Consider the following 243,793-nt stretch of genomic DNA (forward strand, 5'->3'; position numbering starts at 1 on the left):
GGTAGTTATGGTGCGTGGACTTAGTTGCCCCTCGGCATGTGGGATCTTCCTAGACCAGGGATCAAGCCCATGTCCCCTGCATTGACAGGAGGATTCTTAACCCTTGGACCACCAGGGAACTATGAAAGGTGGGCTTTAAAATGTAAGGATGAAGGAGAGATGCCTTAGTGAGGGGCTGAGCATCTGTTTGGATGTTTGCAGGAGTGAAGATGGGGAGGAAAATCACAGAGGAGAAGAAAAGTCTGAAGCTTTAAACCTGAGCGATTGGGAGGAGGTTGCTGACATTTAGTGCTTCAGGGAAGAAAAGGAGACAAGAAGCGTTGGCTAAACACTCCTGGCTGTCTGCCCAACAGCCATGTCACTGCTCTTCACAGAGCCCGATTTTGTCAAATGTCAACCATTTTCAGCCCCTTAGGAGTGTCCTAATTGGTGTAAGCCAGTCAGCTCAAGGCATTGACCCTGCAGACTGTCAATGGTTTAGGGGTGGACATGGCACTTAATTGGCCCTACCCTATTGAGTGCATATTCCAGGTCTGGGAACGCACACTTCATGTAGCAAGTGCACAGCAGAGTCAGGTAGCTAGACACTGAGATGGAAAAGGAAGCCCCAGGGAACTGAAAAGAAGGTGATCTTAAAGAGAAAAGAGCTGAGGAAATCAACCCCATCAAGTTGTTTATGAGCCCCCTCACCCTTGACCTGTACATGTATAGACCGGGCCCTAAATGAGAACTGAACTATGTGACAGGCCACCATGCTGGTCTCACGCTGGTCCCTGGATGGCACATACAGTAGCCCTGCAAACTCAGAGAATTCAACTGTCATTACAATTGCAACCCACAGAGGACTGGTCAGAACCTGTGACCTGAACCCAACCAGATCAATTGCCTGCTAAGACAGAAATATAAAAATGCTCCATAGGATTTAAACAAGATCCTGAGCCTCATTACCTAACAATCAAAACATCAAATCTACAATCCAAAATTACCATCACACAAAGAAACAGGGAAATGTCAACTCACAGGAGACAAGGTGACAGAAGCCAACAGATTATGGAATTATAACTTTAAAAAATTATTTATTTATTTATGGCTTTGCAGGCCTTCTCTAGTTTCAGAGAGCTGAGGCTACTCGAGTGGGCTTCTCATTTTGGTGGCTTCTCTTGTTGCAAAAGATGGGCTCAGTAGTTGTGGTGCAGCAGCTTAGTTGCCATTGGGGAAGGAAATGGCAACCCACTCCAGTGTTCTTGCCTGGACAATTCCAGGGACAGTAGAGCCTGGTGGGCTGCCGTCTATGGGGTCGCACAGAGTCAGACACGACTGAAGCGACTTAGCAGCAGCAGTAGCTTAGTTGCCATGGGGCATGTGGAATCTTCCTAGACCAGGGACTGAACTTGAGGCCCCTGTATTGGCAGAAGAATTCTCTTTTTTAAAAAATTATTTTATTTTTAATTAGAATATAATTGGTGTTGGAGAAGACTCCTGAGAGTCCCTTGGACTGCAAGGAGATCCAGCCAGTCAATCCTAGAGAAAATCACTCCTGAATATTCATCGGAAGGACTGATGCTGAGGCTGAAACTCCAATACTTTGGCCACCTGATGCAAAGAATTGACTCATTGGAAAAGACCCTGATGCTGGGAAAGACTGAAGGCAGGAGGAGTAGGGGACGACAGAGGATGAGATGGTTGGATGGCATCACCGACTCAATGGACATGAGTTTGAGCAAGCTCCAGGAGCTGGTGATGGACAGGGAAGCCTGGCGTGCTGCTGTCCATGGGGTCTCAGAGAGTCGGACACGACTGAGCGAGTGGACTGGACTGAGAAGATAATTACTTCACAATATTGGGATGGCTTCTGCCATGTAGCTCAGTCGCGTCCAACTCTTTGCGACCCCATGGGCTGTAGCCTACCAAGCTCCTCTGTCCATGGGATTTTCCAGGCAATAGTACTGGAGTGGATTGCCATTTCCTTCCCCAGAGGATCTTCCTGACCCAGGGATCGAATCCAGGTTTCCTGCATTGTAGACAGACGCTTTACCATCTGAGCCACCAGGGAAGTCTGTCATACATCAACATGAATCAGCCATAGGTATAATATGTCCCCTCCCTCTTAAACCTCGCTCCCACCTCCGTCTCATCTCACCCCTATAGGTTATCACAGAGCACTGACTTGAGTTCCCTGCATCATATAGCAAATTCCCACTGGCTGTCTATAAACACTGGACTACCACGGAAGTCCTGGAATTATAATTTTTATATGGCTCTTATATAAATGCTCTAAGAAGTAAAGGTAATCATTCTTGAAATGAATGGAAAGATAGAAAGTCTCAGCAAAGAAATAGAGGATATAAAAAGACCAGATGGGCATTTCTGAACTAAAAAAAATAAACAGCCAAAATAAAAAGCTCCCCAGATGGACTGACTAGCAGAATGGATATAACAGAAGAGTCAGTACATTAAAAGAAAAGTCAATAAAAATTATCCATTACGAATAACAGAAAAAAAAAAAAAAGATTTGGCAAGGGTAGGGAGAGCATAACCCCTCTTTCTCCTGTGGGAGTATATCAAAAGGTCTAACATTCATGTTATCACAGTCCCAGAAAGAGAGTAGAAGAAAGAAACTTAAGAAAAAATATTTGAAAGAATAATGACTGAAAATTTCCTTAATTTTGAAAATGAGCAACAGAAATACAGGATAAAGAACAAGGCAAACAAAATGTCATAGAAGACAACCAGGAACTGAAAAGATTCTGGTCATATGAATGCCCACTACTGCTCCTTACTTACTGTGAGACCTTGGGGAATTTCGCTTATCTTTCTGAGTCTCAGTTTTTTCATCTGTAAAATAGGTAGAGTAAGACCTACCTAAAATAAGGCTATTGTGAAGATTGAATCCAGTGTTCTAAATAAAAGATTTAGCACAATTCCTGACTCATAGGAGGTGCTGAATAAATAATAGTTTTTAAAAAAGAAAAACAGAGTGGGCAGCAAAGAAGCCAAGGATGATGAGGACTGAAAAGAGACAGCAGGGTTATGCACAAGGGAGATGATCACCTGAGATGATTTTGGTAGCATGACCAGAGCAGGAAGCAGACTACTGGGGGAGTCTGAAGGTGAGAGCTAGAAAGATTGCTTGCGAATCCAAAGTTGGTGGACTATTCCTTCCTTTTTCAAGACGGAGAATTTGATCCTGTTTCTTTAAACTGAAGAGAAGGTGCCCAAGAGAGAAAGTGATTAATGACAGGAGAAAAATAGGACACCTGATAGCACACGGCCTTGGAGAAGACAGAAAGTAATTGGATCAAACTCACAGTTGTTTTTTTTGTGTGTGTGTGGTGTGTGTGTGTGTGTATGTGTAAGTTTTTGTTGTTGCAATGGCTTAAAGCAGAAATAACAAGCTTATTATAAAAGGAGGTGCATGGTTATCATGGTTTGCTTATTGTTCTAAAACAGAAGCTCCAGTACTCTGGCCACCTGATGAGAAGAGCTGACTCACTAGAAAAGACCCTGATGCTGGGAAAGACTGAGGGCAGGAGGAGAATGGGTAGCAGATGAGATGGTTGGATGGCATCATCGACTCAATGGACGTAAGTTTGAGCAAACTCTGGGAGATAGTGAAGGACAGGGAAGCCTGGTGTGCTTCAGTCCATGGGGTCACAAAGAGCTGGACATGACTGAGTGACTGAAGAACTAAAACAGAGATTCTCAGTCCTTTTTCACAGTATGGTTCTTGGAGAAAATGATAATATCTATAAGCTATATTGGAATAAACCATAGAAGGCTGGAGATAATCTTCTATAGCTTGGTGAAAAAATTTTAGTGTGTTTTTATATTATACAATTATGATAATAAAATTAAAATGTAATGTATTAGGGAAGATATTCAATACTGAATTTATATAAAACTTCCATGTAAAATAGTCTTGAATTATTTACCTAGAAACGTAGGCTTCCTTCTCTGAACATAACTTTAAGATTATATGCCTGGACTTCGCTGGTGGTACAGTGGATAAGAATCCGCCTGCCAGTACAAGGGACATAGGTTCAATCCCTGGTCTGTGAAGATTCCACATGCCTCGGATCAACTAAACCCAAATGTGCAACTACTGAAGCCCGTGTGCCTAGAGCTTGTGTTCCTCAGCAAAAGAAGCCACTGTAATGAGAAGTCTGTACACTGCAATGAAGAGTAGCCCCTGATCACTGCACCTAGGGAAAACCCTCACACAGCAATGAAGACCCAGCACAACATAAATAAATAATATTTTTAAAAAGATTGTATGCCTGAGTTATCAATATCTCTTTGTGTTGACTTTTTAATGATCACCTCTTATCAGTTAACATGAATGAGAAACTTTGTTCATATAATTTGCTAATTTTAAATATTTAGTTTTTAACCTTTAAAATGTATAACAGCTGCCAAGAGAATCTAACAGCTCTTTCATTCTTTCATAGACAAATGTGATACTTAAATTTGCTGTAATGATGCAAATAGATTTTTCAAATCAGTGTAGCTTTTTTGTATCATGTGCTTCAAGAAGTGATGAAGCTCTTTAATGTGAAGAGAAGACTGGTGTTATCTGAGCAGTCACCTTGCAAGTAGTTTGAATGTTGTTAAAATAATCCATCGGCACAAATACGTGGCTGCATCTCCTGTGTGTCAGGGCCAAGATTTCAAGCTGCTGGCTGGTGAAGTGCCTGCCCTGAGCCCCTTTGGTCTGTGATCTGGGCCCATGGGCACTTGGTACCCAAACCCTTCCAGCAGCTCCATGATCCCAGGGCTACAAGGCAGAGATGTGCTCTTCCCTGGATAGAAAGCACCCCTTGGGTTGGTTTAACAGATTGGCACAAAGCAAGGTGTGTGGGATGTGGCCGGTTGTGCTCATTGCTAATAGTGATCTCATAATCAGAATTGTTCTGCTTGGGATTCTCTCTTGAGTCTCCAAGGAGCCTCTTGATTGTAGGTGACTAGCTACAAGTGGCCGCACCAGACCTTCCCTGACTGCCGCAGTCAGTATTTTACAGAGCACCTGAGTCCCACTCTCAGCGCAACAGTGGATGGCACGAGGCACACCATGGAAAGCTCCAGTCTAGAAAGCCCAAGGAAGAAAGTATTGACATTAATAAAAGAGTGAAAAGAATGACTTAATATATGAAAGATACACATATATAGGGGGCTTCTCAGCTAGCTCAGTGGTAAAGAACCCACCTGGCAATGCAGGAGACGCAAGAGACACACGTTTAGTTCCTAGGTTGGGGAGAGCCCTTGGAGTGGGAAATGGCAACCCACTCCAGTATTCTTGCCTGGAGAATTCCATGGACAGAGTTGCCTGGTGGGCTATAGTCCACGGGGTCGCAAAGAGTCAGACATGACTGAGCGACCGAGGACACCTGTATACACGCACACATGCACATATATGTTAAGATAAATATATGAAAATTACTGGATTTTCTATTTGCTAACAATAACTAGTGATGAAACATAATGAGAAAAATATTGCATTCCCAATAGCAGCAAAAGAGATGAAATACCTAGGAATAACTTAACAAGAACTATGAAAGATTTATATGAAAAAATGACAAGATTTTACTACAAGATATAAAAGAAGACTTCAATAAATAGAACCATACTGTGTTCTTGGATGGGAGAACTGAATATTATTAAAAAAATGTCAATTTCCTGCCAAATTAATTTATAGTTATAATATAACTCCAATCAAAATCCCAATAGGGTTATTTTTGGAATATGACAAAATCATTTTAAAATGCAGCTGGAGGACAACAGGCAATAGTAACTAATATATTTTGAGAAAACAAAACAAAACAGGTGGATGGCAGAGAGGGATTAGTTTTCCCAGAAAGTGAAAGACAACAGAAGAACAATAATACTTTCAATTTGTTTCTATTACTAGTATAGTTTAGTGAAACAGAATAGATAGGCCAGGAACAGACCAAGGCTCGATCACCGGGTAGGGAAGATGCCCTGGAGGAGGGCATGGCAACCCACTCTAGTATTCTTGCCTGGAGAATCCCATGGACAGAGGAGCCTGGAGGGCTACGTCCATAGGGTCTCTAAGAGTCCAACATGACTGAAGCGACTTAGCACAGCAGGGCCTAAGTTCACATGGTGATATGATGATGATAAAGATGGTGTCACAGAAAGGACTCAAGCGGAAGATTCTCCGATGAAGGGTGCTAGATATTTATTGGTGTGGGTGGGAGGGGTTGGAGAAAGGAAGGGAGAGAAATTGTTCCTAAATGTGTGTTTCTGTGCACAGAGTCTTCACCTCGAGTCCCATGCCCCACTTCTCTCTCGAGTCCTCACTTTCTCCTCCCTAGGATGAGAGGAGGGAAATACTTCACGGATGAATTCGGAAGAAGAAATAGAGTGTTAAGTGGCTCGGGCTCCTCCCCTCTTGGATCTGCTGGGCTGCAGACAGCTGTTCTGCCCTTTCTCTGTGGCCCCTTATTGAGGAAGTTCTTGCTCCTGTCCGAAGGGAATTCACTGGGGTCTAGCACAATGTGCTTCCTAGGTGGCGCTAGTGGTAAAGAACTTGCCTGCCAAAGCAGGACACATGAGAGCCTAGGGTTCGATCCCTGGGTCTGGAAGATCTCCTGGAGAAAGGCATGGCAACCCATTCTGGTATTCTTACCTGGAGAATCCCATGGACAGAGGAGGCTGGTGGGCTACAGTACATAGGGTCTCAAAGAATTGGACATGGCTGAATTGACTCAGAAGGGCCTGAGTTCATGCAACTCCAACAGTTTAGTCCAGGAGTGAGGTGTGCTAAGTCACTTCAGTCTTGTCCGACTCTGTGCGACCCCATAGATGGCAGCCCACCAGGCTCCCCTGTCCCTGGGATTCTCCAGGCAAGAACACTGGAGTGGGTTGCCATTTCCTTCTCCAATGCATGAAAGAGAAAGGTGAAAGTGAGGTCGCTCAGTCATGTCTGACTTAGCGACCCCATGGACTACAGCCTACTAGGCTCCTCCATCCATGGGATTTTCCAGGCAAGAGTACTGGAGTGGGGTGCCATTGCCTTCTCCGAGGAGTGAGGTATATTAACAGGTTATTCTGGCCGTTTATCTAAAATTACATGTTCTAGTCAGCTTTACCCAGAAATAAAGAAGACAACATCTGGCTGCATTGTGCTTTGTGTCTTTATCTCTTAATAGGTTTCCAACTAATGATAGGGAAAGGATATTATTTGTTGGTCCAACTAAAACTCCAAAATTGGACCAAATGGTTGACTGGTTGGGGGGAAAATTCATATCATAGCACATGCAAATATATGAAGAATAGCTTTTATAAATGACAAACTATTAGAAACAAAAACTGGAAAATAATATAAAATTTCTGGATCAGAGAAGACTCTCCATGGTTACAAACAAATGCAAAGATCCCAAAGGCAAAGATACAAAGCTCTAACAAGATTTAAAAATGGTGTGTACATATTAAGAAGAAAAAAATGAATGAAAAGGCTATTTTCAAGCCAGAAAATTATTTCTAGCAAACATTACACACAATTACTGCAATAGATTTCTCAATAACAGAGACAAAATGACCAAGAACATGAATAGCTCAACGGATGAATGGGGAGAGATATTTAATAGGCAATCTACAAAAGGAAAAGTGCATATAGCTAATGAATATGTGAAAAATATCATATTCACAAATGATCAAAGAGATGCAATTAACATGAAACACCATTCTTTGTGTTTTTTCAGTTGAAAAAAAAAAAAGATAAAACAAAAATACTAGTACTGGCCAGGGTATAATGAAGTGATCACTGTGACTAATAGAAGCATAAATCAGTACCATTTTTCTGAAAAGAAATTTGGCTGCATTTATCATGAGTCTTAAAATGCTTAGAACTTTTGACTCCAATAAATCTAGGAATCTACTGTTAAGAAATTGCAGAAATGTCAAATAAAGATTTATGTGCCTAGGCTTTTATGATAAAATAAATGGAAAAACATATGTAAGTCCCACATTAGTGAAAGTAAGTATATTATCATAGAATATTATATAACCATCAAAATTAATCTACAAGGTACAAAGTGCTTTAAAATTACCTAAGAAACTAAAAGACATCAACAACAAACTTAAAACCCTATTGAAACAAAATCATTTAAGTCTGCTTGTGAGTAGATTTAAAATTCAGCAAGATTGCCTAAGTTAGAAGTAGGTGAGGGAAAGAGGCCAAAAGACTAGGGACAAAATAGAGCTGGAAAGAACCTATTACAAAAATGAAAACAATTGCTCAAGTCTGAACATTGGCTGTGGTTGGGCAACAAGTCTGACTCTACACAGATACAAAAGGGAAAGATGTTTTGGAACATCACAGTGTGGAATTTGCTAGGGAGGCAACTTGAGATAAATACAAAGATTGTTGTTTAGTTGCTAAGTCCTATCAAACTCTTTTATGACCCCATGGACTGTAGCCTGCCAGGCTCCTCTGTCCATGGGATTCTTCAGGCAAGAATACTGGAGTGGTTTGCCATTCCCTTCTCCAGAGGATCTTCTTGACCCAGGGATTGAACCCATGTCTCCTGCTTGGCAGGTGAATTTTTTACCCCTGAGCTACCTGGGAAGCCCACAGAGATTGTTAGTCATGATTAAAGTCACATATGAGTTCAGCAATATGATTTTGTGGAGGATCTCCTTGGCAGACCTCTGTGATTTTTCTCCAGTGACTCTCAGCAGGTTGAAAATATCAGAAGCCAGAGCATCAGAGGCTGAGAAAATGACTGTTGGGTAGATTCAAGTTTGAAAATGGACACAATGAAGGTGGGAGAAAACCAGGATGATAAAAGCATCTGGGGTGCTGGGTTGAGAAATCATTTATTCACTCAAAAAAAGGTGCACTTTTTGACACATACTGTGTGCCAGGCACTGTCCTAGTGATTCTTGGATACATCAGTGAACATAATTTTAAGGTCTCTCTATATGAGAGTGGGTGGGGAGGGGACACAGCATAAATACAGCATAATCACAATAGCACTGCTATGCTCAGTTGGGTCCGACTCCTTGTGACCCCCTGGGCTGTAGCCCGCCAAGCTTCTCAGTCCTGGAGTTCTCCAGGCAAGAATATTGGAGTGGGTTGCCAGTCCATTCTCTAGGGGATATTTCTGACCCAGGGATAGAACCCTGGTCTCCTGCATTGCAAGCAGATTCTTTACCATCTGAGCCACCAGGGAATCCCCAATAATCACAAGACATGTGCATAATTAAGAACAACAGAAGTGATTGGGCAGAGTGTAGGGCATTGGGAGTGTGGGCTAGGACTGGGGAAGGGTGTGTGATCCGGCAGTGAGACTTAGTGGAGGTGAGGGCTGAGTCAGGAAGATGTCTGGACCACCAGAGTCTGGAACAGGCAGTGAGGAAAGAGAGATGAGACAGGGACCTAGGTCTTAGATGGAGAGAGTGAGAAGGTCTGGGCACAGTTCATGTGGGAAAGAGAGAGAAATCACGAAGCTGTCCCAAGAGTGTGGAATTCCTGAGCTTGGAATCTTAGCTATTCACAACTCTTAAGCTCATTTTCCTTACGGAATTATCAATATGTTAAGATTTTCCAGTTACTCTTTTCTTCCTTTGTTTCTTCTTGTTTGACTTTTATAATGGCTGAAGAATCTTTACTTAAATATAGGCTAGGTTTCCCCGCCTCAATTTTGGTTTAACAAGATCAGAACAAGTCAGAAATTTCCAAGGGAAAATTCTTCAGGAATACGATTTGATAAATACCTGATGTCTCCAAACATCTTGAGAAGAATTTAGAAGACTGATGGAAAATGTGTGGTCAAATTGTTAGAAAGCATGTTGGGAAATAATCAAATAAAAATAGATAATTATTCACTTTAGAGGATACACAAAGCTGTACAGGAAAGGGCATATAAATCATAGTTCAACTTCTGATTCAGTGTGAATAATGTCATCAGAATGAGTGAGCAAGAGGAACTCAGTAAGGAGGAGGCAGCGGTCAGACCCCACTCAGACCCAGTGCCTGGGAGCTGTCTGAACCATGCACAAAGGGGAACATGGGCCAAGCTTGGCACCAAAGCAAGAAAGAGTCTAATTCTCCCAATATGACCACCACTGGCCTGCCACCCTTTACAGAGATTTCATTTGCTTGCTAAAGAATTGGTCCAAAATGGCTTGCAAAAAATATCCCAGCGGGTTCTTGACAAACCCCCAAATGGGATGGGAAAGAGTTAAACAGGATTGGATTGTCAATAAATGATATGTAAGAACATCAACATAAAAAGCTTTCATGTCTGTCTCAATTATTTAATCTCTGACAGTTCAGATGTTTATCTTCCCCGACTCAGTGTTAATAAACACTGACATCTGAAGTGAAGTGAGCTATTTCCACATCCTTCAGAAATGGAAATGGAGGTGTTGAGGGAGTGTAGATGAATTCAGCTCCTTTTTAGCTGTTTTCAGCAGGAAGTTGGTCCAAATAACCTGTGACATTACCAGAAATAGGAGAGGTTACAAGTGTTTTTTTTTTACATGGAGTGAGGATTCCAGGGGGAATAATCAGAAGTTTTCTTAGAAGAAAAAATTATAGTGGATGATAATGGAGGGAGATGGTGAAAGATATTCTAAGGAATATAGAATTAAGAATATGTGAGATACCAGAAACCAAGAGAGGCTTGCCTTATGGACTATGGTTTAGGGGTATAAGGAATTATAGTATTAACTGGTCTCTAGCTTCCAGAGAGGAAAGGCAAAGACCCTCAGTGATATCAGTCTAATAACTGGTCACACTTAGAGACTGGGGCTACAGGCACCATCTTTACTGGTAATTCAGCAAAGCTCTGTAAATCCATGATTCTCTGTGATCCTGGGGGCTCCTCTTCCTGCAAGATTAGGAAGGGAACTCTTTGGTTCCAAGCATGCTCATGTCTTGCAAAAATTAGCAGTGGTGCTTACTGGCTTGGAAGTCTCTGTGTAGTCATTGTAATTCGGGATACTGTCTATGATAGGAATAATGAACATCACCCATTTAAAAAGACTGTACTCATTTTATCATTTCAAGTAGTCGTAGAAGTTTATAGTTATAACTTGGTTTTATTTCACATCATTGTGGCCCCTGTGATGTACGAAATGCTGAAATTCGGAGAGAAGACAACCTCAATTATGAATTTCCCTAGGGGAAAATAGGTTGTGCTTTTTAATGTAATTACAGCTATATTCACATATATGTATGCTCAGTCATTTCTGACTCTTTGCGACCCTGTGGACTGTGGCCCATCAAGCTCCTCTGTCCATAGGATTTCCCAGGCAAGAATACTGGAGTGGGTTGCTATGCCCTTCTCCAGGGGATCTTCCTGACCCAAGGATCAAAACCATGTCTCTTGGGTCTCCTGAATTGGCACACCGATTCATTGCCACTAATGCCACATATACAGAAAGAAAATCCCTAAGAAAACATCAACTATTGACAGTGAATTCTTCATTGTTCCTTCAGATGTTTCTTTGCTTTCTAAAATGTATACAATAAGCATAAATTATTTTGTAATATAAAACAACAAAGGTAGTCTTGGAACAGAAACACAGAACTTTCTTCTCTACAGCTGAATCAGAACAATCCCCAAATTCTCTGTCATGCGGGATAAGAATGCAATTACACCATAATTTTAAAATAGAAAATACTGAAGAGTAAGTTCTTGGAATATGGGAGGAAGTGTCTTCAGTTCCCAGGTGTTGGAAATAAGGTCGAAATCTAGCAGTTCACAGGAAATGTGGCTGCTGTCTTGTCTACAAGAATTTGGTTTGCCTGGAAGTAGTCACCCATCAACTGTAAGCTACCCCAGATTTATGAAATGCAGAAAAAGCTTTGATTGCTTCACTCACTTTGTTTGGAAGGTTCTTCTGGATAGGAGCCCTGACCTTGTCTCGGTACTGAAAACCAAGAGAGAGAGTGCAAGCCTAACTTTCTTCTTGCCTCAGTCTTGCTTTATAGATGCACTTGATGGAAACATGTTCTTCAGGTAAAGTGTAAATATTTTAAATACTCATGGGTCAGACATTACCAGTGCTTTAATTTTCAAAAATTCATTTATTTTCGGCTGTGCTGGGTCTTCATTGTGGCGTGCAGGCTTAGTTGCCCTGCAGCACAGACAATCTTAGTTCCCTGACCAGGGATTGAACTTGTGTCCCCTGCACTGGAAGGCAGATTCTTACCAACTAGACCACCAGGAAAGTCCGCCATCACTGCTTTCAGATCAGCTTTTGGAAATGAAAATTTCAGAGCCCTATTTGGTAAGATAGAGGGTTCTACTTTGGTTCCCTCCAGCAATTCAATGAACAGCAGTTATATTAGGACCTTTACAGTTGACTTGGCTCTGTATCGTCCTAGTGACTTTAGGAGAATCACCTTGGTCTCTGCTTCTGACATCTGGTTGCTTGCCTTCCAGATGACCCCCAATATTTTCTGCCTTCTCCTATCCATACCCTTGGATAGTCCCCTCCCACTCTGTACCAGGTAAATAAATGGGTATTTTAATGTATATTCTATATGCAAGAAACTGAGCCTCAAAGGAGTTAAGTACCTTGAGTATAATGGGCTAAAGCTGATATCAAACCCAAGACTTAGTTCACCTTCTCATGATGCTATTCCTTGAAAGGAGAGGAAATGAAATGAATGAAATCAGGTGTTTTCCATTGATTCAAATGGTTGCTCACAGGGTTAAGCAGTGCTCTCCCGCTCAGTGGCAATACACAAACACATATTTACCCTTCAAAATTCTTTTCAATTAAATACATTAATGAATGATGTGTAACATCAAGAGGCATGTGTACCTTACCTCCCATCCTCCTCTGTCTTTTTAATTAATCAACCCACCCCCTCTTATGTTGGTACAGAGATAGATTTACATAATATCCTTGTTGCCATGGCTGATATTGCCCTTTGTTAGTTAACTCTTAAAGGGGGAGTCGTGTAAAAGCCTGTAAATGACTGCATGAATTATGCATAAGGGCTCAACTCAAGTCATGCATATAAAATGGGCATTAAGATCACAACCTTTACTATCTTATCCTTGTGTAAAGATCTCCACACAGGGCTTGCTAGCCTAGGCTGCAGCTCTCTCGTGGCACGAAATGGAGTTTGATTTATTGGTTTGAACTAATTTACAAAATGGAGACCAGTAACCAAGAAAATCAAGTTGTACAGACACAGTTGGCATCAGGCAAATGATAATTATACACTTTTTAAAGTTTCCTTGTACCTTGTAGAAGATTATATAAAACTCTGTGGGCACAGTGAGTGATGAAATCCAATTCCCTTTCCTCCTGCCCAGCCAAGAAGAACCAGTTTGAGACTGGTGAATGGATATGCTGGAAAGTTCAGAAGGTACTAGAGGAGATTCATATTCAAACATCATCTCCTGTTCTCCAAACTTAATCTCCGTGAAGCCTTTGAAGATCAAACTGAGGGACAGTCCATTGCTAACTTTAGAAAGATGGTGATACAGTTAGTTCAAACCCATCCTCTTACCAAATGCTTAGGCTCTTAAAGATTCAAGGATACCTCACCAACGGTGTCTTGTCTGTTCTTTTGTCCGAGACTCTTAACTAAACTCTGGGCTTCCCAGGTGGCGCTAGGGGTAAAGAACTCGCTTGCCAATGCAGGAGACACAAGAGATGCAGCTTTGATCTCTGGGTTGTGAGGATCCCATGGAGGAGGAAATGGCAACACACTCCCATATTCTTGCCTGGAGAATCCCATGGACAGAGGAACCTGGCGGGCCATGGTTTGTAGGGTCACAAAGAGTCAGACACGACTGATTGACTTAGCATGCACACTAAACAAACTGTAGCGTGGCCTGTTGGAAAAGGGCATCCCGACATGGTTTGACTGGATCTTGTTTGGGAGAATTTGGTTTTGTTTTTCAACCTAAGTATATCTTGTTGATGCTTTCTGATGACAGTAATGGAAAAATCAAGATTTGGGTCAGCTGGCAAGCATGCCTAGTATAAGCCATGGCCATCCTCACCAGGCTTCCTGTCCCTGATGTGGTCTCCCTGCCTCCCTGCTCACTCCTGCCCATTTCCACACAGCAGCTGAAACCACCGATGGCTTCCTGTCACACTTAGCAAAAAGTCCAAGCCGCTCACCCTGGTCTGTGATGCCTCTATGATATGGCCCCGCCTGGCTTTCCTAACTAATGTTGTACTACCCTCCCCTTGCCCATCACTTTCCAGCCCCTGTTTCTTTTCAGTTTTTTGAACATATTAAGCTTGCTTCTACCTTTGGCCTTGTTCCTTTTGCCTGGCATGACCCTAATGCCATGTCATTGCCTTTCCAGCTCCTTCCTGTCATTTCCATTTCTTATTAAAAGTCACTTCTCTGGAGCACCCTTCCCTGACCACTCAATCTGAATTAGTAATTTGAGCACAGAACTTGGTTTCATTTTCGTCTTATTATGTCCTGAAATTTCCTTGTTTATCCAATCTATTTTCGTGTCTGGCTTTCCCCTACCAAACTATAAGCTCCAAAAGCAGAAACCTGCTATGCAGAGCTCTGGCTGGCACTAGCAGACGCTCAGTGTTTGTTGAGTGAGCAAATGAATGAATAAATGCCTTTGCTTTCGTTTGCATCAGTCATTTTGGAAAAATATGTTGGTCTCTTTTGATTTGAATTGAGTTCAATCGTTTTGTAAAAGCTAATCTTTCCTGGTTAAAATCAATTCATAGTTTAATAAAAACAACTACAGGAGCCAGCTCAAGCTTCCATAAGTTAGTGTGCAGTGGGTAGAGAATCCACCTGCAGTGCAGGAGACGCAAGAGATGCCAGTTCGATCCCTGGGTCGAGAAGATCCCCTGGAGGAGGGCATGGTAATCCACTCCAGGATTCTTGCTTGGAGAACCCCATGGACAGAGGAGCCTGGTGGGCTACAGTTCATAGAGTCACAAAGAGTTGGATATGACTGAGCACACACCTCTCACATGTACAATTCAAATCTCTGACTCAGATACTTGCAAACACCATTTGAGTTACAAAGACAGGTTCTGAGATTGCCTTCCTTTGCCTTCATGAAGGCTCCGATGACCCAGCATAAGTCCTGTGTTTTCTGTAAGTTTATTGACCCACAGAATTGCTGTCCTCCTGAACTCCCTCCTCCTTTGTACTGAGTATTCCACTCATCATCCCTTAGAGATGATAATTAGCTATTAGATAATCTCTGCTCTGTTGGGGGGTGGGATTTGCAGGTAGGTTGGTAACTCTTTGAAGATGGCATGAGGGTCTTTGTCCCTTTCTTTCTCCTGAGCTTCTGTCTTAGACCCTTTCACACTATGCTTGTCCTATGGATAGCCTGTTGACCTGCAGAACCCAACTCCAGTGGCTTTTCCTCCAGCTTCGTTTATTGTTAAGTGACTGTCAACTCTTGGCAGTGGTGGGGTCCCAGGACAGTGTGCCCCTAGTTTTGGCCATGATCTATGGCAGTAGGCAGGGCAGAGTTCAAAGTGGGGATTGAATAGTAGAGTGCTTCCCCTTTTCCTTGTGGTTGAGAACACCCAGTGAGTGAAGTCATTCTTAGCTAGAAATGGGTTGTAAAAAGGCAACAACTAGATTCCTTTATCTCCCAGAATAGCTTTTCCCGAAAGAGGGAGATCTTTGCAGCCGAGATAAAGCCTAATTTTAGCTGATGCTGCTGGGCATCAGTTGGGCACCCTGACCATGACATTCTCCCTCCATGGCCAGGGACCCATGAGCATCCCTTGCCAGATAAATGATGAAGCATTAACAACTGACTCCAGACATCTTCTTCCCTTGGAAAGGGGTTTGAATCTTGAAATAAATCATGTCCTTAGTATAAAGATACGTGTTGCAGTCCATGGGGTTGCAAATAGTTGGACACGACTGAGCAACTGAACAACAATAAAATGGTGAAAATCTCACTTTTCTTCACAGAAGACAAAATTTCCTCTCTCTGTAGGAAAACTGTTACTCTTAAGTGATTCTTTTTTAAAGACATTTGGCAGGAGGGTGGGCATCTGAGTTATAATCTTAGGTCCTGGCACTGTCTTCTAAGGAAGGTACATTCCAACAATTAAAAAAGCACAAGGACAATTCCTTCGCCCAGTTCTTTCTCACTGGCAAGGTGTTTCTTCTCTCCTACAGATTAATCCTTTCATCTTAAAAGCCTTTCTGCCTTTCTGTACTGTACTTTTATTAAAACATAACTCTCCCTGACAGGGATGGACCCAAAGACGTCCATCAAGGGATCCTTTGTGTACGCTGCTTGGAGTCCTGTAATAATATATAACAATCCTATAGTATAGAATTGACCACATTACTTTTTTCACGATTGTCGTCCCACCAAGTAGACAGGGACCCTAGAGAGCAGACACCTTATCTTAGCCATCTTTTCACCCCCAGGGCCTAGTCCAGTGCCTGGCACACAAAGGGTCCTTAAGAAACATTTCTGAATGAATGACCAACAGTGGTAGATGCTTCCGCGTCTAGAAGCCAGCTGGACCGAAGAGTATCACACAGATGCCGGCACAGAGTAGCGGGGAGGGGTCTCCAAAAACAAAGGGAAGAGGGCCCCAAGGCCCCAGAGTCGTCTGCCCGTGGTGACACACAACACAGACGGTAACGAGGAGAGCGGCCTCAGTAGGGAGAGAGTGAAGCTTCTTGAGAGACGCCTCTGTCCTGCTGACAAGCCCAGGCCCCTCCTTCTGTGACTGTGACGACTGAGTGAAGCTGTTTCATCTCCTCACTCATCAGTAAAATTCTTCCTTGGCTACAGCATTTGGCGTGTGAATTCTAAAGATAACCCTGGGAACGACACCCTCACTAAACTGAGGGAATTAATCTGGGCTTCAGGATGGGCTGTGCCTGAGATAATGGCAACTTGATTTTCTCAGGTCAAATCTCCCCCTGAAAGGTGAAAACCGTACTTCCTTGCTGACCCCATGCTGAGGGCTGAGGCTGGTAGTGGCTGCTGCCCGGCCACAGGACGGTCCCCATGGTGCATAGGATGATAGAACAGTGGGCCCCTGTATAGCCACCCCCACCCCATGGCTTCCCACATGGAGTGAGGCAGGATCCTGGGGGCTTGGCTGGGATGGATTGTCCCCTAAAGCACAGGACAGTCAGCGTCACAGTAGGCATTTCAAAACAAGTTTCCAGCATGCTGTCAAGATGCGTACTTGTCACCGAGCGGTGTGTGGGTTCCTCTGGCAATTTTCTTGCTAGCAGCCATTGCTGCTTCTATGATGACAACAGCAACAACTAATCTTAGGAAGCACTCGGTTTGTGCGAGGCATAGTGCTAAACGACTGTGCACGCACATGTGTGCATGTGTGCTCAGCCCCTTCGTTGCGTCTGCCTCTTTGAGACCCCATGGACGGTAGCCCCCCCAGGCCCCTCTGTCCATGGGATTCTCCAGGCAAGAGTACTGGAGTGGGTTGCTGTTTTCTTACTCCAGGGGAATCTTCCCAACTCAGGGATTGAACGCTCTTCTCTTGTGTCTCCTGCTTTGGCACGAGGATTCTTTACCACTAGTGCCACCTGGGAAGCCGTAAGTGATCGTTCATGTATGAATTCACCTAATCCTCATAGCACCCCTGTGAGGCAAGGACTATAAGCTTCCCGATTCACAGATGGGGACAGATACAGATGGGCACAGTTTCAGGGCTGTATCTTAGGGGTCCTTTTCCCATTTGAGAGCAATGTTTGTACAACAAGGCTGGGCTTTTGGGTTTCCCATCTCAGGGAATCTGTCTGCCTGGTTCCACCTCCTGCCTGGCTACCCTCTTTGTGGCCCCCTTACCTTGACCTTTCATTTCCACTGAATGTCTGACAGTCAATTCTGAGTTCTGAGTGCTCTGGGCTCATATCACAAACCAGCCCTGCCTCACCCCAGCACACAGAAAGCTGGGCTCTGGGATTCCTGCCTGGGCTCATATGGGTGGTTCCACAGGCTGCTGGGCTCCAGAGGTAAAGCGCACAGCGGGGCAGAAACACCAGGTCCTCTTGGGAAAGCAGATGTGCAGCCACGGGCAGGGCTTCCTGTGGAGGCAGAGGACGCACACGCCCGTTCCATTTCTATTATGGGGAGTGCTCTCCAGCTGCTGAGGCTTTGGAGGACAACCTCAAGTCCATTGCATGGGCATCAAGTGTTCTGATATTGGATGGAGGACTTCCTTAAAATTGGCCTCCTCCGTTACTGCCTGCCTCTCTTCTATACAACCTAAATCTGGACTGACCTCCTACTTGTTCTTTTAGACTTTATTTTCAGGCTGTCACAGACTTAAACATACATGCTCACTGATTTGGCTGCCTCAGGTCTTAGTTGCATCACGTGGGATCTCCGTTGCTGTGTTCGGACTCTAGTTGCGCTAGGCAGGCGCACTGGCTGTGCGATGTGGACTTAGTTGCTCTGAGGCATATGGGATCTTACTCCCCTGGACAGGGATCGAACCCATGTCCCCTGCATTGGAAGGCAGATTCTAAACCATGGGACCACCAGGGAAGTCCCTTCATAGACTTTTTTAAAGAGCAGTCTTAAATTCAGTGCAAAACTGAGTAGAAAGTACAGAGCTTCCCGGTCTATCCTCTTTCCCTGTGTATGCCCTTCTTTCCTCCACTATGAGCATCCTGCACCAGACAGGTACATGTGTTAAAATCAGCGAACCTAGATTAACACACCGTGATCACCCAGAAGCCATAGCTTGCATTAGGGTTCACTCTCAGTGTTGTAGTCTATGGGTTTAGATGACTACTTAATGACATTGTCCATCACTAACAGTGTTGCCCTAAATAACCTCTGTGCTCTGCCTGTTCATCCCTCCTTTGCCCTTAACTGTTGGCAACCACCAATCTTTTTATCATCCCCAGAGTTTTGCCTTTTCCAGAATGTTATAGAGTTGGAATGATTCAGGATGAAGCCTTTTCAGAGTCAACCTTCTACTTTTCATCTTTCTATTACTTCCTTTCTCAGACCCTTTTCAAATTCAAAGTTTGGGTCCTTGGTCGTCTTGGGTAATCACATAGTGAGCACAGCCGGTAGGGCATCTACGTAAAGAAAAAGACCGGGGAACACAAGGGATCTTCAATGGCCAGAAATTCCCCTCCCACTCTACCTTCTGTTGAGACTGCCCTTTCAGTTAAGATATTGAAGTTCCCTGTTAAAATACAAATGTGGTATCTGAAGGGGTGATTATTATTAAATTATTAAACAATAACATACTGACTCAATAGCTAAAGGATAACAAGAACCTGGGTGAATGTGCCCAAAAGGTAGGGCTTCTGGAAGCCAAGGAACTGACTAAGGAGTTTCTTGGGTTTGTGTAGTTGCACAGTCTGGACACCTGGAAAAGTGGAGAAAGATAGAAAAATGTGTTGGTGTCATGGAAAGAACACACACTTGGGAGTCAAAGAACAGAATAAAGTATTCCCTAGTATCTTAGTTATCTATTTCTGTGTTGCAAATTACCCCCCAAACTTAGCGGCTTGAAAAAATAAGTATTTATCTCACAGTTTCTATGCATCAGAAATTTGGGAGCCACTTAGCTGGTAGGTTCTGGCTTACAGTCTCTTGTGAACATGTAGTCAAGATGTTAGCTGAGGTTGCAGTCATCTGAACACCTGACTGGGTTTAGATCCTTTTCCAAGGTGGCTTACTCACAAAGCTTTTGCTAGGAGCCTCTTTGCTTTGCTGCCTGTTGGAGGGGGGGCCTTAGTTCTCTCCACAGGGCTGCTTGAGTGGCCTTACAACATGGTCACTGACTTCCCCAAGGGTGATGAGGTCAAACAGGGAGAAGGCCACAATGCTTTTTATGACCTGGTTACTATATAGTCATTTCTGCCATATTCTTTTTTATTAAACATCAGTTACTAAGTCCATTTCATGCTGAAAGAAAGAGGAATTAGTAGATTCTACTTATTTTAAGAAGTAGTTTTGGAGAATCTGTGGACATTTTAAAACTTCTCAATTTTTTTTTTTTTGCTGTATGTATTTACACAGCCTGAACTCCTGGAAAAGTGGAGAGAGAGAGAAACATGGTATAGTGGAAAGGATAATCTATTTGGCATCGAAGCCCTGGTTTGAGTTCTGGCTTTTCCATTCACCAGCTGGTGACTCCTAGGAAATCACAAGTACTCTGAACCTTCCTTTCCATTATCAGAATTAGGTGGACAATATGCCTTCCTTACAATCTGCAAGCCTTCTAGAGGCTGAGTGTGATGTGTGTGAAAATCTATTTGTGCATCATAAAATGTTGCGCAGACTTATGCTGCTTTGATTTTTTATTATTACTATTTTTAATTTTGGCCACTCTAGTCTGTTTCAGTGTGCAGGCTTTCTGTTGCGGTATATGGGCTTTTCTTGTTACAGAATACGGGCTCTAGAGCATGCGCTCAGAGGTTTCCATGCGAGGGCTTAATTGCCCTATGGCATGTGGGATCTTAGTTCCCCAACCAGGAGTCAGAACTATAGCCACTGCCCTGGAAGGTGGATTTTCAGCCACTGGACCACCAGGGAAGTCCCAGCTTACTCTATTTTTATATTTGGGCTAGTTTTACATGTGGTAAAGCAAAATTTACCCTCTTCTCTTATGGGCAGAACCCAAACATCTGCCCCTTTCTCATCATAAAGTGATGGTCACAGAGTTCTTACCCAGTTTTCTTTCAGGAGCAGGGTTTTAGGTTTCAGGGAATTCATGGGGTTAGGGCTTCTTGTTACTTCAGTTCAGTCAGTTCAGTCACTCAGTCGTGTCTGACTCTTTGTGACCCCATGAATGGCAGCACGCCAGGCCTCCCTGTCCATCACCAACTCCCGGAGTTCACTCAGACTCATGTCCATCGAGTTGGTGATGCCATCCAGCCATCTCATCCTCTGCCATCCCCTTTTCCTCTTGGCCCCCAATCCCTCCCAGAGTCAGAGTCCTTTCCAATGAGTCAACTCTTTGCATGAGGTGGCTAAAGTACTGGAGTTTCAGCTTTAGCATCATTCCTTCCAAAGAACACCCAGGACTGATCTCCTTTAGAATGGACTGGTTGGATCTCCTTGCAGTCCAAGGGACTCTCAAGAGTCTTCTCCAACACAACAGTTCAAAAGCATCAATTCTTCAGCACTCAGCTTTCTTCACAGTCCAACTTTCACATCTATACATGACTACTGGAAAAACCATGGCCTTGACTAGATGGACCTTTGTTGGCAAAGTAATGTCTCTGCTTTTGAATATGCTATCTAGGTTGGCCATAACTTTCCTTCCAAGGAGTAAGCGTCTTTTAATTTCATGGCTGCAATCACCATCTGCAGTGATTTTGGAGCCTAAAAAAATAAAGTCTGACATTGTTTCCATTGTTTCCCCATCTATTTCCCATGAAGTGATGGGACCGGATGCCATGATCTTCATTTTCTGAATGTTGAGCTTTAAGCCAACTTTTTCACTCTCCTCTTTCACTTTTATCAAGAGGCTTTTTAGTTCCTCTTAACTTTCTGCCAAAAGGGTAGTGTCATCTGCATATCTGAGGTTATTTATATTTCTCCCGGCAATCTTGATTCTAGCTTGTGCTTCTTCCAGCCCAGTGTTTCTCATGATGTACTCTGCATAGAAGTTAAATAAGCAGGGTGACAATATACAGCCTTAATGTACTCCTTTCCCTATTTGGAACCAGTCTGTTGCTCCATGTCCAGTTCTAACTGTTGCTTCTTGACCTGCATATAGGTTTCTTACCCTTTCCCAAATTCCTCTGGAGGCCTGGGTGAAACATTCTATGAAGACTTCAGTCCCATTTCTTGTAAGAGCAAGTTGAAGACATCTCTAATTAGGATCAGATAGACTCCAATTCAGAAAACAGATGCATTTTTGTACCAACAGAACATTTTATATAGAACCCTTTCTCCCTATTGCTAAGCCATGCTTTATTTTCTGTTTAGTTATGTGATAGCAAATTTTCATTGAAATGATATAAAAACAGATTTGTGTGTTGAGGATGGTATAATTTTCTTTCCTTTAAACTCATTTCCATTGGTTATTGCACCCTTTTTAAAAGAATTCTTTGTGTTTGAGTCACTAAGCACTGAAAACTGTAGACCTTACACAACAGACTGGTTCCAAATAGGAAAAGGAGTACATCAAGGCTGTATATTGTCACCCTGCTTATTTAACTTATATGCAGAGTACATCATGAGAAACGATGGGCTGGAAGAAGCACAAGCTGGAATCAAGGTTGCCGGGAGAAATATAAATAACCTCAGATATGTAGATGACACCACCCTTATGGCAGAAAGTTAAGAGGAACTAAGAAGCCTCTTGATAAAAGTGAAAGAGGAGAGTGAAAAATTTGGCTTAAAGCTCAACATTCAGAAAACGAAGATCATGGCATCTGGTCCCATCACTTCATGGAAAATAGATGGGGAAACAGTGGAAACAGTGTCAGACTTTATTTTTTGGGCTCCAAAATCACTGCAGATGGCGACTGCAGCCATAAAATTAAAAGACGCTTACTCCTTGGAAGGAAAGTTATGACCAACCTAGATAGTATATTCGAAAGCAGAGACATTACTTTGCCAACAAAAGTCAGTCTAGTCAAGGCTATGGTTTTTCCAGTAGTCATGTATGGATGTGAAAGTTGGACTGTGAAGAAAGCTGAGTGCTGAAGAATTGATGCTTTTGAACTGTGGTGTTGGAGAAGACTCTTGAGAGTCCCTTGGACTGCAAGGAGATCCAACCAGTCCATTCTAAAGGAGATCAGTCCTGGGTGTTCTTTGGAAGGACTGATGCTGAAGCTGAAATTCCAATATTTTGGTCACCTCATGCTAAGAGTTGACTCATTGGAAAAGACCCTGATGCTGGGAGGGATTGGGGGCAGGAGGAGAAGAGAACAACAGAAGATGAGATGGCTGGGTAGCATCAACGACTCGATGGACATGAGTCTGAGTGAACTCCGGGAGTTGGTGATGGACAGGGAGGCCTGGTGTGCTGTGATTCATGAGGTTGCAAAGAGTCGGACATGACTGAGCGACTGAACTGAACTAAAGGCTTGTAATGATGTCAAATGATGTGCTTGTTCCAAGGGACCCTGTGATTTCCACTTTTACCTCCTAAAAACTCTCCGTGTTGGGAACAATCTTGGAATTGTAAAAGATTGTAGACAGTTAGATTTTATGGAGTAATCTGTGAAATCAGTTTTAGGAGTGTTGCCATTCAAACAAGTATCATCCAAAATATTTTCTAGGTGGATGGTTAAGAGGGAAGGAAATACATCTTGAAAACTGGAAATGGGCTCCTGCAAAATTCACTGTAACCTTTATATTTCAACCAGGCTAGAACTACCAACCAATCAGGACTTCCCTGGTGGTCCAGTGGTTAAGAATCTGCCTTCCAAAGCAGGGGAGGCAGGTTTGATCCCTGGTTGGGGAACTAAGGTTCCACATGCTGCAGGGCAACTAAGCCTGTGTATCATAACCAGAGAGAAGCCTACGTGCCTCAGCTGAGACTCGACACAGCTCCCCCTCTCCCCACCAAAATCTACCAGCCAATCATGTGTGGCTTTCTCTGTGTGATGACTGAATGTGAGTCTGTTTTTTAGGGTCTTGGTCCACGTAACATTTCCACTCTTTTGGAAGATGATGGACCCAAGCAGACTGAGCCCAGATTATCTTTAGGGCAAGTCTCCCCTTCAAACCAGTCACAGGGGATTCCTGTTATCTCAAGGTACTTAACACTCTTACAGTAAAGTCAGTTTAAATTCTCTAGAAAGTATTTAATAATGGATGATAGATATATTTTTTAACCAAAAGATTGGGGAAAGTAGAGGAAGATAGGGATGAGTATGGCTCCAAATTGGAAATGATTCATTTCCTATACAAGCCACTTTCTTCACTATGGCAGAGATTGCCAATTGTCAAAGTGTCAGATCTTTCCCTTTACTCTCCAGAATCTACAGAAACATGCCTCTAGTTTTTAATTGAATAATTTAACTTCAAATATTTATTTATTTGTTTGGCATGCCAGTTCTTAGCTATGGCCCACTGGATCTTTGATCTTTGTTGCAGCACATGGGATCTTTAAGCTATGGCATGTGAACACTTAGTTGCACCACGTAGGATCTGTTTCCCTGACTAGGGATCAGGCCAGGGTCCCCTGCATTGGAAGCATGGAGTCTTAGCCACTGAACCCTCAAGGAAGTCCCATGCCTCTAGTTTTTAGCTGGACACAAGGTCATCCAACATCACTTGCAGCTAGGTACACTGTGTACTGAAGTTCTGCGTGGTGGTACTTTAAATAGAAATAGGGTCTGCACTTCCCAGGAAGTTTTCTTGAAAAGTGGGGCTCTTGCTCCTCCCTTTTTCCTCTTCTAGTGACTGGAATGCAGATACGATGGCTAGAACTGGAGCTGTCATCTTGGATTGGGAGGTGATGTTAGAAATGGGAACCACATACAGCAGAGTCATAGAATAAAAAGAGCCAGGCCACCCTTTAACCTCCACACATCCACTGAAAGTTTGTCCAGCTGGCATCTTTGCCTTAACATGTTGCCTCATGATGCTGTGACCGTAGGAACAGTGTTACCTGGTGGTTAAGAATGCCAGCTTTCCAAGTCAGGTGATTTGGGTTGAAATCCTGGCTTCATTACTTATTAGCTGTGTGACCTTGGGCCAAAATGGCAACCCACTCCAGGATTCTTGCCTGGACAATCCCATGGACAGAGGAGTCTGGTGGGCTATAGTCCATAGGGTTGCAAAGAGTCAAACACGACTGAAGCAGTTTAGCACAGCACATGATCATGTCATGCCAGGTGACAAATTCCTCCCATTTTGCATACTGGTACATTTAAGTCAGAAATTTAGATAGGGCATATCAGGACAGTTGGTCTCTGCTATCTGGAGTCTGGGGCCTTAGCTGGAAACTCATAGGCTGAGGGGGGTAGCTCTGCAGCTGGGGGCTGACATCATCTGAAAGCTCCTTCACTCCCACTTCTAGCTGTTGAGGCTGGCTGGCAGCTGGGACCTCATCTGAGACTATCAGCCAGAGAACTGCACACAGCTTCTTCAAATGGCTTGGGCTTCTTCTCCATGGTGGTTATACTCCGACAGCAAATGTCCTGAGAAAGACAAGTGAAAACCGGATCACTTTGCTGAAAAAGTGAAAGTCGCTCAGTCATGTCTGACTCTTTGCGAGCACATGCCATGTAATTCTCCAGGCCAGAATGCTGGATTGGGTAGCCTTTCTCTTCTCCAGGCAGTCTTCCCAACCCGGGGATCAAACCCAGGTTTCCCGCAGTGCAGGCGGATTCTTTACCAGCTGAGCCACAAGGGAAGCCCACTTTGCTGACCTAGCCCCAGAAGTCACACAGCATCACTTCTGTCACATTCTGCTCATTGAGACAGTCACACAGCCCTTCAGCCTCACCCCCCAGGTTCTAGGGGAGGGGGGCTGGATGCCAACTCCGATGGGGCAGTGACAAGGTTCTGGAAGAGCATGTGTGCTTGGAACTATTATTGGAGCTAATTTTGGAAAAGAGAGTCTGCCATACTGTCTTAAGCTTCCTGTTCTTCATCTGCAAATGAGGATAACCATATCTACCACATAAGGTAGCAGAGACACTGAAAATATGTAATCAGGAGTATAGCCTGGACACTTACCAATCACAACAGTCACCAGCATGATACCTTTAGTCTAGAGGACAGTCCTGGATGTCCCCAGAGAAAAGGAAGGCTGGAGAGAATGTTGTGAACATGGGAGGAGGGCTGTCACTCAGTGGTCGCAGGGCATTGCACACTTTACCAACCAGTAAAGAAGTATTTCAGGACTTCCCTGGTGGCTCAGATGGTAAAGCATCTGTCTACAATGTGAGAGACCTGGGTTTGATCCCTGGGTTGGGAAGCTTCCCTGGAGAAAGAAACGGCAACCCACTCCAGTACTCTTGCCTTGAAAATCTCATGGACAGAGGAGCTTGGTGCAGGCTACTGTCCATGGGGTCGCAAAGAGTCGGGCATGACTGAGCAACTTCACTTTCTTAAAGAAGTATTTCAGTAGCTTAAAAATCTACTGAAGGCTGAATGTCAGCTCTGCTCTTAAGGTTGTTTCAAGCATTAAGTAAGACACTGCATATTAAGTGCTTCAGTTCAGTTCAGTTCAGTTCAGTCGCTCAGTTGTGTATGACTCTTTGCGACTCCATGAATCGCAGCAAGCCAGGCCTCCCTGTCCATCACCAACTCCCGGAGTTCGCTCAGACTCACGTCCATCGAGTCAGTGATGCCATCCAGCCATCTCATCCTCTGTCGTCCCCTTCTTCTCCTGCCCCCAATCCCTCCCAGCATCAAAGTCTTTTCCAATGAGTCAACTCTTTGCATGAGGTGGCCAAAGTACTGGAGTTTCAGCTTTAGCATCATTCCGTCCAAAGAAATCCCAGGGTTGATCTCTTTCAGAATGGACTGGTTGGATCTCCTTGCAGTCCAAGGGACTCTCAAGAGTTTTCTCCAACACAACAGTTCAAAAGCATCAATTCTTTGGCGCTCAGCCTTCTTCACAGTCCAACTCTCACATCCATACATGACCACAGGAAAAACCATAGCCTTGACTAGACGGACCTTAGTCGACAAAGTAATGTCTCTGCTTTTGAATATGCTATCTAGGTTGGTCGTAACTTTTCTTCCAAGGAGTAAGCGTCTTTTAATTTCATGGCTGCAATCACCATCTGCAGTGATTCTGGAGCCCCCAAAAATAAAGTCTGACACTGTTTCCACTGTTTCCCCATCTATTTCCCATGAAGTGATGGGACCGGATGCCATGATCTTAGTTTTCTGAATGTTGAGCTTTAAGCCAACTTTTTCACTCTCCTGGCACATGGTAAATAAACAGAATAGACAGCAGCCATTATTGTTATATCTGGTTTTGTTACTTTTCCATTATAACATGCAATGTGAAGATTAAAAGCTTAAAAACATGGGACCCCTCTGTATTGTTTCTCTTTCCTTTAACATGAGGACTCACTGTCATTACCTCCCCATGAGCTTACAGGCCCTGTTAGCATCCAAGGTCTTTAACAAAACAAATGGATGACCTTTTAATGGATAGATTTTTCTTAAGAAATAAGGAGCCTGTTTTTTTTTTTTTTCCTTCTTACTGGAAACCATGAGTCAATGACAGCATTGCTCTGTATAAGTCTCTTCAACAGTTGTACAAAGCTTGAGATTTTCCTCCATGTTTTGGTTATGCCTTGTCTGTGAATTGACCTGGTGATGGAATAGAAACAAAAGAGTATTGCCCGGCTGTAATTTCAGAAGGGATTTCTGTGGCTTCATAGAGAAGTGTGCTTTGCACCATGGAACCTCATATCCTAAATTTAGAATAGGCTGAGAGAGACAGAGTTCAGAGCTGTAGTTCCTCATAGCATAGGAACCTTGTTTAATAATGAAATTAGGCTCCCAGAACCTGACTCACTAGCACATTTCCTGGACATGAAAGAGCTCTCCGGAGCTGGGCTGGCAGATATCTGAATTCTCTGGAAAAAGGCTGATTGATGGTGAAGGATTTTCCACAATGCTGGGGAGCCACATTTTCTTCCACATCAGCTGAGAAGGTTCAAATGAAAGCTGATAAATGCTGACAGGAAGGAAAGCTAACTTTAGCTTTGCACAGCTACACAGCAGTCTAGGCCAGAACACCCAGATATCTCCTTTGTTCTGTCTCTGAGCCACTCCATAGTTCTCTGGGCTGCTATTTAGTGTGTTTCTGCTACGGGAGTAGGCTCCACACTGTTCCTGCCGGAGTCTGATTAGACCTGCAGCCATGGTCTTCTCCACCCTGAGGCAGTCTCTGGGATGCCATGAATGTTGGGATTTCACCCTGCATGGACTGAGGTGTGTGAGCGTGTGTCCTCAGTTGCTCAGTTGTATCCGACACTTTGTGAGCCCTGTAGCCTGCCAGGCTCCACTGTCTATGGGATTCTCTGTCCATGGGATTCTCCGGGCAAGTATACTGGAGTGGGTTGCCATTTCCTACTCCAGGGGATCTTCCCAATTCGGGATTGAACCCGTGTTTCTTGAATCTCCTGCACTGGCAGGTGGATTCTTCACCATCTGAGCCAGCTGGGAAGCCTGTGTGGACTGAGATGGGAGACAGTAACTCCCCCATAGCTCCTGAATTAGTACAGGAAGGGTGCTGTATGACACTAAACTCCCCTGGGCAAAATTGAGGGACTGCTGAAAGGCAGTGTGTACGTGGCCCCTGGAAATTTCCTTCCTCACCTGTCTTCACTGGTTTGCGGTATGGCACTCCACCATCTTCTCAGGCCTCTAGGTGAGCTCCTGGGCCATCAGGGTTCTCCTGGAGTGGCTGGGTCTGCCTCTGCCCATTCCTTCTCTGTTTTTCTGTTTGTAGCCCAAACACAGACCCCTTCTTCCTCTCCCAGGTGTTATTTATTTGCTTTCCCAGGCAAATAACTGGCCTCTTGGCAACGCGCACTGGGGCCACCATATATGAGATGGGAACACGTATCTCCTAGATGTTTTACTGTGACCTGGAGACCTTCACTTAACCCTGTTAATCAGAGGAAGTCGAATTTTAATTGGGTTCTAATCCAGTCATCCACTATGAAAGCAAATTTCATTAACCTCTTGGTTAATGAAAGGCCTTAACAAAGCTACACGTACTTCACCTAGCTGATCTTTACTGATAGCAGATTCATTCTCTTTTATTTATTTATTTTTTATTCACCAATCACTTACAGAGTGCCTATTGCATACAGGGCACTGAGTTGTGGGGAGGCAAGGACAATAAGTAGTTCCAAGCACGAGGCATCCCACTTTGGTGAGAGACAAATGAAGAGATGAGGTGGGGGCAGAGTGGGGTCACTCACTCAGCCTGGGCTCACTGGACTCTGCTTCCCAAACTCAGCGCCCACCTGGCAACATGATCAGAAACTTAAGACCGTTGGAAAGCTTTTTTGGTGGGTAGGATAAAGCGTTCAGGAAATAGTTGCTCATGTGTTTTCTCAGCTCCTGAGAACCACGGAGAGAGAGGGGATCTTGAAGACACACAGAACAAACCTGAAAAGCTCTCAGATGTCTCCACTGAGCTCAGCCAGGTGGGCAGCAAGGAAAACTTTGGAAGGGTTTCTGTTTAGTCTGGTCATTGTGGAAACTCAATAGTCTACATTTTGAAGAAACTTTTTATTTCGAAGATCAAAGCCAGTGTTTCTCAAGTGTTTTTAGAGTAGGATTTCTACATCATGTTCCAGTAACCCTATATATTTAAAAAATGATTTCCACCTGAAACTTGTTTCACAAAATAATACTTAAACTGTGTGGAATGCACTCTATTTTCTCTCTTTTTCTTTTCTCTTTTCCTCCCTTCCTCCTCTCCTTTCCTTCCTTCCTCCCTTCCTTCTTTCTCTCTTTCTCTCCTTCTCTCCCCATCTCCCTCTTCTGGCGGTAACTACCCACTTAAATAATTTAACAGATAACTAACGAGTTTTTAATGCTCAGCTCTAGAACCCTGAGGGCTTCCTTGATAGCTCAGTTGGTAAAGACCATATCTTGGGCTCTGCCCATCATGTCTGCAAGAAAGGCACTTAGAGGTCAAGGTGGGAGCCCTGGCTGGGACAGGAAGGCTCACCAGAGCAACATTTTGCTGTGCACAATTGAGTGAGTTTATTTTTCTTCCTGTGACTTGTGAAGCTTTCAAGATTGGCTACAGCAGGTCTTGCTGCACCATAGAACAACTTTTTTTCTATAATCCTCAGAGCTTTCTGAACCTAGTAAATCTAAACACTTGGAAATGACTTCAAATTGTTAATTGGAGTCATTTTAGAAACATCATCAGAATTAGTTCATGCTCATAAAGAATACTCAGCTCACATTTAATATTTTTATTTCTTGGATCTGAGTAGTTGTTAGAAAAACCCTATTCAGTGTGGTTCAGTGGCTGGGGTTCCTGCTGGAAGTCAGACATGTCACTAAATAGATGGTTCCTCCATTAAATAGTTTGTTCATCCATTAAATGGAGGTAATAGGGGAGCTCCCTGATGGTCAAGTGGTTACGACTTCACCTTCCAGTACAGGGGGTTCAGGTTAGGGAGCTAAGATTACATATACCTTTCAGCCAAAACCCAAAACATAAAACAGAGGCAATATTATAACAAATTCAATAAAGACTTAAAAAATGGTCCACATAAAAAAAATCTTTAAAAATAAATGGGGTCAATAAGTCCTGCTTTCATAGGAGTGTTGTGAGAATTAAAGGGTAGCAGGCTGTCATGCTCTTCACAGAATTCCCGGCTTAGGGCAGGTGCACAGTGGTAGCTGAGGTTCGGTAGTGCTGCCCTCCAGCACGCCGACTCCAAACTCATCGCCGTATCCACCTTGCTCAGGTCAGCAGTCCCTGCCCATAGCTCTAGGAGATGGTTTTGCTGAGATATATACTAGGCATATTGAGATTTCTTTGCTTAGACCCTGCTTGATTCCCCCTAGATGACCTGCCTCACTTGTTGGAAGATAGGAGAGCACTTGACTACAACGAGGAAGTGAAACTCTCCACCGCTTTCAGAAGGATGCATAAGTGAGGCTATCCCTATGCATGCATACTCAGTTGCTCAGTCAGTCTGACTCTTTGCGACCCTTTATTGACCATAGCCCACCAGGCTCCTCTGTCCGTGGGATTTTCTAGGGAAGAATACAGGAGTGGGTTGCAATGACCTTCTCCAGGGGATCTTCCCAACCTAGGGATTGAACATGGGTCTGTTAAACATCTCTTGCATTGGCAGGTGGGTTCTTTACCACTAGTGCCACCTGGCACGTCCCCAGACTTCCCATAACTATCTATTTTTGTGGGGATGTCCTCCATGTAGAAGACTCACCCTTAAGGGAGAGACACAGACAAGACTCCTAAATGTGACTGAGTTTGGATTAAAGACTGACAACCATGATCTGTGATTTGGGAAAGGGGAGAATGGGGACGGAGGGGGAATCCCATGGACAACTGAAACCTGGAAAGCATTTACTATAAAACATGTATTTTGCACCTACTGTTCACACTACCCTGTACCAAAACACACAGACCACCAAGAGCTTGCTAACTAATTGAGAGTTAAAATATATTTGTAGAGTAACTTTCAAAACTGACAAGAACTCATGGGCCACTGAAGAATGAGGCTCCATGCCTATTATTTTTATCACAATGTGTATGTAATGCATTCTGGACATTTTCCAGATAGGCCCCATGGAGGAGGCTGGACTGAAGCTGAGTCCTCCTAGGGATAAACTCCAGATGAGTGAATAGGATGAGGGGAAGACCATAAAGTCGAAGAGAGTGATTTGGGGAGAAACTGAGTGTCCCAGTGGGAGTAGAATGGAGCACAGGGGTGTGCACATGTAAGAAAAAAGATTGAACAGTTAGACAGGAGCCAGATTGTACTTGCTACCCAAGGTGCCTTTTATCCAGCTGTTTCATGTTCAGCCTTTCACCAGATTGCTAACAAGTAATGGAAGGACCAGGGCTAGATTAAGGTCAATCTATGCAGCCATGAAATTAAAAGACGCTTACTCCTTGGAAGAAAAGTTATGACCAACCTAGATAGCATATTCAAAAGCAGAGACATTATTTTGCTGACTAAGGTCCGTCTAGTCAAGGCTATGGTTTTTCCAGTGGTCATGTATGGATGTGAGAGTTGGACTGTGAAGAAGGCTGAGCGCCAAAGAATTGATGCTTTTGAACTGTTGTGTTGGAGAAGACTCTTGAGAGTCCCTTGGACTGCAAGGAGATCCAATCAGTCCATTCTGAAGGAGATCAGTCCTGGGTGTTCTTTGGAAGGACTGATGCTGAAGCTGAAACTCCAGTACTTTGGCCACCTCATGAGAAGAGTTGACTCATTGGAAAAGACTCTGATGCTGGGAGGGATTGGTGGCAGGAGGAGAAGGGGATGACCGAGGATGAGATGGCTGGATGGCATCACTGACTCGATGGACTTGAGTCTGAGTGAACTCCGGGAGTTGGTGATGGACAGGGAGGCCTGGCTTGCTGCGATTCATGGGGTCGCAAAGAGTCGGACACGACTGAGCGACTGAACTGAGCTGATGACCTAAACACAGACACACAATGATGCCTCCTTGGGTGATCCATCACTTCAAATAAAGGATCTGTTACATAAATCAGCTGAGGAGTTAAATGCTAGTCAGACCTAGCTCTTCTGTTTATGCTGGATGGAATGAAGCTCTCGCACTGTGAGATGGAAACAAATGACCTATCTGATGACACCTTCAAATCAGACTTAAAATTTAGTCACTTGGTGAGTCGAAGAAAATTATTTTTAATGATTTTGATTGAAATTGAGCATAAGTGGATAATGACAATTACAAAAAATTCAACTCGAATCTAGAGGGGCAGTGAAGAGTTAAAGGCATGAGCTAGAGGTGCCCTTTCCTTTGGGCAATGAAGGACATGCTAATTTTTGCTTCATATTTAATGCAGGACTAGAGAGAACAAGAAAAAGAAGAAAGGGCATGGGTACTTCCCCAGGCTTATGTAAGGTTAACTGGGAGGGGATGGCTGTGAGCATATTGAGGGATTTTTGTCCCCAGGTCTGACCCAGGATCTGTCACATAGAATTCAAATGAACAAACATTTATTGACTGTCTACTATGTGCCGGTGTTTAAAACTAGCAGTAAAAAAATGACCAAGACTGGGTCCTTCCTTGAAGGTATTCATAGCCTGGTGAGGGAGGCATGCAGTGAGTAGGTGAAATATACTGTGATCACAAATAAGATAGCCCCGTCACTGACTCAATGGACATGAACTTAAGTAAACTCTGGGAGATAGTGAAGGACAGGGAAGTCAGTCCAAGGGGTCACAAAGAGCCAGACACAACTTAGCAACTGAATAACAACAAGGAAATGGTGTGTAGGCTGCCTTTGGAGGAGAGGAGAAAGCAAAGGGTTTTTGCTAAGAGGAAAATAAAAGGCATTTTAGGCAAATCTGACTCATTGAAGGAGATCAATGCATACTTGTTGGATGAATGAAGGAGTGATTAAAGAGCATGTGGCCAGGCATAGCACAATGCACTAGCATAGGGTAATACACATACAATCCAGAGGGAGACAGTGCGTCATTTGTGGTAAGTTTCATACACAAGGAAACACTAAGAAAGCCAGTCCTGACCTAAGATGTATACTGCTGCAGAAGTTGTTGCAAATGGTTTCCACGTACAGCATCCTGGTAGAGAACTAGTTAGTTAGATATTTCGGTTGGCCCATCAATAGAAAGACATCAAAGGAGCTATGAAAGCACAGGTGTTCATAATTCTAGTGAAAGGATTGGCTGGATACCAATACAAACTCCAGATTTTATATGTTTATATCTATATGTTATACACATATTATGTATTTATTTTATATGTATATGTATGGATATGTTTTATATGTGTATGTATATGTATTTGTATATGTATAAATATGTATGTATATGTAATGAGGCTCCCCAGATGGTGCAGTGGTAAAGAATCCGCCTGCCAATGCAGGAGACTTGATTCCTGGGTCAGAAAGATCCCCTGGAATAAGAAATGGCAACCCACTCCAGTATTCTTGCCTGGAAAACTCCATGGACAGAGGAGCCTGGAGGGCTACAGCCCATGGGGTTGCAGAGAGTCAGACATGACTGACCAACTGAGCATGCACAGAACGCAAGCATATATAATATGTATATATCTTATGTACAAATACATTTTTAGGAGCAATATATGGAGCAATGTAGAGTCACATTATTTTGCCCCATCCTTCCCAAGGTGGATTGTTTCAGAGTCGAGAGGTCAGCCAGATGTACAGGGATGGAGCGTTGCTAGTTTTCCTGGGAAAGGACTGGCATGAACGTGGCCAGGCTCATAAGAATGTGTGCACATTGTTGTTTTCTGCTGCCTTCTATTTTACTTTCCTTTCTCTCCTCCGAGTGTGATCAGCAGGGAGCAGAGTTCTAGGAGCACAGAAAGCAGAAAAGGACGGGTAGAGTCTCTCTCTCATCCTGCCAGGGTCAGGGTGGGGACCTCTCTGCAGCTCTGAGGACTAGCTAGGTAAGCAAGGCCTTCAGGGGCTTTTCTAAGAGTCTTTCCCCTGATCTCATGACCATGTTTACCATGTGCTTAGTTGGAACCTTCTCCCCACTGCTAATAATACGCCTTGTGTTATGTAATGATGTAATAATATAGCCCCTCTCAGAGCACTAGTATTCATATCATCGCATCTGAAACTGACAGAAGCCCTTGTTCTGTGCTTTCTTTTCACAGATGCAGCCCAGATCTTTGCACTTTAAAAGGCCTCTGCATTGAACAAGCCTGTGTGACTTGGCCAGGAAGCCACAGGGAGATGCAGATGCCAATACACATGGAAATGGGGCTTCTTTTTTTCATAAAGAAAACAGGCTTCATTTTTCCTTAGTGCCACTGAAACTAAATGCTTGAGCCTGTTTTTATATGCAGAAATATCCCCAGTTCAAAAAGAAATAAAGTTAATTCAAGAAGCAAATGTCTACCTACAGGTATCTGAAACAAACATGGCCAGGTAACCCAGATTTCAAAGGAAAAATCCCAATTGCTAATGCTTAGTAATTGTATAGCTGATTTTATATAAATATAAATTGCTAAATTTCTTTGAATTTTGCCTCAATAAAGATGTGTTGTATGCCACTAAATGTGAGACACAAATCATATAATGATTTATTATCAGATTTTATGTCCTAATTTTTGTTTTTGAAAAATAGAGTCACCATTCTTAAAGGAAAACAGTATCAGCCTTCAAATTAGTGTCCTAAAGTAGACTGACCCCAAACTGACTTCATCAGGAACCAGACTGGTATAAGGCAGGGCTATATCTCCAGACCACGGCAAAACTCAGCGATGGACACTGGGGTACAACCATCAAAGCAGTGTGAGGCTGAACCACATAGGGACTGGTCCAGAGCTCCTTACCCTGCCTGTGCCTTCCAAGAAGGATTACTTCCAGATACGAGACATAAGCCAGACTTACAGGTATAAAGAGATAGAACCCAAGGCTATCAGAACAAAAGGAATGAGGGGTTAAACAGATCACTGTGGTAAGGCCATTTGTCCATTATGCTAAAGAATATCAGACATTTAAAGAAAATTTTAGAATTTTAAATTTGTTCCTAAATTTTTAAACAAGTTCTTAAACTTGTTACAGTTATGTGTGAGATAAAAATAAGTTGGCTCTCATAAGAAAGAATGCCATTTGACTATTTGTAGCAACATGGATGAACTTGGAGTGGAATAAGTCAAAGACAAATGCTGTATGGTATCACTTATATGTGGAATCTAAACAATAAAGCAAAGTAGTGAATATAACAACAATAACAAAAAAAAACAAAGCAGACTCACAGATACAGAGAACAAACTAGCGGTTACCAGTGGGGAAGGGCAATACGGGGTGGAGGAGTGGGAGGTACAAACTGTTGGGTAGTCTCAAGAATGGATTATACATGTGGAATATTGCCAATATTTTATAATAACTGTAAATGGAAAATAACCTGTAAAAACTGTATTAAAATGTTTATTTTTTTTTTAATTTTTATTTTTACTTTATTTTACTTTACAATACTGTATTGGTTTTGCCATACATTGACATGAATCCACCACGGGTGTACATGCATTCCCAAACATGAATCCCCCTCCCACCTCCCTCCCCATAACATCTCTCTGGGTCATCCCCATGCACCAGCCCCAAGCATCCTGTATCCTGCATTGGACGTAGACTGGCGATTCGTTTCTTACATGATAGTATACATGTTTCAATGCCATTCTCCCAAATCATCCCACCCTCTCCCTCTCCTTAAAAATTTAGAAGTTTTCCAAGTGATTACAAAAACAAAGTTGGCTCTGAGTGAAAATATGAGAATCACTACAGTGAGGAAGGTATGTAAACTTCAGGGCAAAGCCATGAAATAGATGTTTCTTTTGGCTACTCTAACACCTTTCCAACTTCATATTTTCTGTCTGCTGCTGATCAGTAATTTCATGGTAGATATACTGTTGTTATAATTAACTGCAAATACATATAAAGCATAGATGCATGAAAAGTTGTAGCTTCTTTACATTTATTGGCTAGGCATTTATATATACATATATATATATATAAATTTTCAGGCATACAGCATTATGCTTTGACATCTGTATACACTAAAAAGTGATCAACACAATAGGCCATGAGTCTTGTTACTATGGCTGAAGGAGGTCAGCTGACCTCCTTCAGCCATTTCACCCACTCCCAATCCCCTTCCCTTCCAGTAACCATTAATCTGATCTCTGAGTTTGTTTTTGTCTTGTTTGTTCATTTGTTTTATTTTTAGGTTTCACATATGATTGAAATCATATGGTATTTGTCTTTTTCTGTCTGACTTATTTCACTTAGAATAACTTCAAGGTCCATCCATGTTGTTGTTAATGGCAGGATTTCATACCTACTTTCTGGCTGAGTAGTATTCTACTGAGTGTGTGTACCACATCTTCTTTATTCCTTCATCCATTGATGGACACTTAGGTAGTTTCCCTAGCTCGACTATTGTAAATAACGCTGCAATGAACATAGGAATGTATATATCTTTTCAAATGAATGTTTTCGTGTTCTTTGGATAAATACCCAGAAGTGGAATAGCTAGGCCATATGATAGTTCTATTTTTAATTTTTTGAGAAATCGCCATACTGTCTTCTATAGTGGCTGCACCAATTTTCAGTCCTGCCAACCACAGATGAGGGTTCTGTTTTCTCCAAACCCTCTATAACATATGTTATTTCTTGCTTTTTCAGTAATAGCTGTCCTAACAGGTGTGAAGTGATATCTTATTGTGGTATTGGTTGGTGTTTCCCTGATAATTGGTGACATTGAACATCTTTTCATGTGCCTGTTGGCCATCTGTATGTCTTCTTGGAAGAAAAAATATCTATTCATATCTGCTGCCTATTTTTTAATTAGATTTTTGTTGTTGTTGAGTTTATGAGTGACTTGGGCATTGTCTCAGCATCCACAGAAGGCAGGAGGAAAGAGATGTCTCATGAAGCAGGAAAAATTGAGGCACAGCTATGTTGAATGCTACCTGGCACTCCAACTTGTAGGAAAAATAACCTTCAATTTAAAGCTATTGCATGAAAATCATACTGACGTTAAAACTTTAGGTACTCAATTTTAGTTGAATCAGGTATTTTTGGCCAGAAACTAGCAAAAGCAAATCACCAAAGAGATTATTTCTTGGGATTCAGCCAATCACTTAAGATCTTTAATGCATATGGCTCCTCTCAAGGGCCATCATTCTCTCCTGTGGTGCTCCTTTGGGAGACTACATAAAAAACTGATTCCACAGCTAGGAAACTCTCTTTTGTGGTTTGGAGGAAAATATGCAATATGAAAAATAGTCATTTATTTTTTAAGTAGCTTTGGCTTCAAAGATATGACTGGTAAAAACAGTAGATAAATCACATTGGAGGGGAAAAAGAAAATAGGTTATCATTTCCCAAACTGGGCTCCTCTGTATAATAGTGTCTCCGAAATGTTGATTGGTGTTTAGTGGAAAATAAGAGAGGGATCCCTTGTGGCAGTTCTGAGCAAATTGTCACCCTCTTGGAGATTTGTAATGCACATCAGCACTTTAATGGTTTTGAGAAGACCTGTAGATACTATTTAATTCACATATTCAATCAACAATACTTATTGTATATTTCTTGTGCGTCAGGTACTTTCTGGGCTTCCCTGGTGGCTCAGCGGTAAAAGAATTCGCCTGCCAGTGCAGAGGACTGGGTTAGGAAGATTTCCGCGGAGAAAGAAATGACAATTCATGCCTGAAGAATCCATGGACAGAGGAGCCTGGCAGGCTATAGCCCATGTGGTCCCAAAGAGTAGAACATGACTGAGCAACTAAATACCAACAACAAGTACTTTCTAGGTACTGAGACAGGGTGATCAACTTAGCCCCAGCAGTCCCCCTGCTTACATCTGACTATGCAATCCTGACGTTAGTGTAATCCACTAACAGGGCTTGTTGCTAAAAATGCCATTTATGAGACGTTGGCTGGGTCTCCCTAAGCTTATGTGAGCCTCCAGCCAACAGCACTTGAGGCTTCCTCCCTCTTGAGAATACAAACTTCTTCAGGGAGATGAACTGTGGAGCTGACAAATAACATTGGGTGGGATTTGCCCATAGACTGTCAACTGTGAAACCGAAGATGAGATGGTAAATGAACTTGGGCTGAAACAAAAAACAAAACCAAAATTTCAGGACAGCTGAATCATCCATCCAGAGGCCCTGTGGAGACTCCAGGTTTGAGGCAACAGAATGGTATCTTAGGAAACCAGACTCAAGTGGGAGGGCTTGAATCCAAATGTGAGAAAAGCCAACAGTTCTTGAAACCTTTGAGGCCTGTTTATCATCATTTTTATAAGGCACCTATGACCTTGGCCAAGGGGAAGGAGGGGACTTTTAAGGACAGAAGTGATAGCTGAGAGAATGTGGCTACTCGTATGAAATCTTGTATTTTACTAATGATCTCATATTCTGTTCAACAGGGATCAATAGTTGTTTGGCAGCTCTTTTGAAAAATGATAGCTAGAAAGATAAAGTCATAGAATCAGTGAAAAGTATGTGTGGCCTTGAAACACAAACTCCCAGATTCTCTGCATAGCTTTGGGAGCAGAGGATAACAGTTGGGGAAGGGTTACAGGACTGAGTGTCTAGTTATGTGTATTTTCTCATTTTTCCCCTGTGGATCTGAAAAGACCTTACTCACATCTTCCACATAACTTTTAATATATCTGATGACTGTTATCAAATGCCCTGCTCCGCAAAGCCCCATCAGCTTCCCTAGGCTTTTCTTCTTCAGTCTATTTATTCAGACTAAAAAATGACCTCAATTTCTGTAGCCTTCCCACACAATGATCACTTTTCCAGCCCATTTATCATTTTCATTGATCACCGAAGAATCTCTTGGTTTCCAAACTTATTTAGAATCCGGACTTCCCCAGAACTGGTCTATGCAAGTCCATCTGCATCAGGAGGCACTCTCCTGTCAAATCCCAGGGCCTGGGTGGACTCCAAACCCCACTTGAGATGTGGTGTTAGAGGCGAGAAGATGTGCTTCCAGGGGATGATATTTATTTTACACACATCTCTAAAAATAACTGCTAGTTTCTTGCTTGAAAAAGGATGTTCAATCAACACATGGTTATATTTACATGTCAAATTTTCATCAGCCTTTTCACAATGGCCTTTCAAGGGAAAAGACTGATGGGAACTTTTGAACACTAGGACCTCATTTCTTTCTGAGGGTCTTCTGAGGATGGAGCCCAGGCAGACCCAGAACACTATGCTCCCGAATCATTACTTTATGGGACGACTCTGTGGGTTCAGTGATTGAGAATCCACCTTGCAATGAAGGAGACATGGGTTCCATCCCTGGTCAGGAACTAAGATTCCCACATGCTATGGGTGACTAGAAAGCCCATGAGCCACAGCAAAGACTCAGCACAGCCCCATCCCAACCCCCAAAAGATTTCCTTGGTGGTGCAGTAGATAGGAGTCCCAATTTATCTACTGCCAATGTAGGAGGCGAAGGTTCGGTCCCTGATCTGGGAAGATTCCATGTGCTGCCGAGTGGCTGGGTCATTGCGCCACAGCTGTTAAGCTCAAATTTTGGAGCCTGCAACCTGCAACTACTGAGCCCAAAGCACTGGAGCTATCAAAGCCTTAGTGGCTGGAGCCTGTGCTCCATAGCAGGGAAAGCCACAAGGATGAGAGCCTCCCGCACTGCAACAAAGAGTGGTCCCCCTCTCGCCGCAACTAGAGAAAACCCGAGCACAGCAGTGAAGACACGGTGTAGTCAGAAATAAAATTGAAAAAAAAAAAAAGGAATTATCTCTTTCTGTCTTGGAGACCTGCCTCATGAAACCCTCCTTCCTGCATAGCAAGAGGAAATTCCGCTCACCCTGACTCCTCTCACATTTGTGGGATTTTTCATTTTCCTCTTTCCGAGGTAACTGTCTTTCTTCCAACCAACCCACTCCGTGTTGGCACCTCTTCTTTATTTTGGTTTCTGAAATCAGTGCGGGTCCTGCTCTCACAGGGGGCCCCACCCCACCCCCACCCCATGAGCTCACAGGGCTCCACCTCCCTCACTTCTCTCACCGTTACTGCTAAGCCCTGTGGGGTTTTTAAACCCTCAGTGTTGAGTAACGAGACTCTGTCAGGGTGGTTTGTTGTGAGAGTAATGCTGTTTCTGGAGAAAAGGCTCAGTATTTTGGTCTTGCTATTCATACCTGCTTGAGGCCAAGAGAAAATGAAAGTTTGTGTTTACCCTTTTATGAGAAACGCCCACAAACGCCTCAAACCTCTTCCTCAAAGGCCCCGCTCTGGTTCCCTCTGGTGTTCACTTTCGAGAGGGAGTCCCTGACCTTTATGGAACTGGCTTCAGTGAAGAGCTTCTACCCTTTGAACATGAGTTAGGAGTCTCATTTTCCAAGAGCTCCAGCTGACTGAGATCTCTGAATCCCCCTTTAGAATTCAGCCGAGTCAGGTTCCAGGGCTTCTCAGTCTTAGTCAAAACGTCCAACCTTTACTCAAGCCAGAGCTTTGACCCTCCTCCCTGTGGAAGCTGGGTCTTCAAACAAAGCCTTTCTGAGGAAGTGACATATGAGCTGAAGGGCCAGATCGCTTGAATCACAGCCAGAGGAATGACGAAAGGTTAGCCAGACATACTCTTGCTTACATAAAATCAAATCAAGGCTTCGATTGTCTTCATAAATCCAGCTTTGACCTTGGTCTACAGCTCTCTGTAATTTCTCCAGCCTTTCTTCACATTCCATGACCATCCTTTCCACATATTCTTCACAACATGATTTGTCAAAAGCCAAGGGCTTCCTCTTGTGAAGGCCTCTGCATATATTCTTCTCTCTACCTCGAATACTTTAAAAAAGAGATTTATTTATTTTCTGGCTGTGGTGAGTCTTCATTGCTGCATGTGGGCTTTTTCGAGTTGTGGTGAGTGGGGGCTACTCTTCTTTGTGGTGCAAAGGCTTCTCATTGTAGTGACTTCTCTTGTTGAGGAGCACAGGCCCTACAGCACGAGGGTTCAGTAGTTATGACTCCTGAACTCTAGAGCAAAGGATCAGTACTTGTATGGGGCACGGGCTTTGTTGCTCTGTGGCATGTGAGATCTTCCAGGAGCAGAGAATGAACCTGTTTCCCCTGCATTAGCAGGCAGATTCTTAACCATTAAATCACTAGAGAAGCCCCTCAAATACATTTCCACCCATTTCTCCTTCCTTTTACTTCTGCTTAGTTCAGTTCAGTTCAGTTCAATCGCTCAGTCGTGTCTGACTCTGCAGCCCCATGGACTGCAGCACGTCAGGCCTCCCTGTCCATCACCAACTCCTGGAACTTATTCAAACTCATGTCCATTGAGTTAGTGATGCCATCCAACCATTTCATCCTCTGTCATCCCCTTCTCCTCCAGCCTTCAATCTTTCCCAGCATCAGGATCTTTTCCAGTGAGTCAGTTCTTCGTATCAGGTGGCCAAAGTATTGGAGTTTTAGCTTCAGCATCATTCCTTCCAAAGAAATCCCAGGGCTGATCTCCTTCAGAATGGACTGGTTGGATCTCCTTGCAGTCCAAGGGACTCTCAAGAGTCTTCTCCAACACCACTGTTCAAAAGCATCAATTCTTGTGTGCTCAGCTTTCTTTATAGGCCAACTCTCACATCCATACACGACTACTGGAAAAACCATAGCTTTGACTAGACAGACCTTTGTTGGCAAAGTAATGTCTCTGCTTTTTAATATGCTGTCTAGATTGGTCATAACTTTCCTTCCAAGGAGAAAGTGCCTTTTAATTTCATGGCTGTAATCATCATCTGTAGTGATTTTGGAGCCCCCAAAAATAAAGTCAGCCACTGTTTCCACTGTTTCCCCATCTATTTGCCATGAAATGGTGGGACTAGATGCCATGATCTTTATTTTCTCAATGTTGAGTTTTAAGCCAACTGTTTCACTCTCTTCTTTCGCTTTCATCAAGATGCTCTAGCTCTTCTTTGCTTTCTGCCATAAGGGTGGTGTCATCTGTATGTCTGAGGTTATTGATCTTTCTCCCGGCAATCTTGATTCCAGCTTGTGCTTCCTCCAGCCCAGCGTTTCTCATGATGTACTCTGCATATAAGTTAAGTAAGCAGAGTGACCATATACAGCCTGATGTACTCCTTTCCCGATTTGGAACTAGTCTGTTATTCCATGTCCAGTTGTAACCATTGCTTCTTGACCTGCATACAGATTTCTCAGGAGGCAAGTCAAGTGGTCTGGTATTCCCATCTCTTTCAGAATTTTCCACTGTTTATTGTGATCCACACAGTCAAAGGCTTTGGCATAGCCAATAAAGCAAAAGTAGATATTTTTCTGGAACTCTCTTGCTTTTTCAATGATCCAGCAGATGTTGGCAATTTGGTCTCTGGTTCCTCTGCCTTTTCTAAATCCAGCTTGAACATCTGGAAATTCATGGTTCACGTACTGTTGAAGCCTGGCTTGGAGAATTTTGAGCATTACTTTGCTAGCGTGTGCTGCTGCTGCTGCTGCTAAGTCACTTTAGTCGTGTCTGACTCTGTGACACCCCATGGACAGGGGCCCACTGTCTCTGGGATTCTCCAGGCAAGAACACTAGCGTGTGAGATAAGTGCAATCGTGAGATAGTTTGAGCATTCTTTGGCATTGCCTTTCTTTGGGATTGGAATGAACACTGACCTTTTCCAGTCCTGTGGCCACTGCTGAGTTTTCCAAATATGTTGGCATATTGAGTGCAGAACTTTCACAGCATCATCTTTTAGGATTTGAAATAGCTCAACTGGAATTTCATCACCTCCTTTTGCTTTGTTCGTAGTGATGCTTCCTAAGGCCCACTTGACTTTGCATTCCAGGATGTCTGGCTCTAGGTGAGTGATCATACCATCATGATTATCTGCGTTGTGAAGATCTTTCTTGTATAGTTCTGTGTATTCTTGCCACCTCTTCTTAATATCTTTTGCTTCTATTAGGTCCATACCATTTCTGTCCTTTATTGTGCCCATCTTTGCATGATATATTCCCTTGGTAGCTCTAATTTTCTTGAAGAGATCTATAGTCTTTCCCATTCGATTTTTCTCCTCTATTTCTTTGCACTGATTATTGAGGAAGGCTTTCTTTATCTCCTTGCTATTCTTTGGAACTTTGCATTCAAATGGGTATATGTTTTCTTTTCTCCTTTGCTTTTCACTTCTGTTCTTTTCACAGCTATTTGTAAGACTTCCTCAGACAGCCATTTTGCCTTTTCGCATTTCTTTATCTTGAGGATGGTCTTGATCCCTGCCTTCTGTACAATATCACGAACCTCTGTCCACAGTTCTTCAGGTACTCTGTCTATCAGATCTAATCCCTTGAATCTATTTGTCACTCTGTATAATCATAAGGGATTTGATTTAGGTCATACCTGAATGGTCTAGCGGTTTTCCCTACTTTCTTCAATTTAAGTCTGAATTTGGCAATAAGGAGTTCATGATCTGAGCCAGTCAGCTCCCAGTCTTGTTTTTGCTGGCTGTATAGAGCTTCTCCACTGGATCATCGAAAAAGCAAGAGAGTTCCAGAAAAAAAAAAAATCTATTTCTCCTTTATTGACTATGCCAAAGCCTTTCCAATAAACTGTGGAAAATTCTGAAAGAGATGGGAATACCAGACCACCTGACCTGCCTCTTGGGAAACCTGTATGCAGGTCAGGAAGCAACAGTTAGAACTGGACATGGAACAACAGACTGGTTCCAAATAGGAAAAGGAGTACATCAAGGCTATATATTGTTACCCTGCTTATTTAACTTATATGCAGAGTACATCATGAGAAATGCTGGACTGGAAGAAACACAAGCTAGAATCAAGACTGCCAGGAGAAATATCAATAACCTCAGATATGCAAATGACACCACCCTTATGGCAGAAAGTGAAGAAGAACTAAAGAGCCTCTTGATGAAAGTGAAAAAGGAGAGCGAAAAAGTTGGCTTAAAACTCAACATTCAGAAAACTAAGATCACAGCATCTGGTCCCATCATTTCATGGCAAATAGATGGGGAAACAGTGGAAACAGTGTCAGACTTTATTTTGGGGGGCTCCAAAATCACTCCAGATGGTGATTGCAGCCATGAAATTAAAAGATGCTTGCTCCTTGGAAGGAAAGTTATGGCCAACCTAGTCAGCGTATTAAAAAGCAGAGACATTACTTTGCCAACAAAGCTCCATCTAGTCAAGGCTATGGTTTTTCCAGTGGTCATGTATGGATGTGAGATTTGGACTGTGAAGAAAGCTGAGCGCCGAAGAATTGATGCTTTTGAACTGTGGTGTTGGAGAAGACTCTTGAGAGTCCCTTGAACTGCAAAGAGATCCTACCAGTCCATCCTAAAGGAGATCAGTCCTGGGTGTTCATTGGAGGGACTGATGTTGAAGCTGAAACTCCAATACTTTGGCCACCTGATGCGAAGAGCTGTCTCATTTGAAAAGATCCTGATGCTGGGAAAGATTGAGGGCAGGAGGAGAAAGGGATGACAGAGGATGAGATGGTTGGATGGTATCACCGACACAATGGACATGAGTCTGAGTGAACTCCGGGAGTTGGTGATGGACAGAGAGGCCTGTAGTGCTGCAGTTCATGGGGTCACAAAGAGTCGGACATGACTGAGCAACTGAACTGAACTAATAGAACTTCTCCAACTTTGGCTGCAAAGAATGTAATCAACCTGATTTCGGTATTGACCATCTGATGATGTCCATGTGTAGAGGCTTCTCTTCTGTTGTTGGAAGAGGGTGTTTGCCATGACCAGTGCATTCTCTTAGCAAAACTCTGTTGGCCTTTGACCTACTTCATTCTGTACTCCAAAGCCAAATTTGCCTGTTACTCCAGGTATTTCTTGATTTCCTACTTTTGCATTCCAGTCCCCTATAATGAAAAGGACATGTTGAGCTTCCTTGGTGGCTCAAATGTTAAAGAATCTGCTTAGTTAACCTTTGCTAATTCTTCAGATCTTAGATTAGATATTTCTTCTTTCAGGAAGACTTCCCTGACCACCCAGTTGAAGCTATGTTCTGTATCCCTGTACTTGTTAGACCTTGTGATTGCTAACCCATTGGACTGTGAATTCCTAAAGGCAGGGGTCATATTTGCCTTATTCACTGCTTGATCTCTGACATTGAGCACAATGCCTGGCACATAGTAAAGGCTCTGTAAGTATGGGAACAACGATGGCTTGAAAGCAATTGTGAGATCCTGAAAGCAGCTGCAGAGTTTGGAGCCTTTTCAGACCAGTTTCCCTATGCTGCAGGAGTATGAGTGGTGCTGATACTGATGCATCTGGGACGTGGAAACCTCAGCACCGAGGAAACCAAAGTCTGTTCCTCTCTGGCAGCAGGAAGGAGCTGCGAAAATGTACTGATGTGGGGGAAGAGAGTGTCTCTGCAAGCACGAATTGAGGCTGGCAGGCTTGAGGCCTCTATCTGGATGCCACAGGTCTGCTCTTCCCAGGGCCAGCTGGAGTGCTTTGCCTGGCAGCCCACTGCAGGGGGCTTTGATGCCACATTTCACAAGCTGCCTGGATCCAATCAGCAGATCTGTCTCAACACATCTGTTGATGTTCTTCCTGTGAAATATCAGCCCTCACTGAATACTGATGATTTGTCCTTTCAAAGTCAGGTCAAGGGCAAAGGAGGCCAAAGGATTTGAGAGAGAAGGGTGGAGAGGGCTTAGCTGGGAGGGAGGCCAGAGGAACTGTTCGCTTGGTTTCCATTGCCTTGGGGCTTTTCTTTGTGACCAGAGATGCTGGGAAACCAACCACTTCAGCCTGACTGAGGGCTGGGAAAGCAGAGGACAAACTCCTCTCTGGGGTGTCCTCAGAGTCGCCACTAAGAGCATCTCTGCTGTCTTACTCAAGACAGGGCTGGGTCTGGCCTGCCAGGTGACTGGGGGACCATCCTCACCGATGTGGGGAGAAGGCTTGCAGCCTGGCAGAGGGGCCAGCATCCTACTCTCTGCTCAGTGAGGCAGGTTCAGAGTGTGGATGCTGAAGCCAGACCATCTGGGTGTGAAGACAAGCTCTGCTGTTTCTTCCTGGCTATGTGATCTTAGGGCTTCCCTTGTGGCTTGGTGGTAAAGAATCTGTCACCCAATATAGAAGACGCAAGAGACGCGGGTTTAATCCCTGGCTCAGGAAGATTCCCTGGAGTAGGAAATGGGAACCCACTCTAGTATTCCTGCCTGGGAAATCCCATGGTCAGAGGAGCCTGGTGGGCTACAGTCCACGGCGTTGCAAAGAGTCAGACGCGACTGAGCACAAACATGTGATCTTAGGTACATTGCTTAAAAGTTCATTTTTGTTTTGTACCTATTCCACATTTTATCTCCCATCTTCCTAACATACATTTTATTTTGTATTACGTATAAAAATATGGAATGCTTCAAGAATTTTCATGTCATCCTTGCACAGGTGCCATGATAATCTACTCTATATCTGAACAGAGCAGGACCTGATTGTCCTTGCAGCCCCTCTATGTCCTCTGCCTGCCTTTTGTGGTGGAAAACTTTAGTCAAAGAGTTAGTTTAATCAGAGAAATGAGGACATGTAGAAAAGTGGAAGTGTTAGTCACTCAGTCATGTCTGATTCTTTGCAACCCTGTGGACTGTAGCCCACCAGGCTCCTCTGTCCATGGGATTTCCCAGGCAAGAATACTGGAGTGGGTTGCCATTTCCTTCTCCAGGGGATCTTCTCAATGCAGAGGACATGTAAAAACAAAGGAAAACTGTCAAAGGAGACCAAAAAATAATAATGTACTCATTAAGCATAGTCAAGGACCTTTAGTTCCTTCTCAAAGACTGTTGATAATATTCTGGTCCATATCCTGAGAGCTGTCTTGTAGATACTGAAACCCCAGGTGGAAGAAGTTAACTACCTGATAACCAGACTGTACCCATGACATAAACTGCCACAATTCCAAGAACTGGCCTCAAAGAAATGGGAACAAATGGACCTTGGAACTGAAGATTAACTGTACCTAAAACAATCAAGATGACGCTGTTCAGACCACTGATGACCAGTTTGAAGATGACTGTCAGAGTCTACTGTGCCGCCTCTGCAGGTAGTCCCCCTATCTCACCCCACTTTCCAGCATCTGAAATAAAGCAAACTTTCCTTTCCACCAACCTGACCTGTTTATTGGCTTTTGAGCAGCGAGCAGCCGGACACCACACACCTTGCGGTAACATATCGTTCCAATTTTAGTATATGTGTTGTCGAAGTGAGCACCTATTTCACGGTTTTAAAGTCTTTAGAATACTGCCTGACACCTAATAAATATGGAAGCAGCATTTTCAGCTGTAAAATTGGAGAACTGGACCCAATGAACTCAGAATCCTTTCAATATAAAATTCATAACCACTAACATTGTAAATCAACTATACTCAGTATAAAATAAAAAAACCCAACAACTCATAACCTGCTTGAGTTCAAGTCCTAACTCCACCATATGGGATTTCTCAAGGTCAGGAACTGGCCATACCTGGCTCAACTTTGTCCACTCCAAAAGGCCTGGGCCAGTACCTGACACATAGTAGGTACTCAGGACATTTTGAATGTGTGCATGAACTGTTTGGTGGGCATCCTATAAAGAGGAGTAAGGACTTGTTATAGGGACTTCTCTGGTGGTTCAGTGGTTAGGACTCTGTGCTGCCAGTGCAGGGGAGTGGGTTTGACTCCTGGTTGGGGAACTAAGATCCCACATACCACTCTGTGTGGCCAAAAGATAAAAAATAAAATAAAGATTAAAAGAAGACTTGTTATGAAGCATAAGTGCTGCTCTAACAGCTGGACTAACTGCCCAGGAAGGGCCCTTCATGAAGGGGATGAGGCCTTCTGTCCTAACAGCTGGATTTGTGGTCTCGAAAAGCTCTGAAGCCATGAAGAAAAGAGAACCAGAATTCGGGGGACCCAGAGAAAAAGAAATTTGTGAGGAAACTCACAGTTCTCTATGGTGTGGGCCTTGGAACAGGGAAACTGGCTCCAGCTGACCTGGAACCCAGCTGTCCAGCAAAATGGTAAAACTAGTGCCCCTGCTCTACTCTGTTGTGTGCCTTGGGGCAGAGCACATGCTATGTCCGACAACCGATGTTAACAAGCTGATCAATGAATGTTAAAGCATTTCTCACAATATGGAGAGAAGAGATGGCTGCGGGCGTGCTCAGTCGCTTCAGTCCACGTCTGACTCTTTGCAACCCTATGAACTGCAGCCCACCAGGCTCCTCTGTCCATGGGATTCTCCAGGCAAGAATGCTAGAGTGGGTTGCTGTGCCCTCCTGCAGGGGATCTTCCTGACCCAGGGATTGAACCCACATCTCTTGCATCTTCTGCATCGCAGGTGGATTCTTTACCCTCTGAGTCACCTGGGAAGCCCAGAGATGGCTAGTTGTTGTTCAGTTGCTCAGTCGTGTCTGACCCTTAGTAACTCCATGGACTGTAGCATGCTGAGCTTCCCTGTCCTTTTCCAGGGATGGCTAGATGGATCTCTCAATATATTCTCTCTTCCTTCCTAAGGAAGTCAAATTATGTAATTTCTTCACAGAAACGTTTAGTTATGGAAGTGCTTTGAACATACCTTTCCATTTGCAGAACACCCCTGCAGGGCAGAACCCTTCATTCTGCCAATTTTGGCGATTTGATTCAGAGTGGTTGCTAAGACCACCTTACTAGTTGATCTCAGATTTGCAGATTGTGAATCTTGTTGTTTTTCTGTCTCCTTTGCCTCCCAGCGTGCGCAAATCTCCAGATTAACATGAGACCTTTCGGATGATTGAATAAGGAAGAAATCTGGAGAACGTATATGTGGGGTGCTTGTGATTATGGCTCCAACGTTCAAACTGGCACCATTGCTACTGTTTACTGGAGACAGAGCGCGAGGACCCAGCGCTGGCTGGCACAGCTGCAAACCCTGGAAGGTGTTCAGGTCACCCATGAGTGCTGGCTACTGAGACAAGGTAGATGTTGAGGTCACAGTAGGCAAATTCTTCTGTAGGAGGGAAAGCACTAGTTCTTCAGCTTGTTGCAAGATCTTGATATTTAATGCCTTCATAAAGAAAAACATAACTATATCACAAATTTGTTTCACGAATGTATTTCCCAAATGTTTCTCAATATAGTTTCTTTTGTAATGCTGTGAATTTTATTTTATGCATTTAAAAACCTTAAAGCGATCTATACTTTTACTAGGCTATCAAATGACGCAAAATAGGTTAAGAATTCTTGAGCTGGAGGGAGGTTATATGTGAAACTAACCAAGTTTAAGCTTCAAGGTCTCTCACTTTACCATGCTTTTCTGGACTCTGTTCCTAAACTTCTATTTGTCACTTTTTATTATTTTTTTAAACGACTCTAACATTTGTACATGTTTCACACTCCACAGTACAAAACTTTTATCCACGAAGCATTTAGCTTGGTAGTGGGCACATAGTAGGCATTCAATAGCAATTTTTGGTAAATAGGTTTTGGGAAATTTATTATTCTTTTGGTATTAAATCCACTGTTGTTTATTATACTTACTGATGTTCAGATTTTGATCCTTTTTTTTTTTTTTTTTTTTGCCAGTAAGAACCTCTTCAATTTGGCTTGTTGTTTAGTTGCTAAGTCATGTCCAACTCTTATGTGATGCCATGTACTATAGACCACTAGACTCTGCTGTCCATGGGATTCTCCAGGCAAGATTACTGGAGTGGGTTGCCATTTCCTTCTCCAGGGGATCTTCCTGACCCAGGGATTAAGCCTGCATCTCCTGCATTGCAGGCAGATTTCTGACCACTCAGCCATCAGGAGGCCCCTCAATTTGGTAACTGGGTCCTTTTATAAAATTGTATCTTATAGAAATATAAAATGCACATAGAAAATGTACCTATCATTTAGAGTATAACTCACTGAATTTTCACAAATTTGGTTCTGGGAAATTTAAATCGTCCTTGAAATGTATCTTGAAATCTTGCTTGATCTCTTCCACTCTCTGTGAGGGCTAGGGTGTGGGTGGTTGGAGTATGGACTGACTACAAAAGTTAGCTTGGAGGGCTGAGGGATGAGAAAAAAAATTCGAGATGGAGAGAAAGCCCTGGAGGAGAATGTGTGCAATTGTTTCTCATTTGGGGCCTCTAGCAGCACAGACATAGGTGTCTCTAGAGAGTATCCTCTGAAGTTTTGAAGGAAGATTTGAGAACTTGGTTTGAGGATATGAAGCCCAGCATGAGTGGAGAGATCTTTTACATTTCTTCACAAAATCTTCACCAGACAACTCCATACCCCATGCTGAGCATTGTCCCAGGTGCTTAGGGACTATAAAGTTGATGCAGGTATAGTCCCTGACCTTGAGGAACTCCCAGTAACTGGGTGCTATAGTCAGGATTTGAACCCAGGCCTTCTGACTCCCTGTTCTGTGTTCTAAATTAACACTATGTTGTCCAGTTAGAAAATGCACAAGTCAGCCTGGAGCAATCAAGAAAGTCTTCTAAGAAGAGGTGTCATTTTTTAGCTGAGTCGAATTCAGTAAGTGAACGAAGAAGGGAGCCTGTTCTAGGGAAACTAAACAATATGTTCAAAGGCTCAAAGGTGTAAGGTGAGAAAGGCATACTCAAGCAACTGCAAATTATGGGGAATGGCAAAAAGTAACAATAGTAATGATGAAATGAGGGTAAAATATGCATAGGAAGTAGGAGGAGATGAAGCTGGGAAATAAAGTGGGGCCCAAACCATAAAGACTCCAAGCTACTTTGCAATGTGTCTCAGTGGCATTGATCAGTGGCTGATGTTTCAGGCAGGATGATGGCTTTATCAGCACTGTGATGCGGGGTACTGGGGGATCTTCCAGGACAATGTTTCCCAAGCCTAGTCGTTTACCTACTAATGTAACCATTTTTTCTTCTTTGAACCCACTTTTTCTCTAGCCTTCCTCACCATGGTAAATGGTACCCACAGATTTCTGTGCCTTGGGTCAAATATCTGTTAGTCATCCTTGATTCCTCCTTTCCTGCACCATCTCCATCCAACCCATCAACAGTTCTTTCTGTTCTGCCTCTAAGATGCTTCCCAAGTCTATTCATTGTTCCCCACAGCCATCATCTCTGGCCTGGATGACTGTATTTGCTTTGTCATGAGCTTCCTGCCCTCTTGCGGTCTAGACTCTGTGTGGCAGCTAGAGGGATCTTCGGGAAAAAAATCAGATGTCAAAGCCCTCCTTCAGTTCAGTTCAGTTGATCAGTTTAGTTCAGTTCAGTTCAGTCGCTCAGTCGTGTCTGACTCTTTGCAACCCCATAAACTGCAGTACGCCAGGCCTCCCTGTCCATCACCAACTCCCAGAGTTCACCCAAACCCACATCCATTGAGTCAGTGATGCCATCCAGCCATCTCATCCTCTGTTGTCCCCTTTTTCTCCTGCCCCCAATCCCTCCCAGCATCAGAGTCTTTTCCAATGAGTCAACTCTTCACATGAGGTGGCCAAAGTATTGGAGTTTCAGCTTCAACATCATTCCTTTCAAAGAACACCCAAGACTGATCTCCTTCAGAATGGACTGGTTGGATCTCCTTGCAGTCCAAGGGACTCTCAAGAGTCTTCTCCAACACCACAGTTCAAAAGCATCAATTCTTTGGCGCTCAGCTTTCTTCACAGTCCAACTCTCACATCCGTACATGACTGCTGGAAAAACCATAGCCTTGACTAGACGGACTTTTGTTGGCAAAGTAATGTCTCTGCTTTTGAATATGCTATTTAGATTGCTCATAACTTTCCTTCCAAGGAGTAAGCGTCTTTTAATTTCATGGTTGCAATCACCATTTGCAGTGATTTTGGAGCCCCAAAAAATAAAGTCACCCACTGTTTCCACTGTTTCCCCACCTATTTCCCATTAAGTGAAGGGACCAGATGCCATGATCTTCATTTCTGAATGTTGAGCTTTAAGCCAACTTTTTCACTCTCCTCTTTCACTTTCATCAAGAGGCTTTTTAGTTCCTCTTAACTTTCTGCCATAAGGGTGGTGACATCTGCATATCTGAGGTTATTGATATTTCTTCCAGCAATCTTGATTCCAGCTTGTGCTTCTTCCAGCCTCAGCATTTCTCAGTTGCTCAGTCATGTCCAACTCTTCGCGACCCCATGGACTACAGCATGCCAACCTTCCCTGTCCATCACCAACTCCTGGAGCTTACTCATACTCATGTCCATCAAGTCGGTGATGCCATCCAACCATGTCATCTTCTGTCATCCCCTTCTCCTCTCGCCTGTCTTTCCCAGCATCAGGGTCTTTTCCAATGAGTCAGTTCTTCGCATCAGTGGCCAAAGTATTGGAGTTTCAGCTTCAGCATCAGTCCTTCCAAAGAATATTCAGGACTGATTTCCTTTAAGATGGACTGGTTGGATCTCCTTGCAGTCTAAGGGACTCTCAAGAGTCTTCTCCAACACTACAGTTCAAAAGCATTTATTCTTCAGAGCTCAGCTTTCTTTATAGTCCAACTCTCACACCCATACATGAGTACTGGAAACACCTAAGCTTTGACTAGACAGACCTTTGTTGGCAAAGTAATGTCTCTGCTTTTTAATATGCTGTCTAGGTTGATCATAGCTTTTCTTCCAAGGAGCAAGCGTCTTTTAATTTCATGGCTGCAGTCACCATTTGCAGTGATTTTGAAGTGCAAGAAAATAAAGTCTTTCACTGTTTCCATTGTTACCCCATCTATTTTCCATGAAATGATGGGACCGGATGCCATGATCTTCGTTTTCTGAGTGTTGAGCTTTAAGCCAACTTTTCGCCTCTCCTCTTTCACTTTCATCAAGAAGCTCTTTAGTTCTTCTTTGCTTTCTGCCATAAGGGTGGTGTCATCTGCATATCTGAGGTTCCTGATAATCCTCCCAATAATCTTGATTCCAGCTTGTGCTTCTTCCAGCCTGGCATTTCACATGATGTACTCTGAATATAAGTTAAATAAGCAGGGTAGCAGTATACAGCCTTGATGTACTCCTTTCCCTATTTGGAACCAGTCTGTTTTTCCATGTCCAATTCTAACTGTTGGTTCTCGACCTGCATACAGATTTCTCAGAAAGGAGATCAGGTGGTCTGGTATTCCCATCTCTTGAATAATTTTCCACAGTTTGTGATCCACATAGTCAAAGGCTTTGGCGTAGTCAATAAAGCAAAAGTAGATGTTTTTCTGGAACTCTCTTACATTTTCGATGATCCAATGGATGTTGGCAATTTGGTCTCTGGTTCCTTTGCCTTTTCTAAAACCAACTTGAACATCTAGAAGTTCACAGTTCATGTACTGTTGAAGCCTGGCTTGGAGAATTTTGAGCATTACTTTTCTAGTCTGTGAGATGAGTGCAATTGTGTGGTAGTTTAAGCGTTTTTGGGCATTGCCTTTCTTTGGGATTGAATGAACACTGACCTTTTCCAGTCCTGTGGCCACTGCTGAGTTTTCCAAATATGCTGGCATATTGAGTGCAGCACTTTCACAGCATCATCTTTTAGGATTTGAAATAGCTCAACTGGAATTTTATCACATCCTCTAGCTTTGTTCACAGTGATGCTTCATAAGGCCCACTTGACTTTGCATTCCAAGATGCCTGGCTCTAGGTGAGTGATCACAGCATTGTGGTTATCTGGGTTGTGAAGATCTTTTTTGTATGGTTCTTCTGTGTATTCTTGCCACCTCTCCTTAATATCTTCTGCTTCTGTTAGGTCCATACCATTTCTGTCCTTTATTGTGTCCATCTTTGCATGAAATGTTCCCTTTGTGTCTCTAATTTTCTTGAAGAGATCTCTAGTCTTTCCCATTCTATTTCTTTCCCCTATTTCTTTGCATTGATTGCTGAGGAATGCTTTCTTATCTCTCCTTGCTGTTCCTTGGAACCCTGCATTCAAATAGGCATATCTTTCCTTTTCTCCTTTGCCTTTAGCTTCTCTTCTTTTCTCAACTATTTGTAAGGCCTCCTCAGACAACCATTTTGCCTTTTTGCATTTCTTTATCTTGGGGATGGTCTTGATCACTGCCTCCTGTACAATGTCACGAACTTCCTTCCATAGTTCTTCAGGCACCCTGTCTGTCAAATCTGATCCCTTGAATCTATTTGTCACTTCCACTGTATAATCGTAAGGGTCATACCTGAATGGTCTAGTGGTTTTCCCCACTTTCTTCAATTTAAGTCTGAATTTGGCAATAGAGAGTTCATGATCTGAGCCAAAGTCAGCTCCTGGTCTTGTTTTTGCTGGCTGTACAGAGCTTCTCCTTGGCTGCAAAGAATATAATCATTCTGATTTTGGTATTGACCATCTGCAGATGTCCATGTGCAGAGTCTTCTCTTGTGTTGTTAGAAGAGGATGTTTGCTACAACCATTGTGTTCTCTTGGCAAAACTGTTAGCCTTTGACCTGCTTCATTCTGTACTCCAAGGCCAAATTTGCCTGTTATTCCAGGTAGCTGTTGACTTCCTACTTTTGCATTCCAGTCCCCTATAATGAAGAGGACATCTTTCTTTGGGTGTTAATTCTGGAAGGTCTTGTAGGTCTTCATAGAACTGTTTAACTTCAGCTTCTTCAGCATTATTGGTAGGGGCATAGACTTGAATTACTGTGATATTGAATGGTTTGCCTTGGAAACGAACAGAAATCATTTTGTCATTTTTGAGATTGCATCCAAGTACTACATTTCAGACTCTTGTTGACTATGAGGGCTACTCCATTTCCTCTAAGGGATTCTTGCCTACAGTAGTAGATATAATGGTCATCAGAGTTAAATTCACCCATTCCTGTCCATTTTAGTTCACTGATTCCTAAAATGCTGATGTTCACTCTTGCCATGTCCTGTTTCACTACTTCCAATTTGCTTTGATTCATGGACCTAATATTCCAGGTTCTTATGCAATATTGCTCTTTACAGCATCAGACTTTACTTCAATCACCAATCATATCCACAGCTGGATGTTGTTTTTGCTTTGGCTCCATCTCTTCATTCTTTCTGGAGTTATTTCTCCATTCTTCTCAGGTAGCATATTGGGCACCTACTGACCTGGGGAATTCATCTTTCAGTGTCCCATTTTTTGCCTTTTCATACTGTTCATGGCAAGAATACTCTCAAGGCAAGAATACTGCAGTGGTTTGCCATTCCCTTCTCCAGTGGACCACGTTTTATCAGAATTTTCAACCATGACATGACTGTCTTGGGTGGCCCTACACAGCATGGCTCATAATTTCATTGAGCTAGACAAAGCTGTGGTCCATCTGTTGAGTTTGGTTAGTTTACTGTGATTGTGGTTTTCATTCTGTCTGCCCTCTGATGGATAAGGACAGACCCTCTTTACATCCCTTAAAAAACAGCTTCTTGTTGTCCTTGGAACAAGATCCAAGCTCCTCATGGTGGCCATCAGAGTCCCAGCCCATCTCCAGGAATCTCAGACTTAGTTTACTCACCCTCCTGTTTGCAGGTGCTGGCCAGCTGGCCCTCTGACGGTTTCTAGGACTTGCCAAATTCTTCCTGACTAATTATTTTGACTTCTATTTCCTCTTCCTAGAACATCCTTCCTTGAGTGATTCTGGTCACCTACTTCTCGTCCACTTTCCAGCCTAAATATAATTTTTAGAGGGGCCTCCACATACCTCTTAAAGTTATTCATTATCACAGCACATGGTGCCTTTCTGTCATAGTTCATTAGAAATAAAAATAAAAGACACCTCCCTGGTGGTCCAGTGGTTAAGAATCTGCCTTTCAATGCAAGGGACACAGGTTCCATCCCAGGTCAGGGAACTAAGTATGATCCTACATGTCATGGGGCAACTAAGCCGAGGTGCCCCAACTACTGAACCTCCAACTACTGAACTCATGCTCTGCAACCAGAGAGTCACATACTGCAGGAAAGATCCTGTGTGATGCAATGGAGATCTCATGTGCTGCAACTAAGACCCAACATAGTCAAATAAATTAATTAATGAAAAAATTAGTTCAAAACATATAATCTTTCCCACCTAAATGTGGTTTATTATGCTTACTTATTTGAGATCTGTCCTGTCCTGAGAGAATGCCTGTCCTTCACCATGGTGCCCCTTGGCCTCCCACAGGGGCTGGAGACTGGAGAACTCAATAAGCATTCATCGACAAAGTGACCGAATGAATAAACCAGTGTAATTTATTCTTTCAGAGCAAGACTTCTTTCTTGTCTCTCTCTCTCCTTCTAATAAGGGAAGTGATGCTAAGTGGAAAAACAAAAAAAAACAGCTTATTCCCCCTAGTCTCTTCCTTTTCCTTGACCACACTTCACTTACTGGTTATGAAGATAAATTTCTGATGCTATTTTTTCCCCTAAGGCACTCTTCAATGTGCTGACTGCTGAGGCCTAAGGTGACAGCTTATCATCAAGTCTAGGAGGTGTTGCTTGCCCCTGCCAGTCAGAAAACACCAAGTCAGAGCATGAGAGTAGAAATGAAGTCAGCCCATTGTTCCATGCAAATCCCAGAGTAGAAGGGATAGGAGAGCCCGTCTTGGGCTCAGCTCCTTTGTTGTATAAATGAGCAAACTGAAGCTTCAAGAAATCAAGGAAACAAAATCTTGTCCTGTTTCTCTTGACTGTCCCCCCATCACCACCTCTGCCTGCCCCTAGTAAGAGCCTGCATCTGCGTGAGGTCACCATCCTGTGGTCTGTTCCTCGCAGGGTCTGTTCTGATAGAGATGCAGAGGGCTGTGTTGTCAACAGCCTGCTTGTCCTTCTTGAGCAGTTAAGGATGTCTGACATCTTGGAGAGTCCTCCACAAATTTGGTTCCATTTCCATGAATTTAATGAGACTTTGTTTTCATTCTCAACCCAAGTCATGCCCTAGAGGTTAATGATGTTTCTAACTCTGTGACTTACAGTGTAGATGTACAACTTTTCATCATGAATCTTTAACTTACTTCTTGCAAGATCTGAGGCAGGGACACTCCAGGCAACTTGAGAGTCTCACATGACTCGAGTGTCTCATGGACCTGCAGGTATTCTCTGTTGAACTCCCACAACTAATTTGAATTAGTTGTCAAGATTAAATATTGGGTAATTTTATATAATAATCTGAGATTACAGCCTCTCCTGGAAAATTACAAATACCCAGAAGTTCTGGGCCACAGTTCTTCATGGTAATAGTTGACTGGAACTGGGGAGAGGTCGCCCCATGTAGACCTGGGGACACTCCCTCTTTTAACGCAGAGTCACCCCCACTCTCAGTTGCCTTACATACAGCTGGCTTCATTCTCTTACCTGCTCAACTGTTAATTGTGTGTGTGTGTGTGCTGTTTTTTTTTTTTTCTTTTGAGTGTGCAACCCCTAGAATAGCTTTCCCACAGAATTCTGGATCCTGAGGTCTACTGTCACGGTCATGATGATATAGACCTTCACACAGCATGTCCCAGCCTCGGTCATCCCAGGGTGAAAACAGCTCCCAGGACGACGGCTGGTGCTCTGCACTGGAGTGTGGTTATTAGGTGCTTTTCCCAGAACAACTGTGAAATCTACAGCAAAATTTAGTCCAGAGGGATTTGGGGGAAGATGCAGGAGAAACTCAAGTTAAGGTGTTAACTATATTAAATTAGGAAAAGGATAGGTTCAGAGAGACTTCCCCCCCACCCCTGCCATGCTCATTTACTGAATATTTTTAAAGGTCTTACTATATTCCCAGTACAAAGAGCTAAAAATATAAGTCATTCCCATCTCCTTTCTTCCATTGCTATCTGCTTATGGTCCTCCCACTCTTCTGACATAGCTCTCTCAAAGGGCATTCACAGTCTCTGCCATGGACTGAATTTTTCCCCCAGCCACTCACCCAAATTCACATTTTTAAGACTTAACCTCCAGTGTGATGATATTGGAGATGGAGCCTTTGGGAGGTAATTATGTTTAGGTGGGATCATGACTGTGGGCCACCAGATTGGTGAGTTTATAAGAAGAGATGCTGGAGAGCCCCCCTGCCCACAACCCACACACTACTATGCTGTGTGAGAAGACAGGGAGAGGAGAGCTGTCTGCAAACCAAGAAAGAGCTCTCACTAGAACCTCACCATGCTAGCACCGTGACCTTGGATTTCCAGCCTTCAGAATTGAGAGAAAATAAATTTGTGTTGTTAAACCACTCATCTATGTTGTTTTGTTAATTTGGGTATTCTGCAGCCCGAGCTGACTGAGGAAGGGGGAAGTTCCATCCTTGATCTTATCCCTTTTGCTCTGATGCTTTTTTCCTGGGAAATTTCATCTTTTTCTAATGGTTTCAAACTCTTTCCTGAGCTCTAAACCCATATCTCCATTCCTCTGTGTGTGTGTGTGTGTGTGTGTTTGTGTGTGTGTGTGTGTGAAGTTGAGTCATGTCTGACTCTTTGAGACCCTATGAACTATAGCCTGCAAGGCTCCTCTATCCATGGGATTCCTCAGGCAAGAATACTGGAGTGGGTTGCCACGCCCTCCTCCAGGGGATATTCTCGATCCAGGGAATGAATCCGTGTCTCTTACGTCTCCTGCACTGGCAAGCAGGTTCTTTGCCACTAGCGCCACCTGAGAAGCCCAGCACCAACATCTCCACTCACAGACGTGTAAGCCACAATGACTCAAATAAACCACTGCACTTCTGCCCATGAATTGATCTCCCTCTTATGATTTTGCTTATTCTATTCACCCTTGAATCTATCTTTCAACCTAGAAACTTGAAGTCATACATGATATATTCATTAGATGGTTGTTTTCTGAGCACTTACTATGTGCCAGGAATTGGTTTAAATGCCAAGGGTACAGTAATGTGCAAACTTCCCCGTCCTCATGGTGCTGCCATTCTGGGGGGCTGCTCCTGCCCCCACGTCACGCTGGCTTCCATGTCCTTGGTGCTTAAAACCTCTTCAGCCGGATCCCCCCCATTCCGCTGTCCCTCACCCCTGCTGCTTTCCTCATCCTCTCATCACCTCTTACCTGGATGCTTCATGGCTTCCTAACTGGCCCCTGATACCAACCCGCTGCCACCAGCCACCAGGTTGACCTAGAAAAGATCAGAACTACTCCACAGCCAAAGACTCTATCTCCCTTTCCGCCAAGGAAAGGAACCCTTTTGTTTGGCTTAAGGCACATTTTCTTTTCTGATCTGGCTTTTTCTGACTTCTCTAGCATTTTTCCTATGAAGTATGCAATATGTATGGACTAGTACTTATGGTGTAAATAATCAAGGTGAACTTTTTACCCTTCTCCGAACACATCAGGTTCTTTCCTGATGTTTCATTATCTTTGCATTCACTGTTCCCTCAACCAGCAGGGTCCTTCCCCTACCTCTTCTTGGCCTGAAGTTTGAAGAGCTGGTTCTTTTTTTCAAAAAGTATTTTGGCTGTGCTGGATGCAGCCAGCAGACTTCATTGCTGCACGCAGCCAGCAGACTTTGTTGCAGCACGCAGACTTCTCTAGCTGAGGGTATGGGCTTAGTTGTGGCATGGAGGATCTTAGTTCCCCAGCCAGGGATCGAACCTGTCCTGCCTGCACTGGAGGCACCAGGGAAGTCCCTTGAAGAGCCACTTCTGATGCTATGTTCTTTCTGAAACTTGCTTAATTTTTCAAGGTTGTTTTCAAGGCTAGTTGCTCCTATGCCTTTCCTCTTCCCTTCCAAACTCCCACAGAACTCTGTTGGTGTACCATTGAAATGCTTATTGAATTCTACTCTTATTATCTGTCTACCTGCTTTGAGGACAGGATCCATGTCTCTTTCTAAATCTCAACACCTGCATCTGCCACATCATTACTACAGATGCAATCTCCCATCTCAAAGAAACTTTCTCCTGAGAAGCCAGGCCTGGGTTCACACATCTGGGAGTCCATGTCAATGCTGTCTACTGTGAGATTTGTTCCTAAGTATCTCAAAGTGTTTGCTGATTTGAGAAGAGGAACTTTTTCTCATTACACCTTCTAATTAGTTCCTTCTGGTGGGTTCCATAGGACTGTGCATTAGTTTCCCATGGCTGCTGTAACAAATTTCTAAAAGCTTGACAGCTGAAGACAACAGGAATCTATTCTCATGGTTCCGGAGGCCAGAAGCACACAATTGGTACCACTGGGTGGAGATGAAGCTGTGCGTGGGGCTGTTCTCCCTCCAGAGGCCCTGTGAAAGGATCAGTTCCTCAAGTCTTCCAGTCTCTGGTGGTTCCTGGTGTTCCTTGATTTGTGGTTGCATCATGCTAATCTTCAGGGTCAGTCTTCACATCCTCCTCTGCTTTGTCTTCATATTGCCTTCTCCTGGGTGTATGTGTAACCTCCCTTCTGTGATATAAGTGATTGTATTCAAGATCTACCTGAATAGTTCAGGATCAAATCCCCACCCCAAGATCCTTAATTTAATCATATATGCAAAAATCCTTCTCCAAGTAAGACATTTATTAAATTCCAGGGATTAGGACCTGATATCACTGGGGGCCATTACTAGGCCTAGGAAAGAATGTCCCAATGTTGGTGTGTTCAGGAACTTTTAGTGTTGTCTGAAGAGTTGCCTTTTCTTATACAGGCAATTAACAGTTTTGTGTTTTCTTACTGATTCAAAGAATTTTTTTCCCCCTGGCTGTGCCATGTGGCATGTGTATCAGAGCTCCCTGATCAGGGGATTGAACCTGCACCCTCCTCCATTGGAAGGTGAAGTCTTAACCTCTGGACAACAAGGAAAATTCCTCAAAGAATTTTATTCTTCCTTTTCGTTTTCTCTCCCACTTTCTGTGTACCACCTTCTTTGCATTCTTCTTCTTTTCCTTCTTTTCTACTTTACTTTGGTCTTATTTTCTTATTTTTAAATAATTCAAATAATTTTCAAATAATTCTTTTCCTTTTGTGTTTGTAACAGCTTTATTGAGACATAATTCACATACAGTTTACCATTTCAGTTGTAAAAGTCAACTGAAACTATCACCCTTGATGGCTCAGCAGTAAAAATATCTGCCTGCCAATGCAAGAGACACAGGAGACAGAGATCAATCCCTGGGTTGAGAAGATCCTCTGGAGAAGGAAATGTCAACCCACTCCAGTATTCTTGCCTGGAGAATCTCATGGACAGAGGAGCCTGGTGGCCACAGTCCATGGGGCCACAAAAAGTCAGACGTGACTGAGCATGCATGCATGCAGCTACCATCACAATCCATTTCAGAACATCCTCATCACTCCAGAAAAAAGGCTACTTATCCTTGAGCCATCCGTCCTCAGTCCATACCTCCCCACAAGCCAAGTCAATGGTGCAACCTTACTTCAGCTTTTCTTCTTTGCTTCAACCTTCTCTCTCTCTCATTGCTGCTTCCTGAGATCTTGTTCCAAATAAACTACTTACATGCAAGCCTGTGTCTCAGGCTCTGTCTCAGGGAAACCCAGAAGACAGTTTTGTCTGACAAAATAAGTTGGTAGCCTTTTAAAAAAAAAATTCTGCAGTAGTTATTTTTTCTTTTTTATTTAAATTTTTAATTTTTGGCTGTAGCATGTGGGATATTAGTTTCCCAACCAGAGATAGAATCGGGGTCCCCTGCATTGGAAGTGCAGAGTCTTAACCACTAGACTGCCCCAGAAGTCCCTCTTACTTTTCTTGGTCACTGTAGTCAGGACTTTATTTATTGTCTCTTTGAAGGATTGGCTTTTAGTTTTACTGATCATCATTAATTTCTACTGTTGTATTTATTATTTTTTCCTGCTTTCTTTGAGTTTGCTGTGCTGTGCTGTACTTAGTCACTCAGCCATGTCCGACTCTTTGGCGCCTTATGGACTGTAGCCCACCAGTCTCCTCTGTCCATGAGATTCTCCAGGCAAGAATCCTGGAGTGGGTTGACATTTCCTTCTCTAGGGGATTTCCCCGGCCAAGGAACCAGGGTCTCCTGCATTGTAGGTGGATTCTTTATCAGTTGAGCTACCAGGAAAGCCTCTTTCTTGAGTCAAAGGCTTCCTGAGTTAACTCATTTATTTTCTTAAAATGTTTTAATATATGAGATATTCCAAACACCCAGAAAGCCAAAAAACACTCCCCATTAATATATATGTAATAAACATCAATGTAACTAAAATCTGGGAACAATTCTGCACTTAATTCCAGTATGTGGGGATCTGGGAGGAGGGTTTCCCACACCAGAACAAAACTCTCCAACACCAACTGAGTGTTCAGCAATTCAACACAATTCTTATACTCTCTACTTGGAAAGAGCATCAGATTCCACAGGTTAAGGAATTCAGTCTCATAAGAATGCCCTCACCACCCCCATTGCTTCAGATGCTGCTTGTGACTATAGATGGGAGTTTCAACACCTTCCTTAGGTTTGATTAATTTCCTAGAGCAACACAGAACTCAGACATTTCACTTACTAGATCGCCAACTTATTATCAAAGGCTATAACTCAGGAAAACCCAGATGGAGGAGATGCATGGGATAAGGTATGGGAAAGGGCTCAAAGCATCCTTGCCTTCTCCTGGCACACCACCGCCCCCCAATGTCCACATGCTCACTGATGTGGAAGCTCTCTGAACTCTGTCCTTTGAGTTTTTGGTTGGTGGTTTTGTCGCTTAGTCGTGTCCGACTCTTGCGACCCCCAGGCTCCTCTGTCCATGGGATTCTCCAGGCAAGAATACTGGAGTGGGTTGCCATTTCTTTCTACAGAGGATCTTCCTGACCCAGGAATTGAATCAGGGTCTCCTGCATTGCAGGCAGATGATTTACCAACTAAGCTATGAGGGAAGCCCAAAGGCTGGCTTGTCAGGAGTGGGATTCGAACCCATGCCTCCAGAGGAGACTGCAATTGGAATACAGTGCCTTAGATAGCTTGGCCAACCATCCTTGAGTCTTTACAGGGGTTTCATTAAGTAGTTATGATTGATTAAATCATGGGCCATTGATAATTGATTCAAGTTTTAGGCACCACCCCTTCCAGGAGGTCAAGGGGTGGGACTAAAAGTTCCAACCATTGAATCCTTTTGTTGTTATTCTCTGGTGAGAAATCTCCCATCCTCAGGTGACCCAGGGACTTTCCAAAAGTCACCTTATCAACATAATAAAAGACATCTTGATAGCTCTCAGCACTTGTGAAACTCCAAGGGTTTTAGGAGCTCTGTGCCAGAAACTAGAAGGAAGATCAAATATATATTTCTTTCTATAAATCACAGTATCATACCTAGATTTTAAAAATCAGGTTTTTTCAATCTTATTGACTAAAGACTTCTTATTTATTAATAAAAGCATTTACGACCACACATTTCCATACAAATATGACATTCATTGCACCTTGATTTTTGTTGTTTGGATTATCTTTTGTTTACCAATATTTTGAATTTTTCTTGCAATTTCTTCTCGTATTCATACATTATTAGAATGATGTCTTTAAAATCCCAAGTGTATTTTCTCCCTGTCTTTTCATATTGATCTCTAATTTTATTGCTCTGTGGACAGAGGATATTAAATCTATTTTTTTAGATTAGTTGATATTTCTTTTATCGATTTGGAAAAGATGCTCATGACATATTGGTGAGAGAAAGCATCATGTTAAAACTGATTGTACTGGGCAGAAACAGTGTGTACATGCTTGCAGGAAGAAAGGGAATTTAAGCCCAAATATTTATCTGCCAAATAGTTATAGTCAAAGTGAAAGGAGACTATGAAAGGTGTTTTTTTTTTTAATGATTCATTTCACTTCTTGAACCTTCAATAATTTCTGCAGTGAACATATATTCTCTTTAAAAATTAAAAAACAGTTTAGAGTTTTTAAAAAGTATCTTTCCTTGTGAAAATAATCTCTGCCATTCAAAAAACTTAAAAACAGAGAAATGTGTACTATAGAAAGTTCTTTCTCAATTTCTAGGCATATAGAGCATGTGTTTATTAATGTTGAAAATGGTATTATATATAAATATATGTATTACTTATGTATATACAGATATTCCTACAACTTGCTTTCATCCCTTAAAATTACATTATGGAAACTTTGCTTCGATATAGCAGGCTGACCACATGGTTTACACACTTATCCTCCTTAAATCTCATTGAAATGACAGCACAAAGGTATCCCTAAAGAGACCAAATCATGAAAATAATTTTTGAAAAGAGTAATGAAAAATAAAACATAAAGAGTCTCAGGAAATGGTGATACCCAGGAAGGTAGGGAGAGGTGGCAGGGGGAACAAATATATTATATTTGGGGGAGCAGATAACCTCCACTTCCTTCTTGGCTGCAGTCAAGAGTTTATTCTTTAAAAAAATGGATCAGGGATGCTCTTGGGGATACCAGACATGAAAATGTCTCCAGGATTTAAAAAGTGAAACAAAGAAACATTGTAGAACAATACACATGTACTAATCCCTTGTATGAATTTCCTTAGTGGTTCAGTGGTAAAGAATCCACCTGTCAAAGCAAGAGATGGGGTTTTGACCCTCGGGTCAGAAAGATCCCCTGGAGAAAGAAATGCAACCCACTTCAGTATTCTTGCCTGAGGAATCCCATGGACATAGGAGCCTGGTGGGCCTCAGTCCATGGGTTTGCAAAAGAGTCAGACATGACTTTGGGACTAAAAAACAACATTAGGCCCAGTAAAGCTTATGGAACATTGATGGGAGTTTTTCCAGCTGGCTTTGAACCTTAGAGAAAGAAAGGTCTTGAAGCATTCTTGCCATAGGCTGCACCAGTTCATACTGCCACCAAACGGCTACTGAAAGTGGAAGTGTCAGTCACTCACTTGTGTTCGATTCTTTGCGCCCCCCTGAACTATATAGCCTGCCAGGCTCCTCTGTCCATGGAATCCTCCAGGCAAGATTACTGGAGTGGGTTGCCATTCCCTTCTCCAGGGGATCTTCCTGACTCAGGGACTGAACTCTGGTCTCCTGCATTGCAGGCAGATTCTTTACTGTCTAAGTTACCAGGGAAGCGCTAGTATTAGGTGTTATCAATTATTCATTTTTCTCTTTGCCAGTGTGGTAGGAATAAATGTGTCTAGCTCATGCAATGTCTATTATTAGTGAGGTTGAGGGTCTTTCCATATTATACAGTCATTTGTGTTTCTTTTATAAATTGCTTATTCTCTTCTGTCATTTATAAATTGAATTGTTAGTCTGTTTCTAATGATAAGTAAAATGTTTTAAGATGTGATTATGTCTTTTTATGTGTCATAAATATATTTGGATACAGTTTGAAACAGCTCTTCTTTGTGTGTGTGTTCACAGCTACGATTTATTATAATAAAAGGATGCAAAGCCAAATTGGCAAAGAGAAGAGGTACATGGGACAGAGACCAGAGGAAACCAGGTGTTGGCTTTCAAGACTTAATTCCACTGGAGTCACTGAACCCATTAAAATTTCTCCAGCCACAAATTGAGACAACAGGTATGAAATGTCTACCAGGGGAGCTCATTAAGACAGTGATCAGGGTTTTCACTGGGAGTTGGTCATGTAGGCACATGCTGCCAGAATTCCAGACTCTTAGAAGGAGGACAAGTATTCAGGGTAAGCCTCACTGTTGGCACGATGAAGCACTCTTGTTGAAAGAATTATTTTCTAGTTATTTTAGTGCTGTTAGTGATGCTGAGTGTGTTCTGGGACAGTCACTAATCTACCAAGTCTACAAATTTACCCCAGAAAGAAAGAGTGTAGCAAGCTCTTTCTGAGTACTTATTCTCCTAGCAATGTGTCCCCACACTGGCTTAGTATGGATTGGTAAAATATGAAAATTCTCCTACTCAGGCTCTTACATCTTTGATAGCAGAGACTATATTCTTCTTAACATTTTTAGTAAAAAGAGCAAAGCATTTGAATCATAATTTTTCCTTTTTGTTATTTTGTCATCAAAAATACAAGTTGCATCGAACACACTGACATATATAATTTTCCTTATTGATTTAGAGTCCTGTGAGCTTTTGGTCTTAAGAATTCACTGCATTCAGTGGTAGGTTTTTGTGGCCTCTTTGAGTTCTCTGGCACCAGCAGTTAGGAAATGCTGAATTATCTGGTCAGTGAATAATAGGATAAGAATTAGAATAGATAATGAACAGCTAACCTCTATAGTGAAAGGGAAAGTCGCTCAGTCATCTCCAACTCTTTGCAACCCCATGGACTATACAGCCCATAGGATTCTTCAGGCCAGAATACTGGAGTGGGTAGCTGTTCCCTTCTCCAGGGGATCTTCCCAATCCAGGGATTGAACCCAGGTCTCCCGCATTGTGGGCGAATTCTTCACCAGCTGAGTCACCAGGAAACCCACCAGGGAAGCCCCCAGAGAAGCCCTGAGCCTCTATAAGCAGCAACAATGTGGCACTGTCCAACGTGTGCCACATGCATTATGTCCTTTATTTCTGAAAACAACCCCCTGGGACGGGTACTACGACGACCCCTATTTTCCAGATGAAGGAGTAGGTGCTGGGAGGTCAGTCAGACTGTCCAGGCTCATGCGGTTACCGGGGCAAGAGCGAGTCTTTGAAAGCAGGCAGGCTGTGCTCATCGGCCACACTTGAATCCATTACACACACACACTGCCTTCTGAGCGCTTTGTTTTATTTTATTTTGATTTGATTGTCTTCACCTTTGTTTCTTCATTTAAACCCATGTGGTGTAGATCTTAGTTTACATGGCATGAAAGTGGGAAATCAATGTAAAGACTCTTAGCGTGTTTAATACTAACTCTCCAAATAGCATTGGCCCTATGTTTCTAAGAGATTAAGAATCACTGAAAATATTCTGTGGTATTTCATGTAGCCCTAAGCAAGAACTGAAGTCAGATTTTGGAATAATTATAATATTGACCCATACCCAGAATATGGCATATATATATATACACATATTAATATATATGTATACATATACATAGGGCTTCCCTGCATAGAAAAAATATGTCAGTCCCCAAATCAAAGAAGAACTAAAGAGCCTCTTGATGAAAGTGAAAGAAGAGAGTGAAAAAGTTGGCTTAAAACTCAACATTCAGAAAACAAAGATCACGGCATCTCGTCCCATCAGTTCAGTTCAGTCGCTCACCCGTGTCCAACTCTTTGCAACCCCATGAATCACAGCACGGCAGGCCTCCCTGTCCATCACCAACTCCCGGAGTTCACTCAGACTCACGTCCATCGAGTCCGTGATGCCATCCAGCCATTTCATCCTCGGTCGTCCCCTTCTCCTCCTGTCCCCAATCCCTCCCAGCATCAGAGTATTTTCCAGTGAGTCAACACTTTGCATGAGGTGGCCAAAGTATTGGAGTTTCAGCTTTAGCATCATTCCTTCCAAAGAAATCCCAGGGCTGATCTCCTTCAGAATGGACTGGTTGGATCTCCTTGCAGTCCAAGGGACTCTCAAGAGTCTTCTCCAACACCACACTTCAAAAGCATCAATTCTTCGGCACTCAGCCTTCTTCACAGTCCAACTCTCACATCCATACATGACTACTGGAAAAACCATAGCCTTGACTAGACGGACCTTAGTCAGCAAAATAATGTCTCTGCTTTTGAATATGCTATCTAGGTTGGTCATAACTTTTCTTCCAAGGAGTGTCTTTTAATTTCATGGCTGCATTCACCATCTGCAGTGATTTTGGAGTCCAAAAAAATAAAGTCTGGCACTGTTTCCACTGTTTCCTCATCTATTCGCCATCTGGTCCCATCACTTCATGGCAATAGGTGGAAGAACAATGGAAACAGTGAGAGACTTTATTTTCTTGGGCTTCAAAATCACTGCAGATGGTGACTGCAGCCATGAAATTAAAAGACACTTACTCCTTGAAAGAAAAGCTATGACCAACCTAGATAGCATATTAAAAAGCAGAGACATTACTTTGCCAGCAAAAGTCTATCTAGTCAAAGCTTTGGTTTTTCCAGTAGTCATGTATGGATGTGAGAGTTGAACTATGAAGAAAGCTGAACGCCAAAGAATTGATGCCTTTGAACTGTGGTGTTGGAAAAGACTCTTGAGAGTCCCTTGGACAGCAAGGAGATCCAACCAGTCCATCCTAAAGGAAATCAGTCCTGAATATTCATTGGAAGAACTGTTGCTGAAGCTGAAACTTCAATCCTTTGGCCACCTGATGATAAGAACTGGCTCATTGGAAAAGACCCTGATGCTGGGAAAGATTGAGGGTGGGAGGAGAAGAGGATGACAGAGGACGAGATGGTTGGATGGCATCACTGACTCAATGGACATGAGTTTGAGTAAGTTCCAGGAGTTGGTGATGAACAGGGAAGCCTGGCATGCAGCAGTCCATGGGGTTGCAAAGAGTCGGACATGACTGAGTGACTGAACTGAACTGAAACAGTAACTTCTTTCAGTCCTACAGTCTTCTCTCAGAATTCTAGCTGTGCACAGTCCTGTATGGGGTTGTCTTTTGTCCTAAGGTCTTCATCTTTGGACTTTCCAGATTGGGGAAGGGTTCAGTTCTCAGCTTTCAAGTGACAAAAGGAGGTTTTACTACTCTATCTGTAGTTAAGACTTTTTTTTTTTTTTTACTTCTGTTTTCTTTTCCTAACTGGCTCATTTAGCACATCAAGTTGCTTCTGAAGAATCAAGACTATCTCTATGCTGAGGGATGTTCAGTCACCTCCTGAGTGGCAGGTCTGGCTGGCACAGTGATATTGAGTCCAGGCTCCCTTCCAAAGGCATTGTTATTTATAGGAGAATGTCCACTGAAGCCAAGGATCAATGCTGCTGGAACACTAAGAAGCCAAATAGCAGTAAACTGCTCATCTTAAAACCCAAGTTCCAGACTTCCAATAGGGAAAAGTAAGCAAGTCAGCAATCATCTCCCTAGAAAATAATGATAAAATGAGAACAGCAGCCATTTCAGGGCTCTGGAAATTGACTAAAGGCAAACAACAAGCTGGAAAGTGTTTTGTTTTGTTTTTTTCTTCATAAAGAACTTCTATATCTTATTAAGAATAATGGAGTTCTTTGGCATTCTTGCCTGGGACTGCTCCCAGCCAGTGCTGTGCCAGCTCAGTAAGAAAGTTCTAGCAGGACTGGACATACTGAAAAAGCCTGCAGCTTCAGTACTGGTGCTCATTAGCTCAGTCATGTTCAACTCTGTGAGAACCCATGGACTCTAGCCCACCCGGTCCCTCTGTCCATGGGATTTTGCTGGCAAGAATACCGGAGTAGGTTGCCATGCCTTCCTCCGGGGGATCTTCCTGATCCAGGGATGGAATCTGCATCTCCTGCACTGGGAGGTGGATTCTTTACCACTGAGCCACCTGGGAAGCCGTTAATGCTGGAGGGAGTGCAACTGAGTTCTGGTAGAAAACCCAGCCCTGGTTGTGTTAAAGGAATGATCCTGGTGGCAAGTGAACAAGGAAAGCCAGCAATTTGTTGACCTGAAGCTGCTGTCCAGGAAAAAGCAATATTATGGGCGACAATCCAGGCATTGAATAGGGAGATCCTAGAAATGAGACACTACAGAGCAGCTTGAACAATTACCCCACATCCCCCAGCTGTCTTCTGAGCATGTGCAGGGCAGGGTGGTGGGGGATCAGAGGTGATACAAGCTATTCACCCGTCCCCAGCTAACTGATGTCATGAACTTGCAGAGATGTGGATGGGCATGGGAAAATCTTACTGGGTTGATAGAAATGTTCTAAAACTGGATTGTGGTGATGTTTGCTCAACTCTACAAATTTATCCCAAATCACTCATTTTATACTCAAAACAGATTTTAAGGTATATGAATTATATACACATCAATAAATCTGTTAAAAACATTCAAATTCTAATAAATACCTCTAAGAAATGTTTTATTTTCTTTTGGTATATTATAACACTTCAAAATTAACTTCTGTCAGACAATAATTAACTATTTTTGGCAATAGATATTGGTCATCTACAATGAATTCGTCAGCACTCTGTTCTGCTAAAGAGCTGAGACGACTTTAAATACCTAAGATCATCAATACACAAGGCTCACTTGAAAACCATATATTAAAAAAGATGTAAGCTCATAATGTGTCAACATTTATTAAGCTTGAAGTTTGCTACAGAGGCTAATAGTCATGCTATTTAAATTGGACTACCCTCAAGGAACATACACTGTTACAGTTGTAACTTAACATATAATACTATGTTAAAGGTAAATGTTATATTAGTATTACTGGGGTGGGGCTGGGGAAAAAAGATGCAACCAATAATACTTGATGAATTATAAAAGACCTATTGCACTCACTACTGAATTTAATCCTTATAACAACCTTGTGGGTTTTGACAAAGGGCCAGAAAACTTGTTCAAGATTATATACCTCATGCCAAAGCTGAGATTTGAATCCATGTGGTTGATTCTCAAACAAATGTTGGCAGGAATCTGGGTAACTGGTACTCATACACCATTAAGAAGGGTATGAACTGGTAAATTTTCCAAGGAAGATAACTTGGTCATACCTATCAAATGGCAACTGCATATGGTTTTTGTCTGGAATTTCATTTCTAGGATGTTTGTATTATAGGAGAAAAGGGCATCCATAAGAAATTAGTTAAATTAGGCCCAATTTATAAAATGGAATCCTATTTAGTCATTAAGAAAGAGATGTATCTGCATATAGAACATGAGTAGCATTATCTGCAAGATACATTATTAAGCTAAAAAAAAAAAGCTGTTCCCCACACTTTTTGTATGCGTGTATTGTTTAAAAGGGACTGCCTGCCTAAAGAGATGGGGGAATTTTGAATACTGTCATGAAGCCAATTACATAATTTTAAACTGAGGTCTGTGGTTAATTTTTAACTGGTGCCTGTGGTTTCCATATTTGCAAGTAGCAAAGCAGTGAGTTGTTGACTAGGATATGGGACTGCCTTGTAATAGTGACGGGTTTTATGGTATTAGTGTTGTTGAATTCAAGTTAGTGTGCCCAACACACAGTGAAATGTCAGCGTTTGGAGCAGAGAAAAAAGTCTGTTGAAGAACTGAGCAAGGAAGAATAGGTGGTTCGTGCTCAAAAGATCCAAACTCCGGCCTGGGTTTTAGGGAAGAAGCTTTTATGGGCAAAATGTGGGGGGAGGGCTGCAGAATGTATAACCCTCCTCTGATTGGTTAGTGGTGAGGTATACTAACAAGGTGGTGTTCCAGGAATCTCAGTCATCAGCCTGCTGGTTCCTACTTGTCTAGGAGTCCATGTGCCTGTGTTCAGCCTGAAGTCACCATCCTTCACCAGGGTGGGGCCTTAGTTCCTGAAGAAGACCTCAGAAATATGTATCAGATTGCTCTCCCCTCATCCTCCACCCTAGGCCACGAGCAGCTAGGACCTTGGCCCATTACTGCACTGGTGTTGCTTTCTGCATCCCCTCGCTTCCCTAATGAGTAACTGAATCTGCCCTTTGGAAATCAGGGAAGGTCTAAGAGGCCGAAGCCTTTCTCCCAAAAACAGGAAAAGGGACATGGAAAGGTCTTTGTGCTCAGAGTTTTATTAGTTAGAAGGAATTCTTCCTAACTTTTCTTCTTACATTCTGGAAGCACTTTTTTCTGATTTGGCTCACCTACATCTTCACAGTTAGAAAGAAACTTAGAAATATAGTAGCTCAGTATTTAATAACAGCAGGATTTCAGTCTCCTAATGAGTCTTATCATCAATTTTGTGGGCCACAATTAATATTATTTCAATCATTAAAAATTTAAAAATTAAGTGATATGTAAAAAACAAAGTATCAGACTACATCGTATATAAAAGGCTGCATTTCATACTTGGAAACTTTGCATTTTACAATATGTTTTGCGTGTACATATGTGTATTTGTGTGTAGCATGTGAGTTCATGTGTGTATGTGTGTGGCCTGCATATGCATGTTTTTTGTGTGTACATTTTTGTGTGTGCTATGTGCTTATGCATACATGTGTCTATGTGATGGTTTAAGTGTATTATTTACTGTTGTTGCTGCTGCTAAGTCGCTTCAGCTGTTGCTGCTAAGTCACTTCAGTCGTGTCCGACTCTGTGCAACCCCATAGACAGCAGCCCATCAGGCTCCCCCGTCCCTTGGATTCTCCAGGCAAGAACACTGGAGTGGGTTGCCATTTCCTTCTCCAATGCATGAAGGTGAAAATTGAAAGTGAAGTCGCTCAGTCGTGTCCAACTCTTAGCGACCCCATGAACTGCAGCCTACCAGGCTCCTCCATCCGTGAGATTTACCAGGCAAGAGTACTGGAGTGTTGTTCCTGGGCTAGAAGCTTTAAATCTATTGTCCTAGTGCAAAATACCTTATTTTGTGGGTAAAGAAATGGAGGCTCGTACAGGCTGTGTGACTTGCCCAAGATGAGTAACAGGGCTAGGATTCCTGCTCATGTGTCTAGACTTACAGGTTTCCTCCTTGCTACATCTTATTTCATAGATGCCTCTGTGGCCAGAGCCACTGAAGGACTTTGCAGAGTGGAAAGGTAATTGGATTTGCTTTTCTGAAAGAGCATAAGGAATGATGTGCTGGATGGATTGGAGGGACCATTGTGGAGGCTAGAACTCTCGGGAAGGTTTTATATCAGCCCTGGCGAGAACTTGGGACTCATTCCACTAAGGCATTTGCTCTAGGCCTGCAGAGGAGGAAAAAGGTGTGAAATGGATTTAGAGGGCAGCCATGACAGGGCTGGGCTTCCCTGGTGGCTCAGGTGGTGAAGAAGAAACTGCCTGCAATGTGGGAGACCTAGGCTCCATCCCTAGGTCAGGAAGACCCTCTGGAGAAGGGACTGACTGGCTACCCACTCCAGTATTATTGCCTGGAGAATTCTATGGACAGAGGAGCCTGGCAGGCTACAGTCTATGGGGTCAGCAAAGAGTCAGACACAACTGTGAGACAGATCACTCACATGACAGAATCTGGTGATGAATTTGAATTTGAAGTGGTTTAAGAGAAAGAGCCAAGAAGTTCCAAGTTTAAGGCTGGGGTACCTGGATAAATGGCAGGGCTGTCTGCTAAACAAGAGAAAATAGGAGCGGGAGCAGTTTCAGGGGCAAAGATAATGAGGATGGGCTTGAGATATCTTGGGAAGCTTTGAATACAGACTTCCAGAGGGGTGAGAAATCCAACTTGGGACGTGGGAGCGAGCTCAAGAACGGAGTGCCTTACCTGGGTGTCATGTGAAATGATCTCTTTTTTGGGATTTGCCGGTCCCGACCCCTGAGTGTGGTTTCCAGGGTTTCTTATTGGAAAGCCATGAGCAGAAACTTCTCACGGCACATTGCCTCAATCAAACGCCACAGAAAGGCAAAATGAAACCACTGGGGACACACCCAGAAACCAAACCATCAAACTCCTCTCAGAAGCTCTTCCTTTATTTACTTCTTTGGTTTCCATTTGTACCAGACTAATAAAACAACTCTTTTTTTTTCTTTTACTTGGAACCTCTTTATTCAGCCACCGGGGACTTCCCTTTTGTGGGGGCAGCACCCATCCCAAGGACTTACCCCAGAGACCTCAAAACAGAAGCAATTGCATTTCCACTCGAACTGCTCTTTCTCTGTCTAAGGAATCTTCCTCACCAACAATCCTGCTAGCCATTTATGGGAAATTTGGCCTTGGGGCTCCATTTACAGATATTAAATTCACAGTGAAACTGTAGAAGACTCTCATTCATTAGAAATTCCATTCATGCTCTCCAAGTTAAAAAACAGAAACCACATTTTGGGTTGTAGAAGTAGCCACTTTAAATGACCCAATTAACCAATTGTTTCTGTTATGAGATATATATATTTTTTTGTGAATTCCAAGGGAATTCATGAAATAGCAGGAGAAATATTTTCTTATTTCACTTTTTATATAGATGCTAAGGCTTAGTTGGGAACTTACAGGGGTACAGGGCAGGGACATTTCTCAGTGGCAACTATCAAACTGGGGCAATTTTAAAGAAAAGTAGATGCAGGTTTTACCTGAATTGAAGGTATCCAGAGATTTTCCACTGGCCACAAATATAACATCTGTCACTGACTGGATTCATGAACTTGACAAACCGCTTCACCTTCCCAGGCTTAAATTTTCTTCTTTAAGAAAAGGCAAAACGTTATTTCCACACTAGCCAGAGAGGGGTCCATATGGCGGCATGTTCTGGGCTCCTGCTTGTAACTTAAAGGGAGAATTTCACAATATCTGGAATTCTTGATGTCCTGCAAATGAAGGAGGGGGATGTCCTCAAATCCTTCACAGAGGAACCCACTAAGGAGCACTAACCCTGACTTCCAAATGGAACAGCACGTCTACAAAAGGAAAAGTAATGGCCCATTACCTGGCGTGCTGCAGTCCATGGGGTTGCAAAGAGTCGACATGACTGAGTGATTGAACTGAACTGAACTAAACTGAACTACCTAATTAATCTGAAGTGGACCTGGGACAAACTCGTGCCATTGTTGACGCTGAAAACCCAGCTGATGCCAGTGTCTTCTGCTCCAGGAATGCTGGCCATTCAGCCAAGCTGTGCTAACATTTGCTGCTGCCACGGGCGCGACTCCCATTGTGGGGCACTTCATCCACTCCTGTAAGCATCACTGACTTACAGAGTAGAAAGCTTCTGCCCTATCTTCTGTGGCTACAGACCCTAGGGGTGACCACCAGTCTCACAGAGGTGTCTTATGGTAACCCACTTACTGTTGCTCCAGGTCACCCAGACTCTCCTGTGCTGTGTGGGCACTGCCACCCCTGCAGCAAGAGGGGAGCTCCCGGGGTCTGATGTGGCCATGCTGGCCCAGGGATTCTGTGCCTGCGAGGCTCCATCTCAGGTGTGCCTTAATGGGAGGTCAAGTGCTGTCTCTGCTTCTACAGGGATCATGAAGAGACTGAAAAGGAAGAGTAGGCAGCTGTGAAAAGGCTGAGACTCAGGAGGAATTTCAGGGTGAATGAATCGCTCCAGGTCCTGAGTTTATTTCTACTCAACCCCAAGTTGCAGACGGGTCTGCAGGGACAGGGTCTGCAGGCAGAGGTGGCCTCGGTGCCTTCCCGCAGCTCCTCCTGGAGGACCACGGCACTCTGCCCGCCTCTGAAGGCTGGTCTACAGCTGCCGCGGCTCAGGCCACTGACCTGGGAGGAACAGCCACAGTGGTCTTACACGGCTCCTTCACATACTCTTAAACAGAAAATGAAAATAAGGCTGATGGATACACTCGTGGTGGATTCATGTCAATGTATGGCAAAACCAATACAGTATTGTAAAGTAAAATAAAGTAAAAAAAAAATAAATAAAAATTAAAAAATAAAAAAAGAAGAGAAGGAATCAGCTGGTTACTGAATTTTCTTCTAGATCTAAAAAGGCTTTGGTTTTATGAATGGTTCTACAGTAATTCCCCTTTAAAGGACAATTGTGTCAGACATTTTGGAAACAGAAGTACAATTTCTTTGACTTGCAATTACACTCAGCTAATTAGTCAAATTTGCATGGAGAGCCTGTTATGTGCCTGGTACTCTGCCTGGTGCAGGGGAAACTTAGGATGAAGGTCCCAGTACCCTCTGCCCTTGCAGGTTACAGGGGAGGCAAGACAGCAGTATTTGAGGATCAGCGATAGCTGATGTCCATGCCATGTCATGCTCAGTGTGAAACAGATTCAAATTCTGATAATTTATTGTCTGTCTCCTCCACTAGTGTGGAAGGCAGGAATTTTGTCTTTTTTGGATGTTGTTGGCCCAAGAATTGGAAGAATGTCCACATATTGTTGATGATTGACATACAAGGTATAAGGATGGGGCACAAATTTGAAGGATATATTTAAAAGTGGTAGAAGAATGAGCTAATACAGTGGTCTTCAAGGACTTCCCCGGTGGTTCAGCAGTAAAGAATCTCCCTGCAATGCAGGAGCCGAAGGAGACGTGGGTTCTGTCCCTGGATAAGGAAGATCCCCTGGAGGAAGAGGTGGCAACCCACTCCAGCATTCTTGTCTGGAGAGTCCCATGGACAGAGGAGCCTGGTGAGCCACAGTCCATAAGGCCGCACAGTTGGATACAACTGAAGTGACTTAGCATGCACAGTGGTCTTCAAACTGCGGTATGCTTATGCCGAAAGGCTTTACAAAGACTTACCAAGAGATGGCTGGGCACGGATAGCTTTAGGGAACCAATTTCTAGATCCTCAACTTCCCTATGAGTCATTTCTCAAATTTGATCTGCCTGAGGGGCACCGAGAAAGTTGTCCTGCTGGTTTCTTTCCCATCTTCCTTTTTCCAATCTTTCTCCTCTTACTTAACAAATGAATGGCTTTTCTCACCAGTCTCACTGAGACGCATTCCCCCATGTGGTAAAAAATCACCTGTGAAGAAACCTGGGTGGTATAGGAACAAGTATGAAACAGTATATAGGTCTAATCACTGGCTAGCAAATTGTTGCAAGCCAAGGGGTTTCCAGTACTTTGCTGTCAACGATATTCAAGAACTAATGGAGTTGTCATCTGAAAGATCACTAAAAGTAATTTTTGATGATAGACCACGGCAAGTTTTTGGCATATAATTCAAAGGGAACTCAAAGAATTGATTGACAGTGACATACAAGACTCCTTCCACTCCTACTCACTTAATTATGAATAGGCTTTTTTCAAGGTTTACATCCTTAAATACAAATAATGGGAATAGAAATGATGGAGAACTCTGTCTCATTCTATCAATAAGTAATGTTTATTGGTAGATACATGAATTAATTGGAAAAGACCCTCTCAATAAAATGGCCATTTCCAGTACAATTTCTCTTTTTAGTCTATAATTGTTTATCAAAGTTTATAATAGAATTTTGTTGCTTTAATTAACTGATTAATTATAATAATTGTAATAGTAACAAATATAGAAGAATTTCGTTACTTAAAACTTTATGGTCACAGGAAACTTAAAAATTTAAATTGATATTTATGTGTGAAGAAGTATGATAGGGTGATAAATAAAACATTTAAAAATGTTTAAATGTCAATAAAACATTAAAAAAAACTAAAAATATGTTAGTACTAAATTTTAAGAGGAATTAAAATGGAATATAAGTTTGAGAATGAATAAGAGGCTTCTCTGGTGGTCCAGTGGTTAAGAATCCACCTTGAAATGCAAGGGACACCAGTTCGATCCCTGGTCTGGGAAGACTTCACATTCAGCAGAGCAACTAAGCTTGTGCACCACAACTACTGAGCCAGCACGCTAGAGCCCGAAGAGTCACAGCTACTGAGCCCACACGCTGCACCTCCTGAAGCCCGAACACCTAGTGCTTGTGCTCTGAAACAAGGGAAGTCACCACACTGAGAAACTCACACACTGCAGTGAAGAGCAGGCCCTCTCACCACAGCTAGAGAGAGCCCAAGTGCAGCAACGAACACCCAGCACAGCCAATGAGCAAAGAATTGTAAAAAAGAATAAAGCATAGCTTACTCACCTATCTTTTTAAAAATGGATATGATAGTCAAATGGACTTAGTATTTAAATTCTATTGGATACATTTAAAAGATGCATTCTACTGGGTATAGCAGATATATATTTTTCATTTATTTATTTTTAATTGAGGGCTGATTGCTTTACAATATTGTGTTGGTTTCTGCTATACACCAACATGAATCAGTTATAGGTATACACATGTCCCCTCCCTCTTGAATCTCCCTCCCACCTCTCATCCCATCCCACCACTCTAGGCTGTCATGGAGCCCCCGTTTGAATTCCCTAAAAGATACATTTTTAAATGTTTATATTTATAAAGTTCTGGAAATGATTTTTTGGCAATTCCTTAAATATACGATGGACAAATTTTGAAGTAACTTTAAAAATGTATGAGGAGGGCAGGGTTTTAACCATTTTTCTGGGGGCTCTGTGAGTGACCAAGTTTGAAGACCACTGGGCTAATACTGTAAGTGTGACATTCTAATCCTGGCTGCACAGTTATTATCAACTCTTGGGAAATCCCTTCTTAATTACTCTATGTCCATTTCTCTTTCTGCAAAATAAAAAGCATACCTGCTTGCTTTCCCTTATTCTCAGGAATGTTCTGAGATCATATGAGATAATGAACTAATGCAAAAAGGTCCAGATTATTTCCTGAGGGCAAGTTGGACAACTCTGGGAAGTTTCAATAACCTTTTCAGGTTAACAGGATACTGTTAGTTCCCCAGAAAACATAAATGAAAGGTATTCTTATTACTACATTGACTTTACTGTGGCCTCCCATTTCCCCTGATTTAGATTCAGCAGTTGGAACTTTACGAAAGAGATCTAACATCATTACGGGGTAGTTTCTGCATCACTGAATTACAGGGTTAGCAAGAAGGGACCCTAACTCTATTTCAGGGCTCAGCCCAAGGCTTGACTCTAATGGTCAGTAAGAGAAATCACAAACTACACAACAGGAAAGCCAACAAGGCTAAACTCTCTTCCCACATGAATTTTTAGCTCAGAGAACATTGACTCAGGTTCTGAGTGTTGTCACTGTTAACACCTATTCAGGTGACTGAATAAAAAGCCTTGAACATCATGCAGACAGTTTCTATTTTATATATGGGTGACAGATTTTAAGACACTGAGCAAATGTTAAAATCAGATGTTTCTTAGAAACATTACGAGATCACTCGGCCATGTGGAGGATGGGTTGAGGTGATAGGAACAGGGCCGCAAGATCAGAGACGAAAGTACAGTTAGGGACTCCTTCTATCTTGATAGAAATCCGACTCAACTAGTATAAGTAAAATGGGATACTATTGACTGCTATAACAAAATGACCAGGGGTGGATCTGGCTTCAGGCTAAACCCAAACTCATAGGATGTCATCAAGGATTTTTCATTCTCCGCCACCACTGCTTGACTCTGCTGCTCTCCTTAGCTTCTTCTTTCTTTTAAAAAATTTTAATTCATTTATTTGGCTGTGCAAGGTCTATCTGCAGCATGCGGGATCTTTAGTTGCAGCCTGTGGGATCTAGTTCCCTGACCAGGGATCAAACCCAGGCCCCCTGCATTAGGAGCATGAAACCACTGGACCACCAGGGAAGTCCTCTATCCTTAGGTTCTGATGCAAGCTCTCTCTCCACATAGTATACAAGAGGGATGCCAGGCTCTTATTTTCTCAGTTGAGAAAGTTCAGTATCTGTATATCAATTCCAGGGAAGCTTCTGACTGGTGCTGCTGGGGTTACATGGACATTAATGAGACCATGGAGGGTGGCGGAATGGGTATTCCTTTGGGTTTGACTGCCTAGGTCATTTTGGTGATAGAGGAAGCTGGCAGCAAGTCTTACAGCCTCGGCAGAACCACATAGAGTTGTCAGAGAGATCCCCAAAGAAGCCAGAAGAATGGTAACATGCACTGAGAATACAAAGGCCATAGTTATTAATACCACTGACTGAAAGAGCAGCATCTGATTACAATAGGATACTGGAAATATGAATGAGAAGAGGCACCAAAGAGATTTGGGATGTAGGTAAAGTTGACATCAAGACTGGTTTTTATTGACTTGATCTTCTAAAACAAAATAGATTTCCTTATTTGGCAACTACCTGGAGATTCTGCCACTGGGAGGAGGAGTTTCTAGGTTTTGGTAGCCAGAGAAAGTTAAATAAATATGGAGAGATAAATATATGTGTTTGTTGCTCAGTCACGTCCAACTCTTTGCGACCCCATGGACTCTAGCCCACCAGGTTCCTCTCTCCATAGAATTCTCTAGGCAAGAATGCTGGAGTGGGTAGCCGTTCTCTTCTTCAGGAGATCTTCCCAACCCAGGGATCAAACCTAGGTCTCCTGTATTGCAGGCAGATTCTTTACTATATGAGCCACCAGAAAATATATAGATTAGAATATATAGACAGGGATATAATTAAATATAAAGATATTTATTTGGTTATGATACTTTTTTGGTTCCTCAAAAGAATCTGAAGCAACTTACAGGGATTGGATCCCCTGGAGAAGGGAGCAGCTACCCACACCAGTATTCTGGCCTGGAGAATTCTATGGATTGTATAGTCCATGGGGTTGCAGAGAGTTGGACACGACTGAGTGACTTTCACTTCACAGGGATAATAAAGTAACTTAAGAGTTAAACCATCCCAAGTTCTTAACTAATTCGTCATATGTGGGCTTCGGAACTTGGAAAGTAAAGTTTCGTTGTTCAGTCGCTAAGTCAAGTTCAACTCTTTGCAGCTCCATGGACTAGCACACAGGCTTTTCTGTCCTCCACTATCTCTCAGATTTTGCTCAGATTCATGCCCATTGAGCTGATGATGCTATCTAACCATCTCATCCTCTGCTACCCCCTTCTCCTTTTGCCTTCAATCTTCCCCAGCATCAGGGTTTTTCCAATGAGTTGGCTCTTTGTATCAGGTAGCCAAATATTGGAGCTTTAGCAATAATCCTTCCAGTGAATATTCAGGGTTGATTTCCTTTTAGAGTGACTGGTTTGATTTCCTTGCTGTCCAAGGGACTCTTAAGAGTCTTCTCTAGCACCACAGTTTGAAAGCATCAATTCTTGAACAGTCAGCCTTTTTTTGGACCAACTCTCATATCTGTACATGACGAATGGAAGAAACCATAGCTTTGACTATATGGACCATTTGACTAAATGGTAAAGCTATCGTTTTCCTAAAGACCTGGCACCTCCACTTGCAGTGTCGTGAGACTGGTCCATGTTTTGGATGGTTTGTATGACCGGCCTGGAAAGTGAAGCCAAAGGAATTCCCAGTGAAAAGGCTTTCATCTTGAGCCAAGAAGCCTGAGTAACTTTGAGCTGGGAATGACCATAAGTACTTGTCTCAGAAATCTGAAATGGCCCTAAGATTTGGCTTTCATTTTCTTGTGTGATGTAAGAGCAATGCTGCTTGCCCAATTAATTGGTGGTAGAGGAAAATCCATGCAAGCACCTGAAATGAAAGTAATTTGTATGAGAACTTCCTGCTTTCTTTGAAATTCAAAATTCTGAGGATGCATGAGTATATTTGGCCGCAACTTGTATGTATAGAGGCTCTTAAGATATGAAATCAAAACAACTTCGATGCTTTAAAGGAGCAGTTAACTGCCTCAGATAAAAGTAACTTTTGAATGATTTTATAGTCCAGAATTCTTGACAATGAGTATAATTTGGGAAGTGATACACATATGTGTACTTTTGCAAAGAGGAAGTGGGCACTGAGACTTTTTAGTTCCGTGAGTTGAGGAGGGCATTGTTGGTATTATATTGGCACACCAGTTATGCAGATCAGGGGACTGGGCTGATTATAATGGAAACAAGAAATAGAGAAAATAACACTTGAAAGGGGCGCTCAGGGCTGGTGCACTGGGATGACCCAGAGGAATGGGATGGGGAGGGAGTGTGGGAGGGGGGTTCATGATGGGGAACACATGTACACCCGTGGCAGATTCATGTCAATGTATGGCAAAACCACTACAATATTGTAAAGTAATTAGCCTCCAATTAAAATAAATAAATTTATTAAAAAACAAAGAACAAAAGGGGCAAATGAACATCAAATTTCAAGTGTGGTCAAAAGGGGAATAATTTCAAACTATTATGTTTTATTTTTTACTGTTGGATTGACCCCTTCCTTTTAAAGCCTATTAATTTGTATTTCATGAGTGACTCTTACAAATACAATCTTGCTTAATGTTTGTGAGGGAAGAAGCCCTCAGATCAGCTTGCAAAGTAGAGGAAATGCAGATGAGGTTTTTAACTGTTTATGTATTGCCTACAGAACTCAGAAAACCTTAGCAGTTCAGTTTATGTATTGCCTACAGAACTCAGAAAACCTTTTGCTAAAGGCAGCAAGGCTGCCTTTGCTAAATTGCCAACCCCCTTCTAGGCCTCAGAACTCCTTCAGGTGGGCCTGGCGCTGAGCTTCACCGAGTCCCACTGGAGCCTGAAGAATGTCCTCAAGAGACACTGTGGGTCCCCTGCAAGGCACGCCAGGCAGTTCTCTAACTCTGACTCTCACAGAGGAAACACCCACAGGAGACGGCCTGGCAAATGTGTTCCAGCACCGCAGAGTCGTCGTGGGAAGGCCTGCGGCAGAGGCGCCGGGGTCTGCAGACACTGCCTCGTCCCCTGGCTGCCCGCTGAGGCGTTTCCACCGTCTGTCCTCACGTTCGCCTTTCCTGCTCTGGGCCTCGGCCCTGGAAGTGAAAGCTGCTGTCTTTCTGAAGACCCAGCACCACCCCCCGCTCCGCTTGTGTGTGGTGAGACTGTTTGGGAACTCCGAAAAGACTCATGTTCTGTTTTCCTCCCACTCTTAGTTTAGCCAGAACTGCAGGGAGTCGGATTTATTTCTCCCGTATGAAATATCCCCGCACGGAATTATTCTTCCTGAGGCGTTTATTACTTCCCTTAGAAAATTAGCCTGACAGAGCTGCCTGGCGCCCCGCTCTCAATCTGATTTGCATCTGAGGCAATGACACATCTTAGAATCAGCCTTCTTAAGCAGCAGGGACAAGAGTCCACATTACTGGAAAGAGGAAACGGATGCTTTGTGATAAATAGTAAAGTCCTCTCTCTCTGTTGCCTGTGAGAGTCCACACCTTGAACTCTCACATCTGAATTGCTACTGAAGTGAACCCATAGTTGTCTTTCAAATGTCATTTCTAGTACGTGGGGGATGCTCTGTGACCTAAAAAGCCCCCTCACAAGGTGACTGTAATTTCTACTGAGAACTAACAGACATCTGGAAGGAAGTAACTTTATGAGGCAGAAAATTAAAGAACTCACTTGCAGCCTTGTCTATACTTTACCAGAATCAGGATACATGCTACTATTGTCTGCAAAGCCAGAAAGCAAATAAGGTATTGATTGAATATAAAAGAAAAAAGTCCCCAGTAGTAAATAATCACTGAGAAAGTTTGAATGCCTAGTCTGGTGGGTGAAAATAAAATCTGTTTTACCGTTAGTACTGCTCTTCTACCTTGTGCTTTTAATACAGTGTGCAGAGCAGTGGATTCGGTAGTTTTAAAAACAAGGGCCACGTTATGAACATAGGCAGAGCATTGTTCTCAAACAGGGATGTTCAGAGAGAAGGATGCTATGGCAAAGCGTTACTTAAACTAATTAATTAGTCCTGGTAAGTCATTTCCTACCAAAGCTACGAAATGAAAGGACTATTTCTGAGGAGTGAGACTTTTCATTCTGTGCAGCTAGGGAGTTGCAAAGAGTCGGACATGACTGAGCGACTAAGCAGAGAGAGAGACCATTAGTTCATAAACTATTAAATATAATACTAATTTACACCAACAACTGACTATAAGCCTCAATTAAAATATCCTGGAAAACTCATTACCCATCAACCTGTCTCATAATGAATATGTCATATCCTATTTAGAAACAAATGAACGTCAGTGCAAAAGGTAATTGCATTTCTAAGCATCAGAATTCAGCTGGGGTGGTAATGGTTGAAGCGTGGTGCTGAGGATTGCAGACACCCATGGCTTTTCCAGAGGATGCCAAGGTAGTCTCCTGTAGTCACTTGATAAACATTTGTGTTTCTGACATCATAATAAAATCCAGGTTCTTTTTTCTGGCATTAACTGATTGTTTGCTCATGATGAATCTTATTTTGACCTGATCTGGTTTCTGTCCTGGTGGCTAAAGGAAAATATAGACTGGAAGACAGGATTTAAGCTGAACTGAAGAGGTCCATGAATTGGGTGAGTCACTGACCTAGAAGAGATTTTCTAGAGGGAAGAAGCAGAGCCTCTAGCAATGTGGCGTGGCGACTAAGAAAATGGAATTTGTCTTCAGAGACCTGGTTTGTGTTCCAGATCTCTTGTAAAGGACTATGGCTGTCCTCGTTAAGGACTTGCATCAGCTATGGTAATGCTAGTTGTGGTGACAAAGAGATTTAATGCAGTATAATGGCTCAAACATAGTCAGAGTTTGTTTCTTACTTCTGCAACCACCTGAGGCAAACCCTACTCTACAGCAGGCAGCTCTTGTTCAGTGGACTCAGGAACCCCCAACACCTTCCATACGGTGGCTCTGCCTTCCTCTAGGTCTTTGGGATTGTGGCTGGTGCAAGGAGAGAGAAAGCATGGAGATGGCAAGTCCCTTCTTCAAAGCCTTGCTTGGAATTAAGACACATCATACTTATTTCACTCCATTGGTGAAAATCAGGCATCGGTTATAGCTACATGCAAAGGGATGGTGGGTCTGAAACCAGTCTCTGTCTGTTTAGCTGCCTCCTAGGAACAACTCTGTTACAACTCTGTAATTCTCTGTAAGAACATGGTGGAGAGGGATGAATTTCAGCAGATGAATTACCTGCCAGAGGGCTGTCTGTCAGAGACAGCAGAGATGACATTCTGCGGAAGGAAAGTCTTTGGGATCATAGATTCAAAACTTGAAAAGGGAGGGACTTAAGGAAGAGTCAACTGAACAGGGGGTTTCAAGCTTGAAAGCAGTGAGATTAAACCTGAGTGAAAGTCAGGCCAAGGATCTCCTCCCGAAGCTAAGAGGAGGGGTGTTAAGCATCAGGAAGAGTAGGGTCACACCCGTTAGCAAAAGCACTGAAAGGGCGGGGCCCAATGGTCAGCATTTCACTTCAAGAGAGATTCTGCCCGCTTCTGTGCTGAGGGCTACCGTTACAAAGATGGCTGAGGTTTGCCTCTACCCTCAAAGAGGAAACAGAGAAAAGTCTGTATTCAGGAAGCAGCTGATAATCCTTGGAGCCTAAGTGTGGGTATATGTGTGTGTGTGTAATAGACAGAAACAGTTGCGTCAAGGAAGTGACAGCTACGTTCTACAAATGAATTGGTGTTAGTCAGATTGAGGGTGGGGGGGTGGCCCAATTTTTTTTAAGAAATTGAACTTCTCTACAATAGACTCACCTGGTCTTCCCCACTTTAATTAGCTCTCTGTACTCTAAAGTGGGCTTCCCAGGTGGCTCAGTGGTGAAGAACCTGCCCCCCAAAGCAAGAGATGTAAAGAGACCCAGGTTTGATCCCTGGGTCAGGAAGATCCCCTGGAGGAGGGCATGGTGACCCACTCCAGTATTCTGGCCTGGAAAACTCTATGGATAGGGGAGCCTGGCAGACTACAGTCCATGGGGTCGCAAGAGCCAGAAATGAATGAGCACACAGCACACACTATGAAGTATCTAAACAAAACACCAAGTAATAGTTAAAGAAAAAAGGAGGTAATCACAGAATTAAAGCACAGGAGATATAACTCCATTCATGTTTATTGCATCACTGTTTTTAGCGGTGGAGATCTGGAAAGATCCTTAATGTCCATCATTAAAGGGAATGACTGGTAAAGTATATTCCATCATACTGGGCATTACCATACAGCTTTTAAAAATAGTTTAGGTCTGTATGTACTGATTTGGAAGGGTGTCCAAGGATAAAGCTGGTTGCAAAGCACTGAGCTGTATGTGACCCCACCTTTGTATAACAAAACCAAACCAAAATGTGTGGATCCACCTGTACAGGTGCTGAGAAAGGTGTGTGAATACATTTGGAGTTGTCCATCAATATTTAGAGGAGGGAGGGGGTGCTGGAAGATTGAAGTGAATTTCTTCTTTAAGCATCTGCTTTATAAATGAATGATTAATAAGAAAAAAAAAAGCCTACAAGGATGTGTTAAATCTCAAAACTGGTAAAATACAGAATGCCTCCTAAACCTATTGGGTATCTACTGGGTGCCAGGGGCTTCCCAGGTGGCTCAGTGATAAAGAATCCTCCTGCCAATGCAGGAGGCCCAGGAGGTGCAGATTCAATCCCTGGGTTGGGAAGATACCCTGGAGGAGGAAATGGCAACCCACTCCCGTATTCTTGCCTGGAGAATCCTTCGGACAGAGGAGCCTCGCAGGCTGCAGTCCAAGGTGTTGCAACGAGTCAGACATGACTGAGTGCACATGCACACACATGCTGGGTACCAGTTATTTGATGGAGACTATTTTATTCAATCTTTAGAGTAACCCAAGAGATACTATGTGCAGGAAGTAAACTAAGGTAACATAGTGACTTGCTTAACGTCTAATTACTGGGAAGACAGTGGAATCAGCCTTGTGCCCAGTCCCTTTGTCCCCAGAATCCATGCATTCTCGCTTACACCTCTTTCTCTTAAAATTGGGAGGAGAGGCAGCCCAATTTTTAGGTCAGGAATTCTAGCATCTACCTAAGCCAGGTAAACTAGTAAGAGTCCTAGCTAATGCATGGAGGGGTGACCTAGAGCAGATAAGAATCCTTTCGGGAATAATCCCAGTCCTTGCTGAAAAAGCAAAGGGACTGGAAATTTTCAAAGAATCCTCTTGGAGGTGAGTCACTCGGTGACACCTCTACCAGGGGTAGGGAAGTGTGACATGGGACACTGGTACAATTTCCTTTGAGGGTCTTCGGGTAGTGGGTGAAACTGCTCTACTTTCAGCTGGCTTTGCCCCCAGAAGTGTTTTGAAGGGCTCCTGTGGGTGTAATCTTCTTTTTTTTAAAATTTACTTGTTTATTTAGCTGTGCCAGGTGCTAGTTGCGGCATTTAAGATCTAGTTCTCTGACCAGGGATTGAACCTGGGCCCCCTGCATTGGGAGCTCAGAGTTTAAGCCACTGGACCACCAGGCAAGTCCCTCTTCCTTCTCAAGTAAGGGGATCTTCAGTTATAATTATGGGCTTCTAACAACTGAAGGGTTTCAAGGCCATGAATTTCTTCAGAATGTATTTCAAGCCAGAGAGACTGCATTGCTTAAGACAAAGAAAGCTCACTTCTAAATTTTTATTGGAAAGGGCAGTTCTGACAAGGATTTAGAAAAAATGAAGATCGTCTTTCTTGGTGGGCCGAGTTTTAGTGTCAGGATTTCAGGTTGCAGGTGTCACTGTAGGAAGTGTTGGTCATTGCACCTCTCTCACTTGGGCTCAGGCATTTTTGTGGCACTCATCCTTGGTTGGCTTTCCCCCAGAGTTCCAAATTAATAGGAATATACTAATAGATACTAAAAATGATTTAAGAAAAGCTAAAAAGAAGGAAGTTCAAGGCCATGGTTCTTAACATTAGTGTCACAAAGGGAACTTGAATAAATCCTGATGCCCATGCCACATCCTGGACCAATTAAATCAGTGTCTGTGGAGGTGGGATGCAGGTGCCCATGGTTTCTGAAGTTCCCCAAGTGACTCCACTGTGCTGCTGAACATGAGAACCACTGGCTTAGTGACTAATATCCTCACCCAGCTGGAGCAGCAAAGCTCCAGCAGCTATGCCTGGATTTTCAGGGCTGGGGTCACCTCAGGGGAGTGCTGAGCCAGTGCAGGGCTTTGGGGCTCATTAGAGGCCTCGACGAAGGGAAGACTTGGGGCTCCACCTGCCAGCCCAGTGGTGAGCACCCTGCTCCACTCAACAGTCAACTCTCAAAAACCAAATATAATTATGGGCTGCATTATTTTTTTATTCCAAATGAAAATAATCTGATTGAGGCCCATAAAGAAATGATGATGTTTCAATGTAAGATGGCCTATTTTAATAAATAAGAAGGCTCTGAAACCTGGCAACTCTGAATTACCTAATACTTATCGGAATATTTTTAAAAAAGGAAAACGGAAACAGTGGATTAACCTTCTATCTTTGGATTAGATCATGGACCTTATAGTGAAAACAGGTGGTCTGTGGGTGGTTCTGGAATGCTGACTGCTCATCTCTGCTTTAGTTTATGATTCTCTAACACCTACACGGACATTCGCTGATGACATTGATTTTCTGAAGTGTGTTAGTCGCTTAGCTGTGTCTGACTCTCTGTGACCTTATGGACTGTAGTCCGCCAGGCTCCTCTGTCCATAAGATTCTCCAAGCAAGAATATTGGAGTGAGTAGCCATCTCCTCCTCCAGGGGATCTTGCCAACTCAGGGATGGAACCTGGGTCTCCTGCATTGCAGGCAAATTCTTTACTGTCAGAGCCACTGAAACTACCTACTGAGGAACACTCTGTAATTGCGTTAGACTTGGCATTTTTCTTCAAGTGACCAAAAGAAGTGATCGAAATGTGAAAAATGGCACCAATTAGCTTGGGAAAAGTGTAAATGCAGGTGTCATTTGTTCATGCGGCAAATGCGGTTTGGATGCAGTCACTGGCTCTGACAAGTCCAGCAGCTATTAACTCATGTGTATGTGTCAGGTGCTTCAGTAGTGTCTGCTTCTTTGTGACCCCATGAACTACAGCCCGAGAGGTTCCTCTGTTCATGGGATTCTCCAGGCAAGAACTGGAGTGGGTTGCCATTTCCTTCTCCAGGGGATCTTCCTGACCCAAGGATCACACCCACCTCTCTTACGTCTCCTGCATGGGCAGGCAGGTTCTTTACCATTGAGCCACAAGTGTTGAAATTACAACGGATAACTTTAAGCAGGAACAAACGTGCTGGCTCTGATGTTGATATTGCCTTCTTCGGACCACACACACGCACACACACACACACACACACACACACACTCACACACAGGCTCCCAACACTCCACAGTCTTCCTGGCAATTCCCTGCATTGCCTGTTCTCTGGAGCCCTTTGTTTTTCACTGATAAAGGCTTCCCAGTGGGGGATTTCAGTTGAGGAAGAGTGAAGACAGACATATATAGACAGCATAGGGCTTGCTAGTGAGCAAAAAGACATATCCTATGAAACAAAGTTTTAATCTTTATTTTACATATTTATACATAAAACTTTTAAGGAACCCTCTGAATCCAACAGAATGTTAATAGCACATCTAAAAATGAACTTCAGGTAGTCAACATTCACAAAATGTTGAAAACTGATTAAAATATACATATTACGGAGAGCTACAACTTCACTACGAGGCAGGCATGTATTTTTTGACTTGGATAGCACCGTCATTTACAGTTCTTCTTTAAAACTACAGTGAAGAATGACAGCAGTCAACGGTAAAATACTGCTCCAACTCATAATCTCTAAACAAATAAAAATAAAGTTAAAACTACCCTCTTTGATTAACCATGACTTATGGTGGTGTAAGTACTATACATTTTTTTGTAACAATATTTTATTAAAATGCCTGATATTGAGTGGCACAGTAAAAAAATTAAAATAAATTAAGAAGCAAAGGCCAATCACTGGACGTTAAGCTTCAGACATTATCAATGACTAACACTGATATTTGTTTGTTTCTGTGCCACCTTTAGCAACAGCATTTTTACAACCACAGAAGCAAAAGAAAGTCTAGCTTGTCCTCTGGTTGGATGGCTTCTTTTCACTTTGCAGGCATTTTCTCGGCCAGGTGCTTCTGTTGACTCTCGGCATGTCTGTGGAATGAATAACACAATTATTTAACGCTGAGGAGGAAGATCCAAACTACTTTTCCACTGGCAGCTAAAACATCCTCCATGGTAAAATCATGGGAATCAAGAAACAGTACTTAATCCAAAAAAAGAGAAAAATAGAAAAAGAAACAGTACTTAATGGAAATGAATGTGCCTTCTTTTGATTTTTTTCATGGCAAAGCTGCCTGGCATGCAGGATCTGACCAGGAATTGAACCCGGGGCCCCCTGCATTGGGAGCATGGTTTTAACCACTGGATCCCCAGGGAAGTCCCTAACTATGGATGGTGATGGATCTTAGTTGTCCAACCAGGGACTGAAGCTGTGCCCTCAGCAGTGAAAGGGTGGAGTCCTGACCACTAGACTGCCAGGGAATTCCCTTCAATTTTTATATTCTATGTATGATTCCTTTTATCTAGTAAGTCACTGGATTAGCCTGAGATGTGTAGATGCCATTTATCTTGAGAAGAAAAGTGTTGTGTTTAAAAACAAAAAGGGAAAATTAACTAGGATAATTTATTCAGCAAATGTTTAATATGGCCTTCTCTGTGCCAGGCACACTGCTTCTGGTGATGGGGATTTGGTGGTGAGCAGACAATGAACTCTTTGTTCTCATGGGGCATATATTTCAATGGAAAGAGACAAGAAAGGAACAGACAGCAAACAAGGAGACAGCAGACAGAAAATAAGTGCTAAGCAAAAAAGTCAGAACAAGCTATTGTGACAGAAAGTTAACTGCATGACTACTTTATCTAAATATGCACAAAGAAGCAAATTTAAGTATTAACAAGGCTCCTGTTAATAATACAATAATCCAATATCATTCTTACAAAGGGTAGTAATGTCTTTAGAACAAATGATAGGCTTTGGTGGATGCAAAGAGTATGTGATACTCTTCCTCCCCTCAATTAGTCCTAAGGGCATGACTGGGTCAGTGAGGGTGGGGACAGGGCTGGGTAAACTTTCTTACTCATCAAGTCCTATCATGGCCTGTGAGCCCAAAGGTGGCCAACCCAGCAGCTGGCCAGTGGAGATGGAGACAGGGGAATGGCCAAGCTGCTGATATTACTCAAATAGGCACTCATCAAACGTCTTCCGGGAGAGTGGTAGGGTCTGAAGGCTGCAAGAAATAAACATTTTGAAGGATGATCTCAGGAAATTATAAATTGGGCAAGAGAAAAGTTATCTAATGCTGTGCTTTCCAGCTGTAATCAAAGGTTCAGGGGCAATTTCTGTGTACTGCCTTGACTTGGGCAGTCAATGACATCAAGTGTAACTCACTGGTATTAATGATGCAGAATGTTTCACATCTATGGCACAGGGAAGACAAACCACAAATATTTTCAGAAAAGGGAAGTGACAGTAGTGTCCTTGCCACATGCAGCAGCCCACAAATAATATTCCCATATTCACTGAACACTAAAGGGACTCAGGAAAAAAGGTAACAATAGCACTGTATCCCCAAGAAAAATCATGCCTTTTAGCAGATCATCTTTTTAAGGTGTGTAAAAGAATCTTGATTATTTTCATAAAGTAGCTCAAAGGCCTCACTTGAACAAACTCAGCTCAAGAAATATTTTGATACCCAGTGGCTAAGATTCCATGTAGCTAATTAAATTATGGTTCTTATAGCAGCTTTAAATATGTACCTCTTTGCGTGAGTGTGTTGTGCAAACCTACAACATGAGGTTTTCTGAGAGACAAGGAGAGAACAGATAGGTAATAGCTTCAGAAAATATTGAAAGTTGGGTGTTATTTTTGAGACATCCATACAAGGATGAATTTCACTAAAATTTTAAACAAAGGAGGGAAAGAGTTTCAGTTTATAAAACTAAAAGGTTCTCATCAACTATTTATATGAAAGTCTTTAGTAGAATTAATTTCACTCAAGCCCTACAAGAACTCCTTTACATCAACAATCACTTTTGAGGACTTACTATGTGCTTGGCAGCCCCTGTCTGAGGCTCTGAGGACTCTGAAATGAACAAAAATAAGCATTGTGTCTAAAGCTGAAGATCTAATACTTTGGCCACCTGATGTGAAGAACTGACTCATTGGAAAAGACCCTGATGCTGGGAAAGATTGAAGGCAGGAGGACAAGGGGGCGACAGAGGATGAGATGGCTGGATGGCATCATAGAGTCAAAGGACATGAGTTTGAGCAAGCTCCGGGAGATAGTAGAGGTCAGGGAAGTCTGGTGTGCTGCAGTCAATGGAGTCGCAAAGAGTTGGACATGATATAGCGACTGAACAACAACACAGCCAGGCTGGGAGAGATAGCAAACAAATATAACACAATATGATCAGGCCCCACTTGGGAGGAACGCAATGCTGCCAGAAGCACAAAGAGGGTCCTAAGTCAGTCTTGGGGGTTCAGGGAGCACTACTCCAAAGAAGTATCTAAACCTGTGGTTTTCGGATTAGGCCGTGTATTGGAGTCATCAGGAAAGCTTTAAAAAACTTCGAATGCACAGAAGTCCTTGTCTCACAGAATAGTTAAATCAGAACCTTTGGGAGTGAGACCCAGGCATCAATATTTTAAAAGCTCCCCAGGTGATTCCAATGTGCAACTGAAATTGAGAACCATGGACCTGGACTGACACCCAAATGGTAGGAGCTGGACAGGTAAGCAGGGCTTCCTGGTGGCCATGCTCTGTCTCTGGGATCTGGCCGCAACATTCTGGCATGGCCACCTTTGGGGAAGTTGAAGTATATTTAGATTCCACCCCCCATGAGCAAAATTATATTTTTGCAGCCAGAAACGGACATAGAAACTACTCCCCGCCTGCTCTTGTTTCAAGGGTTCCTCCAACACCTTTAAATAAGTGACTCCTCTCCTCTCAACCCCATGGTGCTGCCCTCCTTGTCTCCCACCATCATACCATCTGCAGTATAAACATTGTACAGTGCAGACCTAAGTAACAGCTGAACATTCTGAGGAAAGGGAGGGGCCTCTGAATGTCTTCTTTGCACCAAGGAGTGCCAGCACTGCTCTGAGGGACAGAGAAACTGTCCTCTGTTACCATTGGCAAGTCACAGAATTGATGAAAGGGTTTACATATTTTTCAGAAGATGCATGTCCTTGTACAGTTCACTACTGATTTCCCAGAATCTTTTTTTAAAAAATGACTTTATTTATTTATTAGCTGTGCTGGATCCTTTGTTACTGCTTGAGCTCCTGTCTAGTTGTGGGGAGCAGGGGTCACTCTTTAGTTGCCTCGTGCGGGCTTCTCATCGTGGAGCACAGGCTCTAGGGCGCTGCTGCTGCTGCTGCTGCTGCTAAGTCGCTTCAGTTGTGTCCGACTCTGTGCGACCCCATAGACGACAGCCTACCAGGCTCCGCCATAGGGCACTGGTCTGCAGTAATTGCGGCTCACGGGCTCTAGGGCAGAGGCTCAACACATGTGGCTCAGGGGCTTAGTTGCTCCGAGGCTCCTGGACCAGGGGTTGAACCCCTGGCTCCTGAATTGGCAGGTGGATTTCTTTACCTCTGGGCCACAAAGGAAGCCCCTGATTTCCCATAATCTTAACCCCTATATGCAAAGTTCTTAGCCAAAAAGGGAGGTGTCTTACAATTGCTGGTGCAGTGCCTGAATATATCTGTAGGGGGCAGTAACAATATTTGAGTGGTACCAGCTAAGAAGGTATGAGAAGACCTGGTTTTTTGTGTGTTTTTGTTACGAGCAATGGCAATAACATCCAAAGCATACAAAACAGAGTGCTGCCCATAGGTCTTTAAAAACAAACTTTAAACATAGTTCTGCAGTCTTCATTTTGTTACCTGAGCTATTTTTATAACATTGCATTTGGGAAAATATTTGACGCAGTGTCTCACACAGAGAAGAGGTCCCTGTGGTGAGTGCTGAGAGCACTGTCACTACATATGTTGTCAAGCTTCCCTTGGATGGTTCTGGATCACATGGTTAATTCCTTATGTTATTGTGACAAGCAGTTTTCTTTCTTTCTTTGGGAGCCTCTACTCTCTGAATACCATTTCTGGGATTAATAGTAATTGTTGCCTTGTGGCTTAAAGACTTCCTGTAAACTGACTCAGAAAAGGTGTCATAAGACCATAGGAATGCTCACAGTTTTTTCATGCACTTCACATACTTATTGTGAGAGGCTTTTCCATGAAGGAAATGACAAAGAAATGCAAGATCTTGATCAGCATTAGTCTAGTTTCCCTATTCCCCAGGGAAGGAGGCATTCTTTACCTCTTTACAGAGAGGGGGCCTGGAGCCAGGCCCAGCTATAAACTCAAGTCTTGGAGTCTCCCCATGCTGAGAGCAATCTGGTGGAAAGATGCTGTGGAAAGATGCCAGGGTCCTTGCCTTCTGGGCATGGCAGATGTCATCAGGAGTTGGGTCAGATAACAGCAAGTGCCACTTGGGGGCACCCACCATGTGCTGGAAGCATGCCAGCATGGAAGGGCTTAGGGACAACTCCCCAGAGGATGGTCCTTCAGGATAAAGTTCTTAGGCCAGAACTGCTGACCAGATTGAGGTGGGGGTGTTCCAATGCACTGACAATCCATCACGAGGGGAGAATGGTTGAGAAGAAGCAAAGCATTTGGGTGGGAGCAGTTCTGGCTACTTGCACGCATGCTCAGTCCCTCAACCATGGCCGACTCTTTGAGATCCGTGGACTGCTTCCCTCCATCTAAATAGCTGACACCAGCAGAGATTAGGTGAGTTACTTGTGAAAGTAAAGGAAGAAATTCTCGACAGCTCCATGTGTGTGTCAGTCTCTCAGTTGTGTCTGACTCTTTGCAACCCCATAGACTATAGCCCTCCAGGCTCCTCTGTCCATGGGATTCTCCAGGCAATAATACTGGAGTGGGTTGCCATTTCCTTCTCCAGGGGATCTTCCTGACCCAGGGATCAAACCCTCATCTCCTGTGTTGGCAGGCAGGTTCTTTACCACTAGCACCACCTCACTCCTGCCTTAATTCTTAATTCATCCCGGGCTTCTTTCCTTCTTTGGGAAGGGTGAGGCCCCACTGACCTGGTCAAGTCCTCGATGTCCACCAGCATGGCGTCCTGCTCCGTGTGCAGCTCATCTCGGATAAGGAGCAGCTGGACCAGCTCTTCATTCAAGCCTGGGGTAAAGGAAAAAGAGCAATAGAAATAGATAAAGCTGCATCAAAGTCAGGATATGAAACTACGTATGGACCATTGTATGTGTACCACACACACACACACACACATATATACAAACAGCTAAACACAGTAGGAAAGTATTTTTGCTGAAATGTTAGGGTTCTCATTAGCTTCTCAGAAGCTCAGAAGTCACCCATTTGAGAGCACTAGTTTGCCTACTGATAGACGTGTTGGAAGAATAGGAGTATGAAGTAAATACAGCTACATTCACATTAAAGTGGGAAAAGAAGTGGTTAGCTGTTAGGAAAGTAGCTTGTTAGAAGACGTGGGAGTTTATTTTGAAGATATGTAAAAAGTCTGGGGCACGTTGAGTTTTCCACTGTTCATCTTCAGGGGGCTCCAGCCACACTGAGAGCTGGAGGGGCCGCCGCACCTGACGGGCACCACATTCTAATGCCCAACCAGAGAGGGAGGGGCCCAAGGATGCTCAAAGGTTACCTGGGGCCATGAGGAGGAGCAGCCCAACGTGCAGGCTGTTCAAAGAAAGAGTAACATCTAAAGATGTGGGAGAACGAAATATGAAAGACCTGAAGAAATAACGCCTGGTGTCCAGGCAACAGGTGCTGAGGAAAAGACTCCTTAGGATTTATACTGGGAATACAATAGATGGAAACATGGCTCGTCTTCCTGAAATCTGTGGACTGGGTTAATCTGGCTTCTGCCATTGGAAAATATAAACAATCCCGGGGCTGCTTCTTGCTTTTTCCCCTCATACTGACTTAGAACAAAAGCTTCTAGGTCTGAACACGTGGACACGTGGGGAGAGCATTCACTTGGCAAGAGCTCTACGCCCAGCAACAAAAGAAAGGAAGAGGGTACTCAGCAAGGTCCTCCTTGAAAACGCTGGATTCAGACCTGAAATGATGCATTTACCTGCCTTTAGTTTAGATTTGTTTCCAATTTTAAAAAGGAGAAAAAAAAAATCATACAAAGAAATCTAAAACTTCCTCTACTCCTGAAAAGGACTAGCTGGCAATGTTATTTAAGTCTAAGGAAGATATTTCGATGGTAAGAGATCAGAAAGCCTTTTAAATCCTTCAAAGGAAAATACTCCTAGTAATTTATTCTCAACGAAAATTAAAATGTAGTAGAACTTCAAAAAAAATCCTATGAATCTATAGTTTCCTAATTAAAATGTAAATCTTTTCTTTTGATTTTAAAATACTGAAGGTATTGGGTTAAGAGGTTAAGACTCCTTGCTTGCACTGCTGTGGCTGTGAGTTTGACCCCTCGTTGGGGAACTAAGATCCCTCATGCTGCCTGGTATGGTTGCCCCACCTCCCCAAAATACTGAAGGTATTAAGTTGCCACTGCGCCTTTTCTTTTTTTCTAGTGAGTTCTTAGGGCAGCCTTCTATATTGGCATAGCACATGGGAAGGTCTTTTCTATATGAAGTTTAAAATTTTTTATTACGGACATTTTCAAAGTGATACAAAAACAAAGAGACTTGTTTAATGAATCCCCTTGCCCTATGCATCCAATCAGCTTCAAAAATAATCAACTCCTGGCCAGTCGTAACTGACCTTTCTCCCCTTCTCCAGTGAAGTCATTTTAAAGTGATTTCAGACATCCTATTGTTTCATACATAAATGCTTCAGGATGCATCTCTAAAGACAGGGCTTTTTTTTTTTTTTAATTAACATAACCATAATGCCTTTATTGTACCTGAATAAGTCAATACATCTTTAATAAAACATTTAGTCAGTGTTTGAATTTCCCCACTTGGTTCCCAAATGCTTTTTTATAGTTGGTTTGCATTGGGCTGGCATGTCTCTTAGGTGATTTTAATCTATCAGCCATGGACTTTATGGACTCATATGTTTCAAGGCTGGGGCGCTCGAGAGTTCATCTGGACTCAGCAAGATGCCCCAGTGACTGAGCTCTCTCTGTTACTGGCCCAGCACGCGCCCTTCTCTGCAAAACCAGCTGAGTGAATGCCACTCACGCACCACAACTCCCTGCACACTTCTGGTAGAGGTCCTTCTTTATTCTAGGGGTAAAAGGCCCACTCCTTCTCACCCTAAAATTTTCACCTATCAGTCCTATACACTTTCGCCATCTGAAGTCCTACAACAGAAGCTGTATTGGATCTGATGAGCTAAAATAAATGTATATACAAATAAAGCTGAGCATATAATTGTATATGTATAATGCATATACAAATATATATAAATATAATAAAAGACCTGGAACTACTAAACTGTATTCTACAAACAGGTGTTGTGACCCAAGTATACGCCAGGCACTGTGCTAGAAGCTGGGGATTTCAGATGAATAAAAAGGACCTTTAATCTCTGTGAAAGTTTCTCAACATTTTATAGGGAAAAAACAAAGGAAAAAAGAGAGCGTCGATTCTCTTCCTTTCCTTGCAAGGACATAGGAGGACCCCAAGGAAACGTGATATCCCATGATATTTAACACTTCGAATCCCATTTTCCAGAGTATCTTACACTTACTTTCTATCTGGGAATGGAGATCATTGACTATCACTTGTAGCTGCCCAATAGTCATGTCTCTCAGGTCAGTGGGCTTTAAACTTCTTTTCATCAAGCATTCACTTATATGAGGCAAGTGTGGCAGCTGAAGACACAAAGGCAAGAAACAGAGATGAGGGCAGAGCAGTAAGCATACTGAATACAGGACCAAGTTTTCTCCTAAAAAACGCACCTTCATTCACTCACTTCAGGGTCCTCACTGAAAAGCTTTCCCTGTCTGACTTCTCCAATGCAAGGTCCTCCATTCACACATCACACATTCTCAAATGTTATCAGCATCATAATGGGACACTACTCAAATCAAAAGCTTTTGGACTGGTCTACAACTTAAGAGTCAATAATTAGATCCACAAATGAATTACCAGGGAGCTCAAGCAGTATTAGTTACATAGATTAAATGACTAAGATCCATTATTTATTAATTTATAGCATGCTACAAGCACTGTGCCACTGTGCCAAGCACTACACACTTTTTCCACTGAATTCTCACAATCATGCTTTGACACAGGTGTTATTATTATCCCCATTCTGTAGATGAGAAAACTGAGACTTGCCCAGAGCCCCACAGTAGATCAATGGCAGGGCTCGTCTTAAGCTCCAAAGGCCAGGACCTTTACCCACCCTATCATACTGTCTTCACTCAACAGTAGGAACAAAGAGTTGAAGCATTAGTGAGTTTGCCACAGCAACGGGTTCTTAAACTGAGACCGCTTTAAAGGAATTAAAATATTCTCACAACAGCTAATATTGCCCCGAAGACACAGAGTAGATATGAATGGGGAGCAAAGTTTATGTTTGTGAAATCTGTAGCTTATGCATCCTTCTGTGATACAGTAGGAAGGAAAAAGAAACAGACTTAAATATTTCTCAATGCCGTTTTACACAGTGCCTTCTAGAAACCCAAGTTTGCATAACTCTGGGAAAGGACTGTCAGCCTCAACCATTTGCAGCCACCACTAGCCAGCCAGCCACCACACGCAAGCCCCCAGTCAGTTGCGTTTCGGCGCTTGCTGCTTACGAGATCAGCGACGGGAGACTTCTTCCTGTTCTGTTTTTCCACTTCTACTTGCATTTTGGCCATTGGTTTGGCCATGGCAAGGGCCATTTTGGCTTCGGCTTGCAACTTCTTCTGCCTTGTGAGGAAATCCATGTCATCCAGGGATTCGGATTCTTCTTCAGTAGTGTCTCTATCTGAATAGGAAGAGCTCTGTTTGCTCTGTGAAGGGAAAAAAAAACAGCACCTGAGCTTTGTGTGCTGGGTACCACCTGTGAGGATGGACTATAGCCTTCCCTGAGCCCTCTCTCACCGCGGCCAAGAGTCCCCTCCATCAACACAACTCAACTCTTGATTTGATCTGTACCAATCACAAATAACTTTTATTGAATGATTATTTATTTACCATTAGCATTTAGTGGGTCAGGAAATTCCCCTGGAGGAGGGCATGGCAACCCACTCCAGTATTCTTGCCTGGAGAATCCCATGGACAGAGGAGCCCGGGAGGCTACAGTCCAGGAGGTCAAAAAGAGTCGGACAGGACAGAAGCAGCTTAGCACACAGCATTTAAGGGAAATAATGTGCTAGCATTGTTCTAAGTTCTTTGCATATTATTTTTTGCATTTATTTATTTTCTACTTTACATTTAATAATTGTATTTCAATATGATTATTTTTTACCTTTTTAATTAATTTTCATTGGCATATAGTTCCTTTACAATGTGGTGTTGATTTTTGCTGTACAGCCAAGTGAATCAGTTATATATGTGTGTTTGTGTGTGAAAATATATATATATATATACTCCTCTTTTTTAGCAAGTAACATTTTCAAAGGTAGTTTATCTCCACAGTATCAATAAAAGGCTGATTTTAGCATAAAAAGTAACAGAATAATAGGGAGAATATATATTTATAACAAACTTGAGACTTTTCTTTGATTCTCACTCTCAAAACTTTCTTGAAGTGAACAGACTACAGCAAACCATTTCACCCAGAGCTAAGATGGTGTGATACTCCCCGAGTGGACAGGATCTCAGCTATCCAAAGAAGTTCTCATGTGGCACTGTACTCAACAACTAACTCAGTTTCCTGTTAGTTGGTCTTCGATAAGAAAGGTGCGGGACAGACCTCCCAGAGAGGAAAGAAATTCAGGAACAAGCACTCAGGATCATCGAGTCATCTTTTATAGATGTGTGCAAGGAAAAGTGTTGTTTAGTTGGTAAGTCGAGTCCCACTCGTTGCGACACCATGGGCTGTAGCCCGCCAGTCTTCTCCATCCACGGGCAAGAATCCTGGAGTGGGTTGTCATTTCCTTCTCCAGGGGATCTTCCTGACTCAGACATCTGACCTTTGTCTCCAGCTTGGCAAGCGGACTCTTTACCACTGAGCCACCAGGGAAACTCCGCAAGGAAAAGTAAGCAGTGCTTAACGCACATTATCTTGCTGGTTTTTCTGAGTGGTATCTTTTAAGTGCTAGCCCTCCCACCCCCTGTCAGGACTCTATCCCCTGTCTTTTAAAATGTGTCCACTGCTAGTCTATGCTCATATTTCTAAGACCAATGGGGAAGGAATGGTATATAGCACATTTTCTATTTTTTTATTTACCGCATGCAATTCTTTTTTTTAAATTAATTTTTATTGGCATATAGTTGCTTTACAACATTGTGTTAGTTTCTGCCCTATAGCAAAGTGAATCAGCGATATGTTTACATATATCCTCTCCTTTTCGGATTCCTTTTCCATTTAGGTCACCATGGAGCAGTGAGTAGAGTTCCTCGTGCTATACAGTAGGTTCTCATTAGTTATCTATTTCACACCTAGTAGTGTATATATATCAACCCCAATCTCCCAATTCATCACCCCCTCTTTCTCCTTTCCCCTCCAGCATCCAGATGTTCTCTACATCTGTGTCTCTATTTCTGTGTTGCAATAAGATAATCGATACCATTTTTCTAGATTCCACATATATGTGTTAATAATATATGATATTTGTTTTTCTCTTTCTGACTGCTTCAGTCTTATGACAGTCTCTAGGTCCATCCATGTCTCTGCAAACGGCACCATTTCATTCCCTTTTATAACATATTTTCTTTTATAATTTTTAGGGTCTATGTGATTTTCCTGATGATTTAATATGAAAGTAGTTGCTAACTTTAACAAAATTTATGTGTCCTCAGATCACAGTTTTAAGTTTTCAATCACTCAAATTTTAGGAGCATCTCACGTTCAGAAGGGCTTCCGCAATGGCTCAGACAATAAAGAATCTCCTGCAGTGCAGGAGACAGGAAGACCCCCTGGAGAAGGGAATGGCCACCCACTCCTGTATTCTTGCCTGGAGAATCCCATGGACAGAGGAGCCTGGTGGGCTACATACAGTCCATGGGGTTGCAAAGAATCAGACACGACTGAGTGACTTTCACACTTCACATGTTAAGAAATGTCATGAGACATCTCGTTTTAAATCTCTGCAATGTTAGTTCCTGATCAACAACAGAAAAGAAGCTAAGTGACCAGGAAACCACACTCTGAACCTCAGTGGCAGCTCGGAGACTCACCATGGGAGACAAGGGGGTGTCCAGGCTGGTTTCGGTCTTGCTGTCATCAGCATCGCTGTCCTTATCACTGCCGCTGTCGTTGACAAAGCAAATCTGCAGGTTCATCCCACTTTGCAGGCTGGGCAGAAGCAAATAGAACGCTAATTCCACTCGGCTATTTGTTACCCGGCAGCATCCTAAAACAGTCTGGTTTTGCTAGAGAAAGTAGTTTAATGTGTTCTTCACGGGGAGCAGTGAGTGATCAATATTATGCCTAATTCATAAATGGTTAACTTTTACTAGAGGATAAGAAAGATACACTGATAAACAGTAAGGTGATAACTTTTAACTCCTATTGTAGTAGCTTTTTTCTACACAGAAATTCATGTTGTTTGAAAACTAATTTCAAGCCACATTATAGCACCTGGCACAATACCAAACACATAGTTGGTACACGATAAAAATGTGTTGAGACACTGAGTTTACATTTTTGTCGATGAAGATGAATGGATCCTCAGCCAAACAGGGCTGCCTGGTGTCATCTAATGTCCTGCCCCACGGGAACAATCCAAAGATGCTCATTAAAGCCAGCATCCCAGGGCGAGAGCTCTCAGAAAAAAAGACTCCTTTTTTTTTGCCTCAAATAGAAAAAGGTCAGCTATCAGACGAGTTGATCTTTGCATCTCTCACTGTGACAATAATGCCAAAGCTGATTCGGTGTTAGGAAAATATTTGAGGCAGTTGCCAAAAGTCTACTGAAGGAGCTCATTTATGTCATTAAGGAAAAAAAAAACACACCAGAGGTTCACCCTAGAGAAACTTAAGGAAACTTCCAACCTAGTTATAAAGGCACAACGCTGGAACACAGCAAGCCTCTGCAGACCACCTGGCGCACCGAGCCTCAGAGGCAGAGATGTCTTGGGAGTTCATTATGTTTGTGGCGAATCCGGGAGGCTCCAGGAGGGATGTTTCTGGAAATGTGGTCACAAAGGGCCACCAGGCTGTGTATCTGCCACACACACAGCCAGGCAAGGATCCAACTCTGTGTCCTAATGCTCATCTGAAGGCGAACATGTTTCATGACTGTTGACAACAAAGAGTTTTTCAAGAAGCACTTTCTGTTTTCTATTTGAGGCAAAAAGAAGCATCCCTAGGGTCTCCAGCCTGTGTGTAAGCTTTGAGAAAGAAAAAGCAGAAGGAAACTCCTTAAGCAGCAGGGGTCCTAAGGAGGGTACTGTAAGCCAGGTTTAGAACAGTGGATGCCGAATCTGCTCTGGCATTACTGTCACACTGAGAGACGCAAAGATCAACTCGTCTGATAGCTGACATTTGCATTTTTAAAAAATTCCAGTGGGTAGGGATGCTCTGTACAAAATGCTCAGATGACTCACTGAAAGCACTTGTTTGATTGAAAACAATACAGAAGTCAGAAAAAGTACTGATTTAACACAGGCACCGCTGTTACGTGTATGTACTGCCACCTGTTGTTAACTTCGGTGATTACTGAGAGTTCCAACTTATTTCCCCAGGAAGGAAATGCAGCCTTTCTCTCAGTAGGTCCAATTCTGTTGCTCCCCACCTTCCTGTGCAGGCCAGCAGAGTCAGGCCCAGGGCTGGCTGCAGAAGGTGACAGGTTCTTCTGTGATCAGCTGAGGGTGCTTGGAATCAGCAGGACTTAGGTTTGAATTCTCACTTCATTCCCTAAGCACAATACTCAATCTGTATCCTCATCTGTAAAACAGGGTGTATAATTCAGTACTTTGTAAGAAGGAAGCTCCAATACTTTGGCCACCTGATGCAAAGGGCTGACTCACTGGAAAAGACTGGGATGCTGGGAAAGATTGAAGGCAAGAGGAGAAGGGGACGACAGAGGACGAGATGGTTGGATGGCATCACCGACTCAAATGGACATGCGTTGGTGGACTCAATGGATTCAAACAAACTCCAAGAGATAGTGAAGCACAGGGAATCCTGGCGTGGTGCAGTCCATGGGGTCACAGAGGGTTGGACGTGACTGAGCGATAGAAAGATTGAAGGCAGGAGGAGAAGGGGACGACAGAGGATGAGATGGTTGGATGGCATCACCGACTCAATGGACATGAGTGAGTAAACTCTGGGAGTTGGTGATGGACAGGGAGGCCCGGCATGCTGCAGTCCATGGGGTCGCAAAGAGTTGGACACGACTGAGTGACTGAACTGAACTGAGTGACAGAACAACAAAGAAAGATGAGAGGATTTAGCTCAGAGCTGGCATAGGACAGGTGCTTTGTACGCAGTCATCATCCTCCTCTCTACTTTCTGAAAGCCTACACAAAGGAACACAGGATTTTAAAGGTGATGCGACTTTGTAAAGAGGCCCTTGAAGTCACATACTTGAACACCTGGCCTGTCACGGCAATTCCTGATACACAACTGACTCTCTGAGAGCGTCCTGAGCTGACTTGAACTGTTAGGCAGCTTGAACATTTATTGAGATGGAACTTGTCTCCTTTCAATTTTCTTCCATTAGAATTTTTTTTTCTGGAGTAATCTAATATGTTCAGGTTACCCTTTGATCCCATATAAATTAAGCTTTAAAATTCATTGTTTGTAGTTGGTAAAAAATTTTTAAAAAGTCAACCATTTTTAACAATAAAACTCAAGATCCATGGATTGGACAATAGTGGGAAATAAAAGTGCAAATTAAAAACAGACATATTTTAAAATAAACACATTTCAAATTAAACCTAATTTGAATGTAGAATTATATCAGTTCAGTTCAGTTCAGTCGCTCAGTCCTGTCCGACTCTTTGCAACCCCATGAATTGCAGCACGCCAGGCCTCCCTATCCATCACCAACTCCCGGAATTTCCTCAAACTCATGTCCATCGAGTCGGTTATGCCATCTAGCCATCTCATCTTCTGTTGTCCCCTTCTCCTCCTGCCCCCAATCCCTCCCAGCATCAGAGTCTTTTCCAATGAGTCAACTCTTCGCATGAGGTGGTCAAAGTATTGGAGTTTCAGCTTTAGCATCAGTCCTTCCAATGAATACCCAGGACTGTCTACTTTAGAATTATATATATTTCCTATTTATAGAATAAAGTCTTGAAGAGAAGATGATACTACATAAACAGATTATAAACACACAAAATTACCGATAGTAACATTGCAAAATAAAGTTTAAAACATCCAAAGAAATATATTTCATTCTGAAGAAAGCTTGATCATAAATTCTAATGTTTTGCCCCCAAACTGACCTTTGTGCTAAGGACCTTAGACCTAAATCAACCATCCCACACAGCGTTTCTAACTCAGGAAAGGCAAAGGAAAAAAAACAGGGAAGGATTTAGTAGTTGGAGCAAAGTGAAAAAAACACCGCAGGTAGAAATTCAGAAAATCGCCTTAGTAACACATTATCACCGTGGGAAACTGCGCAGACCTTCTTACAGGGCAAGCCTTATAATTCCTTGTAGCGGTAATCATCAAGAATGTTACTCTCAGGAAAAGGAAATTATATGACACAGCAGCTAATAGTTCAGCGGGGATTTTAGTAAAGACATCTTAAAACAGACTCAGGTTTCAAGGAGGATTTGTTTGCCTTCAGCCTTTAAGCAGGTTTAAGATGAAGGCAGCTTTTAGGAAGACTCGACCGCAGCTCCCAAGCAGCGGCCAGGCTGTAGGGTGAATGGGCTCCCCTGGTGCTGCTGAGGGTCTCTGGGCTGCAGGGTCGGGGACCATGACCCCTGTTTGGGGCCCCTTCCCACCTTGGGGAGGCATGGCTGCCCTGAGGCTCTTCCTCTGGCCGCCTGGAGCCCAGGCCTCTGTCCTTCCCACTACTGTGGAGCCTCACTCACAACAAGGCTACACAGTCTTGGGAGATTCCAGCAGTTGGGGGGCTAATTTGCCTGGATTTCTCCAGCACAGTCTGAGGTGAAAACAAAACTCCGTCCTCTTCTTGTTAATTAGTGTATAATTGAAAGCATCCAATTCGAGGTTACTTGATGTTTGGAGTGGTGCTTGGCAGACTGGTACGTGCAAAAAGCTGCTTGACATCTGTCTTGTCTTGGATTTGATTTCTGGAAGGTCTGTGTCCTGGTCACCCCAGGAACTGCTTCTCCTTATGCCACAAACAACCATACTGTTGCCCAGGGTTACTGACAGGGAGCCAAGCGCCTGAGAAGGGGCTGTCCTAGATGAAGAAGGCCCAGAAATGCAAAGAGATAAAAAGACCAAGTGTGTCTTCTGGACGTCTCTGTGAGTTCATGTGGCTTTTTGAGTGCCAGTTCCTATCACCCAGAATTAGGAAGGCATCTAGTTGAGAGGCTGTTCAGCCTCAGTGTCCTCTTGGCATTCATAGTGAGGGAAACTGTTACTTGGGGCTTCCTGGGTGGCTCAATGGTAAAGAATCTGCCTGTAATTCAGGAGACTCAGGTTCGATCCCTGAGGGTTGGGAAGATCCCCTGGAGGAGGGCATGGCAACCCACTCCAGAATTCTGCCCTGGAGAATCCCTGTGGTCAGAGGAGCCTGGCGGTCTATAGTCCATGGGGCTGCAAACAGTCGAACACGACTGAGTGACCAAGCATCGCATAGCATTTACATATATAGGGCTTCCCATGTGGCTAAGTGGAAAGAATTCCCCTGCAGTGCAGCAGACCTGGGTTCAATCCCTGGGTCAGGAAGATCCCCTGGAGGAGGGCATGGCAACCCACTCCAGTATTCTTGCCTGGAGAATCCCATGGACAGAGGAGCCTGGTGGGCTACAATCCATGAGGTCGCAAAGACTTGGACATGACTTAAGTGACTAAGCAGCGGCAAACTGTTACTTAGAAAATGTTTGCACTGATTTCTCACTACCATCACCAGACATATTATGAAAAAACACACAGAACTGAGAGAATGATGGAGTAGCAAAGATCTTACCTCCTAAGAAACCTAGCTATCTGGTGATAACATTTGGTAGAAAGATAATACTTTTTTTTCTTTTCACAATACAAGGAAAAGGCCAGTTTACTCCCTGGAAGAAGTGATGGCTGGTCCTAAAGTGTGCTGTGATTCTACTGGGGGCAGCAGCATTGGAAACCCAGCCTTTGTTCTGGCCTTGGGTTTCGATGACTGAGAGTGGGCTGATGTGATGGCCAGCTCCAAAACCCAGAACTAATTTGGTGTTTCTCGATTTTAGAAACAGGAATCTCCCAGCACCAGCTGAAACTGCCTGCATTCACACAGAAATGTTTAAGATTCTTTGGTGCTATACCCTACACCTCCTTGGTTAACTTCACTTGGACAGCTGCATTAAATGTGAGTTTAAAAGTATGTTCACTACTTTCTTGCCCTGGGTTGAACAACTGTCTGTGGATTACGGGCAAGCTGTGCTCAGTCGCTCAGTCATGTCCAACTCTTTGCGACCCTATGGACTGCAGCCCGCCAGGCTCCTCTGTCCATGAGATCTTCCAGGCAAGAATACTGCAGTGGGTTGCCATTTCCCTCTCCAGGGATGGGCAAGACAGGGGTTACTTAAAGAACTCAGATAACTTGCCCCTGATCTGTGACAGCCTGATTATTAAAATGTCCCAATTCTTCTCTTCCCTCTGTCTGGTCCGTCTGTCATAAGATTGTGGCTTCTCCATCCAGAGGTAGTGTCTATTTCCTGATCCCTGGGCTGCCCTCCTGATCGGCTATGGCCAACAGAGTGCAGAGGAAGTGATGGCGTTAGAGTTCTGAGTTTCCCCCTGCAGAGAAAGCTGCCACTGCACAGGTCCAGCTCGGCCTGCTGGCAGAAGACAGACTTTGCAGCACAGAGCTCAACTGGCAATCATCCCAACTGAGGCCCCAGGCACCTGAGAGAGCTCAGTGAAGAGCAGTAGAGGCACCTTGCCAACCCATAGCTGACCACAGACCAGGAGGAAGCCCCATGTGAACCCAGGTCTGACCAGCAGTAGAAATCAATGCTTATCATCTAATGCCACTGATGTGGGTGGGTTTTTATTATATAGCATCACTGTGGCAGCAGGTAACTGGTGAAAGGTTACAAAGCAAGAGACTACAGGCTGTACCTCCAATGGCCTTTCCCCCATACTGCACTTAACCTTAGGTGTGGATTTATCAAGTCTTGCCTGTGATGGCAATATAATTTTAAGCGCATATGCCTCCCACTGTTGTTTTTTGTTTAGTTGCTAAATCGTGTCCGACTCTTTTGTGATCCCATGGTCTGCAGCCCACCATGCTCCTCTGTCCATGAGATTTCCCAAGCAAGAATACTGGAGCAGGTGGTCATTCTCTTCTCCAGGGAATCTTCCTGACCCCTGGAGCAAACCCGAGTCTCCTGCATTGGCAGGAGCCACCAGGGAAGCCCATGTATTAATCCTGTAGTTGCCCATAATTTCAAGGCAACTGTATGGTTTCCTTAAGAAACAGAGTAAAAGGGAACTTCAAAACGCCTAGGCATTTCAAACATGCATTGCTCACCTTCTGTCCAAAACCACTGTGGTTATGAGAGCCTCTGGCTTTGCTGTTACTCATTGCTCAGTATTCCCAACTAGTCTGTGGCTGGGCTGTTAAAATATATTACCTTTATTTATTTTAATGGATCTTTGATGCATTATTCAAAGGCTTTCTACATAAAGCCTTTCTATATTTGCTGTTTTATGAGAATTTCAAAGGAGATAGACTATAAAATGTATGCTGTAATTAACCAAGGATAGCTGTAAACATGTTTTACTTTTCTAACAATTTGTCATGAAGAAGGAGTTGGGGAACACCTGAGGTCTGGGTAAGTACTAGATATACAGGGTGTATGATGGTGTCTATACAGGATGCACTGAGGTGGGTTAAAATGAAGCACTGCTAGGGACTTCCCTGGAGGTCCAGTGGTTAAGACTCGGAACTCCCACTGCAGGTGGCATGGGTTTGATCTCCGGTCTGGGAACTTGATGCTTTTGAACTTGGTGTTGGGGAAGACTCTTGAGAGTCCCTTGGACAGCAAGGAGATCCAACCAGTCCATCCTAAAGGAGATCAGCCCTGAATATTCATTGGAAGGACTGATGCTGAAGCTGAAACTCCAATACTTTGGCCACCTGATTCGAAGAACTGATTCATTTGAAAAGACCCTGATGCTGGGAAAGATTGAGGGCAGGAGGAGAAGGGGACGACAGAGGATGAGGTGATTGGATGGCATCAGTGACTCGATGGACATGAGTTTGAGCAAGCTCCGGGAATTGGTGATGGACAGGGAAGCCTGGGGTGCTGCAGTCCATGGTTTTGCAAAGAGTCGGACAGGACTGAGCGACTGAACTGAACTGAACTGGGAACTAGCATTCTGCATGCCATGCAGCATGACCAAAAAAACCAGGAAAAAATTGTGAAACACCTTTCCCATTTCCCAAACCTTGCTCTTCTCTCTTCTTTTCCCTACTGACTCTTTCATATTGACATTTACCATGTGATTTACAGAATTACTATTCAGAAAAGGAAAGGCAAAGTTTCTGTTTCCCAATGTTTGTTACTGTGAAAGTATACTATTTCTTATCTTACTTTAGTGGGACTGTGTTAACTTCCTTTTGCTAAAGACTGTGTAATGCATGGGGTGATCATTTGACTTTTAAAAAATTTAAAATTGAAGTATAGTTGCTGTACAATATTATATGTTACAGGTGTGCAATATAGTGATTCACAATTTTTAAAGGTTATACTCTTCTTACAGTTACTATAAAAATACTGGCTCTATTTCCCGCTGTACACTACATCCCTGTAGCTTATTTTACACCGAATAGTTGGTACTTCTTACTCCCCTCCCCCTCTGATGCCTCTCCCTCTTCCCGCTCCCCACCGCCATCTCTCAGAGGTGCCCAATGTGGTAACCACTAGTTTGTCCTCTATGACTGTGAGTCTGTTTCTTTTCTGTTATATTCACTAGTTTGCTGTATTTGGTAAGATTCCACATATAAGTGATATCATACAGTATTTATCTTCCTCTGTCTGACAATTTCATTGAGCCTAATGCGCGCCAAGTCCATCCATGTTGCTGCAAGTGATAACATTTCATTCCTCCTTAAGGGCTGAGTTAAGCTGACTTTTTAAAAAGAGTGATATTCATACAACAGGTTCAAATACTGCTGGTCTAACATATAACATCATACACACAGTGATGCTTGTAAGTATATTAGAGAAAAAGGGGGTGTTTAACTATTCATTCATTCATTTGGTGATCAGGCAAGAACATCTCTGAAAACCCCATAGCACTGGTCAGCCAGTGCTGAGCCTAAGACCCCCACTATTCCTCTCTTCCCCACACCTCCACAGGCCAGGACACAGGCCTTCTAGTTCCCTACAGTCCCACCGATTGCCTTTTATCTGGGCAACCTCATTCCTTCAAGCTTCTTCCTGGCCCCTGCAGGCATTTTATAGTTCATGACCCCTGTACTGAGTGGATGCATGGAAGTAGTTGATCTAGGAAGAGAAACCAGATCTTTGAACAGGTACCAAATGCTTGGATCATTAAATCGCAATATACAAACAGAAATGTGGAATATATAAAGCACTGGGACAAAACTGAAAAACACTTACTAGACGCTCCTTATCCTACATATGAGAAAAGAAGCACTTGCACTTAACCTGAACGTTAATTAGCAAGTAAGGTGTTAACCAAGAAGAGCGAATGAGCTGGGAGCTAACTGCAGAAGAAAGGCCATTGGCCACTGGAGGCGGGGTGAGCAAACGCAGAGGGATGGAAAGCCAACCCTCCAGCAGTTATGTGTCAGAGACGGTAAGGGTTGTTTCAAACTGTGTGCTAGAGACAGGACTGGGGGACAGGGCCATCATGTCTCCTCATGTCCTGTCCTGACCCCGCATCTTACAGGGCTCAGGCTTCCGGCTTCTTCAGCAAAAGCAGAGGAAAGCAGCTCCGAGGGTGGGAGAGTGTGGACGGCCCTCTCTGGGTTTTCTTCTCCCAGTTCCGGGCAGACCTCTTGTCTTCTCTCTTTTCTAAGGCTCGTTAGTTCTGGACCTTCCATCTGTATGTGTTCACATGAGGGCTGGTGGGCATCCAACTCCACAGAGCCTTCTCACTACTTAAGAGGCTAGGGGTGGACTAGCACTCTCCAGCTTTTCTCTGGTGAAGTGCCAGCCTCTGGAGCCTAGCCTGATTCTTCAGGGAGCCATAAACACCTGCATTCCTAAGACAGCTGCTGGTTCTAATTCCACATCAGTATCCAGTCCCTTCCCTAATGACCACTTACACGTAATTAAATTTGGAATTATAGGGTCTTAATGTTAAAAAATGCATTTTCACCAGACATATTTTCTGCATGAATTGAAGACTAGAATGAGACCTCTTCTGATACTGCAATAATGATGGAATAAAACAGTCATCTCTCCTAAGTGCCAAATGTGGTACACTTTCATCTTAATTAAAGCCAAATGATTTCTAAGTCATCTACATCCTCAAATACAAAGTTACCACTTTTGAGCATCTACTATGTTGTAGGCACTTAATAAGTATTATCTCTAATTCTCAGATACACATAAAACAAGTATGATGAACGCCACTTTACATATAAGGAAATCAAGGCTCACAGATTAAATTATACAAGGTCACAAAGCTGGCATTTTATTATAAGAGAGTGTGGTGAGAAGCCAGGCACTTTAACAAGGCTAGAATAAATTCATGAATGGAAGAATAAAAGACAAGATGAAAAAATAAAAGCAAAACAAAAAACAAAAAATTGGAACAACTTCAATGTCTAACGATAAGCGATTTAAGTGTATTATGGTGAAATACATGATTGGCCATTATGCGGCTGGCAAAAAATATGAACAGTTATGAAATGGGCAAATGGTCTTGATGTATTGTTAAGTCAAAAAGAAAAACCAAACTCTAAAACAATAGGTATAGTATGATTCCAACTCTGTCAACAAAAATGTGGAGATACATGTACAGAAAAAGTGGCAGGAAATACACCTAGATATTTTTTGATGGAAGAAATTCAGCTGACTTTTAACTTCTCTCTTTTGAGTGCCTCTAAATTGCCAACATCTGCTGGATCATCGAAAAGGCAAGAGGGTTCCAGAAAAATGTTTATTTCTGCTTACAAAGCCTTTGACTGTGTGGATCACAAAAAACTGTGGAAAATTCTGAAAGAGATGGGAATACCAGACCACCTGACCTGCCTCTTGGGAAACCTGTACGCAGGTCAGGAAGCAACAGTTAGAACTGGACATGGGACAACAGACTGGTTCCAAATAGGAAAAGGAATCCGTCAAGGCTGTATATTGTCACCCTGCTTATTTAACTTCTATGCAGAGTATATCATCAGAAATGCTGGGCTGGAGGAAGCACAAGCTGGAATCAAGATTGCCAGGAGAAATATCAATAACCTCAGATATGCAGATGACACCACCCTTATGGCAAAAAGTGAAGAAGAACTAAAGAGCCTCTTGATGAAAGTGAAAGAGGAGAGTGAAAAAGTTGTCTTAAAACTCAACATTCAGAAAAGTAAGATCATGGCATCTGGTTCCATCATTTCTTGGCAAATAGATGGGGAAACAGTGGAAACAGTGGCTGACTTTATTTTTCTAGGCTCCAAAATCACTGAGAAGACTCTTCAGAGTCCCTTGGACTGCAAGGAGATCCAACCAGTCCATCCTAAAGGAGATCAGTCCTGGGTGTTCATTGGTAGGACTGATGTTGAAGCTGAAACTCCAGTACTTTGGCCAAGTGATGTGAAGAGCTGACTCATTTGAAAAGACCCTGATGCTGGGAAAGATTGAGGGCAGGAGGAGAAGGGGATGGCAGAGGATGAGATGGTTGGATGGCATCAGTGACTCGATGGACGTGGGTTTGTGAACTCTGGGAGTGGGTGATGGACAGGGAGGCCTGGCATGCTGTGGCTGGGGTCGGACACGACTGAGCAACTGAACTGAAGTTGCTATGTGTGGGCATTTAGCAGGATTAAAAAAGGAAAAGGAGAGAAAATGGGCGAATTGATTAGCATTTGTTTGTTGGAGAAAGGTGAGTAGGATTAGATATTTGACAGCTGGAAGAGGACCACTGTGTGTGTGACTCAGATGGTATCTATGCAGAGACCATGACTCACGCATGAGTCAGGCTGGCTTTTGTTTCTGGCAGGGAGCTGAGGTGGGGGTGGTGCAACATCCTCTTTGAGGGCAGTGAGAAACGTATCTTCTTGCAAGTGGACATTTCTGTGGATGGACTCTTTGATTCAACTGTTGTCATCCCTCCCCAGCCTAGCCCTAACCTCCTTCTCCTTTTTGCATCTGCACAAATAACAGACTCTTCAAGCAATGGATATACATGTAACCGTTTGTATTTTTTTTCTTTTTGAACTTTGCCTTAAAAAAATTTTTTTTTGGACTGTGCCACACAGCATGTGGGATCTTAGTTCGCTGACCAGGGATCAAACCCACATCTTCTGAAGTGGAATATCCCCTGGAGTTGAAGCATGGAGTCTTAACCACACGACTGCCAGGGATGTCCCCTCACTGTATTTTTAAAGCCAGCCTGCCTATTGATTCTGCTCAGCCCCGGTGGAGTTTAAACTTGTATCTGCCTGACCTATTGATGATTTTCAGCTGCTGGAGCTCAAGTTCAGCTCATACCCCTTCCAGACCTGTGACAAGGTCTGTGCTGCTGCTGCTGTTTAGCTGCTTAGTCATGTCCAACAATCTGCGACCCCATGGACTGTAGCCCACAAGGCTCCTCCATCCATTAACACTGCAGTGGGTTAGCCATTTCTTCTCCAGGGGACATTCCCAACCCAGGGATTGAACCCTCATCTCCTGCTTGGCAGGTGAATTCTTTACCACTGAGCCACCTGGGAAGCCCTAAGGTCTGTGAGGTTAGGTTAAAGATAGGGCAGTTGAAGACTCAGTGCCTGTGGATGTTTTTGAGTGGTATGCTTGGATTTGGTGCAAATTTTAACTGCAAAGTTTTTTATTCTCTTGAACATTGAATTACTGCTTTCACCACTTTTCATGTTTATGTTTTAAAAAACACTGGGGCTACCATTTAGGCTTGGTCCCATAGTAAGCTTTATCTCAGAGACTTTCTGTCTCACGATTTAATTTGTGGTCATCTGATTCCTTTCAGTCATTAGGAGAATGCAGTAGATTTACTGAATTGTGCTAATTCTGTGACACTTGGTTATTCATCTTTGGCCATCTTTTAAAGCCTGGATATGTCTCACGATCTCAGTCACCCACATAGCTGGCGGCATAACTGTTCTACTAGGCAGTAGTCCCATTAGCCAACAAACCGTATGAGGACCGATAAGAAGGAGGTAGGCTCTGGAAGCTGGCTATCCATACCTTCTGAAGGAAACATGCAGAATGGGGGTGTGGCTTGGAAGGTGATATACAGCATCTCCTGATGGCACAAGGGGTGACACTGTGGGGAAAGGGGGACACCTCCAAGGGAAACTGGTTAAAGGAGAATTGAATTGTGAATGTGAAAAGGGTGTAGGACTACCTTAACCAATTTCCCTTTTTCTTATTTTTTTGTAGGCACAAAAGACACATGTAGCAAAAATGTATATCCAAATAAACCTGAAAGAGGTTTTCAATAAAACAAAAATTCTGGAATTCCCTGAAAATCCAGTGGTCAGGATTCTGAGCTTCCACTGCAAGGGACACAGGTTTGATCCTTGGAAACTAAGATTCCACATGTACATGGCACAGCTCCCCCTGCCCCTCTGCTGCCCTGATTAACACAAAAAAATAAAACTCTATGCGTTAAGGAGGCATGTGTCACCATTTAATTGACAGTGATTTTCTGAAATATCTTGCATGGGTTTTAAATGCATGTGATAATCTGACTGAGCTATGGTTTTTCCAGTAGTCCAGGATATGAGAGTTGGATCATAAAGAAGGCTGAGTGCTGAAGAACTGATGCTTTCAAATTGTGGTGCTACAGAAGACTCTTGAGAGTCACTTGGACAGCAGAGAGATCAAACCAGTCAATCCTAAAGGAAATCAACCCCAAATATTCACTGGGAGGACTGTTGCTGAAGCTGAAGCTCCAATATCTTGGCTACCTGATGCGAAGGGCCAACTCATTGAAAAAGACTGATGCTGGGAAAGATTGAAGACAAAAGCAGAAGGGGTAGCAGAGGATAAAATGGTTGGATGGCATCACCGACTCAATGGACATGAACCTGAACAAACTCCAGGAGATAGTGAAAGACAGAGGAGCCTGGTTTTCTATAGACCAAGAGGTTGCAAAGGCTCAGACATGACTTAGCAACTGAACAACAATCTGAATGAGAATAAAGGGGCACAAAAATTTTGATAACAAAATCAAACAAAAGGATTGTGTTAAACCTCCAGATGACAGAGCTCACTTGCAGTCAGTGAGGCTTTTTTCTCGTAGCAGCGAGTGCTTATATAAAGAAAGTTTCAAAGAATCTGGTCCTCATATAAGCTGTGTGTGTCCAGGTACATGGGAGGGACCACTGTCTGTAGGGAGTGCAAATGGCAATAATAAAGTCATGATAACTTGTCAAAGATGATGCGCCAATGAAAAATCATTTCTAGAAGTTCTTTTAATTAAACATTTGGCTGTCCACTGGAACCATTTTTAAATATAAAATGCCAGCCCTGTGGCCTTTTTCTCCCCATCTCCCACCCTTCTGCAGTAGCTCTGACAATTGAATTCTCACTGGTGATAATAATAAAATTCATAAGACAGAGTAGAGCAAGATGCCTCTAGCAAGATGTCAAATTTCACTTGCACAAAATTAATTGCACCTAATTAAACTGGGGTCATTGGCATTACCGTAAAGTGAGGCTATTTATTAGACAAAGAAAATTTCACAAATATCAATTTGCTGTCCTTTCAGGTTTGTAAAAGAGAAGAATTGCTTACATAATTAAATTTGTTTTGCCATTTTAATAGTATTAGTCCTCAAAAGATTCTTTTCAAATTTTCCTTTACTTTTAAAATTGTGTAATATTTTAGAATACTGGAGGTAATTCTTGGAGGAGGGCATAAAAAATAATAAGAGTTTTCTGCAGAGTACCCAATGACTTCAAATAGTATATTAAAAAAAAGAATTTGTAAAGTATCATTTGCAATGGCATGTACCTTGGAATTACTCATATGAAGGAAATTCTATGCAAATTAATAGTGCGCTTGTGTGAGATTAATATGAAGTTTAAAAGATATGTCACACGTTATAAATAGGTTGCTGGAGTATGTACCTATTACTTAAGGAAAGCAAATTTCACTGCATTAGAACAGGACAACCTCTTCTCACCCATGCTGGGTATATATGACCACTGTGCTTACTTCTAGGAATTTATGCAAACATTATTACTGTCAGAGACCAAAGGATGATTTACTTTCCTGGCAAAATGATGCTGCTTTGACCTGTGATTCCATGGCAGATTATATATTCAGATTCTCAATTCCTCACATTCAAAGCTCCTATGAATCCAGTTTCTTTAAAGGTGCTCTGCTGCTGCTGCTGCTAAGTCACTTCAGGCGTGTCCGACTCTGTGCGACCCCATAGATGGCAGCCCACCAGGCTCCCCCATCCCTAGGATTCTCCAGGCAAGAACACTGGAGTGGGTTGCCATTTCCTTCTCCAATGTATGAAAGTGAAAAGTGAAAATGAAGTCGCTCAGTTGTGTCCGACCCTCAGCAACCCCAGGGACTGCAGTCCACCAGGCTCCTCCATCCATGGGATTTTCCAGGCAAGAGTAATGGAGTGGGGTGCCATTGTCTTCTCCAAAAGGTGCTCTAGATCACTGTTATCTGTCCCACTAATACAACTCTCTGGGCTATACAGTGCCTCCCTTCTCTCCCTCCCCTCCACCTGGCCCAAACACAAAAGGAGGTGGTGAGTTAATTTTATTGGTCTTGTCTCAGTCATTCACCAATAAACCTGTAAGAACAAGAAAGAAAGGCGTTTTGATTTGGGGATGTTAGAATGGCTGAGACAAGTAAACAGTAATCATTATTCAAACCAGCATCTCAAAAACTCTCTGGGGAACTTCTGTTTTTCATAATCTTCACACTGCATGGAGAGAGGGGTATATAACCTTTTCTAGGTTACAACATCTCACTGCATATTTTATGAAATAGACTGCATTAAATTGTAATTATATTTATATGCATGTAAATAAAATCTGAGCTTCCCTGTTGGCTCAGTGGTAAAGAATCCACCTGCCAATACAGGAGCCTTGGGTTGGATACCCACAGAAGATCGGGAAGATCCCTGGAGAAGGAAATGGCAATCCACTCCAATATTTTTGCCTGAGAAATTCCATGGACAGAGGAGTCTGGTGGACTATAGCCCATGAGCTGGAGATGGCTTAGCTACTAAACAAAAAAAAACAACAACAAATAAAATCTATCTAGGGTAAGGGAAGAAGAAGAGTAGGGGTCAGGTTTATTTTGTGTTTACTCTGAGAAAAGGAGAATGGAAAAGGCAGAAATAGCTTTCTCTACAATGTCCAAACAGGTTGTCCTGTTTGAAAGATGAAAGATTTCCTAGATGTCTATTACTAATGACCACTTTGTCTTGTATTTTCATAGCAGCCAAGCCAGTTTCCATTCCTTTGATATTAATAACATTAAGCTATGTAAACTTAGAATCCAAAATATAATGCTGATTCAAAATTAATTTGGTCAATGAGAAAAATTTTATAGCAAATTATTATACTAGTCATAAGAGAAAATGAATATTTTTTGAGAACATGAGTAATTTCTTAGAGAGCTTATTTCAAAAATAGGTAATTCATTTTCCTCATTTCCTTTTAAGCTTTTAGCTGAAGCATTTTCAAATAGAAAAAACCGACAAAGGTCATACGATCTCCATTTGAAAAGGCTGATTATGTGTGGATTAGCAAATTTGGAAGAAAAATATGGCACTTCCTGTACTTGCCACATTTCAGTATAAGTCAAATTTAATTACTTGAGTTATGAAGCAATATCAAAAATTCTTTTGCTGCAGTATTGGGCATGAAATGTCTTTATGGGATTATAGTAAGCCTAGCTTACATTTAATAACTTGTCATTCTTTAAAAAAGTGCTTTAGGAGATAGCACCAATTAGAAAAATTCAGTGGGGCTGAAACCCAAAGGCCTACTGAGAAGGACTTACATTTGCAGTAGCAGCTTAATAAGCACGTCTTCCCAAGGGACCTTCATGCCACTTCACAATTTCTCACATAATAAGTACGAAGTTAATTTTTACAGGTAATCACACACCCTTTAAAATGCATAAATAGAACTCTATTATTTTGCCAAAGGATCCTACTTAACCAGGTAAGCCCTGCCTTAAAAGAAAGCTTAGCACTTCAAAAACCCGTTGCTTGGTCAATTAATTTTAAGTCCTCAGCATCATTTAAAATTGAGTATGAGCTCCGTAAAGTAGTAAATTCATCTAATATTTACCTGGTTTTGATTATTTAACTAATTCAGCACATGTGCTTAGGCACATTTTGGAGTGCCACATCCTGACCTCAGAGTTCTAACATCCCTTAAGTACTTCTGTAAGGAAGAGGTAAGGTATTTCCAGCTTAATGAAGAATTTCAGCAACTGTAATACATTAGAACATTAATTCTAATAGGGATGAAGAATATGGGTTACACAATCGCAACTGAACATCTCCTCAGGCTTTTCTCCTACAGTATTACTGAGCAAAGGGAATGGCAGTCAGTCTTTGCAGACTTAAAATTTACAGGGATAAAGTGATATTTCTTAGAAACATTAAGTATCACTATTAACCATCATCCAAAAAGTCATCATGTTCTCAGAGAGGATGATCTCATCCCAGGATGAAAACATCTGAAAGAACAGGATATAAATAATCTTCCTTATGGCGAGTCAACGAGGGTAGCTTGTTCCGAGCTCCTGTGAGGTACATACGTGTTTAGAGAGCTGTGCCTCCAAAGGGCGTGGATGACTCACTGATTCTCAAATGATGCTCTGCTAGAAGAGTGTCAGGTGGGCTCTGAGGCTTTACAGGGGAGGGGTGGTGAGGGGCAGTGAGGGTGGAACAGAGGGGCACTGAACGGAAGTGGTGGGGGAGGCATATTCTGGGCAGGGTTATCCCAACCCCTCTCCTTCAGTCCTCCTGAACCAGAGGTCAGCTTTGTTTTACATACATGGTTTCAGCACACAATTTGATCTGCAAAGATATTTCTTCTATTAAAAATAATGAAAACCTTTTGGGACTTCCCTGGCAGTCCTGTAGGTTAAGACTTCGCCTTCCAGTGGGTAAGGGGCAAGTTAGATTCCTGGTCAGGGAGATCTCACATGCCTCATGGCCAAAAAACCAAAACACAAAACAGAAACAATATTGTAACAAATTAAATAAAACCTTTAAAAATGGTCCAGATCAAAAAAAATCTTCAAAAAATAATGAAAATCTTTATGAGATATCTAGTTACAAATGGCATATGGAACACAGGTATTTATCTACTCTCGCTTCTGAAATCCTGCTGTTAGGGAAAGCACACTGATTGAAACCGCCCACCCTAGCCAGGCACCATAGTAACCATTTGCATGAGTTGTTTTATGACAGGAGATCCTGGTAAGGAATACGGAACTAATAAGCCACCACCAACCGGAAGAGTTCAGGAAAGGTCTAAAGGAGACACCGCGTGTCCGTCCACTTCCCAGAATCCCTCTCGCTAGCATCCATCTTGGCTGAGCACCAGGAAAGACTCTGAATTAGAGTGATTGGCCAAAGACCGCCCAGAAACTAATCCCATCACCATAAAACCCGAGACTGCGAGCCATGCGGCAGAGCAGTTCTCCTGGGTTCCCTTACCCTACTGCTCTCCACCCGGGTGCCCTTTCCCAATAAAGTCTCTTGCTTTGTCAGCACATGTGTCTCCTCGGACAATTCATTTCCGGGTGTTAGACAAGAGCGCAGTTTCAGGCCCTGGAAGGGGTCTGCCTTCCTGCAACACTACTAAAATAATATAAAAGGAAGAAAGAAAGGTATAAACCTACAGGGATGAAGAAAATGGAAAAGGAGACAATGGCACACAAGAGAGTTAGGGAAAAAACAAAACACAGATGGAAGAGCGGCGTCTGACTTTATTTCAATTTGCTACATGCCTGCAGGGGTGGCTGGTGGAGGAAGCAAGTGCATTTTCACTGCAGGATCCTGGAAATGCTCAGGTACATCTGAAGCTGGGAGAGTGGGGTAGACTGTATGTGGAGGAAGATTGATTAAGCAACTGAAAGAAAAATCTGGACCTTCTAACTTGCCCTGTCTACCTGTGGTCTGGCAGAATGAGAAAGTATACTACCTAGAGAGGCTGAATCAGAGGAGTTCCAGGCTGGGGCTCCCTCAGGCACAGCTGAGGTGGCAATGGAAGGCCTTATTGAAATCACGGGCATTAAGTAAATGACGAATCGTCAACCATTAGCCTGCTCGAGTCTTACACTAGCAGCCAGGCTTAAAATTCCTTAGGATGAAATTGGAGAGGTTGTCTCTGGGTAACTTACAGCCCAAGAGAAAACAGATTTAGATACTTTAAATTGGATTCATCCTAACAAAATAGTTGTGTTTTCACCTGACCATTCTAAACTGAAGTTTGTGCGTGCGTGCTAGGTCACTTCAGTTGTGTCCATCTCTTTGCAACCCTGTGGACTATAGCCCACCAGGCTCCTATGGGATTCTCCAGGGTGAGAATACTGATGTGGGTTGCTATTTCCTTCTCCAGGGGATCTTCCTGACTCAGAGATGGAACCGGTGTCTCTTACATCTCCTGCATTGGCAGGCAGGTTCTTTACCACCAGCACTACCTGGGAAGCCCAAAGTGAAGTTCACCATTCATTAATTCAGTAACTATTCAGTGACTGACTATTAGACACTATCTAATAGTTATGACGGTGAACAAAACAAAGATCTGCTCTCTTGAGGTTAATATTTTAGTACTAGAGAAAGACAAAGAACAAGTTAAAAGCATATTTAATACAATGTCAGGTAATGATAAGGGTTACAAAGAAAAACGAATCAGGGTAAGAGGCTGGGTGTTCACTTTTCAACTGGGTGATCAAGGCATGTCTCTCTGAGAAATCAGGATATGGCTAACAGGCCCTAACCAGAGAGTTTAGTGTTAGGGCTTGGAGCTAACAGCTCTTAAAGAGTTTTATACCTAATTATCAACAAAAATGAAAACAAACAAAAAATAAACTCAGAAGAAAAATCGTGGGCCTACAGAAATCAGAAGAAAACATTTTGAACAATTTAACTAAAATTAATACCTTTAGTGAAATGAGAAAGTATGATGTGAAAAATGTTGAAAACATAAACAAAATGGATAACATCTTAAAAAATACAACTTACCAGAACTGACTTAAGAAATAAAAAGTATGTACAATCTTAAAATCACTTAAAAAACGGAAGCAGTTAAATCAAACATACAAAGTAGGCACCAGGCCCAGAGGGTTATACAGGTGAGAAACAGCTCATTCCAATATTATGTACAATGAAAACAGCATAAAGAATCCAACAGAAATTTGAACATAAGGCCCAAATAGACATACCACAGAAAGGAAAACAAAGAGAGTTAATAAGCATGATGAAATACCATTTAATACATATGCAGTTAAAAAATATAAAAGAAATTGGCAATATTGAGTGTTAGAAAGGCTATGGATTTATAGGATCTTTGAACTACTGCTGGTAGGAGTGTAACTTGTGCAATTGTTTTGGAGAACAGTTTTGGCATTATTTTCTAAGTAGGAACATTCATGTATTTTCCTAGGAATTCCACTCGTAGGAATGTACCAAGAGAACTTGCACACGGATGGCAGAAGACATGCACAACGATGTTTAGAAGCAGCACTATTTACAAGAGCAAAACCTTTGGAACAACCTTTGAAGCAAGCCAATGCCTTTCATCAGAAGAGTGGCTCCATGAATTGGGATACATTCACACAGTGGAATGTAACAGGGCACTCCAACTATGGACTGGCAAAGGGAAAAGTGGGGCAATTAAAATTTCAGAATAAAAAATAAAATTTCTCAAGTAATCATAGCTTACTACATGGCTCAAAGTGAATAATATACGATCTTAATAATGTAAAATCAAACAGTTATTTTACCCCAAATTCTGAAAAAATTATAGGGGGAGGATGGGAGGATACATAGATATGTCTGTGGGAGGGCTGTAAAAGAGAGTTAAACCCCAGCTTTCTGTTATTTGGTAGTCAAAAGATGGCTTAAAAGTAAAAGCTAAGAAGATCAGCATTTTATTCAGAGACATAAACACCAGCAATAGCTAAGGAGTTAAACACTATTATTTCTGGAGAGTGAGCTAGGATAGAGAGGGATAGGAGCAAGGACTGTTACTTTTATTTTGTGTGGTTATTACATACTCTGTAGTTAATTCTACTTTACTTTTAAAGCCATGTAACACACACACACACTTTGATTCTGAAACCCAGACCTCCTCCCATTTGGACCAGATGGATATGACATGGCTGAGCAGAGAGATGGGATTTCTAAAAGAAAACTTTTGGGGGCTTTGGGGAAAGAATAGTAACAGAGATCTAGAAGACTATCTATGGGGTCTACTCTCCTCATTTTACAAAAACGAGGAAACTGAGGTATGGTAAAACTAAGTACATTTATTCAAGTCTCAGAGTTAGGAGCTGACTAGGATGAGCCCTCACATGTCCAGGTTCCTAGGCCAGAGTCCTCCTGCCACTTCCCACTGGGAGGGGAAAGAGGTGCTTCTACAGCAAAGGCGAAGGCTTCCAGCTCTGAAATGACATATGAAGAGATCGAGGGAATCCTCTGAGCCTGTGCTGGCCCCACACCTACCGAGGAGGACATGCCTGAACACTGCGTGGCCAGGTCTCAGCTCCTTACTCCAGGTACAAACCCACTGGCAGTGACTCCTTATATGCACACATACAGAAGTATGAGGCTTACTGAAAGCCAGATAAAATAGATACCAAACTGTCTAATTCTGGACCTCATAGGAAGGAAAGAGTGGAAATTAGCTGGCTGAACAAATGCATGAATGCTATTATTTGTCTCCCATACTTGGTTTATCATGGTAAGTATACCTAGTATTTATACAGGGGATATCTGCTCTTAAGAGAGTCCAAAGGAAGAGAGATATTTTGACAAGAAACAGATATCTGGGGAGGGATCAAGAGAATGCTGATGCATCTTCAGTTACTACCATCTTTTAAAAACAGTGTTCTATCTGCTTTCACCACTTGGAATACCTGTACTCGTAACAGTTAATTTTGCAAACTGTCTATACCCTCTCAAACAAAGTGTGACCTGTGGACTGGCAGAGGAACATCAGCTGGGAGCTTGTAAGAAATACAGTCTTAAGCCCCACCCAGACCTACTGAATCAGAATCAGCATTTTAACAAAAGCCCCAAGTGACACACTTGCACATGAAAGTTTGAGAAGCTCTGGTCTACAGTCCTATTTTCTAGGTAGAATTATAATTTTAACATATTTTCATTGGAATTAGAAGCTATGCAAATAATCAATGATACCCTGAAATCAAGATTAAAACAAAACAAAACAAAACACCTTGCAAGACAGGTTAAGCTTGCAGTTAATATTCAATGATCAAAGTGGGAATTGTATTTCTCAGTTACCAGTATTCACTGTTATCAAATGCATCAGAGGGGTGAGTCTGGATGTTTTGGGATTGCTTAATGGCAAATCTGGTGGTCTGCCACACGTTCCAAACATCAGTCGGCTTGCTTAAGAGTGTAGCTTGATTTCCCCACCACAAAGTAAAATCAGTATTGTGTCTAAAAATGAAATATAGAAATCTGACCTCAAATGGGCCCCAAATCCCCAAAATTAAAACCCAAAAAGCCAACCCAACAAACAGGTGGGGAGAGATCTGTCTAGCACACAAATAAAGGTGTAGTGTTATGGGGGAAAAATACTCAAGGATTTAAAGGATATCTCATTAAACATACAGTCAGATGACAAAATCCATTAGGTACATATATAAAAAAAAAATCAACTCAAAACAGCACTCACCGGGAGGAAAGGCTTGGCTTCCCGCTTTTGCTACAGCTGGTATAAATTCCTGGGCCATCATCAAAGAAGCTTCCCAGTGCCAACTTCTGTCGGATAGATTCCCTCTCATTTTTCTGTGCCTAAAATTTCAGGAAAATAAAACATGCCGATAAGCAGGCACATACATCAAAACCAGAGGCAATCTAACTGCTAGGTCTCTTAGAACTGTAATATTAGACAAAAATAAAATAAAACAGGCCACAGCACAAGAGCATTTGAATTAATAAGAGCTGAAATGCAGCCCGTCATTCCTGACTCTGAGTCTGTGAGTTAATTTCAATTCTTCAGAGCCCATTACGATCACTAGTCTAGGAAATCACCCTCATGGTACTAAATGGTAGTCATCAGGATGGGACTACAGCTGACTCTTGAACAACATGGGTTTGAACTGCTCAGATCCAGTTACAGAAGACTTTTCTCAATAGTAAATCCTATAGTACTTCACGATCCATGACTCGTTGAATCTGTGAACCACACACAGGCATGGCTGACTATTAGTTACAGGCAGATTCTCTACTGTACTGAGGGTCGATACCCCTAACCCCTTGTTAAACTGTCACCTGTAGATTATTTGGTGCTTTCATCTTTCTTCTTACCTGCTAGATATGACAAGAGTAAGAGAGTAAAGGACAAGCACTTTGTCCTAAATCAAATCGCTTTTATCTTAAATGAGGGCTCATGTCTTTTGCCTTCTTTACATGGTCCCTTTCAGTCCACTTTCTCTTTGGCAGGAACATTAATTCATTCAACTGACAGGCACCAAGCCTCTATGAGAGGCAGGAGCCATACTGTGACGCTGGAAGCACGGCTCAGGATGAATAGACAGAGCCTCTGCCCCTACCCAGCTTACAGTCTTGGTGGGGACATTTGTTTTTGTTCAATATCCTGATCTCACCGGGTTTAGAATGTGAGAAATTCTAACACAGTACTTGGAATAGCTGGAGGATTCTCACTGGACCCATCTGTTTCATATTTTGAAGGGAGGTCAGGTCCATGTGCATAGGAACAGAATTTGGTAAACTACACTACTGGGATAATTTGGATATGTTTACAACCCTTGGCTTCCCATAAAAGTCCCATAAAAACTCACCATGCTGAACTTCTAAACCCTTTAAACAACAGGAGAGGAGATTAGACATGATTTCCTTAGTTAAAAACAAACCCACAAAAAACAAATATAATGAGTTGGATATCCTGGGGTGAGAATGAGATTTAGGTTTTCTGTTTTTGTGGGGTGAGGGGGGCTGTGAGAAGCACCATTTTAAGTTTTGAGCAGGGAGCTGAAGACGATGCTGACCAAATTATATTACACAACACAACTCAGGTGATGGGGTGTGGTCACAGAACACCCCATCACCCTGATTCTCCCAGGAGGAGGTCCTGGAGCCACATTTGCTGCTACCAGTACCCACAAGTTACAGAGGAAGCTCTGATCCACCATCTGAGCATCACTGTCACAGTAATGACATGTACAACCTATCGTAAGGGCAGGCTGAAAAATGGCTTCATTTCATCCCCAAGTGAAGGGCAATATACTATAGGCTAAGGAGGCTATTTACATGGTAATTACTAGTCACATGTAGCTATTTATGTTCAAATTTAAAATTAATTCAAATAAAAAATTCAGTTTCTCCAGTCATACGACTGCATCTCAAGAGCTCCAGAGCCACAGGTGGCTCTAGCAGATACCATATTGGAAGCTCAGAATAAAATATACGACAGAGCAGCCCCGCTAAGACAGCGTTAGCTTCAACAGTCTGCATCAGAATTTCCTGTAGAGACTTAAAAATGCACATTCCCATCGCTTCTGAGCCGTCTGGCTAAGATCAAGTGTAAAATACACACTCCTAGTCTCTAGCACCGGATATTTAGTTTCAATAGGCTTTCCTTCTAGTTCAAGGAAAGCTCATCTTTATTTTCCTTTTCTCTAAAATTTAAAAATTCTTGGACACTATAACCATTCTTTCAACTTTCATATTTAGCAATTATATTTAAATCTATCCATCTACTCAGATGTCTTCCTATTTTGTCATGTACCCATGGAACTGTGTCATACTAGCAGCTATAGAGTGTGTGTGTGTGTGTGTGTGTGTGTGTGTGTGTGTGTGAGACATAGCCACAAGATGAACAATTCTTCGTACGGTTACAGATGTGATGCTGATCTCATCTGATTACTGGGCTAGTACAGCACTGAGCCCTGAGAAGGTAACCACAAGGCTGTAAAGGGAAGTAAAGAATGCTCTTAATTTCACTAACCACTTGCAACTGTATTTTTGGAAACCTTAGTTAAAGCAACCCACCCTTCCAAATATGTGGGGCTGGTACTTAACTGGTGATCGTCCTGCCAAAATAGAACCACACTTGACATCTTTACTTAAAACAAATTCATTTCAAAATCCCAAAATCTGCTATGCAGATTTAACATAATCAGTGAACTTTTTTCTGAATCCATGTAACAGACAAGAGAGGTTATTACTTAATGTCCTCTACAGTCAGAAAACTGCTGAGTGGAATGAAATATCCAAATATAAAATTGGTAGATCATAAATGAGTGTTAATGACCAATATTGTCCAACATTATCCTGGGGTCTGGAAGAAGTTGTCTTTACAGAAAGCACCTATCCCGGGTGTAAAGGTGTTAATATACCCTTGATTCCATGTCTGTCTCTCCTGATTTACTTGGTATGTTAAAGTGAAAGATAGTAGAGAAGGTCTTAAAAATATTCTTATCCATGTTAATTCCAATTTTAATACCAGAATACTTAATAAGAGTTTAAATAGGTCTGTTTTATGAATGGGTAAAGAACTTGTGGTACATTTATACAAAGAAATATTACTCAGCCATAAAAAGGAACAAATTTGAGTCAGTTGCAGTGAGGTGGATGAACCTAGAGCCTCTTATACAGAGTGAAGTCAGAAAACGAAAAACAAGTATTGTATATTAATGCATATATATGGAATCTAAATAAATGCTACTGATAAACCTAGTAGACAACACACTTGTGGACACAGTAGGGGAAGATGAGGGTGGGATGAATTGAGGAAGTAGCATTGATATGTATACACACACACACACACACACCCCCACACACACATATACTATCATGTGTAAAGTAGTGGAAAGTTGCTAAATAACACAGGGAGCCCAGGCAGGCACTCTGTGATAACCTAGATGGGTGGCATGGGGGAGGGGAGGGAGTTTCAATCAATGTAAACTGATTACATTGTTGTCAGAGAAAGCGATGGCACCCCACTCCAGTACTCTTGCCTGGAAAATCCCATGGATGGGGGAGCCTGGTGCGCTGCAGTCCATGGGGTCGCGAAGAGTCAGACACGACTGAGCGACTTCCCTTTCACTTTTCACTTTCATGCATTGGAGAAGGAAATGGCAACCCCCTCCAGTGTTCTTGCCTGGAGAATCCCGGGGAATGGGTCGGTCGCACAGAGTCGGACATGACTGAAGCGACTTAGCAGCAGCAGCATGTTGTTGTACGGCAGAAACCAATATAAAATGTAAAGTAACTTTTCACCAATTAAAAAAACAAATAAAATTTAAGAAAATAAAGAGGACTATTTTGTAATACACAAATGTCCCCCCCTTATCCTCTTCTCTCTCTGGATCAAGAAAAGTACAGGGGCTTCCCTGGTGGCTCAGTGGCAAAGAATCCACCTGCCAATGAAGGGGACATGGGTCTGATGCCTGAGCTAGGAAGACCCCACACGCCACAGGGCAACTAAGTCCAAGAAACACGACGACTGAGCCTGTGCCCTAGAGCTCTGGAAAGGCAACTCCTGAAGCCTGCGCCCTAGAACCTGTGCTCTGCAACAGAAGAAGCCACTGTAATGAGAAGCCTGGGCACCAAAATGAAGAGCAGCCCCCACTTGCCACAACTAGAGAAAAGCCCATGAAGCACTGAAGACCCCAAACAGCCACAAATTAACAAATAAATAAAATAATAAATTAAAAAAGAAAAGTATGAAGAATATAAAAGTCGCCATAATCTCACCACTGACACACAGATCACTGCTAACATTCTGGTATATTTCCTTTTAGTTTTTTTCTAATCTTATGTGTATATTTTTCTCTTTTTTATAAAATTGAGATCACATTGTTTATTATACTTTGAGAACGCCCTCATTCATTCAAAATCCTTTAAAGATATAATTGTAAATGGCTGCATGCCATTCTATCCTCTGGAGTTATCTTCTATTGTTACCCATTTGGGTTGTATCCAATTAAAAATGACATAGAAGCTAGCATTTTCACATCAGTCCTTGCCCACATGTCTGATTATTTCCTCAGGACAAGTTCCTGGAAGTGGAATTACCAGATCAGCTGAGTGTGAACATTTGTTGAGGCGCTTGACACATTTTGTCACATTGCTCGAGAGGAAATCTGTTCCAATTTACATGCCCACCAGCAACGTGAAAGGGTGCAGCTTTCACTATATCCTGGCTAACACTGAGTATTTTCACTTAAAAAAATGCTATCGTTTTTAATTTGATGGGAAAAAGGGCTATCCTTTTTATTTTCTTTGATTACCAGTGAGATGAAATATTTACATTTTTTTCAGTTAACATACTAGCTTTTCTGGAAACTACTTACTATGAGTTTTGCTTATTTTTCTATATAGGTCTGAGAGTTCTGCAGATTTTATAGTAAGCATATGATTCATCTTTTTGAGTTTGCAACCTAAGTGTTACATAGTTCAGTCAATAGTGCACTCCGTCTGAAGTGCCTGCTGGCTCTGTGCTTGGAAAATCCTTCCCAGTCCAGAAGTAAGGGCTCCCACTTGATGCTGGAGGATTCAGTGAGAAAACTTATGTGAATTGCTTAGTAGTAGTGTCACGTGAGTGTATGTTCCTCGGTTCTTTGTCTCGTCACAACAAAGATTTGGAGCGACGGGCATTAAAGCCCTCGGTGCGTCACAGCTCTCGGGTCTTGGACAAACCGTGTTATAGCTCTTAGGCAAATCAGTGTTACAGCTCTATTTTATTTAGAAGATAGCAGGAGAATCCATCCTTGAAGCGTGAGGGCATGCCAGCCCAAAGACTTGAAGGGAAGAGAGTGGAGGAGCGTGTAGGGGAGGGGGAGACAGAGAGGGAGAGAGAGAGAAAGCGCACACACATGGGGGAGAGAGAGAGAGACAGAACGCGCTTTGGCTCCTCCTTTCATGAGTTTTTCCTCCCCCTGGGCCTGCCCTGTGCAAATTGGGCTCAGCCAGAAGTGCAGTTTGTTCTGCCTGAAGTCTTCACTCTGGTCCTCGGACCTTCTTTTGTTCTATTTTCGCGGGCTTTTCCCTTCCTTGTCTTTTAGCCACCACCATTTTGGACTCCTTTCCCCTCTTCTACCTACCTACCAGTAGTACCTGCCCTAGGGTAATGTAAATCTGCAGTAAATAGTAGCTGTTATGATTAATCCTCCAACCATTCTTGCTCTGAAGATGAGGAAACAGAGGCTGAGGAGGGTTACCCTACTATTAGATAGAAGAGCAAGGATTCAAGTCCATCTTTCTGGGGCCACATCTCCTGGCCCCTCTTCCACACGGATTAGTCGAGTGTCCAGGCGGACACCAAGCTGGAGACAGATATGTATCAACTTCTTTCCTGAAATGGATGTGACGCTTTCTCAGAAAAGGAGAACACACCTGACTTTAAAACATATACTCTGCATGGCTAATCATAACCACAAACATTTACAACACAAATATCTTCTCATCGGAGCCACTCTCTTGTCATCACTGCTCAATCTTCCTTCTGGAACAAATGTGATTCCTAACATTTCAAATTTCTATATTCAACTGACTAGTAAAACAGTTTTTCTCTTAAACTTCAACAATTGAAACCCAATTTCCTTCCAGTTGCCCACATGTATAATGTATAATGTGTGTGTATGTGAAATGGAATATTCCTTGCCATATCAGTAAACAAAGGATACCATAGTCCTCAGCAATTGCGGCCCTCTAACATGAGTTGGTGAGCCTTGAGGAAACTCAGGAAGGAAAGAATTATCTGCCACCTAGCAGCCATCAGACTGCAGCCACTCCCTACGCTGAGCCCTAGGGAAACTCAGGAAGTGAACTGGCCCCAGATAGCTGAGGTGCATATCAAAGGAATGATTTGAGTGAGCCTAGACTCTAGCATCTTCCCATACACAGAAAAGTGCTAAATTCCTTAATTTGGGATATCTGGTTTTCTTTAATTAACAGTCATCTTTTGCTGTTCAGATCATCTGCCCTTTATTGCAAAACTTTTCTTTTTAATTGAAGGATAATTGCTTTACAGTATTGCATTGGTTTCTAACAAACATCAACATGAATCAGCTGTAAGTTTACCCATTTCCCCTCCTACCTGAACATCCCTCCTGCCTCTCTCCCTATCCCACCACTCTAGGTTGTTACTGAGCCCCAGTTTCAGTTCCCTGAGTCATATAGCAAATTTCCATTGGCTGTCTATTTTACATATGGAACTGAACTTCCCCTCAATGCCTCCTTGGAGCAGTTCTCTCAGGGCTACTTGAGATGCTGACTACTGGGCTTAAAGTCCTAAAAATTCCCACCAAATAAAACATAACTCTCAACTTCGAGGTTGTAAGTATTTTTTAGGTCTCCACGTGTGTGCATGTATAGTTCCGAGGTTCTTTTGTTCTCTAAGGAATTATACCTGCAGGGCAATTATGTCCTCTAAGCCACAAAAGCCCAAAGATGCCCCAGGGTGAAGAACAGCAAAGTGCACAGGAAAAGGAGGAGGCTAGCACACTCTCCGACTGTGTTTATGGCAAGTTGAGTCACGTCCACTCCTAAAACAGCCTTGGGAAATACTGTCATAAAACCAAAGTGAAACATCTGAAATCGATGTTGCTAGCAAAATGCAAGAGGGCACCTGAGGAGGAGCGGCTCATCACTATGAGACAGAATGGCTCTCACGACCCTCATCAAGAGTGAAAATGCTCTCACAGATTCACCACTGTCCAGTCACAGGCAGTTTTTGTCCTCGCCTGTCACCGAATTTCCCACTGCCACCCTCTGAGCCTGGGCAGATAAGGCTCACAGTGGCTTTTGAGGGCATCCCGCGAGCAGAGATCTCAGAACATGGACCACTGAGCCCCCTCAACACTCCAAACGCCAGGGCTCAGCCTTTCCCATTGTGTTCTGTTGTAATTCCCCAAACTCGACAAGAATCAAGACGAGTGTTTGGTAAAAGTAGTGCTCAGTCATGTCCAACTCTTTTGCGACCCCATGGACTGTTCAGTTCACTTCAGTTCAGTTGCTCAGTCGTGTCCGACTCTTTGTGACTCCATGAATCGCAGCACGCCAGGCCTCCCTGTCCATCACCAACTCCCGGAGTTCACTCAGACTCAAGTCCATTGAATCAGTGATGCCATCCAGCCATCTCATCCTCGGTCATCCCCTTCTCCTCCTGCCCCCAGTCCCTCCAAGCATCAGAGTCTTTTCCAATGAGTCAACTCTTTGCATGAGGTGGCCAAAGTACTGGAGCTTCAGCTTTAGTATCATTCCTTCCAAAGAAATCCCAGGGTTGATCTCCTTGCAGTCCAAGGGACCCTCAAGAGTCTTCTCCAACACGACAGTTCAAACGCATCAATTCTTTGGCGCTCAGCCTTCTTCACAGTCCAACTCTCACGTCCATACATGACCACAGGAAAAACCACAGCCTTGACTAGACGGACCTTAGTCGGCAAAGTAATGTCTCTGCTTTTGAATATGCTATCTAGGTTGGTCATAACTTTTCTTCCAAAGAGTAAGCGTCTTTTAATTTCATGGCTGCAGTCACCATCTGCAGTGATTTTGGAGCCCAAAAAAATAAAGTCTGACACTGTTTCTACTGTTTCCCCATCTACTTGCCATGAAGTGATGGGACCAGATGCCATGATCTTTGTTTTCTGAATGTTGAGCTTTAAGCCAACTTTTTCACTCTGCTCTTTCACTTTCATCAAGAGGCTTTTTAGTTCCTCTTCACTTTCTGCCATAAGGGTGGTGTCATCTGCATATCTGAGGTTATTGATATTTCTTCCAGCAATCTTGATTCCAGCTTGTGTTTCTTCCAGTCCAGCATTTCTCATGATGTACTCTCCATACAAGTTAAATAAGCAGGGTGACAATATACAGCCTTGACGAATTCCTTTTCCTATTTGGAACCAGTCTGTTGTTCCATGTCCAGTTCTAACTGTTGCTTCCTGACCTGCATACAGATTTCTCAAGAGGCAGGTCAGGTGGTCTGGTATTCCCATCTCTTTCAGAATTTTCCACAGTTTATTGTGATCCACACAGTCAAAGGCTTTGGCATAGTCAAGAAAGCAGAAATAGATGTTTTTCTGGAACTCTCTTGCTTTTTCCATGATCCAGCAGATGTTGGCAATTTGATCTCTGGTTCCTCTGCCTTTCCTCTCCTCATGGACTGTAGTCTGCCAGTATCCTCTGTCCATGGAATTAATTTTCCCAGGCAAGAATACTGGAGTGGGTTGCCATTTCCTCCTTGAAGGGATCTTCCCATCCCAGGGATTGAACTTGTGTCTCCCTGCACTGGCAGGCAGATTCTTTCCATCTCCAAATGTGGCCCATCCCAAGTTCTTTTCATACTTTCTTTGGGATGTGGCTGCACCCAGTCCTTACATACCTGTTACCCACACCCCTCCTCTGGTCCTGTCTTTGTCTCTTTCAGTTCTGTTCACCTTGCTTGTAGCGTCTGGTCACTGATGCAGGAGCTACCTAGTTTTCCACATGCTGATCTTATAAATTTATAAGCAGAAAATTGCACATTTCTAAACTTTATTTGACAAACTATTTTTGTGAGGGCAGCTGCAGGCCCACCAGGGTTCTCAGAAACACACAACATCCTGCGCCTAAGCCTATAGCCAGCTGGTGTTCAGGATACTGCCAGCAGCTGCTTCCTTCTGACCTCTCCACAGATGCTGGTCCCATGTAGCCAGAAAGCGCCTGACCCAGAGGAAGGGGTTCCTTAAACTCCCTAAAGCTGGAAGACACGTAAGGAAGCTTGGCTTAGAGAATCAGGGAGAACAGTTGATGCAAATGCTTAGAGAATCAGGGAGAACAGTTGATGCAAATGATTCAGCAGCACTTTGGGAACAAAGGCAGATGTGAGCTTAGGCGCAGTGACAACCTGAGTCTGGATGGGATTCAGTTATGGGGAAGGAAGTAGGGGAAAGGAAAGCATTTCTCCCTGGCTTCTTGTTTTCCATCTCTTTCCTGAGTTGATCTTCCCCTCCTCCCCAGCTCCATGGTTTCCTACTTCTACCTGTTCACTATGGGAACAGAAATGGCCTGTTATTATTGGATGTGCTTATTTTACCATGCTGTCTCAGTACAATTCACTATAAATCCTCTAAGATACCACTTCCAGCAGCCTCCTTCCTGCCTTGCTAAGGTTGTTAACTCTGTCAGGGCTTCTTATACCTCAAGGTGCATACCAATCACCTGGGGATGTACATTCTGATTTAGGGCCGGGCTGGAGAGCTTGCATTTCTTTTTCTTTTTTAAAATTGGGGTATAGTTGCTTTGGGCTTACCAGGTGGCACCAGTGGTAAAGAACCCGCCTGCCAATGCAGGAGATGTAAAAGATGTGGGTTTGATCCCTCGGTTGGGGAGATCCCCTGGAGGAGGAAGTGGTAATCCACTCCAGTATTCTTCCCTGGAGAATCTCATGGACAGAGGAGCCTGGTGGGCAACAATCCATAGGGTTGCAAAAAGTCAGACATAACTGAAGCGACTTAGCCCACATGCAAAGCTGCTTTACAATGTTGTGTTAGTTTCTGCTGTACAATGAAGTGAATCAGCTATATGCATAAATATATCCCCTCCCAACCCCCCCCTTCCATCCCACCCCTCTAGGTCACAGAGGTGAGCTCCCTGTGTATGTAGCTACTTCCTACCAGCTATCTCTTTTACACACGATAGTGTATATATATATATATCAACCCCCTTCTTGAGACCTTGCATATCTAACACGCTCCAGGAGTTGCGAGGAGTTAGGGGTCACGAAGAGTCAGACACAACTGAGCGACTTCCCTTTCACTTTTCACTTTCATGCACTGGAGAAGGAAATGGCAACCCACTCCAGTGTTCTTGCCTGGAGAATCCCAGGGATGGGGTCGCATAGAGTCGGACACGACTGAAGCGACTTAGCAGCAGCAGCAGCAGCAGTAGGCTCACAGAAGGTCCTCTCTCCCTCTCTAAGCTCAAGAAGCCTCCAGGCAGGAATGTTCTTTCTCCATCTTTCACCAAGGTGTCCCACATAAGTCTCAGGAAATGTCTGTTAAAGTGATGATATAAACATTTTCCACCAATGGGGAAAAGGAAAGCAATGTGCCATTGAGGATAAACCTCCTGAGAGCTGGCAGCTGCATTATTCTAGGAGCTGATGAATACCCTGGTCCCCCAAGGCCCAGGAAGAAACTTGGGCTGTAGGGACCTTGCTGTGAAGCCAGCATGCCAAATGGGGAATTGCATAGGTGGGTCCCAGCACAAGGTGGTCGTCTCTCTCTGTTCACAAGTTTCTTTAAATCAGTAGTGCTCAAATTTGATTATGCATGAGAATCACCTGGAGGGTTTGCAAAACCATACACTATTTCTCTGATTCAGAAGGTCTGGGGTGGGGTTGAGAAAGTGCATTCCTACAAGACCCGAGATGCTGCTGGCTCAAACACCTTGAGAACCACGGCTTTAAATACCTGAACCGATCAAGGAGCTACACAGGGCACAAAGCTGGTACTTCCTTAGTTGAGCACAGCTGTGTTCCCTGTGGACTGTCCAGATTCCAAACCCAGGTGCACTGCATTGGTAGCTGTCTGCTCTCTGCCGAGGCCTTGACAGGATGCCTGTTTTGAAGCAATTAATGTGCCCGTTGCTTCAGTGCAATCTATTGACTAGTGATATCTGGCATCATTGCTATTAGCAGCATCTACCAGGGAATGCAACTGGGATTCTGGAGCTCCCTGCAGAAAAGAACTCTTTCTTTAGGAGAATAATAGTGACTCTTATTTCTCTCCTTAAGAAAGGAACTTTTACTCTAAATTTATAGGCAGCATTCAAGTGCGAAGGAGTCTGAGACTTTTAAACATTAGGAACCAGAAGGGACAAACTATTTGTTAATTCTGAAAATTTTCTTTTAAACAAAAAATAACAAAACCCCCTAAATATTGATAGCATTTTCTAATTATTTTCTCACTGAAACAACTAAGGGTTTGTCACAAGATCAAAATATGAACACAGCATTCTGTAAGAATACAGGTTGTATGCTTTTGAATGGCAAGGGCAGAAATACTTGCTCTGGGCAGGTTATTTCAAGTTCTTGCATCTGATTTCACTCCCTGGGAAGGCCTTTACGATTCTTAGTGGGAATGTAAGTTAAATAACCAAGTATCTTCCCATTGTATCACTGAAATGAATATTAAATCTGGGTGCTTTTTTTCAGTTTGTCTTTCAGACATTTTCTATTTCAGACACTTACACTAAACAATCCAGAAAAGTTTCCTGAAGTGCTGTTGAAATCTCTTATCTTTGCATCCCTACACTGATCTGCCTAAACAAGTCCTCTGGACGAGATGTCAGGCCGAGCTGTTGAGCAATGTTGAGGCCTGGGTTTGGCTTGCTCAACATCAGTACTCAGGAGAGAGATGCCCTTGGATCAAGTCCAGGACGGGTATCCAAGCAGGGCCCAGGAGCCTCCTGACACCTATTTTACTTAAAAATTTGCCAACAGCAAAAGTGTTGGGATATCAGTCCAGACGATGGAGATTGTTTTCTTTTTTTTACTCTTGGTTAATCCTGAGGATGGTTTGGCCTATTTACTGCATTCCTTTTCCTCCAGCTGTTGGGAGTGGGTATCAACGAAAGAAGGCAGACTAAATGCTGGGTGCACCTTGAGCTCTCTCCTTTTCTCAAATGACTGCCTTCAGAGACTACTTTTAACAGGACAGTGTTATCTGGGACTCTATTTTTAACAGGCACCATCTTACAAGTCTGTAAAACCATCTCGGTCATTCGGTATCACTGTCAGAACACAACAGTTCAAAACACCACTGCAAGGTGATGAAACGGCCAAACTACACTACAATCAGCCACAAGAAGCTGGGTCCCCTACCTCCCATGTCAGGGTGGGCTGCCCATGTTGGGGGGGTTGAACACATGTGCATGACCAGGAAGGAGTGCAGGAGCCCGGAGCAGGGCAATCACAGCCAGGAAGACCCAAGTTAACCTCTTCACTGTGACACTTAATAGTGCAAGTTATGAAAACACTTTAAGCCCCAGTTTCTTTTTCTGGAAAAAAAAAAAAAGGATAAAGATACCTTATTTTTTAGGTTGTATTAAGGATGAAATAAAATACTATATAGAAAGTACTTGACCCAGTGTCTGACCCAGAGAGAAACTCATTAAATGGTCTAGTTGTTAATATTAAAGGGAGGGGTGGGTAAGTTGCTGAGAAGAGTGGAGAAAGGGATGAGCGAGATCCAGAAATGTCCAGAACAGACAGATCCATAAAGACAGAAAGTGGATTAATGATTGTGGGGGGTGGGTGGGTAGGAATTAGGAGTAATTACTACTGGGGACAGGCTTATTTTAGGAGGGGAGCTGATGAAAACATTCTGAATTAGATAGCAGTGGTTTGTAGAACCCTATGAATATAATGAAAACCATCAAAATGTACACTTGGAAATGCGAATCTTAAGGTATGTGAATTGTATCTCAGTTAATAAATAAACTGTACTCTCCCTCCCACAAACTGTGTGTGTGAGTCTTTTTTAAACTGAGACAAAATCCACATATCATATATCCAAAAAATTTATGGGTTCTGAAAGAACTCATTCCCTGATCACGCTGGCTCACCGAGGTGTACCAACCAGGTGATAAAACACAAAGAAGCCTGAACGAGGAGCCAAGAGGCTTCATATTTACAAGACCTAAAACCAATCCGGCCAATTTCTCCCTTGAAAGAAAAGGAGACTCTGGCCCAGAGAGTGGAAGAGACTGTTCCTGGGGGGTTGAGGTGGGGCCGCCAATGGTTCAGTAACTTAGCGGAGTTCCTCAAGCGCATTCAGCCTCACAGATAGGAAGACGTGAGGGTGCACAGAGGTCGACGGCTGCTTTTCCTCAGTAATTGCGTGGGGCGGGCAGAGCTCTCGTCTGGAATGGCAGCTGGCATTCTGTGTTCCTGTTTATTGCAGTTTATCTCAAGCAGTCATTTCCATTCACCTTTTTAAAAAAACATGAGGCGCAGCTGTGGCTTCACTTTAAATATTGTTCCTTCCAGCCTTTTAATTTTTTCACGGGCTCCTCCCTAATCTTTCACCATAATTGGATGCACCACACTGGAGACGGCACCCCGGAGAAACAAAGCCTGGCGAGCCGGCTTGCCCATCCTCCAACCACACACGGCTGCGGCTGCGGCTCCTTCTGCCAGGAGTAGCCTGGGGACAGAAAGCCAGGCCGGCTTCCCTGTGTTTGCCCTGCTCTGGCATGAAGTGGGAGCCAGCCCCCTGCTGTATTCCATGTTAAATTTTCCTGATTTCCCCACGCCTCCCCTCCACTGGTACAATCCGGATCTATCCCCCGCCCTGAGATGGCAATGGGCTGTGCCTTTTCTAGGTCCACACTGGCCATCTGAACGTCCCTCCAGGTGGCATCAATTTCAGAGCAGCCTATTTGTGTACCTCCCACGTGGACTGTAAGCTCCCGGAGGGAAAGCCCAACCTCCCTTCTATGATCCTGGCCTGAGCACAACGCCAGGGACCCAGGAGGGCTCTTGGTGAGTGACAGCTGAAGGAATCAGGACACTGACCTGTGTGCCTTTGTGTCTTGAAGACAATGGGCTGTGTGATCAAAGGGCCAGAGGCTGCTCAGAGCATGGACTGAACGTTCACACCTCAGATTCTGCCAAGGTGTAGGCTTTCCTTTCTAGATACTCAGCTACGTTTTCCGTTGAGTACAGTCTTACTACTGTTACTGAATAAACCAGAGGTCCTAAATGAAACATCTTTCTTACCAACAGGACCTTCCCCAAGGAAACGAAACAGATGCATTCTCTTTTCCTTCCTCTGCCTGGGTGGAATCTAATTTCAGTCGTTGTAAAATGACCTTTCCTCTGAAGGCTGTTTGCCTGACTTTAAAACAACCTTGTAAAATAATCCCTATACACAGGGCGGTATTTATTAGTGCAACTGGTATAGGAAATTCTATTGTACCCAGGCAGGGATATACCAATTTTCAAATTGTTTTGGACAACTGACCTCAGAATATAAGGAGGTGAAAGAAGTTACTAAAACTTTTGCTTTTGGTTATATTTTAAACAGCTTAGTTTTGAAAATACCTATTTGTGTACAGTCATTCCTCCACATCTACAGATTCTGCATCTGTGGATTCAACCAACCACAGATCAAAAATATTTGGATAAATACTTCCAGAAAGTCCCAAAAAGCAAAATGTGAATTTGCCATGCATCCAGTAGCTATTTGTATAGCATTTACATTGTATTTATAATTATTTATACAGCATTTACACTGTATTAGGTAGTAGTAAGCAGGCTTCCCTGATGGCTCAGTAGGTAAAGAATCTGCCTGCAAAGCAGAAGACACAGGAGACGTGGGTTCAATCTCTGGGTCAGGAAGATCCCCTGAAGGAGGAAATGCCAACCCACTCTAGTATTCCTGCCTGGGAAATCCCATGGACAGAGAAGTCAGGTGTGCTACAGTCCATGGGGTCACAGAGTCAGACATGACTGAGCACTCAGAGGTTAGAGGTGCTATAAGTAATCTGAAGATTATTTAAAGTATACAGGAGGATGTGTGTTACATGCAAATACCATGTCATGCTTGAGCATCCTGGGATTTTAGAATCTGTGGGGATCCTGAAACCAATCCCCTGTGGATACCAAAGGCCTAGTGTATACATTTCATACACACAAGATGGATTTTTACAGCAGTATATGTGTAATTATGGGGCTTCCCAGGTGGTGCTAGTACTAAAGACTCTGCCCGCCAATGCAGAAGACATAGAGACTCAGGTTCAATCCCTGGGTCAGGAAGATCCCCTAGAGGAGGGTGTGGCAACCCACTCCAGTATTCTTAGAGCTTGGAGAATCCCACGGACAGAGGAGTCTGGAGGGCTATGGTCCATAGGGTCTCAAAGAGTTGGCCACAACTGAAGTGACATAGCATGCATGTGTAATTATGAGTGGGATACGTGTATGTTAATGGCTTGGGTTCAAAAACATTTTACTGATAAATATGAGATCAAAAAAGCCTGCAGACCACAGCTTTATGGCATCTAAATATCTAAGTTTTCTACTTAGTAAACCAAACAGCAAAAAAAAAAAAAAAGAAAGAAAGAAAGAAAGAAAAAAAGTTAGGGGGGAAAAAACTTAGGAAGGTTCTAATTAGGAAAAGTGATTTTTATTTTGGGTAACTTTCTTATCTTTTGTGTTTTAAAGAAGGCCTATATCATCTGGTTTCACTAGACATTCTTAATGAAATGGTTAATAGTTTTTTTTTTTTTAAAGCATAATGAAGCCTTCATAGTTCCATGATATGTATACATTTGAAAGCACTTCGCCTGAGAAAGGTAGATAAAGCTAAAATGACTAGAGAATGACTCTCAGATTTAGGGTCCAGAACGACACATACTGATCTCTGGGTGTTTCCACATTTAGAAGTTTCATCTAGTAGTCTTCTATACTAACCTCTCAGATACAGTTTCTCCTAAAGTCACGCGTGGTGCGCTGCCGCCTTAGTGAGATAAAGGGTGATACAATGCAACTCTTTTTTGTTGTTGTAGAGGTGTTAAAGCTACTTGAGCATCTCATGTTTGACACTTCAGTCAGCACTGTTATCACGGAGCCCGCAGATCATGGTTCAGTCATTCCTGGCATCTGGGCTCTCTCTGTTTCTAAGCAGATAAAACTACAGTGGTCATTACTTTATTGTTACTGCAGTAGCAAATGGTACGTCTTTCATTTCTTCTAAGTGAAAACCAACCCACACTTTCCTTTTTCAGAAACGCTGTGACAAAGAAAATGTGACCAGTCCTTTGGCACTGAATGCAGAGGCAACATGAGACCTGTGTACTTGTTCTACTGGGCTGGGAAAGTGACTCTGACTTCTGAGCATCCCAAGTATCTTTTGCACACCCACTTCCGGCAGGAGGGGACATCAGAGAAGTGTCAGGGTTTCAGGACTCTGAGCATTTATCCTCTCGGGCCCTCATTTCCTTTTGGGGATCACAAAGGACAAAACCCACACAGAGCAACACTGTAGGTCATTTAAACCTCTTTTACAAATTTAAGTTTCAGTTTCTGAGAAAGAAAAGAAACTATTTGAACTGCCCTAAGAAATAAAGGATATACTTAGACAGCCCCCATACTCACACACAATTATGCATATAAGATCTAAACTGCCATATTTTACATTATTGTATATAAAGATCTATTAAGACAGACAGATCTTCTATCTCAATCTAGGGGGAAAAAAGTGACATATTTGATCAAATTAAAAATTTAGGAGCAAATTCTACTGTTTTAGGTCATCTGCTTCTGAGGGAAAGAGGTCTTTCTTTCTAGGCCCTGATTTTTCATACTGTGCTGTGTCGTGACCTACACTTGACTTACAGGAAATAATAAGGGGGAAGGACATAGTGTTTAGCCTTCTGTGGACAGACAAGTATATACTGGTAGTTTAATTTCATGACCTCACCCATATAACTAAAGCTATTTTTACTTGGGGCTGTTATTATGAAACTATTACCATATAAAACATACCAAAAATATATTTATTGACTTGCAAAAGAAAATGCAAGCAAAGAATTAGCAGATACTATACCAGTTTTTTTTTTTAAACCCCACACTTCTCTTAGTAAAACTTCATAGTTTTCATTGTTTAAAAAGATCAATCTGAAAAAAAAGGTCAAACTTAGAAAGATGGATTAAACATGCTAGTACTTATTTCTTGCAGGTGAACTGTCAACATGTCAATAATTTAAAAATTTATTCCTTTCATAAAAAGCCTAACTAGAAACTAAAAGCATAAGAAGTTTTCTTCAACTTCAGGAGAACAACATGTGTATTCTAGCTACTGCTATAATATATTAATGAATACAAGCTGAAAAAAGCAGAAAGAAGTACTCTCCCAACTTAATGCGTTCGATTCTGTGCATTGAGCTTTCTTGAATATATTATGGCAATGGCCACTGAGTGTGGGATCTGGACACTCCTCAAGGGTTATCATTCTCCCAGTTAGAAAAATGGTCTGATTGTTTACAAACAAAAGACCGCTCCCCCCTTACCTTTTTATAATTCTCCTCCGTATCCAATGGGGATTCTTGACTGATGATGTCATCCATTCCATCACTGTCCAAATTCATCCTTTTAACTCTTTACAATTAAGAAGTAAGATCCCATGAATCCTGATAGGCTGATGTGCCGTTGCCCAGGACCCTGGTTCCCGCTCATGCTGACATGGAGAGCCAGCTAAGAGTCTGTGTCCGGCTGTGTGTGACCTTGCCCCCTTCTGTCCCAAAGACACCGCCCCAGCCGGCCTCCCTGGTCTGTTCCGTGCTCCGGCACAGGGGCAGCTGCCGTTCTCTAAGGCTTACTCTGCCCTGACACTTGGCTGGTTAAGAGTCCAGCCTTTCCACATCTGCTGTCACCTTCTTCCCCCGAGCGATCCTGCCTGGATGCCTCTCCCCAGCACCTTCTCTACCCTCAATCCAGGAAAAGCCAATTTAACCCCTGAACTTCCCGCTTCAGGGCTGAGTGTGGACAAGAGTTCTGGAGGAGGCCAGCAATCTTATTCTGAACTAGGGATAGTGTGTACGGGATAAAAATAGATGCAAAGCCCTGCCTCGCAGACTTCACTGGCGAGTTAAAAGCCGGGTGCTGCATGACAAAACCAAACAGTATAATTTAAAAGTTAACCTGTAAGACAGATGTTTGCCTTTTCCCCCTTGCCTTTTTCCTATAACCAATCATTTCTTCAAATCAAATGTGAAAGTCTCATCTTCAGGGAGAAACCACAGCACAAGAATGAAATTCTTCTCCAACACAGACAGGGACCCCTCTGCCCATGGAATCGTTGCTTTGTTCTAGTAATATAGGCAGGAGAAAAAAGATCCATCAACTTTTCTCTAAGAGCCGGTGGCGGGCTTTCACAAAAGAGGACGTTCCTTGCTGCTGCTCTTTCTACCCTTTTCCCATGGCTTTTGGCTTTGTTTACTGGCTTTACGTACAGAGAAGGAAAAGGCCCACAGCTGCAGGATGTTTTGATGCAAGAAGCAGGCAAACAAGTGCGCACACAAACACACGCTCCTTGTTATCAAGTTACTCCGGCCATAAACTAAAATATATACGCGGTATTGTTTTGAAAGTTACTGTGTGCAGGAGAAACAGGTCAAAGAAGAATTCAAGGGCCAAGGCTCCATTTAGCAGCATAATCTTACAGTCTGACAGGCTTAGACAGGAAGCAGTAATTGTACCAGTCAATAGGTTTTCTAACGTGAATGCTTGACCAGCTTCAACGCTGTTAAGAACAGAGTTCTAGGGCAAAATGCTGTTCAAGATAGCTTTTGGCATCTGGACCTCTGCTGACATGCTCACATCACTTTAGTATTTTCTCTCCACAAATTAAAAAAATAAAATTAATTTGTGGAAGACTTGTAGGATAAAGTTGTCTGAATGTGGTTTTCTGTAGCACTATTTCCATAAAGCAAATACTTTCCTCTACAGCCCCTAACTCAAATCCAAACCCCTGCTTAACTCTACCCTCATCCCCCACCCCAGGTCCTGAGACTGTCTTGCGCCTTTGTCAGACAGTCTGATGGAGTTGTGTCTCCCAAGCCACACTTGTCTTTGGGCAGGCCTTCTCCCTAGCAGAGATCTCCCCTGTCTTAACTCTCCTCCAGACCCCAGGACCCTTGCTCTGGACAGGGGTCCCACCGCCTGCATGCAAGAAGCCCAGTACACCCTCCAGGCCTGAGAGGTCATACTGGTCACTGAGTGCTGCCATATGGTGGGTGTTCCCAAAGCCAAAGAATTTTCCAGAGGTAAGGCTTTGGGGTTAAAATAAAAGATGCTCGACTTTGAAGGACCCTCTGCATACTAAACTCTGCCAAAGGAGGCTAGGTAAAATGAAAGAAGCACACATCTTATTACATGCTATATATTAACACGCTTCCCAGATGGCGCTAGTGCTAAAGAACCCGCTTGCCAATACGGGAGACATAAGGGATGTGGGTTCGATCCCTGGGTTGGGAAGGTCCCCCAGAGAAGGGAATGGCTACCCACTCTAGCATTCTTGCCTGGAGAATCCCATGGACAGAGGGGCCCGGTGGGCTACAGTCCAGGGAGTCGCAGAGTCAGACATGACTGAAGCAACTTAGCACACATGGCATGCCCTTTATTGGGGGTTGCTACAGGCTAGGTACTTTACAGGTGCCTCTTACATTTGTCTTCAGTCCTCGCAGGAACCCTCTGAGGTAGATATTATCATCAAACTGCGTTTCACAGTGGAGTGAGAAACCAGTGAGGCCAGTGACTTCACTTTCACTTTTCACTTTCATGCATTGGAGAAGGAAATGGCAACCCACTCCAGCGCTCTTGCCTGGGGAATCCCAGGGACGGCGGAGCCTGGTGGGCTGCCGTCTATGGGGTCGCACAGAGTCAGACATGACTGACATGACGCAGCAGCAGCAGCAGCAGCAGCAGCAGCAGCAGCAGTGTGGCAGCTTGCTCACGGTCAGGCCAGAATTTGAAACACAGAATTTGCTTCTGTGGCCCATATTCTAAATGGGTGTGGAGACTGCCTCCTAATGGCTGCCCCCTAAGAAACAACGGTACCCAACAATAATCAAACGTAGCTTTTAAAAATGATATCACATGCTGACACTATTTTCTAAATCACGTATCTGTAACATTCAGCACGTGTCACTGCTGTGCCCTGATGATCAGACCTGAAGGAATGAAATAAAAACTCCTTCATCAATAGTTGTGACTTGACACACTGTACAGGGAACTTTCCTTTCAGGTTTACCCTACTGCTTTTAGACTGATCATGGCTTTTCTCTAACACCGTTAGTTTCAAGCCTTTCTCTAAGAGGGCAGAACTTTGTGTTATTCATCTTGTTTTTCCCACAGCATCTAGACACCACCTCCCACATGTTAAGTGGACGATGAATAGCTGTTGAATAGATGCATGCACAGAGGAGAAAGGTTTGGGCTGCTTACAATGATTCCTTGGAATGCTGTCCATGGAGGAAATAGTTTATATGAGTGCTTTTCAACTGAAATCTTTTTTGGAAACCACATACATTTAAGAGGTAAGTAAACATGGGTCTGCTCAGGTTGAAGGAGGGGGCCTACCATGAATTTCAGTGATTTCAGCCTCTTACCTAGGTTAGCATCTAGCCCATTTAGCTATCTATAATCAAGAGCTAACATGCATGTGATTATAAAAATTTATTTATTTATTTGGCTGTGCCACGCAACTTGGGGGATCTTAGTTCCCTGACCAGGGATTGAACCCAGGCCATGGCAGTGAAAGTTCTGAGTCCTAACCATGGGACCACCAGGGAATTCCCAATAAAAATTTAGATATTACAAGACTTAGTAAAGTACATAAAACTATACATCTAATTATTATCTTTTGACTTTAATTTTAACATGCATGCACACATGCTAAGTTGTTTCAGTCATGTTCCACTCTATGACCCCATAGACTATAGCTGGCTAGGCTCCTCTCTTCATAGGATTCTCCAGGCAAGAATACTGGAGTGGGTTGCCATGCCCTTCTTCAGGTTTTAACAAGGTGGCCTTAAATATACAGTTAAAAGGACTGAACTCTCAATATTAACTATGTATATGTATAAATATATTCAAATTAATTTATATGCACCAATAATATATTGACCACATACATATATGTGTGTATATATATATATATATATGCATATACATTTATCGGAGAAGCCAATGGTACCCCACTCCAGTACTCTTGCCTGGAAAATCCCATGGATGGAGGAGCCTGGTGGGCTGCAGTCCATGGGGTCGCTGGGAGTTGGACACGACTGAGCGACTTCATTTTCACTTTTCACTTTCATGCATTGGAGAAGGAAATGGCAACCCGCTCCAGTGTTCTTGCCTGGAGAATCCCAGGGACAGGGGAGCCTGTTGGGCTGCCGTCTATGGGGTCACACAGAGTTGGACACGACTGAAGCAACTTAGCAGTACATTTATAATCGATTACCTTTGGAGAAGGGCATCTCAAAATCCAAGATGAAAATTTCCCAGCTATACAACAGGAACAAGGGTTAGTCCCAAGAAAGTAATAAAAACCATTCTCCTCCTCTACCCCCTATATCTTTTCTTGGCAAAAGTGACCCTCTACTAAGTACTATACAGAGACAAGTGATAAAACTCCTTCTTTTAAAAGTTGGTCTCCAGTGGTGATGAATGTATTTTGCGCCCTCCCTAAGTGAGTGCTCAGGACACAGGCTCGTAGCCTAGACCCATTCCAGAAGGAGCTGTGTCATTACTATCTGGATGGCTTGTGCCCGCTTAAAATATATCCTATCTTCATGTCACATGGACTGATCTTTGGTGCTTTCTAGAGCTTTGCTCTGTGTCCTCTAGCCACAGCATCCACATCACCTAGGAGCGGACAGGAAATGCAAACCCTCAGTTCCCACCCCAGACCTACTGAATCAAAACCTGCAGTCTTACAAGAGCTCTAAGATTTTTATTTTTATTTTTATTTTTTTATATTTTTCTTTTTTTTTTTAATTTTAAAATCTTTAATTCTTACATGTGTTCCCAAACATGAACCCCCCTCCCACCTCCCTCCCCATAACATCTCAGTGGGTCATCCCCATGCACCAACCCCAAGCATGCTGTATCCTGCGTCAGATATAGACTGGCGATTCAATTCTTACATGATAGTATACATGATAGAATGCCATTCTCCAAAATCATCCCACCCTCTCCCTCTCCCTCTGAGTCCAAAAGTCCGTTATTCACAGCTGTGTCTTTTTTCCTGTCTTGCATACAGGGTCGTCATTGCCATCTTTCTAAATTCCATATATATGTGTTAGTATACTGTATTGGTCTTTTTCTTTCTGGCTTACTTCACTCTGTATAATCGGCTCCAGTTTCATCCATCTCATCAGAACTGATTCAAATGAATTCTTTTTAATGGCTGAGTAATACTCCATTGTGTATATGTACCACAGCTTTCTTATCCATTCATCTGCTGATGGACATCTAGGTTGTTTCCATGTCCTGGCTATTATAAACAGTGCTGCGATGAACATTGGGGTACATGTGTCTCTTTCAATTCTGGTTTCCTCGGTATGTATGCCCAGCAGTGGGATTGCTGGATCATAAGGTAGTTCTATTTGCAATTTTTTAAGGAATCTCCACACTGTTCTCCATAGTGAGCTCTAAGATTTTTGAGGGTACTTTACATTTCAGAAGCACAGCTCGAGACCTTGAAAAAATTCAGTATAAGCCATTATCTTATTTTCGATCATATTTCTAGGCTTGGTGGTAAGACACTGACTTTACATGCTTGGGATCAACACTGTAATTGATTTCACTTCCAACTGGTTCAAACGAATACAGGAAATGAAAAAACAAAATACCACCTTAGAACACTTGAACTGAACTTAATGTTTGGTGGTTTTGTAGCAGCCATGCACAAACAAGAGAACAGTCAGTCATGTCCTTACAGAGAATTTTTCCTGGTTTCTTCTTTACCAGGCTTCCCTGGTGGCTCAGACAGTAAAGAATCTGCCTGCCATGCAGGAGACCTGGGTTCGATCCCTGGGTCAGGAAGTTATCCTGGAGAAGGGAATGACTACCCACTCCAGTGTTCTTGCCTGGTGAATCCCATGAATAGTGGAGCCTGGACATGACTGAATGACTGAATCTTTCATTTCCTCTACTGCTGCCCTCTCTAAAATGAACTCTGCCTGCAAAACATGGGGCCAGATACTAATGCTTCCTCTTAGAAAATGTACACAGAGCCACTTACAATCCCTGAGGTTGAAAGGGCCTCTGCTTACCCCCCTTGCCCTGAAATTCAAGGACCAGAATGGAGAGCTTAGGTTTCCTGTCAAGCCATAATTTGAACTGTGAGGCACATTGGTCACGTGAGCTAATGCTTTTAAATGATCATTATCGGCCACTGGTGGAAATTATTGACTCTGAGAACACAGACCGCATTACTGGGAAATCACTTATGCCCTGTCAAAAGATCTTCCTATTCTTATTAATGGAAACTCTTATTTCATCCTGATTAACCCTTTAGCTTTCCACCGCCTCTCCTTCAGCCTTAGCCTCCAAATTCCATGTGCTACACAAACCGACACTGATTTATAATCTTTTAAAATTATTTTTTTTCTTCTGTGCAGTATTTATCTAAATTTGCTTTGCTTTTCAATTAAGGTATTCTGATAGCTAGATAAACCATGAAAATCTGCATATTGTTTTGCAGAGGACTTTTCACTGTAGATTTAAAATGTTAAACTAATGGCATTGGGAGTGTGCAGTGGAGGAGGTTAAAACGTTGGAAGGGACAGAGTGTCAATCATTTATCCATATCAGAAAAAGTGAGGACAACAGGCATCAAGCTTTCCACCTATCTGAAGACCTGAGTACGAGAAACACCAACTATGGTCACTTGGCTGGCAATGGCGCAGCTTCAGAGGGGGACCGTTGTTAATGCCCTCATTATGTTTTTCTGTGCTCTTAGCATTCTTTCCCCCTTAATGGCTCTCCTACGCTGATTGTCACTAGGCCTTTGGATGACTGTTTTCTTCTGAATTTGAGCAATTTTGTCAAAGTCCTTTCTATTTCAGGAAGCTTGGTAATTTCTGATGCTTCCACACAGTGCTCAGGGGAATACTAAGTACACCAAGATTTCACATTTTCCCTTGGTACAGAGAATATAAATAAATAATGGAATACGATGCTATTAATCCTGAGCTTCTGCATGTGAAGTCTTAGTTACCCAAGACTGTGTGTGTGTGCATGTGCGTGCATGCACGTGTGTTTGTGTGTGCGTGTGAAGGTGAGGTCTCTGCTCTCCATGCAAGCACTGACATGTATCATAGCAATGTGCCCATTTCCTTCCAATCCCCCACCACCACTCTCTTTCCAAGAGAAAATACTAGACTTTTGGCTTAAAATATGCATTGCACATTTATTTCTTAAAATCATTTGATGTCTAAATCATGATGTTTGAGGCTCCCAGTGCTACTTTAAATAGGAATGATGTGCTTGTACTAAATTTCTGTTTCAGATCAGGCCCATACTGAAACCCTGTTAAAATGATTTTTTCCCCACCCATCTGGGTACTTATCACTGTGCTCCTTTTGTGGTAAAACATATACATTATATTTTCAGATATATGGCCTAAAAACAAGTGCAGATGAATTTATATCCAGAACTATTTTCTTAATTTTTAAGGTGAGAAACATGTCATTCCCTCCTCAGACAAACACACTGTATCTCAACAAGGCAAAATACAACTGTACCCCTAGCCAGGCAAAACAATGAAGACAAAGTATTCCTCAACACTCCAGGGAAAAAAATTCTCCAATCAAATAAAAATCTATACAACAAGACATAAAAATAACTTTATTGAACTTTTATTTTACTCATTTATTTTTCATTGAACTTATATTTTAAAAGCCTGTTTCAAACAGTGCACTAAATGCTTTGAAATTCCCCTTTCTATTAGGACAGTATATATTTTTTTTTCCCTGCTGTGGATGAAACTAGGCTTAAATTGAGTGGAATCTTAAATAAAGTCAAATTTGATACCTTGTTTTCTCATTCACAGGAAGAGGGGACTGGAAAATGAGCCCTCTCTTGGCCTGGCGCCAACGGGGACAGACTATATTTCCTTTCTTTTGTTAACCAGTAAATAACCCACTAGAGAGACTTCCTTGGCAGTCCCGTGGTAAAGACTCTACGTTTCTAATCCTGGGGCCGAGGTTTCCATCCTTGGTCAAGTAACTAAGATCCCACATGCCATGCACGGAGGCAAAAAAAAAAAACAAACCCACTAGAATCGGCCTGAAGGTCTGTTTACTACTTTCTCCCAGCAAGAGCTTCTTAGGATATCTTGATGTACTACTTAAATTGATATACTCCCTAGTTTTATCATTTGAGACCAATATAGGACACCTTTCATTCTAGGTGATGGGTACAATACTTCAATTGGGGTGAAACATCTTGCCCAAGGAATATTTGGTGTTTCAGGAGGCAGTAAAATGATCCCTCTATATGGTAAGATTTATGAAAACTTTGCAAAATTCAGTGTATTAAGAAAGGTGTCTTGAGGATGACTACTAGCTTCCACTGACCACTAGTGTTTTGAAGAAGTGCTTGGGACAGACCACGAGGTTCACCTTGGGGAACCTCTCTTGGTGAAGGAGAAGTAGGTGTGGTGGTATATTCTTAATGATTGTCTCTGGAAAGGGTGGGATGTGTGTCTCTTTCATTTTGTTCCTTGCACAATGTCCCTCATCTCAGCACATGGGATGGCAACTGGGCAAGAGGCTCATAAGCCACATACGAGGAGTAGAAATTTTCATACTTCCCGTATTTTCCTTAGGATAAATTTCCAACTCCTTTGCCTGGCATTCAAGGTCTAACTATGGGAACTTCCCTGGTGGTCCAGTGGCTAAGACTCTGATCTCCCAATGCAGGGGGATCACCTTCACCCACTCCCAGTTGCAATGCACAGATCTGAGCTCCTCTCTGGTATTATGAAGCAAACTCCTCATCCTGGGGACTCAGAACAGGACCAACTGCAGAAAATCCAATCAGTCCAACACACATTTATGGAACACACACCTTTCTTATGGAATACACAATCTGTGCGTAGGGCAGGAAATGAAAATCAGGCGTTTGTCCTCAAGGAGCCTGTTGTCTAACCGGGGAGGCAGACTTATATGTCACTAGCTGTAAATGGGTTCTTATAGAGGTAAAAACAAAATGCACTGAGAAGGAGAAAGTTTCCTGATGGAAGTGACACGAGCCTCAGAGTGCATCAGCTTGCAACAGGCAGAAGCAGGTACACGGGTGGCAGGGATTCCAGGCTGAGGCAGCACAGCAAAGAAAAAGGACTGACGGCTGTGTTGGGGCAGGAAGACAAGGTGGGGAGGGAGGAGTGTTTCTGTCCAGGGTTCAGATCATGGCCTTTTTTTAAAAAACATAAATAATAAATTTATTTTTAGTATTTATTTCTTTATTTGGCTCTGCTGGGTCTTAGTTATGACACAATGGATCTTCAATTTTCAATGTGGCATGCAAGATCTTTAGTTTCGGCATGTGAATTCTTAGTTTTGGCATATGGGATCTAGTCCCCAGGGATCAAACCCAGGCCCCCTGCATTGAGAACATGGAGTCTTAGCCACTGGACCACCAGGGAGGTCCCCATGATTAGGCCTTAAATGCCATGCAAAAGTTTATCCTAAAGAAAATGGGGAAGTATGAAAATTTCCACTCTGCTTCTTCAAGATCAGGTGTGCATGTGAAGAAGAGTCTCTTTATGCTCCCAAGGGAGGAAAAAGATGAGAGTCATTCACATACCATTTTACATTTTTTCTCTTTCATTTCTACTGGAGCTGAGAACATGAGGGTGTGGTTTATATCTGGAGTGGTCATAAAGGAATTTAAGCAACGGAAAGAAAGGGATAAAAGTGTGTCACTGGTTTTATATACAGATTAATCCCCAAAACTGACTGCAGGGAAAGAGGAGAAAATCTTTGGGAGTTTTTAAGCATAATGGACCCTTTGACCTAAGCTTGTGCTTTCAAGTTAACAGTATTTTGACACTTTCTATCAGAGATTGTACAGAGGAATCTGGTCTCTTAAAGGCTGCCAGGCCCGAAGCTGTGGGCAAGGCTCTTTCCTGAAGAGATTGGCTTTTTCCCAAGACTGGAAAATGGAGGTCGATAGCTCTATCTTTTAACACGGCTACAACTGAAAATGACAAGACATGCCTCAGTAACCTCTGTGCTAATGTAAATCCTGCGAGGGAGAAAAGTACACAAAGATGACGACAACCTGAGAAACTTTAAAAATAAAACAACCATGAAAAATTCTGCCGGAGAATTTCTCTCTGAATATCCCCCCCGGCCCGTTCCCAGATGAAGTTGTTCATAGCATGGCACATCCATCCACCTCCAACAGGGGGTTCAAGCTCTAGGAAGCAGTGAAACTCTTTTTCAAAACAATCATCTCTTTGGAAAAGTAATACCTGAGGATCAGTTATACTCTCTATATCAGCAATAAATAACTGGGAAGTGAAGCAATGCATGGTTTCCTGGGGCTGCTTTATAATCTTCACTGAACCCTTTATGTAAACATTGGGAGAAAGTGGCTCTTGATCCATGGTAACTGACTTGATGCAGAAAGGTGGCCTCTGGCAGGGACCTGCCAACTCTCATGCCAGGATGTTAACAAGAAAAAATACCATTTCACAGATGAGAAAAGTAACAAAAAATAAAGGGATAATCCGATTCTAAGACACTGAAATCAGGGCATGTTGATGGCAGGGAGTCGAGGAGTAGGAATAGGATTGAAAATCATCCCAGTGGCCATCAAAGTGTAAGAAACCACAATGCTATAGAGTATTTACTGTGCCTTTTTTCTTACTCAATTTTACATATAAGTCACATCCATCCGTATTATTTGAGAGCTTGCTCTTAGCACTGAGAGAGCAGATGGACACAAACCTAAAAATCCTTGTCCTCGTGGAGCTTCTGTGGAGTAAGGAAGACAGAAAATAGACAAAAATGTAGTCTGATGGGCTTCCCAGGTGGCACAGTGGTAAAGAATCCATCTGCCAATGCAGGAGATGTGGGTTCAATCCCTGGGTCAGAAAAATCCCCTGGAGGAGGAAATGGGAACCCATTCCTGTATTCTTACTTGGAGAATCTCATGGACAGAGGAGCCTGGCGGGTTATAGTCCATAGGATCGCAAAGAGTCAGACGTGACTGAGCGACTGAACACAGCCCAGCCCATGTAGTCTGATGGATGGTGATGAACGCCAAATATAAAATAAAGTGTACTAGAAAGATTGGGATAGAGTTGGGGAATTGGAAGTTGACACAGAAAGTCCAGAGGAGGCCTTCATAAGAAGGTGACAAGTGAGAGTAAGTGGTGGGGGTGACCAACAGGACCAATACCTGATGCCTGGGTGAATCTGAATTTCACGTAGAAGTGAACAATTTTTTAGTATAAACATGCCCCAAACAGGGCAGATTGCTTGCTAAACCTGCAACCACCTGGGCTCCCTGGGGAGGAGCACATACCAGGCAGGAGGGACAGCAGATCCAGGAAGCATGAGAAGAGGGGGTGAAGGGGCGGAGGCGGTGGGAGGCGAGAGGAATCAGGGGTGAGGTGATGTAAGACCCCGGGGGCCCCTGGTGGGATGTGGGCTTTTACGCCAAGGAGGAGAATTATGAGATGGGTGGCAGGCTCTGATTTCGGTCTTGAGAGAGCATTTGGATTCTGCGTTGAACACAGACCACAGAGCAGGGGAAGGGGCAGGAGTAGTCTCGAGACTGCTGTTGCTCAGAAGATGATGATGGTGACGACAAAGCTAACAGCAACACACACCCAGACATGTGCACCAAATTATCCAACTAAGTCTGAGGGGAATGGCCTCCGAAGCCCCGCCTCTGTGCTTCCACTGAAGAGGGTGTGGGTTCCATCCCTGGTCAGGAAATGACCATATGCCAAAAAAAAGAAAAGGGAGGGGACATATGATACCTATGGCTGATTCATGTTGATATTTGGCAGAAAACAACAAAATTCTGTAAAGCAATTATCCTTTAATTTAAAAAGCAAATAAATAAAATCAGATTTAAAAAAAAAAGAAACTGTGGTGTACATTATGGATGAAAGGAATCAGTCCTACAAATAAATTCCTTCTACTCACTAAGATGCTAATCTAGGGACTTTTGTTTTAACCGCTCTACTATCATCCTTAAGAATAGATAAATAAATAAGCAAGCCTTCATCAGAAAAGGGGACATTTCTAAAAACCATCATTGTTGTTATTACCAGAACTTAGAGGAACTGCACTTTCAGAATCTGTGGTGTCAGATGGGTTTTGAAACTAAGGTTTCCAAGTAGGAGTGAGACATGGCTTCAAGGCTAGTGTTTCTTTATTTGCTGAGTTATGAACAGAGGGAGAGCATTTCAAAAGGACAGACACATAAAGTTCTATAAAACCCCATGAAGATGTAGAATCTATTGCCTATGATCACCTGCCTAATGGACATAATTTTATTCTAAAAATAAGCAATAAATACTTCAAAAACTATTGAACACACAATCAGTGTTATATATTGTAGTTCATATAAAAGAAAATCAATCCTCCAGAAGGCTAAAATACCCCTCCCCTCCTGATGGCACTGCTGATATCTGACCAATCTGTGACTTGTAAAACCAGTGACTCCATGTTCAACCAAATGAAAAGATATAGGGAATAATCTCGTAGCATCTTGCCTTCAAAAAAATGACATTACATAGCTTCTCTAAAAAGCGAGCAGAAACATGATTTTAATTATTATAGTAATTTAATCACCTGGAGCCACGCCATAAGTGGGTTAGTCTCTCCATAAAAGTCAACACTCTCCACTCCCTCACTGTATTCTGTGTAAGTTTTGCTGTTTCCTCAGCATCATGACCCTTTTTTCATGCATGGTAAGAACTCCTATGAAGCATAAATCTTGTTATCTAGGATCTATGGACCTAAATGGACTATAAGATGAAAATACTATAAGACAAGCCCACAATTACAAAATTCCAATTATTAACCAGAGAAAAAAGTGCGTAAACATATTTTCTAGGCATACATTACTTAGCTGAGAAACGACTGCTTTGAGTCTTGTGAGATGTACTATTCTGCCTGCATACATTCACTACTGTGAAATCCGACCTTCTGAGAAACACCTGCTGGTCTCAGGTATCTTACCTCACATAAGGAAGAGGCATTGTTAAATTAGAGAAATGGTTCCTTGGAGCGTCTTAACTCGGTCAGTTGAGTAATAACCTGATATTGACTACTGAGGACTTGGACTAGCCGTGCTTACTGCTGCAGAGAAATTTCTCTGAGAACCTTCTCGTTGTCTGTTTACAAGGAGGATATTTTCAGTGTTGTTTCCACAGTTCGAGTCACACTCTAGAACTGGTCTTTTGAGATCCTCTAAGTGTTTACTTCAAAACTCCAGACAGAAAATTAAGGACAGAGATGAGTACATGTTACTAAAAATTTCCTATTTGGAGTTTTTTACGCATGTTGGTACCTTAATTCTTATTTACTAGTCATTTAAAACAACATACTAGTAAAAATAAGTTTGGAGAGACAAGTGCAACTTTAAATGTCAAGTGCATACCAGCTGGTGTTTGAAAATTTCTCAGATCATCAATTATTACTTCCGATTTACATAATTTCCTTCAAGACAATCCTAAAAACTGTGCTTCCTATGCAATGAGCAAAAATATTTTTCCCTTTTATCTACGTGAAATTTCACCCAGATTTTTCTTCTCCAAAGCCCCTTAAATTCAAAGTTTAATGTGATTTCTCTTATTTTGCAGAGACATACAGAATGTGCAAAACACAGATCACCTCAGCGGATTTCACATATGCTTTAAAGGCCAAGAAGCAGAGTTTTCTGCCCCATTACTCCCCAGAAAATCTAATTACAATTCAGATACTGTATGTGATGGAGGCCAGGAGTGTAGGATGGCAAAATCCCGTGAAAACCCGGAAAGAGGCAACCTGCTGCTCTGGACGAGGAAGGCCTCCTCTCCCAAAGGATGCCGGCCTCACGATCAGGCTTTAAATCTTACCTGATACGAACAGTTCTCCTGATGTACCATCTCAGTGCATCCTAGGGAGCAGACCCCAAAGCAGGACTGCTCAGCGAGGCTGCGGAGGGAAAGCGCGGAGCATCCACTGGCTGAGAGAACGCCCTGGGAAGGCAGGGGCTCCCCGCAGATTAAAATGGATGCTGTTTCGCTGATCAACCTGCGCAGTGGCACTGCCTGCGCTGGGAAGCGCGCAGCGAGCCGAGCTGCTCTCCTCGGAAACCAGCAGTAAGGCTTACAAACATGGAGCTAGGACCGGGCTGGGGGAGGGGGCGCGCTCATCACTGGCACAATCAGCCAATTATATTATCGGCACAAAGAAAAGGATCAGTCTGGGGCTGGTGTGACCTTCTGGTGCTTTATGAAGGCAGTTAACTGATGTGGAAACATTCTAGTCCTCATTAAAGGGAAAAAGGCCAGCGAGGGAGAGGGAGAGAGGCAGACACAAATCAATGTTGCAGTTGAACATTTCTAACCTCCGGCATCATCCTTCCTGCCCACTGATGTTGCTTGCCTGGTGCTTATGAAACGAGAGCCCTTAAGGATCATTTCAGAACTTTGAACAGGCGAAAGGGAAAACAATCCATTCTGAATTTTGACACCGAAGAGGTGTTCTCTGTGTTGAGTGTTTGAAGTGTTTGTCAACTTTATAGCTAAAATGAGGGCCTTCATTCTTTTTAAAAATATTATTTTGGAATTCTTTTGATTTTCTGCTTATTTTTGGTTATCTGCTTTTTAAGTCAAACAGAAGAAGATGAAATAATTATTCCCATAACTTTTTAGGGAGAGGGCTTATTAAAGTATTAAAGTCAGTATAATTCATTTCATGAAAATGAAACTAAAAGGCAAGTTTTTTTTAAGGTGCTATATATATATATATATATATATATATATATAAATAACCCAGTGCTATGACTTGAATATATAGACACCCTCAATATATACAGCAATATGATCCTAGAAACAGACCATTCCATGTAAGTGACCATAATAGAAAGGATTCTGGACTTCCAGATAGTAATCAAAGGACACACAAGTTGGACCATACATGTCTCTGGTAAAAAGAGGAGCCAGTTTTGGACTTCTTCAGGGCCGTTGTAGGATTTTAGTTTATAAGGAGGAACAACTAGGCCTATAAATTCTTAAAGCGTTAATGATAGAAAATTAAAAAAATAAACACAATGAAATTTCCCTGTCTATATTTCTCAGTTGCCATAGGCAACTGGTTTTGTTGTTTCTTAAAAAAAACAAATGGTTCTCAAAATGATGCTCAAACAAATGGAACCCAGTAAAATCTTGACTGAATTTAAACCAAGTTTAAAAACATTCTTAAGCTATTTTGCTGTATCTATCTTCTTCAATACTCTTTTTAATAACTGCAAAGTCTTCATTATGCTATTAATAAGAAAAACAAGTGCTGTTGCCTGATGAGTGGGATCCACACATTTGACAAGTTTTCATATCAAACTCAATCTTAGGGAGTGCCGAGAGTTTGTGTTAAGGATGTTTGGCGAAATATTTTTAATCTTATAACTTAACAACATTTCTGTTGCTTGGAAAGAGAAAAACCTATTTTTCTGTATGTTCTTAATTTTCATGACTTGAGATTCTGACAGGAGAGAAGTTGGCTGAGTTCAATTACAGAGACACATTCACAAGCCTGGCTTCAGCTTCCTGGTTAAGACAGTGGAAAGGCGACAGGAAAGACCCAGCTGGTGATCTCACAGGCTGCCATTTCCGCATAGGCTCGTTGGGTTCCAAGGAAAAAGCACTCTGGACATGCACCCTGCCAAACTCGAGGGCCTGGAATCTAGGAGATAGCTAGGCCACTAATATGTACAAGACCTCTTAGGCTAGCCTGTTGGCAGGTGGTCCAATGAGAGCTTGATGAACGAAGCAGACAGCTGAGCTAGATGGTGAGTCTTCTTAAAAAGAAAAGAGGACAGAAAGTCTTCAGCAAAAGCAAACAACAGGCAATATATCCCCATCCTAAATTTCATTCCTCCCTCTTGAGCAATCAATCCATATAGGACAGAGACAGAGGCTGCTTTGTGGAGTGCCTGGCTATACAACTGTGCAGATGAAGGCTCTGGAATCTGAAGTATGTGCAAGGAAAAGTAAGCCAAAGTTCCTTTGCAAGGTAGCAAATAAGATGAAATGGAAATCTTATGCCTGATATAGAAGGCACAGTCGCAACTTTCCAAGACAGAACAGCTTTACTCCAAAGGCTGCTAAAACTTTACTCAGGTTACTACTTTGACAATCTAGGACCCTAAGACTCAGGAACATGCTTTCAAGCTATACAAGGCCTAACAAGTTGCTTCCTGGACTCTGTTCTCTTCTGAAAACTGAAAGCTTCGGAATACATTACATAAACTTCTAAAGACATTTATCATGTGTTGTTTAAAAAAAAAAAAAAAGCCTAAACATGATCCCACTCTTCACAGTTGCTGTTCCATAAATAGTGGAAGTGACTCAGAGGAGTCACTATGGAAGCTATGGGGAGAACAGATTTCTGACAATTGTCTCCCAAATCCTGTCAAAAAGCCCTCTCAAGAGGTATAAACAAGGTTAAAAAAAAAAAAAAAGGAATATATCAAGCAAGCTTCCTTCTATAGTCATTCATTGGAAAGGACTTTGTGTTATAATTTAAATTATGATTTGCTAGTACAAAAAACTAAACAGAAATCAGCTATTCCAAGAACACATAAGCTAGAATAACTTACCAAGATACAGTAACATTTATTATTTGGGGACTAAAAAATATTGATGAACTGTTTAATATACTTCTGTATGTAGCATAGAGATGCTTTTTGTTTTCTTCTCAGGTCTTCACAACTTTTCTTCCCATAGAAAGTATTGGGTTTCAGATTTAGATGGGGACTTCAGAGATAAACTGTTATTTTCCAGATATGGACACTGAGGCCTAAGAGAGTGGTGACATGCTCAAGAACATAAATCTTCCGGCAATGGCAGTAAGAAGAAAAAAAAAACCCTCCAGATTTTCTTGTGAGTGAGTCCATGTAAAAAATGCTAAATGAGGGCCACAGGACTTGAAGAAATAAACCCCTTTTGACTGAACTAATGTAGGCTGGCCTTGAAATCAAAACCTATGGTAAGGTAAGAGAGAGGCAACAGGGTGGTTCGACCTAAAACTGAATTCAAGGTATGTTTTAAAAGAAGAAAAATTAGACTATTGCCTCATTAAGCCACTTTTCCTGTTTCTTCCACCAAGCAAACTATTATGTCTTTAAATCCTGAAAAGTACTTTTTCATTTGTGGCAATTAATAGCAACAGAATGAAGATGACCGGCAGACACAGGAAAGATGGCCAGCATCACTACTCATCAGGGGTGTACAAATCAAAACCATAATGAACTATCACTTCACGTCCACCAGAATGGCTGTCATCAAAAAGACAACAAATAACAAGTGTTGGAGAGGATGTGGAGAAGGGAACCCTTGTGTACTACTGGAATGTAAAGTGGAGCAGCCAGTGTGAAAAAGAGTATGGGGAGTTCTCAAAAAAATTAAAAATAGAACTACCATGTGCTGTGCTGTGCTCAGCCACTCAGCCACGTCCCACTCTTTGCAACCTCATGGACTGTAGCCTGCCAGGCTCCTCTGTCCATGGGGATTCTCCAGGCAGGAGTACCGGAGTGGGTTGCCATGCCCTCCTCCAGGGGATCTTCCCAACCCAGGGATCGAATCTAGGTCTCCCGCATTGCAGGTGGATTCTTTAATATCTGAGCCACCTGGGAAGCCCATATGATCCAGCAATTCCACCTCTGGGTATTTTCCCCAAGAAAATAAAAACACTAATTCGAAAAGACATATGCACGCTTATGTTCACTGTAGTGTTATTTACAATAGCCAAGATTTGTGTCCATTGACAGATGAATGGATAAAGAAGCTGCAGCGTATATATACATATATATATATAAAACTCAGCCATAAAAAAGAAGGCAGTTTTGCCATTTGTGACAACATGGATAGATCTAGAGGGTATTATGTTCAGTGAAATAAGTCAGACAAAGGCAAACCCTGTATGATTTTATTTGTCTGTGGAATCTAAAAAACAAAACAAATGAACAAACAGAACGAAAGAGAAACAGACTCATAGCTACAGAGAGTAAACAGGTGGTTGCCATGGAGAGTAGGTAGGGATTGAAAGAAAAAAAAAGGTAACTATATGAAGTAATGAATGCTAATTAGCTTGATTGTGGTGATCACATCACAATGTATGTTAATAGGAAACCATCACATTGTACACCTTAAATATATACAAATTTTGTCAATTATACCTCAAGAAAGCTGAAAAAAAGATTAAAATAAATTTCTGCAATGGGAACAGAATGACGGGGTGTTTCAGATAGTAAATATAGTGGTAAAAAGTCACATCTGCAGATCATCTGAGCATACAGTTTCAAGAGTGAACTACTGGGGTCAGGGACTGACTTGGGAAAGGTATAAGAGAACTTTCTGGCACAAGCTGAATGACTTGAAAGGGCTTGGCTTACAGAGGAGTATATGTTGTTAAAACCCATTGAATAAAACATTTAAGATTTGTACATTTCATTGTATGTCAAATGTACCTGAAAAGAATAAAAATGATCTGGTTAATGATATCCAGCTGAAGTATTTCAGGGGCAGTTTAGTGATACCTTCCTTTGAAATGCATCAAATAAATGAGATGAATGAATGGAAAGATAACTGGAAAGCTGTGACAAAGCAAGTTTAGTAAAACAGTAATTGTAGAATCTGGATGGTGCATAAATGAATAGTCACCTAAAAAACTTTTCAATTTGAAAAGCTTTGTAATGAAATATTATGGAAAAAAGGAAGGTATTGGGGGGATGGGGAAGATGAACAAGAAAGTCATTGTTTTAAGCAATAACTTTTAAGCTTTTCCTTAGGAACTTGCAGAAAGCAGGTAGACATTGTATTGGATTGGCTCCCCCCACCCAAAAAAATTATTAAGGTTTTTCCTTAAGATGACACAGAAAAGCTGAATGAACTTTTTGGCCAACCCAGCATATAGTGTTACGTTGTGCCTTTTCACCAGGTAAGGGAAGAAAAGGAATTGTAAGGAAAATTGACCCTGTCCACATCAAGGGGAATTGGGTCCTTGGATGACTTGCCCAAAGAAGATCACAGCTGGCATCACTAATGACAATAAACCTCAGAAAATGGCTTTACAGTTTACAGAGTACTTTCCTGAACATTTTCTTTGACTCTTACAACCTTGTAGCTGAAACAAAATCCTGTTATGTGCCATGTGAGGCAGTGTTTCTGCCCCCAGGGAGTTTGGTGAGGGAAATAAGGCAGTATACAAACGACTATATATAGTGTTGAATGAGTAAAGTGCTACCAAGGAGATTTTGTTGTTTGCTCACTAGGAATTCAGAAGAGCAAGAAAACACTTAGCTAGGTTAGCTGGGAGACTGTAATAATCTTGTTCATTTGGTTTTCTACTTCTTGAGTCTATTTTTTCTATTCCTAGATTAATGTAACTTTCCTTAGAACTTAATCATGGTTAATTAATTCAGTACTATTCTCCCCAACATTTGAAATAATACTTGGCCTATAATAGGTTCTCAATATTTTTAAATGAACAAATGAATGATTATGACTTTCAGAAAGTTACTTCATTGCTCTTAGCCTCAGTTTCCTCATCTATAAACCAAAGATGTTAATTCCTGGTTTATTGGGTTGATGACATGATAAAATTAGAATAACATGTAAAACAGCTCTAAGGGGCCCTAGAAAGGAAGATTTCCACCCCACCCCGCCTCCGTCTGAATTAAAAGCAACAACAACAGTCCAAGGGATAAAAAGAGGCTGGAAGGATGGAGGTGATAGTGGGAATGGAACGTTGAAGACAGAGGGATGCATTTCATGAGACTGTGAAAAATACATTGACGGAACCTAGCCAGTGATCCAACCTGGAAGAGTGAACAGTTCTGAGGTTCTGAGACCACTGCTGGAGTAAACTTGGTTCTGTGAAACCAAACAGAGAAGTTAGGAGGAGGAAATGATTCTGAGGGATTGGGCTGCAGTAGTGGTCTTTTATTTTCCACCATAAAGTTTTGAGTTGAAGGTGCAGGAGGTAACGAGGGTTCAAAAGAGAAGTCAGGCCAACAGAACGTGGGGGGTCTTCTGCAGGGACAGGGTAGTTGCAGAAATGGATTAGATGAAGGGAGAGATGGAAGAGAAAGGACTGATAAGAAGCAGAGACATTGCTATGTTGGGCACATCAATCCCCACAGAGCTGGGGTGGGAGGTGGGGATTAGACTTGTTAATCAGCTGACCTTGAGACAAGGAGATTACTGTGGGTCAGCCAGGGCCAAGTGCTATCACGAGGGTCCTTATAAGGCAAAAAGAGGGGGCAACAGAGGAAGAACCAGGGAGATGGCAGCATGAGGAAGACTCTGCCCAATGTTGTTGGCTGTGAAGACAGAGGAAGGATCCCAGTCCAAGAAGGCTGGAGTCCTTTGGAAGATGGAAAAGGCAAGAAAGTGAATTTCCTGCTAGAGCCTCCAGGAGGTGACAGCCCTGCTGACACCAGTGAGATTTCGTAGGGACTTCCAACCTCCAGAATTGTAAGATCATAAATGTATGTTTATCTATTATAATAAATTAATGTATGACAAACCTAGACAGAGTATTAAAAAGCAGAGACATCACTTTGCCGACAAAGGTCTCTATAGTTAAAGCTGTGGTCTTTCCAGTAGTCATATATGGATGTGAGTGCTGGACCATAAAGAAGTCTGAGTGCTGAAGAAATGAAGCTTTTGAATTGTGGTGCTGGAGAAGACTCTTTTTTAAAAAAAATATAAATTTATTTATTTTCATTGGAGGTTAATTACTTTAGGAGATCCAACCAGTCAATCCTAAAGGAAATCAATCTTGAATATTCATTGGAAGGACTGAAGCTGAAGCTGAAACTCCAATACTTTGGCCACCTGATGCAAAGAACTGACTCATTGGCAAAGATCCTGATGCTGGGAAAGATTGAAGGTGGGATGGGAGGAGAAGGGGACGATGGAGGATGAGATGGTTGGATGGCATCACCGACTCGATTGACATGCTGCTGCTGCTGCTAAGTCACTTCAGTCGTGTCCGACTCTGTGTGACCCCATAGACGGCAGCCCACCAGGCTCCCCCGTCCCTGGGATTCTCCAGGCAAGAACACTGGCATGAATTAGAGCCAACTCCAGGAGATAGTGAAGGACAGGGAAGCCTGGCGTGCTGCAGTCCATGAGATAGAGAAGAGTTGGACACAGGTTATCAACTGAACAACAACAAATGCATGTTGACTTAAGTCACTGAGTTTGGGGTGATCTTTCACAGCAGCAAAAGACAATGAACACAGTCCCCTAGGGTGAAAGCCAACATTCAGAGGGCAAGAGGAAGGAAGGGGGTGGGGTGATAAGGTGAGAAGAAGAGAAAAACCAACACTGTGGGGGATCAAAGGGAGAGAGCTCCACGGCTTCAAATACTGCAGGGAAGCACAACCATAAGTTGTTAGATTTGATAACTGGGAGGTCATCAGTTTCGCTCGAGAATAATTTCAATACTAGTGTGTCAGGGGGAGAAACCAAGTTACAAGCCATTAAGAAGTTGAAGGACTGAGTAGAGAGCAGTTTGTAAAGAAGGTTGTGGATAAGATAATGGAATCAGAGAGGTGGTTGTGCTTGATCTGTAAGATACAGGAGATCCAAATATCTATATGGGCATCAGGGAAGGAGCCAGGAAGAAGGGAGAAACTGATTATGATAGGTGGGAAATAACTGGAAAGACCAGATCCTGGATGAGTTAGATCAGGAGCACATAACAGGGCTTCATTTAGCCTTGAAACTAAAGATATGGGGAATGAAATTACAAAGAAATGTTGAGTAAAGAGGAGCCTGTAGTGGAGATGAGGAAAGATGAAAGAGCACAGACTGGCATCTTGACTGGGTCCTTGATGGAAAGACCTCAAGGATGGGGAGGCTGGCTAGAATGGAATCAGAGAAGGAGGATCAGTGTGGGAAAAGCTCTTCCAAGATATCTTGTAGAAGGCGTTGCTATATTACTTGAGAATATTCTAGAAATGCTGACCACTGTTATATAAGAATAAGAAAAACAAATGGGATAGATAAAACCGATAAGATGTGTTAAGTACAGACAATAAAGTATATAAACGGTTGTCAGACATAGATGAAATGTGCAGGATTTAGACAATGAGGCAGAATTCATCAGATGTGATGTATTAAAGAGTAAGTTGGTAACCTGGATGCCTTAGTAATTCAAGCTGAACACAGAAAGGGATGGAAAGACTAGACAAGCACCTAATATTCATGACATGCTAAACAACCCCCAGGCCCTCAATATTCATTAGATTTTACACTGCCCACTGGTGACACACATTCTGTCCCTATTTGTCCTCTGCCCAAGAAATACAATTCCACAACTGCTCATCAGGTGAGGGAGCAAGTTGCAGAGGGAGCCGGAGGGACTTGCCCCGTGTCTCTGATCAAGCAGGCTGTGTGTCGTTGGCAGACACTTTCTGTCTAACTGGGCCTCCTCTCTGAAACCTCAACCCTGGCTTGTGACTGTATCATTAACAGGGAAGGTGGTTGTGGCAGAAAGGTTGGATACACAAATATCACCTAATCTTAGACTCAGGCAGTGCAGTCCTTCACATTCCTGTACCATATCCTAAGTAGGATTCTGGGACCACTTCCAGCTGGTGCAGGGGAGGGGCTTTCCCCACACCATGTCATTCTTGGATACCAACTGAGTATCCTACAAGTCAACTCAGTTCTGACACTCTCTACCTGGAGACAGCATCAGAGACCACAGGTTAAAGGCTCGATCCACATGACTGTCCCCCCTCCCCATTTCAAATGCCAATTGCAAGCCCAGGTTATTACTTGCACTTCTGACCAACGGGCTAAAGATGGGAGGTTCAAGCAAACCCCTCCTTGGGCTCAATTAATTTGCTACAGCAGGTCACAGAATTCTAAGAAACATTTTGTTTACTAGATTACTGGTTTATTATAAAAGGATATAACTCAGGAGCAGGTGGTGCTAGTGGTAAAGAACTCACCTCCCAATGCAGGAGATGTAAGAGACGTGGGTTTGATCCCTGGGTTGGGAAGATCCCCTGGAGGAGGGCATGGCAACCCACTCCAGTATCTTTGCCTGGAGAATCCCATGGACAGAGGAGCCTGGCAGGCTACAATCACGGGGTCACAATGAGTCGGACGTGACTCAGTGACTGAGCACTCACGCATAGGCGCCATCAGATGGGAAAGACAGCACAGGGAAGACGTGGGGAAAGGCTCAGCTTCCACACCCCCTCCACCAGCACTCCACTCTCCCTAAACTCCCAAGTGTCCATCAGCCTGGAAGCTCTCCGAACCACGTCCTTTTTAGATTTTCATGAAGGCTTAATTTCACAGGTGCCGCTGATTAAATCACAGGTCAGTGGTGATTGATTCAACCTCAAGCGCCTCTCTCAGGTTAGGAGGTGGGACTGAAAGTTCCCACCCTCTAATTCTGTGGCTGACCCTCCAGGCAACTGGTTCCCATCCTGACCTATGTTCAAAAATCACCTCACTAACACAGATAGCAGGAGATGCCTTTATTACTCTCATCACTTAGGAAATTCCAGGGGTTTTAGGAGCTCTGTGCCAGGAAGGGAAGAAGGCCTAATCACAGTATCACACTAAGTATGTCAGCTCATCCCATCTCTTTCCCTTGCATCTTGATACGCATTTTAAATTGATTAAATAAGCTGTGATCTGAGCATCTTAATTTGGTCTGAGACTTCTTGGAGGAGGGCCTGGTAGTGGACTTGGAGGCTATAATTGCACCAAGGTCATTTCCCAGAGAAAAGGATGCTTGGTATTTGTATTGTCCACAACTTCTTCCCACGTCCTCTGAGCCCCAAAAATGGGAGAGAGAGAAGGGTAAAAATAGGTTGTAATTTTTTATCCTTATAAGAAAATTACCCGAGAGTCTTCCAAATGTACATCAATTAATCTACTCAAAAGTTTTTACTATTCTGACAATGGTTCCACCTGTGTTTATTATTTCAGATATTAAAAAAATAGTTGCCTGAGTAAATTGTTAGCGTGAATCAATTGCTGTCACTTTTTAAGTATTCAAGCTTGCTTTTCAAAAGAAAACTCACATATAAAACAAACCAAAGTGTTTTCAACCAGAATAAAATTATTTTTCATTCAAATTGATACTATTTACTTATTAAATCCTTAACTGGGAACATGAGACTGTTTTTTTATGTATAAAAATTTGAAAATAGACTTTACAAGTCAGTGACAGTCTTATTCCAACTGCATGCTCTCTTTATTTTGTTTGTGCCACACCAAGAGAATCCTGTTTCACACAGATAAGTGGTTGGAAATGGTGACAGTCCTTCATAATAGCTTATGCTGCAATCCCCAGATAGTCTTCATTAAACATGTCCAGGAGTTTGAAAGCAACATCATAAAACATTTATTTCAAAACTGATTTACTAACAACATACAGCAACTGCTCACATTCCTTTTCATAAACAAGATAAGACAAGACAGAGTACTCAGATTGACACTAGGTCATCAACCTGGAAACAGACCTCTTCATGTGATACACTGGGCATTCACTTGTGATTTGCACAATCTACCTATTAGGCTTGATGTGGGAATGTGCCAAAAAGATGCGTAGACCTAACCTGACTCTGAACTCACCTGGGCCTCTCAGACAGCCCAGCTCATTTTTCCTACCTGGACATGAATTTTCAGCAAGACCAGTACGGAGCCACCACCTTTGTGGTAAAGGACACATTTACAAGTTCAATTTTGAGGACTGTAAAAGACTACCTACCCTGGCACGATAAATTAATATGCTGACATCAGAAAAAGTGGGTGGAGAGTTCTTTGCATAGATATGAGGGAATGAGACCCTACAACTTGGGCTGAAATGTCGTTATATACTTCTTACCATGGCTTTACAGGAAAACTCTTCTCCCAATGAACAGGGCCTCACAATTTCATTTGTTCTCTGTTCTGAATTACATTCACATCTCAGAACTCTTTCATTTCCACTTTGATTTTTTAGGGGCTGAGGTGTTCAGCAGTTCACAGAATAGGAGCAAATGAACCTCTAAAAATACCTCCTGCAGCCCTGGGGTTTCTGCAGACACATCTGAAACCTGAAGCATCAGGTGGTGCTATAGCTGCTGCCTCCCTCTCCCTCTAGAATAATGAGATGGTTTATATTTCAGTACATCTGCCAAAGCACTTGTTTATTGGACCCAGTCCTAGTCTTCTCCCCATAGTACTCTTGGCCAACGCTGCCTGAAATTCACACACTGCATAGGATTCAGTTATTGAAGAAAGATAGTAACAGACTCCTAGATAAATTTAGGTAAAGTCTATATGGTTTCATCCCAAATTGTGCCAACGTTTATGGACCATTTCTTTTAGTCTCCATTTAGTCTCTGACTTTGGAGTCAGAGAGAGCAGTGGCAGAAAAAGTGAAAAGTAGTATAAACCTGCCAGGGTTAACACAAGACCTTCCAGAGAAAAATAAGCTGGTTCATCAAGAGGGGCCAAGCCAGAACTCACACAAACTGTGTGTGTGTGTGTGTGTGTGTGTGTGTGTGTGTGTGTGAGAGAGAGAGAGAGAGAGAGAGAGAGAGAGAGAGAGAGAGAGAGAAGTAAGTTGGTTCATCAAGAATGGTCAAGCCAGAACTCACACAAAGTGTGTGTGTGTGTGGTTTGTATGGGTGTGTGTAGGGGAAGAAGGGAGCACACCTCCCTTCAGCCCCTAATAGAGTTAGCAATATAAGTGCATTTAGCTAAAGCAACAGGAGGTCCCTGACCACAAAAAGGGCTGTTCATTTTTCTCAGGTGGTGGTTGATTTAAAACCAGACTCAGAGTATAGGGAAGGGAACTGACCCTCATCTTGAAGAAAGGTGACCTCTAGTGGACAAGTGTGTTTTGCAATCAGTTCAAACTGAATAGGATTAGAAAACAAAAATAATGTTGAAATTATGCTCCATTGTCTTACTGAAATTTCAGTGATATTTTTAATACTGATTATAAACATAAATACATAAGTCTTCACTAATAAAAGAATGTAAATGTCACACTAATGTTAATATATCCAAAGTTACAACCTACGCCATCTTTGATGGTTTCCAGAATGGATGGAGCGTTGAACCAGGAGTCACAGGCCTGGATTCTGGGCTTGACTGTGCCTCTGATTAGGTGTATTCTCTTGGGCAACTTTATATATAAGAGCCTCTATTTCCTAATCTATGCTGCTGCTAAGTCACTTCAGTCGTATCCGACCCTGTGCGACCCCACAGACGGCAGCCCGCCAGGCTGCCCCATCCCTGGGATTCTCCAGGCAAGAACACTGGAGTGGGTTGCCATTTCCTTCTCCAATGCATGAAAGTGAAAAGTGAAAGTGAAGTCGCTCAGTCGTGTCCTAATCTATAAGGCGGGTTTATTTACAAACTATCATCTCCTTGCACCCTCTCTCTTTCCTTCAGGCCATCCGGCTGTTGTCTTCTAAAATTAAGTTTATTTTTTATGATGAGGCTTTCAAATCAGTATCAACAGCAGCAACAAAACAAAACCAAACTAATATCACATTATATATTAGCACTGGGTAGTTCCACAAAAACTGTTTGCTTTCAATTTAAGATCTTTCCTAATATAAATGTTATGAAAGGTAATGATTTTTAACTTTTCTTCTTACATTGACTGTGGGAAAAAGCATTTCAAAAGCTAAACACACTAGATCATGAGTTTATTATGAAATTTTAGTTTACTTTGAAAGTTAGAGCTACTATTTTCAAAAAATTTGTTTTATAGAATAAAGTAAAAATAATAAAAAGAAGGAAAACATAATAATTTACGAGTATATATCTCTTCTGAAAACTACCTGCTCACCAGCTGACATATTTTCCTGCTTCATCACTGAACACAGGACAGAGCATAATAATTCAGGATTATACTCAATATAATCTCTAAGGAACTATTTAATATTAAAATTCTTTAGTGCTCTTTAAATCTCCCCCCGCTGCCCCAACACAAGAGCTGTGTAGAAAGGCTACTAGTTATAATGAGATTTAATATTTAAGAGCTTCCTCAGGTAGATTCTCTAACCAGCTTTCCCAGGGCCAGGTAAGCAGCAATCTGGAATGGTTTTTATCATTGTTCTCATTCCTGACCCTTAAGAGAGGTATTCAAATGATTTTAGTTGCTAAAAGGTAGGAGAGAAAATGCTGGTCTAAAAAAGTGTTTTGAAGGATAATAAAATGCTAGAATATCAATGAATTATTACATTAGCTTGCTTTATCTTAAATCTATGGAATTAAGAAACTTTCTCATTTTATAGAAATAAATTTTTTCAGAACATAAATCTACTGGTTTGGAAATTGTGCTGCTCTGCTCTGACCAGTAGACGAGGGGTGAACTTGTTAAGGGTTAAGATTAGTCATGGGTTCATGAGAAAGACAAATTACATAGGATATCACTTACTGTGGAATCTAAACACACACACACACACACACACACACACACAGAAACAACACAATGATACAAATGAACTTATTTCCAAAACAGAAATAGATCACAGACATAGAAAACAAACTCATGCTTACCAAAGGAGAGCGGTGGAGGAGAGGGACAAATTAGGGATTTGGGATTAAGAGATATACACTACTATATATAAAATAGATAACCAACAAGGTCCCACTATATAGCACAGAGAACTACATTCAATATCTTATAATCACCTATAATGAAAGAGAATGTAAAAAAGAAATATATAAATATATATTATATTTAATATATATAACTGAATCTCTTTACTATACACTTGAAACTAACACAGCATTGTAAATCAACTGTATTTCAATGAAATTTTTTTTAAAAGCTCAGTCATGGATTACTCATAAGCCATAAATTTAATCTGCACATTAATCCCAATTCCCTAATTTAACCAGTTTTCTTTTGTGAATAGCAAAGAGCATCTCTTTTAGACACATAAGTAGGGTCAACAAAATGCCCACTTCTTGTTGAGTGCTAGGACTCTTCCACTATGCTCGTGCGTTTATTATCTACTAAGAAAGCCAAGACAGAAATTAGCAGTCCTTCCACGATCTGGTGCTTCCTAGAACACCTGTCTACCTCACCCTGATCTCTCTCCTCATGTGAGATGATGCTGAGGGAAGGTGGAGTTCACTTGCTCACATTCCTACCATTCAATCAAAAGAGGGAAAGAAAGGAAAATAAACGTGATCCATTTTGTCCAAACACCCATGTTTCCTCTGCTCCTCTCATGGCCTCTGCCCCCAGTGTAACTTGAGAAACAGCTGGAAAAGCTCACAGCTGCTTTGCAGACAGACTGCTCTGCACTCTGATGGTTCCAGCTACTTGTGTTTTGTTTTGAGGTTTTAGGAATCAAATTCGCTTTCCCAAGAAGTGATTTCTTCACCAGAGCCGTCACTACAACCGAGGTGATCAGACCTTTGACCCTAATTTTAGATGGCATAAATTTATAAAACATCACTTTCAAAGAAGTTTAGCTTCGTTCATTCACCCAGCTGCCCCCTATTTCATAGTCTCCATAGCTGCATACTTTCTTGATCTCGTTCCCAAACTGTTATACAAAATTAAGCGTCTGTAGACTTCCTGTTTGTGAATGAAAAATCCTTCTGAAAACATAAATCAGATTACGTCACGTCTTGGCTTAAAATCTTTCCGTGGTTTCCTACAACATTTAGGCTGAAGTTCTAAATCCCTAACATTGCCGGTCACAGGCCCTGCTCTACTCTCCAGGCTTCCCCTGTGCCTCTCACCTTCTTGCTTACTTAGCTCTGGGCACACTGGCTGCCTTTCAGTTTCCTAGAAAATCCAAGGTTGCTTCTGTCTCAGGCCCTTCTCAGGAGCTGTCTCTCAACCTGGAGTAACACCTCTGGGTTCAAGTTGGAGGCCTTTCCTTAGCCCCAAGGCTAAATAAGGTCCTGCCTCAGAATCTGCCTGCATTGCAGAAAACCCTGGTTCGATACCTGGGTCAGGAAGATCCCCTGGAGAAGGGACAGGTTACCCATTCCAGTATTCTTGGACTTCCCTTGTGGCCCAGCTAGTAAAGAATCCACTTGCAACGTGGGAGACCTGGGTTCAATCCCTGGGTTGGGAAGATCCCCTGGAGAAGGGAAAGGCTACCCACCCCAGTATTCTGGCCTGGAGAATTCCATGGACTGTATAGTCCAGGGGGTCGCAAGGAGTCGGGTACGACTAAGCGACTTACTTTCAGATTCACTTAACACACCGTGTTTTCTTTTCAAGAAATATTTATTTATTTATTTGGTTGTTGCATCTTAGTTGTGGCACACAAGATCTTCCCTGCATCAGGCAGGATCTTTTGTTGCCGTGCACACACTCTCTAGCTGTGGTACGTGGGCTCAGGTGCATGTTGGATCTTAGTTCCCTGTCCAGGGACTGAACTCATGTCCCCTACATTTCAGGGTGGATTCTTAACTACTGGACAACTAAAGAAGACCCGACACCATGTTTTCCTTCTTAGCACTTTATGGCAACCCACTCCAGTATTCTTGCCTGGAGAATCCTGTGGATAGAGGAGCCTGGCAGGCTACAGTCTGTGGGGTCGCAAAGAATTGGACACAACTGAAGTGACTAAGCACACACACACAGTGTGTAAATATCTGTTAACTTGTGGGATGTATAATGTTGATTTGCTCTACTGAACTGTGTACTTCATCCAGCTTGTCCATCCAGCATCTAGCACAGTGCCAGGCACACAGCAGGTGATCAATAATGGAAGGAAGGAAGGAAGGAAATCCTTGAAATTCTCTTGTATTAGGCCTTGGGATCCAGGGCAGGACAGTGCCTGCAACTAGCTGCTCTTAGTTCAATTCATCATTGTGGCAAAGCTGGTGAAACAGCCACTTCTTCATCCCAAGACAGTGGGGGAGGCCTCCCCTGTACACTAAGTGGCTGATGGCCAGCTTGTGAGCTAAGCCGGGTGAGGCATTCTGGCTGCATCTCCCTCCTTGTGAGCAGTGGCTCAGAGGGGACCCTCACCTTGTAAATTTGCCTCAGAAACAGGACTGACTGTGCCAGCTGGACCTGAGAGAAAAAATAATCATTTACAGCTCCCCATGGAAGGTTAACACGTTCTAAAGTGCATTCACTAGACTACTACCCCCAATTGAATTCAAAATTAAATTAAAAAAAAAAGCAAACAGCTTAGCAGATTTTTTTTCCTCCCTTCTCAATTTGCCACCGGCAACTTGCGCATCTAAAAGTAAAAAAGATATTGGTAAGTGTACAAAGTCAGAATTCTTACATTTAAGGAATGACAAAGTGTCCCAACTAGTTTCCTAACCAAAAGAATAAGATGCAAAATGACCAGTAGGAAGGTGAGCTGGGTTTGTGAAAGAATGGCATTTAAAAATTTGCCTGCCTCCCCAGGAGGTTTAGGCTGGAGGGAGAAAAAGCACAGAAAGAAAAAATAAGCACTTTTGTTTCCTTAGAGGAAAACAAGCAAAAAAGACAGCTTAAAAACAAGCAAGAATCTACAGTTTGGGTTGTGGTTTTACAGAAAGTATTCTACTGTTTGAAGAAGAAAAACTGGATATGGCTTGAGTCTACCTAATCCCAAAGCATGCTCTTCGTAGAAAATACCTCCTATTCCACAGTACAGCAGCATCGTGATCTCCACGGTAAAGGTGCTACGCAAGTTTCAGGATTCCAGGCACTGGCCTGCCCGCTCAGTGATGAAATAATTGTGAATCAGAGTTAAAGAACGGATAGAGTACAGGTCATACATCCATCACTTCAGTCACATCCTACTCTTTGCGACCCCATGGACTGCAGCCCACCAGGCTCCTCTGTCCATGGGGTTGTCCAGGCAAGAATACTGGAGTGGGTTGTCGTGCCCTCCTCCAGGGGATTTTCGACCCAGAGATTGAACCCAAGTCTCTTATGCTATCTGCACTGGCAGGTGGGGTTCTTTACCACTAACGCCACCTGGGAAATGCATAGTACAGGTCTGGCACCGCAGAATCTAGATAACTCGAGCAGGTGCTTCATTTATCACAAATCACCATAATCCAGGTTTGATGCCTTAATCTGTGTAGAGACTTTGCTTTTCACAGACAGTGAGAGAATGAGGCAGATTTGCCTCTACCCCCAGATCAATAACTGGAATGCACACCCGCCCTGCCCTGGTGTCTCTTTCCTTCCTTCCTCTAAGGTCACTGCTCTAAGATGTACACTCTACAGGGAACGGATGTCTCCAGTAAAGCCAAGAGAGTTCCTACAAGCAAGAGAGAAAGGCTCTCAGGGAAGGTGTGATATTTGGTGTGATAATAATTGAGTCATGCTTCACTTGGAGTTAAAAATAACTTTAAGATTTTCAGTGTACTGATACATGGGGGGTAATGAGAATAAATGAAGAATCCTTCTGTAAGTGATGCTGGTTCTTAATGTTGAAAAAATAGATGATTAAAAATTGGGTGTTCATCCAACGTTCACTGCAGCAGTTTGCAATAGCCAAGACATGGAAGCAACCTAAATGTCCACCCAACAGAGGGGAGGATTAAGAAGTTGTGGTATGTATATTAATGGAATATATTATTCTCAGCCATTAAAAAGAATGAAATAATGCCATCTGCGGCAACATGGATGGACCTAGAGTGTGTCATACTGAATGAAATAAGTCAGACAGAGAAGGAGGTGTTGCTTGATACCCCTTCCATGTGGAATCTAAAAAGGAATGATACAAATGAACCGACAAGACTAAAAGGGACTCACAGACTTCATGAATGAGCTTACGGTTGCTACAGGGAAGAAAAGGGGAAGGGGTAGTTAGGGAGTTTGGAATGGACATGTGTACACTATCATATTTAAAATGGATAACCAACAAGGACCTACTGTATAGCACATGCAACTCTGCTCAGTGTTATGTGGCAGCCTGGATGGGAGAGGAGTTTGGAGGAGAATGAATACATGTATATGTATGGCTGAGTCCTTTCCCTGTTCACCTGAAACTGTCATAACATTGTTAGTTAATCAGCTATACCCTAACACAAAACAAAAAGTTTAAAAACATTGGGTGTGCCTATGATTTCAGATGTATTCAATTATTTTCTGATTTACAAATGATATAGTTAAGGTGTTTTCATTATTTTCAAATTACCCATCACTGAAACGTTGACACTTGGAGGGGAAGATAAATCCAGTGGCCTGACTCTTCCATGGCTATTTTTCACCTGTTATTTGCTCTTTAATCACAGGGCCAGCTACATACTCTGTGGGACCCTGTGAAAAATGAAAACGAGGACTCTTTGTTCAAAAATTATTAAGAATTTCCGTATGGCAGCAGCAGAGCATGAAGCCAAGAGCCGGTGCCTTTGAAGTCTGGGGCCCTGTGTGAACTGCAGAGGCCACACAGTCATGACGCCCATCCTGGGTGGCAGAGGAGGGGTGGAGAAGGAACCAGACATATAGACATTTCCTTTGAGATTTCCATTGGTTCTCAGATACAAAGAAAAGAGTATCTTTGATTTCGGCAGGCGAATATCAATGGCAAGATGAAACTTCCCTCAGTAGGAGAGGAGATGAAGCTGAAGAGGCTGCTGAGGAGAGGAGAATGACCTTGACCAAGCACACACCACATGCCGGCTGCTGGGCCCCGAGCTGGCCCTGACATTGGTGCTATTCTTTCTCGATCCAGCGTAGGATTGAGTCCACACTACAAAAGCAGAGTTAACTGAGGTCAGTGATGGGTTTAAGCTCAGCCGCTTCAAGTTTAGAAAGAGCAGGTTAAGAGATACAGACACCGGGACCGCTGGGGCTATTCTGTACTGGAGGAGATTTCCTGACTCACATCCTCCACCTAAGACCACTCAGCCCCACCAAAGATATCAGCCCAAAGACTCCAGAGGTCTGTGTGCTCTGGGCAAGAACTCACCCTCTGCCTCCAACATGAGCAGCATCCCCCTCAGTGTTGGTCTTAGAGACAGACCATCAACCTTATTGAGAGATCTTTTTGCTCCTAGTCATGTTCCTTCACCCCACAGGGCATCCCTCATCGACCTGTATTCCTTTCTGTATGGCTCTCTAACCCCCATCTCGGGCCAGCTCCTCCCCCTGCCAAAGTCCCCCACAGCCTTCCCGGGGGGCCCCACTTCACTGTCTTGCTCTAACAGGCACTGTCTCCCCTATAGCTCTTTGAAGTGGCAGCTCTTTGCCTTCCCACCTCCCTCTCATTATTGGATGGTCTATTGGATGGGCGGTGTCTTCCTATTCTCTTCCTGCTTCCCGACCCCTGCTGCTCTCCCTGACACCTGCTCAGGCTCCTCGGTCACTCCTAGGTAGCCCTCCAGGTTATAGTCACCTATTCCTCCCCAGGTGACTCTGCCTCAAGCCTTAAGGAGTTCCTCTTCTCTGTGAGTCCTGTCGTATCCTAGGAATTTCCATGTTTGCTAAACAATCCCTCTAATATTCTGACCTGTAAATTCCTTGACTGCTTCTTCCATTTTTTTTTTTTCCCTGCTTTTGGCTGCGCCTCGGGGGATGCAGGATCTTAGTTCCAGGACCAGTGATGGAACCCGCTGTACCCCCTGCAGTGGAAGCTTGGAGTTTTTCACCACTGGACGGCCAGGGAAGTCCCTCTTCTTGCATTCTATCTCAGTTATACCTACTCCCACGCTCTTATCCTGACCTTGCCATCACCGATCAAGCCTCCTATTCTCCAACAATCTCGCCTCATCACTCTGGCTGACTCTCTAGTATTCTAATTTCAACAATTCTTCAACTGCACTGGGCCCTACACCCCGTTTCTTGCCCACCTTTCTACCATCCTCTCTCCCTTTACATCCTCCCTTCTCTCTGTACACATCTTAAACTCCATGGCCCATCGTTATAACCACCAACTCTCTCCCTGACTCTCACTTGCCCCTCTCACTTTGCACTCCTTTGGTTAAATTCCAACTGTGGATAACTCAGCTCTTTGCTACTCTGTGCTTGTTCTCAGGCTGATATTTGTGGCTGGAGAAAAATACACAAGCATACCAACTGATCTCACTTGAAATTCATGACCACTAACCCCAAGGGCGCCTCGCTGCTGCCTGGCCTCCTCTGTACCCCCCTGTCCCTTCACCCCCACACTCCCATAGACAACCACAACCCTCCTTCAGAGAGTTGTCCGGATTCACTGTCTACAATTTCTCTCTGCCCTTTCTTCTCTTTTGAACACCCTCCAGAGAGGAGGCTTTTGTGTACCCGATGCCACTGAAGTGGTTACATCTTCCTAAATACCAAGATCAAGTCTCAGTCTTTCTCATGCCACGTCAGTGAGTAACAGTCAATACTGTAGGCTTCCTAGACAACATTCTCTCCCAGGTCTTTTCCTACATTAACGGTCTGTCCTCTGTGGATTCCTCCTCATTTCTTCAACCTTTACCCACTGGAGCTGTGCTGTCCAATATGGTAGCCACTAGCTTTGAGTGGTTATTTGTATCAAATTATCATTTTAGTTCCTTAGTTCCTAAGTGCTCAATAGCCGCACCTAGTGGCTAGTGTACTGGATGAAGTGGATAGAGAATGTTTCTATCATCACAGAATAGTCTATTGGGCAGCGCTGCACTAGAACACCCAAGGCTCAGTCCTTGTGAAGGTGGAAACAGAACAAGAACAGGCTCTATCTTGAAAGCAGGACTCCACCTGGGCCGGATTGTGGACTTTAAGCTATCTGTCCAGTATCTATGGAAACGACATACCAACTGGAAAACCAGGCCCCAGGGCTCTCCTTTGCCTAAAAGAATACCCTAATTAATACCCTAATTATCTGTGTAACCAAATAGAATCATACATTCTATTATGCTTATTGGGGTATGACCACAAGCCCATTGATAATTGTCCACTGTTAACTACCTAGGCTTAAGGCATGTGAATCATGGGTTAACTTTGATTGTTATGTTTCTTTTTCCTTTGTTCAGACTAGTTTCAGGGAATTTTGGGGAGGTGGGTTTGGGCACCTAAGCTTAGGGTATATATAAGGTTTTTCACAACAACTGGTTGGGGTCCTTGGCAAAGAGGAGACTCCGCCTTGGGCCCGCCGGTGTAACAACTGCACTCCGCTATCTGCACTGTCCTTCTGAGTGAGTTTGTTGCCCACAATGCGTGGCTACAACACTTGGGCTTCTTCTCCATCTGAGCTCCCTCTCCTCAGAATGTCAGCCAGTCTCTTGGCTAGTGGACTCCAATAGTTACACATCTAACCTGGACCATTTCCTGAATTTCACATTCCTTTATCTGACTGCCTACTCACCAATTCCACTTGCATGTTTAATAGATATCTTACTTTTATCAGTCCTAAAGTGGACTCCTGATCTCTTCCAACCCCTGACTTCTGCAGCTCTTCTACCTGGTCTTCCCCATTTCAGTAGCTGACAGCTCCATGCTGCTAGTTCATCAGGCCTAAACTCTGGAGGTCATCCTTCACTTTCCCGTGCTTCTCACACCCCACTACCCACCAGCAAATCCTCTTTGGCTGAACCTTCAAATACACCCATTTCTCACAACCACCATTGCTACCATTCTTCTGTGAATCATCACCATCTCCCACCCAGATCTTTTACTCAGACTTCCTGCTTCCATCCTTCCAATTTCCTCCACCTTGGTCTACCCTCAACAAAACGGCCAGAATTAATTCTTCTAAAGGATAATCTGAGCGCATCAGTTTTCAGGTCTGCTCCAAAATCTTCTCGTAGTGGGAACAGGAGCCAAATTCTTGCTCGGAGCCCAGGAGGCCTCTGTCCTCTGCCTCCCAGCCCTTGGGGGACAGGTTCTTCCCTTTACCTTCTCAGTTTCCACCACAAAGCCCCCGTTATTAGTCCTTGATCAAGCTAAGCTAAGCACTCTGCTTCTTACACTTGGAGCTCTCTGCCCCATGTGGCCTGTGACTTACTCTCATACTTTCTCCAGGTTTCCCTTCAAATGCTTCCTTAATGGTGAGGCCTTATCTGACCCCCCTATCTAAAGTTATGGTATTCTCACCTTTGTGCCACTCAGGGAACTAGATACTGCATGCCACAACTGAAAAAATAAGGATCCCCGTATACTGCAATGAAGACCTGGCACAGCCAAATCAATAAATAATAAAAAAAAATACAAGTACTTATTTGTTTATTGTTTAACTCCTGGTATCATTTCAGCCTTACGACTTGAAGGGACCATTTTGTTTACAGCTGTCTCTAACATATAGAAAATTGTCTCACATGTGCCAGGCACCTCAACAAACATTTCTTGAATGAATGACCAAACAGAGGCACACATTTCCATTCCTTTCTTACTTTTCTTCAGGTTTTAATTATGTTGCTCTAATAACTATCTGTACCCCTTTGTGGTAAGATCCATTTCAGACAGAACGAAAGTTAAAGATTTTTAAAATATTCTATACACTATTGATAAATTCATTTGAAAATATATATACAGATACATTTTTCCTTAAGTTGTCTGTAATTATAATTTTTAGAAGTTTTAATCATTTCCTCTCAAAGGAAGACATCATAATTTCAAGTGTTTAGTCTTGGTGTCTGATTTACCTTTAAGTGGCAGAAGTCACTCATGTTTATTCTCATTAAGGTAGGTGCAGGGGGGAAAGGCAAGAATACCTCAATTCTAGAACTGGTTTTGCTCTCTTACTCTGAGAAACACTTTCAAATATAGAACTCACCTTGGGGTTGCCCTGCTAGAGCCACTTAAGTCTTTTTATAGAGCATCCACCTGAGGTCTGGGCAGAGAGTTCTGAGTGACCAACAGTAGAGCTGTGCAGGTTGCCAGGTGTGTGACCCTGGTAACCAGCACAACCTTCATTCAAACCTGGAAATAACTGACTGATCCCAACTATTGATAAGACTGTCTTGCCCAGAGAGACAGGGTTCCCAGGAACTGATTACCTGACCCATCTGCCCCAAGGGTATGGGTACCAGGTATGGGAAGCCGCTTCAGTCTTGTCCGACTCTTTGCCACCCCATCGAGTGTAGCCCACCAGGCTCCTCTGTCCATGAGATTCTCAAGGCCAGAATACTGGAGTGGGTTGCCATTTCCTCCTCGAGAGCATCTTCCCAACCCAAGGATCGAACCCGCATCTCTTATGTGTCCTATATTGGCAGGTGGATTCTTTATCACTAGTGCAACCTAGGAAGCCCAGGTAGGGTGGAGTTGGGGGTCAAGCCCCACCCTGAGGCTCAGCCTCACCTAGGAGACAGGAAGAAAAAATCACATGTGGCAGAATCTGCAGGTAAGGGTGCTGCAGGCACCAGCTCAGCCCCCCTTACACCAATGGCCTGCAGAACAAAAAGCAAGAGACAGATTCTAGACAGCCCCCCAAACCAGGGCTTAATCAAGAGGACAAGCTGTAGCCCTGTACTTTCCAGTCTCTGTAAATTCCTTGGGAAAGTAAAGATTTCTCTGCTATAGGAACAACCATTTCCTTAGGTAGCAGTTTAGGGATAGGAAAATGTTTACTCAACTGGAGTGAACATGCAAGTGACGGTCAAACAGAGAAAGAGCAGAACAATTACCTTTTGGTGATGGAGGGTCTCCTCTGTCTTGTTTGCCTTAGAAGATGTATGGATATGGGCTAGAGAGAGTGAGGTGGTTTAAAATCTGTCCACAAATTCTCTGATACTCTCCCCTTGAGTATGGGCTGGACTTAGTGGCTTTCTTTTATAGAATAGGAAAAGAGAAAAAAAAAAAAGCAGAAGGAACACAGAGACTAGGTTAAGAAGCACAGATTTGTTGTCTCTCTCTCTACCTCATTCACCTGCACTGGGGGAACTTAGCTACCAAGTTGTAAGAACCCTCAAGCAGCCTATGGAGAGGGCCACATAGTGGGGAAGGGAAGCCTTCAACCTCCAGCTCCGTGAGTGAGTCACCTTGAAGAGGACGCTCCAGCCCCAGTCAAGCCTTTGGATGACTATAGCCCTGTGGACATTCTGACTAAAACTCACCAGAGACCCGGAGCCATAGCCACTTAGCTAAGCAGCATCCAGATCTCTTTTGTGCGTGTGTATTAAAGAATTTTTTTTTGGATGCAGATCAATTTTTAAAAAGCCCTTATTGAATTTATTATTATATGGCTCTGTTTTATGTCTTGGTTGTTTGCTGCCAGGCATGTGGGATCCTGGCTCTCTGACCAGGGATCAGACCCACACCCCCTGCACTGGATGGTGAAACTCTTAACCACTGGACTGCCAGGAAAGTCCTGCTCCCAGATTTCTGGCCATCAGAAACTGTGAGATAATAAATATTTGTTGTTTTAAGCTATTCAGTTTTATAGTAAACTGAAAGGGATGCGTAACTAAGACAGATAGGGACATGAAAAGACCACATAAACTTTTCTTGTGTTTAAGTTAAGAACCTATAACATATAATTTTGTTAATGAGGAAAAAAAAAGTCTTCAGCTGAGAGGAAGTAAAAGGACCTGAGAGGAAGCACAGACTGGAGCAGACCTCTGGGCCAGCCATGCCCAATGCTTGGGTGGGTAACTGGGCTCCTCCAAGCCTCAGTGCCTCCTCGCAGTGGGGTTAAGAGGCCATGTAAGATGATGAGTGCCACGTGCTTGGCGCAGCTCTGATGCTGAGAGACTGATGGCAGTGACAGGGGTCCTGCCACTCCAGGCCGCCCTGCACACACACAAAGGCCCAGCAGACCCCAGACAGTGCTCTGCCCATGACTCCACACTGCCCCTTCCTAGGGAAGAGGACACGAACCTGAGGTGATTAAGAAACAAGAGAGAAGCAGGGAGAGATGCTGGTGACAAACGTTCAGGAGGCTTTTAAGTTTTCAGGCTTGCTGGACTACTGGCGGACTCTTCCCACTTTGGTTTCGACTCTCAGTGTTATCAATCCCACTTTAAAGTATCCCTAGCTATTGTTTACAGCTTTTCAACTGCTTTTTAACTTCAGCATGAGTCACGGTGCACTCGCTGGGGGCCACGTGATGAGAGCATTGGCGCTATTACCCTGGTGTCAAATGCTTTTTCCACTGAGCGTCATTTGAGGATGAGTACAATTTCAACCCAGGGTTCCCGTGTGGCTCAGTGGGAAAGAACCTGCCGGCCAATGAAGGAGACACAAGAGACATGTTTGATCTCTGGATTGAGAAGTTTCCCTGGAGGAGGGTATGGCAAACCCACTCCAGTATTCTTGCCTGGAGAATCCCATGAACCAGAGGAGCCTGGCAGGCTACATTCCATAGGGTTGCAAAGAGTTGGACAGGACTGAACACAGCACAGCACAAAAATTTCCACCCAATTGCAGCTTACCCCTTTACACACTCCTGTCCTATTTGAGTGTGATATACACAACTTTGCAAACCCTCTTTTGGTGCTGACCACTGCATGATTTGCTTGAATTTAGGATGTTTGCTGAGACTCCAGTCAACTTCAGGTGCTGAAGGTCTCATCATCAGATGAATGTGACAGGGTTGCATGTTTATTTTTTAAAAATATCATGAGGATTTATTACATAACTATTAAAAAAATTTATTTCTTTATTTATTGGCTGTGCTGTGTCTTATTGCTATGTGTGGGCTACTCTGTAGTTGTGGAGAGTGGGGGCTACTCTTTACTTGTGGTGTGCAGGCTTCTCATTGTGGTGGCTTCTTTTGTTGGGGTGCACAGGCTCTGGGGCTCACAGGCTTTAGCAGTTGTGGTGCAATGGGGCCCAGGTGCCCTACGACATGTGGAATCCTCCTGGACCAGGGACCGAACCTGTGTGCTCTGCATTGGCTGATGGATTCTTAACCATTAGACCACCAGGGAAGTCCTGCAAGTTTATTTTTAAATTAAAAGTTTCTGGAAGGTGGCATACTGTGGTATATGCATACAAAAAAGAAAACCAAAACAAGTGGAGTACTGGAGCGAGTCTGGAAGTCTGTGCCTGAGACCATTCAAAAGTCAAGGCTTAGAGGCTGTGACTGGCAGAAGTCCCGCCCGTAGTAAAAATGCAGTGTCAAAAGCACAATGAGGAGTTTAACCAGAAGGTGACAGGTTACACTCAATTCCTCCTCTCTTGTCATAAATAAAACCTTTCCTTGAAAAGATGTTTTAATCCACTCAGTTGCTCACCCTAGGGTCACAGGAGTTAACTTAAATCTGATCTAATCAGTAGTAAGAAGGCTTTTTTTTTTTTTTTTAACAGTAATCCATGAGGAAAACGAGCTGAATTGTGGGCATTTTTTAAAAAGTCACCCACAGAAGTACAGATATGGGCCAACACCGAAATGGCTGCACAAAAGTGGAAAAATTACTTTAAACGCAGCTAAGCGCTTCTTAGAGTGACTTTCTTTCCCTGGAAACAAGATGCAATTCAGTGTCCATGTTGCTTTGTGTGACCCTTAAGGTATCAGACTCTGCCACTCTGACTGGTCAAACTCATTGCTTGATTTTCTCTCTAAACCTCACCAGCCAGGCATGGCAATCTTTCTTAATCCACAAAGAAATATATATATATTTTTTACTTGAGTATGGGTTGTATTTTCCATGTTCATGGGCTGCTGTCAGCTTAGTTTTATCCATCATAGATATTTAATTCCTTCACTTGGGGCACACATAATCTACTGAATGCTTCAGATAAAGCAGTCATATTGACAGCGGCAAGGAATAGAGATGAAATAATACAGAGCCTCCTTCTCAAAGTGCAGACAGGCACATAAACAGACAAGTATACTGTACATCACAGATTTATTCTATATATACATAATTTATGTCATAGGTTAGGGTACCTATCCAAGTCTAGAGAAAGGAGGAGTCAGGAAAGGTTTTCTGTAGTTGGTGATGGCTGAGCTAAGTTTCAGCAATGAGTGGGAATTAACTGGGCCAGTAAAGGACAGAGTAAACAGGATGGAGAAAACATTTCAGGCAGAGGGTACAGCAGAAGCAAAGGAGTGGAAGCTAGTAACAGTGTGAACCAGACAGGTCAGAGAGACTGCTTTCTTAGAGCACAAGAGAGGAGCATGAAATGAGGCCAGAGATGAGAAAGACTCATATGGGAGGTCTCTGATGCCACATTTAGATTAGGCTTTGGGCTTCCCTGGTGGCTCAGACAGTAAAGAAACTGCTTACAATGCAGGAGAGGCAAGTTGGATCCCTAGATTGGGAAGATCCCTTGAAGAAGGGCATGGCAACCCACTCCAGTATTCTTGCCTGTGGAGTTCCGTGGATAGAGGAGCCTGATGGGCTACAGTCCATAGGGTCCCAAACAGCTGGACATGACTGAGCGACTAACACTTTCACTTTTTCCTGAGGAAGTCATTAAAGGATCTGAGCAGGAGACCCACCTGAACAGGTAAGACAGGTAGACTAGGGGAGGGATTTAAAGAGTGTAAGGCTGGAGGTAGGGAGACCAGGTGGGAGAAGCTATAGCAGCTAGATTGAGAATTAGCAGCATTTGCAGGATTGGGGTAGTAGCTGCAACAGGGAGGGGAATGATTTGAGACACATTTAGAAGGGAAAACTGGCAAGACTTGGTGACTGATTTATTCTAGGAAACGAGTGGGGAGGAATCATGTGTATGTTGGTGGTGGCCACTGCCATTATTTGAGATGAAAAGTACTGGCATAGACTCAAGTTAGAGGAGAAGATGACGATGAGTTAGTCTGAACACGCTACATTTGAGAAAGTTTGTATACTTTATTTATTCTCCCGCTGTCTTCAAAAAGTAAAGGAGTGTTGGACATCTTTAGGAGTGGTCCAATGATTAAGACTCTGTGCTTCCAATGCAGGGGGTGCAGGTTCAATCCCAGGTCAGGGAACTAAGATTCCATAGGCTATGCGGTGCAACCAAAAAAAAAAAAAAAAAATAAGTATTGCAAAAAGTAAAGGAGTATATAAGCTAAATTTAACTTTGATCTAAAATAAAGGTAACAAATGCTGTGTTAAGGGACAACATCACTGATCCATCAGAGCACCCTGTTCACACAGCCCAGGCACAGCTCCAGCATCCTTCTCAGCACACTGCGCTGTCCCCACAGGGCAGCCACCATGCTTCATATAACATGGCGGCCACTAACAGTCCAATGGAGAGTAAGTGCATTGGAAGCCCATGATGCCTCCTAATCTAAAGGCTCGAGAGAATATCATTCTTTAAAAGTTACATACTATCATTTGGAGGTACCCTTGCCAAATTTAAATATGCAAGACTACACTGATCTTCAGTAGCAGGGTCATAGAGAAGTCATAACATATTCCTGGGGGCTTCCCTGGTGGCTCAGATGGTAGAGAATCTGCCTGCAATGTAGGAGACCCAGGTTTGATCCCTAAATTGAAAGAAGATGCTCTGGAGAAAGGAATGGCAACCCACTCCAGTATTCTTGCCTGGAGAAATCCATGGACAGAGGAGCCTGTACAGTCCATGGGGTCGAAAAGAGTCAGACACAACTGAGCGACTCTCTCTCTCTCTGTCATACACACACACACACACACACACACACACACACAAAACATATCACTAAGAGATTCCTAACTTGGTTTAAGGCCAAGGCAGTGCAGACTATGGTGATTAATAGAATTTAGTTTAACGTTTATTAACCACCTACTCTGTGATGGGCCAGTGCTTCTTGATATGATTTCAGTAGGTCACAAGCCTATTAGATGCTCCCTGGAAGGTGTCAAGAATGGGCAAAGATCTTGCTGTTCAGGTAAGATGATTTGAATTTCATCCCCCTCTTTGAGATCACAAGGCACAGCAGTGTATTAGAGACAGAGAAATCCTACAGTAAAGAAATCCACTGAACTAATTTTAGCCTGGTATCATCCAGAGTTATTCTGGCCAGGGAAGCCTCCTGTCACATACTGCAAGTGAAATTAGGAATATTTCAATCCTCATAGCATATCCACTTTCCAAATGAGGAGCAAAAGCTCTAAAATCCTAAAGGAGGAAACAGAACAGGCTCTATCTTGAAAGAAGGACTCCATCTTGGGCTGGACTGTGGACTTTGAGCTACACATCCAGTATCTATGGAAACGACATACCAACTGGAAAACCAGGCCTCCATTGCCTAAAAGAATACCCTAATTATCTATGTAACAGAATAGAATCATACATTCTATTATGCTTATTGGGGTATGACCACAAGCTTATTGATAATTGTCCACTGTTAACTACCTAGGCTTAAGGCTTATGAATCACGGGTTAACTTTGATTGTATCTTTCTTTTTCCTTTGTTCAGACTAGTTTCAGGGAATTTGGGGGAGGTGGATTTGGATACATATGCTTAGGGTATATAAGGTTTTCACAAAAACTGGTCGGGGTCCTTAGCTAAGAGGAGACTGTGCCTTGGGCTTGCCGATGTAATAAACTGCACTCCTCTATCTGCATTGTCCTTCTGAGTGACTTTGTTTCCCGGAACTCATGGCTACAACAATCCCACCAGCAGAGAGTGGACTAGGGAGATGTTAAATTCAGATCTTCCCTTTCCAGCTTTAGGGTCCAATTCACAGGATGTCTGATGGCTGGGGCCATATGCTCTCAAGGCCAAGGCTGCCTTATCTGGGTTACATATTCACTTTATAAAGGACCTGTCAGGGTGAGCTCCAGCATTCTCATGGGGCAGTACCCACAGCAGGCGGGTCAGCCAGGTTTTCTGGAGCATTCTCTATTGAGAAATGGAATATTTTCTGCCACATCAGTAAACAAAGAATGTCAGACATCAGTGATGGCAGCCACCCCAGAAGGTGTGCCGGTGAGCCCTGAAGGAACTCAGGAAGGAAAGAATAGCTGCCATCTAATAGCCATTCCCTACACTCAGCCCTGAGGAATTCAGGGTGTGAAAACAGGATACTGGCCCATAGCTGAGGTGCATATCAAAGGAATGACTTCAGTGAGCCTAGACTCTTGCATCTTCCCATACAAAGAATAGTGCTAAATTCCTTAACCTGGTATATTTGTTTTCTTTAATTTCCAAAAAAAAAAGTTTGACCTTCAGACTACCTGCCCTTTGTTGCAAAACTTCTATATAACCTGGCTCTGCCCCATCCCCCTCCTCTGAGCAGTCCTCTCAGGGTTACTCGAGACGCTGCCTCCCGGGCTGAAGTCCTAAAAATTTCCACCAAATAAGACACTGTTGTACAGTTGTTAAGCTGCATCCAACTCTTTGAAACCCCATGGACTGCAGCACACAAGGCTTCTCTGTCCGTTATCATCTCCTGAAGTTTGCTCAAACTCATGTCCATTGAGTCAGTGATGCCATCTAGCCATCTCATCCTCTGTTGTCCATCCCCTTCTCTCTCAACTTTTAGATTACATATATTTTTTCTGTTGACATTATCAAGGCTGATACCTCACTTTGTCTTTAAAAGTCCTTCACCATCTGCCCCCTTTTTTCTAGGCTTTTAAAAACGATTCCATTTTCTCTGCTGCATCTTTGAGAGAAGCTACAGCCTCTAGGCCTTTGTTCATGTTGTTGCTGCTGTCTGAATCATTAGGGATCATTTGATGCAGTTGGGTTTCGCAGGAAGTGGACTCGGAGGTGAGGATCACAGCAGGACCTTTATTGAGGAACTCTGGGGATCAGCCCCTGTGAGGGAAGAAAGGCGGCAGGACAGGACAGAAGAGGAGGTTCAATTCTGACACAGCTGCTGCAAAGGTCTCACTGCCCCTGTAAGAGCTTGGAGCTGGGCTGGCCCTGGAGAGTTGACCCAAGCTGGGAGAATTGGGTCTCCTCTTCAACCAGACATTGGATATGGGCTGTCCCAAAGAGATATAACCTTGGGGAAGGCAGCTCTCTTTGGCCAAGGACACGTAGGGCAATACTCAAAGAGGGTCTCCGACGAGAACTGTGGACTGCCAACCTTCCCAGCAGCATGGAGGCAGGGAATGAGTGCTTCATTTCTGAAGGGGGTGGGTGGTGTCATGGATCTGGGCTGCCTGAAGGTATTTTCCACCTTGTTCAGGTCATGCTTCCTACTCACTTACTCAGGACCCACACCTGTCCACATCCTGTAGATGCCAACAGAACTCAGTGTCTGAGGTGTGGGCTCTGTTATACTAACTTTACTTTTAGCGTGTTTCATGGGTTTCATCTCCCTACCTAGATTGCAAAGACCATCCACATTTTATATTCCTCTTGTATCCTTAGCAGTGTTTAAGAAAGTGATCAATAATGTAGTGAAATGAGTGAAATGTAGTGAAATAAGTAAGGGATGTGGAGCCTGAAATTCTAATTTTAAATCCCAGAATTGCCACTTATAGATGTATGAAATTACATATAACGCTTATAGTTTTGTGAATCTTAAGTTTCATCATTTATAATGTGGGAAAATAGACATCTTTATTTTATCCAAGCTCCAGGGTTGCTTTGAGAACAGTAAGATGGTGAACTGAAGATGCTTTGTAAACTAATAAACTAAAACCAGTGTTTTCCAATGTTGTGTACTAGACACCCGTTAAAGGGAAAAAAATATTGAACCAATAACTGTAAAACTAAGTATAAATTCCTTATGCTAATCATACATAAAATACAAACAAATTTACAAATAAATATAAATAAAAATGATATACAATCAATTTCAATGAGCAAATATGGAGTTTTTGTGACAGATGCCGCTGCTTTATTGGCTTTTATACATATGGTACTAACTTCAAGGCAAGCTTCATTTGGATTGGAGATGCCTATATTCTGTATGCCATGTAATAATTCCATTTTCTCAACACTTGCCTCCATTGTAGCCACTGTAAAACCTGTCATTTATACAGTGAACCATTGACATTCTTTGACCTTCACATAGAAATATTTATGTATGTTAAGTCCTCTTCTATTCCTTTAATTTTCTATTTCATTTGTCCATTAGAACATACATCAGGATTTCAATTTAGCTGAACAAAGTCCATAAAACAATGAATTTTAAAATTAAGGGACAAAAGAAGTGTGAGATTTATTTACTGAAAACTACAAAATATTGCTGAGACAAATTAAAGAATCCTAAATAAATGGGGAGACATTCTATATTCATGGTTCAGAAGACTCAATATTATTAAGATGGCAATTCTCCTCAAAGTGATCTATAGATTCAACACAATTCCTATTAAAATTCCAATAGGCTTTTGGCGGAAACTGACAAGCTGATCTTAAAATTTACACAGGAAATCAAAGAACCCAGAAATACCAAGCAATCTGGAAAAAGAACAAAGTTGGAGAACTTAACTTTTCAATTTCAAGACTAACTACAAAGGTACATTAATCAAGATAGTGTGGTACTGCCATAAGGATGGACATGTAGATAAATGGAACAGAATTGAGAATCTAGAAATAAACCCTTTAATTAATATATTTTGAAGTATAATTTATATTTTGTGTTAGCTTCTGGTATACAGAGAAGCGATTCCATTATATATATATAGTACTCAGGGCTTTACTTGTGACTCAGACGGTAAAGAATCTGCAGCAATGCTGGAGACTGGGGTTCCATCCCTGGGTCAGGAAGAACTCCTGGAAAAGGGAATGGCTACACACTCCAGTATTCTTGCCTGGAGAATCCCATGGATAGAGGAGCCTGTTGGGCCACAGTTCATGGGCTCATGAAGAGTTGGACACAACTGAGCAACTAACACTTTCACTGTGCTCAGTCGCTATATATATATATATTCAGTTATACACATACAGGAGAAGGCAATGGCACCCCACTCCAGTACTCTTGCCTGGAAAATCCCATGGACAGAGGAGCCTGGTAGGCTGCAGTCCATGGGGTCGCTATGAGTCAGACAAGACTGAGCGACTTCACTTTCACTTTTCACTTTCATGCATTGGAGAAGGAAACGGCAACCCACTCCAATGATCTTGCCTGGAGAATCCCAGGGACGAGGGAACCTGATGGGCTGCCATCTGTGGGGTCGTACAGAGTCGGACACGACTGAAGCGACTTAGCAGCATACACATACAACATTCTTTTTGGCTTCTTTTCTATTATAGTTTATTATAAGATATTGAATATAGTTCCCTGAGCTATATAGCAGGATCTTGTTTATCTATTTTATATATAGTAGTTTTTATCTGCTAATCCTAAACTCCTAATTTATTTATCCTTTTCCCCCCTGCTCACCTTTGGTAACTATGTTTCTTTTCTATGTCTGTGAGTCTGCTTTGGTTTTGTTTATATGTTCATTTGCATCATTTTTTACATTTCACATATAAGTGATATCATATGATTTTTGTCTTGTATTTATAGTCCACAAATTTTTGACAAGTGAAAAAGTTGGCTTAAAACTCAACATTCATAAAACTAAGATCATGACATCCGGTCCAATCACTTCATGACAAATAGATGGGGAAACAATGGAAACAGTGACAGACTTCAATTCTGGGGCTCCAAAAATCATTGCAGATGGTGACTGCAGCCATGAAATTAAAAGATGCTTGCTCCTTGGAAGAAAAACTATGACTAACCTAGACAGCATACTAAAAAGTAGAGACATTACTTTGCCAACAAAGGTTCGTCTAAGTCAAAGCTATGGTTTTTCCAGTAGTCATGTTTGGATGTGAGAGTTGGACTATAAAGAAAGCTGATCGCTGAAGAATTGATGTTTTTGAACTGTGGTGTTGGAAAAGACTCTCAAGAGTCCCTTGGACTGCAAGGAGATCCAATCAGTCCATCTTAAAGGAAATCAGTCCTGAATATACATTGGAAGGATTGATGCTGAAGCTGAAATTCCAATACTTTGGCCACCTGATGGGAAGAACTGACTCATTGGAAAAGACCCCGATGCTGGGAAAGATTGAGGTGGGAGGAGAAGGGCCCAACAGAGGATGAGATGGTTGGATGGCATCACTGACTTGATGGACTCGATGCATCTGAGTAAGCTCCGGGCGTTGGTGATGGACAGGGAAGCCTGGTGTGCTGCAGTCCATGGGGTCGCAAATAATCGGACATGACTGAGTGACTGAACTGAACTGAACTGAAACCATTAGGGGAAACTACAGTCTTTCAACAAATGTTGCTGGAGAACTGGATATCTGCATGCAAACAGATGAATTTACACACTTCCCTCATTCATAAACAAAAAATGAACTCAAAATTGACCAATGTAGGGACTAAAACTATAAAACTTCTAAGAGAAAATATAGCTCTTTTGTGGCTTGGGTTAGACAACACCAAAAGCATGATCAGTAAAAGAAAAACAAAGAAAAAAGTAGACTGCATCAAGATTAAAATTTTATGCTTAAAAAAATTAGCAATAATAGGGACTTCCTTGGTGATCCAGTGGTAAAGACTCTGTCTTGCCAATGCAGTAGACACAGGTTCCATCCCTGATCCAGGAAGATCCCACACGTCGTGCAGCAGCTAAGCCCGTGTGCCACAACTATTGAGCCTCTGCTCTAGAGCCTGGGATCCACAACTGCTGAGCCCATGCGCCTCAGTTACCGCAGCCTTTGCACCTAGAACCCTTGCTCTGCCACAAGAGAAGCCACCACAATAAGAAGCCTGTGCACCAAAACCAGAGATTAGCCCCTGATCTCCAAAACTAGAGAAATCAGTTGCCTGAGCAGCAGTAAAGACCCAGCACAATGAAAAACAAACAAACAAACAAACAAAATTATACAAAATTATATAATAATAATGGACAAGCCATAGTCCTAGAGAAAATATATGCAAATAATGTTTTTGACAAAGGATACACATCCAGAATATATAAAGACCTCTTACAAATCAATAAGAAGACAAACTAGTTTAAAAACGGGCTAATAATTACATGAAACAAGATTTAGCATCATTAATCATTAGGGAAATGTGAATATAAACAAGAGACCGTTTCATGCCCTCTAGAATGGTAGAATCAAAAAGACAAAATAATTATTGGTGAAAATATGGAAAAACTAGAACCTTTACACATTGCTGATGGGAATGTAAGATGGTGCAAATACCGTGAAAAAGCCTGTAAGTTTCTTTTTTAAAAAAATCAAACATTAATTTACCATGACTGTAATTCCATTCTTAGTATCTACCCAGGAGAGATAAAAGTATGTATCACAAAAGATCTGTGTGTACTTTTAGCAGTATTATTCACTATGTCAAAAGAGTGGGAAAAAATCACGTGTCCATCAATTGGTGAAAGGATAAATGAAACACAGAACAACCATATAATGGGATCTTAGTGATAAGAAGGAATGAACTATTGATATATGGATGGAGCTCAAAAATAATAAGCCAAGTGAAAGAAACCATATGCAGAAGATTGCATATTGAATGGTCACATTTATATGAAATGTCCAGAAAAAGCCAACTTATAGGGACAGGAAGCAGATCCATAGTTACCAGGTGTTAGGAGTGGGATTGGAAATTGACTGTCAATGAGCAGGTAGGATATTTTGAAGGTGATGGAAATTTTCTAAATTTGGATTATGGTGATGTTTGCATAACTTTGAAAATTTACTAAAAATCATTGAATTGCACATATAAAAGAGGTAAAGTTTTATGGTATGTAAATTATATCTCAACTTTAAAAATAAGGAAGCTAATGTTCCCATATAATAGGATGTTTGCAGATAGTTAAGTCCAGGGCTATCATGACACTTTTTGTACTCACTAGAGACCCAGCCTTTTCCATCTTCAGCCATCCCTAGCATGTGTTCTTGCCCTCGTGGTTACAGCTTGATCTCTGTCCAAGGAAGAATAGGAGAAAGAAGAGAGCGTACAAGGCATTAGCTGCTACACTGGCCACCTTTAAGGATCTTTTTGGGAAGCCCCACCCAATAGCTCTCCTACATATTGCTGGCTAGAACAGTATCTTGCGGCAATTCTTAGTTTCAAGGAAGGCTGAGAAATGTAGCAGTTGTTGTTCAGCTGCTCAGTCGTGTCTGACTCTTTGTGACCTCATGGACTGTAGCATGCCAAGCTTCCTGTTCTTCACCATCTCCCGGAGCTTGCTCAAATTCATGTCATGTATTGAGTCGGTGATGTCATCCAACCATCTCATTCTCTGTCATTCCCTTCTCCTTCTGCCTTCAATCTTTCCCAGCATCAGGGTCTTTTCTAATGAGTCGGCTCTTTTCATCAGGTGGCCGAAGTTTGGAGCTTCAGCTTTAGCATCAGTCGTTTCAATGAATACTCAGGGTTGATTTCCTTTAGGATTGACTGGTTTGATCTCCTTGAAGTCCAAGGGACTTTCAATTGTCTTCTCCAGTACCACATTTCAAAGGCATCAATTCTTCGGCACTCAGCCTTTTTTATTGTCCAGCTCTAACATATGTACACGACTACTGGAAAAACCATAGCTTTGACTATACAGACCTTTGTAGGTAATGTTTCTGCTTTTTAATAAATGTAGAAAATTGGAATGTAGAAATGTAGGAATATTGTCAAATCAGGAAGAATGAGTGGATATTGAGTAGAGCAGCTAGCCATCTCTGGGGTGGAGAAACACTTCTTGGGGTCAGTGGAAACACAAATAGAACCAGCACTGTTTACATAATCGAGGAAGACTCAATTATAAAGTGATAATCCAGATGATCCAAATACTTCTTATTAATCGTTTCTTATCCAAATGAAAACAAAAACAATCAAATTCTCAGTGAAAACACAAGAGTTCCAAAGAAACTGTTACTCTCTTGAGAAATAGTAATGCTGAACAAACGTCTATTATTATTCATATTTTTATTTCTAAGACAAAACCTTGAGAACGGAGCCACTTGGAACAGTAGAAAGAACAGCATCCTTCAGTTTGGAAATGTCTGGATTCAAAACTTGACCACCCTCTTTTAATGTCTATGCCTTAGGCAAATGCCAAAGCTTATCTAAGCCTCAATCTCCTCACCTGTACAGGTAGCATGAGGATACCTCCTTCACAGGGCTACTGGGTAGTCGTGATAAGCCTGTAGGTGCAAAAGCACTTGCCAGTGCATTAACCTCCCTCCTTCACAGATCACACTGCAGAGTGACACAAGGGTGCCTCATGCACCCAACAAAGAAGATTAAGCCCTATTTTTTTTTTTCCTGCCAAAATTAAACAGCTGCCTCAGAATTCTTCAGCTATGGTTTCCCCATATTTCTCAGGATGAAAATTTTTCTCAAGAGAATTCCTAACTAAATATCATCTATTCAACACACACACACACAAGCAATTACAACCGCAGGGTGTGGAACGGGGAGGGGAAGAGCAAAAAGCCAAGCCAAAAAATACACGTAAAGCAAACAAAAAACAAAACCAGGGACTTCCTGGTGGCCCCCTGGTTAGGCAGGGCCTGCCAATGCGGAGGACCTGGCTTCGATTCCTGGTGCGGGAAGATTCTATATGTCGGGGGTGGGCCGTGAAATCTATGCACCACAATTACTGAACCTGTGTTCTAGAGCTCACGTGCTGCAACTAGAGAAAGCCCGCATGCAGCAGTTAAGACCCATTGCCGCCAAAATTAAATAATGAAAACAAAACCAAATCAAAGAAAGCACCCTGAAGATAAAAGTTAACCTGTAGAGAACTTTCAAAAATACTTTCATTTTTGTACCCAAAGTGTTGTAACCTTCCTAATAGAATTAGGAATGTTATTCATACAGAATCAGAGAGAGCACTTAGGAAAAACACACCAACTACATTTATGTCTTTCAGTTCAGTTCAGTTCAGTCGCTCAGTCGTGTCCGACTCTTTGCGACCCCATGAATCGCACGCCAGGCCTCCCTGTCCATCACCAACTCCCAGAGTTCACTCAGAGTTGCATCCATCGAGTCCATGATGCCATCTAGCCATCTCATCCTCTGTCGTCCCCTTCTCCTCCTGCCCCCAATCCCTCCCAGCATCAGAGTCTTTTCCAATGAGTCAACTCTTCGCATGAGGTGGCCAAAGTACTGGAGTTTCAGCTTTAGCATCATTCCTTCCAAAGAAATCCCAGGGTTGATCTCCTTCAGAATGGATTGGTTGGATCTCCTTGCAGTCCAAGGGACTCTCAAGAGTCTCCTCCAACACCACACTTTAAAAGCATCAATTCTTCAGTGCTCAGCCTTCTTCACAGTCCAACTCTCACATCCATACATGACTACTGGAAAACCATAGCCTTGACTAGATGGACCTTAGTCGGCAAAGTAATGCCTTTGCTTTTCAATATGCTATCTAGGTTGGTCATAACTTTCCTTCCAAGGAGTAAGCGTCTTTTAATTTCATGACTGCAATCAACATCTGCAGTGATTTTGGAGCCCAAAAAAATAGTCTGACACTGTTTCCACTGTTTCTTCATCTATTTCCCATGGAGTGATGGGACCGGATGCCATGATCTTCGTTTTCTGAATGTTGAGCTTTAAGCCAACTTTTTCACTCTCTTCTTTTACTTTCATCAAGAGGCTTTTTAGTTCCTCTTCACTTTCTGCCATAAGGGTGGTGTCATCTGCATATCTGAGGTTATTGATATTTCTCCCGGCAATCTTGATTCCAGCTTGTGTTTCTTCCAGTCCTTAGCACATTAAAAAAGTGCGAGGCCTGTGCCAGGTACTTGGGTAAGCAAGGGTGCAGGTGGGTCTGCTGGCACGAGCCCCAGGTCACCCATTACTAGTCCATTATTCGTACATCAGTTTGACGAAACCAACAGAGATCCTTTCTCATCTCTTTCTCCCTGAGGCACAAACACAGTTTAAAAGAGGAGACTGTTCATACAGGCTGATTGGGGTCAGTTTGCAACTTCAGTTGTTGCTTAGTCGCCAAGTCATGACAGACTCTTTGCGACCCCATGGACAGTAGCCCATCATGCTCCTTTGTCCGTGGGATTTCCCAGGCAAGAATATTGGAGTGGGTTGCCATTTCCTTCTCCTTGCAACTTTAGTGGCTTTTTAAAAGTCAGTTAAACACTGACTGGATATAATCTATATTTCTATAAGACCACTAGGTATCCCAAAGGAAAAGAACAAATCCAAAGCAGAACTGTGAAATTTGCCAACTGAATGCTAAAATAATATTTAGTACCCATCTTCATTCTCTTCAAAATATTCCATTTTCTTAATAATGATAGCCTCAACAATAAATAGCATTTCTTTTACTTAAGAGACAAGAGAGGGCTTCCCAGGTGGCGCTAGTGGTAAAGAACCTGCCTGCCAATGCAGGAAGCTGTAAGAGGCACAGGTTCGATCCCTGAGTCGGGAAGATCGGGAGGTGGGCACAGCAATCCACTCCAGCATTCTAGCCTGGAGAATCCCATGGACAAAGGAGTCTGGCAGGCTACAGTCCACAGAATCACAGAGTCAGATATGACTGAAGAGACTCAGCATGCACGCACGCATGAGCCAAGAACAGGCTAGCAGAACTGATATACTTTAGGAGACAAGGATACAGTCTGTTTTTTCGAGTCCCTTTGTATCAGTGATTTAATTTTTTCCCATCCTGTGACCCATGTTCCCATTTTGCTTTTCCCTGTGAAAAGGGGGAGAGAAAGACTGTGTGGGACTCCTCTCGGGGAGGAGATCTTGCAGGCTGCGAGTCAGCAGAGGGCCCCGGACTGAGCCAGCACAGCTTCCCGTGGTGCGCAGCAGCTGGCCTGCCAAAACCCAACAGCTGTTGGGCTTCCACAGCCGTGGCTGCCACCGTTTCCCAGAACTCGCTCCCGGAGCTTCGACTGCGAAATCCTATCTATCCTTTCGTGCCCTCCACTGCTGAGTGGCAGTTCATTCTACTCACGGGTTTGTGCAAAAGACCTCTCATCCTGCAAGCTGTTGTGTGTACAGTTGACTCAGAAGTCAATGAAAAGCAAAACAAAACAGAACCGCATTCTATTTTCTTGAGAGCCATCCTGTATTATGAGCACTTTTTTGCTTTTCCTTTCCACCCATATCCCAAAGTGTGGAAGGCAGAAAAAACCCTGTGACCCAAACACACAGACCAAAGAAGGGGCCCATCTGCTTTGTCGGCAGATCAAGAGAGCTCCCAGCAGTTGCGCTTGCTGATCTGCATAGAAGTCAAATCAGTTTTCTCTGCTATCCTACCACGTAGTGACCATTGCACATCACAAAGCATGTGTATTTGGGGTTGTTGGAATATTTTCATATTATGTTATGTATATATCTCAAACACAATTTTGGTAGCTTAGTTTTATTATTGTGAATACAATTAGGCTGATCTATTTGATCTTTGTAAGCGAAAGCAGTGACTAGGGTAGGGAAGAGTAGAGCTGAGCAACATCTGGTTTCTTCACTAAGCATGCAGGCTTAGGTGCTTGGCATTGCGGACTTCGCAGCCAGGTTCATCCTAAGAGAGCACAGCCTCCATTTAGGGAAGCAGACATATTTTGAATGACTGTTCGCAGGTGTGACAAGGGTTACAGAGTGTGCCCCCAGGGTGCGAGTCTGCAAGGTCAGGAAGGCCTGTATACTGGGTCTTGAAGGGTCTTTGGAACAGTTCTAACTAAAATCACATATTTTAGTGATTACAGTTTGCTAAGTGGCTTCAGTTGTGTCCACTTTTACAACCCCATGACTGTAGCCTCCGAGGCTCCTCTGTCTATGGGATTCTCCAGGTAAGAATACTAGAGTGAGTTGTCATGCCCTCCTCTAGGAGATCTTCCCAACCCAGGGATCTAACCTGCGCCTGTTACTTCTCCTGCATTGACAGGCGGATTCTTTATCGCTGAGCCACCTGGGAAGCCCTCTCATTTTACAGGTTAACTCACATCTCTGGATCCTCCCTCCAGTGCGCTACTCCAAACACTAGGGGTCAGCAGCCTTCCAAAAGTCATGAGGCGGCTAAGAGCCCCAGTCCTGGGGTGCTGCTGGGGTGGTAGGGGCTGATTCTCAGAACAGGGAGAATCTAAACGACACTGCGGATGCCTTCCCAAACCCCACTCCCAGTCTTTTAGTAACAATCTTAACTTTTATTTGCTCAGCTGCTCTTGCAAAGTCCAAGTGCTTGGGGGAAACTGATCTGAGAGAGGGATCTGTGGCTCCGCCTAAGTGAATTTGGGGTTACCTGGTAGCTCAGATGGTAAAGTGACTGTCTGCAATGCAGGAGACCCGGGTTCGATCCCTGGGTTGGGAAGATCCCCTGGAGAAGGAAATGGCAGCCCACTCCAGTATTCTTGCCTAGAAAACCCCATGGACAGCGGAACCTGGTAGGCTGCTGTCTATGGGGTCACAAAGAGTGGGACACGACTGAGCAACTTCACTTCACTATCCCCAACTCCACAGGATTGGTTCAAGGATAAACAGGTGACCCTATGTGGGCCAACAGAGATTGAGAAGTAATTTTCTGTGGATGACAGGCAAGTAGCTTTCTTGCTCTTCTGGGATTGCTTCTGTTAAGTCTCCCTCCCTCTCCTTTTCTCTCTCCCAGGATTAAGATGAAGAAATCCCAAATCCTAGAGATATAAACACCAGATATAAACCTGGTGGTAACCACCAGGTGTGGAGGCACAGCTATAAGATGAAGGTATCTGGGGAAAAAAAGAGTTGAGTGGTGAAAACAGACATTTAAAAAGCAAAAAACCCCAGGGACAGAACAGAGGCCCAGTTTTTTGTTACTGACCTCACCTGCTCAGCTGTAAGCAGTCTGTACCCTCACTGCTTTAAAACAGTGTCATTTCCTACAGTTGACTCTACTGAGGTTTTATCTAGTCCACTGGTTCAGTAAAGAACCAATGAGAGGGTTGAGGGGTCTTAACACAACTCCGGGCATCAGGAAAAGTTGACCCCAAGACCCTACTTTTCTTAGACTGTTACACACACACACACAGAAAAACATTGAAGGGGTCCAAGTTCCTTCTTGTATTTTTTAAAGATGAGAAGCTACAGTGACAAAGGGTTTAGATTTTTGGAGTCCATCAGACCCGAATTCAAATCTCAGGAACTCCCCTTACTACTTATGTGACTCTGAGCTTCTATGTTTGTTAAGTGATAATGAGTAAACCCTACCTTTCAGAGTCACTTTGAAGTTTAAGCATAGTAATGTGTAACAGGCTTGGCATTCAAAGAATGGCTGCTATCATTATTATTTCAAAATTCCTTGAGTAGAAGGAGCACTCTGGCAGAAAAGCAGCCAACTCTCTAAACATTCTTCTCAGTGTATTTATAGTCTGCCTTCCTAATCAAGGGGGTCTGCATCCTCGGATCTTGTATTATGTTCACAATCCACTATAAATGACTATGGCACTTGAACACTGAGGATTCTGGTATTGGTGGTAGGTCCTGGGTACCAATCCCCTGCAGAAACAGAGGAAGGACTGTATTTGCTTCCCATCCATGATGAGATTCTCTGGGTGTATGCTTACTGATTTTATTTTCTTGCCCTCCAAAATTACTGTGGATGGTGACTGCAGCCACGAAATTAAAAGACGCTGGCTCCTTTGAAAAAAAAGCTATGATAAGCCTAGACAGTGTATTAAAAAGCAGAGACATCACTTTGCCAACAAAGGTCCAGATAGTCAAAGCTATCGTTTTTCCAGTGGTCATGTATGGATGTGAGAGTTGGACTGAGTGCTGAAGAACTGACGCTTTCAAACTGTGGTACTAGAGAAGACTCTTGAGAGTCCCTTGGACTGCAAGGAGATCCAACCAGTCAAACCTAAAGGAAACCAATCCTGAATATTCACTGGAAGGACTGATGCTAAAGCTGAAGCTCCAACACTTTGGTTACCTGATGCAAAGAGCTGACTCATTGGAAAAGACCCTGATGCTGGGAAAAATTGAAGACAGGAGAAGAAGGGAGATGGTTTGATGGCATCACTGACTCAATGTACATGAGTTTGAGCAAACTCTAGGAGACAGTGAAGGACAGGGAAACCTGTCCTGTGTGCTGCAGTACATGAGGTCGCAAAGAGTCAGACACGACTTAGTGACTGAACAACAACAACGTTTACTGATGAGATCAGTTGGCCAAGAACTTTGAAATCCATGTCCCTTGTACACAGTCTGTATCTATGTCAGGCAGCACAGGCTTTGAAATGGAAGTTGACAGTTTCAGATAGTCATTGCAGTTTTGGAGTTAGTGATTTACTGATGATGTAATTCCTAGGTAGACTGCGCTAAAGCAGTGTGAAAAGGAGCTACTAAAAAATAAGATTATTGTCATCTTTGAATTTTTTAAATACATAGGCTCCTAAAGATTTCTATCATTCATTCAGAGCAGAAGTTTAGGACCTACATTAGCACATCTGTTCCAGGATTCCTGTCCTAGGGCAAGTGCACATAAGGTATTCTACAACAAAAGGTGGATCACAGTCAATCTGTCTCTTTTCCATTCTTTCTGTGGCAGAAAGTCCTCCCCAGTATCCGTTCTCTCTCTCTTTCTATTGACAACATATGTCCCATTTCCCCATCCCTTCCCATAAGACCACGTAATCCATACTCCTTTGCACCCGGGTGTGTGTGTTCACAACCACGTGACTGCATTCTGGCTAAATGGGTCTAAGCAAAGATTTCATGTGTGACTCCTGGAAAGTGCCCTTAAAGGATGAGAGATGTGCCCTTCCTCCTCCCCACTGGCCACACTATGACATGATAGTAGGTGTTTCAGCAGCCAGGCTGGAACCACAAGGCACAAAGTCATGTATTGAGGATGATGGAAGAGCAAAACAGAAAACGAACAGTCGTCTTGAAACTGCCTTAGATGCCTGACTTTCACACTTGTTTTTACATGCATGAGAAATAAAACACTGTCTTATTTGAGGCCCCAGCATTGAGTTGTATTTTTTTAATCACTCGTTGCAAAACCTAATCTGAATGGACACTTGTGTATATCGATTGTTTGTTTCCTGCGTGCATCTGTGATACCAGAATGGCACTGCGTCTAATATGACACACCACTTACAAAGGGGATGTGGACTCATCAGCGATTTCCATCATACTCCCCAAATCCCACTCACATCCTACAGAATGAATTCTATCCACGGTATAACATCAGAAAGGTCATCTCTCAGACATGGAAAGAAATACAGATTTTTTTTTTTTTTTTTTTAACCAAGAACAAAACCTTTTGTTTATTTTACAGAAAACCCTATCTATTCAAGATGACTGCTTTCTCCTACTTTGGCTGGGAATTTTATGAAATGAAGACTATTTTCTTAGGGACACAAATGCTCAGTATCAGTTAAAAGTACAATACTTGTTATTTGCAAGCATCAGTTAGATACAACGTAGTAAGAGAGGGTGAGCTTCACACAGTGGTCAGGGGCCTTGACTTCAGATCTAGGAGCACTTTTAGGCTTTGCCACTTACTTGCAATGTGACCTTGGTAAGTAACACAACCCCTCACTAGCTCCAGTTTCTTTATCTATAAAAGGAAACCTCTTTTAGTATACTTGTAAAAAAAAAAATCAAATAAGCTAATATGTTCAATGCACCCAGCACATAAATAGTGCTCTAATAACAAATGCTTCTTTTCCTTTGCTCATTAGTTTTTTATTTGTTAAAAAAGAGAGCCTATGGAGTTTAGATCAGTAGGACTGTTATCGTAATAAGTTCTAGTCTCTGAAAGTTATTGGTTTTATAACTCTATTGGACTTGTTACTTAAGAGTGAGCTTCTTCACCTGTCAATCAGGTTTATAACAAGTGTGATATCATTAATCGTAGCAATAACAATTGTTGGCATGTTGCATGATTATCAAGTGTGAGGCACTGCACTAAACCTTTTATTTTTATTATTTCAGTGAAACTTGTTTTTTCTTCCTCCTAGAGATGTTTTTAAGAATGTAAGTAAAAATAAGCTTGTGATTATAAGGATACAGTGTATAAAAGAAATTTATAAAATTGTAAGGAACATACAAATACAGCAATAGTATTGATCAAATCAATTACTTCTTTTAGAAGAAAAGACCTTAATTTTAGAAAGAAAAATATTTCACTCATAAAAGGAGGTACAAGACATTTGTTTCTTCATAAAACCTGTATTAAATTTAAAAAATAATCTAAAGCTACATAATGCCAGAGTAGAGGCACCTATTTACATAATTGGTTACAGAATATATTGATTTTCTTTCTTTTATACTTGAAGTAGTCCTTTGATTCATTTGATTCAGGAAAAACTATCTGACAATTCCTAGGGAAAAGGTATTATGTACTCATATGTAGTGTGTATTAATGTATATTTAATATATCTGCATCTACTTTCTCTGTTTTATTTATAAATAAATGTTTGTGTTCCATAACATATGTTTGTAAATTGACTAGAATTTAGAAGTTTCTCCCTTTAGAGAGAAACAGCATTGGCTAACATCCCCAACTGAAAATTCTTTCCTATACAAGAAAATCCTTGCATAAACAAACTTATCTTTATATATAACTTTTATATAAAAGCAAGAACATTTTAGCTAATTTGGGGTCACTCCTTTTGGATATAATGGACTGTAGGACTCAGTGGGGAGTGAAAGGGTAGAAAAGCAGATGCCAGAAGTGGAGGTTTTTGTGGGGCAGCCTTGGAAAAGATCAAAGGAGAATTCAGCCCACAGATAATTTTAAAAAATGGACACAGTTGCCAACATTTTAAAACTGGAATTTTCACATTAAAAAGGAAATCCCATGACTTGCACTTCTGCAGAGTCACACACAGCTGACAGCACACAGCACTGTCTGGGCCCCTTTAGATGAAGCCTACTTTCTCTGTACCTGTGGCAGGCAGGGTGAGGGCTACTCCCCTTAGTTACAGACCAGCCTGGCCTGCACTGAAGACAGATGAATCTTCACAAATGGTTTAAGGTGTCTGAGAGTGCACACACACACACACCTCTGTCCTGTGAAAACGGAAGGTCATGGGCAGAGAGCAACAATGAATGAATGATCTGGCATGGTTCAGTTCCCCTTCTGTCACTGGGACCCTCTTGGCCCACCAGTCATTGAAGACCACACGCGGAGAACCACTGCACCACAGCCACACAGCAGCAATTACCATAGCGGTCCATATTTCTCAAACCCAATGGACTCATTGCCAAGTTCACCTTCCAGCACCAGAAACCATCTGTGTAACATAAAGCCAATAATGATATTCTGCCCCTGAAGGCGTTTGAGTCTGTGACCCTGGCCTTGAGTCGCTCTGAATTGGTCCCCTTTCCATATCTGTTAGTGGAGGAGGAGCATCTGCAAGAGGGGCTCCTAGAGGAGGTCAGAAAACTCTGGCTCATGGGACTCAGGTGTGTCATTCTCGTGATCTGAGATGTCCAACTACCCTGTGCACTGGGAGGCTGGCCTGAGAAACACCCACTCAACTCTACTGACCTCTCCTTGTAAAAGTGGTATCAGCAAGGTGGGCATCGATTTGGTCATAAAATCAGAGAGTTATGCATGCTTCATTTATCTTCCCTTGTGTTATATGCTGAATGTAGCTCCATGAGGGAGGAGCTTTGTTCACTACAGGACCCTAGGCAGTCAGAATGGTACAGTACATGGTACATAATAGATGCTCAATTGATGTGTATGGGATAAGTGAATGAATGAAAGTACCACTTTATTCTCTCTAGAAGCCTCCTCTTTCTAAGACCATGCCTCCATTGTCTGGCACCTGGAAGACCTCACTGCCATTCAACTGAATTGGACCCCAGACCTCAGCATAGCTCCCCCTCATATCCAATCTCCACCTTGAGTTATCTTTCTAGAATCCAATCTCTGATATTTCTTCACTTAAAATCCTGCTATAGGGCTTCCCTGATGGCTCAGTGGTAAAGAATCTGCTTGCCAATTTGGGAGACATGGGTTTGATTCCTGATCCAAGAAGAGCCCACATGTTATGGAGAAACTAAGCCTTTGTACCGCAACTACTGAGCCTGTGCTCTAGATCCAGGGAGCCGCAACTATGGAGCCCACGGACAGCAACTACTGAAGCCCACACGCTCTAGAGTCCATGCTCAGCAACAAGAGAAGCCACCGTAATGAGAGGCCCGCACAGCACAACTTGAGTGCAGCCCCCACTCATTGCAGCTAGAGAGAAGCCCATGCAGTAACGAAGACCCAGCACAGCCAAAAATAAAATAAATAAAACTATAAAAAGAAAAAGTCCTACAAATGTTCTTCATTATTCTTAGGACAAAGTCAAAGTTTTTAAATGAGGCCCCTGGCCATCCTGCCTGCCATGGCCAGCCTTACTGAGTTCCTCTGCATGCCCAGCGGCCTCCTGCACACCTCTCCTTCCCATCTCCACCAGGGTGGGTGCACCCTCCCATCTCATCCATCAGCAATCAGCATCTGTCTTCCACATGTTCTCACCACCACCCTTCATTCCCTCACTGTGCTTACTGTGCCCTCTGTCAGATGGTCTGTCTGCAGGCTACACTGTCCGGTTGTCTTGTGACCCTGGTCACTTGCATCCCTGGCCTCTAGCTCATGGAAGGTCTGGCACAAAAGAGGCAGTGAGGAGACTTTCACTGGATAAATACATTCTATTTTGCGCTGGGTTCGGTGCCATGCTCTTGGTAATCCTCCACTTCTCATGGACGAGAAAGCTGAGGCTACAGAGGCTAAGTCATTGCTCAGGTTCAAGTACAAGTCTGTGGACCTGAGCCTACTTCCTTTGCACTGTGCCACGTGGTGGCACCTAGCCACCCCAGCAGCTCACTTGTGCCTGATCTCGCCCCAAAGCACTCACAAGAAAGTTAACCTTACCTCAGCAAGAAAGAATGCCACCAGGAGCAGATGGAATGTTTGCTGTTACTCAGGAGTGTGAGTGTTGCTTTGAACACCAGAGCAAAGGAATGTAGGTCAAATGATTGCCCTGCCCAGTATCTCCCTCTATTACTCAACTTTTCTCATCCCACATGTGAGGCCACAAGTGGAAGATAGCTAAATGGAAAATTCTAGAAGCTTTGCAACTATCATGAAAACAAAAACTCATGAAATCAAGGGAGGGATTTTAAAATCACTTTCTGTTTCAGCTTATGATTATTCTAATGCAAAAGTTCAGATTTATTCATTTGTTAAGAGCCAAGCAGGTATACAAAATCACAGCAGACCCCTAAAAACATAAGTCCTGTTTAGCTATTACGAAAATAAAGTAAATATGATGATAAAGAAAAATATATAACAATAATTATGGGTCAGATATACACATCACAAGTTAATCCTCTAACAGCCCTGAAGTTATACACTATCAATGTCTGCATCTGTAAAATCTGCAAAGCACAGAGAGGTCAAGTAATTTGCTCAAGGTCACACAGCTAGATGGGACAGAAAGGAATAGATCTAGCTCAGCTGCCTCCAAAACCTGTTCTAGGCAATAGCAACTTTCTAGTTTGTATAATACAAATATAAATTACAGTCTCTAATACCTAGTTTTATATTTTTAAGAAAAATGTAGTACAGAATTAGTCTAACAACATTCCAATACTAATTGTATCTTACAAATGTGTTGTCTACAATAAGAAACTTCATAAAGTTGATGCCATGTTTAATTTCTTTTAAGGGAAGGAAGAGAAAATCCTTTGGGGGAAAAATTTCAAAGAAAGTCTTAAGAAATAAGTGGCTGTAGGAGTTTCACATTTTAACCTAAGAGAAATGTAAACACATCTAATGAAACCAAGTTTTACAGTGACTTGCTGGTTAGTGTTATTAGTGGGGCAAAATAAATATCCAGGGTCAAAAGCACTCGATGACCCTACTACCATATCAATTCTATGTTGCAGACACGGGAGCAACCATTCCCTCCCATCAATTTAGAGGAATTAAAATAATAGATCTTCAAGTCAATAATTTTTAAGAGTGTGGGGTTGAACTAGCAGCTGTGGATCTCCTGAGCAGCAGAAATCCAAACACCAAACAAAAGAGAAGACAGTTAGTCATGGAAAAATGGTTAATTCAGTCACTGATCATATAAGTCCTTGTTCTAACTGAATGACATCATCTGAAAGCAAAACACAGTGATGCTTGTCCAGAAAGTTCCAGTCATTTCCCTCCCTGACATTCAGAGTGCATGGTTTGGGTTTTTAATCCCCTTTCATGATTTCATGGCCTTGGTATGCTCAGAGTAACTATTACGTTGCTTTTCCATGGTTAATGCAGGACTTCTCTGTCACCGAGGTGTGCTCTAGATCAGCACTTTGCTTTAGTACAATGACTGTCAACTCTTTGCATGGCAATGTCTATTTCAAAACGGCAAACCTCCTTTACTATGGTTACCATTACTTACAAGTGTCACACAGAGGGAGGGTTGTAGTGAAACAAATGGTGTGCCCCCCGTCACCTCCAGGTGCTGTCACCCCCAGGTGCTGTCACCCAGTCATGCTATGTTCCATCTCTGCTTTCCTCTGGGGGATCCAGGGAGGATGCAGGCATGACACTCAGCCCTGGCCGGTCTCCTTTGCAAGAAGTCATGCTTTAGAGACTCAGTGGATTCCAATCAATCACTTCATGTCAACCAATAACCCATCGCCTCTATACATAACCCATCTCTCACTACATTCTAATGATTCTCCATGCTTTGCATCACTTCTGTTTCCACCCTTCTCTCTTCTGCTACCACCTTCTGTCTTAGTTCAGGAGTGGGCACTTAGGACACTTATCCCCCTGCAAGAATCACTCCCACCACACCAGATGCCACTCCCCAGAACACCTCTCACCTTCCTCTTCCACGCTGTTCAGAGAGATCTTGCCGAAAATCCAAATCTGACGTGCCGTGGCTCTGCCTGAGTCCAAACACCTCAGAGAACACAGAAGACCCCTGTGATTTCTCTTTCCCCTACAGCCTTGTCTGTGGTTCACCAAACCTTTGGTCTTGTTAGATACATAGGGTCTGCTTCATTTAAAATGGAGATGGCCAGGCTCTAACCTCAGAAATTTTGATTCATTACACATGCTAGAGGCCCGGATTCTGCATATCCGGTGCTTCTAATATACATCTGATACAGCACAACCCTGGGTAAACACTGTTCCTCAGCACCCCTCTTGGTTCCTTCCATACAGCCTACTCCATGGCCAAATGCTCACCAGTGCAGCCTCTCTTCATAGTTCTCCATGTGCCATTTCCTCCACCTGGAATGCCTTCTCCTACATCCTCCTGGCCAATTCGGGAAGATTCATTACTTCTCCAGACCCAGTTAAAGACTCTTTGCCTCTAACCTACTCAGATGAAGTACTCCTTCCTTCCTTCCTTCCTTTGGGCCACCACTGTGCCTAGTTCATCACACTGACTACCCCACACTGAGATGGTATACATGAAAATCAAAGATACAGTTTCCAATCCCAGCTCTGCCCCTTCACTAGCTGTCAGTCCACTTGGATTGTTGTGGCTCAGACGGTAAAGAATCTGCCTCTAATGTGGTAGATCTGGGTTTCATCCCTGGGTTGGGATGATCCCCTGGAGAAGGGATTGGCTACCCACTCCAGTATTCTTGCCTAGAGAACTCCATGGACAGAGGAGCCTGGTGGGCTACAGTCCATGGGGTCGCAAAGAGTTGGACATGACTGAGAACAACTAACATACATGCATACCATAGAATGGGTGATAAACAATAGTCACTTATTTCTCTTAATTCTGGAGGCTGAGAAGTCCAAGATCAAGGTGCCAGAAGATTTTGGTACTTGTTTTTTAATTAAAAAAAAAAATTAAGCCACACCCACTGGCATGTGGGACTTTAGTTTCGAGATCAGTGATCAAATCCATGCCCCCTAACCATTGGGATGCTATGGAAGTCCAAGATTTCCTTCTTTGAAGGGCCCTCTTCAAAGAAGAGTGCGTGTGTGTGCGTGCTAAGTTGATTCAGTCATAATTGACTCTTGGTGACCCTATGGACTGTTGCCCTCCAGGCTCCCTCCAGGCTCCTCTTTCCCTGGGATACTCTAGGCAAGAATACTGGAGTGGGTTGCCATGCCCTCCTCCAGGGGATATTTCTGACCCAGGGATCTAACCCATGTCTCCTGCAGCTGCTGCACTGCAGGCGGATTCTTTACTGCTGAGCCTTCAAAGAGGGTTTTTGCTATATTCTCAAGCGGCAGAGAAAGGAGTTCTGGTCTCTATTACTCTTCTTATAAGGGCACTAATTCCATCACTGGGGCTTCATCCTTAGTCTAAACTTAATTAGCTTCCTAAAGCCCCACTTCCTAATATCATCATATCAGGAGTTAGGGCTTGAACATATGAATTTAGAGGAGACACAAATATTCAGGCCATAACAGCAGCTGTGATATCGTGGAGGAGTTACTTAAAATCTCTAAATTTCATCTATAAATAGAGCCAAGAACAGTACCTACCCCACTTAGCTGTTGGTAACTATCCTAGTAAGTTATCATTAGGGAGGAAACTAAGGCAAAGAGATTAAGTAATTTCAAAGATCTCAGGTGGCTCAGAGGGTAAAGCGTCTGCCTACAATGCAGGAGACCCAGGTTCGATCCCTGCATTGGGAAGATCCTCTGGTGAAGGAAATGGCAACCCACTCCAGTACTCTTGCCTGCAGAATCCTATGGATGGAGGAGCCTGGTGGGCTACAATCCATAGGAGTGCAAAGAGTCAGACATGACTGAGTGACTTCACTCTTCACTTTCTTGGGATTAGCCTCCAGGCAGTCTGGTTCGTGCCCACATTCTTAACTAACTGGAGACCTGTTTTCCCTACAAGGAAATGAGCTGGCTAAGGGAGGAACAGAGGTTTGTTGAGCTGCCAAGTGTCTAAGTTTGGTTCTGTTTTACTCAGAGGTCACAGAGTCTTCAGCAAACTGTTTGGCATAAGAACTGGGGTGGAGCTGGTAGGATGAGCTAATGGACTAACTGGCTGTGTCCACATCTCAGCTCTATTGAACTGTTTCGAATCCTTTACTCAGCTGCCACACTCCCCAGGTCTTCCCATTCTGCTTCACTTCTGCCAGACCAAACTCAACACCACTTCTGCCATTCAGATGTGAGAGCCTTCCCCAGAATCAAGTCAGAATCTCTGTGGGTGGGTCCCAGGTACTGGCATTTTTCAGGAGCACCACCCACCTTCTACCCATTAGCCCAGTAGGCAGCTAGAGTTGAAAACCACTTCCAGGAGCTTCCCCCTCCCTTGGGCAGCTTCTGGCATCTCAGGATCATCTTTTTGTTGAGACCTATCATTGTATTAGGATCCTATTTACTGGCCTCGCATAGGAGTTCTTCATCATTTTTATGTCAAGAGGACCTCTTTGAGGCCTGTGGACCTCCCCCCTCCCCCAGGCCAATGTTTTTCACATGCATGTAGGAAAAACATATGATTACAAGGTAATCAACTATATTAAAATACAACACATTGACCACTAGGGGTGAATTCTTTGACCCTGACTTAAAGGTCAGGAATATTGTTCTCTTGTGTCTAAGGACCGAGTACACATGCGGGGTTCAATAAATGCTTGTTGGAGAAATGAATTCAAGTATAAGTTGAGGATCACTGTTTTAGTAGCAGAAAAGAACCCTATCTGAAGGACAATATACCATTTAAGAGCTGATGAAATTCAAATGTTATGCAATTTATTTCTGAAACAAATTCCCAAGGCATCTGAAAAAATTTTAAATTGGTAGTCTTCTAAAAAAAAATCAATAAAATAAAAAGTTTGAAGATGGTATCATCACCTCCAGCCTTTGCAAAATGTTATTTATTTATTTATTGCCTATCAAAACTGCAGAGAAGGAAACTGTGGCGAACCCTGGGGTCTCTCCTCAAATAGGAAAAGTGGGAGGATCTGAATTTTTTTCCTGTTGCGGTAAGCGGAATAATGGTGTCTCCCAAACATGTCCATGTCCTAATATAAATGTTCTTATATCCCAAAGAGATTTTATAGATGTGATTAAGATACTGGGATGGTGAGAGTACCCTGAATTATCCAAGTGGTCCCAATGTATTAATAATTACAAGATCCTTATAAGAGAGAGGCAGGTAGAGTCAGAGCTGCTGCTGCTGCTGCTGCTGCTGCTGCTGCTGCTGCTGCTGCTGCTGCTGCTAAGTTGCTTCAGTCGTGTCCGACTCTGTGCGATCCCATAGACGGCAGCCCACCAGGCTCCCCTGTTCCTGAGATTCTCCAGGCAAGAACACTGGAGTGGGTTGCCATTTCCTTCTCCAATGCATGAAAGTGAAAAGTGAAAGTGAAGTCGCTCAGTCGTGTCCGACTCTTTGCGACCCCATGGACTACAGCCTGCCAGGCTCCTCTGTCAATGGGATTTTCCAGGCAAGAGTACTGGAGTGGGTTGCCACTGTCTTCTCTAAGAGTCGAGGAATTAGATGTAAAGAGAAGAAAAGGTAGAAGTGATGTGGGACCATAACCCAAGGAGTGCAGGCAGCCTTTAGAAGCTAGAAAAGGCAAGGAAATACATTCTCCTTCAGTCTCCAGAAGAATTGACCTTGCCAACAAATTGATTTTAGCCCTGTAAGGCCATTTCAGACTTCTGGTTTCCAGAACTAGAATATAGCAAAGATGTGATGTTTTAAGCCACCAAGGTTTTGGTGATTTATTTATTATAGCAGCAGTAAGAAACTAATGCACTTGCCATGTGTAATAAGTAATGAAGTGGCCAATAAATATAACATAAGAGAAAGAACCAAGCATACAGGTTGGCTTGATCCTTTGTGCTCAGGTTTTTCAATGCTGGTGGCTTATCAGAACCTTCCCAGATAGATAGATAAATAGACCACACAGACAGACACAACACAACAAGCTAAAGCTAGGGTCCCAACTGAATCAGAATCTTAGGGTGGGATGGGAGATGCCTTGGGTTTGAATTTATTAAAGGCTCTCAAGGGATTATGATACTCAGGGAGAGCTAAGAATCTTGCCCCATACCAACAAAAGTAGGTTAGGATATAGTTTGTACACAGCCTTTTTCAAACAAAATAAATATATACTATATGCTATTTATAAACATCCTCATTAATTCTTATAACCATTGTGAGTCAAGAAGACGGCAAATATAAAATGAAAACAGAGAGACTAAAGTAGTCAGCCTATAGTTACGGGCAAATCTCTGACATAGTTAAAAATAGAACTCAAGTTCCTTCTAAAATGTCAATTTGGTGCTATAGTCACTGGAATGGAATACATCTTCCTACTCAAGTCCACATCAAATCTCCATTCTGATGAACAAACTCTCAACCATGAAGTAAGTATGAAAACCAAAGACCTAAAAACTGATGAAAGTATGAGAGTTATTTCTTTTTCATTCTTTTATTAAAATCTTATAGACAATAAGCCAGCCACTCAAATCCTTTCTGGAAGTAGGAAAGGAAGTTAAACAGATCCTAAACAAACTAGTAAGTCTATAGATTTAAAAAATTTTAAAGAAAAATCTTCTAGGCCAATGACAACTAAAATGCTGATTGTGCAAATGAAATACAAATAACTAAATAATGAATACTTTGCTGTTGAATTTAATAATGTCTAAAAAGTCTACCAAAACTACGAATTATTACCAACAATAGTCAAAACAGTAAAAACATGTTACCATTTATAGAACACTTACTATGTCCTAGACACAATCTCAAATGCTTTGCCACATATAATTCTTCAACAACCCTGTGACATTAGTGATTATCTTCCTATCATAGATGAAGCAACTGAGCTTATCAGGGTAAGAAACTTAGGTGGTTGAGCTGGAACTCAAAGCCAAGCCTGTCCTAAGCCCAAAGCTCTTCTCACTGCCCACCTCCTCTGCCTCCTTGCCTTCAGGATACAGCCTGTCATTGGACCAAGCCCTGCTAAACGGTCCTTCAGCTGAGCTGAACCCAACACAAGGACGGCATTATCACTGCCAACTCCAGCATCTCCGAAATGAACAAACAAAGGAATTGTAGCAAAAAGTGATGCCCATGGAAATCTAATCTTTAGGAGAAAAATGATTCATTTTCTAGACACAAGATAGACACACACGCAAGAATGGTTTTTATGAGAACATACTTTTATACCCAAATAAGAACGAGACTTAAAATCTCAAGTGAAATGATAACATACACAGTCATTCTAGTCTCCAGGAAACTTAAACATTAAAAATAAATTGAGATTGAGGCTCCCCTGGTGGTCCAGTGGTTAAGACACTGTGTTCCCACTGCAGGGGGCAGTGGTTTGATGCCTGGTTGGGGAACTAAGATCCTACATGCTGCCTGCTGTGGCCAATAAATAAATAAAGAAATAAACAGGGATTTTTCTTTCCCTCATTAATATAGAAGTTTCCTAATAATGACTGGGGAAGCATCAGTAAGATCAGCTAAACGGATTAATAGATTTCCTCCCTTGTTCTTGGAGATCCCTCTAGCACTAACATTACTCTCACTTGAGATACTGTTTTTTCATAGAAATAAGTGAATAAAACAGAGTAAAGACCAACATAGCAAGGAAAGAAAACAAAGAAAGCCACGGAAGGTCTCTGCCCTATGATGCCTAGACTGAGACTCTGCAAACCACACCTCATGATCCCCTGCCACTTGTCTTCTCGCGAGATCCTGTCCATGGGGAGCCTGGCCAATGGGAGGCAAGAAGCATGTGCTCGGTGAGGTCAGTTCCTCCAGTGGCTACAGAGCGCCACCCCTGGGGTGGTCTCCTGTGATCTGACTGTGGCTGCTCCCCAACTATGAGCCCAGTATGCTCCCCAAGGTATGCCATGTCCTCCAAGGGCTGTGCCTTAACCACAGGAGGCACCTCCCAGAAAGATCCTGGTAACACCATCTCTGCCAGTTTGTGGTGTCCGTTCTGGCTGCTTCTTGCAGTTACATATCTCTGGGTTACCTCGATGTGCGCTTTTTGCTCAGTCAGCCTTCCTTCACTCGTGTAACCAGTTCCCTGTATTAAGTCAGTTCCTTGAAATTCCTAGATTGCCTTCTGTTTGCTAACTGGACCCTAGACTAGTGGGATTTCCAGGTGGCACTAGTAGCAAAGAACCTGCCTGCTAATGCAGGAGACTTAAGGGACTTGGGTTTGGTCCCTGGGTTGGAAAGATCCCCTGGAGGAGGACATGGCAACCACTCCAGTATTCATGCCTGGAGAATCCCCTGGACAGAGGAGCCTGGCAGGCTATGGTCGAAAGCGTCGCAGAGTTGGACACGACTGAAGCGACTTAGTGCACACAGGCACCGAATCGGTAGGACAAAGAGACTGAAAGCTGAGGCTGCACCTGCGTTTGCCATGTCGCTGAGATTTGTGTGGATATACTTCTTATCTGCACTGAGATCTGGGGACAATAACCCAGGGGCAACTCCCACCACCTGCCCTCACATCCGAAGGCTATTTATTCAGAAAGACTGACTAGGTGAGTGGGGTGATGGCAATTTAGCCACAGATTTCTAAGAACCACCTTTAAGGGTCTGTCTTTCCACAAAAGACCAAACTTTTCATACCGAGGAAGGCAAATGCAGAACTCTTAAAAAAAAAAAAGAACACAAACAAATAATATAAACATAATGTTTTTGCAACACAATTCAGTTCAAAGGTCTGTATTAAGCGAAGAATCCCATTCTTAACTATTAATAAAAATCTAAAAATAGCACAATGGAGGCAGAAAGCCAAACCTCAGGGGAAAGTGGCTCCTAAATGGACATGGAAGATTTTGAAAATATGAAATGTGTAACTGTTTTTTTTTTTCAAACTCAAATCCCCGTAATGTACAAAGAAAGGTGGAAATAGCCTTTGAAGGGGAGATTGTAAATTCACTCAAAGTACAATCATGAAAGGCTACCCAACATATAAAGGACACATACTAACCAATTCTAATGCTGCCCAGTCTTCTCTTTCATAAAAACAGTATGTGTTATAGCTAATGAAAAGTTACTATGAAAAGTAAATTTTTAATGATTTACTACAAGTATTTCCAATCTCTGTGGACTTTGAGCCCCACTGCTGAGTCGAGTTTGCAGTGCAGAGAGAAGCATTCTTTCAGACCAGTACAAACAAGCTATCCACTTAGGGCATCCATTCCTTAAACAATAGCCCTGTCTTAATCCTTGTACAAGGTCCAGGGAGAGAAGGCCTTGGCCACAGGACCCTGAGAACATGACCGACCTTGTGGTGAGGAGACTGTAGCAAACAGCAATCATTCCTATTCCCTGGCTCTGATTCTCCAGTTCCCTCTGATCATTGCTCATTGTTCCATGAAGTGGCCCTATGGGAGACTACCCCTCCCAAGCAGATACAATCATTCTAACGACTATGGTGGTTAATATACATCCTTGCACTGATGTTTTGCACAGCAGCTTTGTAATCTGGGTTCATTTGGGTCCATCCCTGAGAAATAAAAAACCTTTCTATGATCACAAAGTCAGTTTCTGAGCCATGAGGCGAAGGGACAGCCCCTGGAATACATGAAGCATTCTCAAAGTGTGGTCCCTGCATCAGCAGCACTGGCATCACCTGGGACTTGTTAAAACTGCAAATTCTTGGGCCCCATCCTAGACCTCCTGAATCAAGGGAACGGGAGCCAGCACTCTGCTTTAACAAGCACTCCAGGGATTCTGATGCCTGCTTAAGTCTGAGAGCCATTAAATTGAAATGACATAGTCACTTGGTGGGGGGGGGTGGGTGGGAGGGGACTGACGGTTAATTTTATGTGTCAACTTGGCTAGGCCATGGTGCCCAGTTGTTTGGTCAAATACCAGTCTAGATGTTGCTATGAAGGTTTTTTGTTGTTGTTGTTGTTTTTTAAGATGTGATTAAGATTTAACTTCATGGCTTTGTGTAAAGCACATTACCCTCCACAATGTGGGACAGACTCATCTAATCAGCTGAAGGCCTTATGAGAAAAAATTCTGGGGTCCCCTGACAAGGAAGGAACTCTGTCTCCAGACTCCCTTTGGACTCAAAGTTCAAACATCAACTCCTGGTGGCCTGTCCTGTAGATTTCAGACTTGGCAGTCTGGACAAAAGTTATTTCCTTAAATCTGAAGATAGATAAGATAGCTAGATTGGAAGACAGACAGGCAAAAACAAACACATCCTATTGGTTTTGTTTCTCTAGAGAACCCTGACTAGTATAGGGTGGTTCATAGGCTTAATGTATGTGTCTATATCAGGACTTGGAGAAGGAAATGACGACCCTCTCCAGTATTCTTGCCTGGGAAATCCCATAGACACAGGAATCTGGCAGGCTAAACAGTCCATGGGGTTGCAAAGAGACAGACATGACTAAGCACTACAAAAGGACTAGGATTCTACCTGTTTCTTCTAGTACTGTATGCTCAGTGCCCAGCTTATAATAGGCTCTTTCTATGTATATGCAGATGGTGACTGCAGCCATGAAATTAAAAGACGCTTACTCCTTGGAAGAAAAGTTATGAGCAACCTAGATAGCATATTCAAAAGCAGAGACATTGCTTTGCCAACTAAGGTCCGTCTAGTCAAGGCTATGGTTTTTCCAGTAGTCATGTATGGATGTGAGAGTTGGACTGTGAAGAACGCTGAGCACCGAAGAATTGATGCTTTTGAAGTGTAGTGTTGGAGAAGACTCTTGAGAGTCCCCCGGACTGCAAAGAGATCCAACCAATCCATTCTGAAGATCAGCCCTGGGATTTCTTTGGAAGGAATGATGCTAAAGCTGAAACTCCAGTACTTTGGCCGCTTCATGCGAAGAGTTGACTCATTAGAAAAGGCTTTGATGCTGGGAGGGACTGGGGGCAGGAGGAGAAGGGGACGACAGAGGATGAGATGGATGGATGGCATCACTGACTCGATGACGTGAATCTGAGTGAACTCTGGGAGTTGGTGACGGACAGGGAGGCCTGGCGTGCTGTGATTCATGGGGTCGCAAAGAGTTGGACACGACTGAGCCACTGAACTGAACTGATGGGTATATATATATATATGTGTGTGTGTATATATATGTGTATATATATGGTTTTTTTAAATATGTACTTATTTTGGCTATATTGGGATTGCTCAGCAGTGTTTGGGCTTAGTCTCCCCACGGTGTGTAGGATCTTCGCTCCCCAATCAGGAATCAAACCTGAGTCCCCTGCATTGGAAGGCAGATTCTTAAGCACTGGACTGCTGGGGAAGTCCTTGTTTCTATATTTTTGATAAATGTATGATCTGCGTTAAACTCACTGGGAAAGGGAAGTGGATAATTTGGCTCTGAGAGGGGGCTCTTAGCAAACAGTCAACACTGTTGGAGGACTCTTGCACTAAATTCCGATGAGCAATAAACCTCTCCTCAGGAATCTTCTAGAGTATATAGATGAACCAACAGGAAATCACATCAAGGAATTGTGTTTAGTGTTTCTGAGTTTAATTTCTTACAAGTGAAAGCATGCTCAGCACTCAGCAGGCCATTCTTAAGATTCTGTTCTATCCACAGGAGCCACTGGTTTAAGTACTATGAGCACAGTGACTGCATCTTGTCATTTCTGCTAGGCCTTGTATCTCAGTAGATTCTTATCAGTACACTGCTTCTCTGGAAAGAGTAAAATTGAAAACTTCACCTCAAATGTTGTCTGTTTTAGCGTTTCTGCCCCAATACATCAATCTAGAAAGTCTTTTTTAAAAAATGTCCTTTCCTGGAACTCAGGGACAAGGATGTTCCCCCTCTACTTCCGTGTTAGCCACTCAGCAGGGCAGCTAATGAAGAATGAAGGCAGGGCTTGGTCTCCAGGTGAAGCGAACTATTCTGAGCAGGGGTCAAGCCATCTTCATTAAACTATTTTTTTTTTAATGAATAACATTTATTAAAAATTATAATATGTGCCTAGCAAAATTATATAAGTTAGACAGAAAATAGATGAAGTTAAGGTGTTCACAGACCTTTCTTTCTCTGGAGAAAGAGCAAAGATGTTGATTAATTTCAGATTTTGATAAGCATGCTTCCCTGGTGGCTCAGAGGTTAAAGCGTCTGCCTGCAATGCGGGAGACCCAGGTTTGATCCCTGGGTTGGGAAGACCCCCTGGAGAAGGAAATGGCAACCCATGCCAGTACTCTTACCTGGAGAATCCCATGGAGGGAGGAGCCTGGTAGGCTACAGTCCATGGGGTCACAAAGAGTCGGACACGACTGAGCAACAAACTATTACTAAACTACCATTTTGAAATCTCAGGAATGGTAATTCTATCTGCCACATGAAATCGGAAAAAGTAAACGTTCCTTGGCTAACCTTCTCCATCCCACCTACTGAAGCCCAAGTCAAGTATCATGGGAACTATGCCACATGTTCCATGCTGACTGGCCAGCTGAGACTGGGCTGAGGAAGCCTGGTCCCAGTGCACTAGGGAGACAGGAGGACTCTGGGCTAACAGCTGCCTCTTCAACACAGTCAGTCCTTGGTTGAATCTCTGAAAGCCCAGTTAAGCCACAAAGGTGTGTTTGGGGAGGAGAAAACACTAAGAATTAGTCTGTTGGATTTGCTTTCCACTCACCTTAAAAACAGTGGAAACAGTGTCAGACTTTATTTTTGGGGGCTCCAAAATCACTGCAGATGGTGATTGCAGCCATGAAATTAAAAGACACCTACTCCTTGGAAGAAAAGTTATGACCAACCTAGATAGCATATTCAAAAGCAGAGACATTGCTTTGCCGACTAAGGTCTGTCTAGTCAAGGCTATGGTTTTTCCTGTGGTCATGTATGGATGTGAGAGTTGGACTGTGAAGAAGGCTGAGTGCCGAAGAATTGATGCTTTTGAACTGTGGTGTTGGAGAAGACTCTTGAGAGTCCCTTGGACTGCAAGGAGATCCAACCAGTCCATTCTGAAGGAGATCAACCCTGGGATTTCTTTGGAAGGAATGATGCTAAAGCTGAAACTCCAGTACTTTGGCCACCTCATGCGAAGAGGTGACTCATTGGAAAAGACTTTGATGCGGGGAGGGATTGAGGGCAGGAGAAGAAGGGGACGACAGAGGATGAGATGGCTAGATGGCATCACTGACTCGATGGATGTGAATCTGAGTGAACTCCGGGAGATGGTGATGGATGGGGAGGCCTGGCGTGCTGTGATTCATGGGGTCACAAAGAGTTGGACACGACTGAGCGACTGAACTGAACTGAACACCTTAAAAACATAGAATTTGAGGAAAGGGATTAATCATTTTGTTAAGGGAAGCACACTGAAACTGTCCACCCTGGTCAGGCCCTTTAGTAACCATTCGCATGAGTTGTTTTATGACAGGAGATCCTGGTAAGGAATACGGAACTAATAAGCTACCACCAACCGGAAGAGTTCAGGAAAGGTCAAAAGGAGACATCACATGTCTGTCCACTTCCCAGCATCCCTCTTGCTAGCATCCATCTTGGCTGAGCGATGTGTGCACTACCAGGAAAGACTCTGAATTAGAATGATTGGCCAAAGACAACCCGGAAACTAATCCCATCACCATAAAATCTGAGACTGCGAGCCACATGGCAGAGCAGTTCTCCTGGGTTCCCTTACCCTACTGCTCTGCACCCGGGTGCCTTTTCCCAATAAAATGTCTTGCTTTGTCAGCACATGTGTCTCCTTGGACAATTCATTTCCGAGTGTTAGACAAGAGCCTGTTTTTGGGCCCTGGAAGGGGTCCCCCTTCCTGCAACAATTTCAGTGTGAGTCCATTCAGCCCAGGAGACACTCAGCCAGGGGAAGACTCTGGGGCAGGGTCCTCCACAGGCTGACAGTCACTCAGATCCCGGGGTCTGAATGTACAGCCCTGAACCAAATGTGTGTGAATGTGTGGGGGTTGAACAAGGATTGGAAAATCAGAGGAAGGTGCCTCAGCAACTTCCAGGGTTTGAAAGACAACCCAAACCCAAAGAAACAAAACAGGCTGGAGGTTAGGCAAAAGCTCATTTTCTACCTTCAGCCCAGATGGGAGCTATTTTGAAACAAATTCCAGGTATTTGCTGCATCATTTAAACATCTTAGAATAAAAATAATTATATCGTGTATGTGTGTTAGTCGATCAGTTGTGCCCACTCTTTGCAACCGTATGGTCTGTAGCCCACCAAGTTCCTCTGTCCATGGAATTCTCCAGGCAAGAATACTGGAGTGGGTTGCCATTTCCTTCTCCAGGGGATCTTCCCCACCCAGGAACTGAACCTAGGTCTCTTGCATTGCAGGTACATTCTTTACCTGAACCTTATTAACAGAAAAAATGAAATGAAAACTATTTTCTTACAGAAACCAAGCGAAACATCTCATTTCCCTCCCCCTCCCCCCATAGAAGGACAGAAACAGCTAATTGTGTGTTCTCAATGGCCAGATTGTTTAAAATAACAATAAAAGGTACACACACAAGAAAGCTATAGATGATGTATTGAAATTTCCTAATCAAGTGAGTATCACAGAAATAAATCTGATGATTTCAACCAATCTGTTTCATAGAAACCAAGGAATCACTGTCAGTGTAAGAATAAGCCGTTCCAGTGCCAGACAGCTCTATTGTTTCTGCAAGAAGCAGTGTTCAGTGGATACCCTAGATGTTTTGTTAAAACTTCTGACTAACATCCTCTTTATTATTCAGATTGATTAGGAAAATATATTTTTCTTTTGACAGAGTCGGGTTGCTTTTTAAGGAATTACTTGTTTCAAATTACAACCTTCTATTGAGCCCTGGAATTTGACACCTCATGCATAACACACTGCTTGTGGCTCCCCACCTCCCAACAGGAAACCGTGGCCCTGTGGGGATGACTCTCTATTTACATTCAGCCTCACACATCAGCATTTACCAGTGTGAGGCCGAGGGCTGTCAACTCCTGGCTCCTAGTCAATATTTAATCACTGTGCAGTTATGGAGGGAGAAGGAAACATTCCATCTCCCAATAACATGCCTTTAATATGAAAAAAGCTCTCATTACATTTATGGATGCATGGTTACACTTTTCAGAAAAGCTATCAAATTGAGAAGTTGCACAACTGCTCTGATGTGGCATTTTAAGTGTATTGCCTTTGGTGGGTGGATAGATAACCTGAATAATACACAATTGTGATTTTTAAAAAAGTAATATGGACCTTTGAGTTCTCCCTAAAACTTTTTTTTTTTTAATGGGTGAGAGTGTTTGGAGAAAAAAACAAAACAAAACAAAACAGGCAAACCTTGTCTAGTTCATTACCTCTAGCTCTAGTCCAATCTCTAGGTAACAAAGCAAACGAGTTATACGAAGGAGAAAACTCAGGTCGGTTTTGTGATTTTTACTTGGTATTAAAGCATTTGCAGTTTTTAAAACATCTTTATTGAATTTGTGACAATATTGCTTCTGTTTTATGTTTTGGGGGTTTTGGCTGAGAGGCGCGTGGGATCTTAGCCCCCTAACCAGGGATCTGAACCTGTACCGCTGCATTGGAAGGCAGAGTCTTACCCACTGGACCACCAGGGAAGTCTTTGAAGTTTTGTTTTTGATGGAGATGTATAAACAATTTTCTCAGTCCCAGCACAATGCTATGAAGCCATTTATTTTTCCATCAGTTTTTAGGATAACTGAAAGAACAGAAACCATTGGTTAAAGGAATACAGTGATGGAAGCCAATGGGAGGTACCCATGTTACAAGGAATCCTCTGGCTGTAACCTGACAAAAACATCTCCTATTTCTTGTGTAGCAAATGGGCCTGAGCTGGAGACGTTTTTACCATTTAAATGAGATCTGCAGTGTTCCACAGGGAAGGTTCATGCATTACTTACAGTGTCAAGATGAAAGGAAAACTGCAATAAAGGTGAATGCTGGAAAGTGAATCACAGTAATAAGTATTTAAAATGCCTGAGCTCAAAGGCACACAGTTCTTTTTCATTCCTTCTACTAACCAAGGACTAGATGAACAGGTGTGGACTTGTTCAACTTGATGATATGTGGCAGGAAACATTTTCACTTCAAAGTTGCAAACCCTATTTGACAGTTCAACAGCTTTTCATTGTGGGTGGGTAGAGAGAGGATTAAGCTTAACCTCACCTCATGGTCCCGCTCAGACATGGTAATTACCCTATAGCTCCTAACCAAGGCTCCAGATCCAATCATCTCAAGTTGGATGGTTGGGGGAGGGGAGGGGTTTCTCTAACCTCCCTGGTTGTTGTTCAGTTGCTAAGGTATGTCCAACTCTTTGCAACCCCATAGACTACAGCACTCCAGGCTCCTCTGTCCTTCGCTATCTCCGGAGTTTGCTCAAATTCATGTCCATTAGTCTGTGATGCTTTCTAACCATCTCATCCTCTGCTGCCTTTCTCATTTTGCCTTTAATCTTTCCCAGCATCAGGATCTTTTCCAATGAGATGGCTCTTCACATTAGGTGGCCAAAGTATTGGAGCTTCAGCTTCAGCATCAGTCCTTCCAATGAATATTCAGGGTTGATTTTCTTTAGGATCAATTGATTTGATCTCCTTGCTGTCCAAGTGACTCTCAAGAGTCTTCTTCAGCACCACAATTCAAAAGCATCAATTCTTTAGCCCTCAGCCTTCTTTGTGGTCCAACTTTACATCCATAGATGATTAATGGAAAAAAATCATAACCTTTGACTTTCCGGACCTGCCTGCAGAGCATTGTGGGGATTTCTGAAAGGAATTCCTAGGATGGAGTGCTCACATGGCCAGCATCAGAATGCCTGACCTTCTACCCGGAATCCTGTGATCATTTGGCATGTTATCATTTCTACCCCATCCTGGGTTAGTGAGCACAACTAGCTCACGACGAAAAAGGCTGGGACTCCTGTTTTTAACATATTCCCAGCCCACAGCATCCAGTAGACCTGAGCAGAAAACCCACCAACACGCCAACTCCTTTAAACCAAAATACTCTAGAAGTTTCTGGAGCCTGAGAAGTTTAACATTAATTCACCTTGGAATTTAAGTAGCTTCTTCCCTCTTATTTTCCTAAAAGGCTCCATTCCTCGCTGTACCCCCATTCTCTGGGTCCAAGAAAATGGCATTTCAAATATTGCCTCTTTTATTAAACTCCTTACAGCATGAGCAGTTCTAAAATTTATTATAGGAAAATTGCAAGGTGATTTTATTGTGAAAAAGATGGCTTTAAGAGTGGTGGTGGAAAGTTCCAAAAGTGATGTACAGACTCAAAAGGCTGGGATGTTTGCTGAGAAAGAGTGATTTTGGTCAGGATCCTCCTGGCTGATTTCCATGTACCTTTCCAAACTCCCTCCTGCTCCACAGCCCTTCCACCTGGGTAGCTCTTGCCAGTCCCGCTGTGCAGGGCTCCCTCCTCCCCAGATCCCCATTCCACTGTCCTCCCCCACTGCCTCTGCCCGCTGGACCTCTCCTGCATAGCACTTACCTTGAATATTAAATAACTAGCTCAGTAAGTTGCTCAGTGCCCTCCTCCCTCACCAAAATAATGATGCCATTTGGGCAGGATCACTGCTCTCTTGAGCAAACTCCATGAGCTTGGGCAAATTCTGAGAGATAGTGAAGGTCAGGGAAGCTTGGTGTGCTGCAGTCCAGGGGTCATAAAGAGTCAGACACGACTTAGTGACTGAACAACAGCAACTTCTCAGTGTCTAGCACAGCAGAAGTACTGAGTGAATGACTATTACATGAATAAGTACACAAATGGGCAAAATCAAAATCATAGAATGCAATGTGTTCAACTTCACCATATCCAACCTTGTCCCTCTTCCTGGTTCTTCGGGTGATGGTCTCTTTTAGAACTACTGGCACAGATAAAGCCACTGCTGAATGTGGTCTCAGGATTTTTGGAGAGAAAGCTCTCTGGGTGCATTTCCTTGATGGTAAGGGCTCCTGAGGCTCCCCATCCATTTGAGTTGCCTGAAACCTCAGGGACCCCCTCATCCCATTCTATGCATAAAATAATTTAAGAGGAGCCACACACTCAAGATTGAGTGTCAAGGGAGTGAGAATGCACAGTTTTCTCTCCATGAGCTTCCACTCAACCAGAGGGTCATTACGTCCCCTCAAGCCAATACGCTGGGTGAGTTTTTGACTGATCTTAACAACTGGATAGATTTGATGATTAAATGTAAGCACAGAGGGTGGGTGGTAGGGACCTTTAAAAGAGAGAAAACAAACATAAAGCCACACATTTATGTTCAGATGAATTCCGAATTAATTAATTACTTAAACTTTCAGCTTATGAAAAATTCTCAAATACAAACAGGTGGGCATAGTAGATATTCTATATCACAAGATCACACATATTTAGATGTGGTCATAGCCATCAGGAAAAATAAGCAGTTACTGTGTTATGGAAAGTTAGAGGGGCTACATTCCAAACAGTTGGTGTAGTGGTTTCTAGCTGAAGTGGAAAGCACATGGCCCTTGGAGCCCAAAGAATGTGTACTAACTCTGTGATCCCATCACACACTTCAAGTGTTTTCTTTATTTATTTGGCTGCATTGGGTCTTAGTTGCATCTCGCAGGATATTCGTTGCATCATGTAGGATCTTTCATTGCAGCATGTGGGCTCTCCACTGGAGCATGTGGGCTTAGTTGCCCTGAGGCATGTGGGATATTAGTCCCCTGACCAAGGACTGAACCCACACCCCCTGCACTGCAAAGTGGATTCTAACCACTGGGCTACAAGGGAAGTCCCTACTTCAGGGCTTTTTTTTTTTTTTGTCTATAAAATGGGAGTAACAGTGTTCACCTGGCCCCATTGTGCATTAGGCAAATACACGAAAAGCTCAGTGCCTGCCCAATAGGCACTCAGTAAGTAACAGCTTTGTTTTTCTCATTAAAACAGGTTTAGGCCATGTCTCTGCAGTTCTCACAGCATCATGGCCTTCTTCAGCAAAACCTGCACATTTGTGTTTTTATATGATTTATGTGGGTCTCTGCAACTCAACTGCAAGCTCCATGAAGGCAAGAAGCCCAATGACATGACAGCTGCATGTGAGCTTCTGCTCATCTCTATCTCCCACACCCCAAACACAGCAGCCGTGCAATATACAGTCACTGACTGAGTAAAGCTTAGCTCTGAAGAAAAAAATAATGACATATATTAAGGCAAGTCTTGGCAGACATCATATTGTAGACTTCTCACTTCGCCAAAAAGTTTCACAGAAGCAATTTTAAAATATAGCTTTTGCTCCAAAAGGAATTCAGAAAATTTACCCTTTCAAAGCTCAGAGACTCGCTACACTTAGACAACATAAAAGCACAATTTCGATAAAATAAGAGGTGTCGAGAAGACAATCTTTAACATTCAATGAAAACCATGAGACTTTTACCATAATATTAGTTGTTTTTTGTCCCTAGTCACAAAGAAGCTACTATTACTATTCTGGGTCAGGTCTGGACACTAACTACTTCCTTATATACAGTCTGAGCTGCATCAAAAGGACACATCAGTGGACAGACCTAGACTGTCACAGAGAGCAAAATCAGTCAGAAAGAGGAAAACAAATATTGTGTAATAACTCTTGCATGTAGAATCTAGAAAAATGATATAGATGAACTTACTTGCAAAGCAGAAATAGAGAGAGAGATGTAGAGAACTAATGTATGGATGCTGGGGTTGGGGGAGAGGATGGGGGCTGAGATAAATGAGATTGACATATATACACTACTATGTATAAAATATATAACTAATGAGAACCAACTGTGTAGCACAGAGAACTCTATTCAGTGCTCTGTGATGACCTAAATGGGAAGGAAGTCCAAAAAAGAGGGAACGTATGTATGTATATGTATAGCTGGTTCACTTTGCTGTACAGCAGAAACCAACATTAAATAATTATACTCCAATAAAAATTAACTTTAAAGAAGAATAAAAAACAAAGGACACATCTGGACTGGCATCAGAGGGCACCCTTCAGCTCAGTGTTTGAATACTGGTTCTAATATTAATACCACCAGCCATAGGTTGAAGCCCTATGTGGTCCAGTTAGGTTTGCTCCTTTCCAAGGTCACTGATGCTCTTCAGGGTTACAGATGCTGACTTTACTTCTGGCCAGTCACCCGATAAGTGGGTACCATGGCACCAGGGCCAGAGAAGTAGAGGGAGGGCAGGAGGAAAAGATACCCTGAGCAGATTAATCATGAGGTCTTAGTGTAGGTGTCAGTGTGGCCCGTTCTATTTGTAACACCATGAAAGTCTTTCACTTTGTGTGGTTATTTCCTTACCTATAAAAATGGAAAGAACTGAGAGCCCAGTGTGAGTTACCCTTCCCTTGGACCAGCTGAGCTCTAAGGTCCATCCCACCTTTGATATTCAGTGATTCTGTGAAAGACTCAAAATACCTTAGAGGCAGGTACTTAGTACTACTGGGCCTACACTGTCATGTTTGAATCTGAGTCATAAGTTTAGAGACTGCTTTTTAGTATCAGTTTGTTGTTGTTCAGTTGTGTCTGACTCTGCAACCCCATCAACTGCAGGATGCTGGGCTCCCTTGTCCTTCACTGTCTTCCAGAGTTTCCTCAAACTTAAGTCCATTGAGTCGGTGATGCCATCCAACCATCTCATCCTCTGTTGCCCTCTTCTCCTTTTGCACCCAGTCTTTCCCAGCATATCAGGGCCTGGTTCTGGGACTGATGAGCTGGTTCATCAGTTAGAGTTCCTGATTTTAAAGCAATAAGACCAACCCTAGCTGACTTAAGCTCACAGAATCAACAGGAGATGGACACTGAGAAACTCAGGGAGGTGGAAAAGATAGGGAAGGTGAAGCCATGGCCACGGTTCCCTTGTAGGAGGGGTTCAGCGGCTGTCACCAGCTCAAGGAGGCCTCCCACTGCTCCTGAGGGCCTCACAGGGAATGCACTAGACCCAAAGTCCCAGGGGACCTCCTCCACTTGCAACAGTGTCAGGGGAGGGAGAATCTGGGCTGAGGTCTCTAGAACAGGAGTCAGCCACTTGCGATTGTCCTCCCACCAAAATCACACACAACAGCAAAGAGTTAACTCCCTAAGGGGAACATAGGTGGTATTAGGAAGGGTAACTCATGCCAGGCAAAAAAACCCCAGGCACATCCACCAGAGGAGCAAGAACCTAAGAATACCGAGGTCAGTGATGGCCGTATGGTCTGTCTTCAAACATAGCGTCCAATGAATTTCAAAGGAGTACATAAATTGAAGCAGTGGGTCAAAACAATTTTGGTCTGAAATATCCTGTGATAAACCATAACGGAAAAGAATATAAAAAAGAATGTCTACATATGTATAACAGACACTTTGCTATACAGCAGAAACTGGTACAACATTGTAAATCAACTATACTTCAATTTAAAAAAAAAGAAAAAAAAAAACAACCATTTTGGTCTGGAGAACACACAGTTTTCAACTTGATTATATGGGTTCTACCAAAAGAACATTTACTTAGTAGTAGCATAATCCACAATACATTGAACATGTAATTAACAAAGAATTCTGGGAAATCTGAACAAACCTTAAGAGGAAATCACTGAGCCTGTCAGCCAAACCAGGCCACCCAAAGGCAGGGAATGAGTAACCAGGAAACCCTCCTTATGAGAAGTCACTGAGTCACAGGGACATCTTTCTATGGCTCAGAAAACTATGCCTGGAGCCCATTACCAGTTTAGTTTTGAAAATTCAGAGTATTCAAGCAGTCCGCAAATATTGATCGTTCTCATATGCCAATTTTCTTTCCTTTTTCATTTTCACAAGTCTCAAACCTCTTTCCTCATCATTTTTAGTCTGTGAAATCCCCAACGTGTTCCTCATGACCCTCCCTCATTTCCCATCTTGAGTGGCCTGTGTCCCCCAGATCACTTACACCTCTTTTAGTCAACTCTAACTTGCTCCCTTCTGCTGGAATGTTCCCACGGCGGGCTCACAGAGCCTTTCCAATTCCACCAGACCCTTTACTTTAAAGAACGAGACTCTCAAAGCCAAAATGCTGCTCCCTCATTAAAAAAACAAGTAAACAAAAGATTCAGAAGTTGGCGAGCCAATAACATTCCAAAGGACAGTGACAACTTGTGGCTGGCCACAGCCCACGAAACTAGGCGATGGCTCAGGACAGCCCCCTGCCTCCCGCCTTGCTGCTTGGAGGAGCCTCCCCGCCACAGGCCTGTGTGTATGTTTCTCTCTTCACCTGGCTCTCCTGTCCCTTCATGACACAGGCTTCCTCCTTCAGAGGAGAGACAGAGAGAAGGCAGTCTCGTTGGAAGAGAAGCTGGGAGTCCCATCTTCAAAATGCATTTACAAAGCAAACACGCTAGCAGAAGTTGTTTGAGTTTCAAGTTTGCTTGGGATGACTTTGTGGAAGCCGAGGGACAATATGAAGCACTTCACTCTCCCCTCTCTCCTCAAGCCACAGCCTATATGTTATTTATTAGCTTTGTTGGGTGGTTTTAATATATACTTCTTAATTTTTAAAGCTAATATAAATCCAATTAAAGCCTGCAGTTTAGATAATAATACTGTGCCAATGTTCATTTCTTAGTTCCGACAAATGTACCACAGTTATAAATGACTCACACTCACAAACTATTATATTTGAATAAATATTAAAAACAAATGTATTTCTCTTAATAATTATATATGTATATTATATATAATATACATTATATACAATCTTAACATCAGGGGAAGTTGGTAAAGGATAGTCAGAAACTGGTACGATCTTTGTATCTTTTTAACATCCCTGTAAATCTAAATTTATTCCCAGGTAATAAGTCTGTTTTAAAAAAGCTAAGTGAACATTTTCTATTTCCTTTTTCAAAGGAAAGTGAAGTAACCACCTCAAACTTGTCTCATTTGTTTGAAATCTGTTGATTTTGGACATAAAGCCAATAGTTCTAAAGAGTAAAAAAAAACAAAACTCTATACTTTCAATAGGTCCTCCTAAATACTATGTAGTAACAGCTACAATTAAATAAAAACTCAAAACAACTCAGCAATATTAAAGTTTCATTAGATTCTATATAACAAGAAATTTTATTAGAACTCACCCCTACTGTCACCCCTTGGAATTAAATGGTCTCAGATGAGTTTCCAGAAGATAAAAGAACTGAGGCCACATATCCTGCAGTGTGTCTGGGTCTGTATGCACACACATGTTTATGCTTAAGACAATCTGTTCTTAAAGAGCCCTTCCCTTTTCATCCTTTGCAAATAATGAAATACCCCAAATCCAAATAGCAAATCAATTCTGAACTGCTTTGAAGATGAAAGAGAAAAGAAAATTCTAAGTAATGGAATATATATAAAAATAAAGTGAAATAGAGGAAGGTGTGTAAGGTATCTTTTATTTTTTTTTCTCTGGATGTTACTGCTTTAAATTACTTTAAGCACTGCAAGTGGGGGAGGTGTTTCTCTGGTGTCAGCAAATCAGGCCAACACTCCTTCAGGAGTTTTCCTCCCCAAGATCTCTCATTTCTAGACCCTTATCAAATTTTTCAGCAAGTTACCCTCATCTCATCCCCACATCAGGTAAGTCATCTAATGTCTTTGGCTGTCAGTTTTCTTACTGAGAAAATGAAGGGATTGGGTTAAGAGTAGGATGGAAAACTGGTAGCTCAAGGGCACCTTTTGAACTGCAGATCTGCTTAATTCCACAAAACTTGTCTTTATTTAAAGTTATTTGCAGTGCATTTAGTATTCAAAATGCATCCATGCTCAGTTGCTCAGTCGTGTCCCTCTGACTCTTTGCAACTGTAGCCTGCCAGGCTCCTCTGTCCATGGGATTTTCCAGGCAAGAATACTGGAGCAGGCTGCCATTTCCTTCTCCAGGGGATCTTCCTGACCCTGGGATCAAAGCTGCATCTCCTGTGTCCCCTGCATTGGCAGGTGAATTCTTTACCACTGAGCCACCTGGGAAGCCCCAGTATCCAAGATATTTTTCCTAAAAATCTGGGTCCTGGGTTTCTCCTGACATATCAGAGCTCTGAGACTCTGCCTGGCACAGCAACGAGTTGGGAGTATGAAAGAACAGCTGTCTTCTGTCCCTGGGACCCATCCTCTGCGGCTTTCATTAGTTCCCAACGTGGCCTCTGGAAGCATTAGAATTTGCTACCTTTGCTATGGAGTCCCTTCCAGCTCTAATATTCACATTTTCAGTGTGATTGTTTACTAGAGAGTTTCAATTTGCTTCCAGAGTACTAGAATTTCTGCAGAGGTCTTATATGTCAGTACAAGCACAACCACTATACATTTGCTTTGTTGAGTTTCTATATGAAACACAAGAAAAATACATCTAATGAAAACACCATACCATAGGAGAGCCAGTATTTAGAAAAACTTAAAGTTACTGCTGCCTAAAATTACTCTTCTAGAGTGAGCTCTTACTTAAGGGCTATTTGGGTCAGAGAGTAGGGCCGCTGTTGACCAGATGACAACTCTAACAGGAGATGAATGGTTACATAATTTACGTAATTTAAGTATTTAAAAATAAAATCCCAGTGGCCTTCTCTTACTCCTCACAAAACCAATTTTGGAGTGGAAATAAAAAGAACAGAGCACTTAAGATGTTGTTACTCATAATAAAATGTCAGACCAGGTCAAAATGGACCCAAATTATGTAAGATTGCACAAAGAAAAAAAATTGTAATTTTCATAGGTGGCATAATTTTTAGCCACCGGAACCATGAGGAGAAAAACAGAAGGCTATGTTGGTTTTGAAACTATTTGAAAACATGTTATTTTTATAGGAGTGGAGATGAGGCCTTAATGTTCTTTTCTAAGAAGACACTGTGCCAGGTTCCCAGAGGCCCAGACCCTTCTTATTTTAGAAGGAAGTTGAACACTACTCTTTCTATGGATGGAGAAAAGGAGGTACAAACTCTTATGCTTCCGCACTTGACATTTAAAATGCCCCAGCCTTTCATAACACAGCAGCTTTTCTGTTTTTATTTTTTGACGCTTTAACCTCAAATCTAAATTTACAACACGGCTAGAGATCTCAGGAATTATTAGGAAATTACCTCATTCCCTTTAAATTTTTTTAGACAGCAAAGTTCTTTCCATGTATGGCAAACAAAGAAGGAAACAGAATCAAGTTACAGAATCAAGAAGCTGCTACAACCTACCTGTCATTTTGTTCGGGACATGTTTACAGCATACTAGTGAGCAGGTGGGCCCTGACCACAGCTAGCTGGCTGGGAGAGTGCCGGTCCTCATCTCTTCATCACCAAGTGGTCCATGAGGGAACCTAGCAGGGACTCTGGCCACCAGAGGTACCCAGCACAGAGGAGCCACTTTCTTACCGACTTTGCACTGGTTCTCAGACAGGTCATCTGCACAGGTGTTAAAAGGGAAACAGAGGCAGGCTGCAGATCACAGTGGGGAGGGGTGTCCTGGAGGAGGAAGTGATGGGTATGTGCTGCTGTGGGGACAATGATCTACCGGCCTGGCTGATGGGTGTCCGGGAGATAGGGGCAGAAACTCCGTCTTCTGGAGGCTTGCCTGTGAGGCTGCAGAAATGGGGCTCTGTTTTCTGCTCTTCCTCAAAGATCTTGAAAACAAACCCCAGCCACCTGGGCAAATGGAGCATCACCTGGAAAAGCCCAAGTCCCCACACTTTCTTGATAGAAGCTTTTTTGTAACATTTTGTAAAAAAGAAAGAAAAAACAGTCAAAAAGTCTGTGAATAACTAAGACATTATTTCTACAAGGAAGAGTTCTGAAGAATCAATCATATCTATTAGGACATGGGTAATAAAACTCTTGAAGTGATGAATTTGCAGAAATCAGTTGCTGACTAATGCATTGCTCCCTGTAATCCATAAAAATTGAAGCTTTTTTTTTTTTTTGTATACTGTGCTAATACCCCAAGGAAGATTCACAATCACTTTCATGAGCCATAAATATTAAGGAAAGATGTTGAAAAATAGAAAAAGAGAGAAAGATGAACATGATATTGTTGATGATGGATATACCAGAAAGGCCATTCAATTACAAACATAAACTATTTGGATGGAGATACAGGGGTATAAGTAAAATGGACATATACAAGAGGTAATTATTAGGAAATCTGATATACAATGCTAGATTGAAGAAAACTGGTAATTTTTTCACTCCCAGTAAGCTTTGGTTTAAGAATAACCTCATGCCACTTAAATATAACTAAAAAATATTTTAGTTACAAGTACTTAAATAACCATCAACCTGAACAAGGGGCCGAACAAGACTGGTCAAGTTCATTCCTATCACCTCGGTGTTCCTAACCTAAGTCATCACCTTTAGAATCACATATACTTTACTGAGAAAATACCATGGAAGTAGGAAAAAATAAGAATAACTTAAATAACATAAATATTAAAAAACAGGTCAGGAGGAGAGAACAAAATTAGGTTAAAACATTTATGAATGAAAACAGAGCAAAACAAGTGATAAAGATGGGTGAAAACACATGCTGGACATAATTAACAAAGAAATACACAAGAAAATAACAGAAACACTCGCAAAAGTGAAATAGCAATCAGACCAAACCAAAACAAAGCAAACAAGAACATTTGGAATAGTGAGCACACTTAGGGATTTGATGAAGCTTGGCAAGTGAAGGTGAATTATCACACCTCTTCTGGACCTGACAAGAATAAAGAGTGATGGCTCAGTTCTACAGATTTAACTGGAAGAGTAAGAAACATCATACAGGCAACAGAAAAATCCAAACACATCTCCCTTCCCTGACATCCATTTTTCTATTCCTAGTTCTCACCCATATTCTAAAGAAGCCAGAGTCCTAATGGAGACTATTCCATGGGCTGCTCCTGAACTCCATAAATGCCTTTATTTCTAGTCTTTTTCTTGGTTTTTGTAATTTTGCTCTATTGGAGGCTCATAATAAATGATCACTTGAAACTCTGTGCTGTGCTGTGCTTAGTCGCTCAGCTGCATCCGATTCTTTGTGACCCCCGCCACACTCCTCTATCCATGGGAATTCTTCAGGCAATATTGGAGTGGGCTGCCTCCTCCAGGGATCTTCCCAATTCAGGGATCAAACCCAGGTCTCCCGCGCTGCAGGTGGATTCTTTACCATGTGACCCACCAGGCAAGCCCAAAACTCTGTCTAGACAAAACAAAATCATTTTCAAAACAAAATCAATCACCTTGTTGAGTGAGTCACAGAGAGGTCTTCTCTCCTCTGTCTTTGAACACAGGCACCACCTCACAGCCCGACAGTCAATGGAGAGACTGTAAACAGAAGTGATGTACTCAACGGTGAGCCCTCACCCTCGCAGCTTCCTGCTCTGTCTCCTGGAGCTCAGGTGAGTCCTTGCAGGGTTCTCAAGGGTCAGTTAGCCCTGAACCCGTGAGAGGAGAGGACTGTGTGTCCCCCAGTGCTGGAAAGGAGGGTGGACAGTCAGAGGAAGGTATTTACAGATAAGAAAGGACAGGAAAAAAAAATCTGTCAGCTCAAGGAGAACACTGTTCTGTTGGTAGAAATACACACAGTAATTAGCTAAATTCTGAATGGAAGAGACCAAGTTTATAATTGTATTACAATATGGGTTTTAAAAAGAAAAAGAGAAAAACAATAAAATGAAACTTTTCTATCAGGTGATAAAAATTAGAATCTACTTCTAGTCGTGAAGCTCTTAAGTGATGAGGCTGGATCTATCCTCTAATTAAGTTGTGAAAAGATTTTTATGGGGAGGGAGGTGGGAGGGGGGTTCATGTTTGGGAACACATGTAAGAATTAAAGATTTTTAAATTAAAAAATAAATAAATAAATAAATATATAAAAACCTTAAAAATAAAAAATAAAAATAAAAAAAGATAGCGGAAGGGGACAGAGTTCATTAAAAGTGGAAACTGTGAGCCAGGTGACCTGAGACGGGTCAGTCCTGGGTTGAGGAAGGTAGGTGAAGACGCTTAATCGTCATAAGCCTGTTTCCTCCTCTGAAAGTGGTGACGGTTTGATGAGTTGACCTCTTAGATCCTTTCTATCTTTAAAATCTTACTACTTTTCTATTAAAAATGCTCAGTTTCATATTTGACACTCGAATGTCTCCAAAAGCTGTGTGCAAAATAATCTCCCAGTGACTGACAGTATAAAAGCAGTAAGTGTATAAAGCGTCATCAGTCCTAAGAGCTCAAGGAACGTAAAGCAGCTAAAGAAAAACATTTGCAAAGGCCCTTGTTGTTTAAAAAAAAAAAAAAAAAAAATTCTTAGGATTGAATTTCAGAGGTAAGAAAACAAAACCATTCATGTCTTTGGTGCAAAGGTCCAGGAGTAAAAACAAATTTCTTTTAAAATGCAAATGTAATGTCACAGAGTTTAGAGAAGCTCTTAAGGAAGGACCTGGAATTACTATTATTAGGACTATGACTAATTCATAGTCCTATGAATTAGCTCATAGTATAGCAGCTTTGAGCAAATTTAAAAACTAAACAAGTGGTACAAAATGCATTAATACAGATAACAAGCATCCATCAAACGGCTGCTGCTGCTGCTAAGTCGCTTCAGTCGTGTCTGACTCTGTGTGACGGTATAGACGGCAGCCCACCAGGCTTCCCCGTCCCTGGGATTCTCCAGACAAGAACACTGGAGTGGGTTGCCATTTCCTTCTCCAATGCATGAAAGTGAAAAGTGAAAGTGAAGTCGCTCAGTCATGTCTGACTCTAGCGACCCCATGGACTGCAGCCTACCAGGCTCCTCCGTCCATGGGATTTTCCAGGCAAGAGTACTGGAGTGGGGTGCCATTGCCTTCTCCAATCAAATGGCTAGTCCTCAGAAAATGCCCAACCCTATATATGTATGTGTTTGAAGGGATGGAAGGATTTAAAATAGTGGGGCAGACAAGAGATATGCCCACAAAAAGAGAATGCCTGGAAGCAGAAATTGACAGATCTGGTCTGAGTTTTGCCGGGGATGAGCTTTTGAAAGCCTAAGAATGAGAAAGTGGAACTTAAGTGGAATAAGAAGTTCAGAGGAGAAGTTGCTCAGAGCTGAGATGATCAGGTATGGCTTCCCAAAGCAGTGAGGCCCTAAGACACCCAAGAGCTGTCCTTGGGGAAGACAGTGCTGGGCTGTTTGGTGGCCAATAATGTCTGGTCCTGCTATAGAGGAAAGGGCTCGTGCTGGGCCTTCCTGGGAGTGAAGTCACAAGGAATACCAGGCAAAGGATCTGGAGTTGAAAGTGCAGGCTGAGCTAGAAATGGATGGAGGAAAGGGATGCGATGTCAGTGGGGAGATGCTCAAACAGCTCAGAGAATGTGTGATGAGCATATCTGCATCTGTTTTTCAGATCTGCACCATGACTGTTCCTCAGAAGGTTCTAAAGGACCATGATGTGCAAACCAACTGGTGGGCATAGATTTCCTTGAATCCAACTACAATATTTTCCAAAGGTTCTTCTGCAGCCGGGTGAACTATCTGATGGTAGCTGAAATACACAGAGCCTGAGAACCTATGGTTAACCTGCAACCTATTTTTTTTTTTTTGGAAAAGCCAATCATATTTCTTTCTTGAGTTACATGCTAATGGATAGAGCAGCCTTGCAGCTCTTAAACAGGAATCAACATAAATTAGAAAAGCAGACAGTGATGACACTAAATATTTCAAAGTAAGGTGATACACAGAATACAGTCAGCCCCAATCATTTCCAGTTATGGTTTTAAAAAAAAGTGATTGTAATACGGTCACGTCGTGCTAAGAAGGATAAATGGTAACTGCAAACCACTCAGAATGTTTTCACTGTGGTGTCCCAGGCTGAGGAATCACATAACTTATTAAATACAAACTTTACTATATTTTGCAGGAATAATAAAGATGTCTTAATTTAGTCTATAAAAACAAGAATTCATGTAATTTAAACATAGCCTAAGTAACTAAGGAAACAAACTACTTAGCCATTCAAAGCTACTTTAGCAGTGTTGTTGATGGAGGAGTAACTGGGTTGTAATTCTTACAGAATATACTGAAAACAACCTGTAATTAGTACTATTGTAGGAAGAAATGTAGGTAATTTAAAGTTTGCTACTGGTTAATAGTACAAACAAATAAAAAGAAAAACTGCTTTCACGTACTTTGGAAATAACTTCACCAGGAGAATCTACTTTCAATTAACATGTCAATTAAAATTATTCTCATCTTCTCATTAAAAGAGGGAAATGCACCTGTCATAGACAGTAAAAAAAATAATAAAACGGTGATTAAAATGTTTCAGGTCTACAATTAGAATTCTAATTTAAAAACGAGTCCTTTTCTTTTTCTGAACAATGAGTATAATGACTGCAGGTTGGATATAAGATGTGATCCTGGTATTTTGCTGGGGTTTTCTCTTAAGGCAGAGGGGAGCAGTTACCCCAATCACCTGAAGAGACATGTCCCGCCAGTCCCCAAGAACATAGGAGGAATACAGCAACTGGTGGGAGAGGAAGCCAACATCAAATTGGGCAACTTCTTTAGAAAACAGGCAACTTCTCAAACAGTTAAACACACACCTCTCATACGATCCAGTCATTCCATTCTTAGGTATTTTCCCAAGAGAAGTAAAAGAATCTGTTCATGGAAAGACTTGTATGTGAATATTCATAACACTTTTATTTGTTATAGACAAAAACAAATAAATAGAAACAACCCAAAGGTCCCTCAACTGGGCAATAGAGTATATCCACAAAATGGGACTCAGCAATCAAAAGGAATGCGCTATTAACACACACAACAACACAGACGAAGCACAAAATAATTATATGCTCACTGAAACATGTCAGACAAAAAGATGAGTGCATACTATATAATTCCTTTTACATTAGTTTTAGAAAATCCAAGCTAACTCATAGTGATAGAAATGAAATCAGCGGTTGCCAAGGGACAGAATGGGGGGATTACAAAGCAGCATGCATTTACTTCGGGGAATGAAAGACAGGTTCATTACCTCGACTTTAGCCATGGTTTCACCGATGTACACATAAGTCACAACTCATCAGACTGCATACTTTAAATGTGCAGTTAATTGTATGTCAATTCTGCCTCAATGGAGCTGTTTGTTTGTTTGTTTGTTTTTTTAATAAAAAATCAAAAGGAGAAGTCAAAGGGAGAAAAAAGGAGTGGCTTTCCAGAGGTAGAACAGGCTTAACATGAAGTATCACAAAGCCTGAAAAAATTTCACAGAAAGACCATTGAGAAAAAGGAGTGAAGTTACACTCCATTTAGGAAGAGGAGTAGGTTGAGGCAGTGGGCACCCCAACTCCACCTGGGGTGATGGGGAGACAGATGAATGATACTGTGACAAACTAAGGTCCTGGAGAAGCAGGAGAAAGGGAAAGCCGACCACTTGGGAATGTGTTCAGAAGAGGGAAACAGGAAAAGAAATTCAGGTTTCCCTAAGAGTTGTCCATATCAGTTCTCAAAGAGTAGGCAGGAAGACAATCGGCTTTCCCGGTGGCTCAGATGGTGGCTACAATCCATAGGGTCACAAAAAATTGAACATGACTGAGCGATTAAGCCGGAGAAGTCAACGGCACCCCACTCCAGTACTCTTGCCTGGAAAATCCCATGGACGGAGGAGCCTGGTGGGCTGAAGTCCATGGGGTCGCTAAGAGTCGGACGCAACTGAGCGACTTCACTTTCACTTTTCACTTTCATGCACTGGAGAAGGAAATGGCAACCCACTCCAGTGTTCTTGTCTGGAGAATCCCAGGGACGGGGGAGCCTGGTGGGCTGCCGTCTGTGGGATCGCACAGAGTCAGACACGACTGAAGTGCCTTAGCAGCAGCAGCAGAGCAATTAAGCACAGCAGAGCGATTAAGCACAGCACAGCACAGTGAACATATGGGGGCAGGACTCACATAACTTGGTATTCTAGTTCTGGGTTGTGTGCGGCCCTTGAGTTTACCAAGAGCCTTTACACACCTGCAGGTGCAGGGCAGGACCATGAGAAACACAGGGACACGGGATGGGGGTGAGGTCTGGCCAACTGAAGGGGAGACTTCGGGGAATAGTTCTGGTTGTTGGATGGAACCTCACCCCCTACCCAGCCCCTCCATAATGCCAGGCATCCCTGGGGCCCAAGGGAGCTACTGGGGATAAGGCAGTGGAGTAAAGTGACCTCGCTGCCCTCAAGGCTCGGACATCAAGGTGAGGGGCTGGACATTGAGGAGGGGCTGGGCCATCTGAGGCCATGCAGGTTTGTGCTGGAACGGCTCAGAGGAGACAGCAGGAAGTCAGGTCACCAGAGGCTCCTTCAAGACTCCCCAGGCCCCTCCTGCTCTGACACCAAAGACAGTTCCCAGGGGCATCCACGCTCCTCCCCATCCACTGGCAGCAAAAGAGATTAGCTACTTGAAATGGTCACAAAGTTAAGGTCAGCCCTAGGTTTTTCATCCTACCCAAACACTGTGTTTTTAAATTTGCCTCTAAATCTTCCCTAAATTAGAGACAGCTGATTGTCAACACATCTTTGCAATCTCAGTCCTTCATTTTGAGCCTGTCACTGTAGGTGAGAGGTGAAAGGGGCATGAACAAGGGTGAGGAGGCTGTCACTGCTTTGATGGACAGAACTCAATATTATTCCATTCAAACCAAACCAAACCAAAGCCCGTCTGTGAGAAGAGACTCATAAAGTCATGGGATTTTGATGATCTCCTGGTTTACTTGTCCTTAACACTGAGGAAACACAAGAGAGGACCTGCCATTAGGAAACCCTTTATTTCAGGAAGGTGGAAGCTCTTTCCTTTCAATTAATTTTAAGCAAAACCCCACAACTGGAGAAAGGAAAAATCCCCAATCTAGCAACAGAAGAAAGAACAAAATCCCTTTCATGATTTTCTTACTGGGGTCTTCTGCAAATCACTTAACCTCTCTGGGGCTCAATTTTCTCAACGGTACAATAAGGGGACTGGTTTTTAGGTCCGGGGCATGTGAGTCTTATAAACACTTCATTCATTCAATATTCAAGAACTAACACAGATACTAGGTTACAGCAATAAAACAATGCAGGCTAGCCCACTTCATTCCAACTCGATTCTAAGAAGACCAAAAATGAAGAACTGAATACGATCATGTCAGGCAGTGACAAGCACCAAGAAAATACACAAGGAGTGCCTGGGTAGAGGGTGGAGTGCCTTACGCTGCACTTGGGAGGGGGCTTAGGGACAGCCTCTCCGAGGAAGTGAGTTGAGTACAGTCTGAGATGACAACAAGGAACCAGTCACTCAATTCCACACAGAGCTAACCACACAGGCAAAAGTCGTGAGGTGGGAATAGCTCATTTGGGTCTCCTCACAGAGGAAAAAGAGGTGCCCTTCTTTTTCATTTTATACCCTTCCTCTCAGTACTATGTATTAACTTCACTTAAATATATTTGCATACAGCCTGTTTAAAAATGATTTATTTATTTATGGCTGTGCTGGGTCTCTGCTGCTGCGCAGGCTTTTCTCCAGCTGTGGAGAGCAGGGGCTACTCTCCAGCTGCGGTGCACAGGCCTCTCATTGCAGTGAGTGCGCGCTAAGTTGCTTCAGTAGTGTCCCACTTTTTGCAACCCTGTGGACACAGCCCACCAGGCTCCTCTGTCCATGGGATTTTCCAGGCATGAATACTGGAATAGGTTACCATGCCCTCCTTCAGAGGATCTTCCCGACCCAGGGACTGAACTCTCATCTCTTACATCTCTTGCGTTGGCAGGTAGGTTCTTTACCACTTGCAGTGGCTTCTCTTGTTGCAAAGCACAGGCTCTGGGGTACACGGACTTCAGCAGTTGCAGCACATGGGCTCAGTAACTGAGGTTCTCAGGCTCTAGTGCACAGGCTCAGCAGTTACAGTGTTTGGGCTCAGTTGCTCCGGAGCATGTGGGATCCTCCTGGACCAGGGATTGAACCTGTGTTGAACCCGTGTCTCCTGCATTGGCAGGCAGATTCTTCTCCAGAGCCACCAGGGAAACCTGCATACAACTTTTTATGTTATTTATTTTTTACTGAAGGATAATTGCTTTACAGAATTTTGTTGTTTTCTATCAAATTCCACACCCAGCTTTTAAGGAGGTGCCCATCACTTCATGGGAAATAGATGGGGAAACAGTGGAAACAGTGTCAGACTTTATTTTTTGGGGCTCCAAAATCACTGCAGATGGTGACTGCAGCCATGAAATTAAAAGACGCTTACTCCTTGGAAGAAAAGTTATGACTAACCTAGAGAGCATATTCAAAAGCAGAGACATTACTTTGCCAACAAAGGTCCGTCTAGTCAAGGCTATGGTTTTTCCAGTGGTCACGTATGGATGTGAGAGTTGGACTGTGAAGAAGGCTGAGTGCCGAAGAATTGATGCTTTTGAAGTGTGGTGTTGGAGAAGACTCTTGAGAGTCCCTTGGACTCCAAGGAGATCCAACCAGTCCATTCTGAAGGAGATCAGCCCTGGGATTTCTTTGGAGGGAATGATGCTGAAGCTGAAATTCCAGTACTTTGGCCACCTCATGCGAAGAGTTGACTCATTGGAAAAGACTCTGATGCTGGGAGGGATTGGGGGCAGGAGGAAAAGGGGACGACAAAGGATGAGATGGCTGGATGGCATCACGGACTCGATGGACATGAGTCTGAGTGAACTCCGGGAGTTGGTGATGGACAGGGAGGCCTGGCGTGCTGCGATTCATGGGGTCGCAAAGAGTCAGACACGACTGAGAGACTAAACTGAACTGAACTGAACTGAACTGAAAAAATAACACTCGATTTGAGCAGTTCCTTCAAGACAGACTTCTTCCACACCAACACCTTTGTGACTCTCAAGCTTCTGTCCCCAGGGTTATAAATTCTCACACTTATTCCAGGCAGAAGTAAACAGGATTTTAATCAGTGTTTTCCATACTTTTATGACAGTGACCCACAGAGCAAAAGAAATCTTACACTGTAACCCAGTGTCTACATACAACTGAAATAAAACTTCGAAAAAAATCAGTCACTGTAGTACATTCTATTTAATTTTATTTTTTAAAAATGTGATAAGCTGATTTCAGGGAGAACTTACAGCTTGATAATCACTATTCTAACCCAATAATGGCTAGTAGTTTTGTTCAAATTTTTCCCAACTATGGAAAAATTCAATATTCAACAACCTCAAAGGCCATTTCCCCCTCCCATTTTTCCTGTACACATACTTGCTTTAGAGCAATGGAACCCAAATTTCTGTGAAAGAAATGCCCAGAGGGGACATCTTCAGGAGGGTGAGGGAAGGAAGGAGGAGGAACCCACACAAGCAAACTGTTTACTAGGTGAGGAGACAAGACACCTCAGGTTTCAAAGATGGCCCAAGAAGGAAAGATTCAGTCTCCACAATAGCTAGAAAGGAGTTTGTGTGTGTGTGTGTGTTGGCAGAAGCAGGTCTGTTAGGTGAGCCATTAGATTTTAAGTTCCTAGAAGGAAGTCAATCTGTATCCCTACCTTGCTCACCATAATTCCAGGCCTCTGTGGACTGCAGCCCTGGGAATCAGACTTTGAATTTAGCACAGAAGTCATGAAGAGTCCCTTGGACAGCAAGGAGATCAAACCAGTCAATCCTAAAGGAAATCAACCCTGAATATTCACTGGAAGGACTGATGCTGAAGCTGAAGCTCAAATACTTTGGCCATCTGATGCAAAGAGCTAACTCATTGGAAAAGATCCTGAGGCTGGGAAAGATTGAGGGCAGGAGAAGAAGGAAGCGACAGAGGATGAGATGGTTGGATGGCATCACCGACTTGATGCACATGAGTTTAAGCAAATTCCAGGAGATAGTGAAGGACAGGGAAGCCTGGCATGTTGCAGTCCATGGGGTCCCAGAGTCAGACATAACCTAGTAACTGACCAACAACAACATGGGTGCTCAAGAACATTCTGAATAATGGAGCTCATTGTCATCGTTAAACCCTAACTTTGCATGCATAACCCAATGATTACATTTTCCTGGAATGTAAAAATGTCAGGCCATAGTAAAGGAAACTTATTTATCTCCAAGTCACTGTTTAAGTCCAGGGAGCTTAATCAGATATTTTTTCTCAGCACTAAGTGGGAGAAGGATGTTTTGAATTGCAATATACAAGAGCAAGTACTGGCTGTAATGGAAAGATTCCGAGTCTGCTAGTGGCCATGGTAAACAGCTGGGATTAAAACGAGTGTGTTAATTTAATAGGTACTTTCTCAAGGGACACTAACCAATAGGCTCTGTCAGCCAAGAGCTCTCTCTTATAGAAGCCATGCCAATTTCTCTGTGAAACACAGTTACTGTCCTTACCCCTGAAGTCATAAGTGCATGCACCCAATTTCCAGTAGCCCTGGGGCAAGGAAGCCAAAAATTACACCTGCGAGCAAGCATTCTCCCACACTGCCACACAGCTGCCACACACAGAGAGACTCTCATTTAAACTGTGTACCCTTCAACCCCACGTGCGATCGTCATTAATGATTTCAAATTACAACTGTTGCTTTCTCCCGAAACAGTGATAAATAGAGGAGCTACTCTCATAATGCTGTTCTTTTAAGTCATTTATCTGCTCTCCTCTCAGGGGCAAAAAGAGATGTCGAGACTAGTGTGAACCTGCCAGAGCTTCTCTTTATAGATGCAGCCCTCCTTCCCTCCCTCTTTTCCACTCTAGTACCCTTTCCTCTCTGAGTTTCCTGAACTGAGGCACAAGCCTCTGGTAAGGAACTGCAAGTGGCTCCTTATCAAAACTAGGAGGGATTCACCGGACAGTGGGGTGAGTCAGCCGACAGAGGAAAGAACCACTCCCTTATCCTAGCAGGTCAACAATAAGTCGGGTTTCAGAAAGGAAAAAAGTCTGAGTACTGGCGGTCAGCCCATTCCAATTCCGGAGCATCCGCACACACGTCAAGAGGGAACAACGCGTGCTGCCTCACCGGAGGTGTGGGCAGGCGAATGCATGCTTCTGCGCAGGGACAGCCTATATATGGGCGAGACATCAGTGGCAGCGAAGGGAGACCCGCCACGCTTGACAAAACCACGAGTATTACGACTTGAAATATCACCCGCAGGGTACCGGCTTTGGTGCCAAAATCTCCCCGGATTTATTTTCAGGCAAGTGACTCACAGTCTCGTCTCCATAAGTAATTCCATTAAAATGAGTCGCCAGTTCCACTAACCCGACTTTCCGTTGCCCTCTATCCGCCCCTCCCTCCTCTCCGCCCATCCTGCAAACCCAGACAGCTCAAAGACTGAGCAACCGTACCCCGGGGAAGCAGAAGACAGCCTCCCCGGCCCGGCCCCCACCCTCGCGGCTGAATGAATGGGGCCGGCGGCTGGCGCGAGCGCGGGGAGGGAGCGTGCGGGCCGTGCGCGGGGTGGGTACGTGTGTGCGCGCGTGAGCACGCACCCCGGCCAACTTACGGAGGTGGAGTTGGTCCTCGTCTGGCCTTGGTTCCGCACCTCCTGCTCCCGGAACTGCAACCCAGCCAGATGCTTCTCCAGCGCCTCCCAGTCCATAGGGGGAACCGGGGGCTCCTCAGGGACGCACGTCCCGCTGTTCGTGGGCTGAAGGCAGAGGCCCCCGGCCGCCGGGCCCCGGCCGCCGCGCCGGCCCCCTGCCGGCTGGGGCTTCTGGACCGCCCGGCGCGGGGCCCGGGAGCCGCTCGGCCGGCCGGCCACCACCACGTTGCCATTGTGCCTGAGGTCCTGGAGCTCGTGCGGGTGGAGGTTGCCGTTGGGCACCGGGGGCGGCATGGCGGTGGTGGCGCTCCTGCCCCCGCCGCTGCGGGTCCCGGCGCTCACGTCCCCCGGCTCCCGGGCCGGACAGCGGTCATCCCTGTACCCTCGCTCGTGGCGCCCGTCCTCCTCTTCCTTCTCCTCCCCGTCCTCCTCCGGCGCCCACTCATCAATCACCTTCTTCTGGTAGACCGGGAAGGGCTCCTCATAGTCCTCCAGGGCAGACACCAAGTCCAGGCTGCCCCCCGGCGACGACGAGGATTTGCACTCGGAGCAAGGGGTCACTTTGGTGGAGTTGGACTGCGAACTGGCGCGGCTGCTGTTGCTGCTGCTGCTGCCGGCGTCACTGCCTAGATCCATCCCATCCTCTCGGTAATCCTGGGGGGAGGAGGCAGAGAGAGTGAGCCGCTGACCGAGCCTGCTCCGGCCGGCCGCCCGCCGCCCGCCACGAACGCCCCGGCCCAGTAGTGCCCCGCGCCCCTCAGGCTGGAGGTGCGCCCCCGAGAAGGCGTCGGGGTGGGAGCCGGCACGGCTTGAGGCTTCCCTCATCGCATCCTTTCCCCTGCGACGAGCGGATTTCCTCCGGACTACTGACCCTCAAATCAGCAAAGGGGGTGCCCAGGCGCTGGCGCGCAGACTTTTCATAACAGGGGCCCCTGGTCGCGCGTGGACTTTTTTAACCATTTTGTGCCGGGTGCGCCCCCGCACCCCGCTCCAGGGATTCTCCGACAACCAGACACTTTCCCAGAGAATTCTAATTCCCTGGGGGCGGGCACCAAGAAGAGGGTGGGCGGCTACTAAATTCGCACCTCGCGCTAGGCGCGGAGACCACCCCTTACCCGGCCCCGCCCCGCCCCCGCCGGCGGCCGGGAGGCCGGCTCCGCTAGAGAGCTGAGCTTTTACTTTCTAAGGAACCGCAGGCAGCTCGGAGGTCTCACTCCCGCCTCCGCGCCCCTTGAGCCAGCCCCGCCTCTGGTCGCTGGAAGGCTCCGGGTGGGGGGCCCTCTCGGCTCCCACTGGGCAGGGTGGCTCCCGCCGCCCCCAAAGGTGTGCGGGGCCGGGGCGCGGCGGCCGTGGCTGCAGGCGCCGCCGCCGCCCTGGGGGAAGGAGGACGCGCCCTGCCGGCGCGAAGCGGGTCCCGCCACCGAGCATGCCCAGAGGCTGCCGGGCGCGGCGGAGTCCGCTCTCCCGGCTTTCTCGGCCGCAGGCTGGGGCGGGAGGCCGGGAGGGGACAAGGTTGGAGGGGCCGGGAAAAGGCCCAAGGGAAGGGGACTCGGGGGCCAAAGGGACGTAGACATGGCCACTTAGCAGGGCCGGCTCCCTGGGGAGAGTGGTGAATTTTAACCCCCCAAACACACTCATATTTCCTGCGCGCGCCTCAAGCCCTCTCTGCGGGGTTCATTACCCCGCCTAAACCTCCAGGCACCCCAAAGCGCAGGCCCCTGCCTCCGAAACCCACGCGGAAGTCCCCGGGTGACCCCTTGCAGGACCTCCCTCCCCCTACACGCGCACATACACGAGCCCATGTGGGAGCCCGAGTGACGTGTGCTCCGTGGTCATGCACCATCATTTCCCTTCCACCTTCCTCCTCGCCGCTTCCTCTCCCTCCGCCGCCCAGCTCCTGTCGCCTGGCTCCAGCCTCCCCTTCCAAGTTCAGGCTGTGGGTGGAACCTGTTGCTTTAGCACACGTTTTCTTTCCCTTCCTGGCTGTTCTCTGAGAATGACCTATGAGACGTGTGTGTATGAGGAACAGAGGAGTGCAGATGGGACTAGTGTCTGGCATGGAGGTGGGGAATCTGTTCTAAAGGTCTGGGCATGCCTCCGAAGTCCGCCTTGGCCACCTCCAACCTAGGAGGCATTAAAGGACGGGAAGAGGTGGGTGTCAGGTCACATGCCGCGTGGCTTGGCTTCCTTCAGGTTTTCGGAAAACCGAGTCAAAGAAACGTCTGCTGGGTTTTTCAAAACACTGCAACGGCGTTAGTTTGTTAGCTCATCCTCTTTAGGAACAAGGTTCTACGAAATGAAAGAACTGACACTTGGGAAAAGGAGTTGGGTCATAGAGCATCTTTTAAGGATTGCGAGTTTCCTGTGAAGAAACTGTTAGCCAGCTCTGGGGAAGAAGGAAATGCCCTCTTTTCTGATTATGAAAAACAGTACTTGGAACTTAAGTGTTCTTCCACAGGCAAAAAAAAAAAAAAAAAAGATGCACGAGGTGATGGATGTAACTAGGTGCAGGGGTGGGGGGCCCCATATATATATAGGGTCCCATATATATATATATAATTTATAGATATGAAATCACCATGGTGGACACTTAAAACATCTAATAATTTTATATGTCAATTGTACTTCAATAAAGCGGGAAGATTTTTTTTTTAAGAAAATGAAGAACAAGAAAAAAAATCAGTGCTTAATTTTACTACAGATTGGGGAAAACCAGTTTCCTTGAACTTCCAGATTTGGGCCTGTTACTAATTATTCCCTGTGAATTCTAGTCTGGACCAAGCCACTACCCTGGCTTGGCATCCTCCAGATTGAGAAAAGGGGGAATGCTTGGAATTCTTTAGTAGGGAGTGGCTGCCACCCTGACATTTCTTCTAAGTTCTAAATGGGAGAGACCCTTTGTTTAAGTGATTTCTGTGCAATGAGACTCTTTTCCTCTCTTAGGTAGGCTTGAGCCAGGGAAGATAAGCTAATCTTTTCACTTGTCTGGAAGCAGCTATCTTATTTATGAATAACAGGAAAGGGGCCTTCTGGTCTGTCCCGTTTACAGCTCTTCTGTAAAATAGGACGGGATATAACTTAAAATGTCTTTTATGGTAACGTCTGTAAACAGCCTGCCTCCTGCTCCAAATATGGTTTGATTTTGAGGTTGCTGTGGAGCCCTGGGTCAGTGGGCTGCCCCCTGCGGAATAGAGGTGGCCCTGTGAGTGTCCAGAGATAGGAGTAGGACACACTGTGTGCTGAAAACTAGGGAGCTACTTTTCAAGTCACCATGTGAAGGCCTAGGTCAGAAAAAGCTCGTGCTCTGTGGCAGGACACAGGTAGACAGACACATGTTGATCAACTGGGGTGATAAGAGAGAGCTGTGGTCTCCGTCCAATTTTCAAGCATCAGGACCTCCTCAGCCAGCCCCCCAGACTCCCTCCTGGGTTCAGGCTCAGCCCCCTGCTGCCCAGATGGTCTGTGTTCAGGGAATGCAAAATGACGCCTTAGCAAAACATTTGGCAAGATAGATCCCTGCCAAAAATGCACGGCATTTCAAAGCCAAATAGAAACATCTTTGAATTATCTGTCCTTTAAAATTATTTTCTGACCAGATATTCTGGATCAGATGGGAAAGTACCATCCCTTTTTTTTTCTCTTTTCTCATACAAGGTGCCTAGCTCGCCCAGTTTGCATTCTGCTTCCAGCTTTCCATCTCCTGCCAAGAGCCGTCCCACTTTGGAATGTGAAACCCTGCCAACTGCTAGGCCCGGCAGTAGTCTACAGATATGTCCAATGTGATGAAAAAATGATTTGCAAAATGATGGAAAGGCCCTGTCTTCCCGTTTACAGGAACAGTTCCTCAAGTCAGGGGCTTGGGGCTTACAGACTTAGATTTGTCCCCTGCAGCCTCTGTAAATTAGTTGTCAGACATGTGAGTCAGGTGGGTGTCATCCCAGACCAACGCTTTCAGCCCCATCAATCACCAGGGTTCTGTCCCCTCTCAGTGCCCACTGCTCCCACCCTAGTCTAGACCACTGTGTCCAGAAATTACTAAACACTCTCCCTACCAAATCTGCCCATTCTGTACAAGCAGCCGGAGTGCTTTTCTAAAATGCAAATCTGAGAGATTTTCCTGGTGGCCCAGTGGTTATGAATCTGCCTTCCAATGCAAGGGACTCAGGTTTGATCCCTGCTCAGGGGAACTAAGATCATACGTGCCATGGGGCAACTAAGCCCATGTGCCACAACGAAGATGCCACCATCACCTCCACCCGCCCCCCTTCACCCTCCCCCACCCCCACACACACACCGTGCCAATCTGAACAGCTCTCTCCTGGCTTTGTTAACCAGGGCTCCTTACTGCTCTGAAAGGAACTGCTTCCCGTCCAACCTCCCCCAACTTCTTTTGGTTAATTTCTACTCATCCTTTAAGTCTCAGCTTCAATGTCACTTCCTCCTGGACAGCTTCTCTGATTCTGTGTGCTTATCGGAAGGGGATCATATGACTTTACCATGTTCCCATGACACTTCACTTATCACATAAGCTATACCCAAGTTGCTGTTTAATTGCTGATCTTTATTAGACTAAAAAAATCCATTTTAGATCACGACCCAGGCCATACATACATATAAAAATATTAAAAAGTTTCCTAAAACTCTTATTTTGTAAAATCCTATCCTAATCCATTTAAAACAAAAGGTGGTCACATTTCACCATTGACTTTACAACCCTCAAATGGATCAGAGTTTGGGTGTGAAAAAAAGACTCTAAATTCTATAAAGGGAAAGGCTATTTCTATCTTGTTCCTGGTAATTGGAATGGAATAGGAACTTGATTGATATTTGCTGCTGGAATTATTAATAGTTACATTTAATCCTCAAAAACCCTATTAAAAAAATACAACACCTAGTATCTCCATCTATAGGTAAGGAAGCTGAAGACAGTTAGGTTAAGCAAATAATGCCAAAAGGTAGAAAGCTGGGTGGCAGAGCCAGATATTGATTCCAGGTATCTGGGCTTCAGAATCCTTACCCTTAGTCACAGAGGTAAGAGCTCAGCATCCCTTGGTCCAGATACATATAGATGAATTGACTAAGCAAAACTGATTCCTTATAGCCACCTCAGTGAGTTCTCTGTCTCCTGACCTGCAGAGGCTCCTTGCACAGTGTTTATGTCTATACAGAGGACAAGGCAGCTGGCAAGAGCAGCTGTTCCCCTCTGCACGTACGTGCTCCAGTCAACATCCTCAGTTGTCAACAAGTTCAGCAGTAATCAGCAAGTCGGAGCATTTCATTGTCTAAAAGGAAGAGTCTAGACATCACAGAAAATGAATTTCACATTATTAAAAACTCCTTTAAGAAGGCAGCCACCTGAGATTGAGGTCTTCATTTTGACATGGATAGGAAACTGGAATAATACTTAAAGGGTCTGGATGAGATCACCTTCCTTAGAGATCAGTGCTATTTATAGGATTCTAATCTGTAAAGGCAACATTTGTGAAAAGACACAACTGAAATATTTAAATCATAAGGAGTAAGAATAGATGGG

At 43.0% G+C, this 243,793-nt stretch overlaps 1 protein-coding gene and 1 pseudogene across 8 annotated transcripts; both read right to left on the reverse strand.

The window, feature by feature from the left end:
- Positions 1 to 46,444: 46,444 nt before the first annotated feature.
- Positions 46,445 to 46,540, reverse strand: LOC138093666 (U6 spliceosomal RNA; annotated as a pseudogene).
- A 42,019-nt stretch (positions 46,541 to 88,559) lies between these two features.
- Positions 88,560 to 240,106, reverse strand: SCHIP1 (schwannomin interacting protein 1). 8 transcript variants are annotated; one of them, XM_068986366.1, is made up of 8 exons: positions 240,053 to 240,106; positions 238,222 to 238,914; positions 122,311 to 122,429; positions 100,349 to 100,466; positions 97,819 to 98,016; positions 96,762 to 96,885; positions 94,151 to 94,244; positions 88,560 to 89,131 (listed from the first exon to the last, which is right to left on the reverse strand). In XM_068986366.1, the coding sequence occupies exons 1-8, from the start codon at positions 240,104 to 240,106 to the stop codon at positions 89,080 to 89,082; spliced, it is 1,452 nt and encodes a 483-aa protein (XP_068842467.1). In that variant the 3' UTR covers positions 88,560 to 89,079. The 8 variants fall into 8 exon arrangements, with proteins under 8 accessions (XP_068842467.1, XP_068842477.1, XP_068842472.1 ...); XM_068986376.1 differs by lacking the exon at positions 240,053 to 240,106 and adding an exon at positions 239,440 to 239,525; XM_068986371.1 differs by lacking the exon at positions 240,053 to 240,106 and adding an exon at positions 239,132 to 239,255.
- Between the last annotated feature and the right edge of the window lie 3,687 nt (positions 240,107 to 243,793).

The sequence above is a fragment of the Capricornis sumatraensis genome, chromosome 1, assembly GCF_032405125.1.
Source record: "Capricornis sumatraensis isolate serow.1 chromosome 1, serow.2, whole genome shotgun sequence".
Lineage (NCBI taxonomy): Eukaryota > Metazoa > Chordata > Mammalia > Artiodactyla > Bovidae > Capricornis > Capricornis sumatraensis.

Bases quoted from the DNA above. Each gene is read 5' to 3' on its own strand.
- SCHIP1 (XM_068986366.1), bottom strand. From the start codon at position 240,106: ATGATGGTGCATGACCACGGAGCACACGTCACTCGGGCTCCCACATGG. The intron at 98,017-100,348 runs GTGAGTCTCCGA...TTCCCTTCACAG, and splicing joins ACACCCCCTTGTCTCCCATG to AGCAAACAGAGCTCTTCCTA. The intron at 94,245-96,761 runs GTAAGTGTAAGA...CCTTTACCCCAG, and splicing joins TCTCCATTCCCAGATAGAAA to GCTTGAATGAAGAGCTGGTC.